Consider the following 254949-nt stretch of genomic DNA (forward strand, 5'->3'; position numbering starts at 1 on the left):
TGTTGACATTTCGATATATATCTACTGCTCTCTCAGAAGCCATCAACTACAAGTCTATTAATTCACTGGCCTTTCCTCATGAATTGGAGAGTACATGATGATGTCACCGACATAAAGAACTGGCTGTGGATCAAACAAAGTTTATGAATGAGCTGCATGCATGAAACATGTTGGTTGTGTTTGCTGGTCTTTACATGAAATAAAGCTAAGATCCATCTTTTACTCGTGAAAAGAGAATTTAGAGAGATTAGGATCATGGCGTGTGCACCTTCTCGGGGATTCCAACAGATTCGATTCAGGTTCACAGGTTTGTGGGTGGTGGGGTTGTGGTTGAGTCAGGTCAGGTCATGTCATGTCAACTTTCTAGTCCTCACTTGTCTGACCGACTAAAGAAGGATGAATTGGGTAAATTGGTGATGGATTGAATTGGATGGAATAGGATATTACCATTTAAGCATTCACTTGCTCTGGTGTCATTTTTTTGGATTCGGACATTGTGAATCTTGCAGCAATAAAATGTCTTAAACATGATGGTGCACTTGCAAAGTACAAGCAACACAAGGAGGAAAAGAAATAGAAAAAGCGACATCATGCACTATGCGTCGTCGAATCGTATACAATTTATACACAAGGTTCGAGTTTGAAAGAGATCGAACTAGACCAGTTCAATTACATCGGATGAGCTCATCCAAAGGGACTGCAGGATCCATGGAGAGTTCCGTGGCAGGGGCAGATACTGGGAACTCTCCCATTAACTCATCGATGTCATAAGTCCACACTTTGTCGTCCTCAGCGGGTAGAAAGTCTCGTAGCATCGAAACCCGCGGAAGCCGGTTCTTCTTCCGTAGCTCTTGTGATGGAGAGGAGGACACCCAGGGTCAGCACTTTGGGTCTCAGACGCCGCCATCCGTGGCTTCGAAACTGGTGGTGCTGACGCTGTCTCTCCTGCAGCCGTGGCCTCCGTTGGCAGGTCGTCGAGTTCAAGCATCTTGTGAAGTTCATGCATCTCATCCGAAGTCCACGCTTCTTCTTCCACTTCTAGCATCGCAGCGGAATCCTCGAAAGATGGCTCTTTTCCCAAGGCTCTCGTGTCAGGTACACGACAACATACAAGGGCATCAGCCATCGCAGCCTGGGTCGCAGGTGCCGGCATTCGTGGCTCTTCTTCCATAGCTCCGGTGCCATGAGCCGTCGCACCCTGAGTCGCAGGTGCCGTCATCCGTGGCTCTTCTTCCGCAGCTCCGGTGCCATGAACCCCAGAACACCCGGGGACGTCAACTGCCCCGTCCTGGGTTGCAGGTGCCACCTTCGATGGCTCCGACATTTCTTGGGTATCCGCCAAAGCTGGGACCTTCGCTGCGAGGCTATCGCCGTCATCCGCAGGGCCCTTCCCCTTGTGCCGGATTCGGCACGAAATGATCTCTTCGGTCTCGTAGGAGGAGATCGTCCCGCACAAGCTGGGATGGAGGCGGTACTCGTGCATTATCCACTTCGTACCGAGTGTCCTGTCCTTCCTCTTCATCCTCAGGTCACCACCGTCCTTGAAGAACTCGAGACTCGTCCGAGTCCCGACGATCGCCGCCCTCCGATCTCGATGTGGTATGTCGCGGGGCTTGCCGTTGGCGACCCAGGTTCCAGCTCGGGAATTCTGAAGTCTGGGAGAATTCCCAGCGGCAGATTGCGGACCTTCTTGAGGAGGAAAAGGTCGATCAGCTCCTACATCCAGTTCTTCTCTTCGTCATCGCTGTTGTCTTCCGACGCCATTGCCGCAGAACGAAGGGGAACGAAGAAGAAAGAAGCAAGGAAGACAGAACCAAAAGCGAGAAGAGTGTGTGTGAGGTGTAGATGGAGGAGGAATGGTAAGCGGAATATATTAGAGAGAATGCCGAATTCCCATCGAATTAGAAAACACGATTAGAAGAAGGAAACCTGTTTTAAACTTGAAATTAACCCCAATCAAATTAGGGAAGCTACTAAAAATAGTTATTAAATATAATATTACAGTTTCTAGAAATTTTAGATTTGATCGGATTTAGGATTGGATTCACCATCACAACGGAGTCGAGTTTATTAAGTGTATTAATTTGAATTTGATTAGTCGTAAACCAAAATTGCTAAGGCCGAATTCACCTGACTCGATCCTGTTGGTCTCAGCTATCTTCATGCACATTATATGCTAGCAGTTTTGTGTTGACCATTATACGTCACTCTCAATAATGTTCCTTCGAGACGCTATAGTTTTGGGCATAGCAGTCTCTCATTCATGCTTCTTTCGTAGCAAAATGTCTTTCTTGGATTCAACATTCTCTCTCTGATGACATGAGCCAACATCTGTTTCACGTTAGTGCGATTTGGTGCACCTGTTTGACACTCTCTCATCCTTCTTTGTTCCTTCGCCGTGCGCTCTGTTCTCCACAAAAGGCAGAGAGTGCAGCAGGTGTTCGATCGGAATGCTCTTTGTCCCCTTTTGTCAGGTTTGGAGTTGTTTTCGATTGTGCTTGAGTTATAAGAGTTGGAATCATTTAGAAATCGATACAAGTGATCGACACTTGACTTTGTTCAGAGTTACTGGCAAGAATGCTGCTCCAGTGCGCCATGGGAAGTATGTCTGGAGACCTTCTCTCGGAGTTCTATTCCCTGTTAATATGCTTTCATCAGTTCATCGAATGAAACATGTCTAAGAGTTGTGATTTTGCGTTGGGAGAAGAAAAAGGAATTTGTACTCACGGATTGGCACTAGCATGAACATTAATAATCACATTTATCTTTTAAGGCAGTAATCCATGCCCAAACATCATCGCATGTCTGTTGCCATATCCAATATTGCTTGAACACACTGCTTCACGAGGACTGAGACCATCTTTCATGCATTTTACGTTAGAAATGAAGTGAGGAAATGAAATGGTTTATGCCTCCTATAGGCAGACGCAAAGATATGAAGTGAGGAAGAGAGGATGAATACATTTAAGATCTTGGGGAGGTTTATCAGCGTGAAAAGGTAGAATATGAAGGTTTGGTCCAATCTCTTACACCAAATGCTATAATTATATTCCTTTTGCAGACACATCATGCATCTTCCCTTTGTTCTGATTAGGTCAAGAGAAGCTTGCCACCTATCTGATATAACTAGTGTTGTTTACAGTCTCAGCTGTATAGGAGAATGAGGTGGCCTTGTACGACTACATCATTTTCTTTTCCAAGGTCAGCGGAGCTCATATGAGGATTGCAGAAATCTTCACTATCACCCTAACAACAAGGCTTTAAAATTTCTAAAAATAAAAATTCTTTATAATTTATAAAAAAATGAAAAAAAAATCCTTTAAAATTTATATGAGAAGAAGAAGCTCTATAAACAAGTCATATTTGAATAAGAATAACTCAAGATCTTATAATTGATCTCAGAATTTAATTTTATCTATGAATATAGATGGGATTTATTAAACTAACATTGACTTTCTTATTTACTTTTTAATTTATTGATTTCTAAAAAAAATATTCTTTTGAGTTTAGAATTCTTCACTATCACCCCAACAATAAACACATGAATAGGTAGAACAATCAACTGCTTTACAGGATGCTGCACCCTTTGGTTTCCTCGCACACCACCATCACCGGCCTGCAAGAGCTGCAGTGTGACTGCGAAGTCGTGCATAGCTCCACCGTCACCGGCCTGTACCTGCTGGCTTCCCCGACGCTGACGATGTCGGCTGTCTTCCTGGCCTTCCTCAGCGCTTTCACGATGAGCGTGGCGTCGACGTTCCCCACTATCGTCACCGTGTTCTTCTCGGCGTCCAGCGCTATCGACACAACCCCTGCAAATCACCGGCCGGAAAAAGGTACGTAACGCCATGCATGCACTCACATCTCTCGGCCAAAGACTGAAGCAGCAAGTTAGGGTTCTTGCATGCTAACCCTCGAAGTGGGCGATGGTCGTCATGATGCAGATCTTGCACTTGTTGCACATGATGCAGACCTTCAACACGATCTTCTGCAATCGGATTCCAGGAAAGATGGGATTAGAAACCACGGTGATGACACATGAAATCACTCTAAGCCGCCACTTACCTTCATGATCGATGGCATTTTGGAGGGCAAACCAGCTGAGTCTGGTTATATAGATGGCATAATTGATACGAGAGATCACCCACTGGGCAGGACTTGGTCCTTCCATGAGAACAGTTCTCTTCATCCCATATTAAAATTACTGCTGCCGATGATTACTGCAGAAGATACCTGCCAATGATCACCAAAATGACGACATACGTGTGTTTTTGTTTTGAATATTTAATCACAAAAAAGGAAAAGTTCAACCAATATGTGGTGGATTATCCCCCACACAGGCGCGAGTTTCTCATAACGTAAGCTTAGAGTTATCCTCAGAGTATAATTGATTCAGGAAATGGTGCATGAAAACGTATCAAATATTCTAGTAAACACATAATTATGTCAGTCAAATGTTGGTGGATAATTTTTAAGAATTTTGAGTGCCAATACACTACACGGAACAATGCAGATGATCCGTGAATGAGCACAGCAAGCTGACGAGTAGTGTTAATTATGGTTAATACGATGTGACAGGCTGAGGTCAGTGGGAAACAGTCGTTTGAGATAGACTTAGCCATCGGGTGACAGAAGCACATCATAAATGTATAATTGTCAGATATCCAATGAATAATGAGCTCGTCGACGAAATTCTATATTCGTTGACTTTTCCAACTCCTTGTTACGTTGATTACACTGTACCTGAAAGGACCAGTTGGGTGCATTAAACTCACCACATTCTGACAAATTCCAGCTTTAACAGAGAAGAAAGCAACTCGATTGTCAACTTCTTTTCTGTTTCCGGGTTACTCTTCTTCTACCTCATCTGCTGTTAGGTCAGAGACCAAAAGGTTAAGAAAAGCTTCCTTAACACTATGTTATATGCTCATGTATCTATCACTCTTGTCTTCGATTGTCGGAAGCAGCAGCATTATTTGCTGCCGCCTTAGTTCCTTTCTGATGATAGCCAACTATAAATTTCTTTCTACCTGCAGGATAGTAAATATGAGAATTGCAGTTTGATGCACGCTATAAATACATACGTAACCAGAATGTTAACTATAAATTTCTTTTCACACCTTGGTGGTGTACATTGAAGTAAATGATTAGCTTAAATTTTTTATTAATAATAAATATAAATTTATATACATAAAGAAAAATTATAAAATATGTTAATTACATAATTTTTTAATCAATAATAAATATAAAATATTCATCTAAATTATTTCATAATAACTTATATATTTTTTTTAATTAATAATAAATATAAAAATATTTATCTAAATTATTTTATAATATAGGAGATCATGATACTCAGTACTTAATAGAATCATGATAATATGTTATTATAATTTTTATGATTTAGAATCATGATAATATATTATTAAAATATTGAGCTAATTATGATAATTTTATCATGATTTATTTTTCTGAATAATATCCTTTCTATTATGCCTCCGTAAGATGATGCTCCTATTGGAGACACCGATTTAGGATCAAAGTAATATTCTACGTTTCGTTATTTAGGATGAGTTCCTTCATATGCCATCTATACATGGCTTTTTGGGAGGTAGAGCAACGATGTTCTGCTTATTACGCAGCAATAAATGCTTCGGGTTTGTTTGAAGATACGTGAGTTGACATGATCACTCGTTCTGCCATCAGATGTGCAATCTGTCGACCATTTTGAACATGTCAAGTAGTATGCCAAATATCAAGTTTATTGTCAATTTATTTCCGACAGGAATCCTCCTTATTCTTGTTTTAGCTACCTTCCATGCATCTTCCCTTTGTTCTGATTAGGTCAAGAGAAGCTTGCCACCTATCTGATAAACAAATTTTGTTTACAGTCTCAGCTGTATAGGAGAATGAGGTAGCCTTGTACGACTACATCATTTTCTTTTCCAAGGTCAGCGGAGCTCATATGAGGATTGCAGAAATCATTATTAATGGAGAGAAGATAACCTGCATATCTACGGAGCGTATGCCGTTGTTTGATCCCTTGGCCTTTTGGAAAGGGCACTGAGAAAGATAACGTATGTTCTCTGTAGCATGATTCAAAACCTTGTTTTGCATCTGAGTTCTTATGTATCGATCAGTACATGAATTCTATCTCGAGATCAATATACGAAACGTATACATGTAGCTATTTTGGAATATGCAGTGATGTACGTCATTTTGGTTATTATTAGAACTGAAATATAAATAAATGTTGGGATTGGTGAGTATTTTAAAATTTTTAAGTTAATATTCTAGTGAGATAACGAATCTTAATACATAACGAATTCTCGTGAAGAAATAAAATCTTAAATTTTGATGGAAGAAAAGTAAATTTTTTTAAAATTTATTTGAGATGATCTATAAATAAATTATATTTAAGTGAGGATAATTCAAGGTCTTACAACTGATTTCGTATGACGAAGAATTTATTTTTATCTATAAATATATATGAGATTTATTAAACCAACATTGACTTTCTGATATACTTGTTAATTTATTGATTTCTAGAAAAATATTATTTTGATTTTAGAATTCTTCACTATGACCCAACAATAAACACATGAATAAGTAGTAGCACAATCAACTGCTTTAGAGGATGCTACACCAATTGGTTTCGTCGTACACCACCATCACCGGCCTGCAAGAGCTGCAGTGCGACTGCGACGGCGTGCATAGCTCCACCTTCTTCTTCGTCTTCTCCTCCATGTCCTTGCCGGCTTCCCCGACGCTGACGATGTCGACTGTCTTCTTGGCCTTCCTCAGCGCTTTCACGATGAGCGTGGCGTCGACGTTCCCCACTATCGTCACAGTGTTCCTCTCGGCGTCCAGTGCTATCGACACAACCCCTGCAAATCACCAGCCGGAAAAAGGTACGTAAGGTCGTGCATGCACTCACATCTCTCTGCCAAGACTGAAGCAGCAGGTTAGGGTTCTTGCATGCTAACCCTCGAAGTGGGCGATGATCGTCATGATGCAGATCTTGCACTTGTTGCACATGATGCAGACATTCAACACGATCTTCTGCAATCGGATTCCAGGAAGGATGGGATCAGAAACCACGGTGATGGCACATGAAATCAATCTAAGCCACCACTTACCTTCATGATCGATGGCATTATGGAGGGGCGAGCCAGCTGAGTCCGGTTATATAGCACGATTGATATGAGAGATCACCCACTCGGGAGGACTTGGTCCTTCCAATAGCACAGTTCTCTTCATCCCATACTAAATTGATTGCTGCCGATGATTACTGCAGAAGAAACCTGCCAATGATCACCAAAATGACAACATACGTGTTTTTTTTTGTTCTGAATATTTAATCGCAAAAAGGGAAAAGTTCAACCAATATGTGGTGGATTATCCCCACGCAGGCGCGAGTCAATCATATCGTAGGTTTGGAGTAATCCTCAAAGTATAATCGATTCAAGAAATGGTCCATGAAAACGTATCAAATATTATAGTAAAAACTTAATTATTTCAGTCAAATATGGGTGGATAATCTTTAAGAATTTTGAGGGCAAATGAACACAGCAAGCTGACGAGAAGAGTTAATTATGGTTAATAAGATGTGACAGGCTGATGACAGTGGGAAACAGTAGTTTTAGATAGATTTAGCCGTAGGGTGAGAGAAGCACATCATAATATATCCGATGAATAATGAGCTCTTCGACGGAATTCTATACTCATTGACTTTCCCAAGTCGTTGTTACGTTGATTAGACTATTACTGAAAGGATCGGCCGGGTGCATTCAACTCACCACATAATGATAATTTCCAGCATTAATAGAGAAGAAAGCAACTCAAATGCCTTCTTTTCTGTTTCCGGGTTACTCTTCTTCTTTGCAACACCTTTTTCTACCTCGTTCTACTGTTAGGTCAGAGACCAAAAGGTTAAGAAAAGCTCCCTTACAGTACGTCATGCTCATGTATCATTCTTGGGTTCACTTATCAGAAGCAGCAGCATTATTTGCTGCCGTGGTGGTTCCTTTCCGATGATGGCCAACTATAAATTTCTTTCAACCTGCAGGATGGTAAATATGAGAATTGCAGTTTGATGCATGTTATAGATACATACACAATCAGCATAGTAACTATAAATTTTTTTTCACCTTGGTGGTGGTGTATATTGAAAGAAATGAATAGCTTAGCTTTTTGGTGATAGTGGATATAAATTTATATATATTATAAATTATAATGATTATATATATTTTTAATTAATAATAAATATAAAGTATTCATCTAAATCATTATGAATTCAAAATGTAGAAGATATTATGATCCTTAATATTTGATAGACTTATGATAATATACTATCATGATTTTATAATTTAGAATCATAATAATATGTTATTAAAATATTAAGATGATCATGATAATCTTATCATGATTTATTTTTTTAATAATATTCTTCATGATATAGCCTCGTAAGTTGGTGCTCTCATAAAAAATATTGATCTTAGACTGAAGTAAAATGAATTGCTAGCCAAGTAGGCTAGATTGTAAGGTGATCAGAAGATGAGATATGAGAAACATGTAATTTACCATTTTAAATTTTATCACGAACAAAATAAAAATTAATAGCTATGTGTTTCCTGCGATGGTGAAATATAAGATTAGCATACATTTATGTTGCCCCGATATTATTATAATATATAGATGGAGGATCAAAGAATATGATAAATAGTTCATATAGCAATTATTGAATCTAACAAAGTTTAGTAGTTACAAGATATTTATTCTTGTAGAAGATTTTATAATATAACGTTGTTTCTTGAAATTCTAAGAGATTTGATTATAACCTAGAAATACGATATAATATTCTAATATCCTTATTATTTGTACAAATGTATGAAGCAACAGAGAAGAGTTCTTTCAAAGAAATAAGCGATGATCAATAGTACCCCTTAAGTACCGGAGAAACGTTTATTGGTTATCTAATGGTTGGAAGTAGATTTGTGCATAAATTAAGATAATTTATTCATTACATATATAAAATGTTCGGACGAGTGAATGTTAAATTTTATAAACTGTCAAGAACTTGACGATACTCAGTGGTGTCAACGAGATTAACACTATCAAATAAGATAAGAGGAACACTTATAAAGACTGACATAGTAACGATATTGGCTTCAGGCATTTAGTATGATTAAGAATATCATGAATATACTTATATTGAAAAAGAAATAAAACATTTACTATGTGAATGACTTGAACGCTATAAAAATAGTTGAGGAACCTAAGAGTACTTATTCCTAAGCTACCGAAAGAATTAATTAATTATCAATAATAATTAAGCCATTCATATAAACTAGTAAAAATATAATTATGCCCTTATGAGAATAAATGAATAACGAATTATCAAACTGAGAATTATAAAATCTAACTTAGACTAAATATATTCAAAATTTATGATACCAAGCAGGCCTTCTTGAGATCATAAAAAGCCTTGAAGAAAATTATGATCAATAAAGCCTAGAAATTACCTCATAAATACATTCTCGAAAATATGATCATGAAGAAGTGTATTATTTACGTCCAATTATCGAAGTTTTCAATTGTTAGACTGGGTAATATGTAAAATATTGACTTCACAATTGGGCTAAAGGTGCCATGTTACTCAAGGCCTAGAGGTTTGTAGAATTAGTAAAGTTATTTTGAGACTTTTACCATCACATATAATGATATCATTTGAATCATCATAATTTAAATGAAAAGATCAATTATTGAAGTCAAACATGACACGATTAAAAGCCCAAGAATCAATAAACCAATTTAACAAAGATTCAAAGGATTAAGTAGCAAAGTAAGCACACAATAGTATTTAGGTAGTGTAGAAAGATATATAGAATAGAGTAGATATGAAGGTTGAAACATCCATGAAATAGTAGCTTGTAAGCGATGATATTTCCTAACAATGTGGCATTGTATATCATATATTTGATAAGCGACTTTATTGTTGAATTGTTGCATGGATTTATTAACACATTTGTTGTGGTCTTGTTGCATGTTATTTCTAGAATGATTGTTTAAATAGTTACTTTGTTGATTACGAGTCTTGCCTTTTAAAATTAGTTCGGTTAGCAAAATTAACGATGATAAAAGCAATATAAAAAAGTTGTGGCTCTCACTTAAGATAAACTTCATGGTTAAAAAGCTTTTCATGAGGTTTTTCAAAAGATATAGTACTATTACAAGTATGAATCATTGTCAAGATCTTCTTGCAATCTGAATCGAGACTATTTAATATATGAAAAATAATATTTTTATCGTCAAAAGGTGCATTAAACATAGCAAGAGCATTTGCTTAGAGTTCTGATAACTTGCATGTAATCAGATATATATTATGTGCCCTTAGAAAGCTTAAAGATAGTTTCTTAAAGTTGCATGAGGCAATCAAGAGATTGATTGATATATATTATTATAAGGTTGGACCATATTTCACGAAAGAATTTTGTAGAGGCTATGTAGGGAATAATTTGATGAGAGAGAGATAATGATGGCACTTCTAAGAAGATAATTTTGACGAATCCAAAAAGTATATTTAGGATTGATAATTTTAATATTATTCTCTTTAATCATTTATGGTGGATAACTGATAGTGCCATCTACATAACTCATAAGATTATAATAGATTAAAAGAGAATAAAATTAAGTATACCAAACGGTATAATTTGTTAACATGAGTTTGAGAGGAGCTTGCATTGCAATATTAATATAGATAAGTATTTTCAAGTATAAAGAAGCTGGGAATGATATAAGATTGGTTATTAGTTGAAGAGGTATTATCGATCATGTCAAAAAGTGGAGAAGAAAAGATTGAAAGTAGCTTACAATAAAAAGGGATTTGCTAGAATAAAGCTTTGATACCATGAAAGAAATGACTAATTTAAATTTTTATTGATATTGGGTATGAATTTATATATACAAAGAGATTTTACAAAATACGATAATCACATGATTTTTTCAATCAATAATAAATATAAAATATTTATCTAAATCATTTCATAATATATGAGATCACATTGAGATCATGATTCTCGTTATTTAATAGAATCATGATAATATGTTATCATAATTTTTATAATTTAAAATCATAATAATATATTATCAAAATATTGAGATGATCATGATAATCTTATCATGATTTATTTTTTAATAATACACTTCCCAATATTTATTTGGGTGTGATTGCAACGAACTAGTAAAGGATTTGAATCATGTTCATCAATTCATTTGCTCATTATTCTATCATTTATTTTCGTAATATCAATCTCATACATACATATTTTTTTACATAATCCATATGTATTTGTTTCTCTCTCATTATTTTCATAACAAAAATGGTTTAGTAGTCTTGTGTTAAAAAAACATAAAAAAAAATTGATGAGAAAGAACAAGTTTCGTGATTCCATGAGACGATGAGAAAGAATGAATCTACACAAGCCTCGAGAATTTTGATTCATCCAGCAAATTTAGTAGTTTTAGTTAACAGAACACCGAATAAGATAGGGAGCCAAAATAATCGAGGCCATATTAGTCTTGAGGAAATGGTCGATCAGCTCCTCATCCGTAGGGGTAAATTGGTCGTCGTCGTTGTCCTCCAATGCCATTGCTGCAGAGCGAAGTGGAACGAACAAGAAAAGGCGGCGAGAAACAGATAAAAACTGGGCTCGTGAGAAACATGAAGTAAATAATCGATTGCCAAATCCCAATCGAATTAGGAATCACCGAATGTTTCCTATTTTAAAAAGAGAATTAAGTAAATATTCACTATCAAAGATGCCTTAAGTTGAAATACAGTGTAATTTTTATTTAGAATTAGTTATATGTGTTAATAAAATAGAGTAGCACGGCACGTATTCTCAACTTCTCTTGGCAATTAAGGTGTTAAAGTGTGACGATAGCAATGTGCATTTGATTCGAACAAAGTATGAATTGAAGTAAACTCTGATGCATTCATGTGTTCTCTAGACAAGTACAGGTTTCTGGATATGATTAATACAAGCATCTCTGTTGCAAACACATTCTGATGGGTTTATCTTCGTATATGCAAATTATCGTGATGTGTAGGAGGGAATGTAAGTCTCACTATAGTCATCTCAATTAAAAGAGTAGTCAATCACATAGCAAAGTTCTTATCTCGAACTATTCGAAGTGACGAAGCAGCCACCGCCGCTTCCAAAATCTCACAAATCACGAGGAACATTTCGGCTCCGAAGTGAGGCAACTGCATTAGGATTCGTGTTCAACCCCGTGTGGCGATCACCTGTTCTGCTGCCGGTGAAGCCTCCACTCGATGGTTGTTGCCGCTGTCCACGGATCTGTTTCCCTTGCCGGATTCGGCACAAGATCATCTCCTCGTCCTCCTTGTACTGAGGCGGGTACATGCTGGGGTGGAGGCGGTACTCGTGCATCATCCACCCCGTCGCAACCCTTTTGCCCTCCTCGCTCTTGGTCGGATCGTCGATGTCCACAAAGAACTTGAAACTCCTCCGACTCCCTGCGACGGCCCTCCCGTCTACACGTAGTATTTCGTGGGGCTTATCTAGGGCGATCCAAGTTCCGCCGCGAGCCTTCCGCTCCGACCTCTCGTCCCCGGCTTTTTTGGAGCGGCACACGCGGACGAAACAGTAGGACTCATGGTCGAGGAACTAGGTGGAGCGAATGTCGAGATCCCAGGGAGCTTTGTCGTAGACGTCGAGCTCTGGTATCACGAAATCGGAGGGGACGGGCAGGAGCAGACTTCGGACCTTGTTGAAGAGGAAATGGCAGACGAGCACTTCATCCGTCGGCGTGAATCTGTACCCAACCCACATATTGTCCTCCATCGGCAAGAAACGGCGCGAGGGTTTGAATAAAAGGGAAGGGATTGATGTGGGTTGTTGATGGAGAAGCAACGCCAGTTGGGCGGACGTATTTATAGCCGGATACATAGCATCGGTTCTAATCCGGATTGAAATAGGAAAAGAAGTCCGACTCCGAATCGGAACTCCGAACACGAGTCTTTTATATGGGGATGCCGTTTTTTCGTCACTTCCGATGAAAACACCCTTTGTGCCACCATTCACATCCCCGACCATCGGCACACCGTCACCGTCACCGTCGCCCGCGGAGCCCTATGGCCCCACTCATGGGGCCCTGCCCTTCCGAACCCGACCGCACCCTCGGTGTTGCCCTCCGTCGCTCCCCCTTCCTCGTCCCTGTCTTTGATCGCTCATGGAGCCCTGCCCTTTCGTCCCCGACCGTGCCCTCAGTGTCGCTTCCATCGCTCCCCCTTCCTCATCCCAGATTGCACATGCGGCCCCGCCCTTCCAATCCCGACCGCACCCTCGGCGTCGCCCGCGTCACCCTCCCTCGCTCCCGCTCCCCCTTACTCATCCTCTGCCCTCTGGTGATGCTGGCGATAATGGTGAGGAGGGGCAAGGCTACGGTGGTGAAGGCAAAGGGACGACTGGTGGAAGGCGGCGAAGTGGCGACGACGCTGGAGGAGGGCGACAGTGTGCTAGTGATCAGGGGCGGCGGCTGGGCGGGGCCGGTGGCGAATGAGTCATTTCGTTATAGTACGAAAAAGGACGCCCCAAGTAAAATCCGACTTTTTTTTTGGGGGTGTAAAATGCCTTATATATATATATATATATATATATAGTATTATTAATATATATAATATTTTTTAAAAAAATCTCTTTTTGGATTTTTTTTATACAACTCATATTTTGTGTTTTTAGATGGTACTCCTATTTTTTTTATAATTTTTTATATATCTTTTGTTATAATCGATTATTGCTTCCATCTCGATCGTCTCCACCCTACCGCTTATACCCCGTCGGCTCCGCCTCGCTGGCTATGAAGTGGGTAAGAGAGATGGCGACAAGCTTCTTCTTTAGGCTCCACCGTTGCTCGATCGTTTGCTCTCTCAACTATTTCCACCCACCTGCTTTCGCCCCTTATTGCCATAGCGTCGATAAGTAGGAGGGAGGAGGAGGTGACCACGTGGAAGAGGTCTTCCGCGATGAAGGTGGTGGCAACGCTTAAGGGTGGAGCGGTGTGTGGGTTCACGTGGGCGATGCCGATGGATCGTGCAAGGGAGGAGGAAGGAGAAACCCCCGTTCGAGCCATCTCCTTGCCATCATCAGAGTCAACTACCGTGATACATCGTGGCGTGCTCGACAAGCAATGACCTATATATATACATATATATATATATATATATATATATATGTATATATATATATATATATATGTATATGTATATATATAACGGGTTCTCTTCAACCTTGAAACCCTTAGGTTTCTCTCATTTCTTCGACCATGGCTGTTCCGCCGACGGCCGCCACCGTCGCGGACGCCGTCTACCAGGTTCAGCAAGCGCTCCTAAATGGCGCCGCCCGATCCGAACACCATCTACTCGCCGCCGCCGCCCTCCTGTCCCGGTCCGACTACGAGGACGTCGTCGTGGAGCTATCCATCGCCGACGTCTGCGGCTACCCGCTCTGCCGCAACCCTCTCCCCTCCGACCGCCAAAAGAGGGGCCGGTATCGCATTTCACTCCGCGAGCACAAGGTCTACGACCTCGAGGAGACCTACAAGTACTGCTGTGAGGCTTGCGTCGTCTCTAGTCGCGCCTTCTCGGCGACCCTCAGCAACGAGAGGAGCTCAGACGTGAGTGCCTCCAAGATTGAAGAGATCCTGGGCTTGTTCCGACGCCAGGAATCATCCGATGGGGATTTGGGGATGGACGAGGATTTGGGGATTTCGAGTTTGACTATTCGGGAGAGGAGCGACGCGGAAAAAGGAGAGGTTTCTCTGGACGAATGGATTGGACCATCTAATGCTATCGAGGGCTATGTTCCTAATTACGACCGCAACCGAGGTGAAATTATACTTCTCTTTCAATCCTTCTTTAGATTGTTTGGTCGTTTCTCTATTGTTAATGGACATGTTAATGCATCTCTTTCATAAAAGATTGAGAACATTTGGGATGAATAGATTGTTGTTTACACACGCAACGGACATATTATATCTTGCTGTGGACAAAGAAACTATCTTTTGATCTCATAAAAACTTTTTTGAATTCTTTTTGTGTGATATTTTGTTTTTTGCGGGTTTTTTCTGTGAACATAGGAGTGAGCATGCGTTCTAATTGCAGGTGGAGTCAAACAGAATCAGAAGCCCAAGAAGAAAGTAGAAGATGCTGCACCTGGTGAAGTTGAATTTGAAAGTGCTGTAATCCTCGAAAATGAGGATGATGGACTTGCTTACTCATCCCGTGGTACAGTAGATGCCTCAGAAGCAATAGCTAAGAAGTTGGAAGAGGTTGTTCTTGAGGAGAGAACAGCAAAGACAACCAAATCTGCATCAAAATCTTCTAAATCTAAGGCGAGCAAACACTCAAAGAAGAACAAGACACACAAGGTGGAGTTCATGAGCACCATAATTGTTGGTGAGCAGGTTCCTCCTGGGTCATCTGCTGCAGCTCAAAATACTCCAAAGCTGGACTATACTAGTACAACATTTGTTGGTGATAAGGAGTCGCTGATATCAGAATTGGACAGTGGGATTCACATGGAAAGTACAACAGGTTCTCAGAAGGTTGCATATGAATTTGAAAAGAAGGTTTCCATGGACAAGGGGTCCGTGTTGAAATCGTCTCTTAAGACTTCAAGGTCCAAAAATGCTAGTAGGTCTGTCAAATGGGCTGATGAGAGAGAAAACATGGCTCAGGAAGAAAGAAAAGATGACCTTAAAAGTAGTACGAAACCTGAAGAATCACAAGTTGAAGATGACAGCTCTTTAAGATTTGCATCAGCTGAGGCTTGTGCAGCTGCACTTACTCAGGCAGCAGAGGCTGTTGCTTCAGGCATCGCTGAAGCTGGAGATGCAGGTTTGACATACTACTGGAGTTATACCTTGCCTTTTTTATTAGGGTAATATAGATAGATTTTGCCACAGAAAGGTGAAAAAATGAAAGATATGACTGACTAGGATCCTCTCTTTTTTCCCCATCTTTTGCAAAAGCTTCTGAGGCTGGAATTGTTATCTTACCACAACCAATATGTGTTGATGAGGGGGATGTCGAGGAAGATGAGGATACATTCGAATTTGATAGGGGATATGTCAAGTGGCCTAAGAAGACTGTGCTTCTCGACACAGACATGTTTGATGTTGAAGACTCATGGCATGACACTCCACCTGAAGGTTTCGATTTGAAAGTAAGTTTTTATTTTCTCCTATAATTCCTATAAATTTCCCTTTTCCTTTTAATTAGTGGATTACTTACATAAATTTATGACAATTCTTCTTTCAGTTATCATCATTTGCCACAATGTGGATGGCACTTTTTGGATGGATAACATGTTCTTCTTTGGCTTATATATATGGATGTGACAAAAGTTCACAGGAGGATTTCTTGTATGTTAATGGGAGGGAATACCCTCACAAGATAATCTTGAAAGATGGTCACTCATCTGAGATAAGACGAACTATTGATGGATGTATTTGTCGTGCCTTGTCAGGGATTGTCATGGAAATTAGTTTGCCAGTTCCACTTTCAACTTTGGAGAGAACTGTGGTATGACGATATTTCTTGTTGTTTCTTCTATGCAGCAATTGATTTCTTTTACTTAAGAAAATTGATCTACACAATCCAAGTTTTTCTGTTTATTTCCTATCCGATTATGGAGGTGTTCTGCTGGGGCAACATGTCAGCTGGGATGGAAAGATGAATTGACAAAAAAAAGGGTCAGAGGAAAGTGCAACATAATGCCTATACCAACTCCTAGTTATTCATTTTCATTGATAGTACCAAAGGTTGTTGCATTCTAGGAGGCTGGATGAGTCAGCATTGACTCTCTACGGCTACAGGAAACGGCATCCTAGGTTGTGGAAGTTGTAAATTCATTAAAGAAATCTGATGCTAAAAGCCAACAATAAGCTATAGACAACTTTGTTCAAGATATTTGTAGCATATGCATGGAGATACAAACATTATGTATAAATAAATGTACTATTCTTTTTAGAAAGTTATTCTGTTGTGCACAATTGAGTGAAGATAAAAATAGATTAATTAGTAACAAGATCAAAAAATTCGGAAGATAATCTTGAGACGAGCATGATGAGACATGCAAGACCATGGCCATAGAACAAATTGGTCTCCAAATTGCAGAATTCACCACTCAAAAGGTTCTGTAACTATTTAGGTTTTACAATGATGGAATGGCACAAGTAGCCTGAAGTAGGTGCCGAGAGAGATTTTGTATCTATATGGACACTTATATCTATACAAGTCTTTCATCAAATCAAACAGAAGCACTTACATTGCCATAGTAGAATAAGATTTATAAAGGCTACACGAACTCTTCTTTTGGTGTTTTACTTTTTTTCAACGACTTACAGGGGACACATAAAAGGTTTGAACTCTGTTTCTATAAAATTTATTGGAAATAGTGGTGCCATTTTTCATAAAATACCTATTACAATTTAGGGTGGATGAAATCATGATTTCACAATTCAGGATATTGATATTTTGAATATTATGAATCATGATTCCTTCTGGATGGGGTTAACTTTTGAAGCAATGCATTAGGCTTGATTTGTCCACCACAGATTGACGGCTTGCACCTCCTTAAAGTAACTATGACAGTTTGTCTGCATTGAATCTGCCATTTAGATGATACATGTGCATTCCAATTTGTTTATATTGTGATATGTAAAATGTTTTACAATTTTACCATACTCCACTAAGTCAATTATCTACTAGTTGCTTAAAGTTTTACAAGTTGCTTAAGTGTAGATTACTTGAACATCTAAATATGAACTTCTGCATAGTAATATGAAGATCTTAACCATTCACCCTTATCATATTTTTATGATGCTACTATGTTCTTTATTTTTACAGATTACCTGATTGTCTCCAGCAATTTTTTTTCAATGAATAACTTTATGATTGTTGTAATGATAATGTATTATTTCAGGGATGCTTGCTCGATACAATGTCATTTGTAGATGCACTGCCTTCCTTCAAACTCGAGCAATGGCAAGTTGTTGTCCTTTTGTTTCTTGATGCCCTTTCCGTGCACAGACTGCCATCCTTGGCTTCAGAAGTGACAAATATGGATTTGCTGCTACACAAGGTCAAAGACCACTGTACCACTAATGTTCCTCTCTCTTTTTTGTCCTTTTTCTGTTTATTGCAAGTCAAGCTCTTGCTGATTCTAAGCTTCTTTAACCATGATAAAGCACCACCAGGAGTTGATTAATCAACTAGGTTGCTTTGTATCATTATCTGTTCTTTTGTCATGGAATGTTTTTTGGTTATGAGGACTTCATTTCAAGGAACACATTCAATAGGTGGAAAGATTTTTATTATTTTATTATTTATTTTGGGGTAATAATTCCACCTGCATTTTTGGATGGAACAGGTGTTGAATCCTGCCCAGGTTAGCAGCCAGGAGTATGACTCCATGAGAGATCTATTTACTCCATTAGGCAGGTCTTCTGACATTCCAATATAAAGAGGTGGATAATGAAAGCATGGACTCCTTGCAGTGACTCATCATATATCAAATGGCTCTATGTAAAGTGTAGTGGTATTAGTTTCTTGTTGGACCCTCCTCTGGGCAATAGAATTTGATATAATATGACTAGATAATATTGTCCAGCAATCAAAGGACTAGATAATAGAACTCAAGAATTACTCTAGCCCTATAAAAGGGTCATTGGACCTTCATTTTCTTCACACATTGTGTGGTTGACTCTCTAGATCTGAGTTTTAAAACTATTAAATCTACTTATAAGTCTATCTCAAGTTGGGATGAGCAGAAAATCTATGTCAAGACCTTACAAAATTATGTTGGGAGAGTATCTAAGAGGGTTTTTTTAGTACTCAAGTTAGTTCATGTTTAGAGGATCTCGAGTCAAATGTTGAAATTATAAGATGTAATTTATATTAGAATCTATCATATGCTCAATAATATACCTGGCAGGTCTTTTTGTAGTGTTATACACAATTGTTGGATTTGAGATTGTGGTTAATGTCATGAACAGTTATAAGAACCATCCGATCATGAAGTCATACATCACATCAAACCCGAGGACCATGTGATAATGACTTGTCAGCTTTTCATTGGTGTTGCATGGATTACTGTGTGGAGGAGCTAAATCGAACCCCTTGATAGTGCAACATTAAATGCATTGGTAAGTCTTGGCCCTATATGACGTATCCATTGTATAAAGTCGAGATGTTCATTAGATAGTAGTGACATGTTAGTTGGATAAAGGTGGCTTGGTGACTAAGTATTAGTCAAATGAAAATGAGGTGTGTGTCATACTCCCTGTAACATTTGTCCCCCCATGGTGTTATAATACGTAGAGCAATGTATCAATCACGAGGTTGATCTGGTTGTGATGTTGTAGTAGGATGTTTATTGTATGGATTGATCATATTGTGTGCCTTTACGATTAACTTGACCATGTCAATTGCATTGTCAGTGCTTGCTTTTATGACTGATTCAATAATGTTATTATAGCAGAGCGCTTTATGGTTCATTTGACCATGCTATCATCGTAGTGAAGTGCTTCATGGCCGATTTGATTGTGTTTTAATTTTTGACAACTCATTGCTTTATGTTTTAGATTGGGCGACAAATTCTATGTTAATCTATTGAGTCAAATTTTGGTGGTCTAATGTAGAGAGATTCAAAGTTAATAAGGTTCATTTACAAATTTATCTTAGATTGCGATGAGTAGAATATATAGATTGAGGCCCTATATGATTACGTCAAGGGCATACCACAATAAGGCCCTTTAATACTTAATTTAGTTTGAGTTCAGATAATTCAATTAAATGGCGAATCTATAAGATGTAATTTGTATCAAAATTTATCTGATCAATAACACACATGAGAGGCCTTTTAAAGTGTGGTTACACATACTAGCTAGATAATTAATGTCAAGAATGATTACACATACTAGCTAGATAAAGGTAGTGTGACAACTAGTTATTGGCTTGATACAGGAGATGAAGTATGAGCAACCATCCACTAGTCATAATTTGAACCTTCGGTGAACTTCCAAACCCTTTCATAGAAGGTATGGATCATTAGTTGCTTCTCCCTTGGTTCATGTCAATCCCATATTGAAATTGACTGATGCTTCATAATATAATTTTATCGTATCATTGTTAGAGGTTTCTTTATGATCGGATTTGATTATATTGTCATCTAATGATATTTTATGATTAGATTCGATCGTATTATTATCGAGAAGATGTTTTCTACATGTGCTATGTGAGTTATGTGTGTAACTAGTCACTATCAGCTTGGGTACTAACTTGCCTAATGGGCATTGCAACTATTTTTACATCCCTTATCAACAAGGAATGCTCTATATCAACATTTAGTCAAATTATCATGGATATGAAGAGATTGAACTCCTGATGATCAATCATTAATGGCTGCATTGTTACTTTTCCAATTGAACCATCCAACAATCAATAAGGCTCGGTAGTTCAATTCAAAGATCACTTGGTTCCTATAAAAGGAGTTGTCTAACCTTCATTTTCTATATGCTTCCATGAGATTGTATCTCTAGACCTTTTAGTTTTAGAACCTTCGGCTTATGGTCTAGATGTCATATTTATCATCTTTTTTTTCTCTTTTAGAATTAGACTAGTCATTAGTTCTTCTCCCACTTAGTCTTATCAATCCTACATTATCGAATAATACTTTATGGTTGGATTTAATCGTATAGGATTATTTATTGTTAGATTTGATCGTATTATCATAGAAGGATGCCTCATGACCATATTTGATCACCATTATCATCGAGGAGATATTTTCTACACATGCCTTATCATTATGCAAATCATATGTGCAACTAATCATCGTCACCCTAGGGGTATTGGCTTGCGTGATGAGCACTATAGTGGTTCAAATATGTATGTGTGATCTATAATTAACCATCGTTGGCTCCCTTGATTACAATATTTGATATGATTTAATTTAATTTATGAAGATCGATGAATAGTTGATTTTGCTTATAGCTAATTAGGAAAGCTGCGTGGCAGCATTCAAAAAATCAATCGGGACGAGGAGATTGCAATCTTAGTGATCAATCCCGTAGCTTTTCCAATTGAATCGTAATGCATTAAATGGCCTGACAATAGAACTCAAGGATCACCCAACTCTTATTAAAGGGGATCATTCAGTCTTTATTTTCTTTAATAAGTGTGGTTGTCCCTCAATACCTTCAAGTTTTAGAATATTTGATGAACTTTTGAACACTTTCATAGAAGATCGATCTTATTACTAATTATTTCTTATCCCTTGGTCTCTATTAGCCTCACATCATCATTGAATGATGTTTTATGATCAGATTTAACTGCATCATTATTAGAGGACTCTTGAATTTGGTCATCGATTAATACTTCATGATCAGATTCATTTGAATGATTTCATAAAGTTTTGTTACAATCTGCTTATGACATGTTGGGCCCTCCTAGCGCTAATATATTATTTCATATTTTAGTTATCTAATAGGTTAAGGATTTAAATCCAACTTAAGTCTAACGTATGAGATTGTCACAAGTTATTATTCTGATGACATACTCAACAAAGGTCCAATAATACTTAAGTTAATTGGGTTGGAGGATTCAATAGCCATTTTGATAGTGGGCTATGAATCACTACTAAAATTAAGTGGATAATTAATTTACAAGATGATTAAGTAGAATCATCAGTCATTATTTAATCGTGAAGATGTATATCGAATTATTGAACATTATAGTTATAGTACAATGACTCATGATGAAGTTAATTCTCAATGAAGGGCATTCATGATAATTGAAAATAGATATCAGGTTTATAGGATGTCATGTTTGCAATTGCCCACATGTCACTTCCCCTTATCAAAGTGTAAAGGATGCTTTATAGTGACATTTTATTAGATCAAGACTAAAATACTTTATAATTAAATTTAATCATGTCAAAAAATAATAATATTTTATTTTCTCAGAAAGTAATGAGAGACAAAGATTTAGAGACATCTCTTCATTTTTTAATAAGAGGAAAAGGAGAGTCTTACCAAAAGAAATAAATTATTTAAAAAATTAAATTAATTAATTATGTGTTAATTAATTAATCTTTTGCCTATATTTTTAGACAATTAAGTAAAATTAAATTATTTTCTTAATTTAAATTAAAAAAAATAACTAATATATTAATCCAAACAAGGCAAAAACCCTAATTAGAATAAGAACATATAAATTTTTAGTTTCAAATTAATTAATTACATGTCTAACTTGTCGTTATGATTAAAGACGTAGGAACCAATTAGCCATGTTTTCTTTACTTAGGTTCTTCTTGATCTACAAAACATATTAATTCAAATAAGGCAAAACCTCTACGTGTGAAAGTGTTTATTTTTTTACAAATAAAATAATAATACAAAAGTCAACCTCGGATAAATAAATAAATAAACATCTCGAGAATTTAATTGACACAAAATCCATAGTATAAAGGACGACAAAACAATAAAGTTTCAACCTCGACAGGTATTAATTAACGAACAACAAGTAATCGACGGTTTGGCGTGGCCGCACGGCTTCAACATCTCATCCACACCGCACGTTACGCCGAACCCGATCCCACGGTCTACTGACCCTGATCTGGGTTCATCGGACGGTTGTCGCTCTTCCGAGGCCCTTTATTTAATCTTGCGATCGCGATGATGGGCGGAATACCGTTTCGAAATCGCCCGGCTAAAATTCCTTCCGTCGTCCCGTCTCCTCTTCCCTCTCGTGTCGCTCCCTGTTCTCCTTCCTCTCTCTTGGGAAAGCGCTGAGGACTTGTCCTAAGGTTGGTCGATCGCTTCTTCTTCGTATTCCTATGCGCGTGCTACTGATCACCGTCTTTTTATCTCAAACTTGGTGGATTTTTAGTTTTTTCCTGTGTTCGATTTTAGGATCTAGTTGCTCGAGTGTGTGAGTTCGAACATGATTGTAATGGTAAATTGTGGATCGAGCGTGTTCAAAGATTAGTGGACGGACACATTTATGATCCGTTTCAAACGCTCAATCTTGAGAAGCTGATCTCGATCCATGGTTTGCTGATAGTGATCGGAAAATTGACCCAAAAAACGAACGATACAAATAATCGAGGTTCTAAGGTTATTAGGAAACGCAGGAGATCACATGAGAAGTAATCTGTCCATTTGATCTCGAATTGACCAGGCTATTTTTCTTGTTAAAGCACATGAATGAGGGATACTCGATCGGCTAAATGTTTGTGAGAGGACTTGTAGTAAATACATGGAAGATGTTATATTATGTCTTCTAATTGCTATGCTATGAATTGGCTTCTCAGGTTCCCTGAAGATGGATACTGACGGTCAGACTATTGTTTGTGACAATGGCACTGGAATGGTCAAGGTCAGACATTCGATTCTTCCTCTCCTATGTTCCAATCGATCGATTACTGTTGGAGTAGCTCATGTTGCCAAAACCGCAGGCTGGTTTTGCTGGAGATGATGCACCCAGGAGCGTGTTCCCTAGCATCGTCGGGCAACCTCGTCACACCAGTGTCATGATTGGGATGAACAATAAAAATATTTATATTGGTGCTGAGGCTCAATCCAAGAGGGGTATGCTAACCCTGTCATACCCTATCGAGCACGGCATCGTCAACAACTGGGACAACATGGAGAAGATCTGGCATCACACCTTCCACAACGAGCTCCGTGTGGCCCCCGAGGAGCACCCTGTGCTGCTCACCGAAGCCCCTCTCAACCCCAAGGCTAACAGAGAGAAGATGACCGAGATCATGTTTGATACCTTCGATGTTCCGGCCATGTACGTGGCAATTCAGGCTGTTCTCTCCCTTTATGCCAGTGGTCGCACTACCGGTAATGCCCTGCTTTGACTTAGATCGAGCATTGAAGTCTCAGGCATCTTCTTTACATGATGATCTGTGGCATCTGTTGACAGGTATTGTGCTGGATTCTGGTGATGGTGTGAGCCATGCTGTCCCGATTTATGAAGGATATGCCCTCCCTCATGCTATCTCTCGTGTGAACCTAGCTGGTCGTCATCTCACTGATGCCTTGATGACGATCCTTAGAGAAAGAGGCTATTCCTTCACTACCACCGCTGAGCGGGAAATTGTTAGGGACATCAAAGAGAAGCTTGCATATGTTGCCCCGGATTATGAGAATGAACTAGAGGAAGCTAACAGTAGTTCCGTTCTTGAGAAGAGCTACGAGCTGCCGGATGGACAGGTGATCACCATTGGTGCAGAGAGGTTCAGGTGCCCGGAGGTGCTCTTCCAGCCATCACTGATCGGTATGGAAGCTGATGGGATCCATTTGCTCACTTACAATTCCATCATGAAGTGTGATGTGGATATTAGGAGGGATCTCTACGGAAGCATCGTTCTCAGCGGAGGCACAAGCTTGTTCCCTGGAATCGATGATCGCATGACCAAGGAGGTCAGTGCCCTCGCCCCAAAGAGTATGAAGATTAAGGTCGTCGCCCCTCCTGAACGCAAGTATAGTGTCTGGATTGGTGGCTCCGTCCTCGCCTCCATCAGCAGTTTCGAACAGGTAACGATGGACAAGTGACCTATTTGTTATTATTATTGTTATCTCATGCATGTCTACAGCTTGCAATTACTTTTCCTATTTTTTTGTGAATGATTCAACTCCAGTTTATGCATTCTAATAATGTGTTTTTTTCCTTCCTTTTCTTGCATTGAAAACAGTCGTGGATTTCAAAGGAGGAGTACCAAGAAGACGGCCCTTCCATTGTCCACAGGAAGTGCTTCTGAGTCTCATCCGGAAGAGCTTGTGATCAGATTGAAGTGGTTGTATTGGGGGTATTTTGGATTTTCTTGAGCTGTATACTTTAGATTCTATAATGTAATTGATGTGTTCACTTCAAGCAATATTTATATTCAACTCACATATGCATATCAATTGATTAATACATTATTGCACATTCAAATACAGGTGTAATCTTATAAGCCATTTAATATATAATAATATTTTTAATTAAGAAAAAACTCTCATTAAAGTTAAATTTATCGGTTGGGTCGAATCCTTATTCGTTATAAAAAAAATATTATTAATAAATTTTAATTTTAAATCTTATTTTTTGGGTATTTTAAATATAATATTCACTGCATGATAATTATCAGGATAATGGATAATTTTCTAAATTTTAATTTTAGAAATCATGCTGCAAGTCACAATAAATCCCAGCAAATCCCGTGCGAAATGGGGCCCGAACGAAGAACAGGTACCAGAGAAAGGGACAGATGGTGATGCCGACAAAACCGCGGATGGCCACGAAAACCAGGGATCAATTGCCGAAACCAGCGCTCGGTTTTAGACCGACGCGATTCCCACGTACGCCACTCCCGCCCATAACCTGAACCTTCATCCATTGCACAGATTGAGAACCTGGCTACTCGATTCACCCTTTTTGTCTCATTCACGGGTACAGGATAATAATATACATACAGCAGACTACCGTATTCCAAAACCGGGTCCTGGTTTCGCCGTTGTATGAGGCTGCCACGCGACGGCGGTAAATATTGGGAACGTAATCAAGGAACGAACTCTGTCTCTCTCTCTCTTCGTTATGCTAATGAACAGCCGGCTATAAGTAGCCCTGTGGTCTTTCCAAATTCAAGTGTACCGAAGAGAAAGATCGAAGAGAGAGAGAGAGAGAAGGAGCGGAAGAGATGTCGAGCACGGCTGGTCAGGTCATCAAATGCAGAGGTTGGCCTTTGATCGTTTTGTTCTTTTCGCCTTGTTTAGTTCCGATTAATCTTGTGATGCTAATGGAATCTGGATTCGATGGTTGGGTTGTTGCTCAGCCGCGGTGTCTTGGGAGGCCGGGAAGCCATTAGTGATCGAAGAGGTCGAGGTGGCGCCTCCCAAGGCCATGGAGGTTCGGCTCAAGATCCTGTACACTTCTCTTTGCCACACTGATGTCTACTTCTGGGAAGCGAAGGGCCAGACTCCTGTGTTTCCTCGGATCTTTGGCCATGAAGCTGGAGGGTATGGATCATCTCGTCTCAGCTAGAAAGCTGTGTTAGCTTTTGTCTACTGAAACACAATTTCGTTACCTTTGTTCTTGTTTGGTGCTCTTAGAATTGTGGAGAGCGTGGGGGAGGGTGTCACCGATCTTGCTCCGGGGGACCACGTCCTCCCTATTTTCACGGGAGAATGCAGGGAATGTGCTCACTGCAAGTCCGAAGACAGCAACATGTGCGATCTCCTCAGAATAAACACAGACAGAGGAGTGATGATTAGTGATGGGCAGTCGAGGTTCTCCATCAACGGTAAGCCCATCTACCATTTCTTGGGAACCTCCACCTTCAGCGAGTACACGGTCCTCCATGTCGGATGCGTTGCCAAAATCAACCCCGCAGCTCCGCTCGATAAAGTCTGTGTTATCAGCTGCGGTATATCGACAGGTGAGTCTCGCCAACACCTATCGAACCATACAGATGGATGTTGAGGACAACAGAGTGACTGATCTTGTTGATTTCTTGAAGGTTATGGTGCTACTGTCAATGTTGCAAGACCACCAAAAGGTTCAACAGTGGCTGTTTTCGGCCTTGGAGCTGTAGGCCTTGCAGTGAGTCTCTCTTTTCCTCTCATTATGTTGTTCTGTAAGCCTTTAATGAAAATATTATTTTAGTTTGTGACATCATAACTTCTATTCAATTAGGCTGCTGAAGGGGCAAGGGCCTCAGGGGCATCAAGGATTATTGGTGTTGATCTTAACCCTAAGAGATTTGAGGAAGGTGGGATTAATGAACTGTTACCTCACTTGAGTCTATTTCTATGTTTGGATCTTCTCACTATTTTTGTTTGTGCTTATCAAGCTATTTGTGTTCTAACTTCATTTTGTTTTATCACCAGCTAAGAAGTTTGGCGTGACTGAGTTTGTGAATCCTGCAGACCATAAGAAACCTGTTCAAGAGGTTTGTTCCTGAGGCTCACAATTTAATTCTTCTGTAGTTGCTATCAAATATCTCATTTTGTCATGATCTCATTGTGCAAAGCCCCTCATGTTCAAGCATGATCCACATGCTATCACCAAGAACATGCTATAGTTACTGAAATAAAGAGTGTTCAAGAAAATGCATTGCATAGAGTAGTATAACAAGAATTATTCCATTATTGAATAATGGACAAATCCAAATTATAGAATTATGTGCAAAGAGTTCATAAATAGTATGAAACATATACAATATCAGTCCAAGCAAATGCATAGTCCTTATTTTGGTAGTGGGTTAGTTGATGATCAATGGGATGGATACCACATTTCATCTCCTCCATTTGCCACCACACGTATTTCCAAATGGAAGAAAGCTGCTAACTACTAAGCATGTGTGACATTGTATTTGTATTTCAATAAATGTATCACCTGTGTTTCCCATGATGAATGTATCACTTTTACAGGTGCTTGCCGAAATGACTAATGGTGGAGTTGATCGGAGCGTTGAATGCACTGGCAACATAAACGCCATGATATCTGCATTTGAGTGTGTTCATGATGTACTTCTCTTGCCCCGTGAACTTGCTTTTCAGAAATCTAATATACGGCAATGTCTCATAATTCTGAAGGTTGTCATCTTACAGGGTTGGGGAGTTGCTGTACTTGTCGGGGTGCCTCACAAAGATGCTGAATTCAAGACACACCCTGTGAACTTCCTTAACGAAAGAACCCTAAAAGGAACCTTCTTTGGGAACTATAAGCCACGTACAGATATCCCCGGGGTCGTCGAGAAGTATATGAACAAGGTAAATGAGGCGTAGACCGAGTTTGATATAGAGTTGAGCTTAATGTGATCTGATGGTCCCTCCGTAATAAGTAATTCTTGGCACACTCTGATGTTGCAGGAGCTGGAATTGGATAAGTTCATTACCCATTCCGTGCCGTTCTCTGAGATCAACAAGGCTTTTGACCTCATGCTCAAGGGGGAGAGCCTCCGCTGTATCATTCGAATGGATGGCTAGACGAGTTACTGCATTGCTAAATCAGTAAAAAATAAGTCTCTCTTGCAGTCTAATTATGTGGTATATGGGATTAGTACTTTTTTTATGTTTCTTCAAGATCTTGACTTGACAGCCGCTGTTTGAAGCTTATAATAAAGATAATGGCTCACTTGTGTTTTTTTTCGCAAGTTTGATTCAATATATTTGCATTTTGTTCTGTGTGACCAAATGATTTGGTTTAAATTTAGCTACTGATATAATTGTTTGTGTGTTTGAATTTTGATATCATGAAATTTAGCCTATTGAACACAATATAATTGTTTGGGTATCGACATCTTTGTCATATCTATTGAACACAATTATTAGTGATTGATATAAGTAGGCTTCTTATATATTTTAACATTAAGGTTCATTTTAGCCTATGTGATCTTGATTATAGATTATTTAAGTTTTTATATTTTATTTTATTTAAAATAATTAATATATTTTAAAAATATAATATATAAATATTTTATTTATACATTCATAACAAATTATTAATATAATAATATATATAATTTAAATTTAATAAAAAATATTTTAATCATTGTGATTTTGATCATATATCACTTAAATTCTTATGATTTTAATTGTGTCTAAAATAATTTATATATTTTTAAAAATATAATATATAAATTCTTCCAATTAAGTTTGAGTTAATATATATTATAGTTTCCTATCATTTAATCCTAATAAATTTAACATATATTATAGTTTTTTATCATTTAATCTTAATGAATTATCTTAATGAATACTGAATCTCTATCCAATTACTCAAGCATCTTGGATTATAATCTCTATTTGTTTTTATTAGATTTGATCTAATAATTTAGAGGTTTATTAGATATTTAATAAGATAGGGGTTCTAGCGGGTATCTCATATATGAATTTTTATTTTTCATAACCTCTATCATATATGTGTAGATTCAATATCGAGATGATCATCATACCTATTAGTTACTCTTTTTTAACTCAGTTTATTATTATTTAACTGGTGCTATCAGGTTTATATTAAATATATTCGAGTCCGACGTAAGAGTTCATATGTTATATTTTTAAAAATATAATAATTATTTAAGATATAAATAAAATCATAAAGTTGAAGTGATCTATGTCCAAAATCATAAAGATTAAAATAAAATTTTAAATTAAATTATATATATTATTATATTAATAATTTATTATGAATCAAGTTATTAACATATATTAACTTAAATTTAGATTTGATGAAAGGAATTTATATATTATATTTTTAAATATATAAAGATTATTTTAAACATGATTAAATCTTAAGTGATCCGTTATCAAAATACTAAAATGAATCTTTGACTCTATATTTTATTTTATGCAGGATGTGCACGTGGAATAGATATGGTTCATAAGCTGGTTGACTGCATAAATAAAAAACATGTTGGAATCCCATCAAAAGGAGACATCCTACTACTGTTGAAACAGTCGATCTGACTAAGCATCATAGATGTATCAGTTATCAATTCCGAATCTCCATGTGACGACATAATATGTCTGGAATAAAATATTATACTCAAGCAAAATGCTCAACGTGTTCTCTACGTTACGACATAGTTGGCGACACGAGGAGGTGGTGCACTGTCACGTTATTGGATTTGGTTCTGCACAGCGCAGGAAACAGAGAGCCTTGTGTCGTGTCTCCAGATTCGAGCGATCAAGCTTACGAAAGGCATCGGAATATTCCGTAACTTCGGCTAAGACACAAAGCTGCACCATGGCGTCGGTGTACGTGTCCCGACGCGCCTACGGCGATCCTGTCCAAACGTCCAATCGTGCTGTCCCGCTGTCCATTAACGGACGATGAGGTTTCGTCAGTTTCCCATCATGAATTTGTTATGGGGTGACCAAAACGTCAGCTTTCGATTCCCGAACCACCGTCAAATTTAAAATCGAAACCAAATTAATTTCAGATAATTTTAATTCTAGAATCGTTGATTGCAGTTTCCAAATGAAACCCACTCGTTTAATTTCGATTTTGATTATAAAAAAACAAAATATTCCATCAAATTCACACACTAGTCAATAAACTTTGAATTAAAATATCCATATTCATACACATTATCTTCGATTTGGTTCAAAATTATTAAATTATTGATTTGATTCGATTTTGGATTGAACGAAATGGTGATCACCTCCAATTGTCATGTGAATGTAGTTTTATTATATCTAACCTATGGAATTGGCAGCAGTCTCATAGTAAAAATATCATCCAACCTGTTATAAACCTCAGATTCTGCAAAGATTCACTATCCACAATTATGATGCTGATAAGTCAAAGCGTATACAAATTATTTCTTGTAATTTTATAATTACTATTTCTACTAACTCGGTTTCTTTACTTTCAAAAGTTATATTATAATTTTTATACTTATAAAAGTAAAATATTTATTCATTTTTTTCTTTACACTATCGACTTAGCTAACATAAATATTATACATACTATCATGTGAGAAAAATAATATTAAAATAGCGTTTAAAAAAATAATTTTTTAGTGCTATTATCATCATCCAAAAAAAAAAAAAAAGAACGAGGGGTTTTATTGGGAAACAAAGTGAGACATTCAGCAAAAATGATCTCTCTTGCGATCCTGTCTCTTCCTTATATGTTAGAAATTACAGAAGGAGAAATTAATATTTATGAGAATTGGATTATGAAATTATTTTTTAATTATATTTTAATATTATTTTTTATATATGACAACACATATAGTATTTTTATCAACAGAATCAACGACGTGAGAAGAAATGAGCTTAAATGCTTCACTTTTATAAGTATAAGGATTATAATGTAACTCTTAAAAATATATGGGTTGAGATGTTAAACATAATTAACTATAGGGGATAATATATAATTAATCAAATATCTATATTTCGTTGAATGAATAAAGAGTGATTTCTCCTGCACAAATTTAAGATATGCCTGCTTCATTAATAAGGATAAGCTCATCCTTCTACAGGGCTTTCTTGTTGCTATCGAAGGAAAGCTTTTCGCTTTTGAGCTGATGAGTTGGATTAGCAGTCTGTAGGAAGATTACTTGTTGAAAAGATTATAAAGAAATTGAGGATTTAGTAGAACTATAAATATCTACCATTGTTCTTTCTAAAGAGAAGAGAGGAAGATGGAATGAATATCAAATTCAAGCCTAAATTTCTCTCTCTCACTCTCATATAAAAGAGAAGCAAAGGAACAAAACTCTCTCTGTCATCTTGTTCATGTACTCATGATGAATGTCTGCACCAGGACGAAGACCCATTGCTGCTGAGTTGCAGGCATGGCGAGGGGGAAACGTCATAGGCTTCTCCTGCAACGAATTCGCAGTGCCATTTGGGTTCACGGCCTGTTATAGACAAGCTGAAATTTCTGATGCAGACATCTTCATAGACCGCGCCCTCGATGCCCTCCAAAACTGGAGCTTTATCTACATCGAACCCTACGACATTGCTTATACGGACACCTTTAACTCTGGGGAAAGCCTTTGGATCCCATCCCTCATCAGGGTGGTCATTGGATCCCCTGCTGAATCTTATAGGAATCTTAACTCTTTCCATTGTCACGTTGGTCACAGTGACATCGGTTATGTATCCTCCTCGGCCGACGTCGGTCTTCAATCGCACAGCAGCCGCAGAATCCCAGACATGCAGGTCTTCCACCACCACGTTGCTTACACCCCCAGACATTTCACTGCCGATTCCGACACCGGAGCAAGTTGGAGTTGTTCCTGAGACCCTTCGGATGACTATGTTTGAGCTAGGATGAGCCATGGCGATGCCATAATGATCCCAGCCACTCTTCACAGCGACGAGATCGTCCCCGCTCTCTATGTAACAGTCCTCGATGCAGACATGTGAACTTGAATCTGGAATCACAAAGGCCGGAAACAAGATGAATTAGTATCTACTGAAAGATCCTTTGACTGGATTAACTGATAAGCCAAGGTACCCGGATCAATCCCATCGGTATTTGGAGAATGAAGTGGCGCCAAAACTGTGAGATTCTTTAACACCACATTACTGAAAGAAGATGAAACTTTCTTGTGAGAGAAAAGTATCTGAAAGCAGCCATGAAAACCGATGTACCGAAGGCTGACCTGCAATAAACTGGGTGTATTGTCCAAAATGGAGAGTTGAGGAAGGTTAGGTTGGAGATGAGAATGTTCTCTGAGTTCACCAACTCAAGCAGGTGACCCCTTGTGTGCTTCAGGGTTCTATTCCACCATAAGTCCCACCACATTTTGCCTTGGCCATCAATGCTCCCATTCTGCCCTGCAACAGAGTATGGCGTTCAGCATTTCTTCTCTTCTAGACAAAAACAAGTTCTTTAGCATTTGGTATGCAATGTTGCATATGCTTGTCGATCTCATCACTTTGTTTTCTGAACCAAATGTGTAGTTATTCATGCATCAGAGAGAGAGAGAGAGAGAGAGAGAGAGAGAGAGAGAGAGACCTGTAATGATGACGTCGCTGAGGCCCTCCCCATGAATGAGGCTAATATGACGTCCCCCCAGTCTCTCTCTCCCACGCCCATATGATGGCAATGGCTCTATTACTGGCCACTCCTCCGGATCCTACACAATGGGTTACACAAAGATCTTTAAAATGGTCTCGGATCTTTTTGATATGATATCTAAGGAAGGCAAGAAGCTTTAATACTCAAAGCATCCAAGAAAATTGGAGCTCTTCATATCCTTGACATGATGATTGGATCAAATGTTGGTCCATGTTGAAGTGCCTGAAACCTAATAGAATCGTGGTTTTGATGTACCTGAGAGCCCAGAATGATCGCATCCTTCTCCAAGAAGAGGGTTAAGTTGCTGGTGAGATTAAAGCTACCGGTCAGCCACCTCCCAGGAGGGACATTAAGCTGAGCGCCGCCCTTGTCTCCGAACTCCCCGAGACGACGCACGGCCCGCCGAAACGCCTCGGTGTTCGAAGTCCTACCGTCGCCCACCCCACCGAACTCCTTGATGGAGAAGACAACATTCCTAGGCCCGACGGGGCGGTAGAACTCCACGCAACTCCTCCTCCCGGCGACGGCAACATCGTGCTTGGCCGTAGCTGGGGCGGCCGCCGGGGCCACAGCCACCCAGGCCGGGGTAGACTGGAGCGATGACCATCCCAACAAGGCTATGGCTCCGAGGAGCAGCACCACCGAAGGCCGCCTCAGGCCGTCCTGCCACCGGTGCCAGCGCCACAGACATGGATGCTTCTCTTCGACGTCCATCTGTCCGCTATACTTCCATCATCGAGGCTTCACGGAGGAAGTCGTAACGAGGCGTGAGCATGGCGAGGAACGCGTGATCCGTTAAGTCCGGTGACGCTTTGGCGCGCATGGCAAGTTCCAGCCCGCGCTCACGTGTTTGTGCGTCGGTGACAGCTGGCAATTTTAATTGGAATGGGAATCCTACTCTATGCTGGCTTGCCTTCGTAGGAATGCCACAAAAGTGTCTCCCATTCATCCCCTCTTCTCTTCTCATCTTAATTCCTCCTTTTATTTTTATCAAATTAATATTTATAATAATAATAATAATATCTCCTTTTCCCTATGGTTATGTTACCAACATATTACATATATTAATGTACTATGGATATTTAATATTGTCTAAATAAAAAGATTAAAAGTGGTGTCCCCTATGGAAGCACCCAAATGGCATCGCGGGCCGGGATCCGACTCACGCACGGAAGAAGCCCATTGCTCGCTGCTTCAGCGTCCTCATCCAGACCCCCTCCTGTGCTCTGCCTCCCTCTCTCGAAGCCCAAACCCTACCGCCGTCACCTGTTCGCCCCCCTGTGTCGCCTCCTTGCTCCTCGATCCTCACCAGGCCCGTCCTCCTCCTACCGCACCGGATTTTCGTCTCCCGTGTCTTCCATGTCTTCGTCCTCCTACGAGAAGGAACTCGCCGCCGCCAAGAAGGCGGCGTCCCTCGCCGCCCGCCTCTGCCAGGTGCGTGGGTCGGATGGATGGAATTGGAAATTCTTGCAGTTATATTTGTGTTGATTTCCCTGGTCATACCAGTTTGGACGCTAGTAGAGGGAAAACGATCTCGCCATGTGGCTCCGAGTTGATGCTGTAGTAGCGTCTTTCGAGACTGTTTTGGACTTGTTTTCCCTTGCTAACAGAGCTATCGTACGAAAATTACAGTTTGGAGGTGTTGGGGTCATAGCTAATAAATTTCGGGACTGCATTGCAAGACATGATATAACAATCTTGGGGTACTTTGCGACAATCTTTGTGCATGGTGTTAGCTGGCTTCGTAGTTCAAATTTTTTCTAGAAATTTAGGTTTTTTAAGCGTGCTTTTTTGGTCAAAATTACACGCTAGTGGCGATTGTACTAAATTTTCCGGGTAAAAGGGTTTAGGCCGTAGTTATGGATGCAGGGGCATTGGACGAGTTTCCGGTCCTTCCGCATGAACTGAGAAATCCATGTATTGATATGTTCATCTAACCTAAGTGGTACTTGGTGCTCCACTGCTGTCATTCAAAGAAAAAAGGAATGAGCCTCACAGAAACAAATAGCTTGGATTAATAAGTCTTTATGTTAAGGTTTCTGGTCTATTGGTTAAATGGATACTAAAAATGGCATATTATTGATTCACCCTTTGTCTACATAACATATTGAGGATTGGTATATGCCTTGTCCTTGTTTCATTGATTTATTATAATTTAGATGTTATGCTTCCTGCATTGTTGTTGAAGATTGTGAATATGCTTTGTTTTACTTTGCAGACAGTACAAAAGGCACTCTTGAAATCAGATATTCAATCAAAAGCAGATAAAAGTCCTGTTACAGTCGCAGATTATGGTACAATCTCATCAAATATTCTCTTCTTGGCACTATATGCTGGGAAAATAACCAATATTTGCTAAAAAAAATAAACGTCTTTTGTGAGATTCTACAGGTGGTCATGATTAGACATATGATGGTTGTAGATATTTTATGCTGGTGTTGTTTTATAGTGCCACATTTTCTGAGTGGATATTTCTATTTTTTATCACGTCCATGCAGTTAGATGATATCACATGGCAATACAAAAAATTTCTACTGCAAATTTTTTTTCTGCTATTAGATATGCTTGTATTATTTCTTTCGGATCCAGACTATTCCGGAAAATAAGGAGCATGTTCGGTATTGTCCCTATTTTTTTAGATTTTATGCCAAAAATAATTAATGGGTCCTACCTTCATTAGAGTCTGGATGTACCCGTTAGAATAAACATAATTAAGAAATCATTTGAAAAAATAAGCTCATCTCTGACAGTCACTTACTTGTATGGTCATGAATCTCCTGCCTCTGTTATATGAAAGAGAAATAATAGCCACTATTTTCCAGTTCGTTATCTGGCAAAATATTGTTCGGAGTAGCACCTCCCTGGAAAAATATAGTCACCTTCAGTTCCAGTATGCTGTGGGCATCACGTGAAAAGATAATTATTTATTCATATAATACTGCTTTTGGAGTAGCACCTCCCTGCTTATATTTCTGGTGTCTAATAATGGTTCCATTGCCATTACAACAATCAAGGAACAGCTGTTTCTCCAGACTGTAGTAGCCAATTAATTGAATTTACAGCAAACTCTTGCCTTGATGTTATCACTGGTTGTTGGATGAATATACCACAATAAGCTGTCCTCAAGATCATCAAATCAGCTGTTAAATTGTTGTGAAGATTTCCATCTTGAACCATCATGTTCTTTCGTACTGTTTGTAAGCAATATAATTGAGTTAATGATTGAGGAATCCCTAAAGCTGGACAGAATGGGGATCATTGGAACATTATAATCAGTATATTCCTCCTACCAACATATCTTTTTCGTATTTTCAGGTTCACAAGCAATTGTCAGTCTTGTTTTGAAGATGGAACTTCCCTCTGAAAAGTTTTCTTTGGTGGCCGAAGAGGTGCATATAATTTTGGTCTAAAATGTATTAGTTCTCGATGTCTAAGTTCACTGAAAAGCAATGATATTTTACTCCTTTAGGATTCAGCAGATCTACAAAAGGATGAATCTCAAGAAACACTGAAACGCATTACAGATCTTGTAAATGATACTTTCTCTTCTGAAGGTACATACAGTATATCTGTGTCTGAGGAAGATGTGCTTGCTGCAATTGACAGTGGCAAATCTGATGGAGGCCCTCATGGCCGACACTGGGTTTTGGATCCTATAGATGGTACTAAAGGGTAAATATGTAATTCTAGCTTAAAAATTTTTGTCTCCAATTTTTATATATGATATAATGTCAATGCTTTGTACAAGTTAATCATAGATGTCATTTGATTAGGTTTGGAATTAAAGCTTTAGACATTATTCTAAATCTTAAATCACTCCACTAGATGATACATCTTTATGGAACTATAATATGTTGCCATATGATGTATGCTTCTTTGCAAACCTATTTTCCCTTAGGTTGGTTAATTCTTTTTTATACTTTTAGCACTGTATTTGAACAATTTTATGTGTATATCCTTGTTTGCTAATATTAATTGGTATTAGTTTACCCAGACCTATTAGAAATCCTACTATCCATATAGATGTAGTTAATGATTGCTCGTTTAGGAGAACTATAGCTATCAGTGGCACATCAACCTATGATTTGATATGGCATGCATGACATCATGCTAACGATGCTCGTTTAAGACCTAAGTGACTAGGCTTCGAATGGCAAAAACCACATTTTTGCTTGTAGGGGTAAGGCTGCTTTTACTTATTGTCTTATGCTTGGGTCATCCTTTTCTTTTATATGAATCCATGCCTTCATGTAATTCTATGGGCTGCTTTGAAATCTGCATGTATAATTGTCTTAATCGGCGGATGTGCTTTTTTAATTTGTTGCATCCAAGCTTTCATCACACTTGTAGTAGATAATGATTTTTATGTACAAATTACAATATAGTTTTAAAGAGCTTATGTATGACATTAGATAACTTACAATATAGTTTTTCAAAGAGCATATGTATCTTTGTTGGTTATGATATAGTTTTTTTAAGTCAGTTTGATGGACCTATCGCTACAGAAAAACAGCAAGGACAGTGGATCTTGATATTTACGGACATACCTAACTAGAGAATGAAGGGAGAGACATAGGACGTATGAACATACCAGAAATGATTATAGCATACTTGCAATACAGTGCTAGAGAAGTCAATAGAAAGCCAATATATTATGTCCTTAACAAGGGGTGTAGATCATAAAAATGTTGTTTGATATTATATGTTTGCAATATGAGATAATCAACACTGTATTACCCACAGTCCTGATGATTTATTATATTTTATTTCTAGTATGCTAGTAGCATGATGAAACTGCAAACATCACAAAAAGAAAAATAGGCATATGAGGCTAAGGATGTTATGCAGTCAAAGCCTGGACCATTTCTTTTCCTTCCTAAAACTAAATTAAGTCCGGCAATAATTGGAATTGTTTCTGAAGGATGGAGGAAATTGTAGCTTTTTTTCTTATAATGATGGTTGTACTATTATTGTTTTTATCTCATCCCAAGCAATACATCCATGATTAACAGGATGAACTTCTTTTTATTTATGATTTATTGCCAAAAATATTCCATTTCCAGTCTCATGATCTTTCATCCAAATTTAGGTTCGTACGGGGAGACCAATATGCAATTGCTTTAGCATTGCTTGATGAAGGAAGAGTAGTGTTAGGTGTTTTGGCATGTCCAAATCTTCCTTTTACATCTATTGCTAATCTTGATGGACACTCTTCGGAAAATCAAATTGGCTGCCTTTTCTCTGCTCAAACCGGTTGTGGTGCCTATATGCAGTTGCTACATGAACCTTCGGCAGCAAAGGTAGTGTTTTCCTTGATGTTTTATTTCATCGAGGTTTACTTTCTGCCTGACGTTTTTCCCACCCCATTCAGATATCTGTCTGCACTACCGAAAATCCTGCTGATGCATCATTCTTTGAGTCGTATGAAGCAGCTCATTCCCTGCATGACTTGTCGAGTGCAATAGCAAAGGTACTAAGAACATATTAATTTATGTATTCGAATTAGAGTATATATAGCAAATTAAACTTGATGATACTTGTTCAAATAGAAACTCGGTGTCCAAGCACCACCAGTTAGAATAGACAGTCAGGCCAAATATGGTGCTTTGGCGAGAGGAGATGGTGCAATATACCTACGCTTCCCACATAAAGGATATCGCGAGAAGATATGGGACCATGCTGCTGGTTCTATTGTTGTCACAGGTAGGGACAACCTTCAGGTTCATGAACTGTTCTACTTGGTGGATTCTTAGATACTACATCAGATTAGTGTAAGGATTTATTAGATAAGTCTTCTTCCAGAATGCATCATGTTCTTTAGGTGTTACCTAAGGCGAAAGCTTAATTTCTTCAGATTGTTACAATTCCTTCATATATTTTGCAGAAGCTGGTGGTATCGCGACGGATGCTGCTGGAAACAATTTGGATTTCTCAAAGGGGAGGTACCTCGATCTTGATATGGGCATTATTGTCACAAACAAGAAGCTGATGCCATCACTGTTGAGTGCAGTACAAGAGGCCATAAGAGAACAAACCCAATCTGCCTCCCATATGTAGTCCACTCTAATGGTACCACCCATCTTCTGCCAGCTTTCTGTGTCTTTTTATTACATTCTATCTTAACAAATGACCATTGTTTGAATTACTCGAACTTAAAAAAATGAGTGTGCCAATTCAGACTTTCCCATCTTGCACATCGATGTTCCTAACCGGCCCTTTGAACCATTTCCTGGCATCAAGAACCCACCACAGCATTACAAGAGTCAGACAAATACCCAAAGCAACGGGTGCATAATTGAAGGTATCCCATTTGATAGGATACAGTGTTGGCAGCAGGAAGACTGAGCAAGTATAGCAGATCCACAGGAACGCCACCAAGCAAATGGGTCTTGTTGCTCTCCCCAGATAGAATGGACCAGGTTTGAACCTCTTCTCTGCCATCACCATTCTTGCAAATATCGGCACTGCATAGCCACCAACCCATCCAACTGTGCAAATGGAAGTGATGGCAGTGAACACCACATTAACTTTAAGGATCGGGAGGCCGAGCAGGATGCAAATGGCTGCACACAGCCATACTGCATTGGCAGGAACCTTGTGCTTGGGGTGTATTTTCCGCCATACCGACGAGAACGGGATTCCTTTGTCCCTCGATAATGCATACACCTGCGAGTAGTAATAGTAGTGATAATCATGTTTCGTCTTACTTTGATTTAGTAGGATAATCAAAGGCTGAAAGTGGATAATTTCTTGTGAATTTATATTTTTGCATCGATTATACATTGATGACTTACCACTCTGGCAGCACTTGTGGTAATCGAAAGGCCGCCGAAGAAGAAGGAACCCCAGATGACAAACAGCAAGACAATGGCTCCGGCAGAGTTATTGTACCTCCCATGGAATGCATCATACAGAATCTGTGCCGGCACAAAGGCACCAGCCGTCTCATTGCCAGTATCATACAGGTAATTAAAGTCCTGCAATAGGAAACATCCTCAACATGATGAACAAGTCGAGCCATGGCACCAATAAGAGTATCAGAGTTGGAAACAATACCTGGATGCTGAAAGTGAGAGCTAAGATGTATGCCCATCCGAACACCGAGATGATTCCGATACTTGACAGAATAGCGATCGGACCATTCCTATCTGCGCCTTTCGTTTCCTCCGTTAGATGGGCAGCGGCATCGTATCCGTATAGCGAATACTGGCTTACAAGAATAGATAAGATGACTGCATATGCCTTGCTGGTAATACCGGTGGAATCTGGGGCTGTTTCGAAGTGAGTGAACACATAGGAAGCAGGCTTGGTGGTGAGAGACACCAAGGGAAGCATGATCACTATAACTGAACCCCCAATCACCTGCATCATTATTACCATCCATATGATCAATGTTGGAACACGTTTTATGCAATTTCAGATGCTACAAAATGGAATAAGATCTGCAAATTGACACTAAGAACACAGTACACATCATTACATCAGGTAAACACACAGTAGACATCAACCTTATCTGATTACATGCCAATCTGCAGCTCATATAAGATGCCAGAAAAAAGCAATGGAGTGGGACAGATGAGTCTACCATGTGGATAAAACATTTACCTGCCACCATATAGAGATTATATCGATTATGGCAATGACTTCCAATGCAAATGTGTTGAGGACTGCCCATATAATTGTAAGACAAATGTACATAGCTAGAAAGACTCCTCGAGGTGCAAAATATCCACCACCTTTGTTTGTCCCAGTGCATAATAGAATGATACTTTGCAGTACTTGTGACCCTGCATAAGCCTGGGACAACAAAATCATCTTCAGATTAATAGCAATATCGGTAGAATGACTACTTCCGATCTTAAGCAGAATTAAGTACTTTTAGATGATCAAACCATTGATTTTGCATTGTTCTTGTAGAGAGTATGATCGAAAGAGTCTACTGGTAGTGTTGCAATTACATAGATATGACAAAGAAAAATTTTAGATTATCAAACCTGAGTGCCTATTCCAGCAATAAGTCCGATAGCCTCCAACCAAGCACAACACCATGATGCAAAGGGACCCCATACAGGTCCAGCCAAATGAGCAGCCCAAAAGTACAGTGAACCAGTGGTCTGTCAAAAATTAAAATTAGCTTAACGAGTGTTTTCGCCAATAGAATATTGCATATAGTTCCGCAAATTTGCCGTATTACACTGTATATTCCATATGATTATCCTACTATAAATCAGGAGTGTTTTCAAACTGAGAGACAATGGGTTGATGAGAAATATACCAAACTTCAGCTTCATTATCAACCTTCAGGCAAATACTGCTGAGGTTTGGATGAGCATGATGGAGCCCATGCAATCCAATTAGGAAAATAGTACATCACATTTGGTTTAAATAAATGAAGATCTATAGTATCACAAGATGCAAAAATTGAGTGATAAATCGTGTATCATATGTCCATTGAGATTTGAAGCTGCATAGAACTTTGTCATATTATTTTGGACAAGTCTGAACATGATTTCCCTACTACATCATACATTTTACATGCATGTGTTCCACAAAGGCTTATTAGCTATTGTTGTTATTTAGTTAATGTTTGTAGATTCACTTTTAATAAGGCAGCCTAGTGATGAGTTTCCACCCATAATTGTCATAGAGGGAGTAGAAGATTTAAGTAGCTTTACCCACATTGCAAAGTGGTTGTTTCTGCAGCTCAAACACATATCAATCAAGAAGACAGGCTGCAATGAGGTTATAGATTCTAATTGGCAGGACATCAATACTTTGTTAAACTATCCCTTTGTTACTAGTCTTCAGCAGTAATTGACCAGCCACCACATTTGCAATGGAAATGACCATAGAGCAAATGCCTACATTCCTCACAAAAAGAAGGGAATACAATCTAAATAAACCATTGGAAATTAATTCATGGATTCATTGCGCATTCGATTCCCAAAGGGGAGGAGATCATTTCCTTTATTACAGATTAGATTGCAGCAAAAGCTATGCATCCATGGTAAGCAGAGACTTGAGATTAGATCAAAACAAGTGAAAGATGTGACAAACAAGTTGGTTCAGAGCAGGTAATTTAAGGGTCTCATAGTACCACTCTTCAGGTTAGATCCTTAGTGGTTGAAAATATAAAGAACACCATAGGCAAGATCGAAGAAGAAACCCGCAAAGATCATGATCTGAGACCTCAGAACGAGCACTTACAGGGAAAGAGGAGCAGATCTCCGCCATGGCGATGCCGACGAACCAAGTGAAGAAGGAGACGACGACCCACCCCCAGACGAGACTGGCCGGCCCTGCGTACAGCAAGCTCGAGCCGTAGAGCGGTGTGATCCCCGTAAACAGCGTCATCGTCGAGAACGATATCGCCAGCGTCTTGAACAGAGTCTGTACACCGCAGCAGACAAGGCTCCTGAGACTCACCATCTCTGCAAGAGAGATGAGGAGGAAAGTGAGGACGGAGACTGACCATCTCTCTCCTGAGCTCCTGCTTGTAGCCGAGCTCGTTGAGGCGCTTCTCCCCCGAATCCATCTCCACCATGTTTGCTTCCCTTCTCTTCGTTCTGCGCCTCTGTTTCGGATTCTTGGATGGAAGCTTTGAAGTCTCCTGCCGTGGATGATAAATGGAGGAAGAGGAGCAGCAGAGGTCGGATAAGAGCACAGAGCGTGGGAACGCAGCCTCTCCGATCTCTCTACCGTGGTTGACTTACATAGCAATTGAACGCTTTATTTTGCGTGCTGCGGCTCTGAAACATAAAAGCAAACAGCTGTCGTCGGTCAGTTGACTAATATGACATCGCTTCCGCTAAAAGTAGAGATATAAGAAGAGAAAAAAATTCCAACTACTAAGATTGCGATCGGGAAAATGAGATGCGATGGATTTAAAATTACAGCACGCATTGACCGGGTTTGATTGATACCGTGGTTCTATTGGGCGTGGGAGACGGCAGCGGTGAAACGTGTGCGCGGGAAGCCAGCCACGTAATTCCAATAAGAAATGAGTTGGTTGACCGGGGAAGATCCTCGAAACCCGTTTATTCTTCCGAGATCCGATAAGATCTTCTCCGTAACAGTATACGAATCTCGTCTGTTGGAATCCAGTTTCAAGATCCTCGCACAATATTCGGCGCATCTCCAGATGCAACTGTAAGCGCACCCACCTCGTCGACTGCGACGACGGGGCCCCACTGGTGGATGCCGTAACGGACCTGCTCTCCGGTCGGGGTTTGGCCGCCGCCATTTAGGACTGCTGACTGCTTGGCTGCGGAACCCACCTGCAAGCCGCCATTTGCAGAGCATGGTGAAAGAGATCGAGAAAGCGGTGTCGTCTGCTTCGCACGTGATTGCCGTAACATACTGCTTTATAAAGCACAGTCTTCATACAGAATAAGTTCGAGGTCAGAAATGTCATGATAATGTGGGACACTGTAAGGTAGAGGGAACCGTGAATTATCGATACACGAGGAAAGAGACCATACGATGTCACACAGGCCTGCTTCTTCTTTTAACAAGTTCTTCACTGAACTCCCACAGCGTTTTGCCTAAGATTTCATCTCTTGCTTTTCCTGAAGGCATTGCCTCATTGCAGTCCGCAAAATATTTCCCGGTAACATCTTTTACTTGCGGATGTAATGCTAGATAGCAAGTAGTTGCTGCTCCCTGCAAAGACGGAATGCTTGCTCACTCAAAGATCAGCAATTGCAGAGAAAAAAAGCATTATAACTTTCCAAGTAAGAATCATTGAAATCGATGACATACCTCGGGTATGCTCTTTAAAATTGGTTTTGCAAGAGCGGCAAGTGATTTCATCAAGGCTACAAAGAAAAAAGGAAACGATTTATTCCAAGTTAATTAGAGACTCAACAAGAAGATAAGCTATAAGTACATACTAGGGTTCATCTCTATATGACGAGCGAGGTTCGTAAATATTACTCCTGGGTGCAGAGAGTTTACTGTCACATTGGATCCCTCTTCCTGATGATGATAATTAAATGGAGCTTAATGTATCCACTCTTGATTAAAGTCATGCAAGATACTTCAAATTGCAAATATATATCTTTGTTGTACTTCACAGCAATTGGATAATTGATGCAGACCTGTAGATGCTTAGACAGCTCATTTGCATGAAGTATGTTAGCTAGTTTTGAGTGAGCATATGCGATGAAAGGTTTGTACCTGTGGCAAGAGTTTTGTATCAAGTAAGCCAATTGAAATGTGATCAGCTGCTAAGATAAGTTATCCAATAGGAAGCTAACTTTGATTGGTCATTTATCTTATCAAGGTTGAAGCAAGATCCATCACTTCTTCGGTGAGCATTTGATGAAACATTGATTATTCTTCCCTGCACTCCCATTTTTTTGGCTGTGGCTTTCATCTTGTCCAGCAGGAGATTAGTGAGCAGAAAGTGTCCTGTGGCATTCAGAAACATTAGGACACATCTTTGATATTTTAAAGAAGCAAAAATTATTTCTTACTGTTTGCTTACATCAATAGTATATACCTGATCTGGCTGTTCTCAAGATAATATAACCTTGCTTTTTAATGAGCACTGATGATAATCATGCCTTGATGATGATCATCCAGAATATATAAAGCTTACTGTGGAATGGATTGCAACTGTCACTATTCCTGTATGATAACTAAGCTTATCTCTCATTTTGTGAATTACCACAATACAGGATTTTAGTTATAAAGGAATGCACTTCAAATCTATTTGGTTGCTATCATCATGGACATAGCAAGTCCTGACTACATGTCTTTCTGTTGCTTTCCAAAGTCGCCTGTCATATAAATAACTTATCCTCCATCGTATTATGATCCTTCTCACAGATCTTTTCTTTTGGACCATCAGGTAAATCCTCTCAGAAGAATCATGGGATGGCACTCACATTTATTTATCTCTTATGTATATATATAGTACTTCACTCATGCCGCATTGTATCCAATGCACCTTCCATAAGAAGTGTTATAGCTACTGAGAAAGACTCGCAAGTAATATGAAATAGTTGGAGAAATGCAATGTGGAATTAGGAAAGCAACTTGCTTGATCGAAACAAATACCTAGGTGATTTGTGGCAAACTGCAACTCAATTCCATCTCTAGAAAGCTGGAAAGGGCAAGCCATGATTCCTGCATTATTGCTGATACGAAGTTCTAAAGATAAGAATGTTACTTTGTGAGCTAATTAAATGGAATCAAATTTCATAAATTAAATTTAGTATAAAGGTCAAAAGTTTCATGCTATTTTACATAATAGCGGCACCAGTCAGAGATTATGCTTACATAAGTATGTTCAAATGCTTGTGCGATGAATTGAAAGATCGAGCAAACGAGCCAACAGAGTCGAGGGAGCTGAGATCCATCTCCATAACATGAAGTTCTGCACTCGGATTCTGTTCAAGGAGGCTTTGTTTCACCTTCAACCCACTATCCAGAGTTCGTGATGGTATAATGACTTTGGCACCTCTAAGCGCTAGTACTCTTGCTGTCTCTTTTCCGATGCCGTTTGTTGCTCCTGCAGTACATAAAATAGATGGTAGTTATTTGTGGCGTTAATCAAATCTAAAATATGCTTTGCTAGTATTCTGATTATTTTCAGAGGCAATTCATTAGTCACAAGTTATGCTTGCATGGTCAAGTATTCAAACACTAGGGTGAGAATTCTCATGCTCTTTGGAGCAATTCGTCGGTCACTTTGTCCGCATGGTCTACGGTACCAAGGCACGTCGGACAAGAGGACATGAAAGAACAGTTCTGGCTTCAAATCAAACCTTCCTTGAGTTTAGCAATGATGACAAAGGAGTGTAAAATTCTAAAGAAGAAGGAAAAGGCAGCAGCGAACGATGATTTGGCTACAAAGTCACCAACTTTACTTATTCTAAGCCCTTTGGTTCACTTGCAGTTCATTTTCGTGAAGCATGCTTCTAATAAGTTTGGAACCGTCTTCATTTTCAAGAGAAGGATAAATTCACAGGACACTACTGATAGAGCTGCCATGGCAATCCCTATCGAGAGGAGGAGAAGGAGCTCAAGAACCTGTGACGATCGCGGTAAGTTGACTTCCATCAATTCCTTCTGTGACCTGCTCGGCGGTCGAAGATGAGCCAAAACCAGAAGGACCTGCTCGCCAAAGCCATCCCAGAAGACCCATCTCCGGCTCTCTTTTCTTCTTTAGCAACTACAGAATCGGTGTAGTACGACGCACATAGCGTGGTAGGACAGCAAGCTAAGAGACTGCGACCAGAGAGAGGTGGGCTGTTGTTAGCCATAGAAGTGGCGGCGTTCGGATGCGTGGATTTATGGATCAGAGCTAAGGTAGCTTGTGGATTCCAAGAGCCCCGGCTTCGAATGATGTGGATTGGGGCCTCGAGTCAATCTTCAATAGCAATCCAGCAGCATGGCAGCATATCAAAGTGCTCGTGAGAGTACAAGTTCAAGGGCATTTGCACGAACACCGTACGAGCTCGAATCATTTGCTCGTGCTCGGACTTCATCATCACATCGTGAGAGTCGCGGATGACATCGTCAAACAAAAAGTGAGCTATTACATGACAAAGATGATATAAATGCTCAGCAATGGGAGGCCCTCTAAGATAAACTTTTTTTTTTCTTAATTAAGAAATGCTGTAGCTGTGTCACAAACTCTGTCTTAACATTCTTAATCATTAAAAAAAAACCAATAATAACCATGAATAATCATCATTTCTTACATATATATATCAATATATGTTTGTGCACATCTATCCTATCAAAAGCTTCCCAATTCAATTTGGAACTGAACAAGGTGTTAATAGAAAGCCTAAAAGAACAACAGCATAAAGTAGGACATTTATCTACAGTAAAAACAAAAAAATGTAGCAGATAATAACTAAGACCACTAGTAAATAATAGAAATCATGACAGTAATGACACCTTAAAATTGTTTTCCATATTCTGTTTCGTAATCACAATCATCAATCACAGAACACAGACTATCATCCAAATAATAATTGTTTTTAGAAACACAATTCAAAATTTTGAAAGCCCACAAAACAGGCCCTTGATGAGTTAAATTTTCTTATCCATTGTTACCTATGGTGCTACCTTCATCAAAATGAACAAAATTCAGCAAATACAGACTACGCCGAAAAAAGGTCTTGCTTATACTAAAAATACATATGCTACTAAAGAAAGTTAGCTTTCCAGTGACAACTCTAGCTGATACAAACTACTAGGTTTGAGATGTGCACATTTAACTTGAAAGCTCCATCATTGGTAATAAATAGCAATCCTGATGCAGATGAAACTGGAATATGAATTGTGGCAGCATGATGATTTTCAATGTTGAAGCCACACAGTATCCAGCACAATAGCTGATTCTTGATCCTCATATTTCATGAATAAGCAAAAGAGACAAGAAAATTTTTAATGAGATTATTGGATGCATCCTGTATCTTGGGTTCTTCAGTTCTACTGGGACGTAGATCTTGTAATTTGATCCGAAGCTTCGCACTGATGCTTCAATAAAACAGTAGCTTTTTTTTTAATATTAACAACAATGGAGTACTTGCATGGGCTCTTTTTTTTTTAATATTAACTCAGCATGTTGTGCAACCACTATGGTGTTTTGGCATTCTAGCTACCATTGAAATTTACAGAACTAGTTATGGCAGCCTTCTTCCATTTCCCATCTACACAGAATCAGGATTTTCTCTACTCTTGGAACCGGGATTTGCATCGTAATTTCCTTATGATATTTCTTCCAAAGGTTTCGTACTCCTTCGGCTTCTCAGAATAGCCTCCGACTCAATCATCAGCCTCACATACCCTTCCCTCACTCCCAGAAGAGGGTGCCTCTCAATAGCAGTTTCTGAGCCAGCACAATATGCTTCTTTAAGGACAACAAAACAAGTCTTGCTCTTCAGCAAGAGGTAAAAAATATGGGGATGGCGTTCAAACACCATATGAAACTTTTGCGGCAAACCTAAATGCTTCTTGAGGCAAAGCAGCCTCCGCCTTTCAGCAGAGTTATCTACAAAGAGAGAGAGCAATTCGTGAAGAACCCCAGCCACCCGCTTCTCTGAAATATCACTATTCGGATCCAGGCTTGAAAAAGTTTCATATGGGGATACATACTCGACCTTCTGAAATTCTTCTAACCACAACTCAATCTTCCGCTTTAAGCGAAAACCTTTAGAAGGGAAAAGAGGAAACTCAATGACTGATGGTGGCGAGTGAAGGATCCCATTTGACTTCATTGCATTCCTTTGTAGCACAGAAAACACCTGCTCATTTGAACAAATTGATGCACTCAATCCCTGCTCTCCATCTCCCATATCCACGATCTGAAAGTATCCTTTTGAAATCTCTTCTGAATTTTTAAGATAATCTTCGGGCAATCCGAGATACCATAACATACCTTGGACTGTCCTCAAAGGCAGACTCCTCTCCCTCGACATAAGGATCAATCTCCTCAATCTGTCGACAATCTCTGACCGATGGGCCGCATAGACTTTACACTCTCTGTGATGAAGATCAGCAGCTTCTTGAGTGAGCTTGAACCATGGGAGGTTGTACTTTGGACCGGTGAACTCCTCGAAAACAGCTGGGTACCTCCTGAGAAATCCTGCAACCTTGCCAGAGACTTCTAGAATGCGGTTCTGCTTGGAGACGGCAGAGATGGGGATACAGCCAGTGGGTTCTTTGGAAATAATGTTCTTGAGGGAGATGAGTGGTCTGAGCTCCTTGGATTTGAGAAGGATGTTAACAGAATCATATAAAGGATCCTTCATCCATTTCATTTTCACATCCACATAGTTGGACTTTTGTGTGTGTGAGAAAGCCAAATTTTTGTGATAACATAACACCAGTTCTCTAAACCTTCTATTGACAAGCAGCAGAAGCATCTTTGTCCTACAGGAATTCAGTATTTGGGTTTACGGATCAAGCAAACCTCTTAGTATTGGTGATAAACCAAGTCTCCTGCAGGCGAGGAAATTACATGAGTTTCTGATGAGAAGCTACCTGATCGTTGTCTCCAATGAGAAAGGTTAGATTTTGATGGGTTTTTCTACGATTTTAAGTTCAGAGCAATCTAATCTATCAACTAGCAAGCAGAGAACGCAAAGCTTTTTGCGAAGAATAAGATAAAGATTGGAGTTTGAGACTTTATACCATTAGGGCTTAGGGTTTATGGGAGTTTCCAGAATCAAATACAAACAAAAGGAAATGGAGTCAACAGTCTTACCTCTCTCTCTAGCGCTCTGTCTCTCTCCTATGGAAACGTAGGAACCTCCTCGAATCCCTCCTCAAAACTTCTCTTCCCTCTTCCTATCCTCCTAGAAGACAGTCGAAGGCCGGAATAAGTAATGGCCGGGACCCGGTGGCAGGGACCGAGGACGCGCCACAGGGCGACTTACGAAGGAAGATTTGGTGGCAGCTATGACATGAGCCAGCGGAAAAGAGAAAGATGGCAACAGCCAGAAAGGGAGAGAGGAAGCCGTGAACCAGCGGGGGAGGGAAGGCGGGCGCTGATGTGCTGCGTGACGCGGCGAGAAGGCGGGCGGCGTACGGAGAAGAGAGACGACGAGAAAGTGAGAGGGGCTGAAGCACGAGAGAGATGAAGAGAGGCGGAGGCGCGAGAGCGACAAAGGCCGGCGGCGTCGACGGAGAACGGTCGGTTTGGTTTGTGGCATCGAGGGCAGATTTGTTCCCTTATTTAAAAAAACGTTTATTTTATAGTTTACAGAAGACGTGTAAATTATATTTAATTTATAACGAATTTTCGGAAAAGACTTTTTCTTTTTTTGAAAATTTCTGTAGAATAATTGTTTTTTCTAGTATGATAAAGATATATATATATATATATATATATATATATATATATATATATATATATATATATAATATTATCAAACTCATCGTCACTTTTATCGTCCGTCGTTACTTGTCGCCCTCGTATAAGGATGCACGCGTATGTTTTTTTTCCTATAGTCTTACGTAAGAGTGGATAGTTTTTCATCTATAACTCTTATGCGAGAATCAACTATCTTCTTCCATCATGTGTAGATCATCCTTAGTGATTTCGAGTGAGTAATATTATTGTAAGTTGTTGGATTCGGATGGAGACAATGATCGATGAGTAGGGTTGAGTACAGACAAAATAAAATGATTACGTTGAAGAAAATTATTATTTTTTATTTTTTTAAATAGGGATGCTTTACAAAAAAAATTGAAAAGTAATTTTTTTAAAGGAGTGTACCCTTTAATTTACTCTAATTAATAAATATAAATAAATATTTTTTAAAAAATTATTCCGTTAAAATATAACCTTATATCTGATGATAAATCTTTTCAAAAAGTCAATGCAAGTAGAAAATTGCTAATATTTTTATAAAATAATAAATCGAAGTTTTAATAACCAAAAAATATATTCCATTGGATTGTTTGGTGGCGTATAGAAAAAATAAATGAGATTAAACGACACGTTTAGCAAGATTATTGATAGAAACACATCATGTGTTATGAAAACAAGTTGGATTGACGTTCCCATGAATCCAACTCGCATGAACACATCATGCGAATTGATTTGTTCATTGTAACCCAATCCCAAATTGAAATATACTCAAACAATCGGGTCGGATTAAGACAAATTTTGACCCGAAATCCAATTCTAGTTGTGGCTCTTTGACTGCTTCTTCACATACATCAAAAAGTAGAAAAGATAAGGTTATTATCATTAAATTTTTAAAGATGTCTTTTGTGATCATTTAATCAATCATCCGATCCTTTAAATATTTAAATCCTACACATATTTTACTAATCTTAGAATCTGCCCGATAAACTTAAATTAATTACCACCAATTATAATTATCAATGAGTTTAAAATAGATTAAGATGTTAAAGTAATTAAACTACTTCTTATCACTTTCACATTCTATTTGATTGTTTATTTAGAAAGTATAAATATGTAATATTATTGATGTTAGTTGGAACTTTAACATTATCATCAACTAATGATATTAACTATATATTTATATATATATGCTTTTCAGCATTAATGCTTCACTTTTTCTAATATTTTACCATTTTTCTGCAGTCGAGACTTATAAATATGATTTAATTGTTGAAAAATCTTGGCATTACACAGAAGGCTTGGCAATAGATGGCAAGTTATTCCCAAAAAAATAAAAAGGAAAAATACTAAGAGTTCATGGCATGATCTGAGATGCCAAGCAATCTGAGTGTGATGCATAATAAATTGAAGGCCAAAAGATTTTAATGAAGCACATGCATTGTTGTCCTGGCCATCAAGTTTAATGGGCAACAAAACAATCACATTCCCCAGCTTCCCTGCCACCAGGCTAAGGCTGCAAGTCCTGGACACACCCACATGCCACTGCCCTGCAACAAGTGCATCTTTCCCTGGCTCCTTCTCCTTCTCACAAACTGGTGTCTTCTTCATGTTTACTGGATCTTGAAGCCATCTTAAATAGCAGTCAATTTCTGACAAAGATAACTTGGGATCCCCTCACAGTACAAATGCCTCCCCCTGCACCCACTGGCTGTTCTAACAATCATTGTACTCCATGGAAATTTGGTGTCTGGGGCAAGATGAACTGAGCATGATTGTGTGATTGTAACCATGGGGGATTTTGTAAGGATACATGGGTAGCTTAAGTTCATGCATTAGAGTTTGATACGGGTAAAGTAGGCCAAGTTCCAGCAGACCTGCACATGGGAGCACAGAGAGGATCAAATGATTGTGTTGGTGTTGTTGTTTCTGGGTGATAAACTTCAGGTGTTGTAGGATCAAATCAAGATGAGTTCACATTTTCTAATCTATGCAAGGTGTTCTCCTAATGAAATGGTTTTCCTCTTTTTAAGTTGGAAAGATTAGAGGAGGAGCCTGAGTTTTTGACCAAATCAAGGACAGCAACTGTCACAGAAGATGCCCCAAGGTAGGGATAGTGACCACCATCATGTTCTAAATTCCAACACACAGGTTGCATGTAGGGTGTCAAAGAACTTTACAGCTGCTAAAGATAAACACAATATGAACCTTCTCCCTCTCCTGCTGTGGCCAAACAAGAGATTATGAGAGCTTTATACCAAAGACATGATAATGTAGGGAAGTTCTTACCCACCTTTTTGTCAAAGTATTTGCTTTGATCATCTATGTTATGACCAGAAATTGGGATCTTACAGCCAAGTTCAGATGCTGTGTTCTGGCTCCACAGGAAAGGTGAAACAAAGGCAATGATGCCAAAGCATAAAACTAGACTGTCCAGCTATTTGCTTTTGGCTCAGCCACCTGCACAATTAGCCTGTGATAAGACCACCTGCAATTGCTAATAAGTTGGATTCCACCACACTAAACAGGGACTTTGAAGGATCCACTAGGCCAATTTGAATTTGGCTAATATGGTTTTTATAGGACTCAGGAACAATTATGAGCACCATCCTTGTACTGCATGACATGTTAGCTTGGCTGTATTATTCCAATCTCATTAGCTGGAATGAGCAAATGTAGGAGATAGATATGCTAGTTGAACTTCAAGTGGCAGACCACATGATTGAAGAAGACAGCAAATAGATAATATACTTCCAAATGACGGAACCAAGAAGGAAATGAAGAACTTAGACAGCAGATAGCAGCTCTCATGGCTGGAACTCTGAACACAAGCAAAAATCATATGACAGACAGCATGTATACAAGATTTAATTTACAGGACAGCAGCAAGAGAGGTCCTCATTGTACCTATTTCCACAAAACGAATTCTGACTCGCAAAGAACAGCATCCATCCACTTAGATCATGCAAAACAATTAACTCAACACAAAATCCATGAACGTAAAGTGCTAGAACTCTCTATGTAATCAACAGAAAGCGCTATGTCTTCTTTCGGTTTTCACGATTGGGCAACAGCAAGCACCTCAAATTGAATCACTAGAGCTCTTGGTCTTGTATCTGTAGAGGAGTTTCTTCTTTTTGGAGGTGGTGTTGTCCACTGTGAGAACCACCTTGCCAGCCTCTCCAATTTTGAAGCTGTCCTTCACCACAGGCTCATCGGTCACGACCATCTTCCTCGACTTCTGCACAATCACTGTGTATCCGTCTTCGGCACTAGGCACAAACTCAGCACCATAATTCACGTCCCAACCCAGAACACGAAGCTCCCAAACAAGAATGCATGACTGTAAAGTAGCAGTTCAATCAAGACCACAACACAACCTAAACGTTAAGTTGTTTGGAAGTGGAAAAGAAGAACCTCCCTACCTCAGTAACTGGAATCTCGATCGCTTGCTTTGTTGAGGGCTTAATGGTTGTCTCTATAACAGCATCAGCGGTGCTGAAATCTGTGTCATTCTCCTTGCTCAGGCCTCCAAATTGAACAGGGACTTGCTCGGGAGCTATGTATCTAAAAGATTCGATAACACAAGAAATTTAAGATTAGCAGCCGTGTTATTTACTACAATAAAGGAATTATTGACAGATCTCTACTAACTTGAAAAGAGTCTCAGCTGATTTAGATGGCCCTGCAAAGACGAACTTGCTTTTGGTCCTCTGTGTAAAGAATGGGCTAATCATCCTGTTGAAAGCCAGGTACCACCAGGGGACATTGATGAACACCTAACAAAGACAGCAGCTCATTGTTATTATGTAGGATCATTAGCCATAACCATCAAGAATTTTTCGTGAATTCATCATAACTGTTCTCAAGGCACCCATCAAAATCCAACGTTTGATAGCAACATCATTGGAATCAGAATCTTTTGCCTAGATTCAACTTAGATTAACAGTCTAAAGATCTAATCACGTTGGTAACTTTAAAGTAATGGAGGATCGAGAGTTCAAGTTACCTGCTTGGCTGCAAACTCGGGATAGTTATCTTGAAGCAGGTCGAGAGCCTGGCGGAGCTCCTTCTTTGCCAGGCCAATGGAATTTTTGAGATCAGTGACCTGCACCATTGTTGAAACCCCTTCCGGCTTGAAGTCAAGCAAGTTTCTTATACCCTTCTCCAGGTACTGAATCCTCCACCTCAAGAACCGCTTCCTCTTCTCCTCATCGGCGAAGGCTGCTGCGTAAAGCTCCTTGTTTTGGAACTGCCCGTAGACGTTGTAGCACACGGGGTGGCCCTCCTTGTCGACTCCATGCATGAAGACCACCTTCTCCATCTCCAGGACGCCGAGGTCCTCTTCGAGGAGTGCCTCGATGCCGAACTCCTTCCTCCAGAGCACGGCGTTCTTGAGCATGGCCATGGCTTCCTTCACCTTGAAGTCCCGGGCGCGGAGGAACTTGAGGAGAACGGTGTCGCTCCGCTCGTCGCCGAGGAGCGGGACGCCCCAGATGAAGACCTCCTCCGGCGCCGGTGGAGTCGGCTCGGTGGGAGGAGCAGGTGACTTTTCCTCTTCCTTCTCCGCCTTCGGCGCTTCGGCCGCCGGTGCCTCGGTCTCTGCGGGTGGTGGAGCGGAGACGGGGACGACGGTTTCCTCTATGGCTTCAACGGTCTTGGCGCCGTCATCATCCACCACGATGGCCTTCTCCGCCGTAGGAGACGCCGACGCCGGCGCCGGCTTCTCGGCCTCTTCCTCCTTGGCCGGTGGGGCCGACTCCTCCACCATGGCCTTCTGGGGTTCTTCTATCGGGGTAGCAGCGGGTTCCTCTTCAGCCTTGGCCTCCTTCGCCACGGCCTTCTGGGGCTCTTCCACCGGGGTAGCAGCCGGTTCCGCTTCAGCCTTGGCCTCCTCAACCACAGCCTTCTGGGGCTCTTCCACCAGGGTAGCAGCGGGTTCCGCTTCAGCTTTGGCCTCCTCCGCCACGGCCTTATGGGGCTCTTCCACCGGGGTAGCAGCGGGTTCCGCCTCAGCCTTGGCCTCCTCCGCCACGGCCTTCTCGGGCTCTTCCACCGGGGTAGCAGCGGGTTCCTCTACAGCCTTGGCCTCCTCCGCCTTGAAAGGAGGTTCCTCAGCAGATGTGGGTGCAGCGGCAGCGGGGGCCGGTTGCGGCGGCGGAGGAGGAGGAGGGGAGAATTCATTATTGGCGAGAGCGGCCTGGACGAGCTGCTTGAGCTCCTCGAGGGCCTTCTTCTCGGGGTCATCGAGGTCGGAAGCGAGGTTGCTCTCCTCCTTAAAGGAGACAGCTTGGAGGATGGTGGCGGCCTTAGCAGCCGCCTCCGCCTCCTGCGCCGCGGCCTTCTTCTCCTCCGCCTCGGCCGCCGCCTCAGCGGCCAACGCGACTTCCAAAGCCGGATTCTTGGTCGGCTTTTGCACCTCGGGGGCAGGCTCAGGCTCAGGCGCAGGCGGCGGCGGCGGCTCATCAACAACCTCCTTCTCCGCGGCCGCCACCTCCGCGACGACAACCTCCTCGGCGGGAGCCGCCTCTGGTGCCTCCGTCTTGGTCTCCTCGGCCATCGCTCGGTCTTCCAAACAAACAGAAGCAAAGAGGACTCAAAAAGCTCGAGTCTTGAAGCGGAGCTGATGGCTGCGTTGGTTGGTAAGAGGGAAACGGGTAGGCGGAGTTATATACACCCACAAAGAAGAGAACAGGCTGTCAGAGTCCGTTGGACAGCTTTGAGAACTGTTGCGGTGGCTTTTTTTGTGGAGAAGAAGGACGACTTCTTTAAGATTCGTGAAGGATTTTAAATCACGAACAAGTTGTAGCCGTTGCAATGATTTCGAAGGAATCTCACGACACCTCCTCCTTCCTTCGATCTCCATAATAAGCCTAACGTTGCTCGATGATTTGGTTTTGCATCAATCACTCTGCTGAGAGAACAAGATGATGATTCCTAATGTCGATCTTATATTAGTAATTAATGGCTGGAACAGTGATTTGGGCAGGAGAATGTTATTATTTCTTCGCCGAATTATCATACAATCACGTAGAGAGTTGACAACAACAAAAACACCATAATATTTAAATGGGCTTCGGCATCTTATCGATGGAGATGGCGACAAAGAAGCCTATCGAGGATCCAATGCATCCCAAGAGAAGGCCGGATGAGGCGGACGAGATTGTGCTCATTTTGAGGGAAGCACGTCGCTTTCTCTTTTACTTTGCTCTGCTTTCATTCCTTCTTATCTCCTGCCTCTCTCTTCGTCTCTCACCTCCAACACGTCTCCAGCTATGTCCTACATGTTCCTCGCCGAGTATCTTCTTCCCCACCACACTTATCTGGACAAAGAAGAAGAAAAGAAGTCCTAATGAACGACTACAGAATATTTGCTATTCCTGCTGCTTGTTTACTGATGGATAAGGATAAATGCTAAGACATAATTCACATTAATGGCCGGGTTTCATGCCTCGTGTTGCGCTACAAGAAATAATATATCCGCGCACACATGGTTGTAAAGTCTAAGAGCAATGATTGGAAGGCAAGCCTGATAGTATTTGGTGTGTGATAATGATGTAGTTGGAAAGAGCAGTAGCAGTAGTCGATAGCAGCTGGTCCAGCTAACCAAAGTTGGGGGCGATGGAACTCCAACACAAAAGATCTGTAGCTCTCCACAGAAACTAATAATTTAGAGGCTGCATTAAGAACATGAGAAGATAACTGGGTCAGTCGACGAGTGTGGGGACTGGCCAACTCTGTTGCCTTCTCTGCCCATTCTATCAGCTCTTGTGGACAGAGAGCCGTTGAGGATTCTGCAGAACATGGCTGTGGTTGAGACACCATGGCTTTTGGACCTCTCCTGTCAAGTTACCAATTTGCAGTGGAGAGATTTTTGGTATCATCGACAGAGTAAGACAACTTCAATCCTCTGTAACTTAGGACTGTAATAAGCAATTTGGCATTTGTACTAGAATGATTCTGCGTACCTTTCTACTAATTAATGCATTGGAATTAATTACTAGGCATGACTGAACTACCACACATAAATGTGATGATGGTTGTGTTTCGAGCCAAGCAACATTACGGCAATATTTGTAAGATGAACGGTGCCATCAGTAGAGAGGTTGGTAGGAGGCATCTTATCATCTTTGCCTACATCTATTTAGTGGGAGTGAGGATGAAGCACTCGATATGTCTAGCAGTTAGAGGTGGAGGACTGTCAGAGAGAGAAAAAGATTGTTTCTTTCACTAAGATATGAAGATAGAAGTTATTGACGGCTAACCCAAAGGGCAAGAATCGATTAGAGACCTTAAGGTATGGAAATCTGGATAGCTGGCCAAGTGGACTTCTAATGGCAGTGGTTGTTATGGGGTGAGGGGAAGGCATCAGCGACAGAGGCGGATATGGGTCAAAGATTGCCGCGCGCCGCCCTGCGGTGGTCTCCGGCGAGTGGTGAAGGAGGGTGGAGGAGGACCTGCCTGCTGATACTGGCCCTGATCTGCTGCTCCCCGGTGCTCATCCCCCTGGCCTGCGTCTCCTTCCCCCTGCTCTGCATCGTCGGGCTCTGTCTCCAGGCCAGGAGGCGGCGGCCGCGGAACTCACCGGGCTGGGAAAGCGGCGGCGCCTCAGTGATCCTGGGGCTGTGCCAGGAACAGGAGGCGCCGGCGATGGAGCCGCGACTGCTGCGCCGCTACTTGGAGGACCAGCTGCGGCTCGTCGGAGGAGAACTGCTGGTCTTGGACTGCGACAGCGGCGGGGGACATTAAGCGTGTGTAGGAAAAAAAGATCGCTTTTTTCGCTTACTATTGGAGCTGAATTGGGCTTTAATTAGTGTTTGTCGGAGACTTGAAGTGTGTAAACCGATTCAATCTTCGTTTGTTTGTTTTGGATCGATGGCAAAAAAAACACAGAAATGTAGAAAGCAGAGAGAAATGGATGAATTCGTTCCTGAAATCATCCTTTCTTGCACTACGTTTGATCTGATTTGTTCGGCACAGTGCGAGCAAATCCAATTCTAGTAATTCTATGTATGAGTGTTCTTGATAAGAAGGCATTATTGTATTTAGTTTACATGGAGCTACAGTCGGGAGTAATCATTCTGAGATCACCTTCCAGAGAACCAAAAGCCATCTTGTGAATACCAGAAAGATCTTCCTCATGTTGAGCCACAAAGCTTCGCTCCCTCTCTCAGATTCCTCCATCTTTATCAGCCAACCTTCAGCTGCACATGAGCTGGAAATCATGATGCTATGTGCTTTCCAGGAACATGTTGCTAGTTCTCTTCACATCTGCCAAAGAATCTACTTGGTATTTGGTTGCATGTAGGGAAGGTGGGTACATGAAACATGTCAAAAGATTTCGTCAATGTATTCTGCCGTGTATGCTTGTAGATTTGGACTGCACTTGGTATTTGGAGTACAACCACACAAGGTGCTCATTCTGCTTGGTCCTAACAAAATGCACAGTGTTCATGCATACTCCTTTTGTCAGCTTCAGAAAACCATTGCCTCATGTGAGATTCATGCATCTCTTTGTCATCTTCTTGCCTTCTATACTCAACTTCAGTAACTGTTCCCTCCTTGACTCACACCATTTGCAGAGCAATCAGTGGAATCTGTAACCTACCGTAAGCAACTGAGTTTGATGCCTCTTGATGAACATGGTTCTTATCAGAGCTCTGCCTCTTCTCTTGTATGTGTGCAGTGTTCTTTGATCCTTCTCTTAGTATACAATTATTCGGAGTCTTGTGCAAGATAATATTTCTTAATTAAATCAGGAGAGTTTAGATTATCTCACTTGATCTAATCAGATCATATATATATTTTCTTATCTTCTATCAATATATCAAATTGATTTCTGTAAATGTTTTCTCTTATAATATGCAATAAACTTAAAATATTAGAAATCAAATATGTTAACCAAACTAGATAAAATCAAGCACAGTTTAGATCTCTCCCATTTATTGGATTGACTTTTAGGACACATTGGTCCCTTAAGACAAGCTGTATTACTGTGAAAACATTGCAGCAGCAGCAGCAGGAATCTGCAATATGCTATATTTAAGAGCAAGCCGTTCGATATGATGCTGTTTTCCTATTGAATCAATGGATGCTGCAGGAGAAGAGTAAGAAAATAGGGTGTTGTTATATTTGAGCAATTTATTTTCTTTATTATTTTGGATCAACTTATAATGATTTGATCCTAATAATAATAATATGTTGTGAATGGTTGACGACTGTCAATAGCAATCAGCCTCATCCAAATAGGCCACCTGCTGTCCTGCCAGAACACTTTAACCTCCAAATCTATCACAATAAGACAAATTTAATCTGCAAAGGCCATGAGAAAATAATAAAAGATTATCTTTTTTTATTTCTATTTTTATAAAAAAAATATTAATTTAGAAATCCTTAAAAAAATAAATATATGATTTCCAATATTAATAATGTGAATATTATTATTTAAAAGTTGTTAATTCATAAATAATGAAGGAAAGGGAAAAAGAGAATCAATCAACCCATTAAAACTGATGATCCATGATAAGGGAAACGGAACCCCCTATAAAGGTCGTGCAGAAAAGATAACCATGTTCTTGCCACCAATCGGAGAAGGGATGATGACCTCTTCTCTATTCTTGACTTGACTCCCTCTCTGCGTCCCTTCCCCTCTCCTTCCCCAAGACCCCAATCGCGGACCTCCGCCTTCATCCCTTTATACACATCCCGGAGGTTTCAAGAATCTCTCCTTCAGCTCCCATTCTGCAAATTTCCGTGAAGAGCCCCGAACGCCATCCGTTTCTTCCTTCCTCCGAAGACCCTTCGCATCGATTTCCTCAGGAATGCCTCACGATTTCAAGAATTCATCAGGAAGAATAAGAAAGACGGAATCTTTCTGACGCCGGCCTACCTAAAAATCCCAATTTGTGTTCTGTTTCGCTTTCGGAGTCCAAGATTCAATCTTTCCATCCATGAGTCAGCCCTCTTCCAACCCTCCTCCCCATCGTCCCTCCAGGCCCTCTGCGGTCCTCCCGTACAAGACCCCGAACCTGCGGGAGCATTACCGCATCGGGAAGAAGCTTGGGCAGGGCCAGTTCGGCACGACGTACCTCTGCGTCGACAAGAACGATGGCAAGGAGTACGCATGCAAGTCCATCCCCAAGCGCAAGCTTCTCTGCCGCGATGACTACGAGGACGTATGGCGCGAGATCCAGATCATGCACCACCTGTCGGAGCACCCCAACGTCGTTAGGATCAAGGGAACCTACGAGGACACGCTCTTTGTGCACCTGGTGATGGAGCTCTGCGCGGGCGGGGAGCTCTTCGACAGGATCATCCAGAAGGGGCACTACAGCGAGAGGAAGGCGGCGCAGTTGATCAAGACCATCGTGGGGGTCGTGGAAGCGTGCCATTCTCTCGGGGTGATGCATCGGGACCTCAAGCCGGAGAATTTCTTGTTCGCCAGCGCCGATGAGGATGCGGCACTCAAAGCCACGGATTTTGGGCTCTCTGTGTTCTATAAGCCAGGTTTCGTCTCGTTCTCATCGAAGACCTATTCCTATCATCTCTAATCTTTTGCCAATCTTGTTTATGATGGATATTTGTTCTGTCTTTTTTCTTAACTTTGTGGAACTCTTTTGGTCATATTATCATATCATTCATCTGGTTGTCTTAGTCTGCTTCTTGTGCATTAGGCTCGTCTACATTTGTTCGTTAATTCCTGAAGAGCATTTGCTGTGCTACGCCATAAATGATAACTGATGAAATGAAATGTTCAGGTGATTGTATGTTTGTGTCTGCTTTGATATTAAGTCTTTAGTACATTTTTAATTGCAGCACTCGAATGGTCATCATCCTGATGATTAATTTGCATCATATACTTCAATTTTGTTTTCCCGCTTTCTTGGTCAGTAGTTCAAGAATTATCATTAGCAAAATTCATGTACTTTGAGTTTTCTTTTTTTAATCTTCTTATTCATCACATCCCCTGCATCATTCATGGGGAGAGAATAATCTTTGATAGTATGATATGGGTCAGTTAATTATACATCATGAAACTGAAAAGAGAACCAAAAAAAAAAAAGGAAAAGATTACATATCTTGAGCCTCTATGGTTGGAGCAGCCACTCTATGATATAAAAAATGAATCACTGAAAGCTCTATATGCTTGTTAGATGAGAAAGTTTGAAGATCTTTTAAGCTTAAGCTTGGATACAATGAATAAATAATCTTCTGCCGGACGAGATAGCTTGAGAGAGGTGAAGAGGATTGACAAGCAGGGAAAGATGATATTTTTTGGACATGGAAGGTAGTTTGTCTAATGTATCTTTTCCTTCTTTCTTTTTTTTTAATGTGTGTGTGTGTGGCAAATATAGGAGCAATTATTGAATGGTATGATAAATTACTTTTTGCACTTTTATGAGGTATAGAATTGCAGCACAGATTCATACATCCATTGTACTGATATCATGATTTTAGCTTCCTGATCATTTCAGCTGCCTGTGTAGTTCATTAGAGGTCTGTTATTACTTGATTTTGATGGTTTCTGTTACAAGCAGGTTAGAGGAATAAATCCCATAAGATAGGCATTGTTTTGTTTGCAGGAAAACTTGAGTAAGAACTTTCCTTACATGTCTAGAAAGGAATATTTCCATTTATTTTAGAAGAAATTTTTTTTAAAAAAAAAGCTTAAGAAATTCTAATACAAAGTTATTTGGTTGTTTCATTCGCTAAGGATTTTGAGTCGATTGCTTTTTTTTGTGTCCAATTATTCCATAAGAAAAGAAATGCTAAGAACAGAGCAAGTGGAGTTTTTTTCAAAGTCTTGCCATTTGCATGGACTGACATTAATGTTTCCTTACCTTCACTAGATGTTTAAGGAGATTTTGGAAGACTTCCTATTTTCCATGAATGCCTGAAGGAGCTCACTTTTATCCCTGACCCTTTACAGTTTAAATAAACTATCTTGTTTTGTTAATACTCAAAAGATGTCCTTATCTAATTAAGCATAAATTATTTAGCTTTTCTCATGCAAGTTTGTGCTAAGAAAGTTGATGTCTCACACTTTTCATATAAACCTAAATAGCATAGAGTCAAATGAGTGGTACACCTTAAGCTGGTTTCTTTTGAACTATATAGGTGATACATTTTCTGACGTGGTTGGAAGTCCATATTATGTTGCACCTGAGGTATTGCGTAAATTATACGGACCAGAAGCAGATGTGTGGAGTGCCGGAGTCATTTTATATATTTTGTTAAGTGGAGTGCCTCCTTTCTGGGCAGGTAATTCATTATTGATCTGTAATTTCGGCTTTTACAAGCTAATACTGGATCATTTAGTCTAATTTTATTTTCCCAAAAGTTTGTTGCAATTTTTTTATCAGTATTTTTTTCTTGTCGCTCTCAGAATCTGAAGCAGGGATCTTCAGACACATTCTACAAGGTCGTCTAGATTTTGAGTCTGAACCATGGCCTGGCATTTCTGATAGTGCTAAGGATCTTATACGTAATATGCTTAATCGAGATCCGAAGAAGAGATTTACAGCACATCAAGTTCTTTGTAAGTATTTTGAGCAAATAATTTGCTTTAGGAGTCAAATTCTCCAAATGCAAATCAGATTCTTAGTTAATATGAAGTTTCTTCTGCCAGGTCACCCATGGATCACTGATGACAATGTTGCGCCTGATAGACCCTTGGATTCTGCAGTGCTATCACGTCTTAAGCAGTTCTCTGCCATGAACAAGCTCAAGAAGATGGCTTTACGGGTAATTTTCATTTGTGATATTCTGTAGCTGATAAGAGGTATTTGTCATGGTATTTGATCGTACTTCAATAAAGTTCCCTGTTCTCAAATCTCTATCATACTAGTTATCTAGATGATAAATCCTTAATTTTGTTTGATGCCATAGCTTTTCAAGTCTTTTATGTGTTAACTTCCTGAGCTATGAAGGTTTTGTTGGACTTGTCACAATCTATATATTATGTTACTTGGAATGTGAAACATTCTAGGTTGTGTTATTGGTGTGAGGGTAGCTTTAATTGGTTAGTTATTTCGAGTTGATGTACCCATTGAATAATTCACCTAGGACACTTGCTACAAGTAATCAACCATGTATTCAGTTAGGTCATCAAATGATGGCAGTAGAAGACTTTAAAGCTATTAATTTATTATTTTTTCTTAACTATTTAGTGATTCTGTTGTTTTCTGTTTTTCTTGTCGGATTCTATAGTCGGAACAACTATGGATTCTTTAGTTGGTTTATATCAATTAAATTGAATGACATTTATGATTTGAATTTTCAAATTTGGCATCTTGGATCATACACCACAGTGACATGCTGAAGTATCATGTATGGGATGAAGAATCCAAATCATGGTTCCACAGGGGTCAGAGGGTTCCTAGTAAACATGCATAAGAAATCCTTTCCTAGAATTTTCAATTTGTAATGGATTTTGGAGATATCATGTTGTCCTCTTAGAATCTTCAAGTTGCCTAATAAGCAAAACTGCTAGTGCTTTGAGACTGGTGATCTGAGGTTTGTCCTTTACAAAGTTGATGACTTGGCAGCAATGTGGAAAAGTTATGGTTGAGGTGTGCTGTCTGAAAACCAAAATAGAATGTATTGTTACTAAAATCTGAGTGGCAAACTTATGTCAATCCCTTGCATGTAGTTTATTGGTTTTATAACATATATAAATTACAAACCATGTCAACATACCTGTAGATAGACTTTTATGTTTGATTCGCTGCAAGACAAAATCTTTTCTTTTTAGATTAGCTATCCTTGTGGGAACCAGCACAATAGAAGATGCAGGAATGCAATTTGCAATCTTCATTGCCCTCTCTAACTATTTACTTATCTCATGTCTTTTGAGAAGCTTGCAATATGAACACCATGCACTGGCGGAAGCTTGTTTAAGTCTTTACTTCTTTCTCTTTTATTTGTTACTTTCTTTCTTATCCAAGATAAGACTAAGTCTGAGGTGCTGGAGAAGGATATGTTTTGCTAATATTGCTGCTGTAAAAAAGAGCATGCTATATGTTTCATACTGTCTCTGACTTTTCAAAGCAAAAAAATATGCTAATAAGCTTTCAGAACATAGTGGTTTACTTGTATGCCATATACTGCATACTGCCTTCTCAGATGTTTAGATTACAGAATTATGTCGATAACTGGCTTGAAATTAACTAATTTGGCATTACAGTTTCAATCTTAGGAAATCAAAATGTCTCATCTCATCCTGTTTGGAATTTTTAATGCTACAAACTCACATCTTTATATTTTCTGGACTGCATACATTTAATTGCTTCATCTCCAGTATCAATTGTGGGAAATTTAAATTTCTTTTTTGCCCTGTTAGGTATTGTCAGCTACAAGCTTGGTACTTTCTTCTCTTTCCATATATGTTTCTGGAATAAATGCATTTATTTACCTCACTTTGACCAAATTGTTGTTGGTGGATATCATATGACTGGAATGTATTTATTATTACAGAAGAAAATTTTCTGCTGTTTTGGATGCAATACTAGAAACCCTGCAAATATAAAGGAGATCAGTGAGAATCCAGCAGACACATGCACTAAGTGTAGTTGGACTGCATAATGCCCTTCATCTTTATATTGTTCTATTGTTTATCATACTCTACCTGTCACATATGTCATAACATATACAATTTTGCGGAGAAAGATGCATTTCTGCTTAGATCTTGCTTTGTGAAGTATCATTTCCAAATCGTCAAAAATAATTCTTTAAGAGCATAATGAATCTGTTCTCAAATGGTTGAAAATCTGTTTCTTGGAAAATGTATGTTTCTCAATGGCATGCATTTTCTTTCTTCTACAGGTTATTGCTGAAAGCCTGTCCGAGGAAGAGATTGGTGGTCTGAAAGAGTTGTTCAAGATGATTGATACAGACAACAGTGGAACCATAACATTTGATGAACTGAAAGAAGGATTGAGAAGGGTGGGGTCTGAACTGATGGAATCTGAGATTCATGCACTAATGGATGCAGTACGCAATATTGACTATATTAGTGCCCTCGGCTTGAACTTTTTGCATTGTTAAATGCTTAAATTCATCTCTTCTAGTTAATTACATTAAATTAAATTTTGATACTTGAAACTCTGATTTGGATTGTTTGAACTGGCTGCAGGCTGATATTGACAGAAGTGGCACAATCGACTATGGTGAATTTCTTGCAGCAACAGTACACATGAATAAGTTGGAGAGGGAAGAGAACTTGATGTCCGCATTCTCATTTTTCGATAAAGACGGAAGCGGTTACATAACTATTGATGAACTTTCACAAGCTTGCAGAGAATTTGGTCTTGATGAAGTTCACCTTGATGAGATGATCAAAGAAGCCGATCAAGACAATGTGGGTCTTCTTTCTTCTTATTTCTGAAGTTCTTTTTCCTCCCTCATAAATCTTCGGTCCAATAATTCAGTTTCCTCTTATTATTTTAGTAACTTCTATCTTGATTTTTCATAACCACAATTGAATTTTCTTTGTACTGGTATACACGGATGACCTCGAGGTTTTTTTATATTTGCAGGATGGGCAAATAGATTACAATGAATTCACGGCCATGATGAGAAAAGGCAATGTAGGCGTTGGAAGAAGGGCCACGAGAACCAACATAAACTTTAACTTGGGTGATGCCTTCAACGTAGAACACTAACTCATGCTCTCCGGAACAAAGAAAAATGGACAACATGGTGGTGATCATGGAAGTAACTGAGATGAATCCTGAACGATCATATTGATCACTTGATGAAGAACTTATAGACTTATTTCGAGAGATCTTTCAAGGATGATTTGTTTAACACTTTGTTGGTGATGCCTTGAGTAATTAATCTTGTAGCAAGTGATGTTATCTGCACTTATTGGATCTTGTTTTTTTCCCCGCAAATAAGAGTAGGTTCCACTACATATCCTTTATCCCCCACACAATTTCTTTTATAGATGCTGCATTATGGTAGCTTCTAAAATCTCAAAATATATATGTTATTAGCGACTTAGTGCACTGTCTATTAACTCATCTAAAAAAAAGAGTTTAAATTATATTAAGTTATCTAATATTTCTACCATTTATTCTTGGTTGAATTTGAGAATTTTAATTTTAAAAATTTTAATGTATATCGGTCGTATTAGTTATCTTTATCATTTCGATCCTTATAATCTTAAAAATTATATTGAGATAGTTATATTTATAAAAAAAATTTTATATCTCTATAGAAGATTAAAAAAATAATTTTATAATATTAAAAGTAAAAAGAAAGAAGAAAGTTTTGTAAAAGCATTAAATGTTTTATTTTTATAAATATAAAAAATATTTATAGTTAAAAAAAAAATATATATATATATATATATATATATATATAAATCGAAAACGATCCGCTCCCCCACCCCCCAACCCACCAAAACAACATCTTACCCACCTGAACTACCCGTCTTATTATTGCTGATGACGAGTGGGTCCGGCTGGATCCCACTAGCAACGATATAGCGGGACGGGCAAGCGACCGAGTGGATGCCACGGAACGATCGCTCCCAGAAGAATTCAGACCGCTCTCCTCGTCCCAATGCCACCACAGCAGCGACGGTGGACCCACCGAACAGCAAAAGGGGACCCCCAACGCACCGATGGCTGTGCCGGTAATTGCCCAACAATCCTTCCCCGTCCGATTCACGCTCTCACGGATTCCTTTTCCCTTCCTATTTCAAATTGGTCGCTGATAGATTTAGTCAAATTACACAACACACTCCGTAAATTTCTTTATATGTGCGCATTAGTCCCTATCGTCCGAACTTTAATGGTTTAATTTATATATTCCAGAGAAAGTAGGGTACCAAACTGAAAAAAGTCCAACAAACAACGAGATTTTGTGTCAAAAATATGATGAGTTTGAAGGATTATTATGTAAAATCATCCATACCTTTGTTTCTATTAATGTAACTATAAACGCGGAAAAGGCAACTCACGGCGAGAGAGACAGAGGGAGCCCCCAATCGAAAACCACACCTTTCTCCTCCTCCTCCTCCCCTCTCCGGCCCTTCTTGGATCCCCCACGAAGCACAAGAGTAATCGAGGATTTCGAATCCGGTCATCTCCGCGGTTTGAAACCCTAGCTCGGTTGGTAGACGGAGATGAGCAACCACGCCGTCCCTCCGCCAAGAAGGAACGGCGTCGCCGCCCGCCGGCCCTCGGCGGCGGTCAAGAAGTCCGTCCCGTCGGAGAACGGCGGCACAGCTGCCGCCGCCACCAGCGAGAACGCCACCAAGCCGACTTCCCCTACCCAAGCCTCGTAAGACTCCTTGATCCTTTCTTTCCTTTCGTACAAGTTTGTTCTTTTGTATGGTTCTTGTCGTGGTTGATTCTTGTGGTGTTGGAACAGTGGGGAGAGGACGGTGAAGAAGCTGAAGCTGTCGAAAGCTTTGACTATTCCCGAGGGCACGACTGTCTCCGATGCGTGTCGGAGGATGACTGCGCGAAGAGTGGACTCCGTGCTGCTAACGGATGCGACTGGCCTTCTCTCAGGGATTGTAACAGATAAGGTTGCTTCAAAGCTGAGCTTTTCATTATTTTGATTCGAATGTGTTCTTTGAGTTCGAGAATAACTGTTCTTCTTGGGATTGGTGTTTGGTTTGGTAGGATATAGCCACAAGGGTTATAGCGGAGGGTTTGAGGCCAGAGCAGACGATTATTTCAAAGATCATGACGAGGAACCCACTATATGTAATGGCAGATACTCTCGCAATTGAGGCGTTGCAGAAGATGGTCCAAGGTCAGCTTGTACATGAGTTATTGCATTGTTGCTTTACATCTATTTGATCCTACTTGGTGCTGCTGATGATGATCACTTCGAGTGTCTTGTTATATTGACATGTACTTTTTTGCTTCTTCGAAACAGTAAAAAAATTGCAGAACTCGTATCATGTCTTTTGGAATAATGCATTAGTTTAACAGCATTTCTTTCGGAAATATGAATTTCTAGGATGAACAATTGAATCATTACATAAAGCTGATGAGCACAAAATAATAATGAAAAGTGTGGTGGAATGATGGTATCTTCCCTTTACTGAACATATTTAGTCTCAGACTCTCAGGGCAATAGTTCAAGTATATAGCATAGCAAAAAATTACCAATCCCATTCTTTTGTCCAACGAGTGAGTAATACCATAACATACTACAATGTGGAGAGTTTTCGAAGTTTAAATTTTGTAAGAAATCACATTCCTTGTGTGATTTAATGGTCATAATGTGCCTGTTCTTTCTGAAATTCATGCATCGCTTGCTTTTCTATCAATTATGTTAATGCTATATGAGTCTATATGGATCAAATTTCTTGTACCCACTATCTTTCTTCTAGGTTTGCTATCTTATATTGTTTTAAATGTAATTATGATGTGTTGATGGATTTAATTCTGTGGTACTCTAAAAAGGTTTAACTTGATCTTTTGACATAGTAACTAAATATCTACACTGGGGAATATGACATTAGATTTCTTCCATATTGGTTTGCCATCATTTGTTGCACTTGCGTTCTACTGTGATTGACTTATGACTTGGGAAAGAAGGATGAAGCAAAATAATCTTGATTGGGCAGATACTTTCCTTCTATTGGCATCCTTTTACATAGGCACAACCTTCCACAGTGGGACATCTGAGGTTTCTCATCATCCTTGTTTGATGTGTTCCTGTGATACCGCTTTATTCAATTTCATATGTTCTTAACTTCTCTGTTGTTGTAAAAGCTTAATCTTTAAATTTTCTATATGATTGAGCAATATACCATGGTTTGAAATTTTGTGGTATATATCAGTTGTACTGTATTGGTATGACTGGGCACTGTATTCTGCTATTGTGGACCAAATATCAACATCAAACTTTTTCTTTCAATATTTTCTTGGTGAGTTCTAATTGGTACCAGTATGGTACCAACCGTTGTTTACTAGTCCGATAAGGTACTTTTTCCTAGCATGGTCATATTTATATCTCTGGTTTCTTAATATCATATGCATGATTAGTGTCTCTCCAATCTTATTCTTAAACATTGTATTGTTTCTACATATCTATTCTGGGTTGACCTGGGTTTTCTTTCATTTCTTTACAGGAAAATTTAGACACCTTCCTGTTGTAGAAAATGGTGAAGTTATTGCAATGCTGGATATCACGAAGTGCTTGTATGATGCTATGTCAAGAATGGAGAAGGCTGCAGAGCATGGCGGCGCTATTGCAGCTGCAGTTGAGGGAGTAGAACGTCAATGGGGAAGCAACTTTTCAGGTTGAAAGACTTATTGAAGTTGTAATGTATTAGTTCTCAGTAGATTAGGCACCTTAGTTATTGTGTCATGTATGCAGCGTGCATGTGTATAAGACCCATGACCCACACCACATGCCATTCAATATAAGACATGTTGACTTGAAAATCTTAAAGGATGGATGAAATGATAAAGTTGATGTCCTCAAGATATCATTTCAGATTCATATCAGTTTTAGTTCATTGAATTGATAGACTAACCATAAAGGTGTTTGTAGCCTTGTGAGTAGAACGTCAAATGGAACTTCCTTAGGATTTAAATATATTTTGCATATTTTAGAATACATATGATGTATAATATGGATCACATTTGGGGTTTAGCTAGTATTGCATTACGAGGATTGTAATCACAGATGCATATGACAGTGTCCAATTTGATGAGACAAAATAAAGATATAGAAATATATTGAAACTTGAAACATCATGAGAATACAAAACATTGGAATTTATGTTTATAAGAAGACTTGGAATTATAACAATCTGTTTCTAACATTGCTGTGTAGTTTGATTTTGGATCGATACAATTGAAGACTCTGGTAAGTCTTTGATGTGGACATGCGTCCAACACATTTAATGGAGTTGGATATGAGAGTCCATGTAACACTGATTGTAACCCCTATTTTGTCAAGTCAAATTTAGATTAATTTTGTTGAACATGATCTACATTATCTGGAAACTGTTGGAACATCTTCTCCTTGCTTTCTTCTTCTGACTTGGGTATCTACTAGTGTGAAGGTAAGCACTTTTGACATCGCAATATACATAAAATTTGCTAAACTTATGTAAGGATGCATTTAAAACATTTAGATCCAGATTAGTGATTGGATCCAAATAAGACATAAAATTACATAAAGATATATAAGGTTTGGACAGTGGACTGTAATATAGGTTTCCAAAGTTTCCAAAGCTTTAAGGCTAATTTAAATGACAAAGGATATAGATTAGGCATGACAGGAGAGGACAAGAAGCCAAGAAATGAATAGTTACATTGGACTCATACCATGTTGTTTAAAACTTTAAACGCACTCCAAGGGAAAGAAATTAACGACACTTCACTTGTACACAGTAGTGTGGGAAAGGGAAATTTTCTTTCGTTCAATGATGTCCTTGTCATCCTTGTTTCCTTGATACCAATCCTTTTCCCTTCATTAGACTCCCCAAGTATAAAAAGAAAAAGGGGAACCAAAAAATGGAAAATACATTCAAGAAATCCTATTCCTTAAGTCAAATCTTTTGGATGATGTCCTTTCAAATTTGTTTGACGTACTTCCCTTTTGAATGATGCTTCCTTTTTTACAAAAGAATTGATTGGAATTGACTTCTTTTTCATACAATCTTTTATCAAGCTCAAAATCCCTATCTTTTACTTTTTTTGTTTGTTTATCTCTTATTTTTTGGACAATCTAGGTAGGTGAAATACACAACATGTTGTATTACGTAAGATGTTCATTGCCATCTCCGAAATGAAGGATTCTGCTTCATTGTACCAACCAGATTAGGCATCACTAGATCATTGAGCGTCACTGTGTAGATAGGATGGCATTTCAATTATTGAGACTGATGCCTAGATTGTGGAGATGGAAGGTTGGATTGGAGTGAAGTGTTAGCAAGGGAGTTTGGGGAGATGCCATAGTTGAGGACTTTGGGAAATTGCAAGCAGTCTTGTCCTATTTGACTTGTCACTATATTGGCAATTGTGACATTTGCCTCTTGGTTTGCTTTAATATAATGGAATAGATCTGCACTTAGTGTCTGACTCTGTCAGAAAGGGCAGGCGGTTCACCTCTCCTTTTGGGTTCTTTTAGGGGTGAGATATAAAAATGCAAGTGTTGAGGGGTTTTCCATATAATAAGGAAAAATTCAGGGGGTTTATGCTTTATACAAATTTGTCAAAATTTAACACTTCAAACCTTTCAAAATTGCACATTATTAGCACTTACGCTGCATCTTGTGTTAAACATTATGAGCTTTTGTTGAGCTGTGAATCTTTATTTTAGAAAAGATAGTTTATGCTGTAGGAATATATTAAGTAGTGATTCATTTGTTTTTATCATGTTGTACTTCAGGAGTCTACATAGGGATCACTTTATAGGATTGCCTGTGCCTTTTGACAACCTTATTGCGAACAATCATTTGTCATATACTTTTTAAGCAGAAAAAGAATTTTGCTTTCATATAACTTTGCTTAATTAAATGCTCTCTACTTTTTAAGGTATTTATGATATGTACATGTTCCTGGATGCAGCGCCTTATGCTTTCATTGAGACTCTCCGAGATCGGATGTTCAAGCCAACTTTGTCAACTTTAGTGACGGAGCACACAAAGTATGACTGGATATCATCTAGAAATTTATGTTACCTGAAGTATCTGTTAGTTTTTAATTTTTCCTCATAAATATGCAGTTAATATACAAGCCTTCTACCTATTTGCAGAGTTGCAGTAGTATCTCCTTCTGATCCTGTCTATGTTGCCACAAAAAAGATGCATGACTTTCGAGTTAACTCAGTCATTATCATGACAGGAAGCAGGCTTCATGGGATTTTGACGTGTGTTGTTCATTCAGGATTGTTCAAGTTTTTCTTTCTTATTTGCTTAAATGATGTTTTTTCTCCATTCACTTTAGTATTTGATGGTTATCACTCGATAGTAGTTGTTTAATCACTAAATGCAATATGTTGCAGCTCAAAGGATGTGCTTATGCGAGTAGTTGCTCAAAATCTTTCACCTGAATTAACTCTTGTGGAAAAGGTACCTTCATGCTAAAACTCAATTCTGGAAAACTTTCTGCTCCTTAAAATGTTTAATCATTATGGTACTTGATAATATTTATAAGCTTTAAATCCTAAAAGCACATACACCTCAATTTCCTTAAATGTCTCTTTCGAGGTCATATCAGGCCACCAAAACCAATCTTGTCTTGTTTTATTCTAAACTTTTGTATTTAGTTTTATTCTTTACATTTGGGATCCAACCATGTTTCACAATTGTTGTATCCTTACATTTTGTTATCTTGGCTTTCATCATGGATTTTCTCATGGGCCATCCTGGTTTTGCTTCTCTAATGATTTGTCACAATGCCTATAGGTTTTGAAGTGGTTTCTTTTACGTTATCTGCATTCATCACAGCAACTTCTTTAATGTTTTCAACTTTTTTAGTGTCATTGTACAACCTTGTTTCCTTCTGATAAGAACAACACCTGATGTTTCTTGATTTACCTTATAAAGTGATCATATTGGTTTTGTTGGTGCTATTAAGGGGGGATAGTGCTTCTTTTTACAGTTGAAGCAACAAGTTAACTTTTCAAGGAGCATTTCTGGTTGAAGTTCTGTTCAACTGGATTTACCTGTGATGCATGATGCTGAGCTCTAAAGCATTGAATGAGATTATGCTCTGCTTGGTGTGTAGAAGCACCATAAAATCTTTCATTCTGCATTTCCTTTCTGTTTCACTTTGGAGAACTGTCTCCTGGTCTTTGTATAGCTTACAATACACCTAATTTTGCATTGATGGATCATTTCTATCATGCCACCTGCTCACTTGCATGCTGCCACCACCAGCAGAAGAGTAGAATTATTAAGAGATACTAGGTGTAGAACATTTCTCACCTCCTGCTATGCATACTGAAGTTTGAGTGAGATATTGCACAATTAACAACTAATGTGATATCAGGTGTTCCTTGAGTTAGAAACTAGAAAGATCTGGATAATGAAAGTTTTAGTGAAAGGATACACATGACCTTTACTGACAGAAAAACATGACAATGTTCTTAGAGAATGGAGGTTTCCGAAGAGGACTGTTTGATATGTATATTGCCATTAACTAAGGATGTAATGGAGCATTATTACTGACAGGACAATGAGATTGATTTAACTGAGTTCTGAATTTCAACTGATACACTTTTTAGTAGGGTTTGCCTTACTGGCCTAGATCGGTGTACCGACCGGTTGGTGGTATAGTATATACTGTCCCATGCCAGTATACCACATGTCGGCACAGCAAGGCATGCCAACAACACAGGAAAATAACAAAAAATAACTCCAAAAAATTTTAAAAATAAAAAAAAGATTAGGGTTTTTTTGGTAGGAAATAAATATAAATTAGTATACATTTAGTAAAATTAATCTAAATTAGGAAAGAATAGTGGCATATATTTTTTTCGGGCTTTCAAGAACAAATCGCAAGTGTTAATCTTACGAGTTCTTACTCTAACTTTGTGGAGTTTAAGAGAATAATCTAAAGTTAGATAATTCTTCTTCTAACATAGGTGTTAATCCTCCCTAATTAGCCTCTCAAGTTTGATCCAATCCACAAATTGCAGTTTTGTGGAGTTAAAGAGAGTGCAAATAAGATAATGAGAGAAATATGTGAGTGAGAATATGATTGAGAGAGTAGATAAGTTAGAGTGAAAAGGGAGAGACTGAGGGGATAGAAAGGGTTTAACTTTCTACTGGCTCAAACGGTTAAATGGACCGTTTGAATCAAATCAATCTTGGCCCTTGATCGGTATCGATTGAAATCCAACTGTTATCAACCGATAAAGGCTGGTAATGATTGGATTTTGATTGTTCTGACTGGTATAGACCCTATATCAGGCGTTACGGGATCATATAACGTAGATCATTGGTACAGGATGGTCCGTGTACCGGTCCATTGTCGGACCGGAATGTATCGCTTATACTGGGCAGTATACTGCAGCAGACCTTGCTTTTTAGGGCTAGCCTTGAGTCCATATCTGTTAGTACTAGTCATGGATGAAGTTTGATGGTGATTTATGTGTTAATAATATTGTTTTAATCAATGAAGAAATTTCAATGGTGAATTATGAAGACAATTGTATCACCAAGTGATTGGGAACAGGATAGAATATACATGGTGCTGATATACATGGTGCAACTTTAGAAATATCACATTAATAAATAAAACCATGGTTGAAATAAATCATCAAGAAGTACAGAACATGATTGCTTTTTTATTTGATTCCTTTATTTGTTAAATTTAAGAGATTTAAGAGTATGCTGCTCATAGAGCAAACACATGATAACTTAAGTGGAGGTACATTTAGTGTATTCTGCTGCCAAATGGAATTCTTACATGGAATTTTCAGGATCTCTTGGTAAGTATGTAACATAAGGGTAGCTAGGCAGAGGATGTGAAGCATGATTGTATTCTTGGTAAGTCTCAGTTACATCAATTAATGGATAAAATGAAGAATGATAGTCGAGTGGTTTGTACATGTCCATAGAAAACCTTTAAGTGGCTTGTTAAGAAATTTGAAATAATTTTGTTTAAGAATTTGTTGTCAATAGGTGAAGACAACAGAAGGTTTAGTCAGAACTCCCCAGTTTAGTGCATTCTTTGCATGTAGCACCTATATACCTCCTTCAATAGTGTGTGTGTACACACACACACACACACATGTGTGTGTGTGTGAGCAACTTCTTATCATGAGAGTTGATTCATTTCTATATTTGTCTATTCTTGTTTGATGTTTCAAATCTTCCTTCTTATGCTGCTGAATTTTGCATAGCTTTTGGAATGCCTTTCTCATGAGTTCTTTCAATTAGTTACTGTTTGACGCTCCTTTTGAAGGTAATGACTGCAGACCCTGAATCTGCCACACTGGACACACCAATTCTTGATGCCTTGCATATTATGCACGATGGGAAATTCCTGCATCTTCCAGTGCTAGACAGAGGTAATCAGTCATTTATTGTCATGGATGTGAACCTCTTTGTTTTGGTTCTCTGACACATTTTTAGAAACAGATGGACACATTGTTGCTTGTTTGGACGTTCTGCAACTAACACATGCAGCGATTTCCATGGTAATAGTCATATGCTTTTGCTTTTAGCAATTTGTTTAATTCCATAGGTTTTTGCTGAAATATGTCAGTATATATCAAGCAACATAGAAAATGTTTTCTGTTTTTTTTTGTACTATGTTATGCCATTTACCACATTCAATCTTCATTTTAGAATTATGCCAAACTGGCACTATGTGTTGGTATCTTTAATCAAAATTTAGTATCTCATACTTACTATCACAATTTTTTCTATCTGATCAAACTCCTGGAGCTTCTTCATATCTTGCACACATATTAATCTAGTTCAGAAATGAATAATATATTGCAGGTCAGAAACACAAGAGGCTTGGTATGATTTTTTGTTATTAATTTATAACTTGTTACATAACTATTATGTGGTCTCACAATTCACTTCTGTTTATGCCCTTGTCATTGTGTGTGTGTGTGTTGACTGTATTATTCATGTTGATTTGTTTAAGATAAACAAACTTTAACCATATAGCTTATCAAAAGGATCATGCATCTTTGTATACATTCTCGTCAGCTCATTAGTGGAGTCTCTACCAATCACTAAAACTGATTATAGTTCAGAATTTGGTACTTATTACATGAAGCTATAGTGAAAAGGTCACACTTCAATAAAATCTAAGGCCTACCAAATCTGACCCAGATACTGCTTTCAGACTGTTTTCTGTTTGGTAATTATATTTCATGGAATATGATACTAGACCTATATTTCTAGTTTATGCAGAGTTTATATTACAATTATGCCTTTCCTTAATGCATTATAATTTCTTGAAGGTTGAAGGGGGTGCTGACACTGTAAATGACATGGCAAGTACGATGATGCAAAAGTTTTGGGATTCTGCCCTTGCTTTGGAGCCGGCGGATGAGGAGTTTGATACACATAGGTATTTATTGTATCTTTTTCCTGTTGTGTTTTGCTAAGTAACAAAACCTCATCTCGCTGAGCATTCAATATCTTGTTTGCAGTGAATTGTCAGCATTGATGACATCAGAGTATGCTGAAACTGGGAAGTACATGTATCCCCCTCTTGTTGGAAACTCATTTGTTTTCAAATTTAAGGACCGAAAGGGACGCGTACACAGATTTAATTGTGGTATGACACAAGAATCATGTTCTTAATGTCAGAACTTCCGTTAACTATTACCTAGTGTGTATTGCCAGTACACATACATGTGAGCTGTTTTTTTGCAGGTACTGAGGTTCTAGATGAGCTGGAAGCTGCTGTAAGGCAGAGAATGGGGCTTGCTAGTGACTGTGACAAACTTCAGCTTTTGGTGAGATAATAATTCGGTATATATCTGTGTTCATGGAGTAACAGATGGATGCATGGATGTATGCATGCATGCATGTAGGCATGAATTTGTGTGTGCACACATATACACATGCATTTATGTGCATGTATATAATGCATATAAAATATGTCGGGTTGTATTTTGTGTTGTGTGTGCTTGGATGAGCATGCAGACATGTGTGTAGTGTGGTATAGCTACCAGGGACCAACCGTAACTGTTGTCTTGTGCAGTATGAAGATGATGAAGGTGACAGGGTTCTTCTGATTACAGATAATGATGTTGTTGGAGCTGTAAATCATGCAAGATCAGCAGGATGGAAGGTGCCTTTTTTCTCTTTTATCTTCTTTAGTTCAAGCATCTGATCATCTATGTATCATATGGAAGAACGTGTTGGTGCAGTAAATTATACCCAATCATATGGAAATATCAATTTGGACTGATTTTATGGTGGCACAACATATTTCTTCTGTTTGGCAGGTGAAATTATAGCACGTGTAGATGCTGGGGTAGAGTTGGTAGCTTCATACTGATTAATTCTCGTGCATTGATTAAAAAAAATCAGCTTTATAATACAAGCCTATTAGGATTTCTATAATCTAATACATTTTAAAAGAGTCTATTGGTCTTTTGATCATATTGGCTATGAAGCCGAGTTATTATGGCAACTCACTAACCAAGCAGTGTGTTTAAGACTCGCAAGCAAAATTAACATTGGCATAGCGTCATGCTTAAATAGCATGAGCAAACCCTTTGGGCAAACATCTCTAAGAAGCTGAGCTATTATGGCAACTCACTAAACAAGCAGTGTGTTTAAGACTCCGGCAAAATTAACATTGGCATAGTATCATGCATAAATAGCATGAGCAAGCCCTTTGGGCAAACACCTCTAAGAAGTGTCTAGTGATATTGTTTATTACTATATGCATTCCCTGTGTGACAATGCAGCTAGGCAGATTTGTCAATGGATATAGAGGACATTATGAGCAACTAGAAAATTTGTGGGTATAATTGACTTTGACTAGTGATGTTTACTAAGAGACCTAAATGGTGGGAAAGGATCCATGTTGCTGACCTAAATAGTAGGGGACTTTCTCTGCTTCCCATTGTACCTGTTATTTATTAGTTCAACCACACATCTGTTCCTTTGAAGAGAAATTGATTTTTTGCATCTATAGATCCTTTTCTGGGTTTGGTGTTAGAGATAAATTTTAGTTATCCTTCCATTTAGTTCTTTTAATATAGAGGCTTCCTTTTATGGCATAGAGAGTTTGTATGCATGTAGACCTTGTTTAGCATTTATGAGGTGTAGCTTCATCTGTATGCTAAAGCCACTTTTTTTCCCCATATTTTCTTACTTTTGTGAATTATGGCAATTTTTCCATTATGCTTACGTGTGAATGCATTTTTGACTTTCTATTAAAATAATGTATATTAAGTTGCTGCTCTCAAAGAAGATCAAACAGTCAGATCTTGGTTCAAGAACCGTGAGTTGAACTATGGCAACGAGTCTTTATGGTACATGGCTGACTATCAACTCAAAATGTTGTGTGGGAAGGATGTTGGTTAGGGCCCCGAACAGCTAGCTGTGAATGTTCCTAGGAAATTCATTTACAAGAATGTCCAGTTTTTAATAGAGTTGAATCTCAGTAAAATTTTCAAACTGGGCTATGAATGAGTTTACAGATTTTTGGATCTTGTGGTGATGTGATTTCTTCATTCTGTGAACCAAAGACTTAACATTGCTATCATAGGAGTTGAAAAACCTTGTGGGCAACCAAATATTCTTTTGAAATATATAGCGTCCCAAAGAGTATCTACAACCAATTCAGTCACGTTTTCATGTTCCAATTGAGCACTTTCCATTTATGATCAAAGGGTTAATTCAGGATTTTTTGTGGATTAAGTTAATCTTTATTATATGGATATATTGGTCTTTGTTTAACTACTTTGCTTAGATGATTTCGTTTCAGCAGCAGAGATGAATAACCTTTGTATATGAGGCAACCTTCAAATGAAGTTGTGCAATAAGTTAATTAGATTCAAGCAAGAAATATTGCAGTCTTCATATTCCTGCCAAAACACAAGAAACTTTGTTTCATTGTGCCACAATCTTGATGTAACCTACTAATGCCAAGATATGATGAGATTTGGTGCAGATGTACACTTTTGTCCTTATGATAAGTAGTGCAACACTTGACGGATATGTTGTTTCTGGTCACCTGGACAGGATGTTTTCATATAGTTGACCCTTATTGTTTGCTTGTTTCAGGTTCTAAGGCTGCATATTGATGAGTCAGAAACCAAGAAGGAAGCTGCAAGACCATCAGATCTTTCGGAGGTCCAAAGGAGTGGATTGATATCTCTCCAGGCTGGGATTTTGACAGGAACTGTGGTACTGGCCAGCATTGGAATTATGGTTTACTTGAAACGATCCAACGTGTGATTCAACTGAAAGCTAGAAGAATTACTTGAGAGGCTTGAAAAGAACAAGCTCCAGAGATCCTTTAATGATTGTACACTTAGGTTACACGAACCTGAGCATGATCATATAGTCACCACAACCTCGAAGAAATTTCCATCCAGTTTTGAATATACCCCAGTAGAAGAATTTACAGGGGTCATGCTAATTGAGTATATGAAATAAGATAATGTCTGCATGAAATATCTGCAGCTTCCTTCACTATGTTTTTTACATGTTTTAAATGATTCATGTATCGATGTGCTTGTCTTTCGTATCGGACTCTCAGTTTCTACATTCTCAGTACTAAAAGCTTCTATAATTGATTTGGGGAATTGTTCTCAAGAAGGTTTATAATCCAGTAGGATCAAAATTTTGAGCTGCCATTAAGTTGAAGGTGAAAGTGGTGATATCACACTAATTCAATTGCCCTCCTTTTACAAACAATCTTATGGTGCATCTGATGTGCTTCTGTCAATGCTCATTCTTAGATTTGCTAAATCATTCATGGCCTGCTTTATGCAATCATACACAAGCAAGTGGATTTCCATCTTTATTCCGTGGTGTTAAAATTGCAGTGGCAGAGACTGGCAAGAACTTTCTACTAGTTTCAGGTAACTAGAGCTTTTCTTTTTCTAAGAAAAAGGAAGGAACTTGTATTAATCAGAATTAGCTGGTGGCCTCAAAGGGAAGGGGTAAAGAAACCCAATCAAGACCGCATAGTGTCCCTTGTTTGGGTAAAGAAACCCAAACAAGGGACCCTATGCGGTGGCCTCGCATTCATTCCTATACAACCACAGTCGAGAGTGTTTGCCACCATCGAGAGGAACACCTTAGCAAACGACCCGCCACTCTCCGCTCTTCCAGAAGCTATAGCTGTCTCCAACATGTGCTTTTATAGAAGTATCTTTACTTTGGATACACCTTAATAAAGATATCACCTTATGATCAAATTAGATTTTTTATATATATGATCTTATTTAATTAAAAAAGATATATTATGAATATAATTATATTCTAATTACGATTATATACTAATAAAATAAAAGTTTTATGATGAATTATCTTAATTGTTTATTCTAGACCCTTTGCTTTGCTTATAAAAAAAAAAAAGGACCTCTTAGCCCTAAGAACTTGATGCGGATGAGTAGATAGGAAGAGAGGAGAAGACAGTTTCATAGCTACTAAAACCGATTGTGGGGCTATAGGAGCCGTAAAACTTTCATAGCTAGAAGTCCGGTGTCCCACTAAATCACACTTTTAGGTAAGCTGCCTCTCCAACCAAGATCCGGATTTCCTGGGGTATTAGAGAGCAAAGATTCAATAGCACACGCATGCAGGCTAACTTGCCCCTTCACTGAGAGAGGGTTTACCTATTCTACTTTAAAGAATTTACCAATTCTCGACATAATCTGTGCTAGGAAATTAGGCTGTGTAGCAACTCAAGAGGAAGCCCTCGAAGCTATTTCCAAGTGAGGATGGTTTTGATTTCTCAATTGAGTGAAATTGAAACTAGAAAAAATTGACGATCATAAAATTTTACCCAAAAACTTAATCGTATAAACTCGTTTGTCATTCCTCGTAAATTAAGAGAATCTCTCTTGGATCCACTTCTACACACAGCGCAGCTTGGATTTGGATTCTATAGAGCTTCTCCTCCAATGTGGGCTTCGGTTGCCTTTCTAAATAGATTCCCCAAAAAGACTGATACCTTGCTCCAACTTTAGCAGGAAGACCCTTCTCCCTAGACAGATTGGTTAGTATTTCTCTCTCTCACTAGAACCAAGGGAGAGAATCTTTCTTTATGGTAACTAGATATTTATTCCGGTAATCAAAACTTTCATCGAGGTTTACCTCTGTAATCACAAACTAGCAAATATTTTCTGGTATAAGAAACATTCACATACACAAACGCACCTACACTTTCCCTTCAAGATTATAATGTCTTGGTTTCTTGCCATGGTGTACATATTTTACATGTGGCTAATCAAATTATCTTGTAACGTATCAACAAAGATTCACGCATATAGCTTTTCAAGGTCATCAGCGTATGCCTTTCTTATGATTTCTCTCTTGAGCTTGAGTGCTGCAGTGACCTGACCAGATTCTGGAGTCCATGGGTCAGGAATCAACTTGATCTTAGCTGGGATCTCAAACTTGTCCAATCCTGCCTGTTTTGCCGCCTGCACTCAAATAGAGACATAAAAACCAAACGAGATGTCAAGGCTACAGTTTTCAAGTATCGAATGGGACTAGGAAACTTGGTTCATGTGGAGTCATGTATTATTGTTCATCACACGCTTATAAGGACCATAGATATATTAGGGATGCAAAATTAGCAGTAATTATGCTGATAACTCCAATGCAAACATATTTTTCGGTGATATATTGACAGCATGCAACTATAAGAGAGTTGAGACATTGACAAAGATATTTAATGTTTCAAACAAGTAGAAGCAGAATGCAATTCAGAAAATGTTCAGAGATGTCATGTAATGACAAATGGAAGTATAGAAGATGTAGAGACCTTCAACAAGGAACCTTGCACTTCTTCCACAGTTTCTTCCCTTTGGCATAGATCTGAGAAATCACTGTAGCTTATTCCTTGATTTGAAGCCCAACCTTCTAATGCATGTTGTGCAGAAACAATTAGTGCAACACAGAAGCTGTGAAAAGGATCGGCATGCAGCATGATGTTGTCCACATATGGGCTCACAATTAGAGCAGCCTCAACCTGGGAAAGAAGGAATAAGGCCTGCTTGCTGAACTAAAGCTTTGGTAAACAGACATGAACAGTCTTACCTTTCCCAGAGAAACGTATTCACCATGCTGAAGCTTCACTATGTCTTTTTTACGATCAATGATCTCTAGGCAGCCATCAGGATGAAACCTTCCGATATCACCAGTGTAAAACCACCGCATTCCTCTCTCATCAACCTTTTTAGTTGGGCATCAAGGCACCCACATTAGTGTCACCAGGAAGAAGAGTTGACATTAGAAGCAGCATTGCAAGAGGCCACCAACCTTGTAAGCTTCTTTTGTTTTCTCTTCATTTTTGAAGTACCCGGAAGTGACATTTGGGCCTCCTATGACAATTTCCCCTCTGGGCATCGGTGAATCGGTAACTAAATATCCGCCTTCTGGCCAATCAATCAGCTGTTACAAAATTAAAAAAAAAAGAAGAGAGAGAATAATAATGAATAATGATCTAAAGTAATGGTAAACATATCTGTTCTATGTGTTTACAGAATTCAGAATAATGTTTTGTTTATTGCAATGCAAGAGTAGGACAATGTAGAAAATTGCCATGAAGCGTTGGGGAGTCATCAAAACTGCAGTTTCAAGGAACAGATTTTCGGACAAACTTCAACGAGCAACTCTAAAATCCAACACCACCGGCGATGTGAAAGAATCCAAAGAATTTAAGGACACTATAGAATCTTTGAAGACCTCAGTTTTTCTTCCACTTGATAGAAAACTCTCATATTTCATCAGTATAGCAAATGTGTCCTGACTGATTGCTTGCAGATGTTACAAGAGTAAGAAGGACTAGGAAAGAGGTTTCCTCATGCTTAAAAGTTTCAGATCTGGTGGAAAAAGACACAAGACTACCTACTTGAAATTGCAAAAGAAAAAATGGTTAACATTTTGTTCTTATGATAGATCCATCAAGTTGAAATATAAAGTAAAGGTAGCAAGGAAGGATAATCTTAAAGCTAACACAAAATTCAGGAGACAAGCAGCATTTTAGACAAAAAACAGTGATCTATCATGCCAATTGAGCAAGCAATGTCATCAAAGTCTGACTGATCTATCACATATATTTCTCTTTCTCACCTTGACATATGAGCAGGGAAGTGGAGCACCAGCACGGCCAACAGATGTATCATCGTGGTCTGAAAATGTTCCACCACCACAAGTTTCTGTCAGACCATAACCTTGTCCTATTAGAGCCCTGCAAATATCTGAAAAGGTCTTTCAAGGCTAGAAGGCATTCATGCTCTTAAGAGCCATGCATATGTGAGAAACAGATGTTGATAACCAAAGAAATCAAATGAATTATTTCATACAGTAGTTGTGTTCTGTGCACTTAAGTCCTGCATAGAGTCATTATTTCACAACTTATGCTGATAGATAACTTGGGTAGAGAAAGTCACCATGGTCAGAATTAGCAATAAAAAGTCAAGAGCAATTTCAAGTGAAACTAAAAATTTTACTTTTTCTAAATTAAATATGAAATCAGGCCATCAAGATCGAAGCCCATGACACCTTTAATGAGAAGGATAATTAGGAAAAGAACACATCAGTATTAGCTGTCACCAAATTATCTTAATTAGCATATCAGCATCTACGGTTGAAGCTTACAGTAAAAGCAAAGCACCTGCAACTGCTTCTACACATGCACAAGATCCTATAAGTTCAGGTTTAAATTATATGCATGTTCCTCAGGGAAATGAACTGAAGAGGTTAGACTAACCCGAGGCATATGTTGATAAATCTCTGAGTATCACCAGAAAGAGGAGCTGCACCAGAGAGAAGATGACGTACATGACCTCCTAAAACTGCTCGAACTTTTCTGAAGACAATATAATCCCATAGAACCTTCTCTAAACCCCATGCTCCAAACCAGCTTCCATTGATTGCAGCCATCCTACGACCATATGCAACATCAAATAATTTCTTCGACAACCCACCCTTAGCATCTACCTGAAATATATCAAGAAGTATGCAACATGAATATTAGTCTCCTAGAAATCATGTGAGAAAGATCATGAAGATCTTCTTTACAGAAATATTCGCAAGACCTTCTTCCGCACAGCATCACGAACACGATCAAGGATAGCAGGTACAGCAGCCATCAATGTAGGTCTCAAGACTGAGGCATCTCCTTTTGTTCCTTTCTTTATCTTGTTTGATGTATCAGTGAGAGTCAGAAGTGAACCATACCCTACAGAAATGCCTGCAGCAACCATTCCAATCTGCATAGGGCACATTTTCAGAATTATAATTGACCAAAGAAAAGAATAATGAAACTAGACCATGAGCAAATTATCATGCTTCTCACCTCAGCAGCCAACTCAAAAATATGAGCTAGCGGCAGGTATGCCATGTATATATCTTTAGTCCCAATGGAAGGGTTGATAGTCATAACAGCTGAAACTGTAGCTAGAACATTGCCATGCGTCATCATCACTCCCTGCATGAAAACTCAAGGAATTAGGAATATAACAGGCACATCTATGAACATTTTTAAGTCAACAACAGTTTGAAGTAAATAATGATTTGCTTTGTATTGTCAGCACAAAATTTTACAGTGTGGCAAGGGCACTTTGAGACAATGTACGATAGGAATACTTTACGTAGAACACAACTAAACAAAATCCAAAAAATACAGCTAGATCTTTCAGTGTCAATTCCAAATCAATTGCTGAATGTATGATTAAAGCAGATATTGGGCACTGTATGTTTAATCAAGTAGCACTTTGGATCAAAAGTTTTAAACAAAAGTTAGTGGTTCCAGTAGTTCTGACAACAACAATTTCATCCATATAAACCCTGGTTGCAACAATTCTAACCATATTAATGGAGATATGCAAGCAAGCTGCATGAGAATCCAGCTTAGCATCGAGAAAACTAAATATAATCTACAAGGGAAATGCAATTTGATGGATTAGAAAAAAAAGCATGAGGGCTTAACAAACCTTTGGCAAACCGGTGCTACCACTTGTATACATTATCACGGCGAGATCGGATGAAAGAGGCAGATCTGCATCTACAGGCTTTTCCGTGCCCATCCTTTCTACTTCAGTAAATGATGTGATCATCCAACTGGTATTCTCCTTGGCCAGTGAAACCTCAGTTGAAATGCTGTCCTCACCAATATAAATTACATGTTTTACAGTGTCAAGTTGTCCGCTTATGCCAATCAGTTTTCTAAGCTCCTTATGTCCGCAAATTACAGTTGAGACCTCTGTCTGAGTCAATCACAAACCAAACTGATAAGCAATGGAGATGAAGCTAAATGATTAGAATCATTGGACAAGAAAATGCTAAAGGAATTTAACAGTAACAGAGTAGACATCAAAGGCTCAATTCATCTAGATCCAAATGAAGCTATGTAAAGAAAGAGAAGTTTTATTCCTTGATCCAATCTTACATAAGTAATTCATATAGATAATGCAATTTATAGCATAAAAAATGATACCTATGTAATGAAACATAGTGATTGATGCTTACTTTCTGCAATTAAGACCTCTCTAAGTGAACAAAATCAATGTATGAACTGGTATGAGTTGCAGAACACAATGTAAAATCTTTTATATGCAGCTTTACAGCCCAACTTTAGAAATGACCAGTTGCATATATTTCCACAATATAATCTAAAAGATCAGTGCACCTAGCCTTCTGTCACTGAAATTGAATAACTGAATGCAACTTTCAGATATTTATAGAGTTAAAATGGATGATAGAGCAGTGGCAAAAGAAATAATATGAACACTAATAAGAAAAGCTCTCTTGTTATTAGAAATGTCAGAGAAGCCAGTAATTGCTCTCGAACAATCTTGTCACAGCAAAAGTCATATGCCTTGTCAATAATAGATCTTAAACAATCTTGTCAATGCTACATAAAATCTAAGAGCAAAGAGAATAAATAATTGTGAAGGAATTACCTTCTGTAAATATATATGTATATCTACAAAGAAATAACTACTTATAATCCCCAGTAAGGATACAATAGGCTGAAATATCTTACATACTCCTGGAAGACTCAGCTGAATAATCTTGAAATGCAAGAAGAAGCTCAAAAGCACATAAACTTCAGTCCATAAATACATTCAATCCAATAGCCAAACAGAAAGAAAAAAATTATTTAAATGGGGAGAAGTCTCGAACAATCAAACCTCATTTAGTGAGTGACAAAGAGCATGTTCCCCCAGTGAAGCATATACAGTAACCACGGTGAGATTTCGCCTGAAGCAACCCTAATTTAAGGAAGCAGCCAATTATATTAGGGGACTCACATTATGTTAGATTTCATGCAACACAGCTTATTGGCCATAATTAAATTCTCCAGGTAAAATTCAAGTATCAAGATATTCATCAAGTGCTCAGCATGCATGACTAGAACATCTACCTGTAGAGCAAGAAACCACTCTGCTCGTGTCTCGCAAAATATCGCGATGTGATCATTCTTTTTGATACCAAGTTGCAGTAGACCAGATGCAATATTGCAGACAGCTTTGAAAGCCTCATCATAACTGAGCCACTGATAGTTTCCCAGATGGAGCTTCTCAAAGGATCTCCCATCCTGGCTCACTTCTGTTTCCCTCGATATAAGTTCCCGAGATCCGAGCAGAGGCTTGCATGCAAAGCGTTTGCAAGATTGCTCAAATAGCTCAGCCAGCGTTGAGACACCCTCCCAAAGAGATTCCACAGGAGAAGCGAAACGGTGGTTGCGAACCGCATATCCAGGTTCTCCACCAGCATCAACTAGCAACCCTCGTTTCTTTGCGTCGTTCGACTCCCGTAACATGATTGAAGCAACAAGAAGTGGGACGAAAATTCCAACAATATATGGATTCACTCACTGAAATAGGCAATTACTCTCTCTGTCTGGCCCAATTCTCAACACACAATGCAGAATCTCTCACCAGGAAATCTACCAGAACTCTGAGAACAACAACGACAAATATTACAAGTAATTAGATGGGATTCAATTAAGACGTTTCTTTTAACACATTAAATTTCTCCTATTCACAGCTTAGAATCGCGAAAACATCAATCAAGAAACCACCGAACTGTTGTGTCCTCAACTGGATTCCTCGTTCCCCACCTTCCGTTAGTTTCTCTTCTCCAAAATCGCACTTTTATCATAGGAGAAAATCAAAGAAAACCTCTTTTTATCAATCCAGAAGCGAACACGATCACAGGAAAAGAAAGTAGCAAAAACCCACGTCAAACCCAAAGGAATCGAGGTTCTCCTTTTCCCAATAGAATTGGACCATCGTATCAAGAAACTAGGAGTCGAGAATCGAGGGGAACCCGAAAAACGATTGTAGCAGCTGCCGTACCTCGTAGGTCGTAGCGAAGTCCGGAGCCGGAATCGACGCGATTCCGCCCTCCGAATTCGTAGCGGCGGGAAGAAAAGCCACAGATTTGATCAATGCACCCACATAACATAATAAATAAGATAATTAGTTGATCATTAGTTGAAATAACTATATAATTATGCGATCTATATCTTGTAATGATACAACGAGCAACTCTCATCAACACTGTTTTCTCATAATGTTGTAATAATAATAATAATACATCATTTATTCCATTTTGTTGAAAGATAGATTCAATAAACTTGTAGTAGATCATTAGATCAATCACATTCAAGGTCAAATAAGGATGAGAGACATAATACATGCAGATGACGTGACTTAGAGATCTGGACGTGTACGGCAAGTTGTACCTGACGACCTTACGTTCTCATGAATTTGGTCAAGACAAGCTATGATGGGAGACTAAGCACTCTTGTTACTTGAGTCAAAAGAAAAGTAGCCACTAATTTATGCTGCCCAATGTTGATTATATTTATTGTTACCATTGCTATGTACCACTTTATAATAGTTTATATGTCATTATCTACTACAATTCTAATTTGACTTTACTAGCAAAATGAAATATATGTGTCTCATGTCAACAATCTTTATTATTTATAAGGTACATTGGAGTAGATTTGAATGAGTCTTTCTTATGACAAGGAAATGATTAAGCAAAGATGATTTTGCTGAAAAATAGAGAACAATTATTATTTTGATTATTTTTAATTCTCTACATCCCTTTTTTTTTTTGGTCACTTGTGGAGTCTTTTCTTCTCCTTGGATTGGTTTAAACTTAATTCGAAGATATATAATTGCCTCAAATAATTGTTCCAACAGTAAAAGTTGGCCACCTGAATCTGACCTCAACCTACAAAGCTTCCAATCTCAGGTTTCAGTGGCCTTTGCAAAGAATGGCTCATGGTAGAGTGCTCACAGCCCCTCCCCTCTCTTCCTTCAATGGCAGAACGGAGCTTGGAAGCTCCAGAAGAGTCAGGAGCTGATTCCTTCCTTTAACTTTATCTAAGACAGGTTACAATAATGTAGCCGCTGCATGTACCACAAATTAGGTGAGCACAGTGGCTGCGTCAAATAGGGGCAAGGAGATGAGACAAATGCTTTGGATATCCAAAGTGTTCCTAGGAACTGATGCAGTATCTCTACAGGCAAACACATGAAATAAGTCAGATGAAGAAGACACTTCAAAAGCTGTTTCAAGCTAATAAACGACACAAAGGCACAAGCTTTGTGTTTTATCTGCTTGTCCAATTGACATACTTAATATAATCCACCTGTATATGGGTAACTACAAGGGTAAAGAATGCTTAGAATAAGGGATCATAGAGCAGGGGAATGAAGTCTTTGGGCATTATTTGTCTACAGATCTACTTTAGTTGGTAAGCATAATTTTGATACAAATTACTATGACATTTTAATTACAGCCTTCATCATGAGTTTGTGACAATAACTCATCTCTTCTCAGCTATGTTGTTTGCAGTAAACCTCATTGTCTGAGAACAAAAATCGCAGAATAATACTGCCTGGGTTCTCATAAATTGCAGTGCAGAAATCAATGTTCCAAGGAGCACATAAATGAACAATGAATATAGTACATGCACTTCTAAGATCAAAGCTGGTGTGAGGAACTGCTAACACACATTGATTGCACTAAAAGCTTCTATATATCACAACAAAGCAAGGTAAGATGGCTTTAGGACTGAAAACAAAGAGCTCATCCATATTTGAGTAAGCTCCTGCCACACCAGTGACTGAATCAAACTCCTCAGCAGCTTCTTGGCTCTTCTTCACTCTTCCTGCAATTACCCTGCACACAAGCATTGCCCTGTTCTCATCATCTGATGAAGCATGAGTCATGTCATGTGCCATCCCACTGGTGGCCATCGTTCGTATCTTTCCCAGCTCATCCAGTTTCAACCCATCTCGAATAATGCTGCACACGTTGCAGTGTTTGATGGATTGACATAGGCTGGTGGATCTATGGAGGCCGAGGGAGCACGCACAAGTGGTGGAGTAGAATCTTAAGAGTTCATTCCCGTCTGCAACACACCTTGGGTGCTTCTTCCCGAGCTTGTTGGCTTTCATCTTTATGGAGTCTCTGTAGTCCTCGAACCTTGTGATGGCCTTCTGGGTGTTGTGGACCTTCAGTATCCTGTCTATCTTGCAGACTGGAGTTTGATTCTTGAGCCAGCTTGATTGGAAGATGATTTCAATTATGTTTCTGCTTGTGTCTTCAGCACCCAATTCCGATACTATATTGCAGAGAACAGAAGATTCAGATGATTATATCTTGTAAATGATAATGAAGCAGCTGAAAACATGACAAGTATCTCAGATTGAGAACCAGAAACCGAGTTGCTTATGATGAAGATGGATAATTACCTGCATGGCTAATTGCCTGGTGAAGCTCCAAAGTCTCAGACCTCATGAAGACCTCCCCACAGTCAGGGCAAGGACAGATGGTAGCCCTCATGGAAGCATCCCTTGATGGCCCATTAGTGGGATCAGCCATCACATGACACTCGTAGCACCCGGATAACTTTCTCAGGTGCATTCCTTTGAAAGATCCTCCCAGAGAAGAAGATGATGATGTAACAGAGGCAGTGATGGAAGCAGATGAATGAGAGGAGAAGGAGGTGGAAATAGCTCCACTGATATCTTTGGAAGGAGACCTGAAGGATCTGCCGGGAGTATTAAGACTGCTGGTCGCGGCCAGTCTCTTGGAAGACTCAGGTGTGGTGATCTCTGGCTTGACAACACTTGGGCTGTTCCTCATTCTACAGAAAGACACAGAGCATGCAGTCTTGTTGGATTTCTTCTTCCCTTGTACATCATTCTGATCTTTACACGAGAGCCAGCGTCTCAGGAACCCCCAGGAGAGTGAGTTCTTGGCCTTCCTTTGAACTTGCATCTTACTCTGTCTGCTTCTGTTGCAGGTCCTACTTCCATTCCTTGTATCTGCCATTGGGAGTGGTGGTGATCTTGTTCCCAAGTCTGTATCCTCTCCTGCTGCTTGAGGCCTGGAGTGTCTTCTCCTTCCTTGGATCAGATGAAATACTTGTGTGATGTGTAAATAGCTACAACAACTATATATAATGCAGGCTTTGTGAAGAAAAGAAGACTAGAATGTAGCAACTGAGACTTGGTGGTCCTCGAAGGAGACTACCAGGAAATGGTGGTCATCGAACATGAGTCATGTTAAGACACCTCTGCTGCAGCAGACCATGTTCTCACTTATTCCTGCAATTAGCATGGGCAGCAACAAGGAATCTCCTGTAAGCTCATCTGTGTCAAACAGTAGACTGCTGTTCCTGCCGATGAAGGATAAAGCATCAGTAGATTACCATTCATCGACCAGTCAAACCAGCTCAAAGAAACCGTGATCTTTCATCTGACAAAAGCAGATAGCTAATATGAACAGAGTCGTAAATCACAAGCTGTTTTAGAGCTTCATTTTCTCTCTCTTTGATGAAGATGAAGATGAATGGCTTAAAATACTTCATTCGGTGGAGGGGAGATGGGAGGGACCCCTAAGCCAGCTGCCTCCTTGACGCAGGTCCATTAACATTATGCATCGAAGGACACAACACTATCTGAAACAGCTTCAAAGAGCCTGATCCTATTTATTGTACACATGCATGTGGAGGCGAAGGTGATCACTGAGGTAGGTGACAAACACCACCTGTACAAATTCACTGGATAAAGGTCAGGAGGTCATGCATCTGATATGGCCTTATTCAATGGGGGAACGCATCGAGGGGCATGACAATAAATGCAACAGCGCTCGGAACATGAAAACTCATCAGCCATGGACAAACGAGCCACCAAAACCTTTGCCTACATTCTCGGCGTTCCACGTCGCTTTGTCGATGAATTGTCGTCGACGAAGACCGCAAGAACCTTCATTGGCTCCCCGAAGAAGATAAGAACACGAGAGACGTCAAAGGTAGCTGATCATTAGAAGCACGTCATGCATGCTTGCAGATGATCAAAAGGATTGGTTGGGAACATCATGAGATTAAATTGACAGAAATGTGTCTACAAAAAGATCTTAAAGGACTCTTGGATCATCTTTTTGAATTGGAAGCAAGAACATTACTGGGTGCAACAGGCCACAACATGGTAGGCTCATGGGCTTCCTTCACATAGTTGCTTGGGCTGGCAAGAAGTTCTACTTCATTGTCTTTGATGTTTGGTTTATATTATTAATCTTCTGTTGATATTAAATTCACTAACTTTGATTTAAATTGCGTAGATTTAAACACGCAGTGAGGTCATTCGATTAATCGGTTCCGGACTCATAGTAAATTCTGTACCCGTATCTAATAGGATTTAATTGGGTTCGATCAATGAAATCTTTGTCCAATTTAACGGATCGGGTCGATGTGGTTGAAAAGATCCGACCCGTTTACTGTCCTGGCATCTTCTCGGTGGTCGGGCTTCGCACAGACGTTGACGACTCTGCGAACCGCCATATTTGACCCCGAAGCAGCGGGATTTGTGACGCCGAGTTACCCACCCACGGCATCCTCCTCGATTCGTACGCGTGGCCGCAAGGAACCCTCTGTCGCCGTGTTCGTCTCTCGACGTTGAGTGCCGCAGTGAGGCCGGAGGCCGGCGTCGCCGACGCTCCCACGCCGGTGGTGCATCCTCTTCCGCCTCCTCCGAGTACGTGGTCTTTCTAATGTTTTCCTTCCTATTTCTCTCGTAGAGAAACCCTCTTTTTTCTGATTTCGAAATGGATTAGTGCCTTTGCCTTTTTGGATCTCAGATAGCTCGTAGTAATTTTTCCTTTAGAACAAAAGAAAAGGAAAGAAATTACGACTCTCGTTTATATTGCTGCAAATTTGGTATTCTTCCCCTTAAAGAAAATCGATCAGAAATTTTCTGGTTCATGTGATCTATTGGGAGTAAAATTAGCCCAAAAGATTGTGCTTGTATGCACGAATGTCGTTGCGAATCACCGACTCATGTAATTTGGATCTCTTTGATGTGTTTTTACATTCAGTTCTTCGTCAACCTATTTCGAATATTTGAAATAGTCGGTGGGTCGGTGGGCCCTCAAATTGTTGCGAAGTCTCCGCCACAGTGCCGTATGCGTGTCCTTTTCCTTCCAAATCTATCATCACCATGGTTACTTCGGGCTATTATTTTAATCCAGTGATAATTGACCTCAATATTTCTTTTGCATCCTGATTGATGCATATTTTACCTCAATACATACGTAGCTTGATTGATGCCTTTCACTTGCTTCACCATCGCAAATCTCTTACCGATCTTATCTGATTAGAAAAGAATTGCACAGTTTTGTTTGTTTCAGGAATTTTATCCTCTCAACAAGATGATTATGTTTGGATCCTTGCGTGCTCCCGATCACAGAGCTGTGGATCAGTGTTCAATTTACCCATTTTTAATTTCGCCGCCGTGCAATCTTTATGTCTTCATGTGGCTGCAACTACTGCATGGTTTAGTTCTATATTAGTATCTTATACTTTGGTCTCCCATGTCATTGTCTGATGGCATCAGATGAGGCTCACAGGTCACAACACTAACAAAGTCCATTTCCTTCCACTTTTTTTGTATGACCACAACTCATAACAAAGTCCATTTCCCTTCACACTTTTGGTGTACCTTATCAATATGATCTCCAACTGTATGCCTCAATATATAACTTTTCTTTCTTAGCAAAAGTAGTTTTTTTTTGCAGACATGGAACAGGAGCATAACAGGATGCACGGGACTTCACGAAGGGATGCTGTTAGTGAGAGTAGCAGCCCTACCGCAAGATCGCTCGGTGTCTTCCTGAGCTTAGATTCATCTAGTCAGAGGATTTTCATGAGGACAGCATCGTTGGGCAGGATCGGCGGCACGGGTTACTGGCAGCTTGGCTCTATCAGGCCCAACCTTATAGTTGAAGGAATTCCTGCTGACACCACTAGGCCGGCAGCAGCTGGTGATAATCAAGCAATTGGTGCAGAGATGGCTGGAAATGGTCTCAAACAAGGTTCACTAAGCAGAATGAGTCGTAGGGATTCTTGGCCGAGGGGTTCAATTAGTTTTTCTAGTGATCGTGGAACTATCGATAATCTGGCACTTCCACAGGAACTAATAGATAAGATAGATAGTTCACTTGCACAAGTAGGATGCAGAGGGAGTCGAGTGGATGATAAAGAACATGAGGATGGAGTTGTGACATTTGCCGATGATTCTCTAATACTATCATTTAATTCCCGGTCATATGAAGCAAACTTGCCATCAGTTGTGACTCCATTAACTGAAGAAATTGTGTCTCCTCTTCCAACTGATTCCATCTTGTCTACAACGGGAAAGGGTCAAATGACAGGTATTGCTTCACCAAAGGTGAGCTTCATGTATGATTAGATTTTAATTTAGAAGGGAGAAAAATACTTTCTTGATATTGTATGTTTTTTTGCAGGATAAGCAATACAAGCTACCATTTTGGCTGGACTATATTTCTTACTTGAGTCATTTGGCTGTCTTTGGAATTCTTGGGGTAAAACTTTTGAAATCTTTTCTACTGTCTACCAAGAGTGTATGGCACAATTTGGTAACTGAGTCTAGGATTTTGTCATAGTTCCATTATCTAATATAATCTTTGTCTGCACTTATTCTTTGATTATTCTATTTCCTTTTTCTATTATTCCATTATCTGTTTAGTGAAATTTCTTGGCTACAAATACATTATTCATCTCAAAAAAATTTCTCTTCTTGTAGCATGCATTAAGCCAGTTGATGACTGTAAAGATTTAACATATGATAAATCCTTGCTTTTTTTTTGTTAAATTAGACTGATATTTTGTTGTTTGAATATACAGAGCAAAAGAATTTCTTTCTGACAAAGTTAATAGGAACTAAAATGGAAAAGATTTGCATATGCTGTTCAAATCCAAATGAAAAAGGAAGATACTGCATTGATCATTCTACTAAGGTTGTGCAAAGGAATTGACTATTGTGAGAAATTGTTAGGATAAAGTAGTTTATGCTTGATGAGCTGTAGTATCTCTAAATCTCAGCATGAACTTGTGTTTTTCTGTGCAACTTCCTTCCTAGACCAGTTTTCTTTGGTGGGATTAATCTAGGGGACTTCATTATTAAGTTAATCTCCTCGGCCTGTAGTTAATTTATATACAAGTGGATTCACTTTTTAATTATGGGAAAGGAATTGCTTACTTTTGCTTGGACATTAAGGACTCATTTGAGATGAAAAGATTCAAATTCAAAACAATTACCCAGGAACATCAAAATGAAGAGCTTAGGAAACTAAGTTGACTTCTTAGGTTTTTTTTTGGATTCAGAAAACAAATACAAGAATGTTTTGAATTGAGAGACATGATTAAAAATATATATACAGAGCCAAAACCAATCCGTTGTAATGATAGAAGAAGTGTGTGATTGTGCATGTTAATTTTTCTCTATTGCTATATCTGTCAATAAAGAAAAACTTTAGACCTTCTGAAGAAAATTTTGGGCATTTAATTTTTCAACTTTCTTGCTTCTTGAAGTTGTATTTGATTGCTAAACAATGGAAAAGAATATTTGTTGTGGATAAAAGTTAACATAGTTATGAGCAAATGATACTTTTCTGGAAACGTAAGAATGGGTGCTGTCTGATGTTATTTGAAAGGCTTCTGTGCCACATATTTTGTTCTCCTCTACAATAGATTGGTTTGACAGATGTCACTTTTCTAAGTAATGATGTCACATATTCCATTTTTTTAAATAATTTGTTGATCTTGTAATAGTATTGAAAGGAGTGAAACAAAATTGGACTTTGCTACTATCCGCTAGATGATGAAAAATATTATTATGACACAGGAGTAAGCTTTTAGCATTCTCTTATCTTTCTGATGTTCTCTTGTCATAGACTGTTTAGAGTTAGTATAGTACTATTACTCCATTTAAGAACGACGTAATTACTGATAGAAGGGGAGAAATGATACTGTAAAGCTAGTCATCAATGATCATATATATGATATAGCCGAAATGAATAAATTAGGCCTCCTGTTCTTTTAACAAATTAAGCTACTGAAGCAGCTCAAGGGGAGTAGAGAGTTGGAATATCCATCAAAGTGTTCTACCATGATTTGTTTAGGGGAAAATTTTCATCCTGAAGCCACAGGAATCACTTCTTGTATCTGTTATGAAGAATTATTGACAATGTTAACACACTGTATCTATCAAAATTAGTACATGCTTTCTTCTCTGTTTAATTTTCTGTTGATGCAACAAGAATTAAGCGAATGGCCCTTCAACATACAGGTGTATACAAGATACTTACTGCAGAAGCTCTTTGGTCCTGGCCTCTTGCGTCTCACAGGGGATAACCCATTGTACCTTGATCTTCCCTCCAATATGGTTCTTTCTTTTCTTTCTTCATGTTTGACAAGGTAAAGTTTGCGTCTCCATTCACTGATGCAATTCATAATGTGCTTTCTAACAGATAGGTTCCTTCCTGATGGGGTGGATTGGATTTGTCTTCAAGGCTGACATCCTCCATGTATCTGAACATTTGCTGGTAGGATTAAGTACAGGGTACTTGGGCAGTCTCACCACATTCAGTGGGTGGAACCAGAAGATGCTCGAATCGTCTTCCAAGGGCCATTGGGTGTATACTGTTGCTGGCCTGATACTTGGTGAGATAACAAAGTTTGAAGATAGGTTAGCTTAGAATTTGTGGAGGATTTATTTGAATCACTTGGACAGTTTTTGTTCTTAATCTTTCTACCCATCTATAGGGACTTTCCTTGTCAACTATAGTATCATTGTTGGGGTTGGATGTGCTGGAGGACTCCGCAGAATCATTATTGATTGGTGTGAGAAGAGAACAACCAACCTGGAAAAATGGAGGGTGGATAACCGCAATAAGCATGTGGTTGTAATGGCTGCTTTTCTACTGATATGGTGCTTGTTATGGACTCTGAGTGGAGAATTCTTTAGGGTCAAGTTGAACAGAGTCAGTAATTCTGCTGTTCTTTGGCTTGCTTTCTTGGTGGGTCCCCCGGGTGTGTGGCTCCGCTGGCGCTTGGCTAGGTTTAATGGACAAGGTATAGGGAGCAAGCGAATGCTCAAATGGCTACCAATCGGAACTCTTTCGGCCAATGTACTTGCAGCAGGCATTATGGCTGCAGTTGCTATCATAAGCAAAGCGGTAAGCATCTGGTGCAAAACTCAGGATCAATCTTGAACTTATATTTTGCCATACTTCACTAATATTACTTTGTATTGACAATTGAGAAACAAATTGCACCTGCTAGGGTTTGTAGGGGAGTTGCTTCATGCAAAATTTTTATGTTGTCATAATTTAGGGTCTAATAGATCCCCACACAATGACAAGGAAGACTCATACACAATCACAGATCTGCATGCGCACACATACATGCATCTGTACACAATTTTTTAGGTTTCCTTTTAGCAAGCAAATGTGGTTTTTTGTTGTCTTTATTGTGTGCGGGTGGTTTTTTGCATTGATTAATTTCTTGTTTTGTTCAGGTAAACACAAAGAGATGCTCAATCATTGTCAGTGGATTTCAACTAGGCTTTCTCGGCTGCTTGAGCACAGTCTCAACTTTTGCTGCTGAGATATATGGTATGTGGAAGACTGGGCATGGCTGGAGGGCCTTCTTCTACATCATTGTCACCATCGTTCCATCATTTGCACTGGGAACTCTTGTATACTCGGTGCCTATATGGTTTAAGCATTATGAATCATAATTCATAATGCAATTTCAGGTTGAAAAATGGCTGTAGCTGCTTGTCTTGATATAAAGAGTAAGAAGGCTTGACTTATTCTATCAGTTCATACTAAAGAATAACAAGGCTGACTTGATATAACCTGAGCTTTATGGAATTGGATTCAGGAGACAGCCTATCTATTCTACAGTACTGGAGTATCTTGCACCAGTGGTCCCTCAGATCTGATAAGGAGGGAGCCTCATGCACTGTGACACCCTTTTCTTTTGCTTGAAAGGTGGATGAAATATCACATAACAACACAACAATCTTTGATCTTTCTGTAAGTATACTCTGGCTGTATCAAATTCTGGGATTGCTTCAATTCAACCACTTATACTGCCGTATGTGGGGATCAGTAAATTCCATCTTTTACAGCCAGATGAACTGTTATACTTTTTGATTTATTTTTTGTTATATCATCATTTCTTATGTCCCACATATGCTTCAATTTTTCCTTGCTAGATGGTCTATTGGCATTGTATTTTATTTTTCTGGATTACAGATCCTAATTGCTTTTCTACAAAAAAAAATTGTGTGGTTGGGAGATTTCAGGCATGATAATTCTAATGATGAAAAATTCATTTAAAACTAACATAAAATCAGATTATTAAACCATTAAGAATTATCTTCAAATTGTTGTTTATTAGAATTAAACAAATTTTGATATTTAAGGTTTTGTTCAAAGTGATGGTGTAGCCATTTAAGACACTTATATTTCTATACGAAGCTGTCCTTTCCCTTAGTGATGTGTGTCCTTCCCATCATCCAAGCTAGTGAACAAGATATGCCTGCATTGAATGAGATATGGTTCTTTTCTAGGTCACAACTTCAATGTATATTATATTATTACCTGATATATATCATATTAGAAGAAGCAATTAATAGAGACCACATACCACATGGATGCTTCTCAGTCACTCTCAAGCACACCATCCAAAATAAAGGGTAAGAATGAAGCTAAACTCTCAACTCCATAGCACTTCGAACAACACAAGTTCCATAGCTGTCTTCTCGTTTGGGAAAATGGGGAGAGAGACAGATCGAATAGATGAGTAAATGCGCGCTCAGATCTCTGAGAGCTTGACAGCTCAAAGAAAGAGAACAAAGTAATATTACTCGAGTGAATGAGCCACGGAGTCTTCTCTTCATTTTGCAGCCTCTGATGTCTCCTCATTATTAACTGTACCGGCAAGAGTTCTTTAGGGAGACTGGAGTGCTGAGCTTGGTCTGGTCCATGGTGACTGAGCACTGCACGTTGCTGTAGAACTTGGGCTTGACGAGCTTTCCCAGCACATAAGCTCGTGATCTGACCGTGAAGCCGAGGGTCATCCCCACGGGCCCGCTCGTCTTCCCCTCCGAGCTGCTAAGGCTTGAACCACCGCCGTAGAGAGGAACCTGGTGCCCTTTCACCACCACTCTGAGGTCCCTCTTGCTCTTCCTTGATTGGTAGAAGTCGTTCATCTACAGTAAGAATCAGTATCATCATATTACCAAGTCATATGTTGAGAGGAAATGTAGACACAAGTGAGATGGGTGGTGATGGAGATACGTTTCCGGAAGCCAATGTGAGTTGGTAGTAGTTGAGATCTATGGGGGTGGAGGTCACGTGGACGCCGAAGAAGCTGCCGGTGTTACGGTACGTGAACTTGAGGGTCGAGTTCAGGGTGGCCATGTCGGTCGGCACCAGCGACGCGTCGGTGCCGGCTTGGATGATGAAGTTGTCGAATGTGATGCTCTGCAACGAGCGAGGAATCAGCCATGCATCGTTAGAAGGAGAGAGGACACGATGAGGAGGCGGCGGCGGTCACCTTCATGATGATACGAGGCCTTTGGTTGCGGCTCGCGCCCCAAAGAATCAAGGCGAAGAAGGAGAAGAGGAGGAAGAAGGCGAGGACGAAGCCGAGGAAGTAACACCTACGAGGAACGCCCGCGTCGTCCTCCTCGCCGTCCAGCAGTCCCTCCTCCTCGATCACCGCGCATTCCTTCCACGTCTTGCCGCCTCGACGGCGACTGCCCCTTCCGCCCCCGTCGTGGGGCGAGATCTTCCTGGCCCCGGCCGGCTTCAGCGATCCCGAGAACCGGCTCGAGGACGACTCCCGGGAATGGCGGCCGACGGAGGAGTGGGAGCGTGGCGGGGACAGCGCCGGGCTGGAGTTGAAGGACGTCGTCGTCGTCGTCGTCTTCTCGCCGTCGTGGGAGTCGCGCGACGGGCTCTGCACGTAGTAAACCGGCCGAGCCGGGGACGACGTGGCGTTGCTCGTCACCTCGGAGTCGGTCTTCGCGTCCATCTCGTGGCTTGGCATATCTGCAGCGACCGCCTGCTTCTGTCCGCTGCCTTGCTTGATCTCTTCCCGCTGCGACACTGGGTGTGGTTTAATATCAGTCTTGATGACAATACATATATATAGAGAGAGAAAGAGAGAGCATTGTTTGTGGATCTGAGATTAATGGGGGAAGCAAGCATTGACATCCCACGTTCTCTTGTGACACTTTTCTGCAACGAGTTCAGATAATCAATCATCTTTCTTTTTCCCTGTGCTGAAGGAATTGTCTTCTTTTATTCTTCTCTCGTGATGTATAGATTTTGTTTCATATATAAGGAACGGGTGGGCCCCAAAGAGTCCGGGGTCGTTATGTATAGATTTTGTTCCATATATAAGGAACGGGTGGGCCCCAAGGAGTCCGGGGTCCACGGATCACTGGTGAGTTACTAAATGCGCTGTGACCACGTTACGTGGAGTCCATGCCCCGTTCTGTGGCTGTTCGTTTCTCCTACAATAATACACATCAAATGTGATCACGTTACGACTGCTGTTACGAGAATGGTGTCCGTAGGACCGGGATTGAAGCTTCCGAGAACCACTGATGCCGACCGACCACACCAAAAGTACCCAGATTGGTTCCACGTGTCCACATAGACACAGAGAGAGAGAGAGGGTTTCATTGCCCATGGGGAACATGTGATGGCATCAAGTAGCAGTACGCTTTGGCTGATTGCCACCGAGTAATGCGAGATCTATCCAAGTGGTCAGGTCGGAGAAGATGGAAGAAGCAAAGAAACCTCGTTACTTCTCTGCCTTCACCTTCTTCGGTCTCTCTCACATAGGTGTTGCTCGCCACTTCACTTCGAGTGCACGATTTGGCCATCCCTCCCTACCACCAAATGGCGCTGCTCCAAACAAAATCAACAGCTTCCACCATCGATGGATCGTCCAGTTCTGACATTCTCTAGCTGTCTGCTAGAGTCCCATGATTAAGTCTTGCTTGCTTTGTAATCACTAGCTCTGGCAGCATCACTCCATGGCTGTGTATGCATCAATGTTCATCCATGGGTTTCTGGCAAACTGGGTGACCCATACGTGGTCGGAATATAGATGAACTCAACTGTAAAGACAAAGCCATTGCACCAATTAGCTTAGCTTACAAGTGTAAACATCACGCCCTCGATCATAACTGGCCACTTTCAGTGGCGGTGACCAATGTCTATGCTTCGTAAACCTATTACAACATCAAAAATTGAAAGAGAGAGCAAATTTGCTGATAAGACATCTTGAGACGTGTTTCCAATATTAAATTCGTGTCAACTTTATTATCAGATTAACAATGTAAGGTAGTTTCTGAGATACTAAACGATGACGAATTCCTCGTCACCCGTGCAAAAGAGTTGCAGAGTATAGCTCACAGCAAGATTGCTGCTTCAGGTAACCTACACACTGCATCAAAAAAAAATCCATGAAAGCCAGAACGTAGCATCATATGGTCACATAACTGCCTCATCAAAGCCAACGACAAGAAATGTCAACATGGACTAACTTTAAAGAACAATTTATTATACCGTTGCGATTGATGTCTCGGAAGAATAGTTCATGTGAGCAATATGTTAATCGATATAAGCTTGAACTTGACAAAATTGTCCAAAAGCAGGAAAAAGAACGATCTAAGTAGAACTACTGCGTGAGTATAAGCAGAGCATGGTAAGCCAGAAAGACTAGATCTACTCCATTGACGATGTTGCACCTGCTCCATAACCACCACGACCACGGCCAAAGCCAGCCCTACCTTCAGTACCCTGCAAGTTCCAAAACATGATACAATCAAATTAAATATGTCATCATATATTTAAGTTCAAGCACCAATTATAAGCATTAAAACATAAAATATGCTGGTGATCAATGACCCAACTGTGTTCTTGGATTAGGCCACCAGAAAAATCTGGCATTTAGAAAATGACACAAAAAGGAAAAGAAAGTCAAAACCAGTGAACAGTGATACTAATCAGCCAAATTGTGAACTCTTATGTTACCGACAAGGTGGTGTATCATATCCGATAAAGCTCAATCCAAATTATATTAAACAACTCTACCACACACTCATTGCCCACCTCACGAGGGTTTCCTCATGATACAACTGCACCTGATGAATTCAAAACCATCATATCCAAAAGTACTGTTCAGTTAAGTTGCTGATTTTATTTGCCACACTAATAATCCTCCTATCTATATTCAACCGATCTCTGCTTGGTACTGCCCCATAGACCAACTTAGCATCACTGACCCTGTTGAGGGCTCCAGATACCTTCCAACCTCCCTTCCAACACGCCACCCTCTTAGCCCTAACATCAGCCTCCCTCCTTTTTGGCTAACTTATGGTCCAGTTGGTGACCTTTTTTTTGTAGAACCAGGAAAACTGATCAAAAGCAGATCAAACTTCATGAATGCCAACAAGCAGAAAGAATCATGCCAGACCCTCTCCTTTTTCCTTTCTATCTCCCCACAAGCATAAAAAAATGAATTGATTAATAATGAGATGAAAGAAATGAATAAAGAGAAGGATCTGTCTCCTCTGTCTAACAAATCATCAAAATTAGCCAGTGGGAGGTGCTGACATCAGGTCAAACATATTTGTTATTCAGTACCACAGATATTCCAAATGAGGTGAAAAACTGCTTTTACTTTCAGAATGCTCAATCAAGGGGGGTATAGGTAATAAAAACAGTGTAGCAATCAAGCATGAGACATACTTTAATCATAAGATGCAACAACCAGTACAAGTGGTTATGGTGCATCTCCTACCAGCTAGACAATGGATGATCAATAGGCCTTAAGTGCAAAATCTGATGTTGAATGTTGATCTTAAAATAAGCCAACTGATATTTTTAAGCAAAATCAATCTGCCACTAACTTCCTAAATACTATTGGTATAACACTATAACCACCAAAAGCTTCTTGTCATGTTGCTGTGCAACTTCAATGAAAAATCAGCTTTTATCTTTGCAAAAATGTATTTCATCAGAAACAAGTGTTCAAGCATTGACAAATAAAAGTTCAGGAAACATAAAATCAAATTGATATGAAACGAACAAGAACTTCAGCAAAAAACATTTTGAAGTCCAACTATAAGTCAGTTGATATCTGTACTTGCATAGGATACTCTGAAAAGTGATGGCTTCAATCATGAAGCAAACCTGGGAAATAGCACTATTAAGAGAACCATAATGACAAAACATTGAAGAAAATATTGGTGCAATAACTGCAACCAGTACACAACACAGTTATCAACCCTCAGATTTTCCAAAAGCTGCTTAAGATAGAAGTTGTACAGTTAATATATAAGCCATCAGAGATGGGAGTTGCATCGTCCTGGACACTAATGAAAGCATCTCAGATGACCGTCATGAGATTTAAAGATCCACACTCATCATTTAGCTTCATACTTCATAAATTTTTACCCAAGAATATACAGAAATAATTTTGATTACGAATATCACAACTAAAAGGGAAACCACACAAGATGTTGCGGAAAAGAAAAAAATGAAAACTTAGTATCATCCGTTTTTTATCATAGACAGAACAACTACAGATTCCAGATGACAAACACGATACTTAGTATCGTCCGTTTTTTACAATTTCAATTCTGTCAACCATTTATTTCTTTTGCTTCATCAAAACTTTTGGAATGAGTGTTGAATTGGCAGAACATACTATTGAGCATAAAAGACATGTAAACCCAAGTTATTCAATATTTGGGTCCACGTTAGTTTCTTCACACAGACCATAAAAGAATAACATGTTCACAACACTCATAGATGAAGGTATAGGTTCTTTTTTGTTTCCTCAAAGCATTGCAGAAAAAGAGATCTACCAACAGCAAAGCATAGAATGCAACATTAAAAATATATATACTAACAGAACGTCATCCATAATATGTCAAAATAGGATAAACTAATTAAGATCGTGAGACACAATCTGCAAAAAGTATATTCAATTATCATCTGCAAGCATACAATAGATAAAAGATTGCTCACCCTGAATGATGGCTGAAACTCAGGAGGAGCGCCACCCTTGTCACCACCGAAATCACCTGGAGGGCCTCCTCGAGGGCCTCCACGGTACCCATCCCTATCGCCAAACCTCGGCCGGTCACCTTCAAAGCGAGGTGGACCCCTAACCACCATTCTTATTGTTTCAGAATCTACTATATCCATAAACCCGCAAAATAACAGTAGAATCGTTTCACATTGCAAGAAAAAATTGTACCTTGGGCGATCACCAGGAGGGCCAGAACCAAAGGGTCGGGGCGGCGGCCTGGAGGACTTCTTCAGAGTCGCGGGGACGATCTCGGACGGGAGGTTGAGGTAGGTGCGGAGGTACTCAATCCCATCGTTGGTTAGGTACCAATAGTAGTGCTGCCACGCGAAGGTTTCCCTCACGTACTCTCTCGACTTGAAGCTCTGCATCAGCTTTATCACCTGCAGGTTCGGCACCTCGATCTCCGGGTGCTTGGCGAGGTTGTAGTCCTTCTTCGCGAACAGCACCCCCTCTACATCCCAACAAACCCAATCCAAACACAAATCAGCAACCATCAAAACACTAACTGAGACAGCATTCAGATGAATCAGGACAAATGCGAACCTTGGAAGAGGTACTTGCAGATTTCATGGCGATTCTTCTGGGGGATGATCTGAGAAAGGGGATTCAAGTAAAAAAAGAAGACGAGATTAGATGAAGAATGAGAAGAAATCGATGGAAAGCAGAATCGATTCTCGCATTGTCATTCATACCATAGTGGTACGGGGAAAAAGAGATCTGCCGCAGGGGATTTGGAGCGCGGGAGCATAACAGACGACGAAACCCTAACCTTTCATCCACAACGAGTTTATAATAGGAAGGGTAGACAGTTTTGGGCCGTTGATAATCTTCGGATCATGCGGCTCAGATTGAGCGGGTTGAACCGTCTTTGCATTCCATATTTGATTAAATTTTTTTTTAATTTTTAATTTTTATTTTACAACTATCAAAGACTTTACTGACGAAACTAATTGACACATTCGATAAATAATATTATAAAGATTTAACCTCAAGTTTGAATAAACCAATGGATCAAACCCTCCGATCGTAGATTGAATATAAAATATTTAAAGATAAACTATATATCATATTTAAAAGGATTAAAAAAATTATAAAATAAAAAATATTATAACACAGACATACATTTTGGCTATAGAATGAATTCTTGAAATTTGATATTCCAATGAATTTGCATTCAAAGGATAGTATGATCAATTTTGACTAATTGATAACAAGCTAAAAGACGGATAAAGAACAGCATGAAAGCGTTACCAATTTTGACTAATTGATAACAAGCTAAAAGACGGATGATATCGGCAAAAATTCATATGTATGTATACTTTTCCTTTGGATTATTTTACGGGATAGATGATGCCAAATGTACTCATTTTGTGAAGTAATCTGATTCTTCTCATTTCAAAGAAAAAGACACAGAATCTGTGTGCACTATTATGATCAAAGAATAAAACCTTGAAAAAGTAAGCAAATCCTTCCAGGATTTAAGATGCAATTTAGCAGGCAATAAGCTTTGTAGCAGCAGCCTCACAAGACGAGCAAAGCACAGATTGAGCAGGAAGAATATGATGCTTGCCCAGCTTTGTGCTCCCTCGACATGCAATGATACACATACAACTTTATCCTATTTTTATAGGATTCGTTGAAATCAGGCGTTTCCCTGCAAACAAAATTTTATACAGTCGCAAAACTCAGACAAAAAAAAAAACATGGTGAATGGCATAAACTAGTACACCAATAGACTGCATCTAACCGTATTTGTTACAGGATTGAACTAAAAATTGAAACCCCAACGTAGGGCTTTGTAAAACGGTGCAATTTCCTAAGCAACAGCAGCCTATCAATGAGGATAAATAACTCGACTATAAGCACCTTTAACATCATATTTTCTATACCATATACGAGGTGGAAAATCTGGATGATGATCCCTTATTTTGTCCCAAACTATCCTCATTTACTGCAGTTCACCAACTGGGGCCTCACTGAGCCATAAGAAATGAATGAAGTCATATAGCTTCCCGCTGACACTCACCTGGTCAATCATGCAGCGGTTGTTACAGCATAAATTGGTTTTTACAGGGAGCAAACACTACACAAGATGATCACTAACCTTGTAAGGTGTTGGGTTTAACCTCCTCATGTGATCAGACCTCATTTGTTCTAGCTGTTGCATGCAACGATCTCTAATGTTCTTGAGTAAGGGTAAATCTTCTCTTGGCTTATCTGCATGAACCAGAGACCACAATAAGATGATCATATGCTATAAATTCAACAAGTTTGACTGAAATATATAACAAAATTTTCAATAAAATATCAGGTGTACAACTATGGGGAAACTCAATTCCACAATATATATGTGTATGTATATATATACTGTCTCAAGAATAACCCAAGTAAGAAGAAAGCATTGGCTTTAGTGAAAACAGTAGAAACATAATGCTACCGCCAACAACCATCCAAAGCCACAGAGAACCCACCAGGCAATAATTTTGGACAAGTTTGGTAGTATGCTTGCTGAAACATAACAAGCATACATTGAACATTCAATTTTCCACTAGTAGCTAATTGCTCAACTTGCGCTGAAACAACTAGTCAATAACAGATTAAGAAGCATAAGTTTGAGTGAACTATGCATGGAGAATAAAGTTACAACAAAGAAAGGAATGAGAGGTGGCTTCAGCATTAGCTCTACAGAGAAATTGTTTCTATAACTCGATCTCTAGTCTTCCAATACACGAATGAACAACCTTACTATTGTACCAAGGCAAGTCCTAGAGTACAAAGTCTATCTTAATAGCAAAATGTGTCCCATGACCAAGGCACCTGACCATTAGCTTTAAAGGTACCACAAACCACAATGATAATCACCAACCTCTAGGCATATTTGAGATGATATCCAAGGGAATCTGACCATGATAGTGAAGCATGACTTATTTCTTGAGTTGTTCATGAAGATGTCAACCCTCAACAGAATAGCAGATAAATAAAACACCAGCGAAGAAGAATGCATCCAGACCATTGTAGTGATACTCTATGGAAGTATGAAACTAAATTCTTCAAGGCATTGGAAGTGTCCCTGATACTTCATAGGCCCACCGTTATCAACACCTTATCTAAGGCCAACAGGTTACTTCTCCAAGGTACAATAACAGGTCACTTTTAGGAAAACAATAGGTATAATAACAGACCGCCTTTGACAATCAATAGATGTCACATTTCAGTTAACAAAAAAAAAGCCACCAATTGAGCAAGTGTCAGAAATTCTTAGACTGGATAAATACAATGATAGCAACAACACTGACCACCAAAATCTAGCGGATGTATACAAAAATAAAAAATTTCCCAATGACATGTACCTAGTTTATTTAATAAAATTGAAAAGGAAAGCATTGTTGTTTACAGAAAAAAAAGACATGCAAAACTTAACTGAAATGTGTGTGTGTGTGTGTTTTTTTGGTAATTATTATTTTGTGTCAGTAACAATTAATCTGCATGTTGATATAATGAGAAGTAGCTAATCGTCTAATAACAAGCTCACTTAAGAGTAAGCTACAGAACAAAGTTCATACTTGAACTCCCGGGCCAATAGCACTTCAAGAGTTCCTCCACACGCTGTGGCACAACATATGCTCTCTTTGATTCATTAAATGGATGGCGACACAAAATACGCTCTCCTACCTGCAGATAGTGCGAGAGAAAATATTTTAATCAAATAGCAAAAGATCTTTTTTCTCCATCTGTTCATCATCATAGATATATAGGCTACTCTTTTTAAGAGTTCGTGTACGTGATGGTGAATATGTGCCATTGTGCCATATGATGATAAAACTTAAAACTCACACGATCAGATTGAAGATGACATTTGGGAAAACAAAGCAGAAAAAGGCTATCACTTACCTTTGGAGGTGTTTCATTCTCCCCAGTCATGATATCTACCAAGGCATAACCTTCTCTTCCATACAATCTGAAACATTGCTTTTTACATGGTATGGAAACCTAGAGGAGAAAACTAATAAAACTTTAGCAGGAAAAGTAAAATCATGTTATGGTTTAGCTTTAACATGCTACCAGACCTTCGTAACATCCTCAGAGAGTTTAATGCGGGGCTGCTTGTTTATCTCAACAAGTTTAAACACACAGCCAAGAGCTGCTTGAGCATAGCATGTAACAAGATATGTGCCAATTCCAAAAGCATCAATTTCATGTCCCTACAAAATGTATCAAACAATTAAATATAAAACTGTCATATAATGAGCTTAATTATTATTGTTAGCATTCCCAAATATCAGACCTACTCTACATAATTTGCAGATCCAAACAACTTATGACTTGGTAGACTCACTTTACATCCTCGAGTGAGTCAAAATATTTATTTAGCTTCCAGTATTACAAAAAAGAAAAACTTCTCAATCTGGATTTTCCAAATTTTTAAGCTAATTAGTCACTAGATTGAGTCCAAAATTAACTTGATCTGCTGCCATAATTTTCTAGGTGCCAAAGACCACAAGAAAATGATCCATTATTTACAAGTTTTATGCTATGGGCTATTACAATCGTCCCTAAAAACATGTTTGTTTGACAGTGTTGTCACTAAATTTTGTTTAGGTGACAATAAATAATTTGTTTGCAATGCTTCATTGCCCAATCTCTTCCACACAATAATTTTTACATCCTTGTAACAAAACTCTGGGCAATAGTGACAAAATTTTCAAGTGTGGTATCAAAGATTCTCAACCACACGTTTAGTGGCAAACAAATATTGCGAATAATTTGATGTTCTTGTGATGATAACCTTGTTCTTTGCCAGTACATATGCCTTTACCCATGTAAATATTTATCACCTAAATCTTATTAGCCACAACCATACACCGTTTTCTCCAATCTTAGCCCTCGTCTTCACTCTTTTCTCAAACTACAGCCCTAATCCACCCTTACACCAACTGCCCTCACAACTGGCAACCACTCCTTGTTCGTCTTAATATGGACAGTGTAGTCAAACAAGAAGGGGAGATCAGAGAGAATGCTGGTGACAGCAAAGTAGAGCTCAAAGAAACCGGAGTAGGAAATCACTAGTCTCACTGGTCAACAAGCATCTTCACTGGTCCACCAAGTTCACATAATTCTCATTATGATCTCTTTTTTTTTTCCTTACATTTATATATTTTCATTTCTTTTTTTTTTAACCATTTCCTCTGTTAGGCATCATATATTTCACCCTTGAAACCGGTAATTTATAGAATGATTTGGTTCTTCCAGTTTCTCTCCATGAGTCACAACCCAAAAGGGAGTCCTTTTCCTAACTATACAAGTACATTAGGTTATTTCTACTTTTCAATTACTCTCAGACAGGCTATTGTCCTCAATTTTGGTAGCTATTTCATAGAGCTTCTAACGTCCCCGTCTATTTGGTGCCTTAAATCCTCAATATGCATCTCATATAGGTCTGCTTTGCTATAAAATAAAACATTACTATTAGGATTCATAGTCTAGATTAAAAAGTTCCCTCTGGTTCAGTCCCACAACTTCTATATATATGAGAGTAAGCAAGACCAAGCCCAAACACTTGGTTACTATTTCCTTTATACAATTAATTCGGTGGTTAGTTCTCTCCTTCCCTCTTATTCTCTTTGCAAGGCTCTTTCTCCTAAAACTAAAAATAAATTTCTATAGAAGGGTCATATCTGCTCAAAATCCTACGTATTCGGAATTTTGGATTACCTAATTCCTATCCAGATGCAGCAGTTTCAACAGTCCTACATTTCCTCATTGTGACTGGATAATACAGGGTTGTAAAAGCCACCTTTGCTACAAAAATATAGTCCCCATCCATGTAGAAATAGGTGCTAGCAAATAAATCAGAAACTAAATTACCAATGGAGTCGGAGTTTGTCAAAATCTCTCATGGATATGCTAGCCAGCTGGCCTAATTACTTTACAAAGAGAATTTTCAATTCAATCTTTAGGATGAAATAGATGCATAAGAAATTTCATAATAATGTACTAAGCTTGTTGTCACACCATATGCAAGCAATTAAAGAAGATTACCTGCTTGTTCAAGGCATCAAGAGTTTCCTCATTCAGGTCATTGCTAGCTGTAATACTCATTTTTCCAAAACCAGGTACATTGAATTCCTTCTCTATTGCCTGAAAGAATTTTCGAGCTTCAATAGACAGATAAGCTAGATCACCGGAATCCAACCTAATTCCAGATGCTTTGTACCTGCATCACAAATTTCTAATATTTGTAATTCAAAAATAGCTGCATTAATTTCATACTCTAGTGGGTACGAGTTTTATAACAAGTTAATAATCATTACGAGAATCAAATGCATTTACATTCTTTATCAGACTATAAACCATAGAAATCAGAATGGGTGATCCTAAAAAGAGAAGTTAACTTCAGAAGTTGAAAAGCTTCACAACTTACCCCAAATCATTAAGTGCTAAAGCTACTGCACAAAAATTGGGAATGCCACTCCTCATAACCTGATTAAAATGTCATAGAAACAAGCTGATAAACATCAGAAAAACACAATAATGTTCGTATATTTCTTAAATGCACTGATGCAATCATAGGGACATTTGTTGACCCAGAAACATTTTCCCACTGTTAATTATATACTCCCTAAATTCACCAGTTAGGCCCATTAAATACTATGTAATTTTGTAAGGCCAAGTTGGCATTCTTCTACTTTTGAGTAGCTGGATGATGAAAAGCCAAACCATATGTGTGTTTCTTTATAAGTAAGCATTATATTCTTCATGTCAAATTAATATGCAGTTATATACATGTTGTAAATTAATATATTTCCAAAAAGAGAAACTAGCAGTACCAAATTCATTCAAATATTCCATTACTGAAACAGAAGGATATAAAAATTGTAAAAATATTTAAAACCATATAATCAGACTAGCACTACTGACAACATAATTATTGAAATACAAATAACAGAAAAAAATGACAGAAATAAGTCAACAGCTTTTCACTCACATCATATGTGTCTACAAGGGCCAAGAAGTTATTTGGAAAAGCTAACGCATATGAAGTGAATGCAGCAAGCTCACTTTGATTTGTCTCACCAAAAACACCATGCAGTGATTCTGAAAACTGACAAGCATTAAAAAGGAAAGTCAGACAATTGACAACACTTCTCCACACCTAGTTGTGCAAAGCAAAACTTCAGAAGCAACTAAACAGCAATAAAGAGCTAATGGCAGCAACCAAGATTACCAACACTCAGAAGAATCAGAAAGATAAAAAAGAAGCTAGAGCATGCATCTATTTGCCCATTAATTATCGAGAAACAAGGACCCTAATGTTTTACAAAAAATCTATTTGAGGAAGAAGAATTGGCCACATTTTCTTTGGCTCATAACTAGTTCTAGGAGGAATTACAATAGTCGAGTACTCTTTAAATAATGTGTGCCGCATGCAGTCATTACAAGGACATTTGATGATGAAGCTGATTTGATGGAGGAAGAGAAATAGGCAGGTCACAAAAGACACAACCATCTATCTCTCAAATGCATAGTTTGTGACAGAGACCCAAAAGGCTGAACAAAACAAGCTCTGCTTTTAGTTAATCATATTTACATGACTGGAAAATACAATGCTTCAGCAAGAACAGAAAGATGTTACTAAGTCTTAAAAGACCTAGCATATAAAAAAAATTCTCTAATTATCCATATGACTATACAAGTTGAGCTTGCTAAACTCTCTTCTTCACTTCATTTATTACTCTGTAGTTTCTACCCGTGAAGTCTCACAAACATAATCAAGCACAGGGCAATCCCATAAGAGAATGAGAAGCAAGCTAGTACAGAAACTTGTGGAGTCTTCAGTAGCAAACTAGTTTAAGATTGCAATAATTGAAGAAAGAAAAGTACAAACCGTACATGATAATTGATTATAGCATCCTACACTAGTGTAAATCTTATCAGACTCGATCAGGTGATTCAGGAACATAGCAATTGGCAAGTCAGTCTCAGTGAGTTCTGTACGATTGCACTTATGTAAATCAGTCATACTGTATCCTACAGCCAAAAACTACAATGTCTACCAAAAATAAGTTACAAGCCTGGCAAGATCAGACCTTCAAGATCAAATAGGCTGACCACTCTACCACCCAATTCTACAAGTTAGTATCTATAACCGTAAATATAATATAACACCATGCATGTGGTCTCCATTCATGCATAAAGCAAAAAATGGAAGCAATTACATTTGAACATACTAAGTTCATATTTAAGAGAACAACATTGCTTTTAGATACAAATGAAATCTTCTAACAGCTCTATCAGCCAACAACTTATTCATGGCCCAACATTGTAATCAAAGTTTGTTATTGTATAAGTGCAAATAAATGCTAAAGTACATCAGTACATACAGTTTTAGTGCATTAAGCAATAAAGAACATGAGTTTAGAAGACAATATAAAAAATATTTACTAAAATAATCTATGTAATAATCATTGTGAAAATATATAGGATAACACAGTGAAATAATGATCTTGAGATACATACATACATAATAACAGTCAAATGAAAGGAACACTATATTATAGTCAAAAGATACAATATCCAAACTATTAAAAAAAATGGAAGCAGAACCAAACAATGCCAGTTAAACAATTGACTACCTGGAGTTTGCTGAGCCATGTCTGCACCAGACTAAGGAAATCCATACAAGTACTTGAACCATCATAACTATGAAGTGATTTGTCAACAATCTCGTCAGGGCTCTACAAAATCACCTAATAAGTGAGATTTTGGATACCACAAGTTCCAGCAAAGATATAAAGAATAAACATAGTGGTGATAATAAGAACTTGCTAATATATTTTTTTATTATTTCACAGATATCAAAAAATCACACACATTTAATCATTTCTATTGTAAGATAATTGATCTCAAGCTTCATGTTCAAGTAACCATTTTAACTCGTTTGATATCTACAAGTAAGATACAGCTATGCTTCAAAATGTAAATTCATGTAGATAAAAGGTATGGGAGCATATGTGAAGAAAATAATGCAGGAATTCATCTCTTTGCCACACAAATGGATGACATTTATTGTCTAGGAGAAATACAAAAATATACATATATAATGTTAATTTCTGAACATACCCACCATATACGAGCTAACAAAGGCATGTGAATGTGTTCCTCGAAGGGGTATGCCAAACAAATTTCCAGCTGCGACATTGCTGCTTATACAATGAGGAAATATTAATAACATAGACAAGCATTTGATATCAACCTTTTCAGGAAGAACTGAGAGAACTACTATCTTGATTATCCTACTACTTATATATGGGCATACTAAACATACAATGTCCGAAAATCAGGCACCAACACTGAACAACATGAAATTCTCATGTCATGTTTTAATCATAGAGAAGAATGGCGAAAATTAAAATCATTTAGAAACAAACAATAGCTCTTTATGACAACATAAATATTAAGTAATGAGCTTTTGGCATATAATTTCTTCAACCAATGCATATCTAAAGGCACTATGTGATTGACCACAAAACAACATATATATGTTGATTAAGTACTGTAAGCAAGTATCAATCAAGTTAACATGTTTAATATGGCCATCTCCTCCAAACACAAAACGTTTCACAAGCCTGATACTTGTTAACAGGTTCACACATATGTATGTATATATATATATATATGTATGTATATATATACATACATATATATATACATACATACATATATATATACATACATACATACATACATACATACATACATACATACATGTATGTATGTATGAAATAAAAATTAGCCACACAGCATAAGCAGTAGCATATTTCAAAACAAGTCACCTTGTTGCATCAAATCCTCCAATGTAGCAGTACTTTGAAGCACTTATTCCACCATCAGGGCCCTGAGCATCAGGTGAAAAGAGAAGAATTTCTCAACAAGTCACATGCTAAAAGCTTAAAAGGCCATTTATAAAGGAGGATACAGCTCAGAGCTCACCTGGGCTCTTCTAAGTCCAAATTCAAGTAAATTTTTTGTATTTCCAGCAACAAATCGGTGTCGTGCAGCATTTGTAGTCACCAATGAGGCATAGTTTACGAGATTAACAAATGGGGTCTCAAGCAGTTGAACTACCTAGATAAATGGAGCAGAAAAGCATTTAAAATACAAAAGGTCATCATAGATCTTAAATTTTAATTTGTCAAAACAAAAACGATAACTTGTTCCTCCAGGAATATTCAGTAACACATCTTAACACATGAACATACAGCTTATCAAAACAATTGTTAAAGACTGCACAAAGTTAACATTGCAGTTACTCACCGCCACTGGGCCTTCAACCCTTATCAAAGGCACTTTGGGGAAAACAACAGAACCCTCGGGGATAGCATAAACTTCAACATCTGAGCAGTCAAGTTCTCTGAGATATTCAAAGAAACCATCCTAGAGACATGAAGAAAAAGATCATCAGTTTGAATAAAATTCCGGCTGGAGAATCAAAGGTTTAGCTACTTAAGATATACGTTGTGCATTTTAACATTAAACATAAGTTAAATAGTATTTCGACTTAGTTCTTTTCAACTTCAACAAGACATCACATTAAAAGTGTACAGCTAACAGTACAGAGCAAGCAACTTAGTACTGTCATCTTACTTAGCTGTAACAGATCAGTTGCCTAAAAGTTGTGCTAGTTTAATAATGACATGCACCACAGAGTAAGAAAACAGATATGCCAATCAATGTAACCAATAAGATAATGAAAGGCTTCACATCAAGAAGAGCTAAGGAATGACCTTCCTATGTATAATATATGAACAACTTGGTAATGAACTACTAGTACTACAGGAAACTGCTTCCTCATTTTCATGTAAATTGCATTTATTTGTCTTTTTTTTTCTGTTTAGTTGTTTTTTATGATTCTCCATCTCTGCATATTGGATGCATAAATCCCAATTGTCTCTCTGAAACTTCTCAGCAACAAGGAAGTTGTTCCTATCCAAGGATATAGATCATCACTTTTCTTTAATCCCCCTCTCCATCAACAACTGGCCAGTCATCTTCCGCCTCTGCCTCCTTTTCCTTCTCAGCAGCATCACCGCTCCTCATTCATGTCACCACCTTCTCCCCACCATCTCTTTTCTTCTAGTATTCCAGATGGTAATGACTGGAACCACCCCATTTTGGCACTCAGGAATGCATAGTACAAGATAATGCCAGTCTAATTATTGGCTGATATAGGTACAAGACCGAGATTTTAATCCTTGCATGAAGCACTATGCAATCTATCCACCTTGGTATTTAAGTTAATATTCCAGATCAACTACGACCAAAGAAACCAGAATCATCTAATTGATGAATTAACAGTATTCTGAAATTTTAAACACGATGCACATCAAAATGTGACTATTCAAGAGTACTTCTAAGAAAACAAAGAAATATGAAAGTTTACTAACAGCTAACTGCCTAGTGTGCCATACCTCACAAGTAGGCATGACCGAGCGCATAAAAGAGATATCCTCCTCCTTGAAATGGAAATTGGCAATGAGTCGAATGCATTCTTCCAGACCAGCAAAGACTGTATATTCACCACCAAAGGGGTTCTTACGGAAATACAAATCAAACCTGTAACAAATTAAGATTCATGAAGAAATGCAGTCCCAACATAGCATTTTTGAAGAAGCAAGATTCAGAAACAAATCTCTCATACAAAGAAGTATAAATTTCTTGCTTACAATTCAGAAAGCACGATTTACCAAAAACCGCAAACTTTTCTATCTTCTACGTTCAAAATAGTTAAGTTTTTAGTATATACAATCTGACATACTAATGCCATCAAGGTGCTAAAATTTCCAGAGTTCAATAGATATTTAGTGCAAAAAACACATCTATTCCAGAACAAAGAAGCCAAAGATTCTATCGACTGAAGTACAGGAAACAACTTTACTCTGAAAATCATGACCTTACTCTGATAAGTCATTGGTTCCTCAATAGAAACCTAGAAAGTTCTGGGAGTATTTAGATATTCTGGACAGTCATGCAGAAAAATATCCTATATATTCATTTTACAGCAAATTAAAAGTTGGTCATATTTAATGCACTAAAAATACAATTGTGGTAACTAAAATATCCTAATAGAAATTACATTACAACCTCATAGCTAGTGACGATACTCTACCTCGATTTAATCTATGAACATTTAAGATACCTTGTGTTAGAGAAGAGACAACCAACACGCTAACAAATACTTGTATCACAACAAATCTGTCTCTAAGTTAGTCATAGTACAAGCCAAAAGTAGGCAGCCAACAATCCTTTATTTAAATGGTTGCCCTTTTCACCTTACGATCAGAACAGAAAATTTTCAAACCGACACATACAAGAAGACAAGGGAAAGTCTATGAACACAGTAGTCAAGTCCAATGAAAGAAAGAGCATACAGGGAAACTAATCAACTCCATTTCGGATAATGGGTCAATAATTATGCATATTTTGAAAGAGCATTTAAGAGAACAAGAAAAAAGAAAAAGGACTAATTCAGCAATAAAGCACCAAATGAAAACAAGAACCATAGAGCAAATGAATTCTCCGTCTGATCCCCAAACGAACTAAGAGGACAATCTAGTCCGATATCATGAAGGAGGTGGAGCAACTCACACAGCGCGTTCGAGATGCTTCCCGGCCTTCCAGTAGGCATAGGCCATGGTGAACTGGTACAGGTCGGTGAGGAGCGGCGTCACCATGGGGTTCGTCGCCGAACGGATCGGCGCCGATTGGGCCGTCTCCCTTTGCTCCGCCGTCGCCGCCGCGTCAATCGTCCCGTTGCCGCTCGCAAGCGCCGCCATGGATCTCTTCGCTAGGGTTTTCCGATCGCCCGGGTACAGAGTCGGAGGAGGATCTGATGAAGTACGGAGGCGAGAGAGGAGGAGAAGGATACGAGCAGCGGATGAAGACGGCAAGGGTACGCCGCAGGTATTTATAGCTTCCTCGGAGTCAGTGGTATATTTGTGGTGAGAGGCTTGGACGGGTATTCCGTGGAAGGAGGGAAGAACGTTTGGGTGCGTATTGGAAATTAGTGGTGCTTGGAGGCCGGCTGATATCCGCGGAAGACGAACTTACCAGGAAGGTAATCTGAAGTTAGAGAACCAATCAGAGACCCAAGAAGCGGTGGGACCCTACAAAAGAGTGGAATGACCACGTCACGGGTCAGTCCACGTGACTAGCTCTGTTTTTTTTCCGGTCCGAAATAAGATAAATCGTCCTTTTTCCTTCCCAATTGCTGACTTCCTAATGCATCGTTTGACCTTTTGTGTAACGTATCATCTTGTGACATTGATGTGCTTTAAGATCAACACTGATGGATCATCTTGTGATATTGGAATGTGACGTCAAATTAGTTCTAATTGTTTATCTCGACGTGCGTAGATGATTTGACATTTCGTGTTTGACGGAATATTATGGAGTGAGTAATTTTGACTTTCCGTTGGGCGCGGGTCGAAGTTATTACTGTATTGATTGTATTTGTGGGGATTTTGGGGAGTGTGTATTATATAATTAAACTAATAAGTAACATAAAATATTAATTTTTTATTAAACATAAAGTCTTTAGAAACACAAAAAAAAAAGTTTCTAACGGTATATGCAAGCCTAATATTCACATAATACTTTCATTGAATAGAAAATGAGAACACTAAGTCTTCCTCCGTCCTAATGTCACGTAAAGTCATTAATCAAAAATCAACATAAAGAATAAAATTATTTTAAATCAATTTTTATAATAAAAATATTTTTTTAAAATTTTATATTATAAAAATAAAAAATAAAAAAACCAACAACAAACAAAAATGTGATTGATAATAATGTTTTCTACCTCCAACATGTTACCCAGGAGAAAATACTTAGAAACTTGGAAAAAAATAAAAAAATAAAACATTATCAAGAACAGACATCAAACATCTTGTCTACGTTGATCAATGATGCTTCAGTTTAAGGCTACCTCTCTTTTCCACGATATTGTCTCTTTCTCAAGCCCTGAGGATAAGCCCCCCTCGGTGGAGCACTCATTCTCTTTTTGGGATGAGTCTTTTTCGAGCACAAGTTTTTTGCAGGCTATAGAATTAGCTTTGTCGATTTTGATGGAATCATGATCGGTAAGGGTTGGTCCCACCATCTTGATTACAGTCCACTACATGCAGAATGATAGGCTATTATTGACGATTTTCAATTAGCAAAACAACTTTGCTTCGCCAACTTTGTGGTGAAGTCTCATCAATATGCTCAAACAAACATTCAATCAACACCTTTTCCCTGATCCCTCAAAATCTTTGCAATAGCATCCCCATTCTACTAATGCACTTAGTGGGATTCATATCAATCGAACTACGAACGCTTCAACTCACAGCCTTTTGAATAGTAGTGTTAGTGCACCTTTGTACCGTGGTCGAGGAGTCAGCACGGTTCGGTCCAGTTCTAAATGTCCAAGGGAGCTCTAAATGTCCAAGGGTGCTCACACAAGAATTTTCATGAGCGAGATGAACGTCATGTCGAGATAGGTCACAAAACTTGTCACCTTCTATCGCATCGCTAGCCCATGGTTGGGAGGAGTTTTTTCCGATCTGACTCCTTCGAAGCTCAAGTTAAAATTGAGTGAAATGAGAGTGAGTCGAATGTGTCACCCTCCCCCAACACTAGTCGGTCAATGGACATTTATACTTGTACATGGGAGTTGGTCGTATGGTATGAGATGGCACTACGCGGTGCTGGCCGGGCAGTGGACATTTATACATGTACATGGGAGTTGGTTGTATGGTGCAGGATGGTACTGCACAACGCTGGCCGGGCAATGAACATTTATACTTGTATATGGGGGTTGGTTGTTTGGTGCAGGACGGCACTGCACTGCATTGGCCAAGCAGTGAACATTTATAACTATATATGGGAGTTGGTCGTATGGTGCGGGACGACACTGTCGTGCAGTGGACATTTATACTTATACATGGGAGTTGGTTGTATGGTGCGGGACGGCACTGCGCGGTGCTGACCGAGTAGTAGACATTTATACTTGTACATGGGAGTTGGTCATATGGTGCGGGACGGCACTACGCGACGTTGGCCGTGCAGTGGACATTTATAGCTATACATGCGAGTTGATTATATGGTGCGGGATGACACTATGTGTCGCTGACCATGCAGTGGATATTTATACCTATACATGGGAGATGGTCTTATGGTGCGGGACGACACTGTGTGGCACTGTCCTGAGTTTGTCAGGGCGGGCTTGTACCTGACGCTGTCGTCCTAAGTTTTTTAGGGTGAGCTTGTACCTGATGGTGTTATCGTTGGCATGGGCTGCTGTTGATGGTGTTATCGTTGGCATGGCTGTTGTTGAAGGGTCTTTTTACTAAAATATGCCCTATAAAGTACTAAGTTATATTTATGGAGGACACTCATGTTCTAGGTGATCTACAATAAAGTTTTCTTTAAACAAAATATCATGAGTCTCCTATGAACAAATACTCGTAAAATAAGGAAGAGAGAGAAAGATAATGAGAGAAAAAGATCTTAGCATTTCAATCCCATGTCTTTTGTATGTACTCCTGTCGATTTCCCATGGGTTCAGGGAGGGTTAGGAGAATTGTAGTGCATAGAGGATCCTTTATGCCCGATTGGCGTTCTAAAGAGAGGGATGGCCACCAAAACGCCAACGCTGATATGCCTAAACTGCCACTATGTTGAATCATGAATGAATGGGGGAAACCTGTAGGCCCTAAATATTAGAAGACCATCAACACGCATCAAAGAATGCCTTGAGGTGGATTTTTATTTTGTTGGAGGACGTGCATAGTTATCATATTAAAAATCTGGAGCTTCCAATTTAAACTCTCATCTTACTATTTATAATCTTAAAAAAATTAAAAATAATTTATTATTTATAGCCCCTTTAATTCTCCTTTTTCTCTGCCTCCGTACTCTTCTCATTGTCTGCACACCCTACTATCCCTCATAGTTATTGCTATGGACTCTCCCTACTATTTATTGTTGTCGATCATCACCCACGTTCTTGTCCTTATCGTTCACTATCATTAATTGATGGCCTTGACCTACTCATCTATCATTGATCTTTCGTTGACACTATTATCAGCTTTGCTTACTACTACTGAAGTGTAGAAAGTTGTTGTCACCTATTGCTAACCCTAGCATGCCCACTTGCCATCGATCTTCCGCTAACGTCGTCGTTGGCTCTACTAGCTACGAAAGATGAAGAAGTCATTATCATTGATCTTCCATTGGCACCGTCACCGTCGGCTCTGCTACCTGCAGAAGAATAGGAGAGGGAGGAAAAAGAAGAGAATGATACTTTGGTACATTTGCAAAGGGATATTTTATATATATTAAAAATCATTAAAATGAGGTTGGAGATTTCAAGATAAGAGTTATAAATAGTAATCTCCTAAAATATTTCTCTTAATAAATTTATATTTTTTATAAAAAGATAATTTATATAAAAAATATCACATTGTCTTATCATATGTCTGCCAAATGCTCACAATAAAATTATCGATTACATGATAAATTGAGCTTGACTAAAAGTGTTATTTGCTAAAATCACAATTAATCCTGTTAGTATAAGGAGACTAAATTGTATTTTTGTTGAAGTACGAACGCGGAGTAGATTTGAGGAAAGCATAATGCATCGCAACCCAATTTTTGGAGGATATAATTATCTTGAATGATGATTATACTACAATAATCATGGCTAATTAGTGCGCTCATTGAAAGCATTCGATGACCGCTAATGATGCCCATCGATGAATAACCTTCTGGGTGATAGAGGCCCTTGAATATATAATTCATCCCAATTTGCTTTTCAAGGGATTGTGACGATGATAGTGAAAGTGGGCATATGAAAGCAATTACACGTAAACTCATGCTATGGAATTTTTTTAGCGAAAAATATTGGTTTAATTGAAGCTTACTATTCACAATCACATTTTTACTATTGATAATCCTTAAAAAAAATAATATTTTTTATTTTATTATTTATAATCTTATTGTTATTATTATTTTTTTCTTCCCCGTAACTCCGTACTCCTTGTTAATGTTATTGTCGATTATTATCCTATGCTCCCTACTAATGCCATCATTGATTGCTAGCCCATGCTCCCTATCGACACTAACACTCCCTCCTCCTCGTACTCGACGCCCCTCAACAACGTTTTTTGAGGAGAAAGAAAAATAATAAAAAGAAAAAAAATTATTTAAGTCCACTTACAAAGAAATAATTTAAAAATATTATTTTTTTAAAAAAAAATAGGATTATAAATAGTAAATAGGGGTTTGAAAATAGGCATCTCATGAAATTTTTTATCTATTCATTTTTGTCTACTTTCTCTCATAAAATATTTATTTTTTGCTCTACTTCTTGCGTAGTGTCCCTTATTTTAGCTAAAAGATGAAAATATCCTTAATCCATTGTTTTGTTATGATCGCTTTTATTTTATCGTGATTGTCTTTCGCGTTACTGCCTTTTATCTTGTATGATCATTTCTTTTATTATATTCTTGTGGAGGTCATATTCTAACTTTCATTTTTCACCACCAAGCAATCTCATTCGTGCTAATAGTCTCTCTCTATCACGAGACGATAAAAATAATAATATAAAGATAATTATGAATGGGGGAATAGGGTGGAAGGTGATGACGACAAGGCGAAGACAAATATAGTATCGTACAGGCCTAAGGTAAAATGATAAAGATGACTAAAGAAAAATATTATATGAAAATAAAACAAAATAAGACGTACATTGAAAATACTGAAAATTTGAAGGTTTTTATCTGAAAAAACAAAAAAAGCTAAAGGAATACAAATATCTTTATTATAAGCAAATCCACCTCGTTGCCGCAAAAACCATTCTATAAACAATCCAGCGGCGCGGGTCTGCGTTTACTCCGCCCCTCCTAAAACTCAATCTTGCAATCTCGGGACGACACATGGCGTGACTCCTTTTACTGCCGCAAGAAAGGAGGCGGAAGAAGCAGAACTGCATTCGTGGTAACCAACGTCGTCCCTCCCCCATTTCATTTCTCCCTTTCTTGCTTCGCTTCTCGGGCAGCCTTCGCGAGTGGAGTCGGAGATGGGATACGATTTGATTTTTTTTGTTTCCCGACTTAATCGATAATCTTAATTTTCGTATTGGAGATCTTCACAATCATAGCAGCGACACCCGATCGTCGGGTTTCCTCTGATTTAGGACGCCATGGATTCGTTCCATAGGAACACGGAGCAGAAGGAAATGATTGTTAGTCAGGTAAGTTTCGGCGGGTTCGATGCGAAGGTCTCCGCGAAGGAACTCGCTGATTTCTTGGAGTACGAAGCTGGGATCATTTGGCGGTGTCGTGTGAAGACGTCCTGGACCCCGCCCGAGTCATACCCCGTCTTCAAGGGCACTGATGATGCCTTCGATGTGCCGAGGAAGGACGATTACGGCCGCGTGGTGCCTCACGCATTTGTTCACTTTGCGCGCCCTGATGCCGTTAAGAAAGCAATGGATGCCGCGGGAAAGTGTGATCTTGTCTTGAATGGCCGCCCGCTGAGGGCCAATGTGGGAACCGAGAGTTCGTTCCGTGTCAACAGGAGGAGGACAACCGACCCCTTCAGGTTCTCCAACGCCAGCGTCGAGATCGGTAATTTGGTCAGCAGAGATGAATTCTTGGTCAGTTGGAAGGGGCCTGATTCGGCGGTCGATTTTGTGATCGACCCCTTCGATGATTGCTGCAAGATCCTTTTCTCCAAAGAGACAGCTTTCTATTTCAAAGGGTTGCGGGAAATGACACTGATCATGTGTGATTTCAAGGTGGAGTTCTTGCTTAGAGACATCAATGAAGTGAGAGTACACAAGGATGCAGCCCCCTTTGTGATGCAGTTCCAGCTAATCTCAGCGCCTTACGTGTATTATCGGACTGCTGATGATGACATCTACACGTCTGTCCCGTTTAATCTGTTAGACGATGAGGATCCCTGGATCAGAACAACGGACATTACACCTAGTGGTGCCATCGGTCGGTGTAACTCATACAGAATTTCACTGTCCCCACGTTTTGGGCCTAAGATGGAGAGATCCCTGGCTTATCTGAGAGAACATGGTGTAGCTGAGAACCGGCCAAGATGCCGGCTTGTAGTCCGAGATGAGCCTGGTTATGGAGCTCACATGTCTGATCCCTTTTTCTGTATTCAGAACAAAAAAGGTATCAATTTTGCAACAATGTTTTTAGTGAATGCACTAGTACATAGAGGCATAGTTAACCAGCACCAACTGTCTGAGGAGTTCTTTTCCTTACTGAGGTGCCAGAGTGAGATGGTAAATGGAACAGCACTGATGCATATCTTGTCTTACAAGCACCCCATATTTGATGCCCCGGGGAGGCTTAAGCTTGTCCAGGAGTGGCTTTTAAGGAACCCCAAACTTCTCAGGCACTCGAAGTTCTCTGATGACATTATTGAAGTGAGGAAGCTTGTTATAACTCCAACAAAGGCATACTGTCTCCCTCCAGAGGTAGAACTCTCGAATAGGGTTCTTCGGAAGTACAAGGAGGTTGCTGATAGATTCTTGAGGGTGACTTTTACGGATGAAGGGATGCAACAGTTGAATAGTAATGTTTTGAACTACTATGTTGCACCGATCGTTCGGGACATCACTTCAAACTCGTTTCCTCAGAAAACTACTGTGTTTAAGAGGATAAAGGATATACTAACTAATGGTTTTCATCTATATGGTCAGAAGTACTCCTTTTTAGCATTTTCGTCCAATCAGCTACGGGATCGGTCGGCCTGGTTTTTTGCAGAGGTTTCTGGCTCTATAACAGTGACAACCATTAGGAACTGGATGGGCAAATTCTCTAATAAGAATGTCGCGAAGTGTGCTGCTCGAATGGGGCAGTGCTTTTCATCCACATATGCCACGGTGAACGTGACACCAAATGAAGTAAATTCTGAACTTGAAGATATTAAGCGAAATGGATATGTCTTTTCAGATGGAATAGGAAAGATCACACCAGAGCTTGCACTGGAAGTTGCCCAAAAACTGCATTTGACGGAGGACCCCCCTTCTGCCTATCAGATCAGATATGCTGGCTGCAAAGGGGTCGTAGCTGTTTGGCCAGGAAATGATGATGGGATCAAGCTGTCCCTGAGACCAAGCATGAACAAATTTGAGTCTAACCATACAATCTTGGAGGTGGTTTCATGGACCAGGTTCCAGCCAGGCTTTTTAAACCGACAGCTTGTGACATTGCTTTCATCATTGAAGGTACCTGATAGTGTTTTCGAAAGAATGCAGGACACGATGATTCTTAAACTGAATCAGATACTTCATGATACCAATGTTGCATTTGAGATTCTTACCACCTCATGTGCTGAACAAGGGAACACTGCAGCAATGATGTTGAGTGCTGGTTTCAGACCTCAAACTGAACCTCACTTGAAAGCGATGCTCTCATGCATAAGGTCCACACAGCTAGGAGATCTTTTGGCAAAAACAAAAATTTTTGTTCCAAAAGGTAGGTTGTTAATGGGCTGCCTTGATGAACTTGGGGTTCTTGAACATGGACAATGCTTTATCCAGGCCTCAACTCCTTCACTGGAGAATTGTTTGTCAAAGCACGGTTCGAGGTTTTCAGCATCACAGAACAATAGGCAAGTCATTGTGGGTACTGTGGCTGTAGGCAAAAACCCGTGTCTTCACCCAGGAGATATTAGGATCCTTGAAGCTGTTGATGTACCTGAGTTGCATCATCTTGTTGATTGTTTAACATTTCCTCAAAGAGGAGACAGGCCTCATACCAATGAGGCATCTGGAAGTGACCTGGATGGCGATCTCTACTTTGTGACATGGGATGAAAATCTTTTACCTCCAGGCAAGAAGAGCTGGGTACCAATGGATTATACCCCTGCTGAAGTCAAGCAATTCCCACGGCAAATCTTGCCTCAAGTAAGTTCTATGCTATATGATTTTTACCTTGCTAGTATTTTGCATGTGCCATGGACTTAAAAACTTCTGATTCACTAAATCTACACGATGATGGAATGATGATGGACCAGTCAGATGATAGCAACTATAGTGGAACCTTAATCATTAGTGGAACCTTAATCATTGAATCTATGTCAAGAGAACAAATTATAGTTTGCAGGAAATCATGAATAGTGGTTATATAATTGCTTATAGTATCAAATACCAAAAATTGGAGAATGGGTCAACGGGACATAGTAATTATCTTGCTGTCCCAAAACTTACAATGAAGTTGAGTTGTGAATCAGTTTTACATGGGGGATGGGGGATATTCTAAAAACATCCTGGGAGAAGAAAGGAGAAGAAGAAGATAGTAAAAGGGTCTCCCTGCACTCACTTTGGTTTTCGAGAGAAACATGCAGGGTCAATAGCTTCATGCCATCATCTCGAATATCACATGCAGGCAAAAGAGATGATTTTCTTTTTTTTAAGTTAGAAGGCTTTCAGATCATTTACTTCCTACTTTATCGCAACAGAACATTCCCAAAATGCTATATTCATACCTTCAAAAAAATAAATCCAAAAGGATACATCTTCCAAAACCTTATTTTAAGTAACTTCATGACTTGTCAGATTCAAATTATGGCTAAAATAAAGTCATAAGTAAAATCTTGTTAAAATATAGGGTTCTTGTTGCACTTCTAAGCTACCCTTAAGATAATCTTACTAAAATCTCATCTAAAGTACCCAAATAATTTAGTTGAATTTAGTATCTCAAATCCGGTGCACCCTAGACTCAGCTAAGAACTAGGTTAAATACATTTTTTATTATGTTGTTGCATCATCAGGAAATAGTTTTTTTATTCTAAGCAACAGCTTCAGCTGGAATATCAAATGTATACAGCTGTAGTCCATCTGTTAGTGGTGAAGCATTAGTATAAATGTACTAACAGATATTGATGGTTGTTGTTTCCATGAGATATACCCTTTTATAGTTGTTAATATAGCTTCTCCCTGGTCATCAAATAAGAGAGATGGTAGGGTGAGTTACGATAAACAGGTCACAGTTCTGGGTCCATATGCTGACAAAAGTTTGGTTAGCATATTATGTACTATTAGTTATTGGGTTATGAAGTTGTAATAACCTATTTGTAGGTTATATGAAGAAAAATTAATTTGTGACTTTCCTAAGATTGGTACTCCCAAAATACATATATTGGGTTATAGAGTTTGTTATTATTCATTTGAAGGTTATGTGAAGAATAACTGATGAGAATTTTCTTAAGATTGATAAACCCAAAATTTACTGCTCGGTTTGTGTGTTGGTCGTTCAACTCTGCAGTATTATATGAACTATAAGTTGTAAACATGCATATGCTGTTTTCAGTAAATAGAAGCGGATATTTTTTTTTTTCAATGGAAGATCAAGTTGTAAACATGCAATATCATATTGCTAGCATGAGTTAAGAAACTGTGTACTCGCACTGATATGTATTTTGTGTCTGTAAAAGATTGATGTTCCAGGAAATGTTTTTACATGTAGAATTTCACACATGGTTTTTCAATTTTTTTCCTCCAGGACATTATTGACTTCTATTTGAAGAATATGGTAAATGAAAACCATGGTGTCATTTGTAATGCTCATGTGGTCCATGCTGACCGTAGTGAACATGGAGCCCTGGATGAGAATTGCCTTAAGTTAGCTGAGCTGGCTGCCACTGCTGTGGACTTCCCGAAGACAGGAAAAATTGTAACTATGCCGCCAGCCCTTAAACCTAAGACCTATCCTGATTTCATGGGTAAGGATGACCGTTTGTCCTATAAGTCAGAGAAGATCTTGGGAAAGTTGTATCGTAAGATCAAAGATGCCACTGATGATGAGTTGCCATCCGAACTACCATGCACATTTGAGGACTTACCCTATGATACGGATCTTGAGATTATTGGATCCTTAGATTACGTTGCCGATGCATGGCAAAACAAGGTTGTATATGACCGACATCTAAATGCATTGTTAGCTCAGTACAGAGTCAGCTCAGAGGGGGAAGTGGTTACTGGCCATATTTGGTCCTTGCCAAAATACAATAGCAGGAAACAAGGCGAGTTAAAGGAGCGGCTAAAGAATGCATACAGCTCACTTCGTAAACAGTTCCGGCATATTTTTAAGACCATGAGCCCTGATCTTTTACAACTTACAGATGATGAGAAGTGTTTTTTTTATGAAATGAAGGCTTCAGCATGGTATCAAGTGACTTATCATCCTCGGTGGGTAAAAAAGTATAGCGAATTAAAAGAACCTGATGGGGATGGGGTGCCTGCACGGCTTAGTTTTGCATGGATAGCAGCTGATTACCTGGTTCAGATCAAGGTAAGATGCCAGGAGAGGGGAACACCTGATAGCCAAAAGGCCAATTGATTCACTTGCAAGCTATCTTTCTGGAAGGGTTTGATTGCTTTATGGGTTCATCAGCTTCTATTCAGAATTGTCTTCTCTGGTCAGCAAGACCACTCTACCAACTTTTAGCATTTAACTCATAGGATATCAAATTTGTTTGTTCAAGGGTATGTTGCAAATTAGGTTCATAACTTTCTGTATAATGTAACTATTTTGTCATGTGGTTCCAGATGTTCCTCTCTGATTCTAGGCAGATACCTTGATCTCTTCAATGATTATTTGTGGCGCTTGATACTCTTAGAAATTACACTTGCCTGTTTGCCATTTGATTAATTCAGTTTAAAGAAGCACAAGAAAGAGAAACTTCATAGGAAGATGTGCTTACAATTGCTTAAACTACTAGCAGGACTCCTAAGCAGGAAAGTTGCGCTGAAACCATGGTCTTGCTGTCATCCACGACTTAAGGTGGACAGAAATATAGGTGGCAGCTTCTTCTGATCACCATCCATTGCAATACCCTAAGGTACTCTCTTGATTTTGGAATATTCTTTTTTGTTCCGAGTTGTCTATCTGTTTCTCCGGACAGGTGAGACTTCCTTGATGCATTGGAATATATTTATATCTAAGCTGGTGTTTGCTTTCTTTCCTGGTTCATTTCTGATAGTGTCCATGTTATAATACGCTCTTCTTTTTATGCTGGCAGGACGAAAGCTTCCGGGAAAATAAGACAAAAGGTGTGCAAAAGGAGTTTTACGTTAAACAAAATTAGTTAGTCAGAAGAATTAATTTTTGTTGGGCGAATTTTTATTGGGCCAATTCTCGCCACAAATAGTCATGCTTATTTTTAATCGCGTAGAGTCTCATCTTTTTAATATTCTTGTTTTGTCTCTTAAAAATGAGTTGTTTTATTTTTTTCTGTCTTTATTGATTTATCTTTTTTTAAGGAAAACGGAAAAATAAATAAATAACCGCTAATCCTTTTTTTATTTGTATTATAATTATTTATGTATTCGGTTTTGCATGTGTTCGGCAGTGGTGGCTCCCTCCTCCGTCTTTCTTTGATTGGTTGGTTGTCTTTCCCCGTCGCCCTCTGCCTCCTAACAACCTTCGTCCAAGAAGACCGCGCAAGAGTGGCCTTCTTCCCTCCGGTCTCGTGCTGCCGTCGGACGAAGCAGGAGGAGGATGGGGAAGAAGGCTTCGTATTCGCCAGCTATGAGCGACTTGGACGCTGGCCGAAGAGGCCCGTGGGTGGCACCGTGCCCCCCGCCGCCTCAGGAGACGTGGGTGGCGTGGTTGGTGCCCCTCATCGCCCTCGCCAACATTGTCTCCTTCGGCTACACCATGTATGTCAACGACTGCCCCTCCACCCACCGCCTCGAGGCCTCCGATTGCGTCTTCCCTTCCCTTGGCCGATTCGCGTTCGAGCCCTTCTCCATCAACCCGCTCCTTGGTCCCTCCCTCTACACGTCAGCTCGTCTCTCTTTTATCATCCTATTACGGGTTCTATTCTTCTATGCCTTGTTCCTTCCCTTTGAATCTTAACTGCAGTTGGCATTTGTTATGCTTGATATTTCTCGCTTTGTATCTAGTGATTGACAATGCATAGGAAAGGAGAATAGAAAAGGAAGCAATTGAATGTTATCACACCCGTGGCTAGTACCAGGCTTTTGCATTTCTTGTATCCCGCAAAGGTCACGTTGTATGGCCTTTTCGTTTTAGGGGGGTGGGGGTGTTGGGGTTTGGGTTTATTTAGCTAGTTGCACATTTGTGAGTTTGTCTCGTTGTTCAACGATTGACTAATGGGTGGCAAACTCTCCAAATCAGATTCACTAAAACGAAGGGGAGGGCAAAAAGAGCAATGGTGAATTTGATGGCATCAATGATTACTCGCTCACAGCAGGATTTTGCTCATTTTAGAAATAGGTTTATTTATGACTAGAAAACTTAATTACAAGATTACAAGCTCTATTTGTGTGTAATACTAGAGAAAAAGAACTAGAAAAGGGGAAAAAAGCAGAACTTGTAAACAGATGAAGAAAATCAAAGGAAATAAGAGAACTCAAGCTCTCATGAGCACAATTAGGACTTGTCCTGCATTGGGCTCTCTTTTTTGTTCCCTAAACATCTGATGTTTCATACCACTAATATTTTGTCCCTTTTCTTTTTATTATTTAATTCACTTCATAATATAAGAATATTTACATACCATGACCTCGTTGATAACTTCTTTTACATTGATGTCATATGTAAGGTGGACTTCAGAACTACATTGTGAATAATTCTGGATGTGAACTTGTTGCTTCCATCTGAGTTTGTGAACTTGATTGAGCGACATAGACTATTGGCAGCCATCTTGCTTGGCTGTTGAGAATGTAGTACTTTCTTCTCGGTGTTTATTTAGATTTATATAATATTAATTTAATAATTTGTACTTGGTCCATTCCTCCTACAGTTTTGAAAAGATAACCTAGACCCTGAACTTTGGACTGCTAATTATTTTCTCATCAATAGTCTTAAGAACCAAGGATTGGCTCTTTTTTTATTTTTTTGAGGGAAATCTCTATATGCTATTTTTTTATGCATGAAATTTTGTGTCCTTGTGCTAATGGTGGCAGACTTTTATAAGATACTATGATCTTTTCTGTAACGGTTCATTAGAAGTTTAGAACATGAGAGGAATATATGGTACATGTTAGTGTCTGTTATCTTGTCAATTTTGTCAAGTCTCTAACATTGTGGATTATACTATTCTCATTCTGAAATAGAAGAATTTTGGACATCATGAAGTAATGTGTACACAATGATGCATATGCATGCTACAATGTTGAATGCATTATGATGTGAAATTTTAAAGATGTCGTTGCATTGTACTTGACATAAGGTGTTAACAAATATTACATTTATTTCTCATTCTTATATCACAATGCTAATGTTGTGGCACTAAGCAAAGAGAGGATTGTAATCCATCTCTGAACTTTATGCAGGCTTGATAGTTTGGGGGCTCTTGATTACAATAAAGTAGTAGTGGAAGGTGAAAGATGGAGGCTTCTTGCCTGCATATGGTTACATGCTGGGGTTATCCATTTGCTTGCTAACATGTTAAGCCTTCTATTCACGGGCGTTCGTCTTGAACAGGAATTTGGATTTGGTAAGAATTAAAATGTGAACTAGTGTTAGTCATCTTATACTAACTTCAGATGTACATTTGCCTTCTTTTTGTTTGTTGTAAGAAGCTTAGTACACTGGTCACAACATCTGGACTCATTGCCCATGAGAACAAATAGTTCAAAAAAGGCAAAAAGATGCTCATTTTATCATAGCATGCAGGCATATTTGTTCATATGCCATGTGCCTATGTTCAAATGCAGGAATCTTCCAGGTCCTGAAATCTGCATGGGCTGGCAAGTGCAGCACAAAATTGCATTACTCTGTGGCTGACATGAGTTCAGCATGTGGCATGGGAATCCTTTGCCTGATCCTCTTAGATCCATGTGGACTGTAGTTCAATAGCTTACAATATGAGATTATCTACATGTCAAGCATTCACTGAAAAGTAAGATTTACCTTGAAATTCTATAAAATCCCTGTAAGCTTGGAAACTACAGTTGTGGTTGGTTTTTATGCCACGAGGAGAAGGCACTACTTCTTTCTTGGTATGTCCTTATAAATTTTTAGCAGAATTGCAAGCTGGTCTCAAGCTTCCTAAAAGATAGTAGAAAACTTGATACATCAGAATCCTGTAGATGATGACTTTTCTGCTAAAAATCACAAAAGATCAACAGTCTTTCAAGAGGCCTCATAGCAGCTGCCCCTACCTAATTCTATGAGTTTTATAGTTCTGATGCAGATTTTTTTACTTATTTGCATCTTTTTTATGTTGCTGAAACTTCATATGTAATATCGCCCTGGATGAAGGTTGCTGTTGCTGCATTATCTACTAAGATATACCTTTAATTGTTTTCTTCATTGTTATTTTATGCAGTGAAAATTGGATTACTATATGTCCTTTCTGGCATTGGTGGGAGCTTGATGTCCTGTTTCTCTATTCAATCAAATATATCAGTTGGTGCATCAGGTGCACTTTTTGGATTGTTAGGGGCAATGCTGTCTGAGCTGATCACAAATTGGACAATTTACTCTAATAAGGTATTAATTATTAAATGGCAGAGTATCAAAGACAGCTCTAAAACTAGATTTTGAATTGATAAAACATGAATTGAAATTCCTTTCAGTGTGCAGCACTTTTGACTCTAATGGTCGTAATTGCTATTAACTTGGTGGTTGGAGTTGTTCCTCATGTGGATAGTTCTGCCCATATTGGAGGATTTGTTTCTGGTTTTCTGCTTGGTTTTGTGCTTCTAATGCGTCCTCAGTTTGGGTGGATCAGCCGTAGGCACATCCCTCCAGGTTATAACATGGAACTCGTTAGACCAAAGCACAACTTGTGCCAATATCTTCTCTGGTTTACAGCCCTTGTTGTCTTGATCATTGGGTAAAGTTTTCTAATTCATTGGACTATTATATGCTGTTCTTAATTTATATCTGCTCAACTGTATGGTCTGTGGTTATCAGTATTTGTCACTTAACTAAGTGTCAGATCTATGGCTCTGCTATAACCTAATTTCAAAAGATTTATAGATTATAATTCTTATATTTTTCATAAATATAAGATTATAGCTTATTTTCTGTAACAGTTCATTATAGCTAGTCATATTTTTCATAAATGACTAACATTAGGTTTTGATAATTCACAGATCTCATTTCTTCTGAAAAAAATTATTTGTTCAAGCAATATAGAGCAGTCTTTGACTTTACCTTTCTTTTCTGCTTGGTTCTGTCAACTGCAAAAGTTGGAAGGCAATTAATAATGATAGATTTATTTATCATCATCATTTAGTCTAACTAGCCTTTTGTAGTTTATATTCTCTATTGTGTGCTTGTGCCACTGCCATGATTTCAGTTGGTGTGTTATTGAAATCATGGACATTTAAAACTGTCTTGGAACCTTGAAAGTAATCTTTTCTGGTGGATTAGATGTGTTTTCTCCTTCATGGTTGATAGGAAGCAAGTTTATTTTCATGAGTTTGTTGTGGTGAGAGGGCCCTCACTTAGGTGGTACAATTTTTAGGATATATCACCAGGTGTTTGTGGTTCAATGATAATTTGAATCAACATGGCCTGCATGATCTTTATTCTTTTCAGGACTGGAATTTCATAGGATCAACTATATTGAAATTTATAGGATTTTATTAATATCTCTTTGTTTGTTGCATTCATCAAATTATAAACACAAACATTTATGAAATTGCTTGTACCAGTTTTCTTTTTTTCCTTCAAATTTTGCTTTCACAAGAATTCTTTATGAACATGTGCCCCTCGGATGGCATCTTTAACGCTCGTGTTTTATGGATTTCAGATTTTTGTTTGGCTTGATTAAGCTATCATATGTAGACCGGCAGCTACATTGATATGCTCTGGTGTTGTGATATTTGCTTGGGCAACTTACAACCTCATTCATCAAAATATCAGGTAAGAAGAATAGCTAGAATCTTTTGTGCACACCGAATATGTGCGTAAACAATTTATTATTGCTCATCTTTGATGGGGTAAGATTATTTTAGCACAGGAAAAGTCAACTTCCAATGGTGATCTTTATATAATGTGAGAGATGTATGCTTGACGTTGCTTACTGCAATGCTTGCAAAAATTGTGCTGCTTCGCACGGCAGAAGCATCTTCGACTGGAGGAGATGTGAATGAAAGGAGTAGCAGCCGATGGACATTGTCATTAGGAAACAAGGAACCAGGTGCTCTCATTCTCATTCCTATGCAGGCTATGAATCGAACATGATATAGTGGAAACTTGAGCCACAATTCTGTAACACTAAAACCGTGAAGTTCTTAAGCTGCTACTATGTGTTCTGGAGGTCTCACAAGATGTTTTTTCTTATCGTTAGTCATTGGAATTGGACTAGTGTTTCTCTTGCATAGTTGATCTTGAACACTGAGAATGTCGACATATTAAGGGACAAGAGTTTACCTTATAGCATGTCTATAGGAATGTCATATTATATATTTATAATTGTACTTTATAGCAGCAATGTTGTAAACAAATTGTGAATTTTACAAGTAGATTTTGTGGATTTTCTTATCGTCGTTGTCTTTCGATTAACCTGGAATTTTTTTCAAGCTAAGTGTGTATTTAGCTGTAAATCTATTAGTCTAATGGAAGAAATGAATAAAATTAAAACTGATGTAGGATTAAGATGTCATAGATTTTGACAACAATATAATGACGCACAGAAATCAGTTTGTACACTAATAAGCTTTGACATCTCAAATGGTAAATGATGTTCAGCCCATGTTGTCAATTTTAATGTGTACTGTTCGATACGGGCATTATATACTGATCCAAGCGGACAGGATATTGATATGCGAATCGTTCGTTCTTTACTGGGCGGTGCCAATGTTTTGATCGGTACCGAGGTAAATCGACCAATACCGCCTTGGATTACAATTGTTACCGAGGCTTATCGGTCGGTGTATCCTGATGTGGTAGGTGGAGGTATTTTTAAGGTTTTAGAGTATATCATCGATATGCCCTAACGTACTAATGATATATATATCCATACGTACCGTGCCGAGTAAAACTCGAGATATATTGGTATGGATCAGTATTCGAAACCCTACTTTAACCCATTCAGCTTGATCCTCACTTATGAACCCCTTCAGCAGTATGGATATACCTGCTGGTGGGCAGGGAGTCAACCAGGTTTCAGTAGATTTAGCATGTCACGGAACAATATCTCCTCGTAGAAAGATGTTCCTGGCCGGGATTTTGTTCGAACGGAACCAAAATCGAATTGACTTGGAATCGCAACTGATGTAGATCAACGATTTGATGGTTCGGAACCAAAGTAAAACATAATAGATATAGTGGTTAAGACTTTATCTAATGATTTGAAACCGACTAAAAATGGAAAAAAATTAAGAGAAACACAAATATATGATTAGTACTCTAATCATAAAGTCTACTGCCCGAGTTTGAGTCTTGACGAAATAGTTTATTTATTTTTTAAAGAAACACAAATATATGATTAGTACTCTAATCATAAAGTCTAATGCCCGAGTTTGAATCTTGACGAAATAATTTATTTATTTTTTAATCAATCAAAACCGACAGTAGGATAATTTCAATATCAAAACCCAAACTGACTATAGAACCAACTCGGTTCCAGCTCCAAATTTGATAAAACAGAAACCAACCATTCCAATTCCAATTCCAAATTGACACAACCGAGATAAGGCCTATCACAAGCTGCAACTCCTCTAGCTGGCATCACTAATGTTCTACAAGAATTTACTTAAAAACACACCCTGTCGCAGTACCATTCCGTCTGAAAGGGAGTCGCAGCACAAAAGCATTTAGTTTGCGAGAAGAAAATTATAGTACTAATTTCAACACCATGTATTACAGGATCATCTTGATACAGACTATGAGAATTACTTCTTAGAAGAAATCATCCATCCCTAAACTATTAATGGCTTCCGGTAGTACTACTACACAGGTTCACTAGATCCATCAACAGAGAATACAATGCTTCGAGAGACAAATGACCGAGAAATCTTCGGTTTTCGTACTCCCCCTTTTCTCTAGAAAACTTCCCATCCTCCGTCAATCCATCCTCCATTATCAACCACCACGATATGCAGCCATCAACATCATTAGGGTCCACATGTGCCACGAGGCCAAGCATGTCACCTTGGTCCACATCAAAATACAGGCATAGGAAGTCTCTACTTACCTTCATCCCAACTACCAAAGCTTCCTCGTGAAGCCAATGGATGATCTGGCCTGCGATCTGTCAGAAGCAAAGATGCAATGTCAAGGTTAATTTGATAGGAGTACAGAATAAGGTTTCTGAAAATTCAATGATGCATATACACGTGGTGTCAAGCCTGCCGAATACCATCAAGGTTATTTTCTGTCATAATTCAATATCCCGGGAAATCATCATCAAAATGCAAACAATCAGGAGATTCTTATACTAATAGAAGATTACAATTTAAAAGATGGAAGCAATTACAATGTCAAAACAGTTCACATGCATACAAATGACATTGCGCTACACTTTTCTTCCTAGCCAGATCAACAATGCAGAACTAATGAGCAACATGTCTTGTAAGGATCAATTTTCTTTTCCAAGATCAGCTTATGAATGAAACTCTACAAGAACCTAACAATGATGACAATTCAATTGCAGTGGAAGGGAAAATATTAAAATGTATTAACTAGCATTCACATGTTCCAAAAGACTCGAGTCTCATATCAGTTTCTATACAGCTATTTTAACTACAAACTAGTGAACTCCAAACTGATACTTCACTTTTGCTGTCTATCGACTTAGTCTCCTGACCTGCTTATTGAATTTTATACAACTCTTTGCAGGATTTATATAGGTTTTATAGTTGAGATATAATGGGCCACATGAACCATCCCACTAATGTTCCATTCTTTTCTTGTTTGAATTCAGATTTCCTGCAATCTGCTTCATTGCTCAAATGAAACCTTGACTTTTTCTTTGGTCATATTATACAAGGGTGCAGCTGGAAATATCTTGAAAAAATTGTCTTAGTTAGACAATGACATCAAAGTTAGCTTGGTTAAAGCATTCTCTACTCTGTACTCTTGAATCATTTGGTCGCAAATTTCTAATTTCTAAGAACTTCTTGTTTTGTCAATCTGCTCAATTTCTTAAGCTTTAAGCTAAACTATTTCAAGGCCTTGACAATACAATAGGCACTAAATGTAAGAAATGTTGAACCTTTAAAATTTGAGCAACCACAAAAAGGAACAAGGATCGGAATTCGGAACTTAGTTGGACATTCCATCATGATGATTTCATCTTGGCAGAGTGAATTTTTCAAGTCAAACAATACAAGTACTATCATTTTGGAACTTTAACCTTTTTCTAGAATAAACACACACTGTATGTTACCAATCATACCTGCTGAAGAAGAACCAGTGGGAGATCATCCAAGTCACAACCATAACAACTGACTGAGAAAACATCAGCAGAAATTCCTCTAAATGAACTAAGGATACCAGGTGCACCTTCTCCACTCACAGTAACTTGGTCATCCTTGACCACTATCTTGGTATGGAACTGTGACCTGGTTAAATGCTTCACATCATAGATGTTTGGATGCTTGGAGAGGCAACCAGCATGAAAAATTGAGTCGGGAAATTTCAAGGAAAGGGACCATGATGATGATCTGGAATGCCAAGTAGGGTGAGATAACAACTGAAGATATGGAATTCGGCTGACCTGAATATAAAAGAAGGTAGAATCAGAACATACTTTCTCCATAATCTGATTCATCATTGAAGAGAGAGAGAGAGGAACAGTTCTTACGAGACATTCAATTTCTGCCAGCACTTTGTTGGAAAAAATTCTATGGGCTACTGTCTTACAGAAATGACTGAGACCACAAGAATCAGCAGGAGCCTGACCAGGAACTGGTGCTCTTGTGGCAAAATGTCTCTCCTTTACTTTCACCTGGAAATTTTTATGGAAAACATGGAGCAAATATATCTCTAAACTGACAGGATTAGGAACTCCAAATTTATTCATCTTGAGAGGATTATTGTCCTCATTAGTATTTGCCGATGCTGATGAGTCAGGACGTGTGAGCCCATTTTCCCCATTTTGAGGATGTCTCCTGGAGTCAATCATCTGAATATCATCTTCGTTCTTAGAGGACACAAGGCATAAACATATTGAAGTATCTTGATCAATTGCTAACTGTAAAAAGTCTTCTCGCATCCCAGTGACATTAATTCCTGGAGACGGGCCGTAACTTTCACGATTCACCCGATCAAAAACCTACAATTCCAATTAAACCCAACAACTTACGAAGTTCATAATGGTGAATGAAATAATTAGAACAATATTACCTGCTCCAAAAATATTGATTGATGAATCTCACGAAGAGCTGAATGTGTATCTTTGACCCAGGAATTGACATCTTCATCAGTTAAAGCTTCCTTCTTGTCTGCTTGAGGACTCTCATCTGAGCCATATATATTCCCTGTAGGGAGTCCTTTGTGTTTGGAACTAAAATTGGTCCCAAGATATCTAATGGATATGAAACGGCATGATCTTTGAGGTCTTTGTATGGCCAAAAGGCCTGCAGTCTCATGAAGAACACGAACCACACCAATGGGTGATGGACGAGATATCATGGTTGTGTCTGCTGGATTATCTAGCATATCAAATGTGAACCCCTCACTTCCCGGGCCTGCTGCTAACAGACGTTGTCGTTTTACTTTCCAGTGTTGCTGCAATCTATCATTTTATGGAAAACTGAGTTAGATGCTCTTCCCAAATTTGAAAATGCTTCTGCCATAAGATTGGAACATACCTGATCAGTGAGCCATAGAATCTAGCCTCTTTTGAGACTTTTTGTTCCATTGCTTTTGAAGATTGCTTGAAGTATCTACCAAGATTCTGTATGGCATGCATTAAGTCCCAGAAGCAAAAAATCACAAAATTTAGAATTAACAAATGTACTAAGTCAAAGAAAGGACCACCAGATGTTGTCAGCGTAAGACCCAAAAAGAACAATTATTTTAAATTCAGAATAACATCCAGATTTATTCTCCAGAGTCTGATTAATCAGTGTGAAGAAAATAGTTGAGACTTTTCATTTAAGGGAATGACAAATAGTTGACACTTGATTAACCTAGTGTAGCACATTAGAATATGCTAGGAGCTGAAGGGCAAAACCAGTGCACAAGGTTTCCATCACTATGGGGTCTAGGAAGGATAAATGTATGTAGTCTTACCCTATAAATAGAGAAAGTATTTCTGTGACTCAAACTCTGATCATCCAAGTTGAGGAGTCGTCATCTTATCATGTTCTAAAGGATAAATCCAGTGCATCGGGTGAGGAGCTAAACCTACTATACACAATTGAAGATCAGTTCACCCTCGATGTTGACTTTCAACATACTTACAAATCCCTTAACTGTGACCCTCAAGCTTTACTCATAATTAAATGTAATACATGTTATCGTTATAAGAGTTTCTTAAAAACTACTTTGAAAATGTAAGCAACTCTAGTTGATCTATAAGTATTTGGATTAGAAATTTAAAAATATTTATAATCATTATTCAATATATGTGTTGCCCTTTAGTTTTCTTTAAGAGTAATAAAAAACCTCTAATTCTAAAAAATATCATGTGGGTAAACTAAGGGAAAAATATTGATCAAAATTTACAAAATTGTGTTCGGCAGTAGGGTCAGCTAGGAGAAACTGTGGGGCTATGATCGACTAAGAATACAATTCTAAGATCAAACATTCTCATCTCTTTTTTTTGTTCCGTTGCAGAATCGATCTCTTGGAATGTCCTCATATATATTTGACGTGTCCATAGGCATGCAAGAATGCTTGCAACACGAGAAAATTCCCTTTGACATACACATCCACATCTCACTGGTGGCCACAGACCAAACTGCTCATTATGAGTACAGATGGTATGAGGGATAAACATGTAGTGCCCAAAACTTCATGCTAGCCTAAGAGCAGAAGAATCCCTATCAGAGTAAAATTTCTAGACCGTAAAGTGTAGACAACTAAACATACACTTAAACCATAATCAGTTATTAGTACTTCATTAGGGAGATTATGATCAATTGCAGGTCAAACTTATTGAACTGTAAAAGCCATACATAATATGACTTGGAAGTACATTAAACACTACTGCATTTTAATAGTGAAGTTAGTACCCGAAGACGTTGAAGCTTGGTCGCTGCAGATACTGCAAGATCCGAGAGGATTTCATTGGGCAACTGCTTTGGTCTTTGCATTCCAGCCACTGCTACTGCATCATTTGCTTCAACCTACATAGTTATCTCCAAGAAAATAACTGACTGTAAATTCTCTATTTATGTAAATTAACCTACAATAAACAAGCTTCTCCATAATTTATGTGGGGAAAAAGCATAGCCAAGCTTCTCTGTATTTCACAACTAGCTGCTGCATGTTCGGAAATGAACAAAAATGATGAGAAACAACTTGATCACTCGTCTATTAAGTTCTTGGTTATAGATCCAAACATACCAGATATTTATGATAGTTAGTATTAGTATACCATTAATAGAGGCAAATGAAAAGCTACAAAGATAAAAATCTAAATAATCATTTTATTTATCAAAAGAATAAGAGTTTGACTACCTTTGTGGATCTCATACACTACCTTAACATTGTATAATAAAACTTAAACCCAAGTGTGGATCTCATAAACTATCTAGACTAAGAACCCTAAACACTTGACTGTTTGTGGAGGCCACAAACCAATTCCCTTGCTATATAAGCCAAACAATTACCATGCTCATTGGATATAATCATTGTTTAAGATTTTGGCCAATCAGTGTCTGGAACACGAAAAGGCAAGGGCAAAAAGTTAGGAGTTAAGAAAAAGTTAGAAACTTGCTAGTATGAAAAACCCTAGACCCTAAAACACTTGTGGATGCTATAAACCAATTCCCTTAACCTATAAGCATAAAAGTTACCATGCTCATTTGATATTAGCACGGTTCAACATTTGACCACTCACTGCTAATACAGAAAACGGTCTTGCCTGACCAGCATCTTTAAAGAAGTTTGTGAATTGAAGGAGTATTCTTGGATTTACGTGTCCATGTTACATACAACAGCAGTAGCAACTTTAGGTTAATCTTAATCAGCAAGTATCTCATAGAAACACGCAGCGAAGCTAAGGGAGTCAACAAACATGAGCAAACGAACTGAAGAACGATCCGTTGGAGGCAGGAAATAGGAATATTAGATAACTTCTCGATACTAAAGACAACATTGCAACTGCATTCCGAGAAGAGGGGAAAGAGAGAGAGGACCGTGTTGATCAGATCGATGATGATAGATAACTCCTGATGGGCAAGCTGCAAATTTTCCACCAAACTCTGCCAAGGCCAGGCCTGTTGAGGTGCGGGAGCGGCTTCCTTGGGGCTTTTCTTCTGTTTCTTCCTCGTGTCCGTATTCTCCGCCACCACGTTAGAGAAATCGATCCGCCGAATCATACCAAGACGCTTCTCTTCATGACTGACATCTCTGTAAGGAAGAAGGTGCTCAGGTCACGCCTAAAATATAACTTACAGAAAGAAGAGGGGTGGCCGTAAGAGGAGGGCGATGCACACGGAGGGAATTGCTCGTTCCCGGCTTCATCAATGGCGTCCAATCGCTTGATCGGGAGTCTGTCAAGATCGACCCTGTTCCTCTTTGCGTTTTCCTCCATGCTTCTCTCGATCTCGATCTCGTTCTCGATCTCAATCAGTTGAGACTAAACACCAACCGCAATCCACCAAAGTAAAATGAAGCCCTAGAAAGATGACACTTCACAAATCGATTCGCTTCTGCTAAAGGTGGTGCGGCGCAGAAGAAGAGGAGAGAGAGAGAGACAGAGAGACTGGGGGCGGACAGCACGAATGGAGGAAGAGGGAGAGGTAAAACTTCTACCCATCTCCCAAAGGAGGTACCCATCAACTGACGTGGCTCCTAATGGGACATGACTTGCGGGACCCTTTCCCTCGTGAATTGCGCGTGATAGGGGGATGGCTGCGATTTGCTCGACACAACAGAGGGCCCGCATAAGTCGCTAGAAACCCTAAAGCTCTGTTTTCTCGTTCGATCTCTTCTCCCTTCGTCGCTCTCTCCTCTGTCCCCCATCCCCTCTCCTCTCCATCACTACTCTGCAAGTACAACTGGTGGTGTTCTCCTTCCCTGCACCGAAGTTTCTCGCAGCATTGTGGCTCTCTACAAAGGCAAGATCGTTACTGATTTTTTCGAATTTTGAATAGATTTTCCCAATAACTCTGGCATCATTCACATTGAGGTGCTACTACTTGAGGGACCCATATCACCATAGTCCAAAATGTCCCTTTTATATGTTGCATGTATGCTCAAGGCTTCTCACATTGTCGACACGAGGAAAGCGTTCTGTTCATCAGGTTCACTACTGATGTATTAGAAACTTCTAATCATCAGGTTCACGGTCTTGACAAGCTTAGGAATCACATATCCGGATTATTCATTTGATTCTAATATCCAAAACATGTTGAAGTCATTGCAAGTGAATTTATTACTATCAAGCCAACCCCTGTTGCATGCAAGTAGGAGGAGGAGGAGGAGGCCCTGTAACTATCGTTCACGTCCCCAAAAGCTGGTATTATGAGTGCTAAATCATTGGCTGGCAACCCACAATATCCTCCCCTGGGACGTGGACCACTCAATAATTTGAGAGAATAATGTGACATGGCACGTCAAGTAGCAACAGCAGCAGGGCCATACAACTGTTGATACACAAGAAAAAGGAAGCCAAAAGGTCCATATCTCCTTTTAACATATGGATATATATTAAATAGACGGAATTGCCATAAGCTTCTTTCATGTCTATATTATAAGTTACATGGTGTCATACGCCCTTTCTCCATTTCGTACGTCAACGCAACTACACGATAATGATACAGCAACACTCAGTCCAGTCTCCACTCTCCTTGGTTTACTCATCTGCTTAGTATCCTGAACCTGAAACGAAACGTACAGGGAGATGGAGTCATGAGAGAGAGAGAGCGAGAGAGAGAGAGAGAGAGAGAGAGAGGAGACTTCGTTATCAGAGTGCTAAACACAAGACTGATTACTTACTGTAGTCCCTCGGTGCATTGCATCGGAAACATTCCATCCTACTGGCATAGTTGTGCTCGTTGCAGCCTAATCTGTTTCATCAATAAAGTGGGATCAGCAGCCTACGCTAAAGTTGGAGAATCCATGATATATAACTTTGCCTTTTAGCTTATGTTGTACATGGTCGAGACGGTATATTCTTCCCCAAAGTTTACATGCATGCATATACATTGAAATATGGGTTATCGAACCATGTATTTTCCATGATCCAACTACTTCCAGGAATATTCACGTAATGATAGTGGCTGAACACCTTAAATAAAGTCATGCTATCTTCAACACACGGCATCTCTTGGGATGAGTGCTACTTTACGCAGCTGACATGTAATATATTCACGTAATAGTGGCTGAAAACTACAACAAAAGTCGTGTTATCTCAACACATGGCATCTCTTGTGATCGCTGCTTTACACCACTGTTGTGTAATAGTGGTCCTAATTGCTCTTCTAGATTATATCATAAGCTTCTTGTGTGTGTGCATGCCTGTTGCAGGAATTAACACACAACAGTGGTATACTATCTTATGAGCAATGCAATCTTATATATGCAGGGAGAGATTGGTGCGGTGGAGGGAGCAGGAGGAGTGATATACCTGGTGCAAATCCAGTCGCCGGATTTCCAGCCCGACGACCAAGCGCCACTGCATCTGAAACCCCAAGACTGCGCCACCGCGGAAGCAGAGTCGTCTTTTGTTGCGCCGCACTTGAAGCAGCTGGAACGGCTGGCGTAGTTGTGGACGCCGCAGGAGCAGTACCAGTCGCCGGGCTTCACATCCCAGCTCCCGCTGACGCTGGTGTAGTCCGCCCTCTCCACGCCCAGCTTGAGCTCCCCGCATCGCTGGCACGAGTCCCGCCGGCAGAAGTTGACGTACTGACACGACCTGCAAACCCAGTCCCCGGGCTTCCGACCGCTGCTCATTCTCCCTGTAAGGACAACCAACCCATACTTCGATACCATGTCTCTCATCTCATGTTTTATTGGAAGCCACGAGAGCTTACTTGCGTTCTGGAGTGTATTCTAATGCTGATCGATCGATGTCAAGCGGGCAACGGTTGCTCGAGTAGAGGAGATGGATCTCTTGAGCGAAGTTGGTGGCTTGGTTTCTGTTGGTTTAGGTGGCGTGGGCTTTTATAAGGAAGGTCGTCTCCTGTAGGTGATAGCAGTGCATGCAACGCGAGAATTGTTCTCTTGTGGCCCGCCTAAATCGAAAGGCTAGACTTGTAAAGAGGGAGGGAGAGAGAGAGAGATTAGGCGAGACGATGCACCGAGACTATCTCTGTATCTGCAGGTTAGAATGGAATATGGGGAGGCTAACGCTGTGCTGGATACTGGATATATAGAGAGAGAAGGGCTGAGGAAGGGCAAGCATGGACAAACTCATGTGATTGATTGGAGGAATTTTACATTATAGTTCGGACCTAGCGTCCTTCTCTCTCTTTATGCGATTCCCCCACACTTTGCCTAAAGCTCAGAAAGAAAACCCAAGGCAGGTCTTATGTGGGGAGCTCATGTTCTCTCGCTCCCATCCGCACCTGTGTAAACCCACATCACATGTTCATGTGCGAGACACCAGGAGAACGCGTGGCGGCGAGGTGGAGCCCCGCCGTCCTCTCCCTCAGGGAACGTGGCTCGCCGTGACATGGAACCTCTTTCTCCTTCCCTCTCTCCTCTTATTCTGAAAAGATGTGTGCGGCTCGATCGTTTCCATCTCCACAACTGCGCGCTCCTGCGTTTACATGTTGACACGGATTAATGTGTGGTTGTCGTAATCTGGGTAATAGTAGCGATCGATGATCCGTGTTCGCGATGATAACTAATGCGAATCTGTGGAAGTTCTTCCTTTACAGATATCGCATGAAACTGTTAAAACGCGAGCCGCTTAATTGCTCCCCGATCCAAATAACTTTCAGCTTCTGTTGATGAACAGTGGGTGGAATGGCATCTCTTCAGGAGCTGTCTTGTCCTCCTAATTTTAAATGAAATATTGTCTAATTTATATGAGATGTTGTATCAGAACTACTCTGCATATGTATTCACTCACTCCTCGTCATATAGGAATGTAATAAGATGCCTCATCATACACTGTTGCAGTCTGGATTCATTTTCCAAAGAAGAAACAATGAATATGCTCGAGTAAGAATTATCTGCATATAGACCCCTCGAAATTTAACGTAAATGCCTCGAGTTCCCACAAATCCAAGTTCCTTTTCGCTTGCGGAGTAGCCACGTTATCAATTGATGTTCTCAAGAAGATGCGTTAATTCATGTCACCAACAGACCACAGACCCCTTTCGATTGATTAATCGACACTTGTTTTATGCATTGCATCGCATTGGATTCTTAGCGCATGCAACCATGTTCGACACATGCAAGTTCTTTTCCAGTTTCAGCTCGTGATGCTCGTGGCGCAAGAAGCACATCGAAGGGTTTGGTTCACCGCATCGAGCATGCGGTTGAATCTATGTATGATAAATGGCAGCCGACGAGAGCATCTACGAGTGAGTGTGCATGGAGACTCCAACTTTTGATGGCGTGCGATAGAGAAGGAAGGGGTGAGAGGGAGGAGGATGTCTGCTACTACGACGACTACTACAGGAATAGAAGGAGACGCCTTCCCCGAGTGGCTCACAAGTGGGATGCTACTGCCAGCGATCGGTGACGCCGGTGGGCTCGGCATGTCTCCCTCCATCGCCATTGGGTGCTGCTTGCATTGGTTTGGTCCTCTCCTTTGGCAAAAGGCTGGTTCCGATCATGTCAGTGTGTAGAGGATAAGGAGGAACCGCCGCCACGTATCACGCCAGCCAACATGAATGAATACTATCCCAACATCCGCCCAAGTAATCAACCAACCAACCAACAAAACTTTTCATGCGTACATTATTTAATTTGCATGAAATCCCTTCTGTAGGCAGTGGCAGAGGCAGAACCAACAGAAGAGTCACTTTTCCCTTTTGGGGGAATATTTGGCACTGCTAATTAATACAAATGAGATTTTAATGTTTAATACCAAAAATGTGATTGGAAACACAAGATGACAGTTTTTCGTGTGTGTGTGTGTCAGTGTGTAATAACCTTTCAAAGTTAGTGATTTTGGTCTTTATCGGTACAAAGCACAGAGACTTAAAAGATTAATGTAATTAATCACCATCACTTGGCATAACAAAATGTGTTAATTAATTTAAAACTTATTTGAAATATTATTTATGTTCGAAAAACTAAATATTTGAAGGGATTTTTCCTAAATTGGGAAGGGTAGATGCGTCATTTCACTTTTGTTTGGAGGTTACAAAGGGGAACGCATTGTGAGTGTTTCACCGTTTTGGGAACTCAAAATTGCAACCGGTTGAGGTTCGATGAACCAATCTTCCCGTGGCCTTCCCTGATCTCTTCCCACGTGTATGGCCAAGAAAACATCATCAAGAAACTCCTCAGCTGCGACTGAACTCGATCCTAAACCTATTGCCGAAGCCGCTTCCACCGCCATCCGGCTAATTCCCGGTCGATCGCGCGCCGTCCGCTCTCGGTTGCGCCTCCGTTCGTCGCCGGTAATCCTTGCACTCCTCCCGTCCCTCCTTCCATCGCAGGTTTCGGGGCCAGAAGTCTCTCTCCGCTGGTTGGGAGCGATTCCGGAGGTTTTAAGCTCTCTCGATCTTATGCATATGTTGTTGAAATCTACTAACAGTGCTTATGATTTATCAATCGATTAAGTAGATCCGTTGCAATGCGACTGGTCATGGATTCCGATGCCGATTCAATTGTTCTGTGATTAACCCGCTGTTAATCCATCTAGGATGTCGTCTTTCTGTATATCCATCTAGTTTATTGAGTGATTTGTCTCTGAGATGTATGTGTTTCAATTTCATATTCACATTCTAAACATTTAGGATGATCGAGTCTGAGATTGCTATTATTTACCTTGAATTTTTCAACAAAAAAAATTTCGGAAAAAAGAAAAGTTTGTGCTATACGAGGGATTACCACTTCTTCTGTATTAAGAATGTGTGGTGGATGCTAGTTTTCTTCTGGTTTATTTTATCCTAAAGAAGGGAAGGCAGTAGATGGACTAATTACATATTATCCCATGTAAGTAGACCTCGTCATGCATCTTGGTCCCTATTCTTAAAAAATCTAAATTGGAATCCTTATACTTATGGCCGTGAAACATCTAAATCTTTTTATCTTAGCACCATCGGTTTTATCGACGAAAATACAAAAACAATAGGCAAAAAAATAATTTTAATATTTCAGTTGGTGGTGACGGACGACGGCACCATTGGGGCCCTCGGGTGCTGCTGTGGATGAGGAGAGCGGTGGCAAGACATGAGGGTCGTTTTGCATCTGTGTTCACTTTGACGTAGTTGTCGAGTGATCCTTTTGTCGCTTTGCATCTGCATCGGTGTCGACACAGTTGTCGAGCGACCCTTTTGTCGCTCTGCATTTGTGTTGGCGTCGACGCAATTGCCCAGTGGCGAAAGGGTCGACGATGTAGATATCAAGTGGCCCTTTTGTCGCTCGGCAACTACGTCGACGCAAATGAAGATGTAGAGCAGTGAAAGGGCCGCTCTCTACATTAACGTCGACGCAGTTGCTAAGTGATGAAATAGTCGCTCAACATCTGTATCGATGCCGACATAGATACAGAGCGATGTTGCTCGGCAACTGCATCGACGTCGATGTAGTGAGCAGCCCTTTCACCGTTCTGCATTTGCATCAGCATCGGCATCGGCGTCGACATAGTTGTCGAGTGACGAAAGGGTTGCTCGACATTTGCATCGGCACCGGCACAAATGCAGAGTGGCGCCAACATAGATGCAGAGCAACCCTCATCTCTCGTCGTCGCTCTCCTCATCCACAGCAGCCACCCATGGCCCTAGCAACGTCACCATCCGCCTCCACCGACGTCATCTATCACCACAAACTAGAACATTGAAATTACTTTTTTGCCTTTTGTTTTCGTGTTTCTATCAGTAAAATCGATGGCGTTAAAGTAAATGGACCTAGATGTTTCATTTTCATAACTATAGGGATTCTAATATAAATTTTTTAAATTTAAAGATCATAATGTTAAGGAGGTCTAACTACAGGGAATAATCTATAATTAGCTTACAGTAGACATAGCAACTTCTTAACTCTTTGATGGTTGCTCGGGATACCATCCATGATAGACCAAAATGGAATAGAATTACCACCTGATCCATCTTCATCTAGAACAATATTACTCCTTAGATTTCATTTCACTGGGTTGTGATAAGGTACATTATCTAGTATTGTTATTTGCACAATTATTTTTTCCTTTTGGCACGATATTGATGTTGGAGTCCCTTGAGAAAAGAAATGCTTGGTCATGTACTTTCAGTTTCTTTTGGTGTACAAACTTGTTCCTTTTTCTGTTCTTTGCCTTTTCCTTTTTCCCTTTTTTGGTGAGTATACATCTCTTATTTTCTACCCTTAAAGCAATAGCTTTTTCCCTCATGCCAATGTCTGTCTTCATTAGTAACTAATCACAATGGAAGCAGGGAGGGAGGTGGAGGCAGTTTCCTCGACTCATCTTTTTCTGTGGAGTGAAAGAATTTGCTATTTACCTTAACTGAGTGAACTACTGATTCAAGTTATGGTTATATATATGTGTGTGTGTGTATATATATGTGTGTATATAAATATATGTGTGTGTGTGTGTGTGTATATATATATATATATATATATATATATATATCTCATGACTTTGTGCCTTATCATATTACATTGCAGAGGAGAAAGAATGCCTGGAGGAAGGATCCCTCCACCATGGCGAGTTCTTGGGACTGCTACAGCATTCGTCTTCGGGGGCTTGTTCACTCTGTCCCTCGCTTCTTCTGTGGCTATGCGATCCCTGCAATCCTTAGCAGAAGCTAAGCGGGTGAATCTTTAGAGATGCCTTTATTAGTTTTTCTTGCTTGCTTAATTCCTTGTGCTTCAACCCTTGAATCTATTTTTGATAAGTTTGAATGTTTCTTTCCTACAAAATAACTGTAGAAGAAGGTGGCCCTGCCTTGTTCAGCATGTAAAGGGAAAGGCTTCTATGGATGCAAGTTATGCAATGGGAAATCCACCATCGAGTGGTCTCCTTTGTATGATCCTATAGTTATCAACCCTTGTCTCTGCCCTACCTGTGAAGGAAACAGGTCAGTCTTTTATGAACTTGCACTTTCAAATTTTATTTTATTTTTTGCTGACTGACATCAATGGAATTTCACTTCCAATTTAATAGATTTGCTAGGTAGTAATTCGGTAAGTCGGTCTTATCTACTATTTAACCTGAAAGGGTTGTAGGGAATTGCATTTACTCAAGAAAACTCTAAGCAAATAAATGGTCGCTCATCTCATTTATTTTCACTGACGATCTCCTTGGACTCTCTTTTACCAGAATCCAGAGATGCTTGAACTGTCTTGGGAAGGGTTATGCATGATTCATCTTATGGTATGCCTTCTTTGTGGTTGTCTTTATCCTACTACACAATCATTTTTGGAGTACCACTAAGACAGAGTAAAGAGATTTACTCGAGTAAAACTGTCTGAAATCTGAAACAGGTGAAAATAAGATGCTCTAGGAAACAAAGTCATGTATGGATCTGAAACAAGTTTATGACACTCCATAAACGATATTTTGCACAACAGCTCCTGATAGTCCTTGTTCATCTGGTTGACCTATTCTGAGTTATAGGCCGCTATCAATCATTCATTGAAATTGCATGCATATATGGTCTTCCTGAACAAAAATGGCTCACACGCTGAACATGATTAGTGTTCTTTTTGTAAGACTATGATCATGTTTTGATTGGTGGATGTTTCAAATTCTTGTGTTCAATAATTGTTCTTTGGTTTCAGCTATGATCAACAGGTGGAGATTTCTGTGGCATCATAGCGGGATCTTAATTTTTCTTAAACATTATTGAGGCTGACGCAAGAGGTGTCGGTTCTTGGCCCAGGCATGATCAGAGTCCATGGATTTGCTTATTTTTCCCTGAAAAGATGATAGGACAGGAGGACATGCAAAAAGAAAGCAGCATGGTTAATGAGGCAGAATACATTACTGTGTATAGGTACCTTGTTTTGGGCAAGAATACATATAACAGTACGGACATCAGAAATCTATGCGACCTTTCAGGTTCCAATGAATCATCAGAACCACTTCGTCAGCTTCGCCTCCACCAGTCTTCGCATCTGGCTTTGCAGTAGGCACCAGAGCCCCTTTTTCGCTGACCACCTGCCTCAGGCGTGAACCTACTTAACAGTCGCTGTAAGGACATTAAGCAGTAAGAATCAGTTCTCGTAATGCATTAATTGGGGTGGATTGGTGGATGTTACTCATAATAGCAAGAAAACCAATACTGTGTCTAGAGGAGTACGAGGAAATTTACTACCCTGCCACAAGACATGATGTTCAGTAGATCTTTCTCGACCCGTTGCACAACCTCCGACTATTCATGCAAGAGAAATGTGCGCATGGATATAAGACAGAACAAAAGGAATGAATACGAAGGAATAGTATATATAGTCAAGGCAATTACAGCGAAAACCCGAACAGACAAACCAAAATCTCCATCAGCAGTAGAGAAATGTAAACGAGAGTTGTGTTCTTGAAGGCTCTACCATCAGATCGCTTCCCGTGGAGTCGATGGGGAAGGAGGAGAGAGAGGATTCGAGCATCCAAAGTGCAGAGCAGAGCGACGGGCGAGAGGGGAGGAGGATAGCGCACGGGGCAGAGGGCGTAGTTGTTTTAGGAAGCAAGATGCTTCAAACGGTCTCGAGAGCATCCATTATATGACGCCAGCATCCGGACCGTTCAAGCTGGATTGATGTGTAAAGGGATGTGAACCGGGTTCGATTGAGCTATTTCCCAATTGGGTTGGGTTGGGTCAGATTCGTGGACCGAGAGCAAGGACTCACGTGTTAAAATTGGAGTACATCACAGATCATATAATTACTGGATCACTCGCAGCACATATAGGGTTGATTGATTACATGATGATGCATCAGAATATAATCCCGGTATTAATGATGAGCGGGTAGGGATGGAAGTCGAAGGGTTCGAGGCATTAATAACTTAAAAGCCCTTCTCAGTGGTTCAGTCCCGGAGCACGGGGCTCCGGACGCTCAACAGGGACACGTCGTCCAGCGAAGGACCGCAGAGCGAGCCGTCGACCTTCGTGTGGTAGAAGGTGCTGAAGAACACGACGCGGGTGCGCTCCGCCACGGCCGTGAACCGGAGCACCCCGCGCTTGTACCCGCCGGTGCCCTTGGACTCGTAGGGGATCTTCGCGGTGCCGCGGCCCGCGAACGCCTCCACCACCATGGACCCCACGCAGCCGTTGCCCGCGTCGCCGATGGAGAAGGCCAACGCGTAGACCTTCCCCGGGACAGTGCGCGCCACCTGGGCGAGGGCGCTCTCCTTCCCGGCCACCAGCTCCACGGCGCGCTTGCCCCGGGGCACCGAGAAGTGGTCGGAGTCGATGTACTTGACGGCCTTGAGGGACTCCACCGTCCATCCGGGCAGCGGGGAGTGGTCGTCCTCGATGTTGGGCGGGATCAGCACGCCCCAGGTGGTGTTGGGCAGCACATATGGCCCTTCCTCGAAGTCACGGTTCTTCAACAAGTTGTCTGCACCAATGCCAAGAGGAAGGGAGCAAAGCAAATCAATGCATGCATGCACAGACGCGATCGATCAGCTCGGCCGACGAGCTAAAAGAGTGTGGGTGCTTGTGCCTGTGTGTGTGTCCATCACTTACCGCCGGTGAGCTTTGGCGGATAGAGGGTTTTGATGGCGACGGAGTCGATGAGAGGGCCGCAGGCGGGGTCCTCCTCGACGCCGGGATTGTGGATGACGAGGTGGACCTCCTCCAAGGTGGCGCGGAAGGCCCAGGCGTAGGAGTCCCAGCCGTCGCTGCCATACGTGGTCTGGATGGGGAGCAGGCCGGAGTCGGGGGTGACCGACACGTTGAGGCGCTCGTCCTGGGCGCAGGTGCGGGCGGCGCTGAAGGTGATGGAGTAGTACATGCCCTTAACCACCTTGAGCTTCTGCTTGATGGACGCCTCGTTACCTAGCCGGACGGCGTACGCGCCCTCCGGCACCACCAGCAGCATGTCCCCCTGCTTGTGCCCCGACTCGATGTACTCCACGAAGCCGGAGATCTCCCACTGCGGGATGGCGTAGCGGCTCATCACCTGCGTCCCATTCAGGTCCGACGCCTTCGGCTTCGCCTCGAAGTTCCCATTTGGCAACAGACCTGTAATTGCATCACGCGTGCAATCAATTAGCTAACAAGTAAAAGATTAGATCTGGATTTGGATTTGAAGATGAAACTGCCCCGACAAAGGCAGGCAAAGGGACACCGTGGTTTCAGAAAGATGAATGGATCGGCCATATTATTTTGTTGTCGGAGGACGACACCCATGTGAACCTTCTTTCACCTGTTCGTCAAAAGTACAAGTGCTGACAGGCATCGACTCATCGAGTGTCAGCGAAAAGTTAGTCGGCCGACCCGTACCCAAGTTTTGCCTTACATGCAACACAGTTTGAGCGAGGGCATCTATTGCTCCAGCTACCTACGGAGCCACCAACTCGAGTCGTCAGACCGTCTTTCCCGTCGTTCTCGGCTCCAAATATATGTCGGGATGACGGCAATATGATTAACTCGCAGGTACAAGTAAGTCCATGGTAGATTAGGTTCATGAGGCATGGAGAGAAGGGATACAAACATGCATTTTATGCTGTGGCGTTGCTTTCTTTCCAGGGTAATAATTTAGATATGCCTATTTAGCAGCTTCCAATCGAAGCGAAATTGTCAAGTACGAGGGAGGGTATGACTTTTGTTTATTGGCCGTAGCACGTTCTTGGAAGTCAGAGCACGCGCTCAAACTAGGAAGGGAAGTGAAGAAGCAGAAAACAAATAAATTACTGGAACACGAAAGATTTTTGTAGCAGAGTGAATGGCTGGTGACAAGTAAATCAAACAAAGAAAATGCAGTAAACACCGAGCAGCAGTAAGTAGATTCGAGGAGTAGAAATAAGAACAGGGAGACGCAGGCTAACCATCGGTTATGGCCAAGGCAATAGGAACGGCGGAGCAGAGCAGTAGGATCGCCGCAGCGCAATGCATCATCTTCTTCATTCTTCGAGGGTTGCAGCGCGCAAGGAGAGAGAGGAGGTGGTGGAAGAGGCCGGGGAGGGAATGGTTGTGCCGAAGACGCTTTGGCCCTTTTTATGGTGTGTATGGCAGCAAAAAGCCCCCCGATGCTAGCGCAATATCGAGAATGCCAACCGCGCACTGATCTCCGCTGCCTCAAACTGGCCTTTGCCACGTGCGGATGGGCCGCCCATTCGAACGCTGTCTCGCGCGGGATGACGCCTCCCTTCTGCGTTCGCCACCACAACTGGGGGAGTCGTGCACCGCCTCCCGATCACGTGGGGCTGCCCCCCTACCTCGCGCGCCACGCCGCTCAGGCGAGAACATGCAAGGGTAGTTTCGTCAGTTCAGATCCGATCCGTCAACTTGCTATTGTCTCGCTCTCACGACTCCACCGGCGGGAATCGAGCTGACCACCACCCGCTACGCCGGATTGGTGTCTACGTAAGCGAAAGAGACATTAATTTCGCTAAACTCATTATAATACGATCCCACTCGTCTTCCCCAATCGACGGGTAAAAACACTAATGGAACAAAGGAGGGGAATAATTCCACAAAGCTTGAGGTTGGTAAAAGACAGCAGAAGGCGTGGGAGCATTAAAGTACGCTCGGAGGTGGTTCTGCGAAGGAGGGGGGCGTGTCCCTATCCAGGATAACAAGCGTAACGCAGGCAGTAAACGGGGGAATCTCCGCGCCGGTGCCTCCCCCAAGAGATGGATGCCGTCTTATCAGATGTGTCCTCGAGGGCCACAGAGATGCTACGCCATGTGCATGCGAGGGTGTCGCGATGGCGACTTCGGTCAATACTAAACTTCACAGCTTTGCTGTCGTCTTAGACGAGAGACAGTCGAGACCTCACTGTCTCATCCCGACTGGATCTCCCTGTGGCAGATCAACCCACCGTTTCTCCTTTGATCGAGGGATGCGAGATCGACAGACATGGGACCCAGAAAGCCCATAGAGCGAATCACATGTAAAGGCCCGGTTGGTCAGGGAACAGCCCACGAGGTGATGGGTCCAAGCCGCCGGATCGAGATGATTCGCTCCCCTAACCCAATCTTAGCCATCGGAGTCGGCTCTTGTTGGTTTCCCGGAAGCTCAGGTGGGGTCTGCGGCACATGTCCTGCCTTGCTCCGCGGAGGAGGAGGAGCGCCGTCGTGTCGGTTGACAGCCGCAGAAGCCGCGCCTAACTTAACCATGGCCCACATTCTCGACGCAGCGAGTCTCTGGGTCGAGTTGTGGGTGGGTCAGATTCATGTACCGCGACCATCACATCACCTCCGTTCATCCCCCATTCTGGACTTGATCTGCCGACTGAATGGTTGTCTCTTCCAGTGAATTAAGAACGATCCGCCTGCAAGTGGCTGAGGTCTCCTTCATCGTCATAAACGAGAAGAGTCCGATTCGCGAGCAAAGACAAGTGACACAGGTCGTCGGCGATCGCAAACATTTCAGGTCACACGGTCCGATCGAACTGGTCCACCGTATAACAGTTATGGTGTTCCATGCAATTATTTTTGGTCTAATGCTATGCCACGTAAACATGTTCTACACCACATACTGGAGGTACGGTCTCGCGCAGACATCACCTTGCCGATGTCACTATAAGAATCACGACATTTATAGATTAAAGTGAGCTATAGCCGTCTGATCAACCGAAACGCCGCGTTCGACTCGTCGATTGTAATCAAGACAAGAAGGTGGGAATATGAATCACCACAGATGTTAAGTATTCCCAAATGGTGGAGTATATTGTAGATTTAAAACATCAGTTGACTGTTTCTGAAATGTCAACCTTCTCGTGTTACGGTGGGTGTCCTTCAAACTTTGGCCGAATTTTTTTTTGGAAAAATGTCACATTTTATAGGTTTTTTTTTTTACTTTGGTGCACCCTATTTTTTTTAAATTGATAATTTTCTTAAAACAATAAGTGAATTGATACATTAAACGGTTATTTTACATTAAAATAGTGGCAAGAGACACCATGAGCACAATCGAAGATAAATTAAATAATTACGTCAGTCATCCTCCATGAACCGATATAATTATTTAATTTATCTTCGATTGTTCTCATGTTGTCTTTTGCCACCGTTTTGATAGTCTCTTCCTCTCGTCTATTTTCGTCACACTTTATGTGTTTCATTTTGCTCACCTAAATGTTTATCGGTTTTGATTTCTATGTTTAATTATTTTAAAATTATTTTTTGATGATTATATATGAAAGCACATGTCATTTGATGAACATATGATGACATTTAGGGTATTTCAAGTTTCTATGAATAAAATCTCAAATAATTTTAATTATTGAATTAAAAAATAATCAAACAATTTTTATTTTTTATATTTTATCTTCAATTATATCTTTAATTACTAAAAAAATTAGTCGAATCATTTTTGATCGTCCTCACACCGGGATGGATAATATTGATTAAGTCTTGAGTAAAAATCTTATGTCTTAAGATAATTATTATACACTCCTATGTCTCTCTAAACTTTATCCTAATATATATTTTTTATTTTATTAATTTTTAAATAAAATCTTAAATAGCTCTTCTTCACCGCCATACATTGAAATCATATTAGAGGGAGAGAATAACATGGTAGAAAAAAGAAAATGACAATAAAGATGAAAGACATGCATAGTAACAGACAAAGGCGAAGAGGATGACAATGATGAAACAATAATAGACTAAAAGTGATGAGGATGATGACGACAGGATAGGCAAAAGGCGAAAATGATTGAAGGTGATCTTAAATTTTCAACTCATTGATTGCTATTAAAACAACAAAGTTCGAGTATAAATCACCACGGATCTTAATTTTCCCAAATAGTTGAGTATATTGTGGATGCAAAACATTGGTTTACGGTTTCTGAAATGACAGCCTTCCGGTGCTAGGAAGAGTGCATCGAGTCCAATCCTTACAACCTTCCGGGCTTATAAATTTTAGTATCTGATGTAGGTTTGCTGTTCTTAGAGTGTGTATCATTCAGTACATTTTCTTGATTATGAAATACCAAACTCCAACATAAACCTTTAGATGTGATGTTGGGGTTCCATCACATTTTATAACTTCATCCTCTTAAAAGGGGATCAGTTCTTTCTTACGAAAGTTAAAACCTACATGAAAGTACGAGTGGCATGACACGTAAGCCATTATCGACACATCATACCCTTTTGATCGATACCTTAGTTTCACTTAATTAACATATTATTTATATTAAATGTTAGACAAGATTCGATCTTATACGATTGGCGACATAATATAAATGAGGGTGATTAATTCGACCCTACAAGGTCAGTCTTGATAAAAAAATTGACTTAACAAATTGTTACGTTATAATCATCGAGTTCAATGCACGTGATCTCATGATCGATTGATGGGTGATTAATGTTGTCTAGTTAAACATCCTCTAACATCGATATTTGATTGAATCTATCAAACCCTCACTAACTTAATCGAAGGAGCATTATCATTTGTGCCTCTAATGTATTTTTTTATAGAGTCGATTTGAATCCTTCTGACTTTCCAATACTTTAGCCTAAAATAAACTTATAAGTGAATCTTGATCATCTCCAAGCTCAATTAATATGCTTGCCAATTAGAATATATCGTAACACCTCTCGACACTAAGAAGATGATCGAAAAGAGAGTTATCACGAAAAGAAAAGATATCTCACCAGTGCACGATCTATCTGTACTGAGATACGTCCCTTGTCTGCTCAAGAGTCGAAAGAGTTTCGTGTATTCAGAGGTCTACTACGTATCCTCATATGAGCCACACTAAACTTCCATTGGACCAGCACTGTGTGTTATTCACTATCACTATCCTGAAACCACGGATTGTACCAAAACCAAAACCCGAATACATATATACATGAAATTACTTGTTGTTCTTTAGAAAGATTATTACTACGAAACAAACCAAAGAAAGCTCCTTTCCTACTGAACGCCCAACTTTCTTTAGTGCACAGCCATGATTTCACGTGCAGTTTGGACTTCCGATGAGCGAGCTACCATGACGAGGGTCTATCCGGCGTACACTGATGAGTGGATTCAATTGATAGATTGAGTTGCCATGGGTGCAACCCCGAATAGGACAGATCACGTCGGATGAGTTATATGCTGCAAGTTCAATCGATCGTCGGAACTGCGTTATTCCCTTGTTTGTACGATTACAAGAAAGATATTGACAGTTTATGGAAAGTTTCAGTTATCTTAGTAAAGAGATTGACGGTTTATCATAATATCTTAAGCTCGAATCTCATCTTCATCATTTATCTTTTGAAAAAAAAAAAAATCTTTCATCACTGGGTGACAATGTGAGGTTACAGTATTGGATGTGATAATAGTAAGCAAGCTAATCAAGATGATAATGATTATTATACTTAGAGATTTAAAATTGGATTGGCGGTTGTTGGTGATTGTGTGATAAGTAATTCTTAGATCTTTCTTTCTTATCGTAGAATCTTACACTCGAATTTTGTTTTCATCACTTATCCTTTGTTATAAATAAAAAAAATTATCTTTCTAATATAACAAATTGATTAGAGCTATTAAACGAATTAAGACATAGCACAAATTATAACCCCCAAAAAGATGGCAACAAATCTAACAGGGCCTTAACAAAGATAGCCCGCATGTCTAACTCGGTCTCTCTATCCCAAAACATTTCACATGCGAAATACTAGCTAGTCAATACGCCGACCGACCAAATCAAATTACCGAGTTGCGATGACACAAAGGCAGCACGAAATCGCAACTCAACTTTCACATAATTGGTCCAATTGCTTTTTGTGAATCGAGTGAAATGACCGCTATTGTTACATTTGGAGTTGTGCAAGTCCAATGATCATTGTTTGGCTCAGTAACGATCAAAGGTGTACCAATTAAGCTCGACTTAATTGATCGAGGCTCGAATACGTATGATCATTCTCATTTGTGCTAAACAATGATAAAGGTTCCAAAAGGACCTATACTCACCGACTCAATAAATAGAATTGGTGATGTTTTATCATGATAGTTTCACTCGATAACTATTAAAATAATAATATTAAATCGTATATTAATTGAGGAGTAAAAGAATTAAGAGTTTGTTAACGCCAGAGTCATCCTAGACTTATCAAGAGGATAAAATCATAAGGGATGACTTGAGCTCTCGATCAATTTAGATGAATGAAGACAAATAATGACTTATCATCTAAAATCATTGATTAGTCTCAAAGATATTTATTTCTCTTTAATAAAAATGGGTATTGGTGTGAATTGATCTCTGTTTAATAAAGATAGGCATTGGTGTGAATTTCCCCTAGAAATTTGCTATCAACTGTTAAATGCGTAAATCAATCATATATATTCTTAATTTTAAAAAGAAGATTTTTATTGGTAATCTCTTTTGCTATTTAGAACCTGAAGTTTATTATTCATAACCCTTTCTTTACTATTGATAATCTTTTAAAAAATAATAAAATATTATTTTACTATTTAAAACCCTAGTATTATCGACTTTAGTCTTTCTTTTTTATTTTTTCATTCACACAATCCTTTATTTTATCCTCGTCGACATCGTTCGATATTATCTATCCCCACTCGCTGTCCCTTTGATGTCGTTCTTCAAAAAAGAGGAGGAAAAAAAAGAAAAGAAGATGATGAAAAAAAAAAGGGGGAGAAGGAGGAAGAAATTATATTTATGTCTATTTACAAAGGAATAGTTTATAAATATTTAAAAAAAAATTAAAATAAGATTATATATAGTAAAAAAGGGATTTTAAATAGTAATATACTTATAATCCCATTTTAAGAACTTTTAAGACTCATAAGATACCCCTTTATAAATGGATATAAATGCCCTTGTCATCTTTCCCTTTTTTTTCTCTTTCGTCTTCTCCTAATCACAAGCACTAATGAGTGACATGATGATGTCGAATGGGTTTAGTATTCTCTCTCTTCTACTCCTAATTGTGAATGATGAGCGATGTCAACAAAATCGAATTCACCTATAATTAAAATGATTTACCAATAACAAAATAGGGATTGCTAATAACATGCTTATTTAAAAAACTGACCACAAAACAAAGTGATCTATTAACCTCCTTTCAATTGGCAAATTGGCAGTCCTCCGACACAGATTCTACTGATCCAATTCAACTCCATCAATTCATTAGGTGTATCATGAACACGATAATAAATCTTAGGTCATCGACCGATCAAGTTGTGCTCAAACAAGACGTCCTTAATTTTCTTTATTATCATACTTCATTTAACTGAATCTTACTCGATCAATTGAAACTTGTTTCAATTAGACGAGACAAGAATAGAATAATGATATCATATTGATATAATATATGATATAAAGGCAATCCGATAATATGTCATATCCCTTTGTATGCGTTGTTATCTAGTCATGATAATCGAAACATCATCCCATAAGGATAAGGATGGTCCATTTAGCCAATAATTAATGGCCATCAATGTCAATATGAATTGTTACTTCATAACTTAAAATGTTCGATGAGTCAATGATAATTGATGGCCGACAATGATGGCTAACTATTCCGTATGATCATCCTCAGAGTTATTCTAACTCCGAGCCAACAACCATTGATGTAATATAAATTATCTCTCAAGTACATCGAAATTATTCTCTCATGCTTCCCGAATCCTCCACTAACTTAAGTATAGGATATCCTTTATTAAGAAATTTCTTATCTTCCCAACATCCAATATGTGCTAAGCTCGAAGCATGCATTTTTTGGTGTTAATAAATTATGTGAATGATCATTCTAGATCATGAAATCTAAACTGTTTTCTATTCACTTAAAACTTAGGAATTACACTAATAAAAAATATATATATATATATATATTTATTTATAAAAGATAAATGATAAAGACGAAATTTGAGTTTAAAACCTTGCGATAAACTGTCAACATCTTTACCAAATTTGATTCATACAAAACAAGGAGTTAATGCCCAAACTAACTACACACGTTGATGAACTAATTCACACTCTATATTATCTTTACGTTCTTTCTCTAACATGGCACAATTGTTCTCTTCGTGTAAGTCTCAATGGCTTCGATGTCTTCCCGTTACGATCGACGTGTAATAAATAGCATGGACATGACATGCGCGGTTTTGATTTCTGGCCATTTGACTCTCTCAGAGGAAGCTTTTCTTCTTCCATAATGGACGTGACGGTGAACCATCAAGCTGGTTGGAGGATGGCACATTTCTGTGCGCGTTGCCAACGAGAAAAGAACACTAGCTTTATTAGCCACAAGGACTCACCGATCACCAACAACGGGAGCCGCCAAGGCTGACAACATCACTTTCTAGATGGACCGCTTTCACACGACACGTTGTTCAACATTCGTCTTCATCCTAATTGTTTCATACGTGGCAGCCACGTGGTGAGAAAACGAAAAAAATCTCACTCCATGATATGTCACGACAATAAAATTTGAAAAAACAAATTCTTCCAATATTTTTTGATCACATATGACTTTTGAGACGATTGATTATTAAAAGGTAAACACGAGAAATTTCTCTCTCTATTCTAAACTTATTTCAAAAGTTTAACTTAGACGTTTGATGAATCATGTCGAAACCTTCTTTCGACGCTAATATTGGTGCAAGAAAGATGAGATCAGAATTCTTAACGTAGATTGGGTATGAATCAAGTTGGGTTGGTCAAGTCATTTGAAAACGATCTCGAGTATCATATAATAATAATTATCTTTTTTTTAATCATAAAGATAGGGGTGTCGAATTCATCGAGCTCTCAAATTCATAAAGATAGGAGTGTCGAATCGGTTTCGGTTTTATCAAATTTAAAACCGAACCGTTGGTCTAATTTTGATTCGATTGATAAAAAAATTAAATTACTTTGTCAAGATTCAAAACCAAATTATTAGATTTTAAATTTAAAATACTAACCGTTACACCATCAAATCTATTTTATTTGCCGGTTCAGACTCGTGAGTTTGGGCATTAGTTCCGATTTTTAAGAACCGAAACCATATTCTATGGTTCGATCTTGATTCAATTCGAAATCGTCGGTCCATTAACCCGGTCCCGGATCGACTTTGAGTTGAACCGGTTACCGCGTGCTTTGTTATGCTCGGTTTAATGTCCTCGATCGATCATGTTGGATCGATATCACGGACCTCTAATCGAGGTAAGCTTTAGAAGATGTCAACGGAGCAACAGTAACCCATGTCATGATTGGTCGTCCCAACCCACGTCGTTGTCACCGAAAACGGCACGCCTTGGGAAATGATCCCAGCCAGTAGAGCATCGATGCTCTTGCGGCAATCATGCCAAGCTCGACGGAGAGGAGAGCTGTTCCGGAGATAACATATAGCGCTGGGACAAGTTTATGCTGCTCTGCTCTCGTGTCGCTACTACTAACACTAAACCCACCTATCAGATAATCCAGTGGATGATGTTTGATTTGGACCCTATGATCTGGACGAGCTTCTACGAACATCTTCCCTTCCCACTGAGACCATCTGGTAAACGTTTCTTTTGGTTTAGTCCAAGTTGCAGGGCTGCCTTGACCACAATCTTGGTCGTTCTTGCTCGTTTGGGTTCACCGGGATCCACCGAGTAATGATTTATACCTCGCTTCTTTGCTCGGGACAAGCTTCCACCACAGGCATGTACAAGTCTATCCTTCTCCCGTGCCTCCTCTCCTTCCTTTTCCTTTCCCCTCCCTCTCTCGCAGATGTCGGCACCGCCGCCTCCTACGGCCCGCCCTACCTCCGTAAGACGCACGCACGCTCACCCACTCATCTCTTACACCATCGTTCCCAGTGGTCCTTAGTTCCCTGAGATTCTTACAGAAGTTGTCCTTCGTGATAGCCACGGCGTGCTACGGGAGTGACGAGAGCCAGTTCCCGCCGAACAACCTGTTCGCGGCGGCGGGCGACGCGATATGGGACAATGACGCCTCCTGCGGGAGGCAGTACCTGGTGAGGTGCCTCAGCTCCGCCACGCCGGGGGCGTGCACGGACGGCACGGTGCAGGTCACGGTCGTCGACTACGCACCCTCGCTCGTCTCCGCCCCGTCTGCGGTGGGTGCAACCATGGTTCTCTCGGAGACGGCTTATGGGATGATATCGCAGTCGTCAGCGAACGAGATCAACATAGAATTCACACAGTACGATACTCATCATTCTCTTCTCTTTACTCAATCATATACGAAGCACAGAATCATCCTAGTAATTGCACATCGATTGTGTTGGAAGGCAACCTTTAGGAGGCGACAAGCTTCCTTCTTACCAGTAGTAATCATCATAGTAACTTCAATAAGATTTCCTTTTTCATGTGATTCTCTTTTGCTTGCAGGGTTTGATTTGAGGGAAGAGAGACAGAAGGAATCAAATGTATGTATGTTTATGGTTGGATTTTTTTCGCTTCCTACAGCCTCTGTTTTGTCTTCTTCATTAGTTGGCCATTTGTCCCTTCACGTCAACTCAACATGATCTCTTTATTACAGTTTGACCTTACAATTTACCCGTACCAGTTCTTCTACTTTTCGCTTTCTTGGCTACTGTTCATAGTTATTACGATCATACGATGATTTTTCAGGGGTTGCACATCGTATCCAACCTTCTCGATTAGTTCGACGTCTCTGTCACTGCAATGTGCAACGATTTTTTTGGCTTGCGAATGATATTTAAGAAGGAAGACCAAATAAAATAATACTATAAACGATAGTAAATTGACCTTTTATAATTATGTTTTACTTCACTTATATTGATGAAGGAATTCCGGTATATTATTGGCTCTATATAATATTACAGGCATATTTTTTTATAATTTTTAAATTAGATTTGTATGGATAAAATAACATGATTGACACATCGGCATCACGTGAGCGATGTGTCAAACTCAAGTGATCAACACACATTGAGACTATATGGTTAACGCATTAAAATCAGGTGGATGATACTAAGGCATTGCATGGTCATCTAACCTCGGTGTTAGATGGTTGATTCTTTGAAGACATGTGGTTGACACCTCGATGGTAGCCCCGTTATACCCCAGTATTCTTTCACATCTTGTCGTTTAATCTTCATCATATGTTAAAGTATTGTCATCTTGGATTCGGTGCAGATTAGCAGTAGTTACGTCCGAAATCAACGCATCACGTTCCTGTGCGTATCATATCATGTAAATGTAATGATTCAAGGAAGGATTCTACAAATATGCCCCAAAAATAAATCTTGAACTCAGAATGAATTCGACCTGTCAAACTAACTTACTAACTTAAACATTAGAGGAGCTTTGTTGAGAGTGTATTGATGTAATTTTGCAATAATCAGATTGAATTAGAGAAGTTTAACTTGAGATCAGCTCGAGGAAAGAACAACTTTTCACATCGGACAACTAAAATCTAATTTAACAAGATCCAATTGGGATCCACTTATATGGTTATCACATGTTATGTTATTGAACAAAATTATGTTAGAAGCATGCTCGATAAAATGTTAGTCGATTTCTCATCACCAAGATATGAATTTTGCAATCTGCATGTCATCTCCCCATATCAATACTTATTTGACCAAAATTGGTCAAAAGATCGATGCAGTAAAATACAAAACCGTTGAAATTGATCGCGTGATTTGCCAATGCCAACTAAAATTTCAATGCGATCTTCGTTTCGAACATACAATTATTATAACTCAAATCTACTAAGTAAGTTGTGCCATAAAATCATACATTGATCTTTACTTTGAAGTCAACTTGGCGGAGTCAACCGCCACCCACCAATAACATCATGGATGTCTCTCTTGATGTGATATCGTTACACATCCTATTGCTTTAGTTCGATGTCGTGTGCCGTTTCTATACTTGATGATGAATGTGATACTTATCTGTATGCTCTTATTCTGGTGTCCACAAAGCCACAAACACATGATGGGCATTCGAATTCTGTTTGCTGCTAAGTTCTAAGTTCTTTATTCTGAAGACTCATTGGATAGGGATAAGGCTTAAGATGAGGTAAGGAATAAGACTCCTTATTCGTCAAGCAATTTAAATGTTATCGGAATAAAGCTAGAACAGTTGCTCTGATCAATTATTCCATGACAGAGGTGGAATCCGAGTTGGTCTGTGTTAGGACCCCAATGTGGCGGAGATGGTACTACTGGATATGCCTTGTGGGCTGGACCTTGAATGGATTGGTGGATCGACAATTCGGTGATGCGCAGGAGGAGAGACTTGTTTCTGGCGATGACTTGGAGAGGAGCTGCTTTGGCTTCGGGTGGCGGTGGTCGCGTTTCCTGTGCTGTTCGCTTTCCTTCTCTGCGTTTTCGATAAAGACGCTCAACTTCCAAAAGAGACGAAGACGGCACTTCCTGCGAGCCTTTGCAGTCAAGCCAGAATAGTTGCCGGTGTGATGTTGAGAATCCTCAAAGCATCGCTGATTGCTCATCTGTGCACATCACAGAGCTATTAAGAATCATTTGGGCGACTAGATTGGACTCTTCAATGATCACCCTTCGTCACTTTTGTCATATAGCCATCATTGAGAATATTCTGCATGTTTAGCAATCAAGTTTCTTGTGGGAGAATGATAGCCCTCTATGGAATAAAGTGAATTCTTTCGGGATCTGCAATAGCATGGGAAATTTTAGGGGAGCTTCTCCGGGCTATGCAATTGTGGGGTTTAATGCATCAGTTATACACCTTAAAATATGTTCTTTGGTAAGAATATTGATCTTTGCTTTCTTCTTCTCTCATCTTCCTTTTACATCTCTTCCTCTGTTCGATGGTATTTGTGTCAGGAGAGAGATTGATTGATGGTCTGTAGTTATGATGAAAACAATGCGGAAAGATTGGTAAGCATCAGACTGCTTGAAAAAAGATGTGGTGTTCTTGGTGGTCATCCAACAGGGAGATTCTCTCGTTGTGGACGTTGGTCCGTTGGATCTGTCGGATCTATCGTCAGATTTGAAATCTCGAGCAGTCCAATTAGGACGTTGGTATCTTCAAACGGAACTAAATGTGTATATCAAATTAGAATCGTTCCGTGGTTGCTTGTTTCGGGGACCGAACTATTGATCCGTGTCATGTCACCAAAGTATCAATATCGGCTGATGCTAGATTTATAGTAAGGCTTCCCATTCATGATATTGTGTAGACTACTATTGTCTTCAATCCCTGCCGAGCAAAAGAGAAGATACTGTTGACTGTACTGTATGAGAGTGAAAGGTGGTGGAGCAGCAGCGAGATTGTACATTATAACCCTGTACTCCTCTCCGCTCCGTTTGCTTTAGTTCAGCCGCTGTTGGTTGTGCTGTTCTCTGGCGCTGCGACGACCACGAACACGCGCACACAGACAGAGAGAGAGAAGGAGAGAGCTAAAAAGATATGCCAAGGAAAAAAGAGGAGGAAGAAAAAGAGAGAAGAAAGAGAAAAGAGGGGGTGGGGTGGGGTGGAGTGGAGTACCGGAACGAAGAGAAGCTACCACATCTTGCTGCTCTTTAACGCGTTCAATTCCTCTGACTAAAAGACTCACTCCTCCCTCCTTTTGATGCCCCGTTCAAGCTTTATCTTCTTTTTCTTCTTCTTGTTTTCTTTCTCCCCCTCTTTTCCTGGGACTCCGAGCTCTGCTTCGGGATTCGGAGACATAGGCATGAGGAGGCGGAGAAAGAAAGGGTATGGCGGTCGTGATGACGACGGGTGCGGGCGGGGATGAGCAGCAGCAGCAGCACCAGAATCCCTTCTTTCTCGACTTCTTGGGCATGGGCATGAGCTGTGGTGGGCAAACGCCCGCGCCTGATTCCCGCTCCATGGCCGGGCACGCCGAACCCGACGCGGCCTCGCCCTCCGCTTCCTGGCAAACGCTTGGCGTCTCTTCCGCTGGGCAGCATGGCATTGTTTCCGCAACCTCTCTTCTCGGTTCAGGTCCTCTCTCATTTGTGTTGGCAAACTTCTATTTTCCCTTTCCTATGTCTTACTAAATCTTCCCAATAAGAAACTATTTTAGCTTTAATTCTCAGTGCTTACTAAATCTCAGTTGCATCAAAGATTTCTAGCGACAATCTTTGCACAGGCAATCAATTAAAACTCTTGCTTTGGTGGTATTGTATTAATTGATTGTGGTAGTCTTTTCAGGTAGACAGACTAGTTTTTGATCGATTGTTTGCTGACTTCAGTTGTTTGATGGATTGTTTGCTGAATCTGTGTCCTTCTGCATATAAGTATAGTGAATGTGATGCCCTTTATGTCTTCTGCTTAATTTCATACAAATTTGTTGACTACTTCCTCAGGCAGAACTACTCCACCAACTTGCAACAAACAGGACTTGTTACCACCTCCACTAACTACATGTAGCCTTTTGATCTTTATATATCCGTCTGTTCTCCACAACAACAATGTCTCTTCCTGCAAGCACTAATTATGTCTCTGATAGCTTTGTTTGGAATTTAAAGTTTGAATCTAAGGTACGACTAGAAGAGTGTGGTATTATGGTATTTCTGTAGTAACTTTCAATTATGACCTGTTTTTGTTTAAATATCTTTCTTGAAGATTATTTGTGCTTTATACAATGTTGTTGTTATTACATTTGAAACTGCTTAAGGCTCTTCAATGTTTTGGCAACTCAATATCAATGGTGGTCAAACTTTAGCATTCCATGGGAGCATGTTAGCGAAGACATAAGAACACTTTGCTTTGTGTGAGACAATAGGAATTTTACGATTAATGATATCATCCTCAGCAAAAATTGATGGGGTGAAAGATCGATGTTTGGTATTTGTTGCTGCATGTTGCCTCATGAGCATGACCATTCTAGCCGTACGATCTGCTCCAGAAGCTCGCATAAAGCAAGCTTTGTGGCTAGTAGTTACAGATGTACTGGTTTTATCTCTCTTTTGGAATAATATGGCACAGGGAGTAGCCTAAGTGCAGTTGGTCTGTCGCATACAGACATTTTAACATGAATGGATGATTAGGATTTAGGATTATTTATTTTTCTGCACCTACTTATTGAGATGAAAGATATGCCAATTTTGCTGCTTATATATGCTGATCAATACTTGTATTTTCACACGCTGCAATTTACACCTCTCTGACCGGAACTAGTTTATTTCCTAATCTTTGGTAGAGAGACGGGGGATGAGAAGTTCTGAGGTTTTTCACTTTCATGGTAGGAAGAATGCCATTTCAGACCCCGAAGGAGGTAATACATTGCCAGGAAGAAAGAGGAGCCATCCTGAATCAGTATATTCAGGTTTGATAGATCGAGCATTTCCCCTGAGCTCAGGCTCCCCTGAAAGCCCATGCTTGATTAAGGTACTAATCCTTTTTCTTTTGCTTCTGCGCTTATTGTGGTAGCAGTTAATCTGCATGCTTTCCTGTACTTTGATAAATGGTTGTCTGACCTTTTATGGTTACTAACCTTGAAAAATTAGATGTTTGGAAAAGAAATAGTTAGTGAGCGCCCGGATAAAGCTCGTGATGATGAAATTATGTTGTCTATGCATCGACCACCAAGGCCAACTTCTCTTGTGTTGCATCCTCCCCTTAGTAGCAGACCTGATTCTCTTAGTTCCAAGTTAGAACAATCATTGTCCAGAAGTCCTGGACGGTTACTACATGCTTCATGCTTTTCGAAAGCTACAATTTCTTCTTCATATGTGAACAAAGATGCGAGTGCGGTTGCGACAGTTATTTCACAATCTTCCATAGATGAAGGTTCTCGAACAAACATCAAAGCTTCTGGAGTTGTAAGTATCAGCAACCCCGTTAGCATGGTTTGTGAGAAAATATCAACCGAATTCTTGCCTAGACCTAAGGCTTCTCATGCTACAGAATCAGAAACTTCTAATGCTGTAAGGTGTGTCTCTTTTACAATGTGGCTTATATGTTTCGACAAGCTCTCCCTTAACTTTGATTCATCCGTTAGTGTTGAATATGATGGTATCAATGCCATAAAACCTCTATTTGTCTTTGACAGGCGATCTAAGGCAGCGTCTCCTGGACGTCAGATGACCATATTCTACTCTGGCCAAGCACATGTTTTTGACAGTGTCCATCCAAATAAGGTCAGCTTAATGTTCAAGATATTGATCTTTGCTGTTGTTTATCATAACAATCTAGGTGTAATTGAGTGTCTATGAAAATTTGATGTTCTATTACCAGAATATGTACCATGGTATATGGCATAGCCTTCACCAACATTGCTATAAGATTTAGTACTCTATACAGAAATGAACACTAAACTAGCATATCACTAGCCGTTCATGCTTTGATGCAGATTATTTTTTCCTATCCAAAAGAAACTTGACTTCCTATCAGATCTATTTTATTTATCTTGCTCCCTGTAAGAAGTGTTCCAAATTGTTTGAAATCAATTTATACCAACATTTCTTCAACTAATCAAATCCACCCGATAATAGCCTCAATTCATGATTCTATATTTTCAACTTCAGGCAGATGTAATACTGGCTTTAGCTGGATCAAACGGCGTATCATGGTCGACCACTTACCACTCCAGATCTAGTGATCAGTCGATCGTGAATGAAGCTAAAACACGAGAGGAAGCGCGGACGAGCAATTTGCCAATATCTGTACAAGGGGATATGACTCACCAAATTGCAGAGATACCACCTCCGAGTGATCATTCTGCCATTAGATCTGGTACACCTTTTCTCTTGTTCAGTGAATAGAATCATATAAATATGACCTCTATGTGTCAATAAACATTAGGAAATTCCAATGATGGATTTGTGGCATTATGGACTTCAGGTGGAAAGGATGTGGGTGACGAAGGGTGCGCTTGATTGAGGACCCATTTGGATCCATTTCACTTGGTGGCGCTTTGGAATTCTTGGTTTTGTTGTCATTTGCTTTGGTTTGGTGGTTTATGTGACTACAGGAACTTATCGATCAACCTTCAAGACTTTCTATATGTATCGTTTTGCATCGTTGCTAGTTTTCTCATGCTGATGAACTTTTGGATGCATTACTTTCTCTTCAACCATGACATTTTATGCCTTCAATGCAGCCACGATATATAACTCATTACCTATAGAAGATAAGGAACATGCAAGAGTAAGGTACAAGGGGTGTTATATCGAACATTTAGAGCTCAATACAACTTCTTTGATCAGATGCCGAATCAGGAAAACAAGCGATGATAAGGGAATCGGCTTATGCTCCTAATTGATAGCATAAGTACATAAAATGGTTGTCATTACACCCACAAGCATTGCCTTCAATACATCAACAATCTTCTAACATAGTTACTAGAGGACACAATAATATAAAAAGGGAAAAAGAAGAAGATATAGCAACAGAACTTGAGCAGTCTGAATACACTTCAAGCTGCTATTCTTCTTCTTCTAGCAACCATCTTGAATACTTCAACTAAGAGCAGCGACAACTGGTGGAGCGATTGCCGGTCTTACCAGGACAGATGTGTTCCCAGTTACTGGCCGGAAGGCCGCGATGGACTCCAGCCGCTCCCATGTCATCCTTCGCTTCTCCGCCATTATCGTTTGCCTCGCTTCCTCCTCTTCAAACTTCGTTTTGCAGGCCAAGAACAGCTCCTCATCCATCTCAGAGAGCATCTTTTTTACATTCTGTGTTAGATTCAGAACAGCTTGATTCCAGTGACTCCGGGTGTTCCTCTCTAGAGCTGGCAAAACCACGGGCATGATTGCTTGCCGGTGTTGGGACACTAGGCTAATCACATGATCATTGTTCCACAAGAAGAGGGCCCGCTCCGCCACCTGAAACCCATTTACAAATTAGTAAGACAGTGAGTTAGGGTTATCATACCAAAGATGCTCTCATATAGCTCATTGCAAAACAAATTTTGCCAACTAAAAGATCTAGCAACATCAGCTTAATGATTACCCATGACTCGAATGCAGTGCCATATTGTTTGCTAATCAGTAGTCATCATAATGGAGACAACATATGAACACACTTGATATTACATCACTATCTGCCTACAAAAATGGGTAATTAGTACGAAGAACACCAACATAACCCAATCGTGTTGATGTTGACCATATGTTCGCAATTATTATACACAATTTACCGTCAGGGCCTGCATTTGCTTCTGGACAAAGTTAGGTGGTCATCCATGGACCACAAACCCTTTCCATCAAAGATACTGATTTGTTACAAGAGCCATGATAGAAAGTCGACTTCTTCCCCGGCAAATCCTTACACCAGTTGATGAAATTTCTACCAATATCTTCACTACTCTCTAAAGTTAAACCTATCATCTAAAATAATAGACTGAATAAAATTCATTTTCCTATGATCAAATCAGTATCTTTGATGGAAAGTGTTTGTGGTCCATGGATGAGCACATAACTTCGTTTGGAAGGAAACGCAAGGTCCATGGATGGCAACCGCTTAACATCTGCCAAAAAGAAAAGAAACCCACAAACATGAAATACTAGGAGAAAACAGTAATTGAACCAAAAGAACATGGTCCAACTCCAGCTGATACATATATAAAAATTAAAAAATACCAACTAAACCTTTACATATATATAAACCCATAGAGTTTCTTTTCCTTAGTACATAAGCATGTGTGTGCATATTACATTTGCTATGTGCAGTGGACTTTGTGAAACATTAAGTGCGAACTATAGGTTCCTGTTTATCAGTTTCAGATAAATAGATAACAAAAATAATCATAAATACAACATAACTGAATATATTAACTAATCTATCTTTTTCATATTGTTTGCAAAATATAAAATATTTGAGAAAATACCTGCTACTGGTGGTAGAAGTTAGACATAAAGAGGTTAACCTTCCAAATATTTAGTGAGAGTTACTTTATACTGCAGTGTGCTGTAATTGTCTCTCTTCCAGTGCTAAAACTATTCTTCAATGTTTGTCAAGCTTCTAAGTCAGCATCGCTAAGACTGGTGAAAGGACAGACAAAGAGGCACAGAATCTTCAAGATGAAAAATGAGATGATGACATCTCTTAGAAAACATCCTAGTGGTGAAGTTAGATGAACTAGTGAAACATCTAAATGACACTGAGGAAAAGCAAAAGAATAGGGCCAAATTCAGAACTCAATTTGGAAGAACAATCGAAGGAAAGAATGCCCCACCATGAGATTCAACAAAAGTTTATAATCAGTTTATACAACTTGATGCTAACCATAACCAGTCATTCCTGACCAAGAAAAGCTTCAGGAAGAGAGGAAATCCTTAAAAAAATTCTTCTGGGTAGAAGGATATTCCTCTCAGTTTGTAGTCTAAGCTCATGCTACTAAAAAGCTGATCTACATATCTCATATGGAGTAACATAGAAATAATGGGAAAATTGGAGCATAAGTTAGAGAAACAGTTCTCATCACCTGGAAGTGGGAGCTGTTGATGCAGAAACTAATCCTCCGGAACAATGGAATCATACACTTCTGGAGTTCCACCATGTTAGTAGCCTCCAAGACCTCCTCTAACTCACTCAAAAACATTACTTCCTTCTGGCTACTTGTTACTGGCCAATATCTCAGCAACCCTTTTATCACTGAACTCGCCAGCTTGGGCTCTTTTTCTATGAACTGTGTCACACAGTAAGTCAGCTGTTGGAGATAAACGCCTAATGTCTTTGGTTTGTGCAGAGGTATTAGTGCCTTCCACAAAAATATTTTGTGCTCCTCCTTCAAAGGCAGGGCAAAACCACTGATCACACTGCCAAAAACTTCTAACAACTCAGCAATCCCATTGTGCCGGTCTGTCTCAAACACGAACTGATAAAATATATTGCTCACTGCTTTCCGGATGAAAGGACGATGCACCATGAATTTTCCGTAGATCCTATGCAAGATTGTCTTCAAGCAATCCCTTTCTCTGGGATCCTCAGAATCAAAGAGGTGAAGCAGTCTCACGATGAAGGAATGATCTACGTACTTCTTCCCAATCTTAGCATCAAGCGAGGAGGATTCGATGAACTTAAGAAATAAATCATAGACAAGTTGCAGATGAGACCAAGCTGGTTCGAACATCGGCTCTTCCTCTTCAGTCTCCCCACCACCAGCGCTTGATCGATTGTTTGGTGGAAAGGCCCTGAACAAGTTCATAGCAAACATCTTACAGCTAGCAGAAATCATGGGCTCAGTGAACCGAGAACTTCCAGCATCAACATAATCAATGAGATCTAGTAGTGCCTGCCGTTTCATATCCTTCTCGGTGGAGTTCTTGTTTGGATCGGAGAAATCGAAGACAACGCAGCAGAGGTTCAACTTACTGATGAAAAGGTTCTGCTTTTCCGTGTTGGGGACATCTTTGAATAAGAGGAGAGGCTCAATGCTGGTGACAACACTCGACGGGAAGATAGCAGAAGCAGTCCGCTTCACGGCGGTTGAACGGGAGGGGACTACATTGCCGCTGCTAGTTCGCTGGATTGGATTCCCGTTCATGGAAGTCGTGCCATTGTTGATGGGATGGCTGCGGGTCGTACCCGAGGAAGCATCAGATTTGGAAGACTTGCGGGGTAATTTACTGAGGAATTGCTTCCACATGGTGCCAAATTTGGGAACTCTCAGATCAAGCTCATGCTGCCAGAGACAGGCGACAAAAACTGCATGTGCCGAACCTAAACCCAATCCAGCTCCAATTTCAGATACGAATCCAAGCGTAAAGATCACGGCAACTTTAATGAACCAGAGACATCCTAATAACCAGTTCCTGAGAGAGAGGAAAAGAACCAAAAGCAATTAGACTGTGATTCTGGATTGATGTGGAATACAACCACCCACTTCCCCTGTACCCCATGATCTGGAGATTAAAGGGGAGAAAGGGCTAATCTTGGATCGAGCCAACAGAAGGCTACGAGTACGATTCAAGATCCGCGATTGAAGAGTAGAAACCATAAATATCACGAATGACCAGCAGAAACATAAACCCCACCTGCCGTGAAAGCGGGAATCGAGATCTTCGGCGAAGAAAGCAATCAGGGGAAGGAGTCCGAGCACAAAGTCCTTGACGCCGCCGGAGTAAGACCGCGGTCAGATTTCCCAGGTCGAAGCTCACGGATCTGGCGAGACAAGCTCGATCCGAAGCTCCGTTCCGAGAGGCGGAAACGAATTCGAGCAGCACCTCGAGAGATCGGAGCCGCCTAGGATCTCTCGCACGCTCATTTCGGGATCGGATGTGGAGACCCAAGAGGAAGCGGAAGCGGAAGCTGAAGCAGAAGAGGAAGTGGGGAGACAACAGCGGCAGCGGTACGATGAAGCCTATAAAAATAGCAGCGAAAGGAGCGGTTCCGAGTGGACCGCAGGGGGCATCCCGAAGCATCTGAGCCGTCCAAACGAACGCGCACGAGATCCGCGGTTGACGATACGCCAAGCCGTAGCCTTCACGAGACGGGAACCGTAACGTGAAATAAATGACGACAATAAATACCCGGGAGTGACAGCGATGCGATGTGGCGGACGAGAGCCTTCCACTAGCGCATATGGTCACTGCGAGATCGATCGACGAGGAAAGATTTGGGTGGCAATGCATCAGATTTTACTTGGTCGGCCTCTGTTGGATCTTTGTCGGATCATGGTTGGAGGAAGAAGAGTAACAACAAATAAATTAGGGTAGTGTGCTGATCCAATTTCCCCGTTCCTCTCTGTCAATCACATTTTCTCTTTTGAGGAAAAAATGGGAGCCATGACTCGGCATCATGCTGGATTGCTGTAAAGTAGTGAAGGATGAGCAGCGATGAGCGCTCAGCGCTGACCGAAGCAGAGTAGTGATATCACACGGACGATGCGTGACTTCGCAGCGCTGCGAGTTAAGTTTAGTCAAACGGAAGGAATACTGCGTTGTACGTTGTTCAATGGAGCAGCTACGACGCCTGCTGCATGAGGTCCAAATGGAGCACAGATAATACAAGGAATTTATTCAAACACTTGGTGGTCAAATAGTACCCCCAAACCCTAGTCTCATCCACTGGTAATAATGATAAGGCCATGGGGATGAGTCTTCTCACGGCTCGTTTCAGACTGGATGAGTTGGACGGCGGAGCACAAGCCCAAATGCATGGGTTCCTGAAACCATTAGGAATTCAGCTGAATACTTGCCCAGCAAAATGAGGAAAACAGAGGACCACATTCAGAAGTTTGTCTGAGTAATATAGCCAGAATTTGATGCATTAAATACCGATCACGCTCTGTTCGTGAGGGAACCTGTGACTCTGCCAAAAGAGAGAAAGAAGGGTCTGCTTCAGCAAGTGTGTTGTGGCCTACCGGTACCACAAACGGGTCCTTGTTCTGAAGGAACCTACCTTACTGCAGGTTTGGTATCAGAAATCAGGAGGAAGAGGTTCAAATGGTGGACAGAGAAGACAGTCCGTGAAGCACAAAGATCATATCAATAAGCTCACTGGCTCACATCAATCCCACGGGCACGGAGTGTGAGACGGAGAAAAGAAACCAAGATTCAGTGGCTGATGCGAAGAGAACTTGTGAACCTAAATGGCTCACTTCGCACTGACCACCATGCAAAACTAGCCAATGGCTCATGAAAACACTATACTGAGGATGAACTACACCAAGTGCAGCAAGTATCTCCAAAAATGCTTACATGGAGCCACACAAAGCAGAGTCAGAAATTATATGGCTGGACTACGGCAAGTCTGCATATTGTCACACTAAACTTTCAGGCTGCAATGTTTCTTCCGACCGAAACATGAAATATGGATCGCCCAATCTCCTGTACCAGAGCACCTGAGTAAGGAATGTCATAACCCTTTGTCGATCACTGGTCTTACTACTGGGATTCAACTCAAGGCAAAGACCATAAAATAAATCTGAAACATTCAAAAAAGTGAAAAATGAATTCATGATAAGTATTGCAATATAATAACTATAAGACTGATATATATACACACACATATAACGGTAATGCTACAAGATCACTACATTTTGAACAGAAGGAAAAGCACAAAAAAAGGTTCTTAAGATATCGAATATAAATTAAAGAGGTCAACATGTCGACGAAGGAAACAAAATTTCCATGTATCATGTAGGTGCTAAGGCAATTCTGACAATTCTAGTGTTTCTGAAAATGTTTGAGCCTTGGATAATTCTTGTGTCTCGTTTGGCATTTCAACAACTGATTTTACTTTTCTGAGCCTTGCTCTAGATCTTCTATTTGAGACTGTAGTATCAACTGATGTGACAGTCTCCATATCTGAGACCACTTCATCAACTGTCGGCATGTTCCTCACATGAGTGAGAAGCTTACTCATGTGCCACTGCACATAGTTGAAACGGTCTTTTGTTATTGAAGATTCCTGTATTATGATTGATGAAAGGGAGCGTAAAGCTTGGGATCGATAATTGTAACCACTGCTTTTTGGAAACAATGAGCTTTCACGACGCCACCGCATCAATAGGTATCTATCTGGAAGCATGAAACAATTTTTCAAAGAGAGCACTCTGAGGGTATGCCTGCATAATATTCCACAGGATTCGAATCCCTTGCAACTGCAACATAACTCTTGCTCCGATGGAAAGCACTGCACTATATAGCCTCCATCCGCCTTCAACCGGTGGCGGACAAGGTAAGTCTCCCTCTGTGACTCATATACTGCAAATTGTGTCGATGATATAAGTTCTTTCTGAAACATATCAAACGCGTAAGGCGTCAATAGACTCAAACAATGTTCTTCAATAGGCATGCATGTTTTAATCTTGACATTGTGATAATTCTGCCTCATTGTTGCTTCCTCTCCAGCTTGATTTTGTAATTCAATTGCGACACCCACCTACAAAAGGGGGTCCATAAAATTGTTCACAAAATAGCAAAACTAATAAGAAGACATGAAAAGGATAATTATCACAAAGTTATATTCAATACCTGCTCCACAAAATCTTTTAGACGTGTTTGTGCATTCAGGAACCCTCTGAAGAATGGCTTGATAGACACTGAAGAACTAGTCGTCAATCCCCCAAGAAACCAACCATGTAAGAATGGTAATGCCCAATAGGATTGATATAGTGAAAGTATGGCTATATGTCTATCTGAAGCTAGCCCAAACTCATTAACCATATGACCCCATTGTTGCACAAAGTCACTCTCACTCTCCAGGCTATGAACTTGATGGAAAGCATTCATAAATGAATTGTATTGCGAACCAAGTAAGGTAGAAAACCAGCTTGATAATCTATGTGTAACATACCATATGCCAAAAGCATGTTTAGTGTTTGGCAATTCACTCATCATAGCCTCTCTAAGTCCCATGTCTAGATCAGTCATTATTGTTTGCGGGAACTTCCCATCCATAAGACTAACAAACGACTACAAGGCAGAGAATTATGAAGTGTCAGTAGACATAGAAAAAGTAAAGTCATAACAGATGCCTTGATCTACTATTCTCTTCAAGTAAAATATGTTATTTAAGTAGAAACAAAAGGAAAATGACAGAATAAGAAGCAGTAAACACACCTGCAAGGCCCATTTGAATGAAGCTGGCCTTTCATCCTGCAGTAGAACACAACCTAAAAATATTAGATTTCCGTAGTTGTCCACGCCAAACCATACTCCAAAAGGCCTGTCATATGCATACAAACGATATGTTGTGTCAAAAATAACTACATCCCCAAAAACCTTGTATGCATGAACACCGTCTGGATATGACCAAGCAATATGCTCAAGCTTCTCATTTGCATCCAACGTGTAGTCATAACGAAAATCTGAGCTCTTGTCCCTCATAGCCTTGCAGGCCTTAAGGAGTTCTGAACCTTCGGTTTCTCGATCAATGCCCTTGTTAGCCTGAAGAAAGTTCCTCAAGTCCCTCTCTGTGAAAGTTAAATGACCTGGCTTCGCTCCCCTTTCCATCTCAAGTGCCCTCATCATAAGATTCACAGTGCAACCAGCCTTTGACAGAAACAAAATACGTTCACGGACAGCCGGAGGTATATTCCTGTAGGCAGGGAGATGGCGGACTTCCTCACTATCCAGCAACTGATGGTTATGCTCATTACTGAAATGAACAACTATCCAACAGCTCGTACCCTTTAGAACATTCTTCTTGATAATCATCTGAGCCTCACATCTGCAGCGTGATGATTTCTTGTTTCTCTGCCGTTTGAGTTCTACAGTTTTCCTAGGCAGAGATACTCCAGCACGATGGCAGACAAGTTCCCGTTTATAAACACCCAGTGGATGTGCTGGATTCCCTTTTGAGCGCTCTCGCCGGATGGCAAACCCATTCTTCCTGGCAAAGTTGGTATAGTATTCCTGGGCCTCGGCATCGGTCCGAAAAGACTGTCCGACATAAGGAGCGTCAACTGCAGTGGCCTCAGCAGTAATATGTTGTGCTCCCTGCATAAGGTTTGGTTCCGAGAGAGCCGAAGGATCCATCGATATGTCTTCTTCATCCTCATCAAGTCTGATGCAACACTGCTCATCTCCACACGGGCAGCGTCGCCTATGGGTAAGGCAACCATTGTTCTTCGATGACATTTTCTTCATTCTTAGTTCTTTATGCTTGAAAAACACATCGACATGTCAACCACTCGCACAAGGAAACCAAACTAGAACAAGAGAAAACAAGAAGAGAATCAATATGTGCATTGAAACAAAAACAAACATAGTGAAAACAAACTGAAACAATGAAAGCACTACATTTTCAACTCAAAAGCTGCTTCTAGGAGAACATCAAACCCCAAAATTACATCTTGGCAAATGCCTAACATAAGAATAGCAATAAGTACAAAAGCTCTACCACTATGCTTGATCCTGTGGAGTGATATGCAAACACAGATGTGTATACACGTAAAAAAAAAGCCTCTTTTTGTGGCTAATTTAAAATGAGAACCAAGAAATCGAGACTATTAGATGGGGAGGCGACACTTGCTGCTGAAGAAGGAACTACCGATAAGTATCAGAAAATCCAAATAACACACCATTTCAAGCAAGCAACCCAGTTCCGCATAACTGGTACCAAAATTCCAGATTCTGAAGGTTAATCGATAGATCACGAGAGGACACACTGAAAACGCGCCCAATAACGACGTCAGGGGAATTAATTCTCGATCTTTTAGGCTAAAAAGAATCAATCACCTGATCGACGACTTCGGGCAGACAATGGCACCACTACGGAGAGCGAGAAGATGCGGGACGGTAAAGGGGTTCCAATAACGACGTCAGGGGAGCGAATTCTCGATCTTTTAGGCTAAAAAGAATCAATCACCTGATCGGCGACTTCAGGCAGACAATGACAGCACTACGGAGAGCGAGAAGAAGCGGGACAGTAAAGGGGTTCCAGTCTAGGGTTAGGGTTAGCAATCGAGGTAAGACTGGTGGTAGATTTGCGGCCGCAAAAGAGGCCCGGGGGGGCGGGGCGGGGTGGGGGAGGTGGGGCGCGCGAGGAGCACCGGCAGCCGACCGAGGATGACGACGACGATGATATTCCAACCCCCAATGGGATCGGGGAGTGTCGTCAAGTCACCCCTCGGCAGGGAACACAGAAGAGATTAGAGGGGAATGAATCGAAAGAGGAGTGGGAATATCCAGCATTGCAGTCTTGTGAGTTGGGACAGTGTGTGATCATCAAATGGGCCTTTCCTCTTTGGGCCCCATTGTTCGACGGCGAGATCGTTGAGAATCCAGCCCGTGGGTGCGGGTATCGGTAAGACGTCCGTCTTCGATTCTGTCGGATCGGATCTATCGAAATGAGTTAATCGAATCAAAATCTAAATCCATATCACTCGAGCCAACAGCAATAAACTGGGGCGTGGTTTACATCTAAATCTGGAGATACGGATTGTACGCTCGATTGTGTATGTGGTGGTCGCCGCCGGCGATGATCGATGTGCACAGCACAAACTTCCACTAGCATTGGACGACATGAGAATGATACATCTCCAGCTATTATATCCACCTTACAGATTCCTGTGCTACAGTGATTGAGATGGAGAGTGGTGGAGGAGACCTCACGGCTAACATGCCATTGGCCCCCAGCTTATCTCCTTGTTCATTAGTCTTTTCGTTTTGAGAGCTTCTAGGCATCAAGCAAGGTGAGGAGGCAGAAAACATACCCACCATGAGCTTCTCTGTGGCTAAGTTGGCTCTGGAACTGATAGTCCCGAGCGAGGCGACGCGGACTGGCAATCTTCCCCTCTCTTTCATGGATCGACTTCCCACCATGAGATTCATGGTGGATTCGATACATGTCTACAGCCACGGGGAGGAGCCGGCGGAGCTCATAAGGGGGGCTCTTTCAAAGGCCCTCGTCCCCTACTACCCCATGGCCGGCCGGTTCACGATGTCCGGTGGTGAGCTCGAGGTTGCTTGCACCGGAGAGGGCATATGGTTCGTCGAGGCCTCAGCAGATTTCTCCCTCAAGGACGTTAACAATCTGCAGCTACCTCTTGCGGTACCGAAGGAAGACATCTTCCCGGACTTCCCACCTGAAGACATCAAGGACGTGATCATGTTGATCCAGGTGCACGAATTTCTTCTGTCGCAGCATGGATTGAGCTCGGTTTTAGATCGATCACTAGCTCTAAGAGTGCTTATTGTCGTGGATTGACGTATATATGCAACTGTAATGGTGTCAGGTGACACTGTTCAAGTGCGGCGGATTCGTGGTGGGCATCAGATCCGATCACGCGATGGGCGGAGGCGCCGGATTCGTCGCGTTCATGCAAACCGTGGCAGACATGGCCAGTGGTCGCGTTGCGCCGTCTGTCATGCCGGCCTGGGGCAGGGAAAGCCATCCCCAACCCAGCGAAGCCCATCTTGATGGGTGGTCCGCCTCCGGTCTTCACTCCCATGGACTTGCAGAAACTCGCAGTGGACATACCTTTGGATCACATCAACCAGCTGAAGAGCGAGTGCGCGAAGGACACCGGCGAAAGATGCTCCACGTTTGACGTCGTGCTCGCCAAGGTGTGGCAGTGCCGTGCACAAGCGATCGGTCTCCACCCCGACGCCGACGTCCGCGTCGCCTTCGCCGCCAGCACGGTTCACCTCCTGAAAGACGTGCTGCCGGAGGGCTTCTACGGGAACTGCGGCTACCCCCTAACCGTCTCCGCGCCCTCCGGCAAGCTCACTTAGAGCAAACAATTCCTCTGACCCCTTCGGGCTTGCACCAATAACAATAAAATTCTGTAATAGATTTATAAGCATACAACTTCTCAGAGGACAAGAAACAACAGTATGATCAGCATAGTTAAGAGGCAATTCTTATACGGCAGAGAATGATTTGGTTCAGAAAACACTTCATAACTGGCACACTCCACAAGAACATGAGACCTCTGCTTCCCCAAGGAACAAAGAAAAAGAAGAAAGGGAATGCATGATTCCAATGGCCACAGAAAGCCCCACATGTCCTCATCATGCTTCTTAATCCATCCTGCGAGCGTAGGGCTAAGCTTTAGCTAACCATGATTGATTGATAAGAAAACGACTTGTAATGTTGAAGAAGGCAACTATATAAATATTTGCTGGATCACAGAACAGCAAATAGAAGAATCTCAGAAAACAAGAGGAGAATGGTAAGTGTACAGCCAGACATGTGAGGTTGACATCAAACAATGTTGGGCAACATTGCTTGTGCACTTACTTTTATACTGCACAGCTTCCCAGCACAAGCAACCAAATAGCATTACTAATTAAATCCATGAAGGCATTGAAAACCAAGGTTTCATATTCCATGATGTTTGATGACACTTATACATGCTTAGCTCATGCTTTTCCAGTTGTGCAACTTGCACAAAAAATTAAGAGGCTCCAAGCTATCATCATCACCTCTTTTCAATCGATAACATGTAATACATAGATGCTATGGTACACGATTCAATATTGGAATAATGCAATGATTTCCAACAACAGCTTCTAACCTCCTCACCAAGACTTCGCCTTACATAAGTGTCCCTTCATAATGCTTCAAAGAACGGATACATATTCAAGAAACAAGCATTGTTACCATGCATAAACATCAAAACTAAAAGCGAACTATTATCGTAGATGTAAGAAGAATAGCTTGAAAAGGTTGGCGGTGGTAAAGAACATTGATCTGAATAGATAATATAATCCTTACAATATCAACTTACAAAAGATTTCGCGCTAAGCCCATTCCTGCAGATATGGAATATCAGCACAAATAAAATGAATGACTTCATGGAGCATCCGATAAATTTTTTTACTGATCACCATCAACCAAAATTGGATCCCGTAAAGTCGACATCAAGTTTCCAAACAAGGTAAGAGAGACATCCTAGAAACCTTGAAGGCCATATTCACCAAAAGAACACATCTAAGTTGCAAAGCTAGAGAGGAATACAACCCCAAATTAACATCATATTCTTTTTGATCAGAGAACCCACCATGACTTGGTTTCAATTTTTACAATTTCCACACTACTTCCATGCAAAACATTATTATGCCTCATTACTCTGATATATGTATTAACGTTTTGTTTCCATTGGATACCTAGTACATTTGTAGATTCAAATGAAGCCAATGAAAAACCTAGTAATTCCCTCCTGTGCTAGACTCTTACCATTTCTGGGAAAAATCCAATGTTGCTACAAATTTGAATAAACTTATCTTCATAGAGCAGTTAGAAGACAAATCTATCTGAAAGTGAAATTTTCAACAGGATTGAGGATACATATACAATATGTGCTTCCCATGTTTAGGATAAGCTTCATCAAGATTGACAGAGACTACGTACCACAAATATCTTTTATGGACAGAACAATTTCCTAATAGAAGTTAAAAGTTCTAGAAAGGAAAGTTTAGCTCTCCATTAGACCTCTTGGAAGGCATTGCTTAAACACTAGCTTGCTTCACAAGGTTTGCCTAGTCAAACATCCATAACATATTTAACAGATAGGTCACATTTTTCTGCAGCAAGCCCTTCAGACTCCATGTTCACATCATTTGCTTCAAAAAGGACATACCAGCCTCCCGTCAATGCAGGATCCAAAGAGAATCTTCATACGCAAAGAGAGGCCTTTTACATCACTCACAACTCTAAACCTGGTTTCTCTGTCACAAAGGAGAGACCTTAATTTTGTGCTTTCCATTTTCACATCATTTGCCAAGGGTTAAATTTTCTAGCATCACAAACTCCGATCAAGAAGTGAAATTTCTCGTCTTGTTCCCCAATTAATACAAATTCCAGAAAAGAAATAATTCGATGACTATGATATATCTTAATAATGAATCACACTGTAAGAGAAGAAGCAAGAGACCAGAAATAAGTCAAGGTAATTTCATCTAGAGATCCAATCGCATCCAAAAATTTGGGAACGATAAAGCAGTAAATGAACCAAAACCCCGATGAAGATTAAACTTTTAAAGACGGTTAACGTCTCATCTACCTCAAGAGGCGGCCTTTCTAGGGCTGTGGCCCTCGCAGTCAGGGCTCTCGTCGAAGTTACGGGAGGGGTACTTGGCGGAGACGACGCCAACCTCGAACACCAGATCGTCGCCGGTGGAGCGTATCCCAGTAATGGACCACCAACGGAAGAAGGCCTTGACCCTGATGCCATCGAGGTCGGATATTCGGCGGTCCGCCAGCTTGCCGGTGATCCGGCGGGAATAGGTGGCGAGGTAGTTGTCCGGGGGGAGGGTGACGCGGCAACGGTCGTCGAGGTCGACGGCGAAGGCGCCGGAGGTGCGGTTGAGGGAGTAGGTGAGGACGTTGGTGGGGAGGAGGCCGACGGGGAACCCGCTGGTCCTGAGCTCGTCGTAAGCGGAACCAGATTTAAGGTCAGGATCTTGGGAGAAGGAGAGGAGGGCGAGGGAGAGGAAGGAGACGAGGACGACGAGAACAGCTTCCGCCATGCTGTCGTTGCCTTCCCGATTTGGTCCACAGCGAGGCCGATGGAAACGATACTGTTCGATGGATTGCCTCCGAGGCCGAGTTGGAGTTTGGGGTCAAATATTGCGGGCGTGAAGAATGAGTCGAGGAGATTACTATTTGCATTACCATTAAATCCTTCGTATAGGTGGCAAATCACTTAATTAGAGGAGTCAAACTGAAATAGTATGAATTAGATGGCAAACAAATCATATATGCTTAATTAATGTACGCACTTAATTATAAAGAATACTTAATTAGGTTAATCTTCAAAACTGTTGTGGCTCTTGATCAAAGACTTACTCTCAAAACCATCCTCTTTCCCGAAGCGTTCATGCGAAGCACGGGAGTTCGGAGAGACCACAAGACATTGATGTTTTAGCTTTGAGCATCAATTACCTTGCGATACATAGAACGTCACCGACGTCGTTGTGTCAACGTCGTTGTGGCAGCAGCACAAACTAAAAGCACGTCAACAATTGGGTCGATTCACCACTGCCAAATAAAAAAACAGAGTCAATATCGATGGTGTTCATCAACTGTTGGGTTGCTCCACGACACCGAAGTAAAAAAGTAGAGTCATTATTAATGACTATATAGCGAGCAATCATTTCATGAGGCCACGCTAAAGTTGCCAACAACGTACAAATATGAAATAACACTAACTCAGCTAGAACGTAGCCTCCTCCATCACTCAGGGGTTCACTGTATCAATCTTTTATCTGTCTGTCCACAGAAATGCAAGAGCTTCTACCTAATCTCTTCTGATGTTTTCATGATTTTATACCATTTGAGTTCTGAACTCTGATACAGCAATAAAGGAGCCCTCCTCCTGTCTATGAAGTCATTAGTCCTAGCTAGCCTGAATCATCATCTGGAAAATCTCGAAAGTGCACAGGAGGAAGAGGATGACAGCAGATACCAAACATCTGTTGATATGGTTCACTGGCTTGCTTCGGAGAAGACTCATTTAGATTTTTTCTTCTCCTGAGCCCCCGATCCTGCAATTTTACACACAGGTTGATCCGGTGATTGAAGCAATTGGAGTCTAGGATGAACCTTCAGGTCTCGCATTACCAACTTCTGGCCCACATCCAATTCACTCAGATCTACATCGATGTATGGTGGAACAATGTCCGCAGGGCAAAGATACTTGACTGTCCTTTTTATGACATTCAAGTAGGAACCTGTTGAGTAAATAGAAAAGGTCACAACAGTTGTCCAATTAACTACAGAAAATGAATGTATTGGAAAACTCATTAAATATCTCGATGAAAACAAGCCAAGAGTCAAAGAGAACATTCAAATGAAATCCTGCTGTATGATCTATTCCACCTCACTGCGCTCACGGCTAAAACCTGAATATAACATATTGCTTCATAATTATAAATGAATCATGAATATTTCCTTCATGATGTGAATTTATGCAAAAGAATTTCCTTTCATTGGTACATCTAAATATGTCTTAAAGTAGAAAAGCATGATAATCTGTAGTATGACTTTCAACTTACTAGACCGATTCTCCTAGGTATTTAACATTGGGTTTACTTTCCATTGAAGAAACATTTAGTCATGCGCACCTAAATGCCAGCATCATTACACTTTCCCCATCATCTTTTTGCACTTTAGTAAGTCTGGATTTGCAGATGCAAAGAGCATAGATCCAGTTCATGAAAATCTCGCATCATATCGATTAGTCAGCTCTTCTCTATCATCAACCATTGCTCTAATCTGAACCACACTGCTTTCACAATTGCAGCAAAAAAGGTCTCTTATCCCCCTCAAATATTGAAACAGAAGTCCATGCTTTTTTATTTTCTCTTTCACCATTTATTTGTGGATTTAAGTATCATCCTACGTATACTGCACCTGTATATTTGCTAATATAGCAAAAAATTCAATAAACAAGCAATATAATTACAACACTGACGTAAAAGAATGCTATAAAAAATCTCAGATCATCTCTAATTAAATGAAACCCAGTACTAATAATATGACTAAAAAAAAATCTTCCTTCTCTCTTTTTCATGCAACAGTGTTTGTTGTTAATGGTTATGGATCGAAATTCCAAAATCAGGAAGTCAAGATCCCAGGCAAGCAATCAGAGTAGCAATGATAAATCCCACAATATGTATTTATGGAAGGAGAAATAGATTCTACCATGTAACTAACTTGAATGAGCTATGACTAACAATCCTGTTTTATATCTAAAAATACAGCTATAGAGTTAATGAAATTATGAAAGTAAAAAAAATCAGACAATTACATTGAGAATACAGAGAAAGATCATAATGTATTTGTTCTGGTTCAACTGAGAAAAATAGATAGGTGAAACTATTCTTTTAAGAACAATGAGCTCTCCAGACAAAAGTTGGTCCTTCTAAGTTTTAAGAATGGGTCCAACAATTACTAAATAATTCATTAAAGAAAATTATGGTGTGCATCCAACTTATTGAATTAAGAACGACGAATAAAGAGAAATTTGAAAGTTAGCATATGCTATACTTCCAGAAAATAAGAATTATATTTTAAAGAAATGGTTTGCATTATACAGCATCAAACATAAAACACAATGCACAGAGTTTAATACCTTTTCTAAGTCCAGGAGATGCATCTTCTCCTCTGAATACAAGAGGAACATCAACTTTTAACAATGCCGATGAAGGAGCTCTCAAAAATGTCACATTCAAGGGTGCATCAGTGGCCGAGTGGAGATGCAACTAACAAGATTCAAAGATCTCTTAGCTGGTAGGTCAAATCAAACAAAATATAATGCTGAGAGTAGGCGTTAGCCAGGGAGATGAGAAAGATAACTACCTTATTGATGTTTTCTTTTTGCACTTAGACTGGTGGAAAAAAGAGGAACTAGCTCATTTCTCCTTTAATTTTATTTTCAAGATTGGTGTTAATGATATAGCATGGCAGTGATCTCCATTTATTCAATTCCTTTCCTACACTATAGGCATCAACATTTTACCTGACAATATTTGTAGTTCAGACCTCACATCCCTCCAAGAACCAAAGTGGAACACTAATGTATATAAACCTCATCTAGTCAAGAACCAAAGTGAGGATAGTAAAACAAATTTTAATTATATACATCCCTGACACTGACTTTGCTGTAACATAATTTACTTGAGCAGAAACCTGAGAAAACAAGGATTCTTGTTTTTTACAAATCAAGCATGCTTTTTGTCATAATATTTGATCGAAAGAGAAAGGAAAATTGTTGCCAACAAAGATCCTACTTCGATCTTATCTCCATAAACAATTACACTAGATATCAATCTAAGAAATAAGCTATCGTCGCCCGCTTCTCATGCTAAATCTTTTCGATGTCTTGTATAAGTTCGGGATGCTTAGAAAAGTATCGCTCTTTATTTCTTTCTTAAGGGAAAATAATTTGAAAAAGGAAGGAAGAAAAGTATAATAAGATTCGACCTTTCTCTACCAACCTTCCGTGGCAAGACGCGGACTTTTTCGATAAGATCCCCGGCGCCACCGAACTCCGAGCGCACCTCGAGCTCAAAAAGCCTGGAGAGAAAGAAAGACTGGCCTAAATGGTCAACAAGCTTCCGAACCTGCTTCGCCTGGACGGAGACGAGCCGCTTGTTCCCTCCCTCCTCCCCGTTCTCCTGCTCGAACACGATGCTGGGCACCCTCCCGGCCTTCCTCTCCTTCGCCGAAATGATCTTCCCGGAGGACGCCCGCGGGACCGCCATGATCGTCTCCGCGTGCTTCGGGTCGGGTCTCGGGAGCCCTTCCAGGTACTCGAGGGGGGCCAGAGGATCCAGCGGCGCCCCCTCCTTCGGGGTGATCGCCGCCGCATGTGAGAACGGGCGAAGGTGGATGAGACTGAGCCGCAGAGTTTCCGACGAGCGGCGAAGCAACATCTTGCGCCCCTTTGCAGTTACACCAATCGGAAGAGCCGACGACGGAAGGCGGCGAAGCCAACGTTGGAGGTGAGGAGAGGCGAAAGCGACGCGGTTTAGGTTTATGTTATAGGAGAGCATAAAGGTAGCATCACAGTAGTTTGGTGTCCATCGCATGGTTCAGATGAGGAGAGCATAAAGGTCGCATCACAATCGTTCGATGTCCATCGCATGGGTCAGATGAAGCCATCAATGTTGCTCGCGGAGCGATTTGCGCTAAGAACCTCTTCATCCAATTTCTATCAGTCATTAATCTTTTTATTTTTACTAATATTTATTGAAAATTTAAAATATTTGAATACGTTAAAGATAGTCAAACCAACGAACATTGTATATGAGATCAAATATGTCCTTTGTTGAGTTAGTTATTTTGATTTTACCCATTTTAGGAGCATAATCTTCGAAGTAATATAAGTTTTGACGATAGCACTCGTTCTCTCCTTCTCAAAGTATATTAGTTTTTCCTCCCCCTTTTTCTCCTAACAAGGGACCTATAGGATCTTCGGCGTCATTTTACTTGTTCTCCCTATTCCAACTACTTACATATTTGTTTAGAGAATTATAAAATAATAATAAAACGTGTTCTGATATCAATGATTTTTTATTTTATATTTTTAAAAAAATTAATATGGTAATTGAATTTGATCCTAATGAGTTAAATAACTAAAGAGGCTTGGCTAAACTATGCCTACGGTAAGTTCTTGGGTCACACATCATCGAAACTTCTCGATATTGTTCTTTTAAGATTCTAAAATTTCTTACATGATATTCAAATTATTATCATGATTTCTAGTTTCTTTTGCTTTCAATTTACTTCTTTGTAAATGATTGACATTCACTCACGAGGATCTTAGCTCGTTGGTGGCTAAGCCTCAATTATGCTTCCTTGAAAGGATAACTTTCAATCCTTAAACTAAATGGTTAAGGTTACTCTGACCTGGATTCTATTTGCAAGACTATCGCTTAAACTCTTTCACTTTAATATTCCTAGCAAAATTATTTTCAAGATTAGAAGACCGGTCAAGATCGATGGGATTGTCTTATCGTGATCAATAGGTAAGTTCGCTCGGGTCTCCATTCTAATTATTTTTTCTAAATCTCAGCTTTTGGATCAAGGAGAGCTTGCTAATTCTTTCAAATAATAGCATACGAGAATATTCTCAACATTTACTTTTTTTGTGTTATGGTTAGTCACTATTCTAATATCAACCCTATAGTCATTTTAGACTCCAACACCCTTGTGCCTTCAAACGATGGAGAAAATCAATGCTAACCAGGCAAAAGTTAAAGACCAGTCCACCTATGGCTTATGAGTCAAAGGAGTTTAATGCAAGCCTAAGGATTAAATGAGGGCTCATACTATTTGTGTTACAAAGCAACCTAGGTTGGGTCAAGTATTTTGATTTTGGTCATCTAACATAGATCGTAAAGCATCAACTCAAACTGGACCATTGGGATTTTTATAGTTGAATCGGTCCTTACTAGGTCTGGTGTATTCTTGATTATTGGGATAAACTTCTTAGTGAATCTTAATATAATCCTAATAATACTTGATTTATAATATAATATGCTGCCTAAGGAATCTCCTTGCAAACCTTGTCCTCTCCATTGCTTCATGCCATTTATATATTTTAGATACATGTTTACAAGTTATTATATGATTTAACTCAATTGCCCTTTATGCTTATTGCACTACCTAAGAAAGGTGTTAAGGATTTATTACAATACTAAAACAAACCTTTGAATAATCATACTCATGGTGCTACAAGTGGGAGCCTGATGTGGAAACCCTCAGCCACCCCCACTACATTTATCTCTAATCCTTTCATAGCTTTGAGCCAATGTATAGATACGGAGCTTCTTCCTTCCTCTCCATCCTTTTCTATTGGCTTTCAGTTTATTACAAGAGCTATCTCACATAAGACTCCTTAGCCTTTCCCTTTTAATGTTAAATCTGATTCTATCTTTAAGTCTCTTATTTGCATAATGTTAAAAGGCTTTTCACAATATCACGGAGGATGGCTCAAGGGATAAGATGATCTCTTTAGCCTTTAACAGTACTCGTATGTGTAAACCTTTTTTTTATGTTGGAAATTATGAATTCTCATATCATTTTTCCAAAGCACTATCTCCTCAATCCAAACATTAAATCTATAACATACTTAAATTTAATAAAGGGTCTTAGCCTATGTCGCACCTTCGTCTTCTTGTTCGTATTATTGAACGCTTTCAAAATAAGATAACAAAGCTGTCGATTGAATCAAGAGTTAAAACAAAGGTTATCTTACCCATGCTAGCAAAATCATTGTGATAAACTATCTCATCAACTTAATTTTGACTCATACCCTTTTAAACTCTTGGACTTTAAGAAAAAAAATTAGAAATATAGGTCAATCACTAAGAACTTCTCTTAGAATGATTGCTCCAAATACAATAAACACAAGTTAATCAATTAACATCATGATACCAATCCTAAATGCCATGGTGGCCTTGGTATATATGACATAAAGCTTATAAAAAAAATCATTAATGCTAAACATATTTTACCTCTTTTGAATAATGAGAATACACATCTGGATAATTGTAACCCTATAAAAATATATTATGCTAGGCATGGCCTCTCTAATCATATATTAAAGCGTTGATTGATCCTTAGATTACTATTGGAATACTTTCTTTGATATCAATGTTGTTGCGAATATTACTTTTGCTTTTGATCTTTTTACAACAAGATACTAGGATTTGGATAAACTTATGACAATTTCATTCATTGTTCATTAATTGTATTCTTTGGATTCACGTATCATAGCTCCCTATGATGATGTTTGGATCAAGGGTTCTCTTACTACAAGCAATACTTATAGATATGTGAAGGATAACAAATAATAAGAAGAACAAAATTGAGATGGTTGGAAGGTGCTATAGTAGCTATGGGTTGCATCAAAGGTCAAAATATTCATTCCTTTGGAAGCTCTTTCCATAATTGAGTTATTTGTTCAATTTTTCCATAAGCCTTGTTTGGTTTATCACCTTTGCGGTGACTTTGCCAATTCATTCTAGAATTTTCTGTATTAAAATTTTTTTTCTTCAAATCTTCAACCACTAGAAGGACTGGCCTCATTGAATTCAATGTTATGATCTATCAATACATAAGTGTCTTTGAATTCAAAGCTTCATTGCTAACTACCTTTGGTAGCTCTCACTTCAACCACTATCCAAAAGTTTTTTCTCTTATATTATAGGATTATCACTAACACAAATGATCTATATTTCTTTAATGTACATGAGGGGATCAAGCAACATATAGAGAGTATCTCCTTCCTTGTTTCTTGAGCGTGTCAACTCTTTTGACTTAAATATTATTAGTTTTGAAGATATAGATATCGTTATCAAAGACATTTGCCTCATCAGCTCTCATTATGGAAGAACTACTTGTCATGTTTGAATGGCTTAAGGAGTTTGATTGAACTTTCTCGAGATCTGCTGGAATTTTGAACTTTCATTCACTTGCTTATTGAATATTATTTATTTTAAATATTTTGATGGATCTCTTAACATTGTAACTTATAGACATGTCAAATTTTATAGAATATTTTGACTAAAAAATATTTTTTAAAAAAAATAATAAACTTTTTTGATTATTGATAAGACATATTTTGGTCCCCGATGAGTCATCATCGACGTCACATGCCACACACGTCACACTCCAACCAATGTCAGAAATCGACGTCGCACGCCATCAGAACCTCATGATGCACGTCACGTCGAGTTTCGTACCGATACACTATGCGGCATGACCACCCCGAGAGCTCGGGGCGGTGCCATCTGACGCCGCTCAGGCATCCCCAAAGACGTCAACTCGTCAGAGAAGCTATTTCATCCCACAGAGGTCAACGGTCACATTGAACCAAGGCACAACCAGTCCTTGCGCGATAGTATAAAAACCCCTGGCTAACACCCGGTAGAAGGGGGGCAAGAAAAATAAGATCGAGACAAACAATACTCGACTAACTTGCTCATCGGAGGGGCCAAAGTCGGGGAGCATCCGACGAAGGCCATTTTTGCAGGAAGGCGATCACCCCCGAGCGGCAAGCATCTCAACCTAGGAATCGTCATCCAGTGCACGAGGACGCACTGCCATATGCCCCGAAGTCGGAGGGACGTGACTCATCACAAACGACACCCGGGTCGGCAGATCGAGGAACGCTAATCAACACCCCCTCGCGAGGGCCCAATCGACCCTGTCTGCCCCACCAGCACCAACCAGCATTCCTTCCAGAGGGTACGACCATCTCATCATCCTACCCACTCCACGAGAAGCTCCTGACATCGGCTCGTGGACCTAATCGTACTGAGTCACCAGTCACGATACTTTTGTTCACTAACAATTATTTTGGATTGGATATATAGATATTTTATTATCATTAAATTATATAAATAATTATATTTTAATTAAAGTAAAATATATTAAAATTCTATTTATGGTTTTAAAGAAGATCTTACCTTTTTTTTTAATCACAAGGAAAGTGGTGGAGCCCATGAAGTTCCTCGTATTGGATCGGGTGGTGGAGAAGGTGGTGATCCGAATACCCCATTAGAACTACCTAAACCACCAGGAAATGACGGATGCGGAGCACGCACATGTCTCTACAACCCGCTATAATTTATACAGGGCGATTAGTGCCCAAATTTGCTTCGTCTCGTTCTCTTGCTTTGCATTTGGGTTTGGATTGGGGTTTGCGTCAGTGAAACGGATCGGGGTTTCGTAAAGAGGGGTAGGAGAGGATCGATCCCCCACTCTTCTCGCCTCTTGGTTCGATCGATGGCGAGGAAGCGGAAATCGGAGGCGACGGGGCTCGATGAGGCCGATCGGACGCTGTACTCCACCTTCTGCGCTGCCGCTAATTCCCTCTCGCAGCTCTACACTCAGGCCATGAACCAGCAGAAGCTTGCCTTCCAGGCCGGCGAGCGTCATGCGCTGGTTAATTCCTCTCTCTCTCTCTCTCTCTCTCTCATGATCTTTTCCCTATCCTTGGAGGGTTTCTCAGATTCCTAAGTTGATGCTTGTTCTTTCTTCGTCTTCTTCTTATTGTAGAGTTCGATGATCACCATCATGGGCTAGGTTCTTAGATAGAATCGCTTGCTATGTAACAAGGTTCTCGTTGATAGAATGTGACTCTTTTTTTCTTTTCTATTGGATCCTCTTATGGCAGTTAAATTCTCACCTTTGTGTTTCCATTGGGTGGTTTACTCAAATTTCCTTTTAGTCTTGTCTTGAGTGAAAAAAACCTTCGTGAACTTTCAGTTGTTCACATGAAGGGGATCCTTCGTTGTGGTTAACTTCAGGTCTTGTACTTGGGAGAGCTGGGGTCTGTTTACTGGTTTCCGCCTCTCCAAATAGATCTTTCGTTCTTGCTTGCAATTCCTAAAGAAGCAAGCAGTGCTTAATGCGAACGGGGGAATAGCATGTCTCTTCAAATGACTTTCTTGGTACCCAAGATTTGCTACAGAAGATCTTGAACATGGTTCTTTTAATGGACTTGATTCTTTATAAACAAGATTTTACATGGAGGGGGACAAAATGAAAAAGCAAATGGTAAATGCAATAAGAAAGAGAAGTGAATTATGGCCGATATTTGAAGTTTTCATCTGAAATTGCTGAATTTCAACTACTGAGAGCCTTTACAAACGCTTAAGCTATATTCATTTTAGTTAATAGTGCTAACATGGTGATATGGGTTGTCCGTACACATTGGTAAAGAATAACTATCTGAGTTTCTTCTGAAAGGAGAATATGGTTGACACTTGGGATTATCAATCCACTTAATATACTATTTTCTAAAATGATAATTCACATGGATGTTCGCCATAGTTAGTTCTGTCTTTAAGAAATTAATTTGTATGTTGACCATCAAACATTTCAACTGGAGAAAAGATTCGCTTATGTCTTCTGCGTAAATCTTAATGACAAACTTTTTCTGACATGACTGATTTATCCTATTGTTTATTCTTATCGATGGGTTTGAGACAATCAACTTTAGTCTTCAAGTTGACTGTTGCATTGGCTACGAAGATGATTCTTTTCCTTGTTTGGTCTGTTGAAAAATGCATTTATTTCTCTCAATGTTTTTTCCTTTAGGAGAGATGACTCAATCTCTGTCAATTATGAAATGAGATGGTGTTGCAGGCAACATAGAAAGGAAGTAATTACATTTAGATAGGATGTCTAAGTCATGTATTTGAACCTCGGTCCTATGCCATTTTGGTAATCAATCAGACCAGTACGATCCCATTGATACCAAATGGGATATCAATCTGTACCATCTAGTATCGTCTAATTCATATTCGTATACGACCATATACTGGATCCTTGGTCGGACCGGTAATAAAACACCATGGTCTAATTATCTTTGGCTTTATTTACTTCATCTTATAGCTATCTACTTTGCTTCATCAAGTTAGCTTTTCTCAGTATAATTTGAGTAAATTCTAGTGGGTTATTATCTGATCACTAATCTAAATTAATGTTGATTAAAAATGTTTATGGGAGTTTTCTTGAAATAAGTTGGGTATGCAAATAACATTCTTTTTTAACAAAGAGCCCCAATTGGGGAAGTCATTGACTAGTTAAGTGATCTAATAAAATGCCTCTAAGGCAGATACATTACTATTCTCTTTTCTTTCCCCTTATCTGCCTTTTATTTGTTATTTCACTTGTTTTCCCTTTCTATCTTGTTTTTTCAACTTTATTTTCATAATGCACAGTTATTCTCTGCAGTTGGTGGAAACTAATAAGTATGATATTTATAACCCAATTTCTAGCCAATGACCCACCAATAAACAGTTTCTCCTTATTTAACAAACCAAATCCATGTTTGAGTTTTTCATTGACTTTGATATGTTTTCTCTAGTTGAAGTCGTATGCAATTGTTGGCTATTTAAAAATTTATATTTGTTAGGTACTCTTGAGTTCATTCATTTCATGTTTATGCAGGAGAAGCTTTATCAATGGATCGTGAGAAAGCATGAGGAAGGGTCAAGGATTACTGTATCTGATATAGTTACCCATATTCAGGTTCTATTATATTGATTTCCTATGTGATATTGTTGCTTCAACTTTCAACTATCATGTCATTTGATTTTCGATTTAATATCCGGTACTTTTAGCACTAGTGTGACCCCATGTTAGTCCTTCATCGAGTGTAGGCTATAGTGTGAATTAGTATTCAAGTGGAGGAGTAACTTCCAAATCTCTTTTTTGGTGTTTGATACTTTGATTCAAAAAATGTTGCACCACATTCAAGTATTTGGCTTTTTATGCATCCCACTGTTGTGTGTACAATTAAAGTCATTTATAATCATTGCCTACAATGCACTTCTACCTTGTTAATATTAACATGAAAATCTTGCATGGTTTCTTCCGAAGTATCTATTATTGTCGAGCTTGCTCTGTCTGATTGCTATTGACTCGTAGAGTTCTGTGATTTGTACAACTTTAAGCATTACAAAGTGCTTCAAGATGATATTAGTTTAGAAGTATTCACTTTTTTTCTGGTGAACAATTGTATTCTGCTGTAAGCAGTTCTTTCTTTCTCTTTGTGTACTTTCTACTGACAAATGAATATATTTGTCTATCAGTGTATGTATATCTTTTTTCAGCAGTATAAAAGACAAACAAAATTCAATTTCTATAATCTGTTTGTTTTTCAATCAGAGTGAGATGGATTATACTGGAGAAGATGCATTAATCACTCCAAGATCACCATTCCAACATCAACACCAACAAACAACAATGCACATAGCAAACTCTGGTGTCCAACCTCCATCTGGTTTGTTTGGACAGCCAACAGTTGGACTTGCCCCCCGAAGTGGTCATGCTGATCAAGCGAAAAACTCAGTTTTCTCAAATGCTCTTTCCAGCCCTGTACGCAGGAGCCTTCAACCATATCAGCTTGCTCAAGGAAGTGGATTTTTTCCAAATGCTGATCTACAGACCGGAAATGCAGGAGCTAGAAACCAGGATTCAAATCAAAACCGGGAAGCTAATTCTCTCAGCTCCAACGATTCATCTATGGATAACGCAGAGAGCCCACCTCACGAATCTTATTGAGAACGCTTCTTGCCTTGTGATTCAAATCTAGTTCAAGAGCTTCAAACTACTGCAGCCTTCAGTCTATGTTCTACTGTAATCTAAGAGGATACAAGAAAAGGCTAGTTGACATCTGAACTAGATTTTATCAGCCAGTCGTGCCAAGCGATACATGTGGTTGCGAAGAATTCAAGTCGTATATAATGTGTGCTTTGATTGTCTCGTTACTCTCGAATGTCTCTCTGTATTACATTATGGACTTAAACGTGAGTTGTCCATTTTAGTTTTGTTTCTAAAACTGGTAATTGCTTTGTACATGAACAAGAGCTTCTTATATAAGTTGGTCCTGTATTCCTACAACTGATATATTTTATGCTATAGCATGTTTGAATAGGAATATCCTACCTTTGTCACACTCTTGCATCCTCGGTTTCTTAAAGATGAGGTGAACATGAAGTTTTGAATGCTTTCAACTCCATTATGAGTTGTTTGCGGTGACAAAAGACCATCCGTTATCTGATGGCACCATCTGATCTGTGTCAATTGTGATGGTGATAAGTTAGTGTGGCAATTGATGTCTAATGATCAAGTACTGGATTATCTCGAACTATGATTAGAGCTGTAGTCTTGATCGAAGAAGGTCAGTCTCCTTCAGTGTGGATGTAATATTCCTATGCTATTCTTATCAAACTAAAGTTGGGCTCGTACACAAGAAAGAAGAATGGCCTGTGCAATCTGAATACGACAACTACAATATTCTCCTATTTTGGTACGTCTTGGAGGCGATGCATTAATCATGAATTAGCTTATAAGACTAGGCATGTAAGGCTCTGCTAAACCTGCACCAGCCCTCGATGATCTCCCTCTACTAACAAACAGCAACCAGTGGATTCAACCAAAGCCTCGACTTGCAGATAAGATGTATAATTACTTTAATTCTCAGGCCTCAATTATCATCATTATGCCTAAGCTGAATTATGGGTAAACAGCAGCAAACATATTGTTGCTCCATGTGGAACTCGGATCCTTGATGGCAGACATGACCAAAATAAAGGTAATCTCTGATGCCACTTCTTCCACGCAGAGGTGGTGGTTGGGGAGCAACTACGTAGATTACGCAGTATCTCCTTTTTCTACTCCAACGTTGTTGTCACAAGTTCATATATCTATATATATATTTATATTCATCGAACCAAGTAGATTTCCACTGACTTGACATTCTCCAGGACAAAAAAATATATTCCCGCGTGATCCATCAGCTGCATTTTCTTGTGCCAGTATTGCATTTATATTTGTGATCATCAAACTAAAACCCGATGCATGTAGTGATGTCATTCTCGGTCTTCAGAATCTGCCGCACGTATTAAAGCCTAAACTAGCAGCAGTTTGGATAATTGACAGGCTATTTCCCAGCTGTGAGATTTCTGAGAGATGTTAGCCAGAGTATATGAGATCCTTGGTTGGATCTCCTGCCATCCCTCATCCATTTATACTGACCAAATAATGCTTTTGATCGAGAGATTGATACCCTTTTTAAGTTATCGAGGTGGAACGCAGTGGATCAGACCAGATCTTAAGATTGAGACACTCCAGCACAAAGAAATCTTTGTTATGCTTTCTGGAAGATTGACACACAGCAAGTTGATAAACTACGATATCGAAGATATGAATCTTTCCAAGAAAATTCAACAATTTATTGATAACATTAATTGCTCATATAAAACAATGTATACGCAGATTGCAATATCAGAAGATATATATTGTGTTCCCACCACGCCGACGTGTTGAGATTCTATCGGTGGACGCGAGACACGAGGAAAAAGATTTGATTAGTTAGTTGACCAAGACTTACGCTGTTCCCCTTCTTAGCATGTGTGAATGGAGATGAACCATCGCCGTCCGATGAGGCCATCTTGGCACGAATCTTGGCATATCTTTGTTCCATCACCATCCGTTGGTTGCCCGCCCGATTCATTCGAAGCGGTATTCGCAGATCGATCGCCGTTCACACGAATCATGAAGGCTCCGTGAACGGTGATGCGAGGCTTCGTACCGAGATGACCGTGCGGAGTTTCCCCACCGAAGGCTCGTTTCCCGAACCCAAAACCCTAGAGAAAAAAATAAGGAACGGGTTCAGAGCCCAAAAAGAAGAAAGGTTCGAGTATCCTCTCTCACCCGTTGTTATAAATACCGAACGGGGAGAGAGGCGGAGGCCTCGTCTTCGTAGATCCCGCGCGATAGAGGAATCGAAAGCATTCGGAAGAACGATTTCATTCGCTAACGGTGATGAAGGGAGACAATGACATGGAGTTCATGGCGGCAGAGGTGACAGTGGAGAAGAAATCCAGGTTTCGGAGGATATGCGTGTTCTGCGGGAGTCAGTGCGGGAAGAAGACTAGCTACCAGGAGGCCGCCATCGAGCTCGGCAAGGAACTGGTAAATATTGCCTCAAGAAAGTTGTTTCCTTTACCGAAGCAAGACGTTCTTTCCGCTTGTTTTTGTCTGTCTTGTTCTTTATTCCTTCGGTTCTAAATGGCTTGGAGGTTACTGCAGGGGATTTGTTCCTTGTTCGCTTCGGTCTTAAACATTACGTAGACGAGATATGAAATCATACAGTCAGATCGTTTCGAGTGCGAAAACTACTGCATTCTTTGTTTTTCTGGATTCTCTTAGTTTTCAGATGTATTCTCATCGAGATCTGTTCCTCGCATAATGATTTGCGACGGATCTTCTTCTGCGGGTGTATTGTGTATTGATCAAAAGTCATAATTTTTGGCTTCAAATTTCTACTTTTTCCACCCTTTTGTATTCGGTTTCGTTGAAGAATTAGACAAGGGTTTGATGGAGTTGTAAGAGGACAGGGTGTGCTCGTGCGGTGGGAGGATTCCGGGGTTTTGGCATGAGGGATTGCTAGCTGTAGTCCGGTTGTCCGGTGATCAGCCTTCTTGCGTGATCTCTGCCAACCAAACGAAACAAATACTCTGTTTTTTAAATGGGATGAAATGGATGCTATCAATGCGATTATGTGAGATAGAAACGTGATGCCTCGATGCCATGACTCGTTCCTTGTTCCCCACATTAATCCACTCCGCTTCCGTGGGGTTTCCATTCCGTTGCTTTGCCACTGGGTTTCATATTAATCGATTCGTCCTCGTCCTTTAGCTAATGGCAATTGCAACTTGGGGACTGTCCTTGGCTGTTTGGGACGTGGTGTTTGATGTTTGCATTTGCATGTTGCCGTGCAGGTGAACAGTGGAATCGATCTGGTGTACGGAGGAGGGAGCATTGGGTTGATGGGCCTCGTTTCTCACGCAGTTCATGATGGGGGACGCCATGTCTTGGGGTCGGTCTCTCTCTCATCTGTCATATTCTATGATTTCACGTTGTTTGGTTTTGGGTTATACTGCTGCGCGAGTTTCTTGGTCTCTCCTCTTTTTCTATTGCCTTTATGTAGTGTGGGCATTTTAATAGCCGCAATCAACTCATTGTTCTTCACTGTTACGCAACAAGTAGTGGTGGTTTTCCTGACCTTACTTGATGTAGAATGGTATTGTCTTTGTTTCTGTCAGCAAAGAATTGTTTTTCTCTTCCTCCATGACGAGAGTAGTGTATATTCTTTTTTTCATATCCGGTCTCTTTCTCTCACAACTTATCAAACTAGTTCTATGTCTACCTCTCTAGTGATTCCAGATGATATTATTTGTCTTTACTCTAAAAGGATTACATTTTTGGTTAGCTCATGTGAATTTCATTTTTCTTCTCAGGGTTATTCCGAAATCCTTGATGCAGAAGGAGGTGGGTTTGGCTAAATTACTCTTCTTTTAACAATGTATTGTTTGCCATTTAGTTTGCAAGCTTGTTTGATTGAAATTGATGTATATTTTGGTGAACTACTAATCATTTTGCAGCACTTTGGGTGTTGGTTACCTCTTCTGACTTGAAGTCACAATTCTCTATTTTAAAGATAGATTGTACGATATTCTTTTCCTTGTAGAACTGTTTCTGAATGATATTAACTCCTCCATTCTTCTTCTAAAACAAAGAAATTTTCTCCTCTGTGTTCTGTTCAAGTTTTTTTTTTGAGGTAATATTTTGGATTTTCAATATATTAATGCATGATTCTTCATAGATAACTTTGGATTTCACTTTCAAGTATTGCTGGAAATCCTATACCTTTAGGACTTGCTAGTAATATAATTTGATGTATATGAAAACTGCATACTTGCATTTTCTTTAGCAGAGTAAAATTGCTATTGCATACACTTTGGCAATCACCTTAATATATCCTTGGTGTATTGTCAGATTCAGACTAGAATTCTATTCTCTCAGTTTCCCAGATGCATGCCCGTGATGCAGATGTGGCTTATACATGTATGCCTTTTTATATGCAGCTTACTGGTGGAACAGTTGGAGAAGTTAGAGCTGTATCAGACATGCATGAAAGGAAAGCTGAGATGGCTCGCCAGGCAGATGCCTTCATTGCTTTGCCTGGTATAATTTCTATCACTGAACGATACCTTGTATGCTTTCATGTCAGCCACTTCAATCTTTTATCATCTCCTAATATCAATCACAAATCAGGTGGATATGGGACACTCGAGGAACTACTTGAGGTCATTACATGGGCTCAGCTTGGAATCCACAAGAAGCCGGTACAGTAAAAAAAAGATGCTTCTCATTTTCTTAGTAAAGGAATAGGCAACTAGATTTAAATATAATGCTTCTCATTATAATATAATTCTGTTGGAACAATCATTATCATCCTGTGCCTGCTGAAAAGTGTTTTTATAGCATTGACCATGTTTCCGGTAGCCATTGGCCTCAAGAGTTTAACTATGTGCATGCATACCATGCCCTCCATTATTTAGGAACTTCAGATATTAGAATGATGCATGTGTCTCTTGCTTTGGTTACAAACTGCAGCTAGGGAGCTTTTTGTTTGCTTCTCCTCTACATGACATGTACTTAAATCTTAAAACGAGGAACACATTAGTGGAACCCATGTGTCAACAGTCAAAAGGTTTCTGTTCATTGTGACACCAAACATGTAATGTTCTTCCAATGTAAGCAGATTTTTGGGGAACTAATCATTCTAATACTTCAGATACTGCATTGAGCTACGTATTTGTTTTAACATTTCATATTGAACGTGCCATCACATGTATTTGGAATAAATTATTGCAACTTTATCTAAAAAAATCATGATTATTAACTCATCAGGTTGGACTGCTGAATGTTGATGGCTTTTACAATTCATTGTTATCATTCATTGATATGGCTGTCGAGGAAGGGTTCATATCACAAGCTGCTCGCCACATCATTATATCTGCCCATTCAGCCAAGGAGCTGATGAGGAAACTTGAGGTAAAGAAAGAAACCTGCAATGACAAAAACTGACTTTCTGATTCACACATGCCATGTTTTTTAATTTATCTTAGCCCAAATAAATGATCGATTATTTATTCTTTATCCAACAATCATACTCTTTGCTGGTTTTCTTTTCATTGAGCAAATTTTCGGTTGTAGCAAATAATTCATTGCTTGGATTTGCTTCCTTTTCTTTTTCTTCTTAATCGATTTAAAGCTCGTTGTTGTTTGGATTTTGTAGGAATACGTACCTGAGTACGAATCGACGGTGGTATGGGATACCGAACAGAAGGCACTAAGCTTTGTGCCGGAACCGGAGTCCAGTATTGCATCCTAATCTCCCTGTGGCGCCGGCCGCTTTGCTTTCCTCCCTTGGTCACTAACCATACTCTTCAAAGACAAGTTTAGAACAGAGTTCAACAACGTCAGAGTAAATAGCGTCCTCAACATTTCGTTCTCAAGTTAAATGACAGTCTCTCTGTAGTCTTTGTATTTAAATGGCACGATTCACGCGTACAGAATGAATTCATAGATTATATATTCCTCTCGAGTGTCTTGATTTTGCTATGTCAAACTAAGTGAAGATAAATTGATCCGATGAACCTTAAGATCGACAAGAAATCGATGTTAAACCTCTTCACAGTGATGCATTTGTTGTCACGATTGCTCGATGTTCACGTCTTTATTGTGGATTGATTCCTGTCCTCTTTAGATTTTGTGGTGTTGATCCCAGATGGCATTGCCGAAGCCAACCTAATCCCATCCTCTGTCATGTGATAGTACTGCGAACTCTGAATTATCATGAACGAACCTTATTTATCGTATTATCATGAATTTAGTTGATTTTTTCCTATATCGTATAGCACACATATAATATCCGTTCGTAAAAGATCAATATGTAAGCATAAAAATCTGTAATTATGCTAAATCAATAATACGGAATTAACCTATATGCTAGGATTTGAAATTCAATACATAGATCTAATTATACGATGCGTACCTTTTGATGCCATCCGTTCAGAGATCTTGTTTGATCTGCTCAGCACCGTGATCCAAGATTGCTGCGCTCCGTCTTTAATCCGATCGCGCTGCGGAATCTGCAGGGAGTGCGAAGAGTAGACCCTTTCTCCTCTCTTCCTATCATTTCACAGGATCACACAAATTGATGGATTTGGGGAGAGGGTTTTGGGGGAGAGAGTCGAGGAGAATAACTGAATTCCTCAACGGAGAGATGCGTCTATACGTATCAACGTTATGACGCGCTAACACACCCTAGAGATCCTGTCCGTTTATAGGCGAGAGCAGAGGGTCTACGATGAGATGAGATCTCAGAAGATATCCTCCCATCAAGAATATCTCCGAGGAATCGTTCCGTAGTGGACTTAGTCTTTATTGGCTAAAATATCGCAACGGAACCCAATTAGCTATTCTATCTTATTCAATTATAAAAATGGCCACATATTCTAACATTCTCCCACTTGGCCCATTAATTGATAAGATATAAAAGAGATACAAAATCAAAACAAACAAAACAAAATTTGTTTGAAAACAATTTTACCTAATTGGATTCCAAAAAAATTTTGAAAAGCATTTTATACATGGCCATGTTTTAAAATAAGCCAATAAGTCCAATAATCACAATAATACTATATTAAGTCCAACTATCAATGCGAGTCATAGCGGTTGTATTTCATCAATGTCATACTCCCTTCTATGTACCACAACATTGTTAGTCTTTCCTAACATAGTCCATAATGACCCCTATAATTTGTCTTGTCAAGACAATCCTGTTATTACATTCAACCATAATATGCATAAACATAAATGTAAACAGGATAGCAGAAACAGATAACTTTAATTAAGTAAAATGTCAATAATAGCATCCACATAAACATGCATCACCATATCCTTTATGACTTGCTCACAAGCCCCATTCTAAGAACATGTTCTTTGAATATTTTGCACTGTAAGGCTTTTGTCAATGGATCAGCAATCATCATAGTGGTGCTCAAGTTCTCAATTGACACTTGTTGTTTCTGGACTCTTTCTCTAACCACCAAGTACTTTATCTCAATGTGCTTGGAACCACTAGAGTACTTGCCATTCTTAGAGAAGAAAACTGCTGCGGTGTTATCACAAAATATCTTCAGCGACTTGGCAATTGAGTCGACCACACCAAGTCCTGAGATGAAATTTCGCAGCCATAAAGCTTGATTTGTGGCCTCAAAGCATGCCACAAATTCAGCTTCCATTGTTGATGATGCAATAAGCGATTGCTTTGCACTTTTCCAAGAAATTGCCCCACCAGCTAACATAAATACAAATCCTGAAGTGGACTTCCTGCTGTCGAGGCAATTTGCAAAATCAGCATCTGAATATCCAGTTACTTCAAGCTGATCAGATCTCCTGTATGTGAGCATATAATCTTTTGTCCCTTGTAGATATCTCATTACTTTCTTTGCAGCTTTCCAATGTTCCATTCCTGGGTTGCTTTGATATCTTCCCAGCATTGCAACTGCAAAACTGATATCTGGTCTTGTACAGGTTTGAGCATATAACAGACTTCCAACTGCGCATCCATAAGGAATATTCTTCATTTGATTCTTTTCTAAGTCATTTCTTGGGCACTGGTTTTGACTGAATTTTTCACCTTTAGTAATAGGCACATCATTGGTTGAGCAAAGCTGCATATTAAATCTCTCCAAGATACGATCAATATATCCTTTCTGAGACAATCCTAATAATCCTTGAGATCTATCCCTGAATATCTCAATGCCAATGACATAGGATGCCTCATTCATATCAACCATCTTAAAGTTCTTGTTGAGAAACATCTTGGTTTCGTGCAATAAACCAAGATCACTACTGGCAAGTAAAATATCATCCACATATAAGACCAATATAATAAACTTGCTCCCACTTACCTTCAGGTATATACACTGATCAACAGTGTTTTCCTTAAATCCGAAGGAAGTAATGGTATTATGAAACTTTATATACCATTGTCTGGAAGCTTGTTTAAGGCCATAAATGGATTTCTTAAGTTTACAAGCCCAACTTTCTTTTCCCTTTTCTATGAATCCTTCGGGTTGTTCCATATAGATTTCCTCATCTAGATCCCCATTCAGAAATGCTGTTTTCACATCCATCTGATGCAACTCAAGATCATAATGAGCTACTAATGCCATAACGATTCTCAATGAGTCCTTTTTAGAAACAGGAGAAAAAGTCTCATTATAGTCGATGCCTTCCTTCTGAGAAAAACCTTTGGCCACAAGTCTGGCTTTATATCGTTCGATATTGCCCGTTGAGTCGCGTTTTGTCTTAAAGACCCATTTACAACCGACTCTTTTACAATCATTGGGCAATTCAACGAGATCCCAGACATCATTCTGTACCATTGATTTTAACTCTTCTTTCATTGCATCATACCATTTTTCAGAATCGTTACTTTCTATGGCTTGTGAAAACGATAAGGGGTCTCTTTTTATTCCTATATCATAATCTGATTCTTGTAGATATACAACATAATCATCAGAAATGGCATGTTTCCTTTTCCTTTGAGATCTTCTCAAATCTGCCAATTGTGATTGTTCTACAAGATCATCAGCGGCGACATCAACATCATGTGAGAGTTCTTGGATGTTATTTTGTTGTTCACCCTCATCAATACTCTCATTGATTTGAGGAACAACAATCTCTTGGACAGGAGATGATATGGGAGAATTAACCTGAATCTCCTCAATATCAAAATTAATCCTTCAAGATTTTTCACTCCCACTGATTTCGCCATTTTCTAGGAATTTTGCATTACCAGATTCTACTATTCTCATACTATGATTAGGGCAATAAAATCTGTATCCCTTGGATTTTTCTGGATAACCAATAAAATATCCTGAAATAGTTCTTAGATCCAATTTCTTTTCATGTGGATTGAATACTCTTATCTCTGCAGGACATCCCCATATATGTAGATGTCTCAGACTGGGCTTCCTACCAGTCCATAACTCAAATGGAGTCGATGAAACTGACTTGCTAGGAACCCTGTTCAAGATGTACATAGCTGTCCTAAGAGCTTCACCCCACATCGACTCAGGTACAGAGGAATAACTCATCATGCTCCTAACCATATCCATCAGAGTACGATTTCGCCTTTCAGCAACACCGTTCTGCTGTGGCACACCTGGTAATGCATATTGAGCACAAATACCCCGTTGTTCCAGGAATCTAGCAAAAGGACCAATATTCTGACTAGATCCATCATATCTGCCATAAAATTCACCACCTCTGTCAGATCTGACAATTTTAACTTTTCTATCTAATTGTCTCTCAACCTCATTTATGTATACTTCAAGAGTATCAACAGCTTGAGACTTTTCATGTATTAGATAAACTTTGCCATATCTGGACAGATCATCTATAAATGTGATGAAATATTTTTCTCCACTAAAACAAGAAATATGGAGTGGTCCGCAGATATCAGTATGAATAATCTCAAGGAGTTCTTTACTTCTTGTGGCATTTTTCTTTATATGTTTAGTTTGCTTTCCCTTAATGCAATCTATACAAATATCAAAATCAGTGAAGTCTAAATGTTCCAAAATATTATCCTTCACTAATCTTTCAATTCTTTCCTTGGAGATATGCCCCAATCGTCTATGCCACAATATGGAAGATCTTTCATTATTGAAACTACGTTTCAATCCAACATTTGATTGCAGGGTCATTAGTGTCTTTGCAAACTCAAGATCCAAATTAATTCTGTACAAACCATCACACAGAATTCCAGAACCAACTTTTATTGAATCGTAAAATATGCTGAGTTTGCCACTACCAAAAGAAATATAATATCCCAACTCATCAATTCTAGAAAGAGAAATCAAATTTCTAAAAATTGTAGGGACATAACATGTGTCAACAAGATCCATCAAGTGACCCGTCTCTAAGCGTAGACGATAAGTTCCCATTGATATCACTTTCGCTTTAAGACGATTTCCCATAATGATGAATCTTTCATGTTCTTTTGGTTTCCGAATTGAAAGGAATCCCTGCATATTATTTGTAACATGAGTTGAAGCACCGGAATCAATCCACCAAGTGTTAGAAGGAACTTCTGTAATGTTTGATTCGAAACATACAAAGGTCGAGTTAATACCTTTCTTTTCGAACCAAGTCTTGCGTTTAATGCAATCCTTCTTCACATGTCCTTTCTTGCCACAAAAGAAGCACTTTACAGTAAAGGCTTTCTTTTCATTATTCTGTTTAACATTTCCAGACTTAGCAAATCTCTTTGATGGATGATGCTTCAACTTTCTTTTCTTATTACCACCTCCTTGAGTAGTCGTCATGACATTATATGAATTTTCCTGCCTTAATCTCAATTCTTCCTGAACACACATGCTAGTCAACTCATTCAAGTCCCACTTATCCTTATTTGTATTGTAATGAATCTTGAATGGGCCAAACTGAGAAGGAAGAGAATTGAGAATAAATTGCACAAGGAAGGATTCATCAACATTCATGCCTAATGTTTTAAGTTTTGCAGCTTTGTCAGCCATATTGAGGATATGATCCTGAATTCCTCGAGTACCATCATACTGAGCCGTAGTCAGTTCTTTCATCAATGTGCCAGCCAATGACTTATCAGCAGATTTAAATCTGTCTTCAATAACCTTTAAATATTCCTTTGCGCTAGTTGCAATCGGTAATGAAGTCTTTATGTTATTTGCAATTGTCATTCTTATGAACATTAAACTAAGCCTATCAGATCTTTCCCAAGCCTTCATTTCATTAACTTGTTCTGTAGTACTTTCATCAGTCAAGTCTGCAGGCTTTTCAACAAGTAATGCTAGATCAAGATCTAATACACCCAGTGTGAATTGCACATGCTCTAATCATTCTGAATAATTTGATCCAGAAAGTACAGGGACACTTGAAGCATATGAATGTATATGCGGAAGTACCACTGCAAAAAGATATATAACAACATTAATGCTTTGAGTTTGTCAAAAAATTGATGAACTATTGATATCATCTATATTACACCTTTGGGTGAAATATTGACATATCTAGTGTTCACTCAAGAATATTTTTGGAGGACTGATACCATCCTTGAGGAATAGGTATTGTTACCTTTGGGTATACAATCCTAAACTGCAAGAATATCTAAAATAGTATCATCCTACCCCATCACATAATTATTTGAATTAGATTCTCCTTTGGGATTATCTAAATCTCATAATTATATGTGCCATTATGAATATTATATTTTTAATATCATTTAGGACTAATTCTTTAATATTATTTTATAAATCATTAGTCCAGGTCACTTTGGTGGCTACAAGACTAATGCCATGATATAAAATAAAAATGTCCTATAAATGATAAAACTTTTATTGTAATTCATATCACAAAAGTCTATCATCCTAGGCCACTTTGGCAGCTACTAGTCAGATAAAACTTAAGGAAATAAATTACAAATAATATTCATCAGTATTTCTTTAATTTTGCTAAACAGTTCAATAATAAAATAACAATAACAATTATTGAACATTAATGCAAAGAAATTCAATAATAAAGAACAATAATAATTATTGAAATTTAATGCAAAACAGTTCAATAATAAAATAACAACAATAATTATTGAACATAATGCAAAACAATTCAATAATAAAATAACAAAAATAATTATTGAATATTAATGCAAAACAGTTCAATAATAAATAACCATAATAATTATTGAACAATAATGTAAAATAGTTCAATAATAAAATAACAATAATAATTATTGAACATTAATAAAACTCATATGATAATTTCAAGCATATACATGTGAATAAATAAATAAAAATTCCAAAAACAATAATTGGATTTTAATTTTATTTACCACATATATAATGAATAATTCATATGAGAAAACCATAAAATAAACCATAATTTATAGTTTTTTTTTATCAAAATTAAATCCAATCAAATAATCAAAAAATTATAATCATGATTAAAATTAATCATAATTATAATAAATGATATTTATCAATTTTATAATTGAGAATTTAACCTAAATTTCTCAATTTCATAATGATAAAAAAAAAACGAAAATATTTGATAAGATATAAATCGAAAATATGCGAATGGCAGAACTGTAATTTGGCAGAAATTAGACCCGAGGGCAAAACCGTAAATATGTTGACAGAACATAAACTGTAATTACGATATTTGCAAAGGGTAAAACTGTAATTTTCAAAACCCTAGCCTCGATGGCAAAATCGTAAATATGCCAAAACCCTAATCTGCCATCGCCGCCGCCGCCGCCTGTACGCGGCTGCGGGTTGCCGCCTGTGCGCGGCTGCCGCCTGTACGCGGCTGCGGGCTACCGCCTGTGCGCGGCTGCCAGCGACCGCCTGTGCGCGGCTGCCAGCGACCGCCTGTGCGCGGCTGCCAGCGGTAGATCTAGCCTGCGCACGGCCACTGCCGCCACGGCGCTACCGCCGCGGGGCATACTGCTCATGCGCGGCCACTGCCGCTGCGGCGGTTCCTGCCCGCGGGTGGCTGCTGCCAGCACGCGGCCGCCGCCTGTGCACGGCCAACTCACGCATGGCTGCCACCTGGGCTGTCTGCCTGCGTGCGGCCGACCGTCGCATGGACGGATTGTGGCCGTGTGCGACCGGGGTTCTGTGATGCCGTCGGACGGACGGGGTTCGGTTCTGTGATGCCGTCGGACGGACGGGGTTCGGTTCTGTGATGCCGTCGCACGGACGGAGTTCTGTGATGCCGTCGCACGGACGGAGTTCTGTGATGCCGTCGCACGGACGGAGTTCTGTGATGCCGTCGCACGGACGGAGTTCTGTGATGCCGTCGCACGGACGGAGTTCTATGATGCCGTCGCACGGACGGAGTTCTATGATGCCGTCGCACGGACGGGGTTCTGTGATGCCGTCGCACGGACGGGGTTCTGTGATGTCGTCGCACGGACGGGGTTCTGTGATGTCCGCATATGGGACGAGTTCTGTAATGTCCATATGACGAGTTCTGTAATGTCCACATATGGGACGAGTTCTGTAATGCGTACGCTACTCGGCGTAACCGCAGATTTGCAGCGAGGTCGACGGTGACCATTACTGCTTAGCAGTTCTTGGAAGATAAAGGTAATTATGCATCGTAAATTAATTTACAGATCTAATGCATGATTTCAAAAAACTGGCTCTGATACCAATTGTAAGCATAAAAATCTGTTATTATGCTAAATCAATAATGCGGAATTAACCTATATGCCAGGATTTGAAATTCAATACATAAATCTAATTATACGATGCGTACCTTTTGATGCCATCCGTTCAGAGATCTTGTTTGATCTGCTCAGCACCGTGATCCAAGATTGCTGCGCTCCGTCTTTAATCCGATCGCGCTGCGGAATCTGCAGGAAGTGCGAAGAGTAGACCCTTTCTCCTCTCTTCCTATCCTTTCACAGGATCACACAAATTGATGGATTTGGGGAGAGGGTTTTGGGGGAGAGAGTCGAGAAGAATAACTGAATTCCTCAACGGAGAGATGCGTCTATACGTGTCGTTTATAGGCGAGAGCAGAGGGTCTACGATGAGATGAGATCTCAGAAGATATCCTCCCATCAAGAATATCTCTGAGGAATCGTTCCGTAGTGGACTGGCTAAAATATCGGAACCCAATTAGCTATTCTATCTTATTCAATTATAAAAATGGCCACATATTCTAACACAATATCCTTGAAACCTTATACAGTTATAGACCTATAAGGAAAAGAAACATGTAGTGAACAAGCAAACACGTAATTGTTCAAAGCATAAATTCAAGATCCTATAAATAAAAATATTTTATAAATATCATAAAATATAAAAATAGATTTCGTAAGCTTTGAATGATTGGAGAAAAGATCTAGGATAATTCCTCACGCACAAAATTTCAATGTATAAGTGCTCGTATGATATTACTGTAGAAGTAAGCAAAGTCAAACCAAGGATATTACCTCATAACTCCATCCAGTCTTGTGCTATCAGAGATTCCAAAGCATTGAGATGATTAACATTTTATACCACATAATTTGAATTATAATTTTACCTCCGTACAGTGACTATATATGGGAGCTACAAATATAAGCTAGAAACATTCACAGATCTAAAATAGGGTTGTCAATTTTACTATAGATCTCTTACATGCTGCTAAGGCATAAATAAACCCAAAAAGTATGAAGATTAGATCAAATTCCACCACAGGCTAAGGGGAAAATAATCTAAACTCGAATTGTTTTGATTCGATAACTAAATGGTACTAGCGATATGGCATCACCGAGTTAACTTGGTGCGGTACGAATTAGAGTGAGTGGAGTTGCGATGGTGTTCGTCAAGCAGATGATAGTGTTTGCCAATCCGAACGATGCTCCAAACTGGGCTTTAGTGGTGTTTGCGGAGCTGAGTTGGGTGCGAGCGTCGTGCGTGATTCCACACTCCACTTTTCATATTTCCATTGGTGTGGATCGTCTTTCCCACATCAATCTCGTTCTTCATCCATTAAGATATCATCGTCTTGAATCCTACATGTCTTTTAGGACCCACAATTTTATCGGTCCGTTTAGGGTCGAGATTATTTCCGGTTCAAAAATGATAGGACCATTATGGATGTTCCGAAATAAAGCAGAATTAGGACTATTTTGCCAGCCAACTTTCACAACAACTCATTAATGACTACATTCCACAAATCGATCAACCATTCCATTCATGACCCATCCTAAGTTTCGAAAGGAATATCTAATGTTTGCTTGCTAGTGGATGTACGTGACAAAAATGATTGCTTGATAAGAGCATAATCATCCTTTTACATACGTTGATAAGTATGCTTCGTACCAGAAACACCACACGTAAAATGATAAAATTGTTAAGGGCATAATCATCCTTCTATGGATTTTCGGAACTCTTCTCTTCTTAAAATCGTCTTGCACTCTACTTTCACTTGGGCATTAGAGAAATCAAGTCAAAAAAAAAATTCAATATCGGATGAGCTTAGCTACTCGAGGGGGTCTCAATAGTTCAAAAACAGCTTCCCACCTTGACAAATTGCACTCGATAACTCTTAACTGCATCTCAACAACTCTTATTGGTTAAAAATCTGGCTCTATCTCAACATACATCCCAACTAATGATTATTCTTTTAATGCTAAATTAAAGGATAGAATTTGAACCAAAATCTTACCATAAATTATCAAAATCTTTATCATCTTAATTAGTTAACATCTTCAAAATATATTAGTTGATGTTCCCAACCCTCAACTTTAAAATATATCGATTGAGGTTTCGAACTTTTGATGATCGAACTTTTGACCAAATAAAATCCATAACATGTCAAGAGGCGACTGTCCTTGAAAATAACAATGATTCATATAATGACCCACAATAAAAAAAAAATATAGCAGTGGTCTTTAAAAGTAGCACTAATACGGCCACGAGAGCGTAGTGCACTACAGCCCATGCCAGAGACGAGCATGAACGTGAAGGATACAAGATTTCGGGATTTGGATTTGGAAGATATACCACCAGATTGCAGACGTAATGGTAACTATTATAGGATAGATTCATCTTAAAGCATCACACTTGTGCTTGAACATGGGCAAGAGTAACTAAAATATTTAGACCTTTATATGCCCAATGCACAGCACACCTTCAAAAACAAGCACTACTTTTCTGGCAGTAGCATCAACATGTATGTTTTCAGCCAGAAAATTATGAGGTACTAAAGTTATTTATCTGCTGATCAGTTCAAATATCTACCTAAACCCAGATGGTGCTGCTTGTGGACCAGCTCCAGCTGCCCTTCTCATGGCTTTCGATTGTGCTAGCATCTCATCGTAGTTCTGGACAAAATATTAATATGAGAAATCCAATCTGAGGAAACAAAACTGAGGCATTTTATATGAGCAGATGAAACTTCTAAAGTCTTAACCCGTTTCTCAAATGCCGCATCTCGCGAGTCAATGATCTTGTCTGCGATTCCATAGGCAATAGCATCTTGCGCCTGGAAATATTTTGGTCGCTGGATGTCCTTTGAAATCTCTTCCTTTGGTTTACCAATTCCTTTAGCTAACAGCTCTATGTAATAGTCGGTGTTGGCATCAAGCTCTTTTGCCTGAAAGAAGTAAATGACATGAAGATTGTGAAGATACATGATAGACTGACGTATATATGGGCCGTGCTCAAGAGAATCACCTTGATCCACATGTCAATAGCCGCACCACTAGATTTGTTCACCTTTGGAAGATACAATTTGGCTGCAAAGTAGCGACATCATTAAAGTTGTGATATGCAAATACACAACTACAGGAGAGTGAACATTTACATACTGGAGGCATTTGGCTGCAGAGCCCGATAGCCCTTGGCACCCAGAGATAAAAGCATTGCAGCCTGACCATATGCCATGCCACAGTTTACTGTATAGACTTTGGATTTGCAGTACTGTTGACCAAGAAAAAAACCGAGATGCAGGTCAGATATACAGTATGTTGTGGAGATAAAACAGCACTGAGCATCAGTTACTCATCTTCAGACATAACTTACATTTTGAGCAACATATAAAAACAATGACAAAAACTGTAATGAGCATTAAAAAATAAAAAAAATACAAATCTGATTGACCCCAAAAAAGCTTCCACTTTATCCAAATATTGACTCAGTCTTAATCATAATTCTTTAACCTGAATTAGGCTGCATCACTATAAAATTCATACTTCCAAATCAAGTTGGTTCGCACTAGTCAAAGGATATCAGATAACTGAAACACTAGACTTTATAGTCACCATGAAAGTGCATCAAAAACAATAAATCAGCACAAAGGATCACTTTTATAATTATAAAGACATACAAGGCAAATATATCTGGCAGTGATTTATCAGATATATGAAGATATAAAGATTTCTCAACTTTGGTAAACTAAAAAAGTAAACATGCCTGAAAAAGGAGGTCAGAAGTAGCAACTATTTTTCAACAGTATAACTTATATCAATGTTCCTCAAGCCAACTGATCCTCAGAGATTCGAATTGGTTTACTTACAGCCATCATATCAGCAATTGCATAAGCCTCAGTTTCGGATGCAACAGTCTCCTTATTCTCATTCTGGAAGTTATACAATAGAAATGAGTATGTACACAGATTACTGAACTTCTAGTTGTTTCAGCAGAATATAATATATGATTGACATCTTCTCCAGAGGATATAAAATAACTGATTGTTTATAGAAACTCTTACTTGAGTCCCAGGTGAATTGATGTATAGGTATATAGGTTTGGAGGGGTTATCATAATCTAACCACATCAGCTGAGCAACAAGAAGCTCGGTGACAGCAGGAACTATCTGTTTAATATATAGAAAAAGACATGATCACACATCTGCATAAGACCGAAAGATGATGAATATCAAGCGCATGAATTTGCAAGCTACATTGTCCAAACACATGATGTCTTACTGGCATTCCAAGGTATACAATTCGAGCATCCAAGAGCAAAGAAGGCAAATCTGGAGGAGCAGATCTTGGCCTTCCATATCCTCGAGCACCACCACGATACATACTTACACTCATACTGTACTTTGATGGGCCATCATTAATGCCTGTTAAGCTATACATCCCTCCATTATCAAGGTAATTTCTTGCAGAAGAAATGCTTTCCTGTAATTACATCCAATAACGCATGGGACTCATCTCCATTTTAGTTCTTTGAACGAAAAAAACTTGAAAACAAGGTATTAGTCTCTCAGCTACCTCTGTAACTTTTTCCGCTTGCCGCCTCACGGGGTTATCTTCAGTCATGAACATGTCCATTTGTGAAGCAGTAAGGCCATATAGGTGCTTAGGAATGTTCTTATAATTGTCCATCACTGTCAACCATCAAAGAAGGGAGGATTTTAATCTAAAACACAGTACAAAAAGTGTACATTTTACTAAACATAAACAATTTGTTTGCTGAAAGAATGTAAATGGGAAACACCACTACCAAATCTAAATTAAATGAAGAAATATAGATCGAACCATTTAAGTTGATTCTGCACGACAAAGTAGAGGTTGACCAAATATTGAACAAGTCAATGTGAACGGGAAATACCACTCCCAAATCTAAATTATATGATGCAATAGAAATGGAACAGTTTAAGTTCATTATGCACAAAAAATTATAGGATGACCAAATATTGAACAAGTCAGAAATCAACCACTCTCACACTGCACAGAATGAACCTTCACAAGCATATAAATGACCTTGATGTTTCCCGGAGAAAAGATGAATACTAAAAGATGGCCGACTCTCTCAATGTTTTCAGCATAGGCATTTTGGTTACAAAAATCTTACTTTAGCATGAGAAAGCTCCATCAAAGAAATAGTTTGATATCATCTGTAGAGCCACTGTGATCCTCCGAAGTCATTTAGCTCCCAATCTAGACACCTCATCTTCAAAACCACATCATATTTCACCCTTATACCAACACCCATATGAAAGAAAAATGAAATAAGCTTCCTAGCATGTCCAATTTGAGAACACAAAATCGATAACTATTGTAATTAAGTGTTTCAAACACAGATTTTCCCATTTCAAAACTGTGAATTCTCTCTCTCTCTCTCTCTCTCTCTCTCTCTCTCTCTCTCTCTCTCTCTCAAAGGTGTGAATTATATTGTTGTGATAGGGAAAAAGCTCGATGAAGTAACCAGCCGTTTTGAATGACTGGTGTTTATGGTGTTTATCTTCCTTACAACCTCACAGGAATAAAATGACAATAGAAAGTCTGAACTCATCAAGAAAGACTTGTGAGGAGTGAAAGTATGTGAATAAATGCAAAATAAACCTACAAAAGTTAACAGATTTGACCAAGTTAAGAGGTTCACATCTTCATAGTAATAACAATAACAAAAGAACATGAAATCAACGGAAAAAACGCAAGCACTGAATCTAATTATCACGAAAATAAAACAAAATAAATAATTTCCGATACGAGGCACGAGGCGCTTACATCCCTTCTTGAGGTTTTCCTCCCGAAATTGTTTGGGTATGTGCTCATAGCTGCCAGAAGACCGTGACTCGCATCTCCAGGCCGCCTTCTTCCTCGAAGCTGTGGCGAGAGAATGAGGGGACCTCGCCGATAGCTTGAAGGGGGCTAAAAATGAGCTCTTGGGGACACCAGATCGAAGACCTAGTTCACGAGAGGCTCCTCTTCCGGGAGCGAGGGAGACATCGTCAAATGGAGAAGAGATGGAGAGAGGTCGCAGCGCGACCGCCATGGATTAGACTTCCGAAGAGAAACCGATGTAGTAATCCTCCTGTGGCGAGCGGCGGATCGAAACCTAGCCGATGGCGTGTTACTATTTTTCTTGTGCCTTCGCTCGTTCTCTCGATCTCTTTCATCCTTTAGATGAGGTTATATGAAAAATTAACCGCAAGCGTACCCACTAGTACACCATCCCTCGTGCCACATGGGTCTGATACAGGGCTCCACATTTTCTACCCATCACACCAAAGGTGGCCGTTCGTGGAAACACGTGCAGTAGTATTTCCAAACGAGGGGCCACGTCGTGTTTTATTCTTCACAGAAAAAAGAAGAGATTAAGGAAGGAAAAATAAAATAAAAGATGAGATTTTTTATAAAATAGTTATTTTGTAAAAATAATGTTTTTGTATTATTTAGGTGTTTTTATCTTAAAAAATCGCACTATTCAACATTTTACCAAATGAGCCCTCTAATTAGTTTTTACTCTAGGATATTTTTTTTTTATCAATTTGATAAAAATATCTTTCGACTCTCCACTAGTCGTTGATTGTTGCTGCCTTCATCGTCATCGCTCTCAACCATTGTTGTTGCCTTAATGGTCGTTGCTTCTGTTGCTGTCACTATCCTAGCTCCTACCGTGAGTAGTGTCGTCTGTTGCCTCCTCCTTTTCCTCTTGCTCTCCATTCTTCCTTCTCCTCCTCCGCCTCTCTTGCTGCTTGCTCTCCCTTGTTACCTATGTGCAATGCCACCATGGGTAGTAACCTTGTGCCCTCCTTTATTGTCTGTGCAATGTGGGTAAAACCGAAGCAAACACACAAAGGCACCAATAACATAAATATTAAATGGATGACCCTCATGGTTGACAAGAATGAGATCAAATGGCTCCTTGTCTTCAATCACGAGGAAGAGAGAGTGTTGACAAGAATGAGATCAAATGGCTCCTTGTCTTCAATCACGAGGAAGAGAGAGTGATAGAAGAAGGTGTGGGCAACGAGCGCAAGAACCGTATTTTGGCCCTATGTGAACCACCGACAGATGCTGTAGACCGATGTGACACCGTATGTCTCTAGAACCGTGAGGTGTATGCCACGTTAAGCTCCAATGGTGCGACTATGCGGCCTGACCACCTCAAGAGCTGGGGGCGATGTCGTCTACTGTTAGGGCAGTGACGTTTGACGTCGCTCGAGCACCCCCGAAGACGTCATCTCGTTAGAGAGGTTGTTTCATCCCCAGAGTCAATGGCCATGCCGGACTAGGGCCCGACCAATTCCCGCACGCAGGTATAAATACCCTCGACCTGATCCTCGAATGAGAGAGGCAAAAAAATCAATTGATCACTCGACTGACTTGCTCGTCGGAGGAGCCTCATCGGGTGATCCCGACGAGGGTCATTTTTACAGGAAAACATGGCCACTCACGAAAGCGAGCTACCAACCACTCGGGAATCGCCATCCAGTGCACGAACGAGAGCAACCAACCGGCCCCAATCCCGACCAACACCAACCAGCACCCCTTCCCGAGGTCGCGGCCACCTCACGAAGACGAGCTGTCAACCACCCCGGAGAAGGAGAGACGCAGCTTGGTATACATGACGCACGGATCGACACACCAAGGAACGTTGATCAACACCCCATCGCGAGGGCCCGATCGACCTCGGCATCCAGCTCAACCGACAGAAGACTCCCGACATTGACCCGTGGACTAGGCCGTGCTGACTCATCAGCCACGGCACATTTGTTCACTAATATTTTGGCGCTAGAAGGAGGGCTATGTCATAGGAGCATCCCACGGGAGCTCTCCCCGAGGAAGAACCATCGGCCGGTCACCCTTTTGTTGCGCCCGGAGATCAGCCCCTTCCTGTCCTTTAAAATGGGGGGATCCTGGCCTCAATGCCGGATCGCTGCCGAAGCTTGTTCAATGACTCGGGGTTACTACCTCCCAGACTTACCGAAGGATCCTCGACCGTGTCACCCGAGACATTCCTCAGCCTGACCAACCAAGTACAAGCGATGGTAAGGATGATGTAGATGCTTGTCCCGCTCATTCCCCAAATCGTGCAGCTAGCAACTCCCTCGACTAACTCGACCCGGCAAAGGCCGAGCAGGGAGCAGGTTGAGACGGCAGAAGCCCGAGACCAAATGACGGACCCGAGAGGTCCGCCCGAGTAGAGCATACCTGCACCCTGCCAAGTCACACTACCCCACTTCGAGCCTAACACCGTATCATCCGACTCGGCGGATGACTTGCTTAGGGCCCAATTGTCCCGGGTCAACCAATGTTTGGATGTGTTCCAGCGTGAGTTTCAAAAATCGTGGGGCGAGTCCAATGAAGGCGGCTCGGGTGGGTCCCCTTTCACTTAGGAAGTACAGGACAAGTCGGTACCTCTCAACTTCAAGCTGCCGACATTGGAGACATACAACGGTGGCTCCGATCCCACAAAGCATGTCTCCACATTCTAGGCTCAGATGGCCCTCTATGGCACCTCCGATGCATTGATGTACGGGGCATTTGCGACCACTCTAAGGGGACCGGCACGAGCATGGTTCAGCCGGCTACGCAATCCTCGGTCTCGTCCTTCGACCAACTCGTCAGGAAGTTTGAACAGAACTTCCTGCCAGCGCACGACCTAGGCCTTCCATGGCCACCCTGCTCGTGCTATCCCAGCACGAAGATGAGTTGCTTTCTCAGTTCATGGCACGCTTTGCCACTGAGATCCGGGGATTCCCGGACGCTCACCCTTCTCTTATCATGCAGGTGTTTCTGATGGGCTTGAAGCCTTCAAGGTTCTTCTAGTCACTGATCGAGAGGTCGCTGGCAGCCATCCTCGAGATGCTCCAACGTGCCAACCAGTACGTTGCCGCCAAAGCTCTGGTGGCGAGAAAGTGCATGAACAACAAGAGGCTAAGGGCGGAGCAATCCCGGGGAGCAACTTCAGCAGCCCCGGTGCAACCCCGCCAGAGGCCCGACTTACAAGAGCTATTGCTCCCGAGGCCTTCGCTTCTCCCTTTGAGCACGTTCCACTAGGACTACGGCCACGGTATGGAAGATTGTCATGACCTCCAGAATCGAAGCGAGGACTTCATCTAAAAAGGTCACCTCGGGCACTATCTTGAGAAACCCCAAGAAGCAACTCCACATCCCAGGGGACCCATCGAAAGACGCCGACCTAGCACTTGCCCGATCCTCTCCAGATCGGTTCTTGACCTGCGGCTCGTCATCCCAACTCTTGCCCAAGCCTCTCTAGATTGGTTCCCGACCTGCAGCCCGCAGACCCAGCTCTTGTTCGAGCCTCTCTAGATCGATTCCCAACCTGCAGCCCATAGGCCCAGCTCTTCCCCGAGCCTCTCCAGATCGGTTCCCAACCTGTGGCTCATTGGCCCAGCTCTTGTCCGAGCCTCTCTAGATCGATTCCCAACCTGCAGCCCATAGGCCCAGCTCTTGCCCGAGTCTCTCCAGATTGGTTCCCGACCTATAGCCCGTAGGCCCAGCTCTTGCCCAAGTCTCTCCAGATTGGTTCCCGACCTATAGCCCGTAGGCCCAGCTCTTGTCCGTGCCTCTCCAGATCGGTTCCCGACCTATGGCTCACTAGCCCAGCTCTTGCTTGAGCCTCTCCAGATCGGTTCCCGACCTACGACCCATAGGCCCAGCTCTTGTTCGAGCCTTTCTAGATTAGTTCCCGACCTACAGCCCGCAGGCCCAACTCCTGCCCGGGTCACTCCAGATCGCTCCCGACTGACGACCCGTCGGTAACTCAATTCAGAGCCGAGCTCACAACTCGGTCCCTAAACTCAATTTAGAGCCGAGCTCACAACTCGGTCCCCAGACTCAATTTAGAGCCGAGCTCACAACTCGGTCCCCAGATTTAATTCGGAGCCGAGCTCACAACTTGGTCCCCATACTCGATACAGAGCCGAAGCTACCCACTCGGCCAAATCCAGCGTTCGAGCCACGCACTTCGGCCATCCAACACCCGAGTCGCATCTGGACCAAATCCAGCATTCGAGCCACGCACATCGGCCATCCAACGCTCGAGTCGCATCTCGGCCAAATCCAGCGTCCAAGCCACGCACATCGGCCATCCAACGCCCGAGTCGCATCTCAGCCAAATCCAACGTCCGAGCCACGCACCTTGGCCATCCAACGCCCGAGCCACGCATCTCGGCCAATCCAACGCCCGCGTCGCATCTTGGTCGATCCAATGCCCGAGTCGCATCTTGACCAAATCCAGCTTCGAGCCACACCTAACGACCAATCTTATGCCCGAGCCACATCTTGGTCAATCCAGCGCCCGAATCACTGGCCTAGTCTATCAATCCAAGTTGCTCCACATCGACCCCCGACTCGCTCGCTGACTTGCAAACTCGGCAACCGTAACTCCGAGCCGTGCCAAACCCGTTATCCGACCTACCACATGTCGTTTTCGCCTCACTAGTTTCAATGCTTCGGTTTCGCCTCACCAGGCCCCTACCGTTCGACCAGCAAGGTTAGTCCTACCCAAATCACGGGGCACCGCCCCTCTAAAACGCCTCCCGATGAGTCAATCCAACCTCGCCGCGCAGGTCTCACCTCGTCAGTTTCGACGCTTCGGTTTCGCCTCACCAGGCCCCTACCGTTCGACCAGCAGGTTCAGTCCTGCCCGAATCACGGGGCATCGCCCCTCTAAAATGCCCCCAGATGAGTCAATCCAACCCTCTCGCGCAGGTCTCGCCTCACTGGTTTCAACGCTTCAGTTTCGCCTCACCAGGCCCCTACCATTCGATCAGCAGGGTCAGTCCTGCCCGAATCACGGTGCATCTCCCCCCTAAATTACCCCCGACAAATCAATTCATTCCTCCCACAAAAAGTATAGCGCTATCATATCCCTCAAACCCAGGCATGCCTCTCGGACCGCCAACGATCCGTCGGCACGCCTCGGGTGGGGGGGAAGTGATAGGGTGTATTATAGCCCTATGTGAATCACCGACAGATGCTGCAGACCGACGCGACACAGTACGCCTCCAAAACTGTGGGGTGCACACCACGTCAAGCTCCAACGATGCGCCTGTGCGGCCTGACCACCCCAAGAGCTGGGGGCGGTGTCGTCTGCTGTTAGGGCAGTGCCATGAAACGTCGCTCGAGCACCCCCGAAGATGTCATCTCTTCAGAGAGATTGTTCCACCCCCAGAGTCAATGGCCATGCCAGACCAGGGCCCGACCAATTCCCGCACGTAGGTATAAATACCCTCGACCTGATCCAGGAACGGGAGAGGCAAAAAAATCAATTGATCACTCGACTAACTTGCTCGTTGGAGGGCCTCATCGGGTGATCCCGACGAGGGCCATTTTTGTAGGAAAACGTGACCACCTCACGAAGGTAAGCTGCCAACCACTCGGGAATCACCATCCAGTGCACGAAGGAGAGCAGCCAACCAGCTCGGATCCCGACCAATACCAACCAGCACCCCTTCCCGAGGCTGTGACTACCTCACGAAGATGAGCTGCCAACCACCTCGGAGAAGGAGAGACGTAGCTTGGCATACACGGCGCCCCGATTGGCACGCCAAGGAACACTGATCAACACCCCGTCGTGAGGGCCCAGTCGACCTCGAAATCTAGCTCAGCCAACAGAAGACTCCAAACATTGACTCGTGGACCAGGTCGTGCTGACTCATCAGCCACGACACATTTGTTTACTAATAGTAATCTTAATAAGCGGGAATGATGAAAGACATAAGATATTTTTATCAAATTAATTAAAAAGATCGTTTCAAATAAAAATCAATTAAATGGTGCCCTTCAATAAAAACTTAATAAGGAAATCTTTTTTAGATAAAATATTTTTAATTATATTTATAAAAAAAATTATTTTTTAATGAAAATAATTATTTTGATACCTATGTGAAAATAATTATTCTTTTTTATAAAAAAATAGATAAATTATTTTTAAAACATTTTTTTATGTTCGAGTTCAATCAATTTAAATCGAATAAGGATGCCTTTTAATTTAATTTGAGATAGCTATGTGTAGAAAAATTCTTTAAATCAATTTTGGGACAGATTTATCAGTTAATTAAGTTTGATAGGATAATAATAGGTATCATATTCACTATAGATGATTTTAAATTATTTAGTAATTAGTGTATTATTATCTTAACTATTAAACGGTACCAAGGAAAATTTGAGGATTAATAAAAATAGAAAAATAAGACTATTTCCTCCTCTAATCTTTCAACCGGGATTGACATGCACAAGTAACAAGCAAATTTTTAACCTTTATAGAAATATGTGTATTAGATATAAATTTAAAGAAAAAAAATGCATCAATCATTTGAAGTTAGAGAGATAGTTAAGCAAATTTATTTTTTTATCATATCTATTATATGCGAATAACTTAGAGGGATATTGTTTTCATATATGGAGCTAAATAGTTATTGGGATGATGTCGAGTTGAATAATTATTATAATATCTCAATTAGTTTTATATTAAAAACGGATTAAGATTAAGATTAATCTATAAAAATTTGATAGGTGTATTATTATTAATTTCAGTTTAAATATTTTAATCAAATATTTAGGTTGAACAAAGTTAATAAATCAATTAGTCAATCATATCGGGTCATTATAATTTAGCCCATAATTTTTAAATAATTTAATGTGAATATTTGATTTTGTCATGTAATACGTATTCCCATTCGAATCAACAACCCAAGTTATATGTTCTATTTTTAAAAAGACCATGTATCATGATATCATGGTTTATATGTCATAATTAATATATCATATAATTATGAGAAATAATGATTTACATATATAAATAAATTCCATTTAAAACTTTGATAATTATTACATTCTTCTCTTACTCCATCCTTTTCCAATTGATACGTATATTATTTCTAATCGTTAACACAAACAATTTATATGTGTAATATTTCTAATCGTTAACGCAAACTCATATGAATGACATCAATTATGGTTGGAAATTGTTGAAATAGTTCGATTTTGATTTTTGAAGACTAATTCTTATTTGAGAATTTTTTTATAAATTTGATTAATCGATTTGGATCAAATCAATTTTAATTTTACAAATATTAATCTGATCAAGTTCACCATCTAAAGCCCTTAACCAGTGCAAATTAATTAATCAAATAAAGGTCAAATTTGTCTAAATTTCAATATCATAATTCTACAAACGAGTCTAATTTTATCAATTAGATTCAATTAAATCGAATTAATTCATTTAAAATATATTTTTTAAAAAATATTTAAAATTATAAATTGATTAGTCGAATCAGTGTTGAATCTCGTATTTTAATGATGAAACCAATTGATAAGTGTTCATGTTTCAATCTACGTTTTGAATGACGTATGATGCTTTAATCAGGATAAGACAATTAAAGCAGGAAAAATCATGTTGGGCCGAAGAAAAATATGTCAGAAGATTGGACGTTGAGCCGGTGGATCGGTCGACGTATCGACAGAAGGCTTCGAGCCATGGATTCGGGCATCGGGCCAAGAAGAGCAGATATTGCGTCAAGGATATCAGAGTTGCGGAGTCAACTGGCCGATTGGGCAATAGGTCGTAAGAGAGGACGATATGCCGAAGAACCAGACGAAGTGTCAAAAGACAAATGACATGCCGGATAAAATGATTAATGCTTAGTATTAATTGGTTAGATCGAAGTGTGTTTTACATGTGCAGGATTAACTACGATAGCAAGACATGAAGCAAAATGAAGTCCCGGAGTCAAGGACGCGATTTCGTTGGGAGTTCGAGAGTTCGTCAGAAGTCCGAACGTTCGTCGAAAGTTCTGGCGGAACCAACCGAGAAGTCTCGGAGCTTGCCAGAGAAGCTCGTCGGAACTCGCTAAGAAGATCGTCGTGAAGTCCAGGAGCTTACCGGGAGTCCGTCAAAACATTGCCGAGAGATCGTCGGAAGCTCGCCGGAAGAATAGACTTACAGACTTGTTTAACTTAGATTATGTCTTAGATTTCATAGTTAGCACGTAATTGGGTTTGGATTTGGGCCAACCCAATTAGGGGCCAGCTAGGCCTATGTAAGGACTGCGTTGGACCTAATGAGAGACCCAAATAATGCCCTAAGAATTCTCATCGTCGTGACACAGTCTTCGAGACCATGTCAGACAATGACACCACTAGTCTGGGTGGTTGTATCACCCTTTGCAGGGTGCCAGGCGGTGGTACTGACCAGCACAGGCCCCCATGTGGTGGTACCACCCAGTGCAGTGTCAGTGTCAGACAGACACTAGCGGTGGTACCGCCCATGCTCGGGAAACTCGGGATGAGATATTTTTAGGCTTCAAGTTTAAATCAACTTGAAGCCTGTAAATACCCCTCTCATCCCTGGTTAAACCATATAAGTGCAGAGTATTCAAAAGTGAGAAAACGCTGTTGCGATCTCTTTAGAAATTCCCTCATCCACTCTAAGTTTAGAATTCTATAAGAGGAGTGTGAGTGTTTGTAAGGGTTATCTTTTAAACCCGTGGAAAGGAGAAGAGAGGTGTAAAAGGTGATTGGTCTTCGTCTATTGAAGGAAGACCGATAGTGGATACCGATGGCCTCGACGGAAGAAGAATCGGCGAAGTGGATGTAGGTCACGACGATCGAATTACTCTAAAATCCGGTTTGTATTTTTTTGAGCAATTTACTTTAACTACAAACCTCCTTACTTGCTCTTTACATCCGGTACTTTCTTGTGTACGCTTTCAAAGTATTACATTTACGAAATGGTTTTACGTCGGAAATGATTTTAATCGAAACGAAGTTTTGAAGACGTAATTTTTACCATTGTACTAATTCACCCCCCTCTTAGTGCCGACCCCGATCCTAACAATTAGTTGATTTTGAATCGATTTGATTATATTGGTCTGAATTAATTTTTAGTTCGAATCTATTATATTTTAATTAAAACTAAGCGATTCGATTTGAATGAAGCTTAACACCCTTTGATCACTATTATGTCTCTTATACTTTCGCAAGTAATAACGCCACCGAGTTCCGGGGTTGACTCAGAACGATACCACATGAATTTATTGCAATCCCTGTATCCTGTCGCGGTTCGTACTCTCTCGTGTTTGATCTTGTAGAACCAATGGTGATACGGAGTCCAATGAATGATACGACACACATAAAAAAATCAAGTCTTTTTTGTACCAAAGATGGAATTGAATGCACGATCAATGTAGCATTCCAACAGAGTGTGACCCATTGCCACTCATCCACGTCGGACGCAGCGTTTGCATCACCAACGGCGTCTTCCTCTCGATTAAAAGTCATCAGCTCCATAAAGGTTGTCGGCCTCCTCTCGGCGGTCAATTCGTAGGCTCATGAGACGGCGGTGGCGTTGCTCGGCGGGTCTGAAATCAAAGAAATTGGAATCAAAATCGAATCATCTGATACGGCTTCGATTCAATTCGAAATCATCGAATCATCGATTCTAATTCTTCATCTATTCGATTCACGGTCTCTTTCGATTCGAATCCAACCACAGTCTTGTATGCGATGACAAAACGTATGGCAGCCACCCATTTCGCTGCTCCGCGATGACCGACCGAGTACCTCTTAACGTTAGGAAAAAAGAATCAAATCTTTTGATTCCTTTACCGTCTCCATCTCCTGCTACCATATTACGTGGACCAGATCGTCAACACGAGTCACCCAAGATGCCACATCACTCCTGAATTTTTTCATGGCCGACGCGACCCCACAAATTCTTCAGGTGCCGACGTCTATGACACACAAATAGTTCGCCAACATAACCCATTCCTTTTTGACACGTATCACTTTCACGTGTACTTCGCATGATAAGTCGTGGCCGCCGCTGCGGTGTTACGGTTGGAAACGAGTTAGTTAACGAAACGATGGTTAGATTCCTGGTACATGGTCAGCCTTTCCCGCTCGCTTTGTTGCTACTTTATTTTTCGTGCGCATGGCTACAGTTGCGGTCCTTTCTGATGCCGTGGTCCAGTATTGGAGCGGCCCTTAACTGTCATCAACACCAATGCCTATATTTACTTTTTATTTTCTTTATTAAAGAAAAAAATCAGCATATAGATGCTTATCCATGAGTTCTCACATTCATAACTATCAAGAGGAGAGAGATACAAGTAAATAAATATGTTGCTTGTACGCACAACAGGGACGGGTGTACAGCCACAAAGGTCTCATAAAGATCTCTACGTCTTAAATCAAAGTCCTGCATCAATTGACTTATAAGATGTTGACAGGAGGCAGTTTCTGGTCCACCACAGCGCATACAACCAACATACTGGCAGATGGGAGGGAGGGGGTATAAAAACCAAAGGCAGTTTGGAGCAGCCCACAGGAAAGCTGAGAACCTCCCTTGGCATGGCCCCTGGTTTTCGATCGCCTTCCCATAAAAATGGTATCATTGCGGAGCCTCCCTGCTTCTTATGCCTCATCTCCATCACCTTCAGCCAACAGGAATCGTCCCAACCTCCATCCCGATCTCAATCTCCCCTTCCCTTCCTTAAAAAAGAGGCATTCAGAACATAGATTTCTGCTCTTTTTGAGAAAGCAAAGCGACATAGATTTGCTCGCGAGTACGGCGGCCATGTAGGTGTACAGGAATCATCACCCAATCTTCCCTTCCGCTGGTACCTTTCTTTCTTTGTTCCTTTCCCCACCTTGCAACCCAGCTACCTTTCTGCTTATGCTTGCCAAAAATCCAATCTTTTCCACGTTCTTCGTGTTTTCCCGGTCCAGCATTCCGTAACTCCTCGAAAGTTGTAATTTTGATTGCGACTGTGGTTTCGGTGGATCGACTATCCCCGATTTAGAGCTTTGCCTTTCTTTTCTTTTTGTGTGTGTGTTTTTCTTTGGATGAGGGTCGACGCCACCTTGGCTGACCGCGAGGTAAGAGAAGAGTTGGCGACGGAGAAGGGCAAGTCATCGTCCAAAAAGCGGCGGCAGAAGAAGCTGGCATCGATGCCGCGTGCCGTGCAGAGGCTGTTTGAAACTTGCAAGGAGATTTTTGCTGAGGGTGGGCCTGGCATCATCCCATCACCGAATGATGTGGAGCGCCTTCGATCTTTTCTTGGTACTGTTCTAATCTACTATAGGTGAATGGATCATTTTGTTTCTTTGCTTTTCTTAATTTGCTTTCTGGTTTGTCTCACAAGGGTTCATCTTTAACTGTAATGTGATTACATAGATTGCTTTACGGCCATTACATATTGACATATATGATAATTGTTTACTTTAGTGCAAAGATTGGATTAACTTGTTGTTTATGGATATGCACACATTTCTGTATACCAGACATGGCAATTGATAGCTTAAAGCAGCGATTTTGAAATAAGATATTGGTTAATTTCTACTTTTCTTCCTGGATTCGATTCATGCACGCTTCTTGCTAGACAAGCTATGTCTAATATTGGAGATGCTGTTCCTTTCTTATTATGATCTGATGTTACATCATAAAACTGAACTTGGAGTACTGACAAATATGAGCAAAACAAGAGGCAACAGGACTGTCTCCGTACCTGTAGTCTTAATATTTTGTATTCCTTGATTTTTTTGCTAATACGGGAGTTCCACGCACCACGTGGTTCTTATCATTGTCGATGTCTGAGATGTTTAAGCTAATACTTCTTTATATATATATATATATATATATATGTATATATATATATGTATGTATGTATAACCAGTCGGTAAGTACAAAAAGTTTTACCATTTTTCAATGGTTAGATCATGGTTTTTCTTCCCTTTCTCTCCCCATATCTGTCATTCGACATGTCATGTTTTTGTGGGGTTATAACAAGGAATTTACTATATCTGAGCACATCTATTGCTCCAATGGCAGTTTTGATTTTACTGTCCAATCTTATGTTGTTTCTGATCTCCTATATTATAGAAAATTGCCATAGATTACATGCAGGAAACAAGATATATAATTATAGCAATTAGTTGAATGCAGGTAATCTAAACATATTTTGGTTCAGTGATCTCATAATGGAAACATAGAATTGGAATCTGGATATATCTATCCTTTGGTTAGTTTCATTATCACCTTTGACCTGTATTGTGTATTTGATATGGTTTGTGGTTTTGTCCTCTCATGCAGATACTTTAAAGCCAGCAAATGTTGGTCTAAGTTCTAACATGCCATTTTTTCGGAATGTTGGGATGGATGGACCTCCTCCAGTTACATATTTGCACATTTATGCATGCCCCAAATTTTCGGTATCCAACATTCTTTAGATTCTACCATTTAGTGCTTTGATTTTATTGGCAGTTAGGAAGGTTACCATTCTCCTTTGTTGCTGGCTACATTTTGCAGATTGGTATCTTCTGCCTCCCTCAAGCAGCTGTCATTCCACTTCACAATCACCCAGGCATGACTGTTTTTAGCAAACTCCTTTTTGGCTCCATGCACATTAAGTCCTACGATTGGGTTAATGATCCTCAGGGCTCCAATGAGAAAATCAAATCCTCAAGTGGTACGCGCTCTGTTGGAATTGTTCAGTTTGTATGAACACAAAGAATCATGTTGCTTGCTATTTGTTTTTCTTGTTATTAGTATGTCATTATTGTTTAAAAAATGCAGGTGCATGTTTGGCAAGGGTGAACACTGATGCCATCTTTAAGGCACCCTGTGAAACATCGGTTTTATACCCTACCACTGGGGGTAACATGCATTGTTTTACTGCAGTAACCTCCTGTGCAGTGCTAGATGTCCTTGGACCACCATACAACGATGATGAAGGTAGGGCTTGCATTTACTACAAGGAGTATGCATACTCAAGTTTTCCAGGTATGTTCATCATTCTAACTTGCAGCAACTTTCTAATTGATGTTTCTACTCTATATCCTATGGCGTTACGTTCATGCGATGCCAAATTTATGGACACTTGCATCAGCTTGGAAAGCCTACAAAAATGTAGTACCTTGACATTTTTATTCATGGTATTGGTATATGAGGTTTAAAGGCAGCTATTGGTAATATTGCAAGTTAATCCTGCTGGTTCCTCGTAACCCACGTTTAATATTATGATGCCGCTGATTATGTTGCAAGAGTATGTCCAATTTTTTTACCAATTTTCCATATATGCCTTTTCAAGTTAAGTTACGAAACAGGGTTTAGTACCATATGCATATTATATCCAGATTTTTAGTAGGACTCTAGCTGACTGTATTGAATTGGGTGATTACAAATCTCAAAACAAGCCTTTAGGAAAGGGTTGGATATATGATTTTTAATATCTCTTCTCACAAGTAAGCCAGTTAGGCTTGATGTGTGAATGAAACCTGAGTGAATGGTGCAAGCTCAAATGAAAAAATAGGTATGTTGCAAATTTTTTTTTTAATTAAACATTGGGAAACAGGGATAGGTTTGGGAATTGAACTCATGACCAGCTTTGATATCGTCTAGACCATAAATCCTGAAGGCTTAAGCTGTTAGGGAAGATACATGCTTTAACACCATAGTGGAATGGATCCTCAGAAAGCTTATGTCAGGGTGTCAGGGGTTTGGTAGCCATATCATATTACCTAATTTTTTGTGGTAACTCAATGTGTGGGATGATAGACCTCACTACCAATTATGGCAAAGAAAAGTTTTACTACTTTGAATTCAAACATTAATCATTACCGATGTCGAGTTACTTTAAAACCACTAAGCCTTTTTCATAGTTATCCCTTCATATCGCCTGAGCTGGAAATAATGTGTCTCAGGAGCCCTTGTTGATTTGTGGGCAATGAGGTGCCATGATGTTCTTGAGATTATTCTAATTTCAGTATCTAAGGAACAAATTGAGCTGGACATCTCCTGTTGAAAACAAAAAACTATGGCTTATAATCGAAGAAACTATTACATCGCGGTATAAAAATGTGACAAAAAATCTTGACTATTAACTGTAATATTTCAGATTGGATTAGCAATATGTTTGTTCCTTTAATGAAAAATTTCATCTTTGAGGCAAGTGTCTTGTGGCATGACCCATTATTGCAGGCGATGCAATCGTGTTGTCTGGTGAGAGCGAGGAGTATGCATGGCTGGAAGAGAGGGGAAGTGAGCCTGATGATCTTGTCGTGCGTGGTGCTGAGTACAAGGGCCCAAAAGTTGTAGACTGCTAATTTGCAACTCTGCGATGATGCTGCGTTTGCAGCAAAGCACAAAGAAGCTACGGGGCTGGTTGTTTGAGTGTAGATACATAAAGAAAGAAAAGGTTAGACGATAAGATCAGGGCGGTGTTTGCTCACCTTCAAAAATCGTCTCTTCAGAAACCTTTTTCTTTGATAGAATACTAGCTTAGACCCCCCCAAAAAAACATTTCAGGGTCTGTTCCAGGGAGTTTGGTTCTGGTCATGGGTTGTCATGGAAAGCCATTCTTGTGTAGCTTGAGAAGGTTACGAAGCTCGCTGATTTCATTGTCTCTCATGGAACTCTGATGGCTCTTCTTCATTTGTAAGGCCTGAAGAATCAATTGAGCATTTGCGAGTCATCCTTTACTGTGATCACCACTTTGTTTTCATGTAATTGTCAATGCTTCTCCAGTTCTGTTTGCTTGATGTTTGTGGTGGTTGATCTGACTTCGATCCTGCTGATGTTGAGCTGCATCCATCGAACTGTTGCGTTTTTATGTTGGTCTTTAATTGCACACTAATTATATATTATTAATCTAAGAATTATGGATTCTGTCTCTAAATTATCCTTGAGGTCACTGTAAATATCATGGATGTAAACTAAATCATGCTACGAAAGCTTAACCTTTCAATTAATTTTGCAGCTTAGAAAATGGAAATTTTAAGATCGAAAATTTATTTTTACTTATATTTCTAAAAAAAATATAGTTTATCATTTGAAAAATTAATGTGATTTTCTTTATATTGTATTCTTAACAATATACTAATTGGTTTAAATCATAGGATCCATCAAAAAGTTTCTCTCCCCCACGAATATAAATAAATGGAATTGGTTCTCTCTCTAAGACATCCAAAAGCCCACAAAAAAGTGTGTAGTTCGTGTTTATCTTTCATGCATTTCTATTATTCTTAATCCATTATTTCATATTTTGTACCACCGCTGTGTGCTTATGTGAAATTTACAAGTAAAAAGACAAGAAAATTTAAGGCCCATCTTATTCAACTTTGATGGCCCAATTAGGCCCATGAGGCATCTACATGGCCCATTTGGTCTCGGATAACTCGCATGCGAGTACCGACCGCTTGGGGTGGGATGGTTGGCCACGCAGGGGTAGTTCCGTTATTTAACGAAAGAATTCCCCCAATGCGGAGAGCGCATCTTTTGTGACCCTCAGTTCTATCTAGGGTTTCCCCCTCCCCCTCCCTCATAATTTTTCCGCGAGGGTTTCGAGCTCCCGCTGCAGCTCGAACTGTTTCCATCCCTTGGCCGTCCTCGATTGCTTCTCCGGTGAGTTCCTGCTTCGATCCTTCTCATAGTACAATCTCTACTTTGTTGTCTTGGATTTGCTTTCCAGAAGCATGCGAGGCTGATTCTCGTCCTCCTCTTTTTATTTCTTTGGGGCTTCGAGTCTTGAAAGAACGGTTTTTGTGGACATCGACGCGTTCGGGGAAGGTCGAGGTGCGTCGCGTAGTGGTGAGCGTGATGGGGTTAGGATAAAGAGCAAGGGCTTGAAGATTTCTATGGTTTCCGTTGTCGGTTTGGGGGGAGAAAATGTTGACGTTAGGGTTTGGTGGTGCGAGCTATGATATCCGGTACCTGATTGAGTTGGTTTAACGGCGTTGTCGTTTGGTGGTCTCAATCCATGAGGCGAAGCGTTTGTTATTTGAGCGATGATCACGGCTTTGTCTAGTGCCTGAATGCTTTTTCCAAGGGTTATTATGATTGCTTAGGTTCAACCCTTAACCGGGATTTCATTAGCTATGTTGACAGCCATGCTTGCTATTGGCGATTCAGAATTGTCAACTCGTAGCCTTTGTTGCTTCTCTATCACGTTTCTCATTGCAGCCATATCCCGACTAAAAGTTAATATACATTTTCCTGTTATCTAGATGTGGTTAGGGGCTTACTTTAATGAGCTTGCCAACGTCAAGCCTTGAGTCTGCAGAATAGAAGCACGCTTTGCTGTTTCTAACCCATCTTTGATATTGCTAATTGTGGGCTTCATTGCTATAGTGATTATGATAAACTCTTATGTGCAATCCTACCATCTGCACTAGCAATTACTCAGGCTGAAAAATGGTTCTCAGCTTTCTAATTCCTTGCCTCTTCCTTTATAATCATAGTCATAGAATAAGATACTTTTAGCATATTAATTTTTTATTATCTCAATTTTATATTAGTTCCTTGCCTAGGTTGATTTGTTCAGTTTTGTAAAACCAAGATTGCTTCATTTCATTATTAAGTCAGACACAACTGTCTTATATTGTACTCTGCAAACTATTAGTTTGTTGTATACTCAGGCATAGTGGCTTTGTAAATAATGTTATTGTTCATGTCTAGTAGCATGTTGCAACACTTTTCTCTCGCTTTTTCTTTTTTGGATTTTTGCATACAACCTCGATGTAATTTATTTACTATGCGAAACCTCCTTGCTCACGTGTTTGCAATTCAAAACAATGCAGTAGAACAAAGGGAAGGAAATAAAAGATGGAGACAAAAGAATGGCTGTGGTGGTGTTGGGGGTGTAAGGGCTAGTGGTGGAGGATGAGGGTGAAGATGAGGTTGGGGATGTGATGAAGGGGGTGTAGCAGGATAGATTATTATACTATTGGTGGTTGAGTAGAAACAGGGAATGGAAGAGAAAAATGGAGCTAGTGTGGGCAACAATGATGGCGGAGGAGATGGTGAAGCATGAAATAGTGGTGAAAGGCGATAATGTAGGTTGATTTTGGAGTGGGAAATAAAGGTGGTTGGAAAGGATAGCCATGCACTTAAAGTTTGAAGTACTTAAAATTATAATTTGATTCAATATCTAAGAATATCTTTTATGAAATTTTCTTATACTTGTCTTAAATTTGGATTTTAGAAAGGTGTTATAAACTTTAATTTATAATCTGGAGTAGTTGAGTTTTACATCAAGTAATTGACAACATAGAGTATGTATGTACTAGTTAGTGGTATTAGTGCAGGAGGGACAGCAAAATATTTTGAAGAATTTATTAGAAACAATGAAAATGGATTTGATGGCTGTTTGTTTGACTAGTTTATTCTCAACAGAACACAATAATAGAAATGATCAATTTAATTGATCCCAAGTTGTTGGATGAGTCATATCTCTCGACTGTACTAATTTTCCGTGACCTTTTCATATAAACCATGTATTTATATGCATATAGGATAGTCTTGGGTTTGGATGATAATGACTGTGGATGGATTGGGTGCTACTTCCTGTTAACATGAATATATTTGATGATCCTTTTTTCACTATAAATCTATGACAGCATTCAGGTGTGGTTTATATGCACTACCTGTTTATGTTTCTTATTGTTCGATATTCTGTTATAAACCAATGGATGTTGGTATTTTTAGATACATACAAGATGCTGCACGTTATAGATTAGGAGAGACATGATTGCATTACTCTTTCAGTTTACTTTAATGAAATTTTATTTGCTCATTTCTCATGACAGATTTTTTTTCTTCCCTTTTTCCCTTTTCTTTTGATTCCTGTGCATTGGAAAATAGATATTTATTCACATAGACCAAGAAGATTATATTGGGCTTCAGCTTGATATCTAATTTATACAATATTCTTTTTCACTATATTGCACCTGTTGAACGTCACCCTCTTGATTATCAATTTGAGATACTTTCTCTTGCCTGTCTCATATTACTCGTACTGTTGTCAACCACATGGGAAATCTTTGACTTTGAAACTCCTTTGAGCCACCATGGCTCGTATTGAGTTGAGATTCTTACTCTGTAATTCCTGTTGGCCTTTCTATTTTCCTCATTCCAATGTATCTATGCTTCCTCTCGCGAATGCTTTTGGCTCCTGTGCTTCTTCCACAGTTGCCTTGCGAGCTTCTTTCAGATACCTAAGATGCCGAGGACAAGGGCAAGTGCTGCTGCTGCCGCTACCAATCCAGAGCCAGCGAATCCAGCTGAGCCTGAGGAACAGGTTGCTCTTGATGACCCTGAGGAAATGATGGAAGAAGAGGTTGAGTATGAAGAAGTTGAGGAGGAAGTAGAAGAGGAGGAAGAGGAAGTTGTCGAGGAGGAGATTGAGGAGGAGCTTGAAGAGGAGGAACAAGAAACAGATGTTGCTAATGGAAGTAATGCTGGTGATGCAGCTGGTGGTGATGCTAGTATGGTAGAAGGTGAAAAGGATGACGATGAGAGTAAGAAGCATGCAGAGCTCCTTGCACTCCCTCCTCATGGATCAGAAATTTATGTTGGCGGCATACCTCATGATGCATCAGAGGAAGAATTGAGAAGCTTTTGTGAGCCAATTGGAGAGGTGACCGAGGTGAGTCACCTTTCTCTTACTGTTCTTTGCGTTCTCTAGGAACATATTTATCTGAGATTTGACAATGGCAGGTTAGGGTGATGAAAGCAAAGGATTCAACAGAGAATAAAGGTTATGCTTTTGTTACCTTTAAAACTAAAGAGTTGGCTTCAAAAGCTATTGAAGAACTAAATAACACCGAATTCAAGGTAGATATCCTTCATGTATCTCATAACACATTTTTTATGGATGTTATGAACTCCTATTGTATGAGAAATCAATCTTTTATTGAAAGAGAAGGATAATTATATTCACCTGTCTGCTCGTAATGCTTTCTGTTAAAAGTTGGTGTAAAGAGTCCCATTCAGTGAAATGAACTTGCTCTTAAAAATTATTACAAATTTAAGTAGACAACTTTTTATCCAAAAGTGCTGCAAACAATGACTTGTTTCTTAAAACTTTGCGATGATTTAGATATATGCTGAAATTATTTCTTAAAAAGCCGAGTTATGGTTTTTGTGACAACTTTTATGAGTTCTTATAAGGTGTCTTAGTTGTTTCTTGATTTTTCCACACTTAACTGGTGGTTACTGAGTTTAATAGAGGGGCATAAGATAAAGAGTTCTTTTTTTTTTCCATGTATGATCCAGTTTTTTTGTTGGTTCTGGAAGTTATTTCTGCACTGCATTTTTGTACCTTTAACAGAATATCAATGGCATCGCAATGCATTTCAGGGTAAAAAAGTGAAGTGTTCGACATCTCAAGTTAAACATCGGTTGTTCATAGGTAATATTCCTCGAAATTGGGCGGAGGATGATTTGAAAAGAACTGTGACAAGTATTGGTCCTGGTATAATTAAAGTGGAGTTACTGAAGGTTAGTGCATGATTACTTTCTACCAAACATCCTTTTTGTTTCTCTGTTTTTCATAATAATTTCAGAAAGAAAATTCTGCAGTGTGTGGTCATGACACTTCAAATATTGGTTTCTTGCATCTTCAAGTCGCTTAAAGTTGCATTGATATTTTTTGTCTTCTACTATCTTAGGATCCACAGAACTCTTCTCGTAACCGGGGTTATGCTTTCATCGAGTATTACAACCATGCATGTGCTGAATACTCGAGAAATAAGATGTCATCTCCAAAGTTCAAGCTGGATGCAAATGCACCAACTGTGAGCTGGGCTGATCCTAGGAGTGGGGATTCCTCTTCTAGTTCTCAGGTCTTTGTCCTGTTCTTGTTGAGATCTATTGATTGTTTCATTGTTTGACATCTTCCCGGAATTGTCACGTATCCTGCATACTGGCTGAATTTTCACAGGTAAAGGCTATTTATGTGAAGAACTTGCCAAAGAATGTGACACAAGAACAGTTGAAGAAGTTATTTGAACACCATGGTGAAATCACGAAGGTGGTACTGCCTCCGGCAAAGCCTGGACATGAGAAGAGATATGGTTTTGTGCATTTTAAAGAGCGCTCAATGGCCATGAAGGCACTCAAGAACACAGAGAAATATGAAATTGATGGTGATACTTGTGCTATTTTCTTTACATTTCTGGTTGCCATAAGCTGCGTATTTTCCTCGTGTCATAACATTTCCCTTTCTGGGATAGGTGATGTTCTCGACTGTTCACTAGCAAAGCCTCCAGCAGACAATAAAAAAGTTGAAGCAGGATCAAGCGCTCAAAAAGCTGCTTTGCTGCCAAATTATCCTCCTGGGATTGGATATGGTGTTCTCGGAGGTGCTTATGGTGCTTTAGCTCCAGGGTTTGGACAGGTATAATATGCTTCTGTTGCGAGTCAAACTTTTGGTGACTGACACTCATGCTTACTATAAACTCATTCTCTTGTTTATGTTGTTTGATGTATTTCTTATGTTGTACCTTGCAGTCTATGGTTTATGGAAGGGGACAGACACCTGCTGGCATGGCGATGGTGCCGATGATCTTACCTGATGGACGCCTTGGATATGTATTGTAAGTGAGCCTAGGCTTTCTTTAAGCCTCCTGCTTCGAAAGTTAAACGACAACAACGAAGAAGGCTAAACTAATTTAGGCTTGTGGTTAAACTCGTTGTCTATGTTGTAGATGAACTTAATTTTAACAGCAAAAACAAGGAAGAAAGCTAATCTGATTTAGCCTTGTGGTTTAACATGTTGTCTATGTTATATATGAAGAACTCTTAATTTTTTTTTGCTTGGCATGATAAATTTACCAGAACGTAAACATTAGCTTCAAATGGGCATTTAAATTTACATCTTGTAAGTAACAGAAACTTGGGTGCTCAGGCATCTGACTAGGGATCCCATTATGCTATCATTCAAACTAGTAAAATAATTATTGGTTTTGAGAACATATTTCTCAATTTGGTCTTTTATTCTGTTTATCATTTTAGGTGTGATATACATGGACTTTTGACGGTCACAGTCTACACCAATGTGATATATTGACATAGTTTGTTTTTCTTTGGTTAACTTGTATATCCCATCAATGTTTCAGGCAACAACCTGGAGTGCCTGTGGCTTCACAGCAGCATGGTGGAAACCGTGGAGGCAGCTCAAGCGGAGGGAAAAGCAACGACGGGGGCCGTGGGCGTAGATTCCGACCATACTAATTTTTCATGGCCCATTCATGGATTGGTCACAGGAGCTCAACATGGATTCCTTGTTTACCGATGAGCATCTTGTGTGTAGTACATTAGTTCAACAGTAGCTAGCATAGCTTTGTCTGTAAGCTAGGAGTTTTAAATCATCCAAATTTCTGCAAGTTGTAGTCGTTTTGGAAGTTGGATATTCTTAAAAGTTGCTTGCGGAGAGAGGATGATGATGATTATGGATCCTGACAGTTGGGTGTTTATGCTTCATTCTGATGTGTTATTTCTGTTGGTTTTACTGTTGCCTCACAAACTCGACTAGTATAATTGATGTCCATCACCCAAACATATCTTGATTCTTCCAGGTTGCGTGTGATCTTGCTAATACACATAAGATGATATTAAAACTGATCATTGTTGATGGGTTTTGCCTTATGATATCTTTGAGGATAATTGTGTCATCTTAATCTTTCATCTTTAATTATCCAAATATGCTATTAACGAAGAAAGACCCTTGTTCCAAATGTGTCACCATATTGTTATGTTGATATTGGAGTCAAGAGTACTTGAAACAAGGGCATCCAAGCATGATTCGGAGGTGATCCTTCATACAATCATCGATCAAGTGGGCAGACGGGGAGAACCACGACGTCAACCCGATCATAGGCGAGAGGAGCCTTACACTAGTGAACAAGAAGGACGAGAAATTTCTTGAAGGACGAGAGGAGCCTTACTCTGCAATGATTGTTATATATGCATGTGTAATTGATCTACCCAAAAATAAATATAAATCAATCTTAATGTATTTTAATTGTATTGTGTGAAATTGGTTACTTGATATTCTCGTTTCTTTATATTTGAATTTAATTCCCTGTTTATTTGTGCAAAAGATTTTGATAGGCAAGTAACTTTCAAATTCGATTGCCATATCTCGAACTGAGCAGTGAAGAACAAAAGTAAATATAATATATATAAACAAAACATAATCTTTGATAAATTAGGAAACTTTGGGTGTTTTTCGATTGCTCCCTCTCCACTAAGCACGGTGAAGAATAAGAATAAATATAACAAATATAAATAAAACGTAATATTTTGTTCGATCCCTGTTCGAAGTGGGAAACTTCAGGTGTTTCCTAATTCGATAGCCCCCCACCCCCTCTCTCTCTATATATGATACCCCTCACTTGCGACACCACTTTTCTTCCCTCTCGCTACACTCCTCCTTCGTTCCTCCCTCTCGCTTCTCTTCTCTTCTCTTCTTTCTTCTTCTTCGTTCCCCTTCCTTCGCTGGCAATGGCGTCGGAAAATACCAGCGATGGCGGAGACGAGACATGGAGGTGGATGGGGTGCCATTTTACCCCGACCGACGAAGAGCTGATGGACGATTGCCTCCTCAACAAGGTTCATAATCTGCCGCTGCGAATCCCCCCCGGCTTTAGCATTCCCGAGATGGCGGTGTACAAGAAAGCGCCCTGGGAATTGATGGTCCGCTCCAGCTACCTTCCCACGGGTGTGTCCTACTGCTTCGTCCGCGTGCCCCGCTCCAAAGCCAGGGACAATAGGCTGAAGCGGAAGACGCGCGGTGGAAGATGGGTCGCCAACGGCAAGCCCCGCGACATACCGCATCAAGATAGAAGGGCGGCGATCGCCGGGACTCGGAGGAGTCTCAAATTCTTCAAGGACAGCGGTGATCCGAGAAAGAAGAACAAGAAGGACAGGAGCCTCGGTCTGCAGTGGATAATGCACGAGTACCGCCTCCACCCCAGCTTGTACGAGACGATCCCCTCCTACGAGACCGAGGAGATAATCCTGTGCCGAATCCAGCACAAGGGGAGGGGAGCCGCAGACGAGAGCGACGGCGACAGCCTCCCAGCCAAGGCCCCATCCGTGACAGATACCCAAGAAACGCCGGAGCCATGGATGGCGGGACCTTCCACTCAAAGCATGGCAATTGACGTCCCCGGGTGCTGTTGGGTTCAATGTGGGACCGGAGGTACTGAAGAAGTGTCGTGGATGGCGGCGGCACCTGCGATCCAGGGTGCGATGGCAGATGTCTTTGGGTATTATTGTATCCCTGAGACGGGAGTTATGGGAAAAGAGCTGTCTTGCGAGAGCCCCCCTGCGGTGCCAGAAGCGTGGACTTGCGATGACAATGTTGGATTTCTTGACGACCTTGATCTCGTAGCGGAGGCCACATTTGCAACAGCGACATCGGTAGCTCCATCTGCTACCGAGCCGTGGATGGCAGGACCTTCCACTCAGAGCATGGCAATTGACGTCCCTGGGTGTTGTTGGGTTCAATGTGGGACCGGAGCTACTGAAGAAGTGTCGTTGATGGCGGCGGCACCGGCGATCCCTATGGCAGATGTCTTTGGGTGTTATTGTGTACCTGAGACGGGAGTTTTGGGAAAAGAGCCATCTTGCGAGGGTCCCCCTGCGGTGCCAGAGGCGTTGACTTGCGATGACATTTTTGGATTTCTTGACGACCTTGATGTCGTAGCGGAGGCCACACTTGCAACAGCGACGTCGGTAGCTCCATCTGCTACGGAGCCATGGAAGGAGGCACCACCTGCGACCCCCGGAGAACAGAGCCATTGCACTGCAGTGGAAGAAACGTGGGCTTGGATAAAGAGATTGGAAGCATGTATAAAAGGCTGTAACTAAGAGAAACTGGAATTGTGTCTGTAAGTAACATAAACGACACCAATTTATCTCCCCAACGGTACCATTCGAATCGAAGCACAAATACGACTCAAAATGTATGACTGATATGTTCCTGAACATAGTGAATAAATTTTGCTGACTGGCCACTCAGTAGGTGGGATATTGAGCCACCATAATTTCAACTCAAATGGTCTTTCCTAAGCTTAAAACATGCACAGCATATAAAATTATCAGCGACATCGGTATTGAAGCTTTCTATCCTTTCATTCAATCCAATCATTATGTGACAGCTCACCTGTTCTTTAAATTGTTCTTCTTTCTCTTCGTAACTTGAAAGAGCCACAACTTGTACCTGGAAATTTATGGCATGAGAATGGAAGAAGTAACAGATTAAATTTGATCAGAAACCAGCAAAAACTAAAGATTAGCTTATCCTACATTGATTAATTCACTAAGAGGAGTTTCTTTATGAGCTTGTGGTTTTGGAACATTATCCCATATATGCAAGTAGTGTGTGTGAGACATTAAAGATAAAATTGTTACAGAAAATGAAAAGCAGGAGCACTGCATAACATGCACCTTCTGAATATCCTCCCTGAGAAATAGGTTCAAGACTTTCCAGCGATGTCTGCTCATGAAACAAGATGTCAATTGCAAGTACATACCGGTTAGAAAAAAAGGAACTACCAATATATTGTGTAAACAAACGAAATTTTCACCTTGGTTTTATCACTATGACAAATCGTAATGTTGTTTTACGAGAGCAAAAAAACCTCATCATCACCTGTTATGTGAGAAACATAAGAATGAAAGTGAAAATTATAAGCTGATAAAAAACAAGAACAACTGAAATATTGAAGCTTATATGCCTAGATGGGTGTGTAAGTCTTTTATGTCTAAGATTACCTGAAATTCTGTCTTTAAAAGAGGCTTGTTTGCAGCTTGTTCTCGACCAATATCATGACACCACAAATTTTTACGGAGGCAAAATTAAGAGAGAGCAAAAAAAATGTGTTGCTTGATTAACTGTAGTCATACATGTTTATAAGGACAATATCTGAAAGTGCTAAAGCAAAAAAAGCAGAATCATTATGAGTTAAGAATCATAATCTTATGCACTGACTATTATGTTCAAGAGTTTGCTATTATCTTAAGTTAGCTTATATGCCTAGATGGGTGTGTAAGTCTTTTATGTCTAAGATTACGAGGGTAAAAAAACCTCATCTTTGAACCATAAAGATTGATTTCGGATCTGAAGTCTTCTCCATGTAAAACAAAAATAAATTCGGTGGTTACCGAAATAAGGTCAGCAAGAAATCAGATAAAATTACCAAATTTGAAGTTTTGAGTTTTGGATCAGGTCAACCAAAGATAAGTTTTTAAGACAAATTCTGATAGTTCCGGAATCACCATGGCTATATTATTGATCACAGAAGTAACCATCTATGATCTAACCATGTACTCTATATTCATAAATTAAGCAAATACAGTACATGCCGAGAAAATAGTTGGCCCTAGTTCAGAATAAACATCCGGTCTGTTACAAGTATTAAGGCTTCATTGCACAAAAAGAAAGAAAAAAGCATAGAGTGCAGAACCATATTCATCCAGCATCCAATGGTCGTAAACTTGCAATGATTTGTGATGCCATGCTTTTTTATAAGCTCTAAAAACACATTGATATCTGATCTTACAATCTAGCAATGGTTGACATAATGTTTAATTGTATGACAATCCATGAAATTTCATGCGGTTGTTGACTGTCTATCCAATCACATCATGTCATTCTTTTCCTGGCCTTGCAAATATTTATTTGAGGTGCAGATTATTTCACTTTACATGCCCTAACCAAATGTGTTTTTCAACTTACTAAAAATTCTCCTTGGAAACAGGATTAATGTTGTACAATTTGAATATTTTGAGTTCGCTATCTCAAGATAGTGAAGCAGCTTTTTGATTTGCTTAGCACAACCATAAAGCAAAATAGCATGAGAAGCAGCAGCAACAATACTGCCATTAGTGGAGCAAGTTATAGAAGAAGATCATCTAAGCAAAGAAATATGTCATATGCTTTGAATTAATTCGGTGAAGTGATTCAAAACCAATTCAAAGAAATGCCTCCTAAAGGATTATGCCACTAAAAATTGGATATATGTGGACCCTTAGAAATCATATGACACCTTCTATATTACATTCTACATACCGTTAAGCATCTAGCGACACCTTATAAAGATAATTTAACCCAGTTTGTAACAGGATTGACCAAAACCATTTTCCAGTAATAAAATTTCTTAGGTCCATACAATCCAGACCCTAAAATTGATCAAGATCAGTCAAGTTATGTCAAGTTTGGCTAGTATATGCCCCAGCACATGGAATCAACAGGGATCACCAAAGATAGTAAGGATTGATAAGTATCATCCGGTCAGAGTTAATCCTTGATTTCTTTAAGCTAATTCCATTCCACTAATATGATCCATTTGATTTTGCCATATCACAATTGAGACTTTCCAATCATTTAAACAAAGATCAGGGTTCCTCAATTTAAGATCCTCACATAAAGTAACAAGCTCATATGTAACAAATTAATTATAGATCATTCACGATATTACATAAAGAACCTTACAATATCCGCTCTACTTAGCCTCATATTTTGAGGCTCGATGGTAAATCAAAAGGAAATAGTATAGATGTCATTCATTTATCTAAGAAGGCTTTTAATGGCAATTACTGACTTTGCTAAATGATTTTAGTATTAGCGGCAAAAATAACAAATGGGAGGAAGTCAAAGAGCAGAGGATTGAAAAGTTTACGGTGATAATTCATGTAACTTGCAAGCATACCGCTACTTTGTGGGGCCCGATAGTCCACACTCAGCCAACTTTACCGTCCTAATAAGATGTTCGATGCCAACAACAGTGAATGCACCATCTCCATCAATAAGTTGGGTAGAACAACAATCTTCATCCATTTCTTTTTCTGAAAAAGAAGAAAACAGGAATTGATTTGAGATACAGATTATCCTGTCCAAACTATTTTGCCACCACTTCCATTTCAATGGATTTGGAAGCCTGCAGCCGCCAAAATGAACATACGAAATGATTCATGAAGGGTTTATTCCTATTGAGAACGTGCAAAATCTAGGTGCTAGAATTAAGCAAGAAGCAGTGAGAAAATTGCCACCATGAAAGTTCCAAGGAAAGACAACTTTTGAAGTAATAAATACAAAGGAGACATCAGAATTTCCAGTAAAATGTAAAAAAAGAAAAAAAGAAGTTGGCCAATGCTCCTCTGCTTTGTCATTCTTATCTCATTTCTCATATACATGACCTAGAATAGAATACAAAGTACATATATGTTCAAAATATCCACGAACCATACAACAGCTAGAAATAAACTTCTAAACAGTAAATGTTTATTAATGGAAAACGGAAGTACAAACAAATGTACCCTTTAGTGGAACCCTTTTTCATTTAAATTATAGGGGTTGCACAACTAGAAAAAGGAGATGTAACGATGACCATAGACAGAGAAGAAAGAGATTTCAACGACTGATTCATCTCTCAACTCCTTAATCATCAAATTCAGAAAATATCCTAGTGTTGAAGTATATCGATCACATATTAGAAAAAATGATAAGTAATGCACAGTTGAAGTGTTTAATTGATTCCCTATAGGAGGCACACATGAAATTGAGGTCGATCAGCATTCTTGCAGGAAATATCCAAGAACGTAATTTGAGGTGAGTTATGAACAACTGTCACGGAATAATTAAACTAGTGAGATCAATAATATAAGCACTACGAACGCACACTAGATTTGGCTGGATTCATCCAAAAACCAAAGAACTTTCATGAACTGAGATATTCACTTGAATCTTCCAAGCAAGAAATCTCTATCGCATCTACGAAAGGATGATCCCAATCAAAGAATCATCACAACGATTATGGAAGAAAACAACAAAAAGACTAACAATCAAACACTAACCAACTGGAATACCAAGAAAGCAACAGGACCAATATATTGAACTTATAGAACAGGCGGATCGGGCCGATACATGCATCAAATACATCAAGAATCTTGGTGGCATGATCGGAACCAAGAAGGCCGCATCGGGAAGGAGAAGGGAAGATCAGGGGACGTACCTGCGGCAGGAGGAGATGGTCGCCGAACGCTTCTCCACAGTTGGGTTTCAGAAGAGCGGCAGCAGAACAAGAAGACAGCTAAATATCAAACGGAATGGAACAAGAAATGACGGCGGTTGTTAACTACCAATGGGAGAAACTAAAGGACAAATTTTAAGTTGAACTAATCCAATTATAATAATTTTACATTATATTATAGTATTTTTAATAATAATAATAGTACTATAATATAATATAAAAATATCATGTTATAGTATTACTATATTACATGTTTTTACTAAATATAATTGTCCTAATATTACATTATATTATAATTTTTAGTATTATTGAAAATACTATAAAGGAGTGTGAAAACATAATAGATATAATTTTTTGTAAAATTTATATAAAGATATGATTATGTTAATAAATATATTTCTTATAAAATTTATCGTAAAAATATGATTTTTAATTAAAAAATATATATAAAGATATGACTATAAATATAATATAGTCGATTATGTTAAATCATGAAATTATTAATTTATCATTTGGAGGTTGAAAATGTCAAATAAAATAATTGATAGAATCATCGTTAAAAGAAAATTCGGAGATCGAGCATCCAAGCTACAAAGATTTCAAACATAGCTAACAAAATAAAGTAGAATAAAAGAAACCAAAATGATAAAGAAATCTCATATGTTTTGAATATATATATATATATATATATATATATATATATCATTTTTATTATTATGATTTATATTTTTTTAAAAAAATTATTTATGAAAAATAATAATAAGAAACTTCATCAAACATAATATCTTGAGATACCATATATCTATGTGTTTGTGGATCCATAAAAATATATTTCTTAGCTTTAGCATCAAGTTTGTTTTTCTTTGGATCTAGTATGTATATATAGCACGAAGAACATACAGTTTTTCACTAAACATAAGCTCATATAGAAATTCTTTGTATGAAGCCAACATTTATAAGTCTTCATGAGATATCGAATCTTTCATGCAGTCATACTATTTTATTGTGATGTATTTGTATATATAAGTTCCTTTTGATGTCATGCTCTTTGCAAAAAAAGAAGTATTTATCAAGAAGTAAACTCTTCACCATTATCAGTGTATAATCTTTTAATTTTTCTTTCAAAAAACTTTCAGCTGTTAACTTGAACTCTTGAAATTAAAAAAAGAATTTCATAAAATAAACCCAAGTGAACCTTGTAAAATCATCAATAGAGATAAGCATATAACGAGAACCTGAATAAGATGGTGTTTGAATAGAGCCCATTAAATCGTCATGAATAAACTCCAATAAAAATTTACATTTTGAAAATGATATATCAAAAGATTATCTATGTGCTTTGTCATATTGACATCCTTTGTAAACTTCATTACCACTAAAAATAGTAAGATCGAGAAGACCATTAATTTTTTCATGTACAACAAAACTGTTGCACTCAATTACTACAAAATGCATGCATTCCGTACATTCACGGTAAGTAACATAGTGTACCTGAAGCCATGCAAAAAGACAGGTGTTAAGGTATATTATTCACCAGAATCCAACAAAAACTCTCAACCGAAGCCAGTGTCGTAACGCATACTTGCCTTTAGAATTTTTCATGTACAGCTACAGTTTAGAAATTTTCGAGTAAGTATACTGCCATGTAAGCTGGAGTTGTAAACCATCCAATTTCTGCAAGTTGTAGTTTTGGCAGTTGGATATTCGATCCAAATCGTCTCAAATTGGAAGGGAGCAGTCTGAGGTGATCGTAATGTAAATCTTGACAGTTATGATGACGTCACCGGGTTAAACTGACCGGTTGTGAAACCGGTTCACCATCCGGTCCGATTTAAATCGTCCAATGTGAGATCATTTTGGGACATTCGAACCTGGACATTATAGCATGTCCCATGCATAATTAACACTTGTGGCGGCCGGAAAGGCTGTGTGCTACGACTCATAGCTCGACTCAAGACACCAGCCTGCATGCACCACTGTACCACCTTCTCTTAATTAACTGCCACTCCAGCCCCGAGTGTCACCCCACGCTGTCGAGTGAAACATGTTCTGTATTTTCATTTGTACTGTTCTCTCTCACAATCAACGAATGGGGCAGGTAGCACATTATTGGACCAGAAACAGGAAGCAGCGTTCCGTTCCACGACCAAAGGCACGAACGAACCTGGTGCAAACTCTACCCTCTCCTGGATGTGCATCGCTTGAGTCGGTCACCACTTGAGTGTTTTCCCATCTCCAATTCTCTGATATTATTTCCTCCTGACAACTACGTACCTCCTCCCAAGTTTTGGATCGACATGCGAATTAGGTGATGTTCCAAGTAGCCAAGTAAAGCACAAACTTGTTTCCTCCACCTCTGTGCACGAGTAACATAATTTGCACGAGAAACTGTATCGACTTCCTCTGGTGATCCTATATATGCATTTAGCTTCGGGTTTAAAACAAAATTTTACTGTTGTTGATAACTTGAACAAAAGTTAATGGTGGAGTTGGCACAAAAATGCCAATCGGTGCATCTAAGTTGAATAGCTCGGCTGATAAGAATGCGAAAACAAGGTCCATAGAAATGAATAAAAGGTGACTTCTTTATTCTTTCTCCTTTCTGATTCGATTGCCAACTTTTGTTTTGCTTCTTGCTTGCTTGCTTGCTTGCTTTCGCGCACCTTGGATAAACCTTGGATCAACATCCTCGCTGACGCAGCAGTTATCGCATATGAAGCAAAGGCCTAAAGTTATTTCGCCCAACGCCATGCATGGGGTTGCATATGAAACATGCGATCGTCCTTCAACAGCACGTAGCGCGCATGTGTTTTGGAGGGGCAGATACATGCATTATATACAGCGTCAAATTGAGCACCACCAAGCACAAACACAATCCTTCTTATCGCACCAACACCCACATAATCCTTCTTCCCTTTCATAACCATGGCACAAATCAGTGGCACTGAGAGTCCATCATGGGCGGACCTCCTGGGACTCAACCACTGGTCCGGCCTTCTCGACCCCCTCGACGACACCCTCCGCGACCTTTTAGATCTTATTACATAATCAATCTTAGCTAATTAATACTTTTTTTTAATGAATTTCATACTTCTATTTCATCATTTAGATCTTCTAATAATACTAATTTATAAATATTCATTAAGATTATTCAGGTTTCTCTTTCATCCTCCTTGAAAAATCAGCCAAGAATATTTTCATCTGACATATGAATGAATTGTTTAAATCTCAAATATTATGCTTCAGCATTTGTTACCTCTTTAAATTCCTCAAAACCAAAGGTTAACACCTTCTGATCCAAGTAAGGATCTTTTATCTTAACCATTCACGTCTAATAATTCAAATCCTATTCAGATACATATGCATTTTTATTGTCGAAAAAAATAAACAAAAATACACACTGCCATCATGCTGACGTCACCCAATCAAATCAAATCGGTTCATAGCCGGGCCCGGTTTTTTTTTTTTTTTACATTTGGTCACAAAAACGGTCCAGTGTTTCGTGCGTACGTTATACATATGGGGCCGCTAAAAACATTACCGGAGCCACGACGCAAGGTACGACTCGAGCGGGCGCTCTGCCCTCTCCCAGAAAGGTCACCACTTACGTCACGCTATTACCGGACAAAGGAAGTGCACGCATGTGTTTCTCCTTTCTTCTTCTTCTTCTTCTTCTCTCTCCTCCCTCTAAGAGCCCTCCTTCCTCCTACTTCTGGATCCGTCCAAACTAAATAAGGACAGCCATGTACTCTGCTGACACAGCATCGCAAAACCGAAGCAAGATCCCAGTTTGCTTCCTCCACCACGTTGCACGATTAATTCATGAGGTTGCATAGTATCAAACGATTGGCATTACAGTACGTCTTCACTCTTGAATCCTCATCCGGATTAGAACCTAACATGGCATTGCATGACACACATGTGTTTCATGCATATGGACGCACAGGCAGATGCATCGATATATATAGTCTTCGCCACCAGGCACCTCGCATCCCAAACGCAGTCGATCCCACCATCTCCTGTTGTCCTACCAAAACCTAAAACTGGTCCTCTCTCCTTGTGTCGCAAAACATGGGGCACAATGCTGACAGTGAGAACCCATCGTGGGCGGAGCTCCTGGGATCAAATCACTGGGCCGGCCTTCTCGACCCCCTCGACTACTCCCTCCGCTGCCTCCTCCTGAAATTTGGCGACGTGTGTCAGGTCACCACCGACTCCTACATCACGGCCCTTGACTCCAAGAAGTACAGCGGCAATTGCAGCTACAGCATGGACAGGCTATGTAGCGGTCTCCAACAGCGCTCACGCCGACGGATCCGGAGTCCGCGAGATCTACGTCGTATGGCGCGGGACCGAAGGAACCAAAGAGTGGTGCGACGATATCCCCAAAACTCTCGTGCCGTTCGACGACTCCACCAGCGATGTTCCGATGGTCATGAAAGGCTGGTTTGAGATCTACACCGTGGTAGCCGACGTGCAGACGAAGGAGAGCGCCAGGGAGCAGCTACTAGCTAAGATAAAAGAGCTGGTGGAGCAGTACAAAGACGAGAGCCTCAGCATAGTTTGTCTCGGCCACAGCCTGGGAGGCGCCCTTGCTATCTTAAGCGCTTACGATATAGTGAGGAGTGGGTTGTCTAAGATCGGGGAGAAAGAGGAGTTCCCCGTTTGCACCATGGTGTTTGGTTCACCGCGAATGGGGAATCAGGCCTTCAGCGATAGCTGGGCGAAGCTGCCCAATCTGAGAGCTCTGCGTGTCTTGAACAAAGATGATCTTGACATTCCAAACTTTCCGCCAACTTCAGATGGCTACGTTGACATTGGCACGGTTCTGACCGTGGATTCCAGAAAGTCGCCGTGCTTGAAGACAAATCATGACAGGCATAACTTGCGGGTGAACCTGCACACGGTGGCCGGGTGGACCGGGGAGAACGGCGACTTCGACTGCACCATCGTGAAGAGGAGCCTTGCGCTGGTGAACAAGCACGGTGGCTATCTGAGTATAAACCCGGCGCTGCCGTCGTGGTGGGCGGAGAAGAACAAAAGGATGGTGCGTGGCGAGGACGGCTTGTGGTCTGAGTTACCGCCCGAGTCCTAGTTGAAGGGTCAAACGTCGCATGACGATGGAGCTGCAGGTCATCTGATCGAGGCATGCACGCATGTGGCGGATGCCTCCTCCTCCTCCTCCTCGTCGTCGTCGTCCTCGTCGTCGTCTTGTCACTTTTCAGTTGGTGTGATGTGTTCCGTGTGTGGGCGTCGTAATAAGTAGTCCGAAGCCTCCTCTACGCCATAAATCGGACAACTTCTCGCTTGCTTTATCCGATCATAAATATAAATTTGTCATATCATGGTTTATACAATCCAGTCAACGTTTCGCATTACACATTTTGAAAATTTTCTTTAAAATATGATGGGATTTAACGAAGCATAGATTATAAATGAAGAAGGGAGTCGATTCAAAACTAAAATTTTTTATTAAACACAATAACTTATAAAACTTCTACCTTCATCTCTTTTTTCTTCTTAAATCGGGTCAATCCAACCAAATCTATGATTTCAACTCACATAAAGATTAGATAAAGTTCAATTTAATATTCCAATATAAAACAAATTCATGTGCCTGCTCCGACCATAGCATCTCAAGAAAACAAAACGGCCTATCATATCAGACCAAAGAGAGGCAAAAAGAAGTCCCAATCCTTTTATGTCATACTCCTTGCAAAAAAGAAAAAAAAGAAGTATCAATCAGAAGAAAACTCTTCGCCAACATCAGTGTGCAATCTTTTAATTTTTCTTTGAAAGAACTTTGAACCGTTAACTTGAACTCTTAAAATTAAAAAAATTAATTTTTTCATAAAATAAACCCAAGTAAACTTTGTAAAATCATCAATAGAGATAAGCATATAACGAGAACATAAATAAGATAGTGTTTGAGTAGAGTCCATTAAATCGCTATGAATAAGCTCCAATGAAAATTTACATTTTGAAAGTAATATATCAAAAGGGTGTTTGTGTGCTTTGCTATTGACACCGTTCATAAATTTTATTACCACTAAAAGTAGTAAGATCGAGAAGACCATTCATTAAATTTTTCTACATCATAATCTTTAATTTAAAAAAAATTATATGACCAAGTCTAGCATACCAGATCGATGCACTATCATTTGTACTCATCTTATCAACATAAGTAGTTGACGCCGACAAAACATGTAAATCTTTGACCCTTTTACCATAATATACTATATGTGCATCTAATTCTTTTATATTATAAAGAATCTTGACTTTATTAGGATCAAAAAGAACAAAATTTATATCATCAACTGCATTTGCAATAGAGAAGAGATTTTTCTTCGTACTTGGAATATGGTACACACTCTTCATTGTAGTAGGATCATTATCTTTATTTGAGATTATAATAATACCATTATTTTTCATTTGGTGAATATTATTATTTGTCATTGTAATTACATATTTACCTTCATATTGATGAATATTAGTGAATTTGGTACTATCACCAGCGAAATAATGATCACATCCTAAATCAACAATCTAGTCATTTTCAAAATTGATAGATGTCATTGCCTTACTAATTTCAACCATAAAACATTTGTCCCAATTTTCAGCATTAGAACAATCTTCTTTATTTGCAATATTTTTTTTTTGAATCTTCACACAGATAGTTTTTCTTGATATGGCCTAACTTGTCACACCTATAATACTTGATCTTCTTTCGATTTGCACAATTATTTGAAGAAGACTCTTGCTTACTTACCATCATTCTTCTTCTTTTTATTGTTATCATTACCCTTTTTCTTATTTATAAAAAGGGCATCTCCATCTCCCCTCTGAAATAGAAGCTCCTATCGTTTGACAAGCTAGGGATTCCTAAGAAGTAAGAAGATTTTTCAATTGTACTAAAAATGATTGTTGAACCCATCCTTGAATAGATGTAACATAAAAAATATATTCTATTCGAATACCATGAATAATATAATGTTTCATTCGTGCATCGCACATCTAGATCTAAGAGTGATATCATTGAACATAAATTTTTAATCTTAAAAAAATACTAAGAAATTAAGATGTTATGTTGGATAGTATTTGTTAAATCATTCTTCAAATACTAAAGCTAAGTGATATTTTTTTTATTGAGCAATGCATCAAGAGTGATCCTCTTTAAAGTTGATTTACATCGAATAATATGTTCAAAGAGATCATGGGAAATATATATATATATATATATATATATATATATATATATATATTATAAATTCAACCTTTTTATTTAAAATCCTCCATCTTTTCATGACGTCTCCATTTGCAATATCGGGTACTGTTGTTGTATTGCCACCAATCACATCTCATAGATCTTCTTGAGATAAAGACTCCAAACAAGTCTTCTAGATCTTATAGTTACACTTATTGATAAGTTCAATACCAAATTCATCAACTCAACTATAATTTTTTATAGTTGAAAAAGATTATTTTCTTTACTAAGAAGAGCTTGAAATACATATTATCACTCTTGTGGCTTTGATATCATGTAAAGAAAGAGAGAATCACATGTAAGTATAACCTTTTCTCAAATAGTAGTAACAAGATACTAATAGCCCAAAATCGTAGTAACAAGGTACTAATAGCCTAAAATCAAATCAAATAAAAAAAGATGCCACCTATTTATGGATATAAAATACAAAGAATCCTTAATCCCTATAACTCTACCATCTATTTATGGATATAAAGTACAAGAATCCTTAATCTCTATAACTCTAGCTAATATTATTTGAAATCTTCTAAAATTTATTTTGAACTAAAAATTCCTTATCCTTAAAATTTTATATAATTTTATTTAAAATATAAAAATATTAATTTATAATGTTTCGAAATATACTTTTAACTTCTTAACAAATTTATCACCGGAACTACAATGGCGGCGACACCAAATGTCTCTCAGTGTTCTTGGGTTTAGTGTGGCACCGGAGCTATTGAACAAGAGCCATGGCGACGACACTTGCGATCCAGGGAGCAGCAGCAGACATCTCTGGGTGTTCTTGGGTTCAATGTGGTGCCGAAGCTATGGAAGAAGTGTCATGGATGGCGACGGCACCTGCGATCCAGGGTGCGACAACAGATATCTTTGGGTATTATTGTATCCCTGTTGGGTCCAGTCTATATGTGGGCTTGGACAAATTGGGTCGTTCAAGCCCAAATCAAAGAAATCAGTAATTAAGAAAGAAATGGCAAAAGTGAGAAAATAGAGATTACAGCGTGCATAGGAAAGAGGAGAGAGAAATAAAGAGAGAAAGATTAGGTTTTTGAGTTTTCTGCTTGACGATCGGTGGTCAAACGTTATCAGTTTCGGCCCAAATTTTAAGTGGAGAATCCTTGCAGTAAACTTTACAATCCTAACGGTGTTGATCTGCAGTTTGCCCTATCTAAGGTACTTTCCTACGATATCCACTTTGTGAGACTTAGAATTCTCTTACGAGGAGATCCATCCTACATGATGAAGATATGCTATTCTTGAGCCAAGATCTATGATCTTAATGTTATTCTGATCCTCTAGTTATTCTAGAAAAAACATACTGTAAACCTGTTATCATTATTATTGATAGTGGAAGTTTGAGGTGGACTACGGTCCCGTGATTTTTCTCATATTGGGTTTTTCACGTTAAAAAGATTTGATCTTACTATGTGGTTGATTTTTGCTCTATTGTTTATGCTGTGCTGGTTGATATTTTAATTTGAATATCAAGTTGGTATTTTCATGAGAAACCATTTTGATATATAAAGAGGGAAAAGAATATTCCGCTTTCCTAACAATCCCTAACACAGAAGTTTTGGGAAAAGAGCCAATCTTACGAGGGTTCCCGTTCCGTGCCAGAAGCGAAGGAAGCGTGGATTGCCATTACATATTTGGATCGTCTTGCGAGGGTTTCCCTACGATGCCAGAAGCGTGGACTTAATGGATGGATTTGTTGACGACCTCGACCTCTCAAAAGCGTGGACTTGCGATGAGATGTATGGATTTCTTGACGACCTCAACCACGTAGCGGAGGCCACACTCGCAGCAGCGACATTGGTAGCTCCACCTGCTACAGAGTCATGGATGGCGGCACCACCCACGAGCCAGGGTGCGACGGCTGATGTCCCCGGAGAATTAAGCTAGGAGCTTTAAATCATCCAAATTTCTGCAAGTTGTAGTCGTTTTGGAAGTTGGATATTCTTAAAAGTTGCTTGCGGAGAGAGGATGATGATGATTATGGATCCTGACAGTTGGGTGTTTATGCTTCATTCTGATGTGTTATTTCTGTTGGTTTTACTGTTGCCTCACAAACTCGACTAGTATAATTGATGTCCATCACCCAAACATATCATGATTCTTCCAGGTTGCATGTGATCTTGCTAATACACATAAGATGATATTAAAACTGATCATTGTTGATGGGTTTTGCCTTATGATATCTTTGAGGATAATTGTGTCATATTAATCTTTCATCTTTAATTATCCAAATATGCTATTAACAAAGAAAGACCCCTGTTCCAAATGTGCCACCATATTGTTATGTTGACATTGGAGTCAAGAGTACTTGAAACAAGGGCATCCAAGCATGATTATATGCGAGAGGAGAACCACGATCCTTCATACCATCATCGACCAAGTGGGGCGACGGGGAGAACCATGATGTCAACCCGATCATAGGCGAGAGGAGCCTTACACTAGTGAACAAGAAGGACGAGAAATTTCTTGAAGGACGAGTATCTAATATCAATAATAGTTTGTGCAGTTCGATAGGTGTTTGTGATCACTCTGCAATGATTGTTATATATGCATGTGTAATTGATCTACCCAAAAATAAATATAAATCAATCTTAATGTATTTTAATTGTATTGTGTGAAATTGGTTACTTGATATTCTCGTTTCTTTATATTTGAATTTAATTCCCTGTTTATTTGTGCAAAAGATTTTGATAGGCAAGTAACTTTCAAATTCGATTGCCATATCTCGAACTGAGCAGTGAAGAACAAAAGTAAATATAATATATATAAACAAAACATAATCTTTGATAAATTAGGAAACTTTGGGTGTTTCCTAATTCGATTGCTCCCTCTCCACTAAGCACGGTGAAGAATAAGAATAAATATAACAAATATAAATAAAACGTAATATTTTGTTCGATCCCTGTTCGAAGTGGGAAACTTCAGGTGTTTCCTAATTCGATAGCCCCCCACCCCCTCTCTCTATATATTTGATACCCCTCACTTGCGACACCACTTTTCTTCCCTCTCGCTACACTCCTCCTTCGTTCCTCCCTCTCGCTTCTCTTCTCTTCTTTCTTCTTCTTCGTTCCCCTTCGTTCGCTGGCAATGGCGTCGGAAAACACCAGCGACGGCGGAGACGAGACATGGAGGTGGATGGGGTGCCATTTTACCCCGACCGACGAAGAGCTGATGGGCGATTGCCTCCTCAACAAGGTTCGTAATCTGCCGCTGCGAATCCCCCCCGGCTTTAGCATTCCCGAGATGGAGGTGTACAAGAAAGCGCCCTGGGAATTGATGGTCCGCTCCAGCTACCTTCCCGCGGGTGTGTCCTACTGCTTCGTCCGCGTGCCCCGCTCCAAAGCCAGGGACAATAGGCTGAAGCGGAAGACGCACGGTGGAAGGTGGGTCGCCAACGGCAAGCCCCGCTACATACCGCATCAAGATAGGAGGGCGGCGATCGCCGGGACTCGGAGGAGTCTCAAATTCTTCAAGGACAGCGGTGATCCGAGAAAGAAAAACAAGAAAGACAGCAGCCTCGGTCTGCAGTGGATAATGCACGAGTACCGCCTCCACCCCGGCTTGTACGAGACGATCCCCTCCTACGAGACCGAGGAGATAATCCTGTGCCGAATCCAGCACAAGGGGAGGGGAGCCGAAGACGAGAGCGACGGCGACAGCCTCCCAGCCAAGGCCCCATCTGTGACAGATACCCAAGAAACGCCGGAGCCATGGATGGCGGGACCTTCCACTCAGAGCATGGCAATTGACGTCCCCGGGTGTTGTTGGGTTCAATGTGGGACCGGAGCTACTGAAGAAGTGTCGTGGATGGCGGCGGCACCTGCGATCCAGGGTGCGATGGCAGATGTCTTTGGGTATTATTGTATCCCTGAGACGGGAGTTATGGGAATAGAGCCGTCTTGCGAGGGCCCCCCTGCGGTGCCAGAAGCGTGGACTTGCGATGACAATGTTGGATTTCTTGACGACCTTGATCTCGTAGCGGAGGCCACATTTGCAACAGCGACATCGGTAGCTCCATCTGCTACGGAGCCGTGGATGGCAGGACCTTCCACTCAGAGCATGGCAATTGACGTCCCTGGGTGTTGTTGGGTTCAATGTGGGACCGGAGCTACTGAAGAAGTGTCGTGGATGGCGGCGGCACCGGCGATCCCGATGGCAGATGTCTTTGGGTGTTATTGTGTACCTGAGACGGGAGTTTTGGCAAAAGAGCCATCTTGCGAGGGTCCCCCTGCGGTGCCAGAGGCGTTGACTTGCGATGACATTTTTGGATTTCTTGACGACCTTGATGTCGTAGCGGAGGCCACACTTGCAACAGCGACGTCGGTAGCTCCATCTGCTACGGAGCCGTGGAAGGAGGCACCACCTGCGACCCCCGGAGAACAGAGCCATTGCACTGCAGTGGAAGAAACGTGGGCTTGGATAAAGAGATTGGAAGCATGTATAAAAGGCTGTAACTAAGAGAAACTGGAATTGTGTCTGTAAGTAACATAAACGACACCAATTTATCTCCCCAACGGTACCATTCGAATCGAAGCACAAATATGACTCAAAATGTATGACTGATATGTTCCTGAACATAGTGAATAAATTTTGCTGACTGGGCACTCAGTAGGTGGGATATTGAGTCACCATAATTTCAACTCAAATGGTCTTTCCAAAGCTTAAAACATGCACAGCATATAAAATTATCAGTGACATCGGTATTGAAGTTTTCTATCCTTTCATTCAATCCAATCATTATGTGACAGCTCACCTGTTCTTTAAATTGTTCTTCTTTCTCTTCGTAACTTGAAAGAGCCACAACTTGTACCTGGAAATTTATGGCATGAGAATGGAAGTAACAGATTAAATTTGATCAGAAACCAGCAAAAACTAAAGATTAGCTTATCCTACATTGATAAATTCACTAAGAGGAGTTTCTTGTGGTTTTGGAACATTATCCCATATATGCAAGAAATGTGTGTGAGACATTAAAGATAAAATTGTTACAGAAAATGAAAAGCAGGAGCACTATATAACATGCACCTTCTGAATATCCTCCCTGAGAATAGGTTCAAGACTTTCCAACGATGTCTGCTCATGAAACAAGATGTCAATTGCAAGTACATACCGGTTAGAAAAAAAGGAGCTACTAATATATTGTGTAAACAAACGAAATTTTCACCTTGGTTTTACCACTATGACAAATCGTAATGTTGTTTTACAAGGGCACAAAAACCTCATCATCACATGTTCTGTGAGATGTAGCATCAATATTGATCTAGACAATTTAGGAGGGTAATCGATCTCTCTCCCTCTCTCTCTCTCTGGAAACACACTATTTCATCTGTCTGCATTGATCTTTGATGGATGTTGGCCTTCTTTTCTGTATGGTGAACAGATTAAGGACACTTATTTTAACATAAGAATGAAAGTGAAAATTATAAGCTGATACAAACAAGAACAACTGAAATATTGAAGCTTATATGCCTAGATGGGTGTGTAAGTCTTTTATGTCTAAGATTACCTGAAATTCTATCTTTAAAAAGGCTTGTTTGAACTTTTGAACTAATAAATACAAAGGAGACATCAGAATTTCCAGTAAAATGTAAAAAAAGAAAAAAAGAAGTTGGCCAATGCTCCTCTGCTTTATCATTCTTATCTCATTTCTCATATACATGAACTAGAATAGAATACAAAGTACATATATGTTCAAAATATCCACAAACCATACAACAGCTAGAAATAAACTTCTAAACAGTAAATGTTTATTAATGGAAAACGGAAGTACAAACGAATGTACCCTTTAGTGGAACCCTTTTTAATTTGAATTATAGGGGTTGCATAACTAGAAAAAGGAGATGTAACGATGACCATAGACTGAGAAGAAAGAGATTTCGACGACTGATTCATCTCTCAACTCCTTAATCATCAAATGCAGAAAAAAGTACCTTATTTCCAACAGCCAATGTCTGACGTTGAAGTATATTGATCACATATTAGAAAAAATGATAAGAAATGCACAGTTTAATTGATTCCCTCCCTATAGGCAGGCACACATGAAATGAGGTCGATCAGCATTCTTGCAGGAAATATCCAAGAACATAATTCAAGGTGAGTCATGAACAACTGTCACGGAATAATTAAACTAGTGAGATCAATAATATAAGCACTACGAACGCAGACTAGATTTGGCTGGATTCATCCAAAAACCAAAAGACTTTCATGAACTGAGATATTCACTTGAATCTTCCAAGCAAGAAATTTCTACCGCATCTACGAAAGGATGATCCCAATCAAAGAATCATCACAACGATTATGGAAGAAAACAACAAAAAGACTAAGACTAACAATCAAACACTAACCAACTGGAATACCAAGAAAGCAACAGGACCAATATATTGAACTTATAGAACAAGCGGATCGGGCCGATACATGCATCAAATACATCAAGAATCTTGGTGGCATGATCGGAACCAAGAAGGCCGCATCGGGAAGGAGAAGGGAAGATCAGGGAACGTACCTGCGGCAGGAGGAGATGGTCGGCGAAGGCCTCTCAACAGTCGGGTTTCAGAAGAGCAGCAGCAGAACAAGAAGACAGCTAAATATGAAACGGAAAGGAACAAGAAATGACGGCGGTTGTTAACTACCAATGGGAGAAACTAAAGGACAAATTTTAAGTTGAACTAATCCAATTATAATAATTTTACATTATATTATAGTATTTTTAATAATAATAATAATACTATAATATAATATAAAAATATCGTGTTATAGTATTACTATATTACATGTTTTTACTAAATATAATTGTCCTAATATTACATTATATTATAATTTTTAGTATTCTTGAAAATACTATAAAGGAGTGTAAAAACATAAGAAATATATTTTTTTGTAAAATTTATATAAATATATGATTATGTTAATAAATATATTTTTTTTATAAAATTTATCATAAAAATATGATTTTTAATAAAAATTATATAAAGATATGACTATAAATATAATATAGTCGATTATATTAAATCATGAAATTATTAATTTATCATTTGGAGGTTGAAAATGTCAAATAAAATAATTGATAGAATCATTGTTAAAAGAAAATTCGGAGATCGAGCATCCAAGCTACAAAGATTTCAAACATAGCTAACAAAATAAAGTAGAATAAAAGAAACCAAAATGATAAAGAAATCTCATATGTTTTGAATATATATATATATATATATATATCATTTTTATTATTATGATTTATATTTTTTTAAAAAAATTATTTATGAAGAATAATAATAAGAAACTTCATCAAACATAATATCTTGAGATACCATATATCTATGTGTTTGTGGATCCATAAAAATATATTTCTTAGCTTTAGCATCAAGTTTGTTTTTCTTCGGATCTAGTATGTATACATAGCACGAAGAACATACAGTTTTTCACTAAACATAAGCTCATATAGAAATTCTTTGTATGAAGCCAACATTTATAAGTCTTCATGAGATATCGAATCTTTCATGCAGTCATACTATTTTATT

At 39.8% G+C, this 254949-nt stretch overlaps 38 protein-coding genes, 1 long non-coding RNA gene and 1 other non-coding gene across 61 annotated transcripts; 19 read left to right on the forward strand and 21 right to left on the reverse strand.

Moving 5' to 3' along the window:
- Nucleotides 1-6546: 6546 nt before the first annotated feature.
- On the reverse strand, nucleotides 6547-7169 carry LOC103976385 (uncharacterized). The gene is made up of 2 exons (XM_018822113.2): nucleotides 6987-7169; nucleotides 6547-6887 (listed from the first exon to the last, which is right to left on the reverse strand). Exons 1-2 carry the CDS (start codon nucleotides 7036-7038, stop codon nucleotides 6631-6633), a joined length of 309 nt encoding a protein of 102 aa, XP_018677658.1. The 5' UTR covers nucleotides 7039-7169; the 3' UTR covers nucleotides 6547-6630.
- Nucleotides 7170-12227: 5058 nt separating this feature from the next.
- On the reverse strand, nucleotides 12228-12869 carry LOC135631558 (uncharacterized). The gene is made up of 2 exons (XM_065139290.1): nucleotides 12792-12869; nucleotides 12228-12692 (listed from the first exon to the last, which is right to left on the reverse strand). The coding sequence occupies exons 1-2, from the start codon at nucleotides 12867-12869 to the stop codon at nucleotides 12228-12230; spliced, it is 543 nt and encodes a 180-aa protein (XP_064995362.1).
- A 1432-nt stretch (nucleotides 12870-14301) lies between these two features.
- LOC103976063 (putative RNA polymerase II subunit B1 CTD phosphatase RPAP2 homolog) lies at nucleotides 14302-18775 on the forward strand. The gene is made up of 6 exons (XM_009391246.3): nucleotides 14302-14911; nucleotides 15188-15922; nucleotides 16057-16250; nucleotides 16346-16609; nucleotides 18012-18170; nucleotides 18459-18775. Exons 1-6 carry the CDS (start codon nucleotides 14350-14352, stop codon nucleotides 18549-18551), a joined length of 2007 nt encoding a protein of 668 aa, XP_009389521.2. The 5' UTR covers nucleotides 14302-14349; the 3' UTR covers nucleotides 18552-18775.
- Nucleotides 18776-23416: 4641 nt separating this feature from the next.
- Nucleotides 23417-24970, forward strand: LOC135631066 (actin-3-like). The gene is made up of 4 exons (XM_065138455.1): nucleotides 23417-23464; nucleotides 23544-23937; nucleotides 24020-24633; nucleotides 24792-24970. The coding sequence occupies exons 1-4, from the start codon at nucleotides 23456-23458 to the stop codon at nucleotides 24855-24857; spliced, it is 1083 nt and encodes a 360-aa protein (XP_064994527.1). The 5' UTR covers nucleotides 23417-23455; the 3' UTR covers nucleotides 24858-24970.
- A 679-nt stretch (nucleotides 24971-25649) lies between these two features.
- Nucleotides 25650-28261, forward strand: LOC135632099 (alcohol dehydrogenase 1). Its single transcript, XM_065140491.1, has 9 exons — nucleotides 25650-25812; nucleotides 25911-26094; nucleotides 26188-26513; nucleotides 26595-26677; nucleotides 26771-26846; nucleotides 26965-27026; nucleotides 27508-27603; nucleotides 27688-27849; nucleotides 27949-28261. Exons 1-9 carry the CDS (start codon nucleotides 25776-25778, stop codon nucleotides 28063-28065), a joined length of 1143 nt encoding a protein of 380 aa, XP_064996563.1. The 5' UTR covers nucleotides 25650-25775; the 3' UTR covers nucleotides 28066-28261.
- Nucleotides 28262-31273: 3012 nt separating this feature from the next.
- LOC103976384 (probable polygalacturonase) lies at nucleotides 31274-33402 on the reverse strand. Its single transcript, XM_009391577.3, has 5 exons — nucleotides 32876-33402; nucleotides 32558-32678; nucleotides 32202-32376; nucleotides 32054-32124; nucleotides 31274-31970 (listed from the first exon to the last, which is right to left on the reverse strand). Exons 1-5 carry the CDS (start codon nucleotides 33332-33334, stop codon nucleotides 31333-31335), a joined length of 1464 nt encoding a protein of 487 aa, XP_009389852.2. The 5' UTR covers nucleotides 33335-33402; the 3' UTR covers nucleotides 31274-31332.
- A 340-nt stretch (nucleotides 33403-33742) lies between these two features.
- LOC103976059 (3'(2'),5'-bisphosphate nucleotidase) lies at nucleotides 33743-38937 on the forward strand. Of its 2 annotated transcripts, XM_009391242.3 has the most exons (9): nucleotides 33743-34054; nucleotides 34839-34914; nucleotides 35936-36009; nucleotides 36090-36292; nucleotides 37710-37920; nucleotides 37992-38090; nucleotides 38170-38323; nucleotides 38505-38689; nucleotides 38799-38937. In XM_009391242.3, exons 1-8 carry the CDS (start codon nucleotides 33758-33760, stop codon nucleotides 38675-38677), a joined length of 1287 nt encoding a protein of 428 aa, XP_009389517.2. In that variant the 5' UTR covers nucleotides 33743-33757; the 3' UTR covers nucleotides 38678-38689; nucleotides 38799-38937. The 2 variants fall into 2 exon arrangements, with proteins under 2 accessions (XP_009389517.2, XP_064996562.1); XM_065140490.1 differs by having other exon boundaries at nucleotides 38505-38814.
- LOC103976060 (amino-acid permease BAT1 homolog) lies at nucleotides 38702-42861 on the reverse strand. The gene is made up of 8 exons (XM_009391243.3): nucleotides 42544-42861; nucleotides 42093-42369; nucleotides 41828-42010; nucleotides 40615-40734; nucleotides 40226-40417; nucleotides 39677-39982; nucleotides 39415-39597; nucleotides 38702-39286 (listed from the first exon to the last, which is right to left on the reverse strand). Exons 2-8 carry the CDS (start codon nucleotides 42162-42164, stop codon nucleotides 38795-38797), a joined length of 1548 nt encoding a protein of 515 aa, XP_009389518.1. The 5' UTR covers nucleotides 42165-42369; nucleotides 42544-42861; the 3' UTR covers nucleotides 38702-38794.
- A 105-nt stretch (nucleotides 42862-42966) lies between these two features.
- On the reverse strand, nucleotides 42967-45881 carry LOC103976058 (short-chain dehydrogenase TIC 32, chloroplastic). Of its 2 annotated transcripts, XM_065140492.1 has the most exons (9): nucleotides 45659-45881; nucleotides 44906-45137; nucleotides 44684-44763; nucleotides 43879-44032; nucleotides 43720-43798; nucleotides 43513-43597; nucleotides 43382-43437; nucleotides 43102-43282; nucleotides 42967-42998 (listed from the first exon to the last, which is right to left on the reverse strand). In XM_065140492.1, the coding sequence occupies exons 1-8, from the start codon at nucleotides 45771-45773 to the stop codon at nucleotides 43106-43108; spliced, it is 978 nt and encodes a 325-aa protein (XP_064996564.1). In that variant the 5' UTR covers nucleotides 45774-45881; the 3' UTR covers nucleotides 42967-42998; nucleotides 43102-43105. The 2 variants fall into 2 exon arrangements, with proteins under 2 accessions (XP_064996564.1, XP_009389516.2); XM_009391241.3 differs by having other exon boundaries at nucleotides 42967-43282.
- Nucleotides 45882-46575: 694 nt separating this feature from the next.
- Nucleotides 46576-49294, reverse strand: LOC135582366 (protein WHAT'S THIS FACTOR 9, mitochondrial-like). 2 transcript variants are annotated; one of them, XM_065139051.1, is made up of 2 exons: nucleotides 48849-49294; nucleotides 46576-48514 (listed from the first exon to the last, which is right to left on the reverse strand). In XM_065139051.1, the coding sequence occupies exon 2, from the start codon at nucleotides 48505-48507 to the stop codon at nucleotides 47350-47352; it is 1158 nt and encodes a 385-aa protein (XP_064995123.1). In that variant the 5' UTR covers nucleotides 48508-48514; nucleotides 48849-49294; the 3' UTR covers nucleotides 46576-47349. The 2 variants fall into 2 exon arrangements, with proteins under 2 accessions (XP_064995123.1, XP_064995122.1); XM_065139050.1 differs by having other exon boundaries at nucleotides 46576-48583.
- A 2882-nt stretch (nucleotides 49295-52176) lies between these two features.
- LOC103976056 (patellin-3) lies at nucleotides 52177-55224 on the reverse strand. The gene is made up of 4 exons (XM_065139742.1): nucleotides 53464-55224; nucleotides 53109-53233; nucleotides 52880-53021; nucleotides 52177-52797 (listed from the first exon to the last, which is right to left on the reverse strand). Exons 1-4 carry the CDS (start codon nucleotides 55012-55014, stop codon nucleotides 52537-52539), a joined length of 2079 nt encoding a protein of 692 aa, XP_064995814.1. The 5' UTR covers nucleotides 55015-55224; the 3' UTR covers nucleotides 52177-52536.
- A 982-nt stretch (nucleotides 55225-56206) lies between these two features.
- LOC135631808 (uncharacterized) lies at nucleotides 56207-57507 on the forward strand. Its single transcript, XR_010494511.1, has 2 exons — nucleotides 56207-56345; nucleotides 56459-57507. It is a non-coding gene; the product is annotated as an uncharacterized LOC135631808 (long non-coding RNA).
- A 1507-nt stretch (nucleotides 57508-59014) lies between these two features.
- LOC103976053 (calcium-dependent protein kinase 24) lies at nucleotides 59015-65367 on the forward strand. The gene is made up of 7 exons (XM_009391236.3): nucleotides 59015-59960; nucleotides 61572-61715; nucleotides 61840-61992; nucleotides 62083-62198; nucleotides 64278-64445; nucleotides 64588-64812; nucleotides 64991-65367. Exons 1-7 carry the CDS (start codon nucleotides 59405-59407, stop codon nucleotides 65114-65116), a joined length of 1488 nt encoding a protein of 495 aa, XP_009389511.1. The 5' UTR covers nucleotides 59015-59404; the 3' UTR covers nucleotides 65117-65367.
- A 1050-nt stretch (nucleotides 65368-66417) lies between these two features.
- On the forward strand, nucleotides 66418-78567 carry LOC135630705 (CBS domain-containing protein CBSCBSPB3-like). The gene is made up of 14 exons (XM_065137847.1): nucleotides 66418-66743; nucleotides 66834-66993; nucleotides 67091-67223; nucleotides 68554-68724; nucleotides 71006-71084; nucleotides 71193-71306; nucleotides 71442-71508; nucleotides 74351-74456; nucleotides 74527-74585; nucleotides 75366-75475; nucleotides 75558-75685; nucleotides 75784-75866; nucleotides 76115-76204; nucleotides 78154-78567. Exons 1-14 carry the CDS (start codon nucleotides 66586-66588, stop codon nucleotides 78325-78327), a joined length of 1632 nt encoding a protein of 543 aa, XP_064993919.1. The 5' UTR covers nucleotides 66418-66585; the 3' UTR covers nucleotides 78328-78567.
- A 1679-nt stretch (nucleotides 78568-80246) lies between these two features.
- LOC135631457 (long chain acyl-CoA synthetase 9, chloroplastic-like) lies at nucleotides 80247-86612 on the reverse strand. Its single transcript, XM_065139151.1, has 12 exons — nucleotides 86415-86612; nucleotides 85478-86013; nucleotides 85245-85325; nucleotides 84045-84317; nucleotides 83408-83539; nucleotides 83148-83321; nucleotides 82820-83049; nucleotides 82180-82297; nucleotides 81367-81498; nucleotides 81145-81279; nucleotides 80870-81076; nucleotides 80247-80525 (listed from the first exon to the last, which is right to left on the reverse strand). Exons 2-12 carry the CDS (start codon nucleotides 85874-85876, stop codon nucleotides 80361-80363), a joined length of 2046 nt encoding a protein of 681 aa, XP_064995223.1. The 5' UTR covers nucleotides 85877-86013; nucleotides 86415-86612; the 3' UTR covers nucleotides 80247-80360.
- A 1457-nt stretch (nucleotides 86613-88069) lies between these two features.
- LOC103976050 (uncharacterized) lies at nucleotides 88070-90035 on the reverse strand. 2 transcript variants are annotated; one of them, XM_065137979.1, is made up of 3 exons: nucleotides 89795-90035; nucleotides 88833-89690; nucleotides 88070-88702 (listed from the first exon to the last, which is right to left on the reverse strand). In XM_065137979.1, exons 2-3 carry the CDS (start codon nucleotides 89413-89415, stop codon nucleotides 88101-88103), a joined length of 1185 nt encoding a protein of 394 aa, XP_064994051.1. In that variant the 5' UTR covers nucleotides 89416-89690; nucleotides 89795-90035; the 3' UTR covers nucleotides 88070-88100. The 2 variants fall into 2 exon arrangements, with proteins under 2 accessions (XP_064994051.1, XP_009389508.2); XM_009391233.3 differs by having other exon boundaries at nucleotides 88833-90035.
- An 873-nt stretch (nucleotides 90036-90908) lies between these two features.
- On the forward strand, nucleotides 90909-96639 carry LOC135582380 (uncharacterized). 3 transcript variants are annotated; one of them, XM_065140621.1, is made up of 8 exons: nucleotides 90909-91118; nucleotides 92158-92810; nucleotides 92887-93018; nucleotides 94731-94826; nucleotides 94912-95104; nucleotides 95207-95619; nucleotides 95961-96239; nucleotides 96329-96639. In XM_065140621.1, the coding sequence occupies exons 2-7, from the start codon at nucleotides 92160-92162 to the stop codon at nucleotides 96180-96182; spliced, it is 1707 nt and encodes a 568-aa protein (XP_064996693.1). In that variant the 5' UTR covers nucleotides 90909-91118; nucleotides 92158-92159; the 3' UTR covers nucleotides 96183-96239; nucleotides 96329-96639. The 3 variants fall into 3 exon arrangements, with proteins under 3 accessions (XP_064996693.1, XP_018675279.2, XP_064996694.1); XM_065140622.1 differs by having other exon boundaries at nucleotides 90910-91118; nucleotides 92887-92964; XM_018819734.2 differs by having other exon boundaries at nucleotides 95961-96639.
- Nucleotides 96640-97212: 573 nt separating this feature from the next.
- LOC103976048 (uncharacterized) lies at nucleotides 97213-98632 on the reverse strand. The gene is made up of 3 exons (XM_009391229.3): nucleotides 98012-98632; nucleotides 97753-97938; nucleotides 97213-97664 (listed from the first exon to the last, which is right to left on the reverse strand). The coding sequence occupies exons 1-3, from the start codon at nucleotides 98504-98506 to the stop codon at nucleotides 97380-97382; spliced, it is 966 nt and encodes a 321-aa protein (XP_009389504.2). The 5' UTR covers nucleotides 98507-98632; the 3' UTR covers nucleotides 97213-97379.
- Nucleotides 98633-100012: 1380 nt separating this feature from the next.
- Nucleotides 100013-103365, reverse strand: LOC103976047 (small ribosomal subunit protein eS10z). The gene is made up of 5 exons (XM_009391227.3): nucleotides 103264-103365; nucleotides 103115-103163; nucleotides 102740-103022; nucleotides 102508-102646; nucleotides 100013-100272 (listed from the first exon to the last, which is right to left on the reverse strand). Exons 1-5 carry the CDS (start codon nucleotides 103264-103266, stop codon nucleotides 100198-100200), a joined length of 549 nt encoding a protein of 182 aa, XP_009389502.1. The 5' UTR covers nucleotides 103267-103365; the 3' UTR covers nucleotides 100013-100197.
- On the reverse strand, nucleotides 101815-101911 carry LOC135632177 (small nucleolar RNA Z161/Z228). Its single transcript, XR_010494632.1, has one exon. It is a non-coding gene; the product is annotated as a small nucleolar RNA Z161/Z228 (small nucleolar RNA).
- A 917-nt stretch (nucleotides 103366-104282) lies between the features above and the next one.
- On the reverse strand, nucleotides 104283-115639 carry LOC135631855 (nicotinate phosphoribosyltransferase 2-like). Its single transcript, XM_065139870.1, has 15 exons — nucleotides 115217-115639; nucleotides 114040-114184; nucleotides 112886-113005; nucleotides 112562-112696; nucleotides 112405-112466; nucleotides 111696-111771; nucleotides 111205-111306; nucleotides 109557-109673; nucleotides 108993-109051; nucleotides 108611-108785; nucleotides 106639-106773; nucleotides 106463-106561; nucleotides 106135-106243; nucleotides 104676-104788; nucleotides 104283-104597 (listed from the first exon to the last, which is right to left on the reverse strand). The coding sequence occupies exons 1-15, from the start codon at nucleotides 115402-115404 to the stop codon at nucleotides 104520-104522; spliced, it is 1713 nt and encodes a 570-aa protein (XP_064995942.1). The 5' UTR covers nucleotides 115405-115639; the 3' UTR covers nucleotides 104283-104519.
- A 4850-nt stretch (nucleotides 115640-120489) lies between these two features.
- Nucleotides 120490-126118, forward strand: LOC135632062 (probable RNA-dependent RNA polymerase SHL2). Its single transcript, XM_065140402.1, has 2 exons — nucleotides 120490-123545; nucleotides 125143-126118. Exons 1-2 carry the CDS (start codon nucleotides 120816-120818, stop codon nucleotides 125977-125979), a joined length of 3567 nt encoding a protein of 1188 aa, XP_064996474.1. The 5' UTR covers nucleotides 120490-120815; the 3' UTR covers nucleotides 125980-126118.
- Nucleotides 126119-126381: 263 nt separating this feature from the next.
- On the forward strand, nucleotides 126382-131943 carry LOC135632063 (RHOMBOID-like protein 3). Of its 4 annotated transcripts, none has more exons than XM_065140404.1 (8): nucleotides 126382-126481; nucleotides 126662-126692; nucleotides 126992-127424; nucleotides 128943-129106; nucleotides 129941-130104; nucleotides 130191-130450; nucleotides 131375-131487; nucleotides 131580-131943. In XM_065140404.1, exons 3-7 carry the CDS (start codon nucleotides 127141-127143, stop codon nucleotides 131424-131426), a joined length of 924 nt encoding a protein of 307 aa, XP_064996476.1. In that variant the 5' UTR covers nucleotides 126382-126481; nucleotides 126662-126692; nucleotides 126992-127140; the 3' UTR covers nucleotides 131427-131487; nucleotides 131580-131943. The 4 variants fall into 4 exon arrangements, with proteins under 4 accessions (XP_064996476.1, XP_064996475.1, XP_064996478.1 ...); XM_065140403.1 differs by having other exon boundaries at nucleotides 131585-131943; XM_065140406.1 differs by having other exon boundaries at nucleotides 130191-130365.
- Nucleotides 131944-133381: 1438 nt separating this feature from the next.
- LOC103976043 (mediator of RNA polymerase II transcription subunit 17) lies at nucleotides 133382-139439 on the reverse strand. Its single transcript, XM_009391222.3, has 8 exons — nucleotides 139179-139439; nucleotides 138879-139092; nucleotides 137751-137864; nucleotides 136383-136468; nucleotides 135916-136306; nucleotides 135374-135844; nucleotides 134966-135286; nucleotides 133382-133819 (listed from the first exon to the last, which is right to left on the reverse strand). Exons 1-8 carry the CDS (start codon nucleotides 139274-139276, stop codon nucleotides 133496-133498), a joined length of 2019 nt encoding a protein of 672 aa, XP_009389497.1. The 5' UTR covers nucleotides 139277-139439; the 3' UTR covers nucleotides 133382-133495.
- A 911-nt stretch (nucleotides 139440-140350) lies between these two features.
- LOC135630823 (uncharacterized) lies at nucleotides 140351-142026 on the reverse strand. The gene is made up of 4 exons (XM_065138047.1): nucleotides 141720-142026; nucleotides 141314-141644; nucleotides 140683-140753; nucleotides 140351-140565 (listed from the first exon to the last, which is right to left on the reverse strand). Exons 2-4 carry the CDS (start codon nucleotides 141637-141639, stop codon nucleotides 140552-140554), a joined length of 411 nt encoding a protein of 136 aa, XP_064994119.1. The 5' UTR covers nucleotides 141640-141644; nucleotides 141720-142026; the 3' UTR covers nucleotides 140351-140551.
- Nucleotides 142027-144061: 2035 nt separating this feature from the next.
- On the forward strand, nucleotides 144062-147896 carry LOC135582399 (uncharacterized). Its single transcript, XM_065140178.1, has 4 exons — nucleotides 144062-144353; nucleotides 146470-146617; nucleotides 146734-146882; nucleotides 147586-147896. The coding sequence occupies exons 2-4, from the start codon at nucleotides 146480-146482 to the stop codon at nucleotides 147620-147622; spliced, it is 324 nt and encodes a 107-aa protein (XP_064996250.1). The 5' UTR covers nucleotides 144062-144353; nucleotides 146470-146479; the 3' UTR covers nucleotides 147623-147896.
- Nucleotides 147897-148648: 752 nt separating this feature from the next.
- Nucleotides 148649-150946, reverse strand: LOC135631973 (BIIDXI-like protein At5g11420). The gene is made up of 3 exons (XM_065140177.1): nucleotides 150791-150946; nucleotides 149487-149984; nucleotides 148649-149358 (listed from the first exon to the last, which is right to left on the reverse strand). Exons 1-3 carry the CDS (start codon nucleotides 150867-150869, stop codon nucleotides 148826-148828), a joined length of 1110 nt encoding a protein of 369 aa, XP_064996249.1. The 5' UTR covers nucleotides 150870-150946; the 3' UTR covers nucleotides 148649-148825.
- An 8286-nt stretch (nucleotides 150947-159232) lies between these two features.
- Nucleotides 159233-160421, forward strand: LOC135582403 (EG45-like domain containing protein). Of its 2 annotated transcripts, none has more exons than XM_065138721.1 (3): nucleotides 159233-159651; nucleotides 159731-160047; nucleotides 160236-160421. In XM_065138721.1, the coding sequence occupies exons 1-3, from the start codon at nucleotides 159613-159615 to the stop codon at nucleotides 160240-160242; spliced, it is 363 nt and encodes a 120-aa protein (XP_064994793.1). In that variant the 5' UTR covers nucleotides 159233-159612; the 3' UTR covers nucleotides 160243-160421. The 2 variants fall into 2 exon arrangements, with proteins under 2 accessions (XP_064994793.1, XP_064994792.1); XM_065138720.1 differs by having other exon boundaries at nucleotides 159242-159651; nucleotides 159750-160047.
- Nucleotides 160422-160575: 154 nt separating this feature from the next.
- LOC108952199 (protein TIFY 8-like) lies at nucleotides 160576-166841 on the forward strand. 3 transcript variants are annotated; one of them, XM_065138718.1, is made up of 8 exons: nucleotides 160576-161894; nucleotides 161985-162599; nucleotides 162680-163802; nucleotides 165004-165191; nucleotides 165311-165735; nucleotides 165856-165943; nucleotides 166331-166538; nucleotides 166647-166841. In XM_065138718.1, exons 3-8 carry the CDS (start codon nucleotides 163556-163558, stop codon nucleotides 166679-166681), a joined length of 1191 nt encoding a protein of 396 aa, XP_064994790.1. In that variant the 5' UTR covers nucleotides 160576-161894; nucleotides 161985-162599; nucleotides 162680-163555; the 3' UTR covers nucleotides 166682-166841. The 3 variants fall into 3 exon arrangements, with proteins under 3 accessions (XP_064994790.1, XP_064994789.1, XP_064994791.1); XM_065138717.1 differs by having other exon boundaries at nucleotides 160576-162599; XM_065138719.1 differs by lacking the exons at nucleotides 160576-161894; nucleotides 161985-162599 and adding an exon at nucleotides 164168-164341 and having other exon boundaries at nucleotides 163665-163802.
- A 197-nt stretch (nucleotides 166842-167038) lies between these two features.
- Nucleotides 167039-171089, reverse strand: LOC103976036 (serine/threonine protein phosphatase 2A 57 kDa regulatory subunit B' kappa isoform). The gene is made up of 3 exons (XM_009391214.3): nucleotides 170786-171089; nucleotides 169234-170563; nucleotides 167039-167632 (listed from the first exon to the last, which is right to left on the reverse strand). Exons 2-3 carry the CDS (start codon nucleotides 170395-170397, stop codon nucleotides 167264-167266), a joined length of 1533 nt encoding a protein of 510 aa, XP_009389489.2. The 5' UTR covers nucleotides 170398-170563; nucleotides 170786-171089; the 3' UTR covers nucleotides 167039-167263.
- A 1605-nt stretch (nucleotides 171090-172694) lies between these two features.
- LOC135631242 (protein FAR1-RELATED SEQUENCE 11-like) lies at nucleotides 172695-177802 on the reverse strand. Of its 4 annotated transcripts, none has more exons than XM_065138747.1 (4): nucleotides 177681-177802; nucleotides 174317-175407; nucleotides 173729-174169; nucleotides 172695-173636 (listed from the first exon to the last, which is right to left on the reverse strand). In XM_065138747.1, exons 2-4 carry the CDS (start codon nucleotides 175343-175345, stop codon nucleotides 172899-172901), a joined length of 2208 nt encoding a protein of 735 aa, XP_064994819.1. In that variant the 5' UTR covers nucleotides 175346-175407; nucleotides 177681-177802; the 3' UTR covers nucleotides 172695-172898. The 4 variants fall into 4 exon arrangements, with proteins under 4 accessions (XP_064994819.1, XP_064994820.1, XP_064994817.1 ...); XM_065138748.1 differs by lacking the exon at nucleotides 177681-177802 and adding an exon at nucleotides 175937-176364 and having other exon boundaries at nucleotides 174317-175360; XM_065138745.1 differs by lacking the exon at nucleotides 177681-177802 and adding an exon at nucleotides 175937-176363.
- On the forward strand, nucleotides 176717-178060 carry LOC135631244 (myricetin 3-O-glucosyl 1,2-rhamnoside 6'-O-caffeoyltransferase AT2-like). Its single transcript, XM_065138751.1, has 2 exons — nucleotides 176717-177320; nucleotides 177436-178060. The coding sequence occupies exons 1-2, from the start codon at nucleotides 176919-176921 to the stop codon at nucleotides 177748-177750; spliced, it is 717 nt and encodes a 238-aa protein (XP_064994823.1). The 5' UTR covers nucleotides 176717-176918; the 3' UTR covers nucleotides 177751-178060.
- LOC135582411 (uncharacterized) lies at nucleotides 178038-180793 on the reverse strand. 2 transcript variants are annotated; one of them, XM_065138752.1, is made up of 2 exons: nucleotides 180208-180793; nucleotides 178038-178232 (listed from the first exon to the last, which is right to left on the reverse strand). In XM_065138752.1, exon 1 carries the CDS (start codon nucleotides 180671-180673, stop codon nucleotides 180209-180211), a length of 465 nt encoding a protein of 154 aa, XP_064994824.1. In that variant the 5' UTR covers nucleotides 180674-180793; the 3' UTR covers nucleotides 178038-178232; nucleotide 180208. The 2 variants fall into 2 exon arrangements, with proteins under 2 accessions (XP_064994824.1, XP_064994825.1); XM_065138753.1 differs by lacking the exon at nucleotides 178038-178232 and adding an exon at nucleotides 178401-178763.
- A 462-nt stretch (nucleotides 180794-181255) lies between these two features.
- LOC135631243 (uncharacterized) lies at nucleotides 181256-184688 on the reverse strand. 2 transcript variants are annotated; one of them, XM_065138749.1, is made up of 4 exons: nucleotides 184145-184688; nucleotides 183280-183409; nucleotides 181767-181876; nucleotides 181256-181690 (listed from the first exon to the last, which is right to left on the reverse strand). In XM_065138749.1, the coding sequence occupies exons 1-4, from the start codon at nucleotides 184580-184582 to the stop codon at nucleotides 181547-181549; spliced, it is 822 nt and encodes a 273-aa protein (XP_064994821.1). In that variant the 5' UTR covers nucleotides 184583-184688; the 3' UTR covers nucleotides 181256-181546. The 2 variants fall into 2 exon arrangements, with proteins under 2 accessions (XP_064994821.1, XP_064994822.1); XM_065138750.1 differs by having other exon boundaries at nucleotides 181256-181876; nucleotides 184145-184684.
- A 4613-nt stretch (nucleotides 184689-189301) lies between these two features.
- LOC135630765 (uncharacterized) lies at nucleotides 189302-193123 on the forward strand. The gene is made up of 3 exons (XM_065137931.1): nucleotides 189302-189602; nucleotides 191616-191696; nucleotides 192336-193123. Exons 1-3 carry the CDS (start codon nucleotides 189444-189446, stop codon nucleotides 192729-192731), a joined length of 636 nt encoding a protein of 211 aa, XP_064994003.1. The 5' UTR covers nucleotides 189302-189443; the 3' UTR covers nucleotides 192732-193123.
- A 1748-nt stretch (nucleotides 193124-194871) lies between these two features.
- On the forward strand, nucleotides 194872-198575 carry LOC135631017 (cytokinin riboside 5'-monophosphate phosphoribohydrolase LOG7-like). 2 transcript variants are annotated; one of them, XM_065138381.1, is made up of 7 exons: nucleotides 194872-195146; nucleotides 195956-196053; nucleotides 196475-196505; nucleotides 197102-197201; nucleotides 197292-197362; nucleotides 197931-198074; nucleotides 198319-198575. In XM_065138381.1, the coding sequence occupies exons 1-7, from the start codon at nucleotides 194997-194999 to the stop codon at nucleotides 198412-198414; spliced, it is 690 nt and encodes a 229-aa protein (XP_064994453.1). In that variant the 5' UTR covers nucleotides 194872-194996; the 3' UTR covers nucleotides 198415-198575. The 2 variants fall into 2 exon arrangements, with proteins under 2 accessions (XP_064994453.1, XP_064994452.1); XM_065138380.1 differs by having other exon boundaries at nucleotides 197102-197362.
- Nucleotides 198576-208640: 10065 nt separating this feature from the next.
- On the reverse strand, nucleotides 208641-212466 carry LOC135632134 (ATP-dependent Clp protease proteolytic subunit-related protein 1, chloroplastic-like). Its single transcript, XM_065140569.1, has 9 exons — nucleotides 212092-212466; nucleotides 210853-210968; nucleotides 210559-210759; nucleotides 210342-210446; nucleotides 210147-210209; nucleotides 209440-209551; nucleotides 209306-209367; nucleotides 209043-209225; nucleotides 208641-208953 (listed from the first exon to the last, which is right to left on the reverse strand). Exons 1-9 carry the CDS (start codon nucleotides 212357-212359, stop codon nucleotides 208867-208869), a joined length of 1197 nt encoding a protein of 398 aa, XP_064996641.1. The 5' UTR covers nucleotides 212360-212466; the 3' UTR covers nucleotides 208641-208866.
- A 10229-nt stretch (nucleotides 212467-222695) lies between these two features.
- On the forward strand, nucleotides 222696-226878 carry LOC103976027 (plant cysteine oxidase 2). Of its 2 annotated transcripts, none has more exons than XM_009391202.3 (5): nucleotides 222696-223402; nucleotides 224432-224550; nucleotides 224648-224807; nucleotides 225020-225121; nucleotides 226319-226878. In XM_009391202.3, the coding sequence occupies exons 1-5, from the start codon at nucleotides 223186-223188 to the stop codon at nucleotides 226441-226443; spliced, it is 723 nt and encodes a 240-aa protein (XP_009389477.1). In that variant the 5' UTR covers nucleotides 222696-223185; the 3' UTR covers nucleotides 226444-226878. The 2 variants fall into 2 exon arrangements, with proteins under 2 accessions (XP_009389477.1, XP_009389476.1); XM_009391201.3 differs by having other exon boundaries at nucleotides 222698-223402; nucleotides 224915-225121.
- A 705-nt stretch (nucleotides 226879-227583) lies between these two features.
- On the forward strand, nucleotides 227584-233627 carry LOC135582433 (heterogeneous nuclear ribonucleoprotein Q-like). Of its 3 annotated transcripts, none has more exons than XM_065139733.1 (9): nucleotides 227584-227740; nucleotides 230306-230762; nucleotides 230834-230950; nucleotides 231476-231616; nucleotides 231787-231960; nucleotides 232059-232263; nucleotides 232351-232514; nucleotides 232628-232713; nucleotides 233236-233627. In XM_065139733.1, exons 2-9 carry the CDS (start codon nucleotides 230337-230339, stop codon nucleotides 233348-233350), a joined length of 1428 nt encoding a protein of 475 aa, XP_064995805.1. In that variant the 5' UTR covers nucleotides 227584-227740; nucleotides 230306-230336; the 3' UTR covers nucleotides 233351-233627. The 3 variants fall into 3 exon arrangements, with proteins under 3 accessions (XP_064995805.1, XP_064995807.1, XP_064995806.1); XM_065139735.1 differs by having other exon boundaries at nucleotides 227594-227740; nucleotides 229979-230762; XM_065139734.1 differs by lacking the exon at nucleotides 227584-227740 and having other exon boundaries at nucleotides 227780-230762.
- Nucleotides 233628-244153: 10526 nt separating this feature from the next.
- LOC103976024 (phospholipase A1-II 5) lies at nucleotides 244154-245534 on the forward strand. Its single transcript, XM_009391198.3, is given in 2 exon segments — nucleotides 244154-244424; nucleotides 244426-245534. Coding segments are annotated over 2 exon segments (1023 nt in total). The 5' UTR covers nucleotides 244154-244227; the 3' UTR covers nucleotides 245252-245534.
- Nucleotides 245535-254949: the final 9415 nt, after the last annotated feature.

Source organism: Musa acuminata, chromosome BXJ3-2, assembly GCF_036884655.1.
Source record: "Musa acuminata AAA Group cultivar baxijiao chromosome BXJ3-2, Cavendish_Baxijiao_AAA, whole genome shotgun sequence".
In the NCBI taxonomy this organism is placed as follows: domain Eukaryota; kingdom Viridiplantae; phylum Streptophyta; class Magnoliopsida; order Zingiberales; family Musaceae; genus Musa; species Musa acuminata.

Excerpts from the sequence above, each read along its gene's own strand:
- LOC103976385 (XM_018822113.2), bottom strand. The coding sequence starts at position 7,038 with ATGTGCAACAAGTGCAAGATCTGCATCATGACGATCATCGCCCACTTC. Across the intron at positions 6,888-6,986 it reads GATCATCGCCCACTTCGAGG|GGGTTGTGTCGATAGCACTG; the intron begins GTTAGCATGCAA and ends GGTGATTTGCAG.
- LOC135631558 (XM_065139290.1), bottom strand. The coding sequence starts at position 12,869 with ATGGAGGACAATATGTGGGTTGGGTACAGATTCACGCCGACGGATGAA. Across the intron at positions 12,693-12,791 it reads GCCATTTCCTCTTCAACAAG|TTCCTCGACCATGAGTCCTA; the intron begins GTCCGAAGTCTG and ends CGCTCCACCTAG.
- LOC103976063 (XM_009391246.3), top strand. The coding sequence starts at position 14,350 with ATGGCTGTTCCGCCGACGGCCGCCACCGTCGCGGACGCCGTCTACCAG. Across the intron at positions 14,912-15,187 it reads TAATTACGACCGCAACCGAG|GTGGAGTCAAACAGAATCAG; the intron begins GTGAAATTATAC and ends TTCTAATTGCAG. Across the intron at positions 16,610-18,011 it reads CAACTTTGGAGAGAACTGTG|GGATGCTTGCTCGATACAAT; the intron begins GTATGACGATAT and ends GTATTATTTCAG.
- LOC135631066 (XM_065138455.1), top strand. Across the intron at positions 23,938-24,019 it reads TGCCAGTGGTCGCACTACCG|GTATTGTGCTGGATTCTGGT; the intron begins GTAATGCCCTGC and ends ATCTGTTGACAG. Across the intron at positions 24,634-24,791 it reads CCATCAGCAGTTTCGAACAG|TCGTGGATTTCAAAGGAGGA; the intron begins GTAACGATGGAC and ends CATTGAAAACAG.
- LOC135632099 (XM_065140491.1), top strand. The coding sequence starts at position 25,776 with ATGTCGAGCACGGCTGGTCAGGTCATCAAATGCAGAG. Across the intron at positions 26,678-26,770 it reads TTGGAGCTGTAGGCCTTGCA|GCTGCTGAAGGGGCAAGGGC; the intron begins GTGAGTCTCTCT and ends CTATTCAATTAG. Across the intron at positions 26,847-26,964 it reads CCCTAAGAGATTTGAGGAAG|CTAAGAAGTTTGGCGTGACT; the intron begins GTGGGATTAATG and ends TTTTATCACCAG.
- LOC103976384 (XM_009391577.3), bottom strand. The coding sequence starts at position 33,334 with ATGGACGTCGAAGAGAAGCATCCATGTCTGTGGCGCTGGCACCGGTGG. Across the intron at positions 32,125-32,201 it reads ATACACCCAGTTTATTGCAG|TAATGTGGTGTTAAAGAATC; the intron begins GTCAGCCTTCGG and ends ATCTTCTTTCAG. Across the intron at positions 31,971-32,053 it reads TACCGATGGGATTGATCCGG|ATTCAAGTTCACATGTCTGC; the intron begins GTACCTTGGCTT and ends TTGTGATTCCAG.
- LOC103976059 (XM_009391242.3), top strand. The coding sequence starts at position 33,758 with ATGGCATCGCGGGCCGGGATCCGACTCACGCACGGAAGAAGCCCATTG. Across the intron at positions 34,915-35,935 it reads TGTTACAGTCGCAGATTATG|GTTCACAAGCAATTGTCAGT; the intron begins GTACAATCTCAT and ends TCGTATTTTCAG. Across the intron at positions 36,293-37,709 it reads CCTATAGATGGTACTAAAGG|GTTCGTACGGGGAGACCAAT; the intron begins GTAAATATGTAA and ends ATCCAAATTTAG.
- LOC103976060 (XM_009391243.3), bottom strand. The coding sequence starts at position 42,164 with ATGGTGGAGATGGATTCGGGGGAGAAGCGCCTCAACGAGCTCGGCTAC. Across the intron at positions 42,011-42,092 it reads AGGAGCTCAGGAGAGAGATG|ACTCTGTTCAAGACGCTGGC; the intron begins GTCAGTCTCCGT and ends TGCGGTGTACAG. Across the intron at positions 39,983-40,225 it reads TAATCTCTATATGGTGGCAG|GTGATTGGGGGTTCAGTTAT; the intron begins GTAAATGTTTTA and ends ATAATGATGCAG.
- LOC103976058 (XM_065140492.1), bottom strand. The coding sequence starts at position 45,773 with ATGGGTCTTCTGGGATGGCTTTGGCGAGCAGGTCCTTCTGGTTTTGGC. Across the intron at positions 43,799-43,878 it reads AAGATAAATGACCAATCAAA|GTACAAACCTTTCATCGCAT; the intron begins GTTAGCTTCCTA and ends CTCTTGCCACAG. Across the intron at positions 43,283-43,381 it reads TTTTAAAGAGCATACCCGAG|GGAGCAGCAACTACTTGCTA; the intron begins GTATGTCATCGA and ends CCGTCTTTGCAG.
- LOC135582366 (XM_065139051.1), bottom strand. The coding sequence starts at position 48,507 with ATGCTTCTGCTGCTTGTCAATAGAAGGTTTAGAGAACTGGTGTTATGT.
- LOC103976056 (XM_065139742.1), bottom strand. The coding sequence starts at position 55,014 with ATGGCCGAGGAGACCAAGACGGAGGCACCAGAGGCGGCTCCCGCCGAG. Across the intron at positions 53,022-53,108 it reads TCAGCTGAGACTCTTTTCAA|ATACATAGCTCCCGAGCAAG; the intron begins GTTAGTAGAGAT and ends CGAATCTTTTAG. Across the intron at positions 52,798-52,879 it reads TCGAGATTCCAGTTACTGAG|TCATGCATTCTTGTTTGGGA; the intron begins GTAGGGAGGTTC and ends GCTACTTTACAG.
- LOC103976053 (XM_009391236.3), top strand. The coding sequence starts at position 59,405 with ATGAGTCAGCCCTCTTCCAACCCTCCTCCCCATCGTCCCTCCAGGCCC. Across the intron at positions 61,993-62,082 it reads TACAGCACATCAAGTTCTTT|GTCACCCATGGATCACTGAT; the intron begins GTAAGTATTTTG and ends TTCTTCTGCCAG. Across the intron at positions 64,446-64,587 it reads TTCATGCACTAATGGATGCA|GCTGATATTGACAGAAGTGG; the intron begins GTACGCAATATT and ends AACTGGCTGCAG.
- LOC135630705 (XM_065137847.1), top strand. The coding sequence starts at position 66,586 with ATGAGCAACCACGCCGTCCCTCCGCCAAGAAGGAACGGCGTCGCCGCC. Across the intron at positions 67,224-68,553 it reads GTTGCAGAAGATGGTCCAAG|GAAAATTTAGACACCTTCCT; the intron begins GTCAGCTTGTAC and ends ATTTCTTTACAG. Across the intron at positions 76,205-78,153 it reads CAAGATCAGCAGGATGGAAG|GTTCTAAGGCTGCATATTGA; the intron begins GTGCCTTTTTTC and ends TGCTTGTTTCAG.
- LOC135631457 (XM_065139151.1), bottom strand. The coding sequence starts at position 85,876 with ATGTTACGGGAGTCGAACGACGCAAAGAAACGAGGGTTGCTAGTTGAT. Across the intron at positions 81,280-81,366 it reads AAACAAAAGAAGCTTACAAG|GTTGATGAGAGAGGAATGCG; the intron begins GTTGGTGGCCTC and ends CCAACTAAAAAG. Across the intron at positions 81,077-81,144 it reads AATACGTTTCTCTGGGAAAG|GTTGAGGCTGCTCTAATTGT; the intron begins GTAAGACTGTTC and ends CTTCTTTCCCAG.
- LOC103976050 (XM_065137979.1), bottom strand. The coding sequence starts at position 89,415 with ATGGCAGATACAAGGAATGGAAGTAGGACCTGCAACAGAAGCAGACAG. Across the intron at positions 88,703-88,832 it reads CCAGGCAATTAGCCATGCAG|TATCGGAATTGGGTGCTGAA; the intron begins GTAATTATCCAT and ends TCTGCAATATAG.
- LOC135582380 (XM_018819734.2), top strand. The coding sequence starts at position 92,160 with ATGGAACAGGAGCATAACAGGATGCACGGGACTTCACGAAGGGATGCT. Across the intron at positions 93,019-94,730 it reads AGAGTGTATGGCACAATTTG|GTGTATACAAGATACTTACT; the intron begins GTAACTGAGTCT and ends TTCAACATACAG. Across the intron at positions 95,620-95,960 it reads TTGCTATCATAAGCAAAGCG|GTAAACACAAAGAGATGCTC; the intron begins GTAAGCATCTGG and ends TGTTTTGTTCAG.
- LOC103976048 (XM_009391229.3), bottom strand. The coding sequence starts at position 98,506 with ATGCCAAGCCACGAGATGGACGCGAAGACCGACTCCGAGGTGACGAGC. Across the intron at positions 97,939-98,011 it reads GGCCTCGTATCATCATGAAG|AGCATCACATTCGACAACTT; the intron begins GTGACCGCCGCC and ends CGCTCGTTGCAG. Across the intron at positions 97,665-97,752 it reads TCACATTGGCTTCCGGAAAC|ATGAACGACTTCTACCAATC; the intron begins GTATCTCCATCA and ends TTCTTACTGTAG.
- LOC103976047 (XM_009391227.3), bottom strand. Across the intron at positions 102,647-102,739 it reads CCTCCTGGTGATCGCCCAAG|GGGTCCACCTCGCTTTGAAG; the intron begins GTACAATTTTTT and ends AATGGTGGTTAG. Across the intron at positions 100,273-102,507 it reads AGTTTCAGCCATCATTCAGG|GGTACTGAAGGTAGGGCTGG; the intron begins GTGAGCAATCTT and ends TGGAACTTGCAG.
- LOC135631855 (XM_065139870.1), bottom strand. The coding sequence starts at position 115,404 with ATGGCGGCGCTTGCGAGCGGCAACGGGACGATTGACGCGGCGGCGACG. Across the intron at positions 114,185-115,216 it reads AAGCATCTCGAACGCGCTGT|GTTTGATTTGTATTTCCGTA; the intron begins GTGAGTTGCTCC and ends AATTTGTTACAG. Across the intron at positions 108,786-108,992 it reads TTAGCACTTAATGATTTGGG|GTACAAAGCATCTGGAATTA; the intron begins GTAAGTTGTGAA and ends TTTGTGATGCAG.
- LOC135632062 (XM_065140402.1), top strand. The coding sequence starts at position 120,816 with ATGGATTCGTTCCATAGGAACACGGAGCAGAAGGAAATGATTGTTAGT. Across the intron at positions 123,546-125,142 it reads CACGGCAAATCTTGCCTCAA|GACATTATTGACTTCTATTT; the intron begins GTAAGTTCTATG and ends TTTTTCCTCCAG.
- LOC135632063 (XM_065140404.1), top strand. The coding sequence starts at position 127,141 with ATGGGGAAGAAGGCTTCGTATTCGCCAGCTATGAGCGACTTGGACGCT. Across the intron at positions 129,107-129,940 it reads TGAACAGGAATTTGGATTTG|TGAAAATTGGATTACTATAT; the intron begins GTAAGAATTAAA and ends TATTTTATGCAG. Across the intron at positions 130,451-131,374 it reads CTTGTTGTCTTGATCATTGG|ATTTTTGTTTGGCTTGATTA; the intron begins GTAAAGTTTTCT and ends TATGGATTTCAG.
- LOC103976043 (XM_009391222.3), bottom strand. The coding sequence starts at position 139,276 with ATGGAGGAAAACGCAAAGAGGAACAGGGTCGATCTTGACAGACTCCCG. Across the intron at positions 137,865-138,878 it reads TCATCGATCTGATCAACACG|GTTGAAGCAAATGATGCAGT; the intron begins GTCCTCTCTCTC and ends ATAACTATGTAG. Across the intron at positions 133,820-134,965 it reads CACTGGTTCTTCTTCAGCAG|ATCGCAGGCCAGATCATCCA; the intron begins GTATGATTGGTA and ends TGCTTCTGACAG.
- LOC135630823 (XM_065138047.1), bottom strand. The coding sequence starts at position 141,639 with ATGAGCAGCGGTCGGAAGCCCGGGGACTGGGTTTGCAGGTCGTGTCAG. Across the intron at positions 140,754-141,313 it reads GGCGACTGGATTTGCACCAG|ATTAGGCTGCAACGAGCACA; the intron begins GTATATCACTCC and ends TTGATGAAACAG.
- LOC135582399 (XM_065140178.1), top strand. The coding sequence starts at position 146,480 with ATGCCTGGAGGAAGGATCCCTCCACCATGGCGAGTTCTTGGGACTGCT. Across the intron at positions 146,618-146,733 it reads CCTTAGCAGAAGCTAAGCGG|AAGAAGGTGGCCCTGCCTTG; the intron begins GTGAATCTTTAG and ends AAATAACTGTAG. Across the intron at positions 146,883-147,585 it reads CCTACCTGTGAAGGAAACAG|CTATGATCAACAGGTGGAGA; the intron begins GTCAGTCTTTTA and ends CTTTGGTTTCAG.
- LOC135631973 (XM_065140177.1), bottom strand. The coding sequence starts at position 150,869 with ATGAAGAAGATGATGCATTGCGCTGCGGCGATCCTACTGCTCTGCTCC. Across the intron at positions 149,985-150,790 it reads TGCCTTGGCCATAACCGATG|GTCTGTTGCCAAATGGGAAC; the intron begins GTTAGCCTGCGT and ends ATGCAATTACAG. Across the intron at positions 149,359-149,486 it reads TCCGCCAAAGCTCACCGGCG|ACAACTTGTTGAAGAACCGT; the intron begins GTAAGTGATGGA and ends GCATTGGTGCAG.
- LOC135582403 (XM_065138720.1), top strand. The coding sequence starts at position 159,498 with ATGATTTATACCTCGCTTCTTTGCTCGGGACAAGCTTCCACCACAGGC. Across the intron at positions 159,652-159,749 it reads CTACGGCCCGCCCTACCTCC|CCACGGCGTGCTACGGGAGT; the intron begins GTAAGACGCACG and ends CCTTCGTGATAG.
- LOC108952199 (XM_065138717.1), top strand. The coding sequence starts at position 163,556 with ATGGCGGTCGTGATGACGACGGGTGCGGGCGGGGATGAGCAGCAGCAG. Across the intron at positions 165,192-165,310 it reads AAAGCCCATGCTTGATTAAG|ATGTTTGGAAAAGAAATAGT; the intron begins GTACTAATCCTT and ends TTGAAAAATTAG. Across the intron at positions 166,539-166,646 it reads TCATTCTGCCATTAGATCTG|GTGGAAAGGATGTGGGTGAC; the intron begins GTACACCTTTTC and ends TATGGACTTCAG.
- LOC103976036 (XM_009391214.3), bottom strand. The coding sequence starts at position 170,397 with ATGTGGAAGCAATTCCTCAGTAAATTACCCCGCAAGTCTTCCAAATCT. Across the intron at positions 167,633-169,233 it reads TCAACAGCTCCCACTTCCAG|GTGGCGGAGCGGGCCCTCTT; the intron begins GTGATGAGAACT and ends AATGGGTTTCAG.
- LOC135631242 (XM_065138747.1), bottom strand. The coding sequence starts at position 175,345 with ATGAAGAAAATGTCATCGAAGAACAATGGTTGCCTTACCCATAGGCGA. Across the intron at positions 174,170-174,316 it reads CATTCAAATGGGCCTTGCAG|TCGTTTGTTAGTCTTATGGA; the intron begins GTGTGTTTACTG and ends TCTGCCTTGTAG. Across the intron at positions 173,637-173,728 it reads TAAAAGATTTTGTGGAGCAG|GTGGGTGTCGCAATTGAATT; the intron begins GTATTGAATATA and ends CCCCTTTTGTAG.
- LOC135631244 (XM_065138751.1), top strand. The coding sequence starts at position 176,919 with ATGAGCTTCTCTGTGGCTAAGTTGGCTCTGGAACTGATAGTCCCGAGC. Across the intron at positions 177,321-177,435 it reads ACGTGATCATGTTGATCCAG|GTGACACTGTTCAAGTGCGG; the intron begins GTGCACGAATTT and ends TAATGGTGTCAG.
- LOC135582411 (XM_065138752.1), bottom strand. The coding sequence starts at position 180,673 with ATGGCGGAAGCTGTTCTCGTCGTCCTCGTCTCCTTCCTCTCCCTCGCC.
- LOC135631243 (XM_065138749.1), bottom strand. The coding sequence starts at position 184,582 with ATGTTGCTTCGCCGCTCGTCGGAAACTCTGCGGCTCAGTCTCATCCAC. Across the intron at positions 183,410-184,144 it reads TCCGCGTCTTGCCACGGAAG|TTGCATCTCCACTCGGCCAC; the intron begins GTTGGTAGAGAA and ends GAATCTTGTTAG. Across the intron at positions 181,877-183,279 it reads ATCTCCTGGACTTAGAAAAG|GTTCCTACTTGAATGTCATA; the intron begins GTATTAAACTCT and ends TTTACTCAACAG.
- LOC135630765 (XM_065137931.1), top strand. The coding sequence starts at position 189,444 with ATGGCGAGGAAGCGGAAATCGGAGGCGACGGGGCTCGATGAGGCCGAT. Across the intron at positions 189,603-191,615 it reads CCGGCGAGCGTCATGCGCTG|GAGAAGCTTTATCAATGGAT; the intron begins GTTAATTCCTCT and ends ATGTTTATGCAG. Across the intron at positions 191,697-192,335 it reads ATATAGTTACCCATATTCAG|AGTGAGATGGATTATACTGG; the intron begins GTTCTATTATAT and ends TTTTTCAATCAG.
- LOC135631017 (XM_065138380.1), top strand. The coding sequence starts at position 194,997 with ATGAAGGGAGACAATGACATGGAGTTCATGGCGGCAGAGGTGACAGTG. Across the intron at positions 196,054-196,474 it reads GGGGGACGCCATGTCTTGGG|GGTTATTCCGAAATCCTTGA; the intron begins GTCGGTCTCTCT and ends TTTTCTTCTCAG. Across the intron at positions 198,075-198,318 it reads AGCTGATGAGGAAACTTGAG|GAATACGTACCTGAGTACGA; the intron begins GTAAAGAAAGAA and ends TGGATTTTGTAG.
- LOC135632134 (XM_065140569.1), bottom strand. The coding sequence starts at position 212,359 with ATGGCGGTCGCGCTGCGACCTCTCTCCATCTCTTCTCCATTTGACGAT. Across the intron at positions 210,210-210,341 it reads TCAATTCACCTGGGACTCAA|AATGAGAATAAGGAGACTGT; the intron begins GTAAGAGTTTCT and ends TATAACTTCCAG. Across the intron at positions 209,368-209,439 it reads TCTGCAGCCAAATGCCTCCA|CCAAATTGTATCTTCCAAAG; the intron begins GTATGTAAATGT and ends GCTACTTTGCAG.
- LOC103976027 (XM_009391201.3), top strand. The coding sequence starts at position 223,186 with ATGAGGGTCGACGCCACCTTGGCTGACCGCGAGGTAAGAGAAGAGTTG. Across the intron at positions 223,403-224,431 it reads GCGCCTTCGATCTTTTCTTG|ATACTTTAAAGCCAGCAAAT; the intron begins GTACTGTTCTAA and ends CCTCTCATGCAG. Across the intron at positions 224,808-224,914 it reads GAAAATCAAATCCTCAAGTG|GTGCATGTTTGGCAAGGGTG; the intron begins GTACGCGCTCTG and ends TAAAAAATGCAG.
- LOC135582433 (XM_065139733.1), top strand. The coding sequence starts at position 230,337 with ATGCCGAGGACAAGGGCAAGTGCTGCTGCTGCCGCTACCAATCCAGAG. Across the intron at positions 230,763-230,833 it reads CAATTGGAGAGGTGACCGAG|GTTAGGGTGATGAAAGCAAA; the intron begins GTGAGTCACCTT and ends TGACAATGGCAG. Across the intron at positions 231,961-232,058 it reads ATTCCTCTTCTAGTTCTCAG|GTAAAGGCTATTTATGTGAA; the intron begins GTCTTTGTCCTG and ends GAATTTTCACAG.